Here is a 286,603-nt window from a genome sequence, read left to right on the forward strand (position 1 = left end):
CCCCAAAGCATAAGAATAGTGAAGCTGGCAATACAGATATGCCAAAGAAAAGCCATAAACTGCTTCCTTTAAGTGAAAAGGTATGTATGTATGTATGTATGTATGTATGTATGTATGTATGTATGTATAAGGAAAAAACATAGCATATATAGGATACTGGGGGTCTTGGAATGTCTCCACTGTGGATAAGGGGGAACTACTGTATTTTTTTTTCTAACAGGAAGGGCTTTTGGGAAATTTAGCCAAGTGTGAAATGTGATTTGTCCCAAAGACTTTAATAAATGTATCTGAGTAAATCAAAACAATCTAAGTGTCTTCTGGCCAGTTATACTTGGATGTCTCAAAAGGAACTGAAATTAATCTGAAATTGAGACTGCATTTCCCAAAGTTGGTCTTCTTTTAATACCCCTTATCAGTACAATGTCACCACCATTTATCCGATTTATGTTTCAGCCAGAAATCTGGGGTTATCTTTAATAACTTCTTTGCCTTCACTTCCTGCACATCCAAATAATCACCAAGTTGTATTTATTTTATCTTCTAAAGAGCTCTTGAATTTTTCTGCTTATTTCCAACGCTGTTACCACTTCCTGTGTCCCAGCTATCATCATACTAGACTACTATTTAAACCTACTAATTAATCTTCCTTTGTGTTCTCTTGCTTCCCTCCAATCCATTTCAATCCATTTTCCACTCTGAAGGCCATCTTTTTGTGTGTATAAATGCTTATGTTACTGTTCATGTTTCTGTTACTTCCTCTATTCTTATCCTGCTTAAAAAACACTTCCGCAGTCTGTTGGACATCTCTGATGATTTCTGTCCAGAAAATTTCCACCCTCCTTATGTGAATAACACCCTGAATTTCTTTTAGGAAACCACCTCTCCCCAAAATGGTGTGGGATTACCTCCATCTCCAACTCCAGAGTTATAAGTGTCCTAACTGGCATACTCTCTCCTAGTCACAGAGATTGTTTTAGAGAAGGGCACTTAAACCATACCTAAACTACTTAAAGTATTGCATTCCCCTAGCCAAAGGAATTGGTTCAAGGTGGGCATGCAATTTAAGTAAATCCAGTCAGGGACATTGAGTGATCAAAATGGATGATCAAAATGGGAACCATTGATCAAAATGGGTGATCAAAATGGGAACCAGAATGAAGATTAAGCTAGAACACGGATGAGAGCAGAGGAAAGGATCTCAGAGAGCCAGAGATCCTCCTCCTATGGTTAAAACTGGGCTTAGGTAGGGTCTGAACTCTGAACTTAATTGTTATATAAGCCAATGACTCTCTCTTGTTTTTTGGGGTTTTTTTTGGCGTAAGGTAGGTTAGACTCGGTTTTCCATCACTTGGCAACTCTAAGATTCTTAGCTAATATTCATCCAAAATAATGTACCACTGCACATGGAATAAAGGCAGAAATCCTTAGTACAACTTAAGGCTCATCTGTATTTACTCCTTGGGTTCAAGCCACAGAGGCTGAACTTTAACCTCTGTTCATACCATACCCTCTTCCTGAAATACTCTTGGCCTCCCACATACCCAATATCATGCTTCTTATCCTACTTATTCATTAACTCAGCTCAAGTGCCTCCCATGAGTCCTCAAACGAACCACAATATGGAGTCAAAGCACAATATGGTGTCAATTTTCCTACTTGTAAGTACAGAAATTTACATTTATTTGTGATATTTTCTCATAAAAGTCTGTCTCACTTAACTATAAGCTACATGTGAGAAACTGTCTTTTTTTGCTCTCTAATTACAGTTCCTGGCACATAGTTAGTGCTTTATTTTTGTTATTGTTGATGAATTAAAGAAGTCAAGGAGAGGAAAATACTCTCTTAGCATAATGTTTCCGTTAACATCACACTTTATCAAATAACAACTTGTACTGCACTTGAAAAAAAGCAGAAAGTCACAGTGATACAGTGACTTTTTGAAAATTTATTTTAAAAAAATTTGTGAATTTTAAAATAAATTTGTGAATTTTAAATTTGTGAATTTTAAAAAAATTATTTTAAAGCCATGGTGGGAGGAAGTTTCCTTGTCATATCCAAGTAATTTATAAACATGAGAAATTTTAAAAACATATGAGAAATACATACTATTTTCTCTAGAGAATAAATGAAAAAGGTGAGTTAACATCCTTGGAGGGTAAAAGATTGAAAGATAAATTTGTTTCTAATGTAAGTCAACCAAAGGGGGCAGAATACAAACAATGTATTGACTTAGAAGTAGATGGAATGATCTGAGAAAAAGCAGGATTTCCAGCAGAGTCATTCCCCTAGATTAAAGCTGCAACAAAGAAACTGATAAATGTTTGCAATTCCATTTCAATGTTGGATCAAATCTCAACATACACTTTCTCTTAGCTATTGGAGAAAGAGTTCAGAATGATTTTGTTATACTACAAATTTCACAGTTTTTCATCATGGTCAAAAGACAATTTTAGACGAATTTCAGGTTTAAGAGGTTATATTTATGCATATTTTTTTTCTGGTGTTCCATCCTCACACCAGAGAAACAATAGATGTGTATGGACCATATGTTTGCTCTAATGAGAATTTCATAAATATGACAAAATTTATTATACACTTAGTAGAACAATACTTTCTTGTTGTTTTTAATAATGGTTGAATGACAATACACCATTAGTCAATATGGACTTTGAGTGAGCTATGATTCTATAATTAAGGACATCTAGAAAAGTAAAATCGTAATGCTTAGATTTCTAAATTTATCTTTTCTTCAATCTGAAATGCCTTCACTTCTCATTTCTGTCTAATCCAAATTCCCCTTGGTTTTTAACAACAACTGAACTCACACTTTACAACCTATTATTCTGGCTTGGTTTTGCTGTTATTTGTACTTCTAGACTAGTATGCTTGTGTGGGATCAGTGACTCCCAACTGTCAATCCAAGAACTACATTGTCTGTATCCCAAATCACCTGGAAAACAAAAAATACATCTTCCATACTATTCCCCATTCTTCTCCCACTTCTAAGATTTTGACTCAGTAAATCGGAGAATCTAAAATAGTTGAAAAAAATTTTAAACATTCTCTGTACATTCACGTTCATAGAGGCATTATTCACAATAGCTGAAAGGTGGAAGCAACCAAGTATCCATCGACAATGAATGGATAAACAAAATGTGGTATATACATAAAATGGAATATTTTTCAACCTTAAATAGGAATGAAATTCTAATATATGCTACAACATGGATGAACCTTGAGGACATTATGCTAAGTGAAATAAGCCATTCTCAAAAGGACAAATACTACATGATTCCACTTATATATGGTTATGTAGAGTAGTCAAATCCATAATGACAGGAGGCAGAATGGTGGTTGCCAGGGGCTGAAGGCAGGAAGAATGGGGAGTTATTGTTTAATGGATAAAGAGTTTTATCCATTAAGTGAGAAAAGTTTTGGACATAGATGGTGGTGATGGTTGCACAACAATGTGAATGTACTTAAAACCACTGAACTGTACACTTAAAAATAGTTAAGATGGTAAATTTTATGTTGTGTGTATTTTTATTTGCCACAATTTTTTAAATGTTTAAGATGATAAATTTTATGTTATGTATATTTAACTACAATTTTCGAAAAATTCTTTAGATGTGGGAAATGCTGGCCTCGGTCATTTGTGTTTGTTCTTTATTTTTCTTTATTATAATATTTTATTCATACATTCCTTTATAAGTATTTACTGAGTATCTGCCATGCACCAGCCATCATCCTAGATGCTGGAGACATAACCATAATGCAAGAAGACAAGGTCCCTGCTCTCAGAGAGCCATAATTCTTCTGTCTATGATACCGTATTTGTAAGAACTAGGTGGTGTAGCATGAGATATAAGACCCAATTTCATAGTGGCTTAACACTCAATATTTTATTCTCTCATATAAAATGTCTGTTCAGCAGGAGCCAGGTTCCTTCTAACTTTCTTCTTCATGAACACTAGGGTATGACTATATAGGCATGGTCCAAGGTGGCTGCTGGATAGCTTGTCATTGCATCTGCATTCCTACCAGCAAGAAAGAGAAAATACAATCTAAAGGGCACAACCCTTACTTTAGGGATATTCTCTGGAAGTGATATCTCATTAATAATTACTTCGTCATATGGCCACATCTAGCTGCAAGGGAAAATGGGAAATGCAATCTTTATCCTTGGCAGCCATATGCCTAGCTAAATTTCTAGGGTTCTCTTACCAAAAAAGACAACAACGAATACTGGAGAACTATCAGACTCTGCCACAATTATTTTCCCAGCAGATCTTGAACCCTTTGAAGGCTGAGAGGGCTCTCAAAGTATAGAATTATTAAGAGACCAAGGGGCAAAGTAAAGGAAGCATTTGGGATGATATCCCTTTAAAGGTTTCACCCCCTATTGACAAAGGTTGCCTTATAGCAGGCAGGGGTCAGCAAACTTTTTATGTAATGAGCCAGATAGTAAATATATAGGCTCAGTCAATCAGGTCTGTCAACCACTCAGCTCTGCTGTGATTATATGAAAATAGCTATAGAAAATAAGTAAATGAATGTGTGTCTGTTTCCAATCAAACTTTATTTACAAACACATGGTAGGCTTAGTTTGGCCGTTTGGAAATAGATTGCCTTTTGCTTTATCTTACAATATAAGCCCTTAAAAGGCCTTAGTATATTATTCACATATATTACATTTTGTCACCTTCATGGGTAGTAATCAAAACCAAACATGTGACTCAGGTCACTCAGGGATTTAGGTTTTGTTCATGCCATCAAGTTAGCCACTGAAACAAGTAGAGGTAATAATTAAGCCTTAGGAGAGTTTAGAATGGGTAGTAGAGAAGGTGTTGTGGAGGAGAACAATTGTGGCAAATATTTTCTCCCATTCTTTGAGCTGTCTTTTCACTTTCCTGACAGTGTCCAACAAAACAAACATTTTTAATTTTGATGAAGTGCAATTTTTCTTTTTTTCTTTGGCTACTCATGCTTTTAGTGTCATATGTAAGAAACCATTATCTGAGCCAAGGTCACAAAGGTTTAAACCTATGTTTTCTAAGAGTTTTATAAACTCTTACATTTAGGTCTTTGATCCATTGTGAGTTAATTTTTGTATATGATACGAGGTAGGTGTATAACTTCATTCTTTTGCATGTGGATATCCAATCCTGTTAGCATCAGACTTCTTGAACAGACTCTTCTTACCCCATTAAATTATCTTGGTACCTTTGTTGAAAAATCAATTGCCCATGAATGTATGGGTTTGTCTGTGGACTCTCAGTTCTATATATCTATCCTTATTCTAGTCCATAATTATTTTTATTAACCAGAATGCCTATTTTTCCAGTATGGGGGATAACATATTCTTTTGTTCATGTAATCATTTACCAAATATTTTCTAAGCACCTTCTATATGTCAGGCACTATGAGGATGGTTAGGGGAGGAGGAAAAATACTGTCATTTAGATTAGGTCTAGGCACACATAAGTCTCCTAGGATGTGTTTCCTCAAATGTAGCTTCCCTTGGCAATAGTACCTTTTTCTCTGTAGACCTATGAACTACAGAGACAAAATATCTTTTCGGCACATTCCCAACATACAGTGATGGGACTGGCACAAAATAACTACAATGGACACTGCCATTCAAAAGGGGGGGGGGCAATTGAAGCACACAGGCATCACTGGTCCATAGCAATACTAAAATCCAGCTGGACATGTTTCCAGTTCCTTGATGAGAGGATCAGTCCTCTAATCCTCTGGGAATTATTTGCCATGGCAGTACGCTCTTGACTCTACGCTCTGTATTCTTGACCTCTTCATTTTCCATAGAAAATAGCCCACATTTGCAGCTAAGTAATTTTTCTCAGCCTGCTTCTGCCCATACAAAGTTGGGATCCAAAGATCTCTTTTCATTTTATATAATCTCTATATCTTTTAGTCTAAGTTGATATAATTACTTTAAAACCTTTGTGGGTTTTTTAAATGAATTAATTTATAATCCACTCCATTAAAACAAATCTACACCCATGGTCTTTTTGGGATAATCTTTTCTTACTTTGGTCTTCCTATTAGCTTCCTGAGGGAGTAACACCTTTAAGATTCTTAGAAGTCCTCTTTAAATAGAGATGCTATTAAGATTCTTAGAGGACCTTTCTCTGACTAAACTGCTGTTGAAGAAATCACTTAAGATATTTCTGAGATCGTAACAATGGATCTTGCAGTTCTTCCCTGGATTTGATCTTTTCTGTGAAGCTTTTTCTTAATTGAAATCTTGGAGAGCCTGGAAATGATAGTTTTATTATGCAATTCAGCTCTTTATTTAGCTTGTTTCTGACTTGTCACCTTTTACTATAAGTAAGAAGAAAAAGCCAGGTGGCACCTTCAACATTATTCCAGCTCATCAGGTATATTTTCTACTTTGTACTTTATCACAGGTTACAGTTTTGCTGTGCATTTTGTCATTGCATAACAAGCATCCTCTTTCTTCTATTGCCAATAACATTCCTCTTACTTTCCTTTAAGCCCTCTCGGAGAGCCCTCTTGTGGGCCATCAAATTCTGCCACCAGTCTCTTCAAGGCCCTTTCACCTTCCATCTACTGCCCCAAAGTCCCAAAGCCACTGCCATATTTTTAGTTTTGTTACAGCCACACAATACTCCCAGGTATTAAAACCCATTCCAGATTCTATGGCTGCAACATAAATTACTCCAAACTTGGTGACTGACAGCAACTGTTTATTATGCAGATGGAGTCTGTGGGTCAGGAACTTTGTGGGAGTGGCTTGTCTCTGCTTCATAATATTTGTGAGATGGAAGACTTGAAGTTTGGGGACTGGAATCACCTAAAGTCTTGCCACTCACAAGTCTGGCGGTGGATATAAACCATTCGCTGTGGACCTCAGTCTCTCTCTATGTGGTTTCTCTGAATGGGCTAATTTTGGCTTCCTCATATCATGGTGGCTGGGTTATAAGGGAAAGTACCCTACAAGAGAACTGGATCACAGCTCAATTGCTTTTCATGACCTAAACTGGGAAGCCACACAATGTTACTTCTGCCTTATTGTATTAGTCAAGATGCTCACAAGGTCCTCCCAACTTCAGACTCCACTTCTTCAGGAAGGAATGGCAATTTGAGAAGAAATATAAAGAGTATATGGGACCAAAAATAATGCTGTGGCCATTTTGGAAAACACAGGAGAAACCTAGAAAGGTACTCCTTCAATACGTCTCTTGCATAAGAATTCCATCTCAGGCTTTGCTTCTAGAGAACTCGACTACATTAGTTTCAAGGGCTGCTGTTTCAATGCCCTCCCTTGAACAATCCCAGGGGCGGGGTGGCTTAAACAAGAGAAATTTATTGTTTCACAGATCTGGAGGCTAGAGATCCAAGACTGAGGTGTTGATAGGGTTGCTTCCTTCTAAGGAGAGGCATCGGTTCCATGACTTTCCAGCAGCTTCTGGTGGTTTGCTGGTGATCTGTAGCGTTCCTGGGCTTATAGACACAGCACTTCAACTTCTGCCTTCGTCTTCACATAGCGTTCTCCCTGTGTGCATGTCTGTGTCCAAACTCCTCCATTTTATAAAGACACAGTTATATTGGATTAGGGCCCACTGCAATGATGTCATCTTAACTAATTGCATCTGCAATGACCCTACTTCCAAATAAGGTCACATTCTAAGGTAGGTGGGTTAGGATTTCAACATATAACCTTAGGCAGGGTTGCGGGGGGAGGACACAATCAAACCAATAACACTGACCAAGGACATAAGAGTACCTACTTTACAGTATTTATTGTAAAGAATATCTGAAATAATGCATGGGAAATTTGTGGCACCGATTCAATGAGCAATGTTAGCCAACATCATTACTTATCTTTGGCTCCAGAGACACTAGCACAGTGTAGCACATAGTGAGCAAATAGTGAACATCTTTGAATTTTGTGTGTCTAGCATTTACTCTATCATTTCTGGTAAGAACATCCTGAAACAATTCCCTTGCCAGGCAATCATGCAACATGTCCTCCCTTGAATGGGAGGTAAGTAGATGGATGCCATTCAGACTCTGTCTCCTGATAATTAAACCTACACTGTCTCCTGCCGCACCGTGACTTAGCCATTTGAAGGAGGTATAATGGACATTTGTCTGGAGCCCAGCCCTTTGTGAACGCTCTCCCTTTGGTTAGAGAGTTTCCTTCCTCTCCAAGTTAAAAGTCAGAAGTTGTAGTTCCCTAGCCCTCCTTGTTGTGGGGCACAAGTATGTGACTCAGGCCCCCGCCCCCCTGCCAGGGTTGGGGGTGTGGGAGGGTAGGGGGGTGGGGGGGGTGGGAGTATATATAGAAGCATGGCTTTTCCAATCTTGCCACACTTGTATCTCAAGAAACTGAGTGTATCAGTCATGGTACAGACAAGCAATAGATGGTTCATTCAAACTGGATAATTTGGGGAGACTTGAATAAAGACCATTTTTCAAAGATATGCACAGGGCATGGAGAAGCACAGGGGTTATGCAATGCCATGAGAAGTATAGTAGCAAGAGGAAGGCATGTATTATAGACTGAATGTGTCCCCCCCAAATTCATATGTTGAAATTCCAACCCCCAATATAATGATATTAAGAGGTGGGTCCTTTGGGAGATACTTAGGTCATGAGGGTGGAGCCTCATGAATGGGATTGGTACCTTTATAAAAGAGACTCCAAAGAGCTCTCTAGCCCCTTTTCCATCACATGAGGATACAATGACAAGTCGGCAGTTTGCAACCAGGAAGCAGCGTCTATTCAGACACTGAATCTACCACATGCTAATCTCAGACTTCCAGCCCCCAGAACCGTGAGAAATAAATTTCTGTTGTTTATAAGCCACCCAGTCTATGGCACCTTGTTGTAATAGCTCAAACTGACGAAACACCATTATGCAAACCTGAAGACAGTTATGTAGGGAGGAGGCCTTCCAGAAGCTAGGAAAATCAGTTGAGGTCTGCAGCTAACTCACAGAAACCTCATACTCTGTCCTCCTTTCTATCTCCTGCCCATTTCCTGAACCCACCTGGAAGTCAGAGGACAAGAGCCTGTGTTGTAATCCTTACAGGACAACATGCCAGGGTGGAAAATGATGGAGAACCAATCTGAGGAGCAAATGGGGAGATATCCAGCACAGGAAGTGAAAAAAATCAACAACAACCCCAGTGCAGTCAGAGATCATAAAGAATGTAGGTTGAATCTTGGTGCTTCTGAATTTTTTAATACTCACGGGTTGAGTTTATTCATTCTTTTTAAAGATGGTCAATATAATCTGCACTATGTGATTTGAGGGCATTTTACTCAGTTTAGCAGAGTGTCAGAGAGCATGAGAAGTGGAAGTCACCTTAGAGATCTCTCATTTCATCAGTGAGGAAACTAAGACTTAGTGGAATGAAATAAATTCCTCCGAAGTCACATATCCAAAAAGTTGCAGAACCAGAAGGAACACCCAAGTCTAATGATGCCCAGTATAGGGTTTCTTCCACTATCTGTAGCCAAAATCTGTGCTGGACACAAGTTATGCTCATTACAAAGCGCCAGATTCTGATGTAGCTGCAGTCTCAATCTTGACCATCCTTCTGCCTTGGTTTTATTTTCCTCTTCATTTCAAACATTTACGTGATAAACTGAATTTCAAAGACACTTTTCCTAAAAATAACTAAAACATATACAGGAGGAAATTAGCATAATGTATTTTATCTATAATTTACCGTGTGTGATCTAACAATGTGCAACAAAGTAGTGCAGAGAAAATTCCCCTGGGATATTTGGTTCCATTTAAAAACACCTCAGTATGGGGGGATGTTGGGAGCAGCAGCCTGTGACACACTTCCATCAGGGGAAAATGTTATTCCAGTGATTCACAGCAAGAGCCCTGACAAACACTTTGAGTTGACATAAAGGTTCTTGCCATCAGGATAAAATGAGAATTGCAGTGGGTGGTCCCATTCTAGCCTCCCGTCTCCTTCTACTTCTGTCCTGGCTTAGGTGGTTGCCCTGGCAACAGTGGGGTGGCAAACAAAACCATTTGGAACAACTTTTAGGAAGCCTTATGCATGAAGGCCTAATTTTTATTTGCTGCTGCCTTTTTTCTCTTTCTAAAGGGCAACTTTTCCAAGACTGTCATTCCCTGAGAGGGTGTGCTCTTTGGACTACCTTGAAAGCCGAATCATTCTAAAGTCTTTGGCAAGGTCCAGTTGGAGGGCTGGCCAGAGCTTGGCAGACAGCAGAGGAAAGGGGCTTTATTTCTCATTATTCAGCTTTGGATCCCAACACAGATGGTCCTGATCTCCTCCTCCCCCACTGAAAAATTTTTCTAAAATGACACCCAAGTTTTTCTTGGCAGAAGTTATAATTCCTGGCAAACAGTTCATTGCAGCTCTAATTATGATGACAGCTTTAATGGAGAAGATAATCATATTAAATGGTTCTTATTCAGTTCCATGTGATGAATTAGTGATTACCATGAAATGTGTTAAACAGCCAAAAATAAGGGGTAGGGCCAATGTACTGAGCTACAAGTTGAGATCTGAAGGATTCCAAAACTGGGTGGAAGACAGGACAAATGACCTTTAAAGAGGAGATCTGATTCTAATATCTCTTGTGGCTTATTTATTGATTAAGAAACCCCTTTTGCCTGATGTGTCTGAAAAAATTTTTGTTAAAATGGTAAAGAAGATTTTATTCGAGACTATTGTGATAGGAGCCATCTCTACTGCAAGAGGAGAGAGACAGTGGGCTCAACTCCCAATACAACAGGACAAGTGAAAATTTATAGCCAAGAAGCAGAGTGAGGGGTCAGTGGGTGGAAAATTATTAAGAGGAGACATTAAGAGTAGGAAGATTCTTTTTCAATAGGATTCCTGCTAAAGGCAGGTCAAGGTAGAGAATGAGAGACTTGACCAGATATCACAGGTGATCAGATGTCAATAGTTGAGGCGACTCTCACTAAATTTACTTAGCAGGATTCTTAAAACTGGGTTAGGCATGCCGAAGACAGGACAAGGCCAAGATGGAGGCTTGAGAGTTTGTGAGTTTCTCCTCTTATTCAAGGAAAGAAGACACATTCTTCCTTCCTCTGAACAATGTAAGTCTATTTCTTATTTGGTCTCCTTTTGTTCATTAAGGACTAGATGAACCATCTGTTGGGACTAGAGGATATTTACTGGATTGTTCAAGTCATTGTGTATTTAAGAAGGGGGATTTCTACCATGTTTCCCGAAAAGAACTACCCCGAAAATAAGCCCCAGTTAAGATCATCAGCCAGATGGACGCATATAGTACATTATGACGATGTTCCAGAAGAAGATGACCTGACTGTATTTGAATAAATAGATTGTTGTACATGAAAAAATAAGACATCCCCTGAAAATATGACCTAATGTGTCTTTTGGAGCAAAAATTAATGTAAGACCTGGTCTTATTTTTGGGGAGACATGGTATGAAAAATAAAGAAAACAAAGATTAATGGTTTGAGCAGACTGTAAATCCAGTTCCTGAGTCCAGAGGGCAGAAGATTTCTAGATGTTGGGCTTGAAGCATTTTTAGATAGTAGAGTGAAGATTGTGGTGTTAATCTGACAGATTTCCTGGCGGTTTGAATGTCTTTGGTGATGGCATAAACATCAGTGTCACAGACATAGTTACTTCTCAGAGTAGAGCATAGAAGATGTGAAACTTTCAGTAAACTTCCTGAGTGGCCTACACAGCAGCAGGTCCAGGCATGAAGGTTCTTGTCATCCAGCTTCAGCTTACAAGACAACCTCGAGTCCCAATAAGGATCTGGGCAGTCAGGTTTTAGTTCTTGGTGACAACAAGTTAGGAAAGCGAGAGAACAATTGGAAACATTAATTTGGAGAGTTGCAGACATTCATTGGAGGAAATTAGAAGAAGAATTTGGTAAGCACTGATAAAATGTGTAAGATGTCAGGATCCAGTCCAATTTACAAGAAGATAACAAAACCTCAAAGATAATGAATAAGACTAGAGTCTGATAACCCACAAGGGTAAGCTATAGTTTTACACTGACACATAAAATATTTCTCTACACTCACCCTTTTTTCATCAAAGTTAAACAAAGTAAGATTATTCTTGTTTACGAAATAAGTCTGGTCTCATTAGATCTGGTGTATTATTTACATAGTACAACAACAATAGTAAATGACCCCACAGACCTTTAAAAGTTTGCTTGGGTGGAACTTTTCCTAAGGAATCTCAAATTAGACTTTTAAAAGCTTCTCAAGACTAGGAAGCCATGCCAAGAACTTGCCACCAGATTTGACCTACAGTACCTATAGGTCCAGGTGAATTTCTCTCTTCTCTGGGTCCTCAAAATATCCTAAGCTTCCTGGGCCTGCCAGTAGGTAAAATTCTTTGCTCACCTGTAAGGCTGGGAACCCTATAAGCCAGTCACCAGCCCTTTTTTCCAAAAGGGGTTTGTAAACATTGGTTCTATAAAGTCAACCTTAGTTTCTTAAAATCATCTGATCATATCTGAGTTGATACTGTGTTTCCCCAAAAATAAGACCTAGTTGGACCATCAGCTCTAATGCATCTTTTGGAGCAAAAATTAACATAAGACCCGGTCTTAATTTAATATAATTTTAATATATTTTAATATAAGACCAGGTCTTATAACATAATATAATATAATATAATATAATATAATATAATACTGGGTATAGTATAATATAATGTAATACCAGGTATAATATAATACAATATAATACTGGGTCTTATATTAATTTTTGCTCCAAAAGACACATTAGAGCTGATGGTCTGGCTAGGTCTTATTTTCAGGGAAACACGGCATATATCATTCTCAAATATGAATTCTGTATCATGTAAAAATAAGAAGCCAAAAGTGTATAAACTTAAATTCATGCTTTGTAATTTAAGATTTAGTTGTTTCTCTTAGAACTGATCTATATGTTTAATGAATATCTATTAATTAATTTAGAATACTCTAAGGTTGCAAGTTATCAAAAAGAGTTTGGAAACTTTTTAGGCAATATATTTCAACATTAAATAAAGCTAGCTATCATCTCAACTTGTTTCCCTGTTAACTATTTTTACACCATATGTATGCTAGGCAAGTATCAAAAAGAATTACAAAGCAAAGACCTAAAAAAAAGTTAATTACAAAATTTATGCTGTTATACTTGATATATTATATTATACTCAATGCTGATAATTCAGAAGACGTAGCTCTTTTTTAATAAACTAACATTAAACTCACCTTTTTACCAGATTTTCCCAAATCATATAACTTGAAAAGCATTTGGGTCAGTTTCTATATTTCTGGGAGTTTTAGGAATATTTAATTTATATACGCACTTATTTATCTCTTTTACACAGTATACAGCTCCTTCATGAGATTTATAAATTAATTTGGTAATACCATCTAGAGGTAGAAAAATATCACATATACGTAACATACATATATAAACATACATACATAAATATACAGACAGATGCGAATAGAGACCTTATAGCTTTCATTCTAAAATTTTAATCATGAGTCAGATAAACATAGTAATACAAAACTCACTGGTTTGTATAAAATAGTTGACTCTCATCTTTGTTCCACTTTCTATTTTTACCTAAGTTGTGTTTCTTACAGATGGAACAAGTTTAGGTTACCTGATCAATATGAGCGCTAATATTTTACTAATATTTGCGGCAGAGACTTTTAAGATTTTCTTTTTCCCTGACATGTAGCTTCTTTGGGGGGACCCTGAGTCTCTTGAGAGCCTCCAGTGGGGCACAGGGGTCCTAAAGTTCAAGGAACTATAAGAATAGAGGGGCTGCAGTGAGAAGGGAAAGGTCTTGCAGGGTAAACTAAGAGATGGAGGAGGTAGGGACTTGAAGGTATTGATAGCAGAGGATTCAAGGGGGCTGAAGGGTAGACGAAAGATGGTAGAAGGAAGAAGGAGGAACAGAAGCAATAGTAAGGGAAAGATCTTAGAGGAACCAGTTTAGGGAAGTCATTGAAGTTCCAAATTATCCTTAGTAAAATCATTCCAAAAAGAAAGGAAGTAGACAGAATTAGTGCCTGGTGGTGGAGCATATGGTCACAGGATTGTGAGGTGGGATTTCAGTCTACTGAGAAGCTCCCTGCTTCTTAACTCACAACACCTTATAAACAAAGAAGCCTGGGATTCTAACCCAGCTTCTAGAGTAGGGCCTCCAAAAGAGCTAGGAACTTTCCACTCAGGAGTCAAGGTGTAAATCCCTACTCAAAAAGATCGAAGAAAACTTCCATCCAGGAAGATGCTTGCTCAAACAGGTATCTTTCAACCAAAGAATCCTGGGACTCTGACCCCGCCTTATAGAGTATCTTCAGACTCAAAATCTGTCTTTACCAGGCTTCAACAGACTGACATCAGAGCACTGGCTCAGGAGCTGGACTCACCAATGGATCCCTAATCAGTCAGGAGTGAAACAAAGGCTTGGGATTCCTGGATGAAAGGTCTATGTGTCCAATGGTGAATTTAATCCTGTCGGAGTCACGGCACCATAACTGTTAAAGAAAAAATTATTCAGACACTTATTAAAATGATAAGGAAAACTATTGAAGACTATTACATTGCAGTAGGGGAGAGATTACAACAAAGACAGCTGGGATTCATAGCCAATGAGCAAAGTGAGGCAGTTAATGAATGGAAAATTACTCAGAGGAGACGTTAAGAGTAGGGGGATTCTTACTAAACCAACTCTTTTGAGTTGGCCTCTTTTGGAGGCCTCTTTTGGAGGCCAACCAATCAAAATAGGATTTTTGATGTAGGTGGGCTGAAGTGATCAGATATCAAGAGTGGAAGATGAGGAATTTGATCAGATAGTGAGAGTGATCAGATATCAAGGGTGGCAGGATTCTTGCTAAACTCACTGGCAGGTTTCTTGCTAAAATTGGGCTAGACAAGCCAAAGACAGATGGGGGCCACGGTAGAGACCTATCAGTGGTGGCTCAGAGTAGCTGAGCAAAATTTGGTCAAGGAAAGAGTCTGTCATGTTCATCTTTAGTACTACATACTTTTACCTAGTGACACAGATAGGAAAAGGGGAAAAAAGGAGAGAGGGAGGGAGAGAGGAAGGGAAGGAGGAAGGAAAGAAAGAAGGAAAGATTCTTAAAATTGTCTTCCAAAGTCAGATTATTCTGAGTGCTGCCACAGACTTGTTTTAGGGAAGATAAATTTGATCTTTTGAAACAGCCAAGAGTCATTTGGAGTCAAGTTTTAAAAACAAGGAGAGGATCAAATTGAATAATATGATTATAACTATAAGGCAACGAGCTGATGGTTCTTGTATAGTTTATAAATATGGTGACCAAACTCGACCCATTTTGCCTGGAACTTCCTCAGTTTTAGGACGGAAAATCTCCCTCAGTTCCAGGTAAAGCAGGAAAGTTTACCCAAGGCTGTCTCAGTTTTCATCCTGGGAAACCCTTTAATCCTGGACAAACTGAGACGGTTGGTCTCCCTATTTGTAAAAAGAGCTCTGCGGTACTTCTAAACAAGAAGTTTCAAACATCATTTTGAGTCATGGCACATGACAAACGAGGTATCTGGCTTTCAATTTAAGCGTTGTTGTTTTTTTTTGTTTTTTTAAAGCCACCTCATTCCTTTAGTCACATATTATGTAGGAAAATAAATATTCACCCTGACTCCTATTTAGTTAGAAGTACATTTACTTAAACAATTTAATTCAAATATGAGGCCTCTCCACAAATGTTCAGTTGAAGAAAGCTCATTTACCAAATTAAGATATTTGTGTATAGTTGTACATATTTTCTTTTTATATTAATATGTCTCCTTATGTTTTGCTACAAAATTCTTACTAGAAAACAAAGACATTCAGATTTTCTATTCATCCATCTGTAAGCTACAATAAATGTACTTACTATGTGTAATAACCAAAGTGTATGGGGGGTGTTTGTGTGTGTGGTCTTCCATGGGAAAACAACTTTCTTTAGTTTCATCTTCGCTAAACTCTAATTCATCTGTACTTTCACTCATTTTCCCAAGGGATGTGCTACTCCTTTAGAAGGCTTTTTTTTTTTTCAGGGCTAGAGATAGATGAAGATCATTGGATGGCAAAATCTTGCTCAGAAACCTCTGCTGTTGCTTTGATTAATCAATAGCATGTATGGTGGCATTAGTTTATCCTTTAAAAATCTATTTCACATGTTCTCCCTTTCGAGTGAGGACCTCCCTCTCTAACCAGTGGGGCCCACACAGGGTGGGAGGGGAATGTGGTAGCTGGAAGCCTGGGACATGTCTGAGGTTTATTGGAGCTGAAGAGGTTCAAGAGGAAGCAACTTAGGGAGACGCTGAATTACAAATCACTTAATACTAACATATCCACATATGAGGACAAACAGGGAAAACCACTGAGAAGGTTAGAAACAGAGTATAGAGTAGAAGCTAAAAACATTTAAGGTGGTTCTCTTGATTTTTTTTTTTTTATAGGGTACCAGCAGCCTCAGCCTGATGGTGGTGGATATTTTAACGAGGCCTTGCTCTTCTTCCACTTCACACTCCAGTAGACCAGTAGACTATGTTATCCAGTTTGGGTGGCTAGAAAGCCTTAACATGGTTCTGAGTTCGGGTGGGGGAACATCATGTGTTTGCTTCTCTTAACTGGCATCCTTTCTAATGGACAGATTGCTGGCTGTGGCCCTATTGGGAATCCAGAACTTTTCATAAGATTCTTGGATTCTTCTAACTCGGTTGTCAGCATATATTGATGGAGTTTGGGGTTGAGAGTAGGGTCTCAAATCGCTGGTGGAAACAGACTTCATCTCAACTTTTACTAAGAAAGTAGGAGCAACCAGAAAACAGCTATGACAATTTCCCATCATCACTTTTACTAATTTTTGCCTAACCTTCCTTTATGATCGAAGAACTGTCCTGAAGTGCTAAGTCCTGTTAGACTTCATCACTTAAACCCTGGATCCCCTCTCACCTATTCAAAGGCTTTGTTCTTTCCATCATCCATTCTCTCCAACATTTCCACATTTCCCCTATTATGAACAGTCCCATCAGAGTATAAACATGCTATAATAACTCCCATCTTAAAATAAATCTGTCCTCCATAGAATCTGTGCTCTCCCCCAACTACCCCGTCCTGTTCTCAGGTCCACTTGTATCACTGTTTCTAAAATTAGTTGTCAATACTCAATGTCTATACGTCTCACTTCACAGTCTCTTTTTTAGTCTTCTCCAATCATGTTTTCTTCCCTACAGCTCTACTGAAGCTATTCTGTTCAGGATCACCGATGAGCTCCATCTCTCCAAATCCTCTGAACAATTCCCAATGCTTCTTTCACTTGACCTCTCAGCAGCATTTGACTCAGACAACCACTTGGCTTCCAGTTCAACCTTCTCGGTCTTCCTCCTACATCTGTAACTCGTTTCTTCTTAGTCTGCTGGCTCCTTCCTCTTAGTCCCAGTTTTCAAATTTGTTTAAACCTCTCCTGTTCCTTAAATAACCCACTCACTTTGGAGGAAACCTTATCCAGTCCCATGGCTTTAAATTCTATCTCGCGGTCAGTAACTCCTTAATCTATATATTCTCCAGCCCTGACATTTCTCCTGACCTCCAGACTTAAGAAACATATCCTGCCCACTATGTGACATTTCCATTAGATGTCTAATAAGCATTATTTCAAACTGAACACTTTCAAAATAGAACTTGATCTTATCTCCCAAACCTGTTGCTCCCAGTTTTCTCCACTGCAGCTACTAGCTTTCCCATTCATCCATGCTGTATTCTGAATGTGTACTCCCAAAATTTGTATGTTGAATTCTAACCCCAAAAGATAATGGTATTAGTAGATGGGGCCTTTAGGAGGTACTCGCGTCTTGAGGATGGAGCCCTCATGAATGGAATTATTGCCTTTATAAAAGCAGTCCAGAGAGCTCTCTAACTCCTTTCACTAGGTGAAGGCACAGCGAGAAGGCATCGGCTACAAGCCAGTAAGAGGACCCTCACCAGAAGGTGACCATCTTGGCTCCGTGATCTCAGACTTCTAGCCCCCAGAACTGTGACCAATAACTCCCTATTGTGGATAAGGTATCCCATCTGTGGTACTTTGTTATAGCAGCCTGAATGGACCAAGACCATCCAGTTGCTCAGGATATAGACTTTAATTTCATTCTTAACCACTTTATTTCTCTTACACCTAGATATCATAAAAATCCAATTGTGTGGGCCCCTGGCTGTGCCTGATTATAAATTAATGACGGCTAGGACTGGATGTCCTCAGAATTCCCACCCAGATGAGTTCCAGGATTGGTGCTGTAGTCTTCCCTCGTGGCTCTGTGGCTTCCAGGATTGGGACTGAAATAGTAAATCTAGTGCTTCAAAAAGGTGACCTTGGTACCAACTGGATTTCTACATCTATCTTAGCCACACTAGTTTCTATGACAAGGGATTTATTTTCCCAAAGAGGATGAGCAATTGAATTTTCCAATAGCCAATTTCCCAGAGAAGGAATTCTTCCCTTTTCTTGGATTTGTACTTTTCATGGTTGGCCTGCAGGTGGTGCTGTAGCCTGCAGAGGACTGGACGGACAGGGACTGATGGGATGTTAGGTCCTGATAAAGCATATCAGGATTTTTGTCTGAGTAGATCTTGCCTCCTTGATCCCAGATTTGACTTATTCAGCACAAGAAGATGACTAGGGCACTGCACAGGCAAAATGACACCATAATCTGCCAGACTGCCCCTGTCCCATTGATCTCAAATTTCTTAGACCAGTACCCTGGAGTATGTACAACCTTCTCTATGTCCAAGCAGGTGATAAGAGAAAAACTGTCTTCTAAATAGGTCCCAAATGAACTTCCCACGTGAGGCCGCTAACGCCTTTGCAGAAAGGGGACCTACCTATGAGGTAAGAGGCCAGTTCTGTCATGATGCTGGCTCCTACACTCAATAGAGCAGGTTAGCATCCCGGCCCCACCCCACTACACATTCCACTTCTGCTAACACTTGTGAATAGAAGTGCTGTCCAAAACTGGCTTGGTAGGAAGTCATGCACATCGGCAGTGCGTCACAAATTCATTCACTCTGCACTTAGATGTGCAAAGAAAACGCAGCTTCTTTATTTCTCCATAACTCATCTGCTCATCCATACGGAACTGGGGAAAAGGACCCTCAACTTATTTCATTCCATTAAACTTAGTTCAGTTCGGTAATTCAGACAACCTCTTCATGTGAATTCTCGAGTTTCTTTGAGTAGAAGATTGAGTTTTTCAAACGTTCTCTCCATTTTCTTGTTCTCCTTCAATATAACATCTGCATGTACAGAGGTTTCTAAGAGTTAGATGACCCATGGCAGCAGAGGTGGCATGTTCTGGATCTTCAGTGGGGGAGAGTGGAGTGGCTGGATTTTGAGTTCCCTGGACTGGTGATCACTGAAGTGTAGTTTTTCCGGTGTGGCGTTTTGAAATGAAGTACTGTCTCTGTAGTTTGTGTTTCTAGCCTTCTCAAAATTCCTACTCAGCCACTTCTTTGTTTTGACCAGAGCCCTCTGATGTTTCTCTGTGCTCCCAATACCTTGTGTCATCAGAACACATGGACTTGCTGGGTCACGTATACACCCAGAACATGGAGGCCCAGGAGGGATGGCTCAGGTTCATGTATCAACCTACCTCCCACTACAGCTCCTCACCATCAGTCCTTGCCAAGACTTTGGCCTCTGACCTTGCCTCTTCTTTGTCTTATTCCTTTCATAATCCCTTAGAACTGAAAGAAGGAGTCATTAAGCAATTCACTTGTCCATGTAATATCTCCCTTGTAGGCTACAGCAGTGAGCCTCATGGCCTAGCTTTCATGGGTGAAAAGGCTATCTTCCTACACTTAAGAAAAAATACTGTGATTTGGGTTCTCCCACCCAGTTCTAGATAAGCCTTAAATCTGAATTTAGAAAATCCTTTCTTGACAAAGGCTGACTTGAAGTCTTGACCTAGAATCAATGCAAAATACAATCAAAGCACCAAAGGTCAGAAATCACTTTGTTGTTCTAGAACTACACTGTCCAGTATGGTAGCCAGTAGCCCCATATGGCTATTTAACTTTAAATTTAAAATAGTTAAAATTAATTAGAATTTAGAAATTCAGGTCCTTGGTCACATGTTACTGGCAAAGATACAGAGTTAATATCACTGAAGGAAGTTCCACAGGACAGCTGTGCTAGAGGTACCCTTCTCCCTTTCCTGAAGCACCAAAGTGCTTTATTTAAATGGAAGCTTCACATAAGAATAAGCTTTGCGTAACAGGGCACTACATCTGAAAAAATATTTTTAAACAATTATTCCTAATGTTTGTTGCCCTGGACTCCTAAGACGCTGGGTTAATCAATAAGTCCCACCTATTTCTTCAAGTGTTAGTGATAGTCTCTGTTTCTCCTAAGGAGAGGCTACATAGTTGTGGAGCCTAGTGCAAAATAAAATTTTTGAAATTTTATTCAGAAGTCATTAAAAAAATCTAAGATAGAGACAACAGAGAGTATTAACCCAAGCACTGGCTTTTCTGAGTGTGGGGCGCAAGGGAACTGCATAGGTCTCATACTTATAAAGCCAAGCTGGCTTCGTTCTAAGATAATCGTACCTAAAAGAAATCAACGCAGCTCTCCAGGCTCACTGGGGAATTTACTCACCAGTGGCAATGCCAGGGCCCACAGCTGCGCTAGTGGTGGCCAAGCTCTGATGTTAACTCAGACAGCTGCTCAGGGAATGCCTGTGGTTGAAGGGAGCCACCCAGCCAGAAAGCAGGGACAGGAAATAAGCACCCCAAGATGTACTGGAAAGCCCAGTGCTGGAAGGCCTGGGCAAGTCAGGGGCTTCCAGCTGGGTATGTTTCCATCACAGGCAGGGGCATGTCCAGCCCGGAAGGCTGAGATCTATCAGGGCCATCATTTTAGAAACTGCTGGAGGACGAAGGAAAGGTAGCACATCCAGGAACTTCAGCACAGGGAAGTATGTCATGTTTTCTTGCCTGGACTGTGGGTGTTAACACAGCATGGTGTCCAGGAGCTTGTGCACAGGGCAGGGCTTACCTGCCTCATCTGAGAGACAAGGGCATTTGAGCAAAGGTCAGAACAATAGCCACTCAGAACTTCAAAATGAATCATCACTGCCCAGGAGCAAGACAGAGAAAAAGAATACTCGTAAGTTGACTAACCGGAAACTGAGGAAAACAGACAAAAACAGAAAGATCAGAGAGGAAAGGTGAAACTTGGAACCTGTAAACATTCTGTAAGATAAGTAAATTAATTCTCACAGCTTTCTAGAGTGTAGCAGGTTGGTACCTATCCATGGAAATGCTGGTTAAAATGCAATATAAAATAATTTTAAAATAAACAGCTAAGTTCGAAGGGAAAAAAAGGTTTTAGAATGAAGAGAGAAAACAAAGCCAAAGTGGGTTCAGTCTGAGTTAACCCTCTGATTCATTTGATGGTCTACATAGTTCTTGTTCAGGGTTTTCTTCAGGTGCCCTTGTATCTCATACTGACCCCTGGCCTTGGGCAAACAAGTCCTGGCCCTGTGCCCAGGTCAGGCTCTTGGCCACCTTCTCTGTTCAAGTTCAGAAGCTGCATAAAGGATCTCTCTGAGCTCCCTGGAACGCAGATTCTGGGGACCTAAGACATGTCCTTGGAGAAAGATCTTGAAGAGCGAACCCTGCCATGAAAAGAGAAGTAGCAATGTCCAGCCTCCACAGCTTGGGAAAGTAGTATGAAAGCCTTGGGTTTTAATTTCTCACAGGGGACTTTTTTGTTTTAATCCCAACCCTAGGCAGATAGCAAACATCCAGTAGAGAGGAAAGGGGAGAATAAATTTAAAACTATATCAACCTAATAGAAAGTAGAAAAAAAGAAAAAAGAATCAAAGTTAAAGAACAGTAAAGAGAAAGTACAATGGAAATGGTAGAAATAAGTCCAAATAGATCAATAATCAAAGTACATGTAAATATTAATATATTGGACTTGCCTACTAAAGAAAAGATTCTCAGGAGGATTTTTAAAACTTCAACCATGTACTGCTTATAAAAGACACACCTAAAATATGACGACAGGGAGGTCACTATGTAAACAAAATAGAATTTACTTGAAAAACAGTAATAAAAACTAAACTCATATAATAATATGAATTTCTAAAGTTTTAAGACAGAAAGAGAATCATTACATAAGGACATAAAAATAAACAGATTAATTCACATTGAAGAAATGGTAATTTGGAACTGTGTGTGTGTGTGTGTTTGTGTGTGTGTGTAAATCTATAAATATAGTTGTAGAAGATATAAACAACATAAGTAATCCTATACCCAGATTTCAAGAAATACATTCTTTTTAGCACACTTGAAGCATTTTTAAAAACTGAAAAAGTAAATTAAAAACTCAAAAATTAAATTTCAAAAAAGTACCAATCACTCTCAAATTACATGGAATATGTTCTCTGATAACAATGCAATAAAATTAAAAATCATTAGAATAGTTACACTGCCCTTTTCATTATTTAGAAACTTTTAAATAATAATTAAGAGAGAAAAATTAATGGAAAATACCAAATGTTTAATACTGCTTGGACAATGAAAACCCTGCTACCAAAGGGAGTGGTATACAGTTTAAGCGGTATTTAAAAGGAAATTTAGAGTTTCAAATGCATATAACAGAAGAGAAAGAAACATTTGCCTCAAAGGTAGATCAGAACAGAGAAAGTAGAAGGAAAGAAGTAAAACAAAAGAAGAGATATAGATAAAAGGGAGAAAATCATTAAGGAACCAATAGATCCAAAAAGCTAGTTCTTTCAGAATCGTAGACAAACCTGGCAAAATTGATTGAAGGAAAAATGTGGGGGGGAAAAAGGACATGACTATAAATAAAAGTCAAGATTATTACAAGTATTAGAGAATACAATGAATATTATCACACTAATAAATTTGACAATTTAATGAAATGGACAGTTCTATAGAAATACAGAAATCACTAGAACTGACTTGAACAAAATGGCAATCTATATACTATTTATATCCATTAAATAAATTGAATCTTTAATTTTAAGAAATTGTACCCAAAGAAAAGCACTATGTCACCTAAGTGCTTACCCAAAATCTTCAAAGTTTATTTACTGTATTGGACAAACATTTTCAGTGAAGACAAAAATAGAAAAACTTCTTGCTTCATTTTTATAAGATAAGTATATTTGTGACACTCAAACTGAACAAAAAGACAACATGAGAAAAAAGAAGTTGATTATCCTTACTTTTGAACACATGTGCACACATATTTTAAAATATTAGTTATCTGAATTAACACATCACAATAGACAAGGCACAAAGCAAATATAAAAAAATGTTAATTGCAGAATCTGGGTGGTAGATAAATGGGTATTCACTATACAGACAAACATTACTGTATGTTTAAAATTTTCCACATGAGAACCTTGGGAAAAGTAAGAAATAATAATCTTTGTACATCTGTAATCTCTAAAAACATATCATGACAGAATCCCAAGAATGATTGGACATTAAAAATCTACCAATGCAATTCATCTCAAAACAGATGAGCAATTTGTAAAAGTACAACTTACGAAAAAAAAACCTATTAGAAAACTGAGACTGGACTACAACCTCATTATCTTGATAAAGAGTGCTGTAGGATTGGGGTTGGCTGTGAGTGGCAGAAAACTCCAAAGTACATAGAATTTTATTTTTCTCCCATGTAAAAGGCTAGTTAGGTAGCCCACAGCCAATTTCCTGCTATCATTTTATTATGTTTTGTGTGATCTTTATTCCTAAAATTACTTCAAGTCCCATATAACTGCTCCAGTTCCAGCCATATGCATTTCAACTAGCAGGTAGGAGAAAAGAGGAAAGCGGTTATGTTCCCTCTTTAGGGATACTACTGGAATCTACACATCCGACTTTTACTTACATCCCAATGGCAGCTACTAATTTATATACCCTCACCTAGTTGAAGGTAGTTCCATATGCTGGCATTTTTCTTGACAGCTATGTCTCCAAATAAAATTTAAAGATTCTACTGAGGAAAAAAAATAGGGAGAACCAATTTGGGGGTGGAGGGGGGAAACCAGCAGTATCTTTTATATAAATCTACCAGAAAATATGATACTTAGGTAGTGTTTTTATTCATTTTTATTTTTATTTTTTTACAAATTGTATTGGGGAATATTGGGAACATTGTGTTTCTTCAGTGTCCATCAGCTCCAAGTCGTTGGACTTCAATCTAGTCGTGGAGGGAGCAGCTCAGCTCCAAGTCCAGTCACTGTTTTCAATCTTTAGTTGCAAGCGGCCCAACCCACCATCCAATGTGGGAATTGAACCAGCAACCTTGTTGTTGAGAGCTCATGCTCTAAACAACTGAACCATCCCACTGCCCCTCCAGAAGCTCTGCGGCAGCTCATTATCTTCAATCTAGTTGTGGAGGGAGCAGCTCACTGGCCCATGTGGGAATCGAACTGGCAACTCTGTTGTTCAGAGCTTGCGCTCTAACCAATGGAGCCATCTGGCCACCCCTATAAGTGTGCTTTTAGAGTCAGGAACAAGTCAAGGGTACCTCTTATCACAGCTTCTGATAAACACTGGAAGGAGTCCTAGCCCAGGCAATACTTTTAAAAAGAGTAAGAATTAGAAAGAAAATTTATTTGCAAACTATAAGATTGTTTACATATAATTTGCAAGAGAATTTGTGGGCAAATAATTCAAAACAACAAGAGAATTTAGCATTCTGGATACATGTTCAGGTTGTAAGAGAGAAAACACACACACACACACACACACACACACACGCACACTCGCGCAGTCTGACAATTAAGTTTGTGAACTCATCCTAGAAAAAGTACTACATACCTCATTGCTGAATATCACTATGGTAACCTTCGAAGTACTCCCCTTGGGAAGCTATGCACCGATGCCAGTGCCTACTCTATCCTTCAAAGCAATTTTGGAACTCTTTTTTTGGAATGGCCATCAGAGCTGTTGTCATATTACCCTTGATGTCCTGAATGTCATCAAAATGTCTTCCTTTATCTTCAGATAGGAAAGAAGTCATTGGGGGCCAAATCAGGTGAGTAAGGAGGGTGTTCCAATACAGTTATTTGTTTACTGACTAAAAACTCCCTCACAGACAGTGCTGTTTGAGCTGGTGCATTGTCGTGAGCAAGAGCCATGAATTGTTCACAAAAAGTTCAGGTCGTCTAACTTTTTCACACAGCCTTTTCAGCACTTCCAAATAGTAAACTTGGTTAACTGTTTGTCCAGTTGGTACAAATTCGTAATGAATAATACCTCTGATATCATAAAAGGTTAGCAATATTGTTGCAACAAGTTCTCAAATTTCATTGTCAGACCTTGTGTGTGTGTGTGTGTGTGTAGTGTGTGTATACATATACATATATATATATATATTATCTCATTTACAGTAGATCCTTAGGCAAAAACTAATGAAATACAAGCAAGATCTATTTTGGGAAAATCACAAAAATTACACAAAAGATGCAATGGACAAATGATGAGACACTGAAAGATTGAGAGGTACTGTTAAATCCTGTAGATCTCCCCATAAATTTATAATAAATCTACGAATCTTTGTAATTCTAACCAGAACCCCAACAAGAATTTTCATGGAATTTAACAATACTATCCTAAAGTTCAGGTGGAAGATTAAAGAGACAAAAGCAGCAAAGAAATTTTTGAAAAAGGAACACCAAGGAGTAGAGATTTGCCCTACTGGGTTAATTATAAGGCTATCGCTATTTAAGCAGTGTGGTATTGGGGCAAGGATTAAAAATAGGTCAAAGAAACAGAATGAACGAAGTAAGTCCATACTGACCTATCTACATATATAGAAGCTTGATATGGACAGAGATGGCTTTACATATAAGCAGGGAGTGATGACCATTAGATAAATGGTGTGAAAACAACTGGCTATAACCAGTACATATACAGGGGCAATTTTTTTAGATCTCCACTTCATGCCAAAACAAAATACATCCCACACCAATTAAAAACTTAAATGTATGGGGAAAATCTTTAAAGTTAAAAAGAGAGTATCGAGAATGTCTTCATTACATTTCTTTAGGTTTCTTAAACAAAACATCAAAAGCACAAATGATCACAGTGAGAATTTGAATATATTAAAGTATTAAAATTCCATCAGACAAAAGATACCATAAACAGTAAAAATGCTAGTCACAGACTGGGAGAAGTTAATTATAATACAAATTACTGGGTATTAGTATCTAGAATAAAAAGATCCCTATAAATCAGGAAAAAGAAGTAATACGGTAGAAAAATTGTCAAAGGTTTCAATTGGTAATTATGAGAAGGAATGAAAGAACCCCAAAACATAAGAAAAGATATCTTCAGTAACAAACACAAATTAAAACCATGATGAGGCATTATTTCATTACCTCTCAGGTTGGCAATATTTTAGAAGTCTGAGAAGCCCAAGTCTTGGTAATAATGTGGGGGAAAAAATTATTATTTTTTTTAAAAAAACATGGCTGGTGTGAATGTATATTGTTAAAAACCACAGTGGAAAACAACGTTGCAATATCATATGATGTTGGTGAGCACATACCCTATGCCTTAGCAATTCTACTTCTGGGTATATATATCCTAAGGAGATATGAAAAATTATTTATTGTAGCATTGTTTTTAACAGTAAAAAATTGGAAATAACCTAAACATTCAAAAATAGAATTTTAAATAAAGGGTGCCAAAGTCACCCAATGAAATACTAAATATGTATGTACTAAACATAAAAACCAGGCAGGAAGGATACATGCTAATTTCAGGATAGGGAGTACCTCTGGGGAGAGAACAAGGGACTTAGGCAATGGGGGTTGTAGTTAAAATGTATCTGTAATGTTGAAACAAAATAAACCCTAAGGCCATTATGGCAAGATGTCAACATCTGTTAAATCTGTTAAAAACAAGGAGCCTGACCCACCTGTACATACTGATAAGGAATGATTTCCAGGGTATATTGCTAAGGACAAGAGTAAGCTTGGGGAGAATATAGGAGTTGACTACCACGTGTGCAAAAACTAGAGACAGGATCAGCTTGTGTTGAACATTTCTGAATGATACAAAGTAAATGGACAACAATGATGGCCTCTAAGTAGGAGGAGACTGGGAGCTGGGGTTAGCAGTGGGAAAGAGACCTGTGTTAGGTGCCTTTTTCTACTATCAGGCTACTTGTATCACTTGCATATATTTTCTCAAAAGTAAAAAAATTAAAACAAAAATAATTTAATTAAAATGATTCCTATCCCAACAATGCACTTAGAACAGAAATTACTGTTTTGGGGAATATTTTGTGTAAAGATATAAATGTATCCTTATGTTTGCCATCTTCCCAAATGACTGATTTTTCATTCTTGATAACAGAAGAGTTCTTGATAACAAGCTCCTTATGATTAGTTACAGAGAAATATACACCCTTCCTGCTGCATCTGCTTTAACTGTGCCTCTATTTATATGGGATGACGGATACTTTCCCTAATAAATCTTACCATTTCCCCTGCTAAGGAACTGAGTGCTGACTAAATGGTTGATGACACATGGGAGTTATTCCTACATTTTCCGCACAGTGAGACAAATCCATGCAATACAATGTTCTTCTGTTGTAAACACCAACAGCTTTGGGGCATGTCACAAAAGGGGGGGAGGGGTGTGCAATGATTCTGTACTTTCTAGACTTTCCTGCCAGAGACAGCCAAAGGCAACTTGAGAGCAAAAGCAGGATTTGGAGTTTCTAACCGGAGGCGTTTTATTTCCATTAGCTAATTTACAATCAAGAGAGCCCAAATACTGCCAGATCTAGAACTCAACTACTTCAAACAATGGTCTTTCCTCTTATATTTTACATTGAGTGTTTACAACTTGTTTTTAGGTTGTTTAAAAGCTAATTACTTGAGCAGAGTAGTATTTTCAAATCTTTCAGCTTAGGACCACTTTAGGAAACAAAACAATTCAAAAGAACTGACTCTCACTGCCTTCTGTGACCCCAAGGTGGACAACAGGCCTTATGCCCCAGTTGGTGGAAAGTGCGACGATCTGGTTTTTTCCACTCTGTAGGTACCAAAGAGGCAGGAGAAAGACTCAGAGCAGTGGGGGGAAAGAGGAAAGAGGATCCCAGGCATCTCTTTTTCATGTCTTTCATTTCACAACTTCTTCCTTCCTATGCCTGCTGGTGTGCTCCCTTGCCTTGTTCCGGAGCCAAAAGACAGGTCAACTTCACTGCTTCTTATCCAAGTTGGCAGAGGTGGTGGCAGCAGGGTGGTAACTCTGCCCAATGTTCTCAAGCTGCAGTTGGGACACGTCCAACAGCAAAGTCACTCAGTAAACAGTTCTCTGTTTTCTCTTTTCCTTGAGTTGGCTGGAATATCTCTTGGCCCTAGTACCACCCACTCTTTAATTCAAACCCACAGGCCAGAAACCTCACAGATCACACTATCTTAAAGCAGTCTTTTGCTGGGTACAAAATACTATCTACAAAATCATTGATATGCTACACTATTTCAATTCCAAGCCCTATAGATGTCCTTTTGATGGTTTGGTTATTCTATTTTTAATATTCCTTGTACATCATTCAGTTCAAAATTCAAGAACTTTATTAAATGTCTATTTTGTGCCTAGCTTTGTGCTTGTGGGGTGGAGTGGGGTAGGGAAGATTAACAAACATTGCATGTAACAGTTCCTTATTTTAAGATGTTTACAAACTAATTGGAGAGAGAAAATTCAATATGAAACACAGAATAACTCAAGACAAAATATCTTTAAACACCAAAAGCAAGGAGATACATATCAAAGACCTGGAGAGGTTAGGAAAAGTTTTAAGAAAGATATTAGACTGGAGCTGGGTTTTTAACCGGGTTGGGAAGGGCTTTCTAGGTGTGACAAGTAGGTCAAGAATTCAGAGGCTGGTCTCAGAAGAGGAGATGGTGGGATGTCAGAGACCAGTCTAATAAAGTAACTCTGATACCCAGAAAACAGGTAAATAAACCAACAAAACCACGGGGCAAAAACAGATTAATAAATTAGTTAAGAATTACTTATCTTGCTCATATAGACTCCTAGAGATCAAAGGGACCTCATGAATCACGTCACCCATCTTCTGTCTCCATTTTACAGATGAGAACACGGCGGGGGATTAGAGTCGCAAAGCGATTTCACCATATCAAGTAACAAATTAGTACCAAAGAGGAAATTCAACCCCAGGGCTCCTGACTCCAGTGCACCGCACTCTGCCTCAAACGACCGGATGACTCACGGCCAACTGAGACCACTGACATACCCACAGTAACAAGGTAAGTTCCATAATAGAGGACTGTAGAAGAAATAAGGTTCATTTCACACACAGATACTTGATACTTGGGATATTTCTAAAGTTTTCTTTTCATGAATTGTAGTATTTATTACATCATGTTTTACCTCCTCTGCTTGACATTCAGTATCTTCCATAACATGGCCGAGCCTGGCCTTTTTGACCTTATTTCCCAACACTTCCCACTATAAAGCCTCTGCTCCAGCTTGATATGATGATCCACAGTCCTCAGCTTTTTCCAGGCTCATCCTTACCTCTGGGACATTGATCCTGTCATTTCCCCCTTCTTTAAGGTTTCCCCCCACCCAAATTCAACATTGACATAAAACCCAGGTTCAGTTACCGGTAGGATCTTCAGCTACCTCAAGTCTTCTCAGAAATACCCCTACTTAGTTCAGTGCAACCCAGTTCATTTCAATGACATTTTATGGAGGACTGCTGTGTACCTGGCACTCCTACTAGGCACTCAGGATTCCAAAATAGGTAAAGCATGGGTGTTGCCGCCAAGGGGCTGAGTCTAGAAGGAGAATACAGGCATGAAAGCAAATCACTACCACCCAGAATCACAGACACAGCTACAAAAGACAGAGACAGCACAACCTAGAAGATAGAAAGGGAGACCTCATTGAGAGGGTGATGTCTGAGGTAGCTTAATGGATGAATGGGAGTTTACCAAGGGCCAACTTGGAGGAAAGGGAAGGAAAAAGGCTATTCTAGGCAGTGAAGACTGGATGTAGAAATTCACAGCATTTGGTAACTTTGGCTTTGTTTTGTTTTGTTTACTAAATCAGGTTGGGTTTTGGTACTAGGATTTGGTTTGCCTTCAAAACAGTGTGCAAATGAAAGGGCAAGGGGAGATAAGGCAAGAGAGGTGGTTCAGGCTCCTTATCAAGCTAGAGCCTGGACTGCATCCTATAAATGACGAAGAGCTAGTAAAGACATTTTAAGTGGCAAGTATTTGGGTCGGTGGTTCAGAGGAATGTGGGTCCTGCCTGGCATTCAAGCAATCAAGTAAAGCTAAGAAAAGTTATGGAGACAGATCTTCAAGAATGGATAAAATTTCAACACACTGAAATGGAGAAGTCATTTGATTGTTACCTGATTGTTCCAGGTATGTCAATTTTTTCTCCTGAGACATATTACCTCAATTCTTCAAGGAGAGGGATTATTTTTCAAATTTTCTTTTAATAACTCCAAGTAGCTAATATAGAATACAGCTCTGGATACACAGTAGACGTTTGGTCAATTATCAATGCCCTTTTGGGATGTGGCAAAAAAGGGGAGGGAAGAAAGAGAAAAGAAAACCCCTCATATTTGTTCATGACAGGAGCTTGTTTTGATTCCTAAATCTGTTGCTAAGAATGAAAATTCATAAGGTTTTATAAATTCATATTTGAAATGAAGATGGTGTGTATAATTGGAAGCTTATGGTTGTCTAATAAAGGACAGAAGATTCCAATCAAAGCCAAAATTCCATCTCTAAGCAGACTTTCTCACTGTGTGGGCCTCCCAACTGCTAAGTTTGTTTAATAGATCAAATTAAATGGATGACTGCTTTTGAAGGGCATGTGAGGGACTTGGGACTTAGCTTTGCTTTGGAGCATGTTTCCCTCAGGTCACTGCTGACAAAAGTATTCAGTCTTATCAGAAAGTCAAACCATGATTAGATATTGGGGAGAATGATAATATGATTTAAATGTTTCATATACATATTATTTATTTTTTCTTAAAGAGAAACAAAGGGCACTGGGTTTCACCAATTCTCTTTCCCTGCTCCAAATGTGATCCGGCCTTGTAAAACACCCTGCCAAAAAAAATTTTTAAGTGCAAAACTTTTTTTATTCCATAAAGATAAATGTCCTTTTTATGTGTTCAACAGTGCTCATACTGCAATGCATATGTTATTTTTAACTCCTAAGTGGTGAGAGGCTGTCATGCAGGGATGATATTCAAAATAGTTAACAATGGTACAGCATGTACACTAGACACTCAGAAGGGACCCCTGAGCAATCTGAATGGATGCCAGCTGGTTCATCAGACCTGCACATACAAGCTCCATCTCAGCCCTGGTGTACTGCTACTTTTGCCCATACATTTCCCTTCGGAAACAGCCACACATTTTTCTTTAGAGAACTTCCCTACTCCATTCCAAGTGATCTTGAAAGAAATGGCCATCATAGAACCCCACCTTCCCTTGGCCACAAGGTTGAGACACGGGACCCATATTTAGCCAGTCAAAACAGTCCATTCTTTTACCACAGTAATTGATTGAGAAATGGGAGTATGACCCAATTTAGTCTAAGCATAGTTCTCCCCAAAACTTTTCCTCTGGAGTTAATTGGGAAGATGTCCCCTATGTTGGAGGTTGCCTTCATAAAGGAGAAATCCTACTGAAGGGTGAAAACAGAGAGCTGACAACACTGTTTGAGCCTCTGGAACCACCCATGTTTACAGCCACATGCAATTTCTTGGACTTCCCATTTACTCAAGGAAATATTTTAATGTAGGCTTTCCTTTCTTTCTTTCTTTCTTTCTCCCTCCCTCCTTCCCTCCTTCCCTTATTCCCTCCCTCCCTCCCTCCCTCCCTCTCTCTTTCTTTCTTTCTTTTCCTTTCTTTTTTTGTTTCTTTTTCTTCCTTCATTTCTTCCTTCTCTCCCTTCCTTCTCTCCCTTCCTTCTCTTCCTTCCTTCCTTCCTTCCTTCCTTCCTTCCTTCCTTCCTTCCTTCCTTCCTTCCTTCCTTTCCATTCTTCTTTTTTTACTTAAACTAAATTGAGTTTCTGTCCCTTGCATTCAGATAAGTACTTAATAATTATGCCTACATAATTCTATATAATTTCCATTACATATTGCTGATGAAATCTTGGATTTAATTGAAAACTCTGCTTTTCATTAGATTGTCCTAAGGCTCTAAACCAATACATTATGCAACTAAAAGCCATCATGAGTCCTTAATCAGGAGAATAACAAAATAAAGATGGTGTTTTAGAAAAATTTGCCTGGCAAGAGATGTGTGGAGATAATCAAAACAACATATGCTCATACATGTATTCAAAAATTTATATTTATTCTTAATTTTCAAATATGCCAGATGCCGTTTTTTTTGTTAGCCTAACTGGAAAAAAAAGCTATTATTTCCCATACCTTAAGAATGTTTAGAAATTTTTATACACTCTGCCTTTAATTATTTGGAACCCTGAATCATAGATTTACATCATTCATTTATCCTATAAGCATATATATATTAGGAAGATACTATGTGAAATTAGGAAGATACTATGTGAAATTACTGTTACAGGCTCTAGGGATAAAAGATGAGTTAGATGATTTCTCTGCCCAACAACTCACATTCTGGTGAAAGAAGAAGTAAATAGATCAACAGTGTGAGAACTGTCAGGTCTGGAACCCTTCCTTATGCTGGAGGTCTCCTCCTCTTCCTAGGAGACGTGGCTAGTCGAAAGCAGGGTGCTGTGGAGTATACTAGGTGCACACAGCTCCATAAAAGCAGCTCCTGAGTGTTCCGGGCTAAGCTGCCTAGTGAATCATGTAGTCCTGGACTAAGTTAAGGAAAGTTATAGACAGCTCTTGAAGATTGTTTTGGTCTTTTTTATGTAAAGAACTTTCTTAAGAGAAAAATAAAGAGTTAGGTATCCATGGTTGATGGATGTGATCTTAACTCTGTTTGCAAGACCAGATATGATCTTCAGGAAATTACTTGGTTGATTCATACTTCCACTGGTAAATTAAATTAAATTTTTAAAAAGTTTAATTATTTACAAATTCTTGAGAACAAAGAGAAGGGACCCATTAAATTTACATTTTCAGGCATTATCAAGCCTGTTTATTCAGAACCACTCCTTCCTTCAAGATGTACAGCAGACAAGAAATTTCTCTAAGCTGCCTCATTCTCCTCAATTCCTCCGTTAAAATTTTTCAACAACTTAACCCATAGCTGGAATTCATTTACAAACTCCTAGGAGCTAAAAGCCAAAATGACACTGACAATAATTTCTTTCACCTTTTTTTCTTGTCCTAGTACCTGCATCTTTCTGTGAGTGTCGTTTGGCTTCAGTGAATGATTGGTGTGTTTGAAAAGGAGAAAAGAAAATAAGTCTTCGATTCCTTTTTCCTTTCTATTCTAACTAGCTTTTTAATTTTCCATGTGGACTTACAAATTTAAATATAGTCTAAAATGGCCTATTTTTTTTCTCCCAAAGTAACTCTTAACTCTTAAAAGGGGAAAGTGAAGTATTTACTATGTTAGATTATTTATTATAAAGGATTTAGTGCCTGACTTCTAAATTATATGATTTGGGGAGTAGAATGCTCTTTAGAAATTGCCTGGTCCGAGTTCCTCATTCTACATATAGTCAGACATGTTAAATTACTTGTCCAATTTACAGAGCGAGTAAGGGGAACAGCCAAAACTAGAACCCAGATCTCAGAAAGGTTCTCAGAATTGCTGATAAGTTCCCTCCCCATTTCTCATAACAACTCTTACAAATCTTCACCATTGTTTTCCTAAACCTTATAGTACTACCTCCCCATAATTCTGGCCCCCTACTTCATAGAAAATTAAAAGTCACCAAGCATGATTCCAGTTTCTACTTTCAAACTTCCTCATATCTCATCTTAAAGGAACATTATCATTACTTTTCAAGGGTAAAGTGCCATTTGTTATCTGTATCATACTGACTCCCATCTCCTCTGAGACCTTATTGTGTTAATTATTTCTTCTCACATATATGGGAAGCATTTCTTCATTAACCCTTCTTTTTAGCACATAAACATGCTTAAGGACTTGCATGTATCACGACTTTATACCCCATTCCAGAAACATTCTTTCCTTTTCATCATACTCAAGCTTATTTTAGGAAAGGTGTTGTCTCACTGATACTACATTTTCACCTCCTATTCATTCCTTCAACTTCAAAAATATGACTTTTGATGCTACTATTCAACTGAAAATGTTTGGGCAAAGACCATCAGTGCCTTTTAAGGACTATTTCAATTCCCTCCATTTGAGAACTCTCTTCTCTTTCAGCTTCCGTATTCTCCTCTTAACATTGGTTTTCTAAGTTTTTCTCTTCCCCTTCATTCATTCCTTAATTACTGATGCTTCCCAGGTTCTTTTCTCAACACCTTTTCTCTCTCATTCTGTACTTTCTCTGGACAAGTCCCACTTATATCCATTGCTCAGCTCTCACACACAAATAATGAACACATACCTTATAAAGGAAAATTTTGTCTTAAGTTTTCAAGGCTGATCAAAATTATTTTTATTATAGTATTATTTACTTATTTAAATATAAAACTAAATATAAATTCCTTATGCTTATAGTTCTTACACAAATATACAACCAAAATCCTTATAAAATGAATTCAAATAAAACTAAAAATCTAAAAAACTCATAATATGAAATAAACATTAATTTATGTGGATTATTATGTTGTTTTCTTAAAACTAAACTGCCAATACACAATATGAATATGAGGCTCACTGATAATAAGATAGGTTCTTCTTAATTTAAACAGAAATGTGTACCATGTGATGATTCAGTTCTCCCACCACTTTTCTCTATCCAAACTACTATAAACCCTTCATTCATATGGGTAAGCACATGATGACACCATTTTGTCTTCACTTGACCTGATTGCATCATTTACGTAGTAAGGTTGGCTCTGTGATACTTGGCACCAGCAAGTTTATAAACATAAATACAAATGTAGACACTGAAGTAAGGTGATCATTCAGATGATCCAGATTATTGTTGCAATGAAAGCATGAATATAAGCATGAATATAAAAATCAATAATTCACAAACCCCTGAAAATATACTTGGTGGATCCCAACGATCTAGAAACCCCAACTTTGTGAATCCCAGATCTATTTCAAGAGCCCCAAACCCTCTCCCGAGCCTCTGCCCTGTATTTCCCACTGCCTACTAAACATTTCTCTGCCTATATGACCTATAATCACCTCAGATACAACATGTCCAAACTGAACTTGTTCTCATTCCCCACGCATACACCCACCTTAACCTGTATTCCCAATCTTAATTAATGACATCATCATCTACCCAGTAATCTAAGCCAAAAACTTTAGTCTCATACTAGATTCCTTCCTCTGCCTCACTTCCTACACGCAAGTCTTGTAGATTCTACTTTTTAAACTTCTTTCAGATTGATAGTCATTTTTTTCACCCAGAAATCCTACTCAAAAACTATTCCAAGGAAATAATCTAACTATTAATAAAGCAACAAATAGAGAACAAAGATGTTCATTTTATTAGTATACTTAATAAACTGAAACAACATGACCATTTAACAGTAGGGGAAAGATTAAGCTAAATTCGGTACAGGTTATTCTTATTCAGAAACAATATAAAGTTACAGTTCCTGGCAGACTAGCTATCAAAAAAAAATTTTTAATCCCCATTGCAAAGCACCTTAAAAATGCTCATTAAATTAAAAAAAAATTTTGTAAGAGAGATTCTCAGAGGCCAAAATAAAGAGCAAGAAGGAGGGCTTCGTGAATCCAGAGAGATATGAGAGATCCAAAGCCAGCTCCTGCCTTGGGTATCTGTCAATCTCTGGTGGCCTAGAGCTTTAGTTTTAAAAGCCACCGAGCATGACAGATAAGAGACAATGTAGACCCAAAGAAGGCTGGATTTATATTTATATTTATATTATGTTATATTATATTATGAAGCAAGGAATCCCAAAAAAGCAACATCCTCAGTGAGTTGAAAACAATCCACCCCACAGCGGAAGATGTGAATGAAAATTTTCTGTCTTGGCCATAAAAGGAGGCCAAAAAAAAAAAAACTTATTCTTGATAATTCAAGACTACAAGCCCAACCTCAAGTGGGTTTGGTGACAGAATTTATAGAATCTGAATGGTCCCAAAAATGTAAGTAGAAATTTTCATTCAAATTAGTTCTAGCTTAGTAGTGTTCCAAACATTTAGCAGAAACTAAAACAAATCTCTCCCAAGAAATTCAACTTCAACATAACCTCAAAAAAATTCCACTAAAAAAGTTTCAAGGAACTGAAACCCATAGTACAATATAATGAGACATGAAGAATAAGTTATTGTGAACAATGTCAGCATAAAAATTTCAGGATAAGACTCACAAAAGCTTCAGATATAAAAATTATTGACACAGAATATAAAATAAACATGTTTAATATATTTAAAGAAATAAAAGAAAATATAGCCAAAGAATGAGTCTATAAAAAAATTAGCTGAGTTATAAAAGAACCAATAAGAACTTTTAGAAATACAAAATGTAATTACTGAAATTAAAAACACACACACACACAACCACAGTATGTGGAGTAAATAACAGGTTAGATAGAGCTGAAGAAATAATTAGTAAGTTGAAGATAGTTCCTAAGAAACTATCCAGAATACAAAACAGAAAGCCAGAGATAGAATATATATAATAAAGATGAACACATAGCACTCAGTAAAAACATCTAAAAGTAAATACTTTTAAAAGTAATACTGAAAGATCAATGGAAAAACGAAGGAGATATTATTTCCAAAATGATTAAAGACATGAATTTTTGGAGTCACGAAGCCCAATATATTACAAACACAGGAAAACATAAAACAAAACAAAACAGAAAAAAGAATCTGCTAGACCTAAACCCCCTCTAGAAAACAGCTAACATTGTACTCAATGTTTAAAGACTGAAAGATTTCCCCCTAAGATCAGGAACAAAACAAGGATGCCCAATATCACAACTGCTATTCAACACTGTCCTGGAAGTTCTGGTCAAAACAATTAGGCAAGAAAAAAAAAAAGGCATACGAATTGGAAAGAAGTAAAACTATTCCTATTCACAGATAACATTATGCCCTATATAGAAAATCACCCTCCCCAAAGAAAGTCACAAAAGAACTAATAGAGCTAATAAACTAATTCAGCAGAGTTACAGGGCCTAAGACCAACATTCAAAAATCAGTTATGTTGCTATACACCAGTAGTAAATAATCTGGAAATTAAAGGAAATTAAAGAAAACAATTTCATTTAAAATAACATCTGCCAAACAAAAATAGCCCAGGATAAATTTAACCAAGGAGGTAAGAGACTTGCACAACGATAAGTATAAAAAATTGCTAAAAGAAATTAAAGAGATAAATAGAAAGACATCCTGTGTTCATAGATTGGAAAACAGTATTGTTAGATGGCAATAGTACCCAAAATGATCTACAGTCACTGAAATTTCTATCAAAATTCCAGTGGCCTTCTTTGCAAAATAGAAAAGCAAGTCCTCAAATTCATATTGAACTGCAAGGGTCTCCAAATAGCCAAAACAATCTTGAAAAAAGAAGAACAAATTTGGAGGCCTCACACTTTCTGGTTAGAAACTTACTACAAAACTACAGTAAACAAAACAGGCATGCAAATAGGTCTGAAGACCAAGGCAACAAAATTGAGAGTCCAGAAATAAACTCAGACATCTGTGGCCAATTGATTTTCAACAAGAGTGCCAAGACCATTCAAAGGCAAAAAACAAACTAACAAACAAAAAACAAAAAAGTCTTTTCAATGAATGGTACTGAGACAAATGGATATCCACGGGCAAAAGGAGGAATTTTGACTCCTAATTCACAGCACATAGAAAAACTAACTCAAGATGGATCAAAGACCTAAATGTAAGAACTGAAACTATAAAACCCTTAGAAGAAAACAGGGGTAAATCTTCATGTGCTTGGACAATGGATTCTTAGAGATGCCACTAAAAGCAGGAGCAACAAAAGAAAAAAACAGGTAAATTTGACTTCATCAAAATTAAAAACTTTTGTACCTCAAAAGACATTGTTAAGTTAGTAAAAAGACAACCTCAGAATGGAAAAATATTTATAAAGTATATCTGATAAGATTCTAGTGTCACAAATATATAAGAACTCTTACAACCTGACAACAAAAACACAAAGGACTTGAACAGACATTTCTCTTAAGAAGAATATACAGATGGTAAACAAGCACATGAAAAACTGCTCTACATCATTAGTCACTAGGGAAATGCAAATCAAAACCACAATGAAATACCACTTCACACCCACTGGGATAACTATAATAATAAAACAAAAACAGAAAATAACAAGTGTTACTGAGGATGTGGAGAAATTAGAACTCACATATATTGCTGGTGGGAATGTAAAATGGTGCAACCACTGTGGAAACACTTTGGCAGTTCCTAAAAAGGTTAAACATATAATTACAATAAGACCCAGAAATTGCACTCCTGAGTACATACCTAAAAGAATTCAAAACAAGGACTCAAACAGATACTTGTATGCTGAGGCCAACATTCACTACAGCATTATTCACAACAGCCATTAGAAACAGTTCAAATGTACATCAACAGATGAATGGATAGACAAAATGTGTGTGTGTATGTGTGTGAGAATATTACTCAGCCATGAAAAGGAATGAAGTACTGATACATGCTACAATATGGGTGAACTTCAAAATTATTGTGCTAAGTGGAAGAAACCAGACAATAAAAGCGGACACAAAGACACAATCATATATTGTATGATTCCATTTTTATGAAATATCTATAATAGGTAAATCCACAGAGACAGAAAGCAGATTGGTAGTTCCCTGGGGCTACAGAAAAGGATAAATGAGGATTGACTGCTCAGTGAGCACAGGGTTTTCTTTTGGGGTGACAAAAATGTTTTGGAGCTATTTAAATGTGGTGGTTACACAACATTGTGAATGTACTAAATGCTACTGAATTATACGCTAAAATGGTTACTTTTATGTTATATAAATTTCAATTCAACTTTAAAAAGATATAAATTCATAATACTCATACAGAAATAAAGAAAGCAAACTATGACACAATGTTAACAGTTTGTCAATCTAGGTGAAAGACGTATGGATTGGATATTTATTGAATTATTCTTTCAAGTTTTATGTAGAAGTCTTTTTTGAAATAAAATATTGGGAAATTTTGAATAAATGATAACTTAGTTTCAAAATATAGAGAGTAAAAATTTACATAATCACAAGGACAAATTGACAAATTCACCATCAAAGTAACAGATTTTAATAAACTATTAATAATCGATCAAACAGATAAAAACATCAGTAAAAATAGTTGAATGAGTTTGATTTAATGGACATATACAGAACATTGCACCCAACAACTACAAAAATACTATCTTTGTAATACATATGAAGTATTTGTGAAAATTGACTATATTAGAAGGCAAAGCAAGTCTCAATACATTTTGATGAATCAATATCATAGAGAATACATCTTGACTACAATGCTAGCTATCATAAATAAATAATATATATATATTTTTTAAATCTACATTTGAAAATTTCAAAACACATTTCCGAATTATTCATGGAATAAGAAAAATATGACAGAATTTAGAAGAAAATGGAACTAAATGGTAACAAAAATAGTATACATCAAAAGTTGTAGTACTGGAGAAAATACAAGTATATAGCCATGTCTTATAAAAAAGAAAAGCTGAAAATTAATGACATAAGCCCTACTTAAACCATCATAAAAAGAGCAAAAGAACAAAGATATTAAATTGAGAAAACAATAAACACATAAAGTAATGAAACAGAAAACAAATATACACCAAAGAGCATTAACAAAGAAAAGGGGTGTGTTTGAAAACACTAATAAAATTGGCAAACCTCTGGCAAGATTGATCAAGAAAAGGGGAAAGACAAGTTAAAGTACTGGAACTATTAAAGAGGAAATAACTGTAGATGCAGCATAAACTAAAAAAATAAGAATATTAAGAAAATCTTTAGGCCAATAAATCTGAGCGAAGACGAAAAATTCGTAGAAAACAAACTCAAGGAAAAAAACTGGAAAATAGAAAAACATGAATGGTCTTACAATCAATACAGAAATGGAAAATCTTGAGTACCTTAAATTTTTTTCAAACACATGCACACACGAAACAAACCTGGCCCAAATGATTTTACCTGTGAGTTTTACTAGGAAGAGTTAATTTCAATTTAAACAAACTAGTCCCAAGAATAGAAACCAAGCATTCCCCAACTAAATCATAATGATAACATAATTTGACACCAAATTCAAGCAAGGGTATTGTAAGAAAGAAAATTTCAGATCAATCTCACTCATGAACATAGATGCAACAATCATAATTAAAATATCAGCAACCCAAATGTAGAATTCTTTTTTAAAAACTATTTATCATGAACAAGCCAGCTCTCCAGCTCAAACAGCTTTGGTTTGTAGTTGTTTGCTGATTTCCATGGTCTAAATACTACAAACTGACTAATTTCAAACTACCAGTGTGATTTCGCTGAATACAAATTTGGAGAAAGATACTAATAATCAGCTTTCACAAATCACTATGAGTTGGTTCCTATATACCACTTACATGACAGAAGTACCACTCAATACCAGTGGGTAAAGATAATCAGGCTGTGATAATTGGTTATCTATACATTAAAAATAAAATTGAATGTCTACTTCATACCACACACAAAATTCATTCCAGATGGATTATGGATTTAAACATGAAATGCAAATTTTTAAGAATTTTAGAAAACAATGTAAAAGAACATTTTTCTGAACTTGAGGGAAGAAATTATTTCTAAGACATAAAATCACTGACAATGATAGAAAAGATTGATTCTTTTTTTTTATTGATTCCTTCTTGTCATATTAAAATTACAAAATTTTGCTCATCAAAATACACCATCAAGAGAGTGGGAAAACATCACTGAGAGAAGTGGTGAAAATTCTCACTTGGAGATTTTTTCCTTCTGTTTTTTAGTGTTTATCTGACTAGCCAATCCTCAGAACCATTCAATAATGTTGACCACTCTCTTCTTAAAATCAGTTCCTCCCTTTGCTTCTGCAACAGTACTAATCCCTAATTCTCCCTTTTTCTTCTGAATATTCTATGTAGGTCTTCTACTCGTTTTGCCTCTTCCCACCTCCCAACAAACTTAAGTAGCTTTTAAAAAATATATATAAAAAAGTATATGCTCATTGTTAAAATTCTAGAACATTTAAGAAAATAAAAAGACTAGAATTTAAATTATCAGTAATCTTAACACCCAAAGATAACAATTGCTATTAACATTTTATTTATTATATGCTGCCAGACTTTTTCTAGGAATATATATTTATTTTCATAAAATGCTAACTACCATACATAGTAGACCTTTTCCCACTTACTATAACATCTACATTCTCTCATATCAGTATAGATTAATATTGTTACTCTGCTTATTAATAGTCAACATTCACTGAGCTTTTATTAAAGGTACTATGCTAAAAACTCTTTACCTCTACTTAAAGTTCACAGTACAATCTCATAAGATAGAAACCATGTTATTACCCCTATTTTACAGATGATTAAACTAAGGCTTTGACAATTTGAGTAAACAGTTCATGGTCTAATAGTGAGTAGCCCTAGTAAGAGCAACCCAAGGTTTGAACCCGAACTGTTTAACTCCAGAGTTGGAGCTCTTTTCAATATTCATGATATAAAGCTTTATCAGACAGAGTGAATTCATTTATAAATAACAGGAAACCCAACAAAAAGAAAAGTAAACAATTAAAATGATTTGAATTAGATTGTTTTAAAGCTAGGTATACCACTCAACAATGCAAGGCTTTGGGTTGGCATTTCTGTGACTCTTACAGCTTTCCCTCAGTCATAAGATGGCTACAGAGCTCCAAGTACCACGTTCTTCCATCCTCACACAAATATACAAAGACAAATAGAAATAAGCTGGGTTTTCTCCTCATATATCTATTTTTATCAGGATAGAAAACCTTCCCAAATGCTCCAAGGAGAAATGCCTCCATGTCTCATTGACCAGAAATAGATCGCCTGTTAACCTCTAAACCAAACACAGGTATAGGATTACCATCATCCTCACAATTCACTCCCTGGACTATGCCCACCTTCTCTGATCACATTACCACTCAATACCTGAAAAAATGGCAACTCCCTTAGCAAGGGAGAATAGGAAAATGAGTGTTAGGGTAGCAACCAATATGATGCCAACAACCATTTAAAATTTTATGTATATACCACTATTTAATTAAGAAATCCCATGATGAAAGATATTTAGGTTGTTGCTAATCTTATGTTATGAAAAAAAGCTGTAATGCACATACTTGTAGGGTTTTCATACTTTTACATTTCTCCTTAAGATAAATTCCCAGAAGTAAAATTTTTGTAGCAAAGTAAATTTTTAAGGTTAAAAAATATATTGCCAAATTACCCTCCAAAATGCTTAAGCAAATAATGTACTCTCACCAGGAGAGTATGAGAGTACCCATTTCTTCACACTGTTAAAAAAGTTAATTAGCTTTATCACTGTTTTAAATATTTGAAAATATAATTTTGAATTGTAAAACGTTTTCTTCTAAATCTTAATTTTTAAATGACAGAAGCAAAAGTTGCTTTTTGGCAAAAATTTTACAGTCCAAATATGTAAAAAGTAAACATCCTTCTTACCCCACCCCCAACTGCCAATATCTCATTTCCCAGTTGTAATCACCGTTAACAACTTTTTAACTCCACAGTTTCAGGGACTTTGGCTATCGTGTTCTTTGCTGGATCCTTAGTCAATGGCCTAATAGTTGCCAGTACATAATACATTTAATAAATGTTTATTTGTAAAAATGACATCATACCTGACATTATCTTCTGAAAGTTGACCTTTTCACAACATATTTATTGTAAATATCTTTCTATTCTTGTATAGATATACTTCATTTTTATAAATACATGAATTGTATGGATGTAACATAATTTATCAAACTCCTAGTTACATTATCCCAAGTTTTCACTATTATAAGTACCACTGAAATGAGTATCGTTGGAAGTATATCTTTGTTTTGTAGTGCAAATATTTCTGAGGGATAAGGTCCTATACAGATTCAAGGTCAAAAAAATATCTGCCAAATTGCTTTCCAAAAGATTGCACCTATTTACATTCTCTTCAATATGTGAATGTTTTCCTAGTCTCAAACCAGCATTTGACAGCTTAAGTATTTCACCTTTTGCTACTCTGAGATGCTAAAATTTCATCTCATGGTTTGAATTTTAGGCATAACCACTTAGGCAGAGATTTAACAGTTTCTTACAATCATTGGCCATTTGTATTTCTTGTGTAAATTGCCTCTTTGTATCCTTTACCTATTTTCCTGTTACATTTTGTTGTCATTTTCTTATTTGTCTGATGAATTGATGATATATTATAGATACTTATCTTTCTTCTACTATTTTTAAATATTTTCTACCCAGTTTGTCATTTGTTCTTTAACATTGTTTATAGTATCTTTATCATACATGAATTTCAAATTCAAATCTTTTTTGGTAGAGTACCGTGGTGGCTTAGGTAGCTTCATAACATAACATTTTGCTATCTAATGGCAAGCCCCTCCTCAATACTCTTTTTAAAAATGTCTTCAATTGTTGCATTTCCAATTTAATTCACCAAATTTCCCTTAAAAATGCTCCTATTCTTCTTCAAACTTTTGTGAATGGACTACCATGTCAAATCACCCAAGTTCAAACAACTTTGATTCTTTCCTCTCTTTCCCCAGTAGTCTATATCTTTAAGATTTCTCAAATCTTTCCCCTCTTCGCTGTTCCCACAGTTCTTGCCTTAGTTCAGGCTTCATCACTTGTGAACTGAATTATTGCAATAACCTCACGATCTCACCATCAGCCAATCCATTCTTCCACAGATATACTTTTATTTTTTAAAAAAAATCTGATTATGTGACTACATTTTTGAAATTTTTCAGAGTAGAGTTTGTATCCTTTAATTTATCGTGGAAGTATCTACCTATTACTTTGGTCTCCTTTCTGCCCATTTCTCTATAATTTCTTGCTGATTCTCTTCCAAGTCCCTCATGACTCTTTCCTCTGTCTAGAAACTTTTCCTTTGCTTTTTTATCTAATCATTTCTCACTCACCTAAAATTTCAGCTGAAGCTTCACCTTCCCCAGAAATATCCATTTGTGATGCCACATCATCTAGTGCATATGTCTGTCATAGCACCTATCAAACTATTCTGTATATGAATGTTCATAACAATTTTATTCATAATAACCTAAAACAACCTATGTGTCCATCAGTAATAAATTTGGCAAGTAAGTTATGGTTTATTCATGCACTGCAATGCTTAACATCAATAAATAATAAACAAACTACCGATACATGAAACAACATAGAAAAGTCTTACAGATAAAATCTGGAGTAGAGAAAGACAAACACAAAAGAGTATACAGTATACCGTCCCACTAGCCTTATTAGAAAACCTAATAAATCACAAGGTATTGGGTAGAGTGCACAGAGGGATCATACCTCTGAAGTGGGGAATAATTTGCTATAAAGCACTACTTCAATCTTGCCTAACAAATCTTTAAAAAAAGACTAAATAAGATCAAACTATTTCAGAGTAACTTATTGTGTCCAAGATCAAAACTCAAGAATACTTACAGAAATACAAAATTTCCTAGCATCCAATAAGGAAAAATTCACAATGTCCAGACTTCAATCAACACTTGTCAAAAAAGGATCAGATCTGGTCAAGATGGTGGAATAGGTAAACTCTGTGCTTACCTCCTCCTCTCATGACCATATAAACATTACAACTGAACTATAGAACAACCATCATTGAGAATCACCTGAAGTCTAGCTGAGTCAAAGCCTTATAACTAAGGACATACAGAAGAAGCACCTCAAGACTAGTAGGAGGGGCAGAGATGTGGAACAGGCTGGTCCCACACCGGTGTGGGACCATTAAAAATCAGGAGGGATATCTCAGCTGCAGAGGTCCCCCCTGGAGGAGTGAGGGGTCCTAACCCCACACCAGACTCCCCAGCCCAGGGTTCCAGTGCCAGGGAGAAAAGTCCCCATAACTTCTGGCTGTGAAAACCAATGGAAATTGTGGCTGCGTATGACGAGGGCAGCAGCAGTCATAGGCACTCCTCTTAAAAGACCTGCACATGGACTTACTTGCTGACAAACTCACTTGCTCTGAGCTCAAGTGCTGGGGCAGAAGCTTGAAAGGCAGCAGGGATATATGGGGAGGAACTCAGTTGTCTGACTTCAGGGCGAGGGCTGGAGCAGCAGCTTTCTCCTGGACAAAGGAACTGGTGGAAGCCATTGTTTCTTTGTTGAGCTGTCACCCTTCCCAAAATACAGACACAGGCAGACGCCATATCTGGGTGTCGAGACATCAAAGTGGTTAATGCCTTTCGTTTGCCCTGATTCCCCGAGACCTCACCCCACCCAACTTCCAGGCACACCCAAGCCTCTTCCAGTGGCTTTTCCATATAAATCCTGTCGACTTTGCTAAAATCTCTCAAATCCTAATCTGGTTTCGGCATGTCCTGTATCTCTGGCTGAGCAGCGATAAGCCTGGCACTAGTGATATCTGGTCTTGGTTCACAGTTTAGCCTCTCTAGACACCTCTAAGCCCAGAATGAGCAGCAGCCATATTCAGATTGTTTTGTGGCTCAGGCCAGGTGCTCCAGGGAAGGGCACAGGCTGCAGCTGAACTTGGCCTGGGGTGGGGCCCATCCCCGGAAGCCCTGGGGCTGGCACACCTGGTGGGCAGCTTCTGACCCAACCAGAACGTCACCCAGCTGCCTCCAGGGATGACACACCCAAAGGGCACACTTGGCAGGCACCAGAGCCCTTCTGAAGCAAATCCTCCTCTGTAGGGTCAGCCCCTGTACGATAGTTCCTCCACATATGTCACAGACAGCCCATACAATAAATCAGCCTGAGAATCAATCCTGATCATTGACATACAAACAGCAACCAAGGCTCAACTACAACAGGAGGGCTGACACAACCCACACAAGGGATACATCTGGAGTACACAGCTCAGGTGACCAGGAAGATTGTGCCACTGAGCTCCATCTAGTACATAAGGCCAGTCTACTAAGACCAAGAGACATTACAGCCCTACCTAATACATGGAAACAAACACACAGAGGCAGCCAAAATGGGGAGACAAAGAAACATGTCTCAAAGGAAAGAATAGAACAAAGCTCCAAAAGAAGAACTAAGCAAAATGGAGATAAGCGATCTACCAGTTGTAGAGTTCAAAATACTGGTTATAAGGATGCTCAGTAATCTCAGTGAGAACTTCAACAAGGAGATAGGAAACATAAAATAGAAAATAGAAAAAGGAACCAGGCAAAAATAAAGACTACAATAACTGAAGTGAAAAATACATTAGAGGGAATCAACAGTAGATTAGATGAAGCAGAAGATTGAATCAGCAATTTAGAAGATAAGGTGGCAGTAAACACTAACAGAACAGCAAAAAAAAAAAAAAAGCAAAAAAACAAAATGAGGATAGTTTAAGGGGGTCTCTAGGCCAACATCAAGCATACCAATATTCACATTATAAGGCTACCAGAAGGAAAAGAGAGAGAGCAAGGAACTGAAAACCTATTTGAAGAAATAATGACAGAAAATTTCCCTAACCTGGTGAAGGAAATAGATATACAAGCCAAAAAGCACAGAGACTCCCAAACAAGAGGAACCTAAAGAGACCCATACCAAGACACATCATAATTAAAATCCCAAAGTTTAAAGGCAAAGAAAGAATTTTAAAAGCAGCAACAGAAAAGCAGTTAGTTACCTACAAGGGAGCTCCCATAAGACCATCAGCTGATTTCTTAGTAGAAACTTTGTAGGCCAGAAGGGATTGGCAGGAAATATTCAAAGTGATGAAAAGCAAGGACCTACAGCAAAGATTACTATACCCAGCAAAGCTATCATTTAGAATCAAAGGACAGATAAAGAGCTTCCCAGACAAGAAAAAACTAAAGGAGTTTATCAACACCAAACCAGAATTACAAGAAATGTTAGAGGGACTTCTTTAAGACAGAAAGAAAAAAAATCAAAACTACGAATAATAAAATGGCAATAACCACATATCTATCAACAATTACTTTCAATGTAAATGGATTAAATGCTCCAAGCAAAAACATGGGGTGGGTGAGTGGATAAGAAAACAAGATCCTTACATATGGTGCCTACAAAAGACTTCAGATTGAGAGTCACACACAGATTGAAATAAAGGGATGGAAAAAGTTATTTCCATCCCTTGGAAACAAACAAAGAAAGCTTGGATAGCAACACTTACACCAGACAAAATAGACTTTAAAACAAAGTCCATAAAAGGAGACAAAGAAGGACCCAGTAATCCCACTTCTGGGTATTTCACCTGAAGAAATCCAAAACGCTACTTCAAGGGGACGTGGGCATCCATATGTTCACTGCAGCATTATTTACAATAGCCAAAATGTGGAGGCAGCCTGGGTGTTCATCGATGGATGAATAGATAAAGAGGAGGTGGTACGTATATACAATGAAATATTGCTCGGCAATGAAAGGGAATAGGTTCCTGCCATCTGCAGTGGCATGGATGGACCTGGAGGGTATTGTGCTGAGTGGAGTATGTCAGACAGAGGGAGACAGATGCAATATGATTTTGCTTATATGTAGAATCTAAAGAACAAAATATATAAACAAACAAACAAAAGAAGATCTCAATTAATGATTTCAGTTTCTACCTAAAGAAACTAGAAAAAAATGGGGCAAATTAAACCCAAAGTAAGCAAAAGAAAGTAAATAATAAAGATCAGAGCAGAAATCGAATAAATAAAAGACAGAAAAACCATACACAAAATCAATGAAACTAAAAGCTAGTGCTTTGAGTGTCCGCTGGATGGCTCAGTTGGTTAGAGTAGTAGCTCTGAACAACAGGGTTGCTGGTTCGATTCCCACGTTGGCCAGTGAGCTGCTCCCCCCGCAACTAAGTTGAAGACAAGTTGACGCTGAGCTTCTGGAGGGGTGGCCAGATGTCTCAGTTGGTTAGAGTGCCAGCTCTCAACAACAAGGTTGCCGGTTCAATTCCTGCATGGGATGGTGGGCTATGCTCCCCGCAACTAAAGATTGAAAACGGTAACTGGACTTAGAGCTGAGCTATGCTTTCCACAAGTAGACTGAAGGACAACTTGGAGCTGATGGGCCATGGAGAAACACACTGTTCCCCAATATTCTTCAATAAAATTTATTAAAAAAATAAAAATAAAAGCTGGTGCTTTGAAAGATTAATAAACTGATAAATTTCTAAACTGATCATGAAAAAACCCCACAAATTACCAATAGTGGGCATAAGAAAAGTGACATAAATATAGATTCTGCTGATATTAAAAGGAACAAGGGAATATTATAAATAACTAAGCCAATAAATTTGACAATTTAGATAAAGTAGACAAATCCATGAAAGACACAAATTACAAAAACTCATTGAGGAAGTAGATAATTCTAAACATATGAATATCTGTTCAAAAAATTGAATCTTGGGGTAAATTCTTCCCACAAAAAATACTCCAGACCAGATGGCTTTACTGATGAATTCTACCAAGCACTTAAAGAAGAAATAATTCTAATTCTACACAAATTCTTCCAAAAAAATTGAGGAAGAGGAAAACTTTTCTGCTCATTCTATGAGTCTCATCAGATAAAGACATTATGAAAACCAGAAAATTACAAAGCAATATCCCTCATGACATAGATGAAAAATTCTACACAAATTTAGTAAATCTACTCCCACAATATATAAAAAACAACATCATGATCCAATTGAATTTGTCCCAGAAATGCAAGGTTGTTTTACATTTGAAAATCAATTGATATAATTCACCCTATTAACACAAAATTAAAAATAATTTCATATGATCTTCCAATAGACATAGATAAAGTCTTTGAAAAAAATCCAACATCTATTCCTAATAAAAACTCTCAGCGAACTAGTAATAAAAGGAAACTTCCTGAACTTTATAAAGGGCTCCTACAAAAAAATCTACAGCTAGCATCATACTTAAAGGTGAAAAATGGAATACTTTTCTCTAAGATTGGGAATAAGACAAGGATATCTGCTCTCACCATCTCTATTAATCATTTTACTGAAGGTTTTAGCCAGTGCAATAAGGCAAGAAAAAGACAGTAATAGCATCCAGATTGGAAAGGAAGAATTAAAACTGTCATTATTTTCAGACATGATTGCATACATAGAAAACCCTAAGGAATCTATTTTAAAAATCTAGTAGTGAGTCTAGCAAAGTTACAGGATACAAGATTAATATATAAAAATCAATTGTATTTCTCCGTACATGTAATGATCAATTGGAAATCAAAACTATTTTAAAAACATAATTTACAATAGTACCAAAAATATGAAATAGGGATAAATCTGACAAAAGATATGAGAGACTTGTACACTGAAAACTCCAAAACATTACTGAGACTAATTAAATAAAATTTGATAAATGAATATTTATACTTTGTTCATGCTTCAGAAGGCTCAATATTTTGAAGATGTCAGTTTTCCCCAATTTGAGCTATAGCATCAATGAAATCCCAGTAGGCTTTTTTTTTTTTTTTGGTAAAATTTAAAAGGTTAATTACAAAATTCATATGCAATGTGAAGGACTTATAATAGCCAATATAGTTTTGTAAAGAAGAACACATTTGGAGAGCTAATGGTAACTGATTTCAACACTTATTACAGTAATAAATACTGTGTGGTATTGGTGTAAATATGACAAAGAAATCATTGGAACAGAACAGGGCCCAGAAATAGAACCATACATACATGTATGGACGACTGAGGTGGTGTTTTTTTTTTTTTTTTACAAAGGACAAAGGCAATTCAGTGGAGAAAGGATCCTGTTTTCAACAAGTGGTGCTAGGATGTGGGAGAAAAAAACACATTATCTTAAATAACAGAGAGCCTCTCAGGGCATGTCATATCTCTGGCAGATTGGGCTCCATAAGAATTTAAAACTTGGGTATGGAAAAGATAGATAAGCAAAAGATACAGATGAAAGAAAAACAGATCTTTTGGAGAGAAAATATACTTATAAAATACACCAACAAAGGATTAAATCCCATAATCTATCAAGAGTTCCTGCAAATTAATAAGTAAAAGATAAAGCACAGTCAATTCGTAGGAAAATAAATATGTCATAGATCTTCTTTCCTCTATTTTCTTAAGAAGTTTTATGGTTTGAGGTCTTATATTTAAGGCTTTAATCCATTTCAAGTTAATTTTTGTGAAAGGTATAAGATAGAGGTTCGGTTTCATTCTTTTGCATGTAAATATCCAGTTTTCCCAGCACCGTTTATTGAAGAGACTGTCTTTTCTCCACTGAATATTCTTAGCTCCCTTGTCAAATATTAGGTTTATATCTGGGCTCTTGATTCTCTTCCGTTGATTTATTTGTCTGTTTTTATGTCAGTACCATATTGTTTTGTTTACTATAGCTTTGAAACGTAGTTTGAAATCAAGAAGTGTGATGCCTCCGACTTTGTTCTTCTTTCTCAGAATTGCTTTGGCAATTCCAAGATCTTTTGTAGCTCTATACAAGGTTTTGGAATATTATTCAGCCATAAAAAGAAGGAAATCCTGCCATTTCAACAACATGAATGAATCTTGAGGGCATTACGTTAAGTGAAATAAGTCAGATAGAAAAAGACAATTTCTGTATGATCTTACTTATATGTGGAATCTTAAAAAACCAAACTCACAGAAACAGACAAAAGACTAATGGTTGCCAGATGCTGGGAGTCAAGGTAGTGATGGTTGGGGAAAATGAGTGCAGGTGATCAAAGGGTACAACTTCCAGTTATAAGATGAATAAGTTCTAGGGAGGCAATGTACAGCGTGGTGACTGTAGTTAACAACACTATAGTGTATATTTGAAAGTTGTTAAAAGTAGATTTTCAAAGCTTTCACCACAAAACACGTTGTAACTATGTGAGGTGATGGATGTGTTAACTAACCTTATTGTAGTAATCATTTTTGCAAAATGTACATATATAAAATCACTATATTATACATCTTAAACTTATACAGTGTTACATGTTATATCTGAAGAAAGCTGGAAGTAATAAAATAGATTTTTAAAAAGTTTTTCAATATCATTGGTGATTAAAGAAACACAAATTATTTTCCCATGACATTATTATAGAACCTATAATGGTTGACATTAGTTCCCCAAATCCAAGCCAGTTATCCAGTGTGCTCTTAAAAGTAGGGTTTCCCCTCTCAAGGCACAGAAAAGTAACAAACATGATAAAACTTATTCTGCTTATATCTATCTATATAAGCATACCGTTACTTGTGTGTGTTTTACCATACGTATTTATTAGATGAATAGCTTATTATAAACAAAAACAAGAAAGATTGGCAATACTACGAGTTGGCAAAAAAAAGGGGAAGCAATCTGGTCAGGAGGACAATTTGTCAGTGGTTATTAAAAGAAATGCTATGAAGAATAAGACTAAAATATTCCCCTCTACACCCTTCCACACTACTCCATGCTTTCCTCCACCCCTACCTTGATCCCTTGACTTTTCCTCCAATCCTTTGAATTGAGAGAAAACTACTTAAGAACAGGGACTGTGTTTTATTTGTCTTTGAATTCACAGAAGTAGCACAGTATAATGCTTAATAGATGACTGTTGAAGTGAAATGAATGGTAATTTGGAGAAGGAAGAGAGCATTGCATGCAGAATATTCATTTCAAGAGGTAAAGTTACAGTTTTAATTTATTTTCAGTTGTGATTCCTCCATAAGTAGGGAAATTCTGTACCAAAGACTGAAAAAAGCACATCATAAAACATGGTTCAGTCCATTTGAGTGCTGTTTCACTTTTAGCATAGAATGTGTTGAACTTTAGTGTTCCTGAATCACACATTTCTAATGCAAATACATCAAACTTTCAATTATTCGAGGGTGATTTATCAAATTTGTAGATTAGCAAGTCTTTTTGCTTCTTCTGCTCTCTCTAGCTACATAGACCTTTGAGTGACTTCTCCTTTCCTTGGGCATGAATGGAAGTGGGATTAACTCACTATGAATAAAGGAAACATCTGTGGTGCTTAAATGGTGGTAAGAAACGCATAGAAATCCAATACCACCTGTATGTAGTTCTAATACTGGTCATAAATTGTGTTGAAATAAAATACAGTATTCAAAATTCAAAGGGTATTTCTTGAAGTAGTTCATCAGGGAACAATTTTTCCTCATATCAACCAAAGAACTAACTAAATGAAGCATTTCATTTACAATAATAAAAAATTTTATATTGATTCAAATCACTGGCAGTGTTTATACACACAAAAGAAAGCGGATGTCGACATCACTGAAAGATTTGGTCAGTCAGGCTTATTCCCAGCTTGTCTGTGTCTTTCATTTAGTGACAGGAAATCTACCATCAGTCCCTATCACTTAGTGGTCACTTATTTAATGTTTTACTTCTACTCAAATCCTGTGCTTTGATACAGCTGTCATCATCTCATAAATGTAAGAGAAAGCAACCCTGTTTATAAATTATAAGCATTTTTAATCCTAGTAATGTTATTTATTCTTTACATTCTTACTTATATTTTCTATCACTATTAATATTTCACGTAAGTGTGAAATCAAGCTTCTGTGCACACAAACACACACAACTCCCAGTTTAATGCCAACGCATTTAGAAAGGAAAAGACCTTTACAGGGGAACCAATGTATAAAGCTTTAATGTTTATATGTCATCTAGTGAGTATACATACTTACAAATATATGAAAAAGAAAACAATGAAAGGAGTGAGGGGGCAAAGTTAAAGTGACTGAATGGGGGGGCTTCAAAGCTACCATGTGTAGCTGTATGGATTGTTCACCACAAAACTTCACGAATAGCAGTAATTCTGAGTACAAGGTGGATGGTCCCCACTGAGTTGTACAATATGGCAGTATTGGTGGACTTCCTTTTCTTTGGGACTTAAACATTTTCTTATAGGATTTAAACATCCTATGAAAAGGACTAGACTGTAATAACAGCTCCAAATCACACTTCTTAATTTCCTAGCATGGTTGGAAGTAACCTGTTCCCCCACAAGGGGATAGGGAAAGGAGAAAGAAAAGTAGAAAGGATAAGAGAAAGTATTTATATAGAGGTAATAATGATAAAATAACAACAGCTGTATTTTTAAAAAATATTTACTATGTGCCAGGTATGGCACATAGTATTTGCACATATTAACTCTTTTAATGGTAGGAGTAGGCACTACTATTATTCACATTGAATAGACAAGGAAATTGAGGCCTACCAAAGTTAAATAACTGGCCTAACACAACATAGTTGTAAGAGGGGAAGATGTGAGGTGGGAGAGTGAGCAGTGATTGATTCATATCCTTTGCAAAATTGTGACTATCAGTTGAAGGTCTATTGAAGATTCCTCTCATTTAAATCATTCGCTCTTCCTAAAATAAATATATTTATAGGGAAAGGCAGTCCCTTAAGAAGACCCTTTGTCTTTAATCATAAAATCAGATTAGGAATAAAGAAAAAATTAAGTTCTAAATCTAATTATGATAAAATAATAATTTTCCAAAATTGAAATATAAAATGCCTAGGATAATGTTTCCAATTAACACAAATGCTAAAGAGATTTTTAAAAACAATTATTTTTTGAAAAATTAGTTCATTATATAAGTTTCAGGTGTCCAGCATCATAATTCAACATCTGTATGCACCACAAAGTGATCACCACAAGTTACCATTCTTCACCACAGAGTTGACCCCCTTTGCCCATTTTGCCCACCCCCCAACTCCCTTCCTCTCTGGTAACCACTAATATGTTCTCTGCACCTATGTTTGTTCTTATTTTGTTTGTTCACTAGTTTTGCTTCTTTTAGATTCCACATATGAGTGAAATCACATAGTATTTGTCTTTCTGCATCTGACTTATCTCACTTAGTATAATACTCTCAAGATCCATCCATGTTGTCCCAAATGCAAGATTTCATTCTTTCTTTATGGTTGAGTAGTATTCCATTACATATGTGTGTATATATATGTATATGTGTATATACACACACACATATACTGGGGGTGCCAAAAAAATGTATACACATTTTAAGAAAGGAAGAAACTGTACCATATACATGTGTATATATATATATATGTAGAGAGAGAGAGAGAGAGAGAGAGAGAGAGACAAAAAAAATGTATACAGAAGATCTGAAATATATATATATATATATATATATATATATATATATATATATATATTCAGATCTTCTTTATCCATTCATCCATCAGTGGACACCGGTTGTTTTCATGTGTTAACTATTGTGAATAATGAACATAGGGATGCATATATCTTTCTGAATTAGTGTTTTTTGTATTCTTCAGATAGATATCCCAAAGTGAAATAGTTGGGTCATATGGTAGTTCTAGTCTTAATTTTTGGGGGAATCTCCGTACTGTTTTCCATAGTGGCTTCACCAATTTACAATCCCACCAACAGTGTACCAGAGTTCCCTTTTATCCACATCCTCTCCAACACTTGTTATTTCTCGTCTTTTTTATAATAGCCATTCTAACAGGTGTGAAGTAATATCTCATTGTGGTTTTGATTTGCATTTCCCTAATAATTAAGGATTGTAAACATCTTGTCATGTGCCCGTTGGCCATCTGCACGTCTTCTATTCAGATCCTCTACCATTTTTTAACTGAGTTGTTCGTTTCTTTTGTTATTGAGTTGTATGAGTTCTTTGTATATTTTGGATATTATCCCCTTATCAAATACAAGGTTTGCAAATATCTTCCTCCATTCTGTAAGGTTGCCTTTTTTTGTTGTTTATGGTTTTCTTCACTATGCGTTTTTTTAATTTGATGTAGTCCCATTGATTTATTTTTACTTTTGTTTCCCTTGCCTTTGGAGTCATATCCACAAAGACATCACTAAGACTGAGATCAAGGAGTTTGTTGCCTATGTTTTCTTCTAGGAATTTTTTTGTTTCAGGTCTTACATTTACATCTTCAATCCATTTTGAGTTAATTTTTGTGAATTGTATAAGACAGTGGTCATTTCATTCTTTTGCATGTGGCTGTCCAGTTATCCAAACACCATTTATTTTCCTTTCTCCATTGTATGTTCTTGACTCCTTTGTCATAGATTAATTGTCCATAGCTGTGTGGGTTTATTTCTGGGCTATCAATTCTGTTCCATTGATCTGTGTGTCTGTTTTTGTGCCAATACCAGACTACTGTTTTAATTACTACAGCTTTGTAGTATTGCTTGAAATCAGGGAGCATGATACCTCCAGCTTTGCTCTTCTTTCTCAGGATTGTTTTTGCTATTCAGGATCTGTGGTTCTGTATAAATTCTAGAATTATTTGTTCTAGTTCTATGAAGTATGCCACTCAAATTTTGATAGGGATTGCTCTGAATCTGTACATTGCTTTGGTAGTATGGACATTTTAACAATATTAGTTCTTCCAGTCCATGAGAATGGAATACCTTTCCATTAATTTGTGTCATCTTCAATTTCTTTCATCAGTGTCTTATAATTTTCAGTGCACAGGTCTTTCACTTCCTTGGTTAAATTTATTCCTAGGTATTTTATCATTTTTGATGCAGTTGTAAATGTGATTATTTTCTTAATTTCTCTTTCCAATAGTTCATTATTAGTGTATGGAAACACCACAGATTACTGTATATTAATTTTATATCCTGCAACTTTACTAAATCCTGTTAGTTCTAACAGGATTAGTTAGTTAGAACTAAACTGTTAGTTCTAACAGTTTTTTGGTGCATTCTTTTGGATTTTCTATATATAGTATCATGTCATCTGCAAAAAGAAACAATTTTACTTCTTCACTCCCAGTTTGGATGCCTTTTATTTCTTTCTCTTGCCTGATTGCTTTGGCTAGGACTTCCAGAGCTATGTTGAAGTACAGTACTGAGAGTGGCCATCCTTGTCTTGTTCCTGAAAGAGCAGTTTTTCACCATTGAACATGATGTTAATTGTGGATTTGTCAAATATAGCCTTTATTATGTTGAGGTACATTCCCCCTATACTCACTTTGTTGTGAGTTTTTGTCATGAATAGATGTTGAATTTTTTTAAATGGTTTTTCTGTGTCTATTGAGATGATCCTGTGATTTCTATCCTTCCTTTTGTTGATGTGAATTATCTTGTTGATTGATTTGCAGATGTTGAACCATCCTTGCATGCCTAGATAAATCCCACATGATCTTTGTAAATGATCCCTTTAATGTATTGTTGGATTTGGTTTGCAAATATTTTGTTGAGGATTTTTGCATTTATGTTCATCAAGGATATTGGCCTGTAATTTTCTTTTTTGTGGTGTCATCTGGTTTTGGTATCGTGGGAATGCTGGCCTCATAAAATTTGTTTGGAAGCTTTAACTCCTGTTCAGTTTTTTGGAAGAGTTTGAGAAGGAAAGATATTAAATGTTCTTTGAATGGTTGCTTGAATTTTCCAGTGAAGCAGTCTAGTTCTTGACTTTTATTTGTGGGAGACTAATTTTTAAATTCATTAGCTAGCATTTTGTGGAAAATTCTAGCTTTTAGAATGAATAAATAAAAATTGTCAGAGGATAAGGGGAAATATCACAGAAGCATTGATAGAAAAAAAGGAGCAATAAATAATTATAGGGAGAAGCAATCATAAGAGGCTCTACAACTAAAGGAAATGGGAGTTGGAGGCAGGGCAAGTTACTAATACACTGCACAGGAGACCTAAAATATTTCTAAAGTGAGTTATTAGCCTTTCCATGTCTAATTGATTCCTTGTTTCATAACTTCTGAATATTTGAATTTCTGCACATACTATTTATCATATTGCATCATATTCATGTTAAAATGACTTCATATAAAATTTTAATTTGAAAAACCAACTTAATGAAATTATTACCTTAAGTTTAATAAGAAATTGCAACAATTATCTCTGTATATTTGCTTCTGCTGCCCCATCTCAATGCTGCTGTATTAAAATAAATTTTTGAGCATTTGAAATATTTAGAGCTACAAAGGAAAATTTGAAAGGTAAAGATAAAAATGCCATTCGTAATATGAACACTATTAAAGCTCTGGCCTAAAGACTGCTGGCAAACAGTCTATTCTCCATCTTGTTAAAACAACCCATCTTCTGAGCATGTTCAGGGTTTGCAGAGGTAATTCATTTATATCAGAATGTCAGGAATTGGAGAAACAAAAATATTTTGAAAGTGATGTGTGATGTACATTGTTTTGTCAAATATCTAATCTAATGGGGCAACCTGTCAAAGTCAAGAAATGTTATTTGGCTAAGATGGGTAGGGTGCAGACCTGGCCACCCACCCACCAGCTACACGAAATGAATTTAAATTAAGTTGGTTATTTTTCCCAAGATGAAGAACAACCACTAAATATTTTATCCCAATTTGTCAGCCCTGCTCTATTCCAGTGAATTCCATTAATCCAAGGCCAGTAACACTGTTTATTCTCTCCAGAACAATAAGCTTAACCCAATAGGTTTATTTGTTTAAGTCATTTGGTGAATTCTTTTAAATTATGCCTTGTTTCTAGTACTGCTTGCATTTTGCATTCATGTAAGCGTTTGCTGCAGCTGCTTGAGAATAAAAGAAAAGAAGGCTCTTGTGCAGCAATGAGAAGAAAATACATTTGTAAACTTTCCATTCTCCTAAAATTAGCACCTGGCATATGGAATATTCAGCAGGTGGCTCAGCAGGGACAGGCTTACTGGTTTTCATACCTGCCACTGAGATGTTTGACATTTTGACTTGCTAAGGAGCATGATTTTTGAGGTTATCACTTGTGTGTGTATGTGTGTGTGTGTGTTTGTGTGTGTGTGTGTGTGTGTGTGTGAGAGAGAGAGAGAGAGAGAGAGAGAGAGAGAGAGAGAGAGAGAGAGAGAGGACATATGTACATGCATGTGCTTGTTGGTATGCTAAGGAATATCTCATAGAGGTCTCTTAGAGGAGACAGTGCAAGAGACAAAAGCTACAAAGTTATACAACTAATAAAAAATTAAATAGTATGTGTTTGCCTGTCTTCCATACATACTACTGAAGTTGAATAACTAATTCAAACCCCACTGGTTAGAGAATAGGGAATTACTATGTGACTTAAAGAATTCCAGGGATTACACTTTATAATATAGTAAGAATACTGTTTGAATATTATTTGAACACCCCGATTTAAAGTTCACTAAGATAACTTCCCTCAATTCTATGAAAAGCAGCTATTGAATCAGCATTCCACAAACATTCATAAACAAAGACAATGCATCATACACTATTTTAGGCAATGGAGCTTTTTTCTAAAAATAATGGAGTTTCAAATTTGAATGTAATTTAGGAAGTATCATGAACTAATCTTGAATATGGGAAGTGAGGGAGACAAAAGTCTCAGGTAATCCCTTAGGCTTGATGACTAAATGAATGATAGAATCATTAATGATGTCTGACAAAGACCACTAATTGCTTACCTAATATGCACTGTACTCATTTTTTTATGTAACTGACCTATATAGTATCAAAGATGACAACATGGACAGCTAAAAACAATATTTTCCAATCTCCTTTATATCTAATAAGACATAATGACATAACATATAAGCAGACATCTTTGAGTGGGGCATCCATGAAAGCTCTCTAAAGTACACTGACTTAGCAGGGTGGCAGCACTTTTTTTTTACCTCCCTTCTTTATGCCTGGAATGTGATGGTTGGAGCACCAGCAGCTAGTTTGTGACCATGAAGTAACTTGAAGCTAGGTACTTCATACTAAGGATTGTAGAACAAAAAGATGTATTCCTTGGGAGAAGATATTCACCAATGATATATATGATAAGGGGTTAATATCTAAAATTTATAAAGAACTCATACAACTCAATACCAAAAAAATAAACAGTCCATTTAAAAAATGGGTCAAGGATCTAAATACACATTTCTCCAAAGATGACATACAGATGGCCCATAGACATATGAAAAAATGTTCAACATCACTAATCATCAGAAAAGTAACATTAAGACCACAATGAGATATCACCTCACACCTGTCAGAATGACTATCATCAGTAAGTCAACAAACAAGAGTTGGCAAGGATGTGGAGAAAAAGAAACACTCAGGCATTGTTGGTGGAAATGCAAATTGGTGCAGCCATTATGGAAAATAGTTTGGAAGTTCCTCAAAAAATTAAAAATAGACTACGTACCTTATGACCCAGCAATTCCACTTCTGAGTATTTAACCAGAAAAATCCAAAACACTAATCCAAAAAGATATATGCACACCTATATTCACTGCAACATTATTTACAATAGTCAAGATATGGAAGCAACCTAAGCATCCATTAATAAATGTTTGGATAAGGAAGATGTAGATATACAATGGCAGATTACTCAGCCATAAAAAAGAACGAAATTTTAACATTTGCATAACATGGATGGACCTAGAGAGTATTATGCTGAGTGAAATAAGTCAGACTGAGAAAAACAAATACTATATGATCTCACTTATATGTGGAATCGAAAGAACAAAATGAACAAACAAAACAGAAACAGACTCATAGATACAGAAAACAAACTGATGGTTGCCAGAGAGGAGGGGGTTGAAGGACTGGGTAAAAAAGGTGAAGGGATTAAGAAATACAAATTAGCAGTTACAAAATAATCATGGGGATGTAAAGTACAGCACAGAGAATATAGTCAATAATATTTCAACAACTACATATAGTGCCAGGTGGGTACTAGACTAATCGGAGGGATCACATAAATTATATAAATGTCTAAACACTGTGCTGTATACCTGAAACTAATACAAAATAACATTGAATGTCAACTGTAACTGGAAAAAAATGAATAATTTTTCAGAAAAGAAGATGTATTCCTTAAAATTGGTTAGTTACCATGTTAGCTCTAGGTTGTCTAATTCTAGAGTTTTATTTTGATAGAAACATAAACCTTTATCATATTTAAGCTACTGTTGTTTCAGGTCTCTGTTACTAGCCATTACAAACTAATACTGATTGATATCCCTTTACAGAGAACCAAGTTGTTTGGAACTTTTTGGTATGTTGTGGCATTAGGAGGAATTTTAGCTTTGTATGAGGTTCTGGTGGAACACCCAGAAGTCACTTGGAAACACAAGCTAGAGACATAGATTTGGCATTGATCCAAGTGGGAGATAATCATCTACAGCTTATCATTTCTATTTAGTAGCTCTTAATTTTCTTCAGTTCATGACTATGGCAAGGACTTTCTATTTTTTATTTCTGAGCATTTAACACGCGCTTTACCTTGAATGAAATAAAGGCAATTTTTATTTTGCACAGCAGTGCAGATCCATAAAAATGAGTGTGCAAGCTGAAACTGTGCAGTGATCTTAGTAATCAATGGAAAAATTGTGATTGTTCTGTGACCTTTAAAATTTTTGTCAAAACATTACAACTTTTACTGTCAGTTATACATGTATAGAGAAAAGAAAAATAGTAAAGCTATTATTTAATAGTATATTGGAATTTGAGGCATTAGAAACATTGAGAATTAAAGTTTTATTTCTTTGTTAAAAATGTATCAGGAGTAGTGCTTGCCTTGTCCTTGTATAACTTACGACACAGGGATCGAGGACCTTTCATGTGCCCTAGTGAATTGTTATTCTCCTTCCTAAGTTTGGATCGGCTTCTGACATTTTTTTCCTTGTACCTTCATGTTATAAAATGCCTCCAAAAGTTCCATTAATGTGATGTTTTTTTTGACTGTGTTACTTCTTCTGGGACATCGTCATCTTTTTTGCCACGACCGTTTTCCTTCTTTTTGTTGATAAGTTTGCCTTCACCAAGTTCCTCTGGCTGCATATCTAGAGTCTCTCAAATGGTGGCAGTGTCAACCTTCCCACTGTCAGCTATTATTCTGTAATTCCATTTATGTTCTATTCCAATTTCACTTCCAGCAATGTCACTTTTGGGTTCTTTGCTATACTTTGGTCTCTGTTGGCTAATTTTCTCTTTTGATTATCCATTTTTGGAAAATGTCACATGGATTTATCACTGGGAGACAAGATGGCAACACAACTACACACTTTTGCTATCTCTGTATATAAACGGAAAAACAGATGCTGAGTGACCAATCACTGACAGGCTTTGAAAGAAGTGACGTGATTGGTCACTGATCATGATGTGCATCTGTTATTTACATAGTGATTTGTGGACTGAAGAACTAGTAACAAAGTTTGTACTTTATGCAATTACTGAACTGAACTGAACCATGGTAACTGAAATGTGAACTGTGACGCTGGAGAACTAAGTTATTTAACTAAACCATGGTGACTGGAAATCGTGCATGTCAGAACCATGCAAAGTGAGCCTGTTGGACATGATCCAGTTCAATGCTGTTAAGTAAAATCTAGAAGTGTTTGGGCAACATTCATTTTCTCCCTTATGTACCTCCTCTTTTTACCCACTTTTTAGCCATTTCATTTCTAATAATATTACTTCCAGAGAGTGATAAGGGGAATTTGCTGTGCATCTTAATCAATCAGTTGTGCAACTGATGGTTTTGGTTAAATATATTGGCTAAAATGTGTGTGGGGAGGGGAGGAGTTTTAAAATTATCCTTAATCATATATTTTCTGTCCTCCTGTTCTTGTATCCTATAACCATGGACTGCTGAATCAGCATAGCTTTAACAATGTTTTATCATAAAGGACTTTATAATAAATTCTGTGTTATTCAACATTTTTACTAATCTGAATTATATTTTTATCCATTCACTTAGTAAATATGTGCTAGGCACTGTACCACATGCTTGGAATATTTTGTATCAGCAAATAAAACAGACACTAATCCTTACGTCTGTGGTGCATACATTTTAGTTGGTAGTTGTGAGAGGCTAGAGCATGAGGCAATAATAATGAAGCTTGCTACAGTGCTGCAGTGTTGTCAAGATATGATGAAGTTATAAATGGGAAAAATACAGATATTTAAATGCACATGTGAAAAAAGTATTAATAACCTTAACGAGATGATCAACATTAATATCGCTAATAAAGTGATATAATGGACATCATGTACCTCTAGATTCAGTACCCTAAGAAGAACACAATATCACTACATAATATTCTGTCCAGATATGTATAACTTAAATCTAATTATAAGGAAACATTAGACAAATCCCAAATCATGAACATTCTATACAAAAGGAAGTATTCTCCAAAAATGTCATAATTCTTTTTAATCTGAATTTCAGGATGCTTTATTGCTAAGGATTCTTAGTTTTACCAAAGGATAATTATTCACATTTCTGTATCTGTAGCAAATTTTGACTAAATTTATTTATAAAAATATCTTCTTTAGCACTCATTTTGATACTGTTTTAGGCACTGTCTTAGCTTGGATTATCTAGGAAAAAGACCCTGATCAATTTGAGGACTATACTTCATTGGAAGGTTTGTAATCCGAGAACATTGAAAGTAAAGAAATAAGCAAATGAGGTTTATAGGAGGGGGAATAAATTTAAGGGTGTATTATTGAGCTGGCCACAGCTTCATGAAGAGATAAAGTTAGGATGTCTCTGAGAAAACCATACATAGAAAACAGAGTAAGGGCAAAGCATAATTTTTATGTTTTATTTACTTTACACCATATTTGATCATTCATTGGCCTTACTGAGTACCTGCTTGCTCGGTATCAAAATATTACTGACAGTTTATCCCTAAACTATCTAATTCACATCCATATGGATATCTCTACACCTATGTTCTGTATCTGTACACCTGAGTTTCTCTGCAAAGAAGTCTTTTCGAACTCAAATAATTTTCCACCTTCCTCCTTACTGAGAAAAGCAAAATGAGCAGTTACGGTACCATTTCTATACAGAACAGGCTTAATGGTTCAAAGTAGGTCTCAGAGCTTGTATTCTACATAAGAATGAAAATTAGCTTCTTGACTTCTCCTGAGTTAAGCTTTATGATATTTACTTTGAAAACTGCTACAGACTTATATTCAGATGGAAGCCAAAAAATAAAAATAAAAAAATTCTAAAGCCAAGTAGAAAAATTAAGGGTATTAATATGTTTTGGAGATACCCTGATCCCTTTTCCCTCCACTGGTTAAAAAGTCCAGTTTTAAGCTCAATGGTAACATAATGAAAGAAATCTGTTTTTGCTATTCCTCCACTCTCCCCTTTTTCTATGTTTCTTCCTCTACACCCAACATCCGCAAGTATCCTGAAAACTCATGCTGCGCAGTGCCTGTCTGCGGCATCCCCCAGACCTGGTCTCTTCCACACAGTGCCTTTTACTCTTACTTCCTGTATTCCTTTGAGAGGGCTGCTATCACAAAATACCATAGACTGGGTGGCTTAAACAACAGGAATTTATGTTCTCACAGCTCTGGAGACTGGAAGTCCAAGATCGAGGTGCCAGTAGGGTTTGTCTGGAGAGAGCTCTGCCCTTGGGTTGCAGGGTACTCCTATGGCCTTTCCTCTGTAGTGCCTGAGGTGGAGGTAGGTGGAGAGTGAATTCTCTAGTGTTATTTTTCGTATGGACATAATGCTATTCAGATCAGAGCCGCACCCTTATGACCTCATGTAACCTGAATTACTTCCTTAGAGGCCCCATCTCCATATATAGACACACTGGGAGTGACAGTTTCAACACGTGAATTTGAGGGGGACACAAATATTCTGTCCATAACACCTCCTGTCCTAAGTCTTCCCTCAAACCTTATCTTCCCCTCGCATACATAACCCTTAGAGACTTGTTTTTTGCTAGGTGGCTATTGTGATAAACTAATCTGGGCTAACTGGTTCTGCTCTTAAGGAGTGATTCACACAGAAAAGTATATAGACCCTTATCCTTTGGAGAACATCAGGTTGAAAGAAGCATTTTATTAATTCATCTAACCATCAAGCATTGCTGTCCATGCTCAGCCCTCTGCCCAAGCATTTGCTAAATGTGGCGTCATGGACCAAGGTATTTGGTGCCTGGGCATTCTTTCCCCCATTTCTGGCATAGACTGCTTTGGATTTTTTTTATTAATTGTATGAGTATCAATGATGTTCATAGAAAAAACTTCACATAAGAATGGTAACAAAGACATAGAAGGTATACATTCTACATTTAAAATCAAGTTCCATACATAATTTATGAATAATCCCAGAAATGAAGTTAATATGGTGATTTGTGAAGATAATCATTATTTTGAAAGAAATTGTGGCACTTTTCAATGTATTGCCTCTCAGCTGTAAATTCTCTCTTCAGGACCTGCTCAGCAACATTTCTCCCTTCCAGTGAGCACACTGCTAAACTTTATCAGAAGATGAATGGGAGGCACATTGTAGGAGGACGAGGGTTTTTCTTCCTGGTTACCGATTGCTGCATTTTGCTTTTGCTAGTTCCTGCCTCGCCACCTATTAGCGGTGCACGAGCGTGGGAAGGGGCTTCTGGCTTTCCTCCACTTGTGCACAAAGTCCCTCAGTGACCTTGCAGATCCCAGCCTGGACCCAGTGACCACCTCAGCGTGGTCCTTCCAATGCCGACACCATCACTTTGAGCCTCGTGCTCATAACAGAGCCTCATTCCCCAAGGGCCAGCAGCCTGGGCTTACTAGCACTGGGGAGGGAGACCAGTTAGGTCATTCTGGCAGTAAACTAGGCAAGATATAATAACTTCTTTTAACTAAGACTATTGAAATGGAGATGATGAGAAATGGTTGGTCTAGGTACAATTTGGAGTTAGAGCCAATAAAATTTGCTTAGTGATGAATTGGATGTAGGGTATGAATTAAAATGAGCAGTCAAGATGTTTGTACCAAACAACTGGATAAAGAAGAGAGGTACAATGGAAAAGATTTAGAGAAGTCCATATTGGATATTGGAGAAGACAGACAGAAATCAAGTTTTCTATTTTAACCATGTTTAATTTGAAATACAAGTGGAGATATCAAGTAGTTAGATATAGTAACCTAGAGTTCAGGAGAGAAAGGTTGAATATATATATAAATTAGGGTCATTAGCATGTAAATAGTTTATTAAACCATAGCTCTGGATGAGATTACATAAAATCTAGATAGTGAGTAGAGAGGAGAGGAAGGAAAAAGGAGGGGAGGAAGGGGAAGAGAGAGCATTTTAGGATAAATGCAGAGTAAGGTCAGGAGAGAAAATTAACTTGGCTTCGGTATTAGTTTGTCATTGGTGACCTTGGCAAGAAACTTTTCAAAGGCAGCAGGATAAACAAAAGTTTATCACTAGTACTAGCTCTAACCTCTGAGGGTTACCACTAGTTTAACACTAGTACTAGTTCTAACCTCTGAGGGTTGCTTTTCTCAAATCTTATTGATTAGGCAAATATCTTCTATTCCTTCAAAACAACTATCTCATTGTAAAAATAAACCACTTGGTACTGTGTTTTCCCCTTTTTACTTCTGCTGTTGGTTTGTCAGCAAATTGGAAAGCACAGGTGAAAATTAATGACATCTGGGACATTTTTATTTCCAGGCATTTATCCCATCTATATTACCATTTGGTTTCCAGGTCTTGCCCTGACAAATTCAATTTTGCACTGAACATTGATTAAATGAAAATCAGCCTGGGAACCATGAGGATGCGTAGGGTCAGGCTCCTCATGGCAGTGATGCTCTTAGCCGGAAATAAGCTCTATCCATCATCCTTCGCTCTACCTTGCTTCTCCCAACGCTAAGTACACATTAACTGAGCACTTTTCCGTGTTGTTTTTCTTCATAATATTTATCACCACTACCTGACATTACGTTATATAATTTATTTCCTTTTCTGTTTGTTGTCTATCCTACCCCATGCCTATGTAGAATAAAAGCTCTATGAAGTTACAGACTTTGCCTGCCTTATTCATCCCTGCTGTATATGCTGCCCTTGGACCACTGGCACATACTAGCTTCCCAATTTTGTTGAATGAATAAACTTAGAAATTAGCTTGTTTAAAAATAGGAAAAATCATGTAGTGTAAAAATTACCTCATTTTCTCCTAAAAATTAAGAGGATAATGAAAAAATGATGGTAATAAATATATTTGCGTGTCAGCATTAAGTTCTGACAACGTTTTTAAAAAGGTAGTATGCCCTTCAGGGATTCAATTAACAGGTTACTCAGGCCTTTGCCATTCCTTCTGAAGCTGGACAGTGTGGGAGGGATATGTCTCATCTATTTATATTTACATTCTCAGTATGAGACCAGAAAGAGAACAAACATGGTGTGGGAACATCTGAAGGTCAGCTTTAGGGGTACCAGGTTAGGAACAAGCTTCACAGACATCACAGGTGCAACATATTCTTTCTCTCTCTTTCTCCTCACTCCCGCTCCCCTCAAGTTCTGGCTCCCCCTGGCCAAATAAAACACCCACCCTATCCCAATTTGCCTTCAAAGCAGTATACCTTTCTCACTCCAGAATACAGGCTCTGAACCAATATGCTAATTTTTAAAAAAATCATTTTCATTATCTTATTTATTTTTCAAAGGCCTCAGGTTGCTCTACTTAATAGTTGAAGGGCTTCCAATTTTTATACGTATTCCTTTTCTTTTTTTTTTTTTAACAGGACTTTATTGGGGAACAGTGTGTACTTCTAGGACTTTTTTCCAAGTCAAGTTGTTGTCCTTTCAATCTTAGTTGTGGAGGGTGCCGTTCAGCTTCAAGTTGTTGTCCTTTCAGTCTTAGTTGTGGAGGGCGCAGCTCAGCTCCAGGTCCAGTCGCCGCTGCTAGTTGCAGGAGGCACAGCCCCCCATCCCTTGCAGGACTCGAGGAATTGAACTGGCAACCTTGTGGTTGAGAGCCCGCGCTCCAACCAACTGAGCCATCCGGGAGCTCAGCAGCAGCTCAGCTCAAGGTGCTGTGTTCAATCTTAGTTGCAGGGGGCGGAGCCAACCATCCCTTGCGGGACTTGAGGAATCTAACCGGCAACCTTGTGGTTGAGAGCCCACTGGCCCATGTGGGAATCGAACCGGCAGCCTTCGGAGTCAGGAGCATGGAGCTCTAACCGCCTGAGCCACCGGGCCGGCCCACCAATATGCTAATTTTTAAAGTTTACGAAGCACATCAACCTATTGTCTTTTTCCTGTATTCGATGTGTCTTTTAATTTTGTTTAATTGAGTCCAGTACAGAAATTGGCACTAAATAAATGTTAGTTCCTGTTTCAACTTCCCTGAAGACATACATGGATTAAGCATCTTCTTTAGACCAAGCACAATGCTAAGTAGGTACTAGAGATCAAGAAAACAAAAATAACAAGACACTATCATTCTCTACATGGGCTGATTCTCCTGCTAGGGTGACAAAAGTTCTGGTGCTGATGCAGATGGTGTTACCTTGTTTTATTTTCCTGAACCCTCCTTCCCTGTCTCCTGTTCTCTGGGGAAAGTACAGGCTTGTTCACTTTTATCACTTCTCAAAGATGAACTAGCATGTTTCCTAAATTTTAGTCTTACCTTATTATATAGCTTATTTTAACTACGTATTTTGTGCACAGACATCTTTAAGGGTTGACTATGTAGTAACTTCTTTTTAAAAAGACTCAGAGTCTGGAATCCCATCACAGTAGCCTGCTTTCAGTTTTTATAACATTCCATGCTTTTTCTTCTTCCAAGGATTGTTAATCTTCTTAGTATGAGACTCTGCCTGGAATGTTCTTCTCTGGGCTCTTAAGCAGTCAGCTCCTCCAACATGAGGCCACCATAACCACCCTACATAACAGCCAATGCCACCAGTATCCATTATCTAAGACTCATTGGTTTCCTTTGTGATACTTAATACAATTTGTAGTTACTTCAATTACTTGTTTTCATGTTGATTGTATTCCTCACTAAAATGTGAGTCAAATCTGTGTCTGTCGTGTTCACAACTGTATCCCCAATGCCTAGCAGAATGCCCAACGTATACTAGTTGTTGGGTAAACACTTGTCAGATGACAGGATAAGTACTGAGGATGAGAGCAAAACGGGGAGGAGTGGGGGAAGGGGAAGAGACGTCTCTAACCCTCAATAATCTTGTTCTTCTTCAGAACTTCTAAAGGGTCTAGTAGCCTTCAACTACTTTCCTTGTGTACCTCCTAAAATAATGTATTTAAATGATATATGTCCTCACATATGTTTAAGTTGATATCTAAAATTTTTCATAAGTTTAAACAAATGCAAAGGATACATATCATGTATATTGTAAATATTAGCATTTAAAATAAATCTATTAGACACTGTTCTTTAAAATGTATCCCATGGAACCTAAATACCATTGAGGTTTGAGATCCCACCACTATCCATTTTAAAAAGGCACAAAAGTCCAGTCATACCATTCCCAGACATCAGAGAGAATGTGGTGTAGAGGTCATCCACAAGACATGTATAAGAATATTCATAGCAACTTTATCCACAATAACCAAAAACTGAAGAAAAACCACTTTTTCTTCAGCAATACAATGGCTAAATACATTATGGTACGTACATACATACATACATTGGGATATTATATAGCAATGATTTTCAAACTTTTTGGTCTCAGAACCCCTTTATATTCTGAAAACTTATTGAAAACTTATAGAGCCATTTCTATCAATATTTGTTATATTAAAAATTAAGACTGAGAGATTATTATTTAAAAAATAACAATAACAACATGGATAAATCCTGAAAACATTATACTAAGTGAAACAAACCAGACACAAAAGCAAAAATATTGTATGATTCGACTTATAGGAGGTACCTAAAGTAGTCGAATTTATAGAGACAGAAAACAATGGTGGTTGTCAGGCACTAGGGGAAGAAGCAAATGGAGAGTTATTGTTTAATGCATAAAGAGTTTCAGTTTGGGAAGATGAAAAAGTCTGGAGAAGAATGGTGGTGATCATTGCACAACAATCTGACTATACTTAAAATCATTTAACTATAAACCTAAAACTGCTTAAAACAATAAATTTTATGTTGTGCATATTTTTCCACAATTAAAAAATAACAACAAAAAATCCATTACATGTCAATGTACATATTTTCCTATATGACTAAATTTTCCAAATAAAAATATTAGTAAGAAAAAGTGGCATTATTTTACATATTTGCAAATCTCTTTAAAGTCGGGTTTAATAGAAGACAACTGGATCCAAATATCTGCTTCTGTTTTTAATTTGTCACAAAATGTTGATTTGGTTGAAGTATATGAAGAAAATACAGCCTCACAAAGATACATAGTGAAAAAGAGAAGGATTATTTTAATATCATTTTCAGAAAATTGTAAATGGTCTTCTTTAATACTACATCAAAACTTAAATGGTAGTTTCTTAAAAGATGGGTTCACCAAAATACGCATATCTTCCAAATATTCACACAATTCATCTTGTATCAGAAAAATCACATTTGTTAATGTCAACAGAAAAGTCATGAAGTGTTAGAAAGATGTTAAGCCCAGGATAGTGAATATAAACTTCCCAAAATTCTACATTTTTCTTGAAAGAAAGCGAATTTTATCAATGTCAACAAATATAGTCTGTTATCTGCCTTGAAGTGACAAGTTCACACCATATTTTTTTTTGACAAAACATCTGCCAAATATCTAAGGCTGAGCAATGAGTTTGTCCTTGGTTCCTTCAAGTAAAATGGTATTCTATGAAAAAAACAACCAATTCATTTCATAACTCAATCACAGAAGTGCTTTTTCTTGAGACAATCACCATACTGCTATATACAACAGAAGCACTTCATGTGTATTTCCAGTTTTATCACACAGAATATTAAGAATACATGTACTAATCCCCACAACCTAAGAATGAAAGGGAACATCTTCAACCTAATAAAGGAAACACCTATTTCTAATATAATTAATTATAAAAGATTCAATGTTTTCCCTTCTAAGACTGAAAACAAGGCAAGGATCTCTGCTTTCATTGCTTCTACTCAACCTCGTACTAAGAATCTAGCCAGTGCAATAAGAGAAGAAAAAGAAATGAAAAGCATGTAGATTGGATAGGAAGAAATAAAGCTGTCTTTATTCACACATGATATACTTATATACATAAACATTTCAGAAATAGCTAAAAAAAGCTGCTAAATAAATCAGTTTAGCAAATTCATAAATATATAATGTCAATATATAACAATATATGAAACTAACAACTGGAAATTGAAATGTTAATAAAAATACCATTTTCAAAAAATAAAAAATACTTAGGAATGAATCCAACAAAATTTATGCAAGATTTGTATCCTGAAAATTACAATATATTTATGACATTTAAGAAGATATAAATAGATAAATACCATGTTCATGGATCTAAAGATTTAAAATTGTTAAGGTGTCAATTTTCCCCCAAACAAATCAAAAAGTAGATTCAATGCACTTTCAATCAAAATCCCAGTCTTTTTGTAGAAATTGAGAAGCTAATTTTAAATTTTATATGGAAAAGCCAAGCATCAAGAATAACCAAATGAATTATGAATTATTTTCTTCTTAAGTTTTTTAAAATAAATATGACTCTTTAAAACAAAGGCTTAAAACAAAGAGGCTGTCAACATAGATCCTACAGACATTAGAAGAATAACAAGAGAACACTATGAACATTATGCCGATAAATTCAACAACATAGATGAAAAAGACAAATTAGGGCCCTAATCTAATAAGACCGTTGTTCCTATAAGAAAAGGGAAAGACCTCAGAGGCATGTACTTGCACAGAGAAAAGGCCATAGTGAGAGAGTGGCCATCTGCAAGCCATGCAGAGAGGCCTCAGGACATACCTGCCAACAACTTGATCTTGGATTTCTAGTCCCCAGAACTGTGAGAAAATAAATTTCTGCTATTTAAGCCACCCAGTCTGTAGTATTTTGTTAGGGCAGTTTTAGCAAACCAACACACCAACATAAGTTTAATATCAACACCTGCCAAAGATAGTATAAAAAAAACAAAAAAAACAATTACAGACCAATATCCTTCATGGAGGCAAAATCTTTAGTAAAACACTAGCCAATCAAATTAATAGTAGTACTTAAAAATAGTAACACTACAAAACAATGTAGAATGTATCCCAGGAATGCCAGATGAGTTTAAGATTTAAAAATCAATCAATATACAGTAAGTCCTCACTTAAGATCACTGTCATTGATAGGTTCTTGAAACTGCAACAAAACTACATATAATGAAACCAATTTTACCATAGGCTAATCAATATATACAAGAGTTAAGTTCCTAGTCAGACCATTAACATTATAACAGATAACGTTGCATGAAACAACATTATACTAGGACCTGTTGTAATTCACTATAATAGCAGACTAAGGTAAAACCCATAGGATCATCACAATACATACAGAAAAAGCATTTGACAAAGTACAACATTCATTCCTTATAAAAACTTTCAGCAAACCAGAAACAGTAGGGAATTTCCTCAGATGAATCTACAACATAAAGGCATCTGCAATATAATTAATGGTGAAAAACTGAATTGTTTTCCCCTACACTGGGAACAAGGCAAACATATCATTATGGCTATTCACTACACTAGTATTCAACACATCACTAGCCTATTCAATATTATACTAGAGATCCTAGTCATTTTATGAAGGAAAGAAAAATAAATACATTAAAATCAAAAAGGAAGTAAAATTGTCCCTATTTGCAAATTCTGTGATTATTAATGTAAAAAAAAAATCCCAGGGAATCTAGAAAACAATTACTAGAAGCCATAAGTAGATCTAGCAAGGTCACAGAATACAGGCTTCATACACAAGACTCTGTTTAAAGCAAACATTAAACATATGTCTTTATATACTAACAGCAACCTACTGGAAAATGAAATTTAAATAGCCATCCCATTTACAACAGCACCAAAAATAAAATAATTATAAATAAATTTAACAAAAGATCTTTATATTGGAAACTGCAAAACATAGTTAAAAGAAATTAAAGAGTATCTAGAGAGATATAGCATGTTCATGAGTCAGAGGATTCAGTATTGTTAACATAACAATTCTCCCCAAATTGTGGTATTAGTGAAAGGATAGACATATAGATCAATGAAACTGAATACAAAGTCTAGAAACAAACATATACAAAGTTCGGACAATTAAATTCGCAAACTTAATTGTCCGATCTTCGTGTGTGTACATATACATACATACATACATACAAATATTCAAGTGAGTTTTGACAAAAGTGCCAAGGTAATTCAATAGAGAAAGGGAGAAAGAGTGGTCTTTTCAGTAAGTAGTACTATAACAATTGGATATCTGTATATAAAAAAAAAGGACTATTGATCCTAAAATCACACCATATGCAAAAATTAACTCAAAATGGATCATAACCCTACATGTCCTACATGTAAAACCTAAAACTATAAAATTTACAGAAAAGAATATCAGAGAAAATATTTGTGTCCTTAGATTAGTTAGGCAAAGATATTTCAGAGAAGACACAAAAAGTTATGAACCTAAGAAAAAAATATTCATGCCAAGGTGCCAGCAGTTTTAACCACCATTGCTTTTGCACCATCAATGAAAACATCAATACACTGGAAAAGGCAAATAAATAAAAGCCTAAACTATTATGAGAACAGACCCCCCCCCCCGAAAATTCTCAGAACCTCCCCCAACACACACACACGTCCTCAGGCCACACTTTGAGAACAGCTGTTTTGCAACTATTCAAAAGAATGAACTCCGGTGTATGCAACAAAGGATGCAGCACACAGACATAATGTTAAACAAAAGGAGAAAGAAGCCTGGGACAAAGGATATAATTCTAGTTATGTAATTTCCAAGAACAGGCTAAAGTACTCTAAAACATAAGAAGTCAGAATAAGGATTATCTCTGGGATGGGGGGAAAGAAGATGAACTTGGACAGATCACAGTCAGGAGGGACCCCCCCCACATCTTGATTTAAGGGGTGGTTTGTGCGTGTTACTGTGTGGATGTATACCTCAATAAAAATACGAATATGAAAAGAAGGAATATAAACAAGTTCTTCTTTAATAGTTTTATGTCTTTTTTCCTCCTTGAACTTCTACTTCAATTCCATTTCTTAACAGAATATTTAATGAAATATATTTCTATACCCTAAAGTCTTTTCTTAAACATCCTCTAATACTTCTATGTAACAAAACCATATTCTCAATCAGGTCAATTTCAGGGAAGAATTCCTAAGGAAGTTGAGAATCTGGAAATTCTAGTTTGAAGATGATGGACCCTAACATTCACTTGGCACACCACACCTTAATTGTTAAGTACCTTTTTATCTATGTCTGTCTTATTTCACTGGAAGGTTAGTTCCTTAAAGGCAGGGATCATCTTGGGTCTTCCATAGCACAGGACCTGGCGCGCAGTAATTGTCTCATTGATTCATTTTTGCATTCATTGGTGTAATGAAGATTTCGTTAGCATTTATATGTAAGGTACTTGCTAGGCCCTGGATATATAATGATGGGTAGGTGCAGAGCTGAATAAATTCCTGGTGATAATTGATTGATAATTATCAGCTACATTTCAGAAAGAGCGTAATTCTCTTTCTCTTCTGAACTCCATGTGCAGGTGCACTCCAGGTATTATTAACCCTGTTGTAAAAATGGGGACACCAAGACACAGAGATTAATTAACTGACTTGCTCGGGGTCATGCACTTCATCATGAGTTGAGCGAAGATTAAAACCTTTACAGGTCCTTTCCTGGACCGAGGTGCTAGGGGAATTCATTCAGATTGACTGGAGTTCACATTTCATTTAAATGCTCTCATTTCACTTCTGCTACATTCACTTTCTCGGATTCATATATCAGGACCTGCAGTCTGAACTGGTTTACTTCCACTTCAGACACTGTCAAGATAAATTAGACACTGAGGGTCCATGACACTATCTGAAGCAGAAGTACTATTGGTAGAAAACATATAAGCAGTTTTATACTTCAATATAGTGTAGCACTTTTTTGCAGAACCTAATTTCTACTAAAAATGAAATGGGAATAGTAAACCTGGGTGAATTTTAAAATTTGATTTTACTATACATCCTCAGGCAAGGATAACCAAAGAAAGGTGGGTTACAGTAAATATTTTTTATCTCCTGACAGTATAACTACACACCATTCTGCTGAATAAGGTCTGACAGGTTCCTGACTGTGAGCAGATATATGGTAACAACTCTGATGATACACAAACTTCCATCAGATACAGGCTCATTTTTGCTGTATTCATCCATCCATAGCCTAGCCTGTTTGTTGCTGACAAGTCAGGTTATTAATAAAATGTACTGTACCATGAGTGCATTGCCCTACATGGTGTTTATATTGTTGGAAACAGTAATTGTCGGAAACAGTGGCCTCTGTGAAAAGATGTGATATGTATGAACTGTGTGAAGATCAAAATGATTTAGACTAATAATGGTAGTTGCTTGTGAAGGATTAAAACATGGGTTATGCTGCATGGAACTAACGACCTGGCCTTGGTTTTGAGTTTTATTTCCATCCTGAGACAGTTTCCCCACCAGAATGCAGAGAACTCTGAACTTACTCCCCAATGTCTCCTAATACACAGCGCAATATTTGGAAGAGAGTTAACCTTTAATACGTTCAATGAAAAAAGGAATGAATACAAGTTTAGGAAAGAAATGGACCAAGTTTCAGGTTCAAGCTAAGCCATTACCAAAGTTCCTTCAGGTTGTGATTCAGAAAAATAGAGTGGGACCCAAACTCCAGGAGATCAGTATTGGTGGGCAGAGTGAGGGCAAAATGGAAGCAGTTTGAAGTAAATAGCTGAGGATACCACATGTCACTCCATGCTGAGGCAGACAGAGAAGCCTGGGGTATAGAACCCAGTTAGGAAAGGATAAAACTTGCCTCTGGTCCTCACCTCCCCATTCTTGCCCTAGCCCCACCCAATAGGATCTGGGTAAGTTCTTGCGTCTTTCAATCTGGAGTCCCCTGGGACAACAAAAGGGGCTTCAGATCTCTGATTCTCACAAATGGAGTGCTAGGTAACTGCATGTGGTTTAGGGACCACTGTGAGTGGCTAGGACAAAAGAAACGTCTTAAGTAGGGTAGACAGGGCCAGGTCCTGAAATGAAGCTGGATTACTTCTGCATTGAGGTAGTAAAGAAAGAACATAGAGCAAGACAGAAAAATTTAGAAATGATGAAGAGTAGATACAGTCACATTTTGAAGTAGAGGAAAGGAAAGATAAAGGAACTTTTTGAGGCCTAAATCACAGTCACTTTTCCTGATATTTTTTTCTGGAAAAATTTAATGTTGCTTGGATGATACCCTTCCAATGCATTCATGGGACGTGATTTCTCTCCCCAGCATGAGGGGTAAATTATTTTTGCCATCATTCTTTTTACAAGTAGTTTAGGATGTGAGTGTGACACAATTCTGTCCAATGGGATTCCATTCAGCTAGAGGCCTTTAGAAAGGGTTATCCTTCCTTTTCTGTGAGAGAGACAGAAAGAGTTGGGAGACAACTTCCCTCTCCTTGGCTGGATGCCCCTGACTGCATTTGACGCCAAGAAATGCAGAAGCAATGGTGCAGCCTGGAAGGGAGATGGCAGGAGAGTTACTATCATCTGAGGACGGCAGAGCAGAAAGAAGAAATCCACTTGAGTCCTTGATAGCATCCTTGAGTTACTCAACTAATAAAGGAACCACTTTCCTCCAAACTTTTTACTTTCTGAGATAAATTCCTTATTTTTCAAAAGCCACCTCCAGTCAGGTTTTCCGTTGCTTACACTTTTGTTGGAAGCATGTGTTATGAATGTAAACTGTATGAAAAGTTTGAAATGGATATTTCGGCTTTCACTTATAGCCTCCTTCCATCTTTTTTCCCTTCCTCATCCCTTCCGCACTCCTACTGGACTCAGACAAGGGTAGGGGACACAACAGTGAACGCAAAAGGACCACTCCCTTCTGGATACTTAGTCTTTGTTCCTGGCTCAAGCACACTGTTCGGCTCCTTCTTCATGGAGGACATGTTGTCCCAGGAAGCTTGTCAGTCACTCCAATAAACAGGCTTCTGTTGCCCCATCAGTTCCACAGAGATATGCAAATATGTCTGAACTCAAGCCACAGCTTGGCTCAACTGGGAAGTCCCAACCACAGCACCATTCTGTACCTATATCTAGCAAGGCTCTGTGGTCTTTGAGCAGAGATAGAGAATGAAAATAGCCAAGACTTAGGGATGGGACTGGTACAGGCACGGAGAAGGTCTGCGAACACAGGAGTTAGAGTTGCCTTAGTACATTATAAACCCTATGAAGACCATACAGCACGCAGCACAGAACTCTGCATCTAAGAGTTAGTCTCAACAAAATTCAATTAAATTTAATTGAAATGACCAGATTATAAGCTGAAGGTCAAATGGCTTCCTTTTACAGAATCTTCTGATCAGAGAGTGCTTTTCAATCATCACCACTTTCCCCCCCAAAACAAAACCTTCAGTGTTTTCATCTCAGTTAAGTAACTTTATTTTTATAATATACTTTGAGATAGGGAGTGGTAGGAATAGGTTTTAATTTACCAGGAAGAAGCGAAGACACAAAGAGATGATCTGACTTGGCCACCATCCCAGAGGGCATCTGTGGCAGAACTAGGATGGTCAGAAGTCCCTGAGGGCTCCTGAGCCATTGTTCTGATGGCCCTGTCTGTAATTGTTTTGATAGCAATTTCCCTGCTTCTCTCTCACTAGCCTGCTAATCACACATGTCAATCACATTCAGGATGCCATGGGCCTAAGGGTCAGCACGGTCTCAGGGGGATGCAATTCAAAACAGAAAACAAGGCATAACAGAGTACTTTCTCCTTCAAGCGTGCATGTCAGTTGTAGCCTCATAAGTCTGACAATGTATGCAGGACAAAAGTGTTGCTTTTTTTACCCCCCACCTCCCCCCAGATGGAGAAAGGATGCATCAAGTGCCCTGACCACAGCTGAAAACCCAGTGACAAACCCACCAGTTTAAGATCCTCTTAATAGAGAACACTCAGGGATACTGCAAGGGTTCTCCACCCAATCTCTGAAGAATCAGGAGGGATGTCCTCTTTCTTCCTTCTCAACGAGAGTCTCAGTAGCTTCACTCCGGGCGGTGGAGCAGTAGTGTAAATCTTGACACAGATGCTAATTACCCTTCCCCTCCAGACCACTTGGCCTTCTGTCCTCATTTCACTTTCACTTTAGAGAGCAACGTCAAGGGGCGCAGGAGACCAGGTCCAGACCCGAACCTGGAGAAGGCCCCAAGGAAAAGAGCCAGAGCGGCCCAGAGGGTAGGGTGGGTAGGGGAGAGTGCGCGAGATTGCGGCTGTTCGCGTCAGGCGTGGATCTGGAATGTGCGTGCGCACGACCCCCGAGCACGGCCCGCGCGGCGCCGATCGGACGGGGGCGCGCGGCGGGGGAAGCCCTTGGCTAATCTCCTGCCACTCAGCCGGGCCGACGTCGGCGGCCGCAGCGCTGCGCGCGGAAGGACAAATAGTCCCCGAGGCGGCGCGCGTGCCCCTTCACGGCTCTGCCTGCCCTGCCGGGAGCTGCTCGGGGCCAGCGGTCCGCGCGGTGGCGCAGGCTCGGTTTATGCGGCTCGTCGAGCCCCGCTTCCCCTTCGCAGTCTGACGGGTGGATGGTACCCCCTTGGGAAAAGTAATGGGATCCCGGGCCCCCTGCAGCCGGAATCAGCGGAAATCTGAGGCTGAGCCTGCAGCGTGGGAGGGGCGCCTGGGGAGAAGAGGAGAGGTCGGGGAGCAGCCGCCAGGGACCCTCCCTCAAGGGTCGTGGGCGTGCTTGTTTGTGTACAGGCCGCGGTAGAAAGCTGGGTGGTAAAGGAGGACCAACGGAGATTGCCCCTGGTGCCCTTTTCCGCCTGCCGTCTGATACTTGCCCCCCCCAGGTTGTCATTCTTCTGAAATCCACCTGGTTGCTGATCCCCGGGTAGAGAAATACTTTGGAACCTTTGAGTCTTTCAGCCACTGCCAGTGCCTTTTTCTCTCAGAGCTCTACGTGGAGCTGGGATGGAGAAAGAACACTGTCAAAGCCGGGATTAGAGTTGTCTCTTCTTCATGGGTTAACTCAGGAGAAAATAGCGTTCTTACCAGACTCACCCAAGAAAGGAGCGCAAGGCCTTGCCTTAGCAGTAGCAAACTTACCTTAAATTCCCTTTGCCTTGGGGAGATGGAACAGAAGCGGAAGTCTTAAGCAGAGTTTTTGGCTGGGTTGATAGGAATGTTCTAGGAATTTATGTGGCTAACTCAGCCCTCTTGTGATTTTTTTTTTCATGTCATTTACTACATTTCATTCATTCATCATCAAAAACAAGCTTTTATGGGAGATTTCTGCGTGCCAGGCTGTGTTGTACTCACCATGGATACATCAGTAAACAATACAAGTCCCTGCACTCCTGGAATTTCACTACAGTTCCTCCAGTGGGGAAGACAGACAATACATTTACAAACAGATCTACAATATAATGTCGCGCAGTGATAAGTGCTATGAGGACAAAGCAGAGTAACAGGACAGTCGATGCACGTGGGAGTAGTGTGTCATTTTATACTTTAGGTCAGTTGATCTAGAAAGGCCTCTGATGAAGTTATGTTTGAACAGTGGTCTGAATGAAATGAGGGAGAAAATCAAGGAAATGAATGGGGGAGTAACTTTCCAGGCACATACAAGAGCAAGTGCAAAGGCTCTGTAGCTAGAGAGTGGTGAATTTGAATTCGTAGAAAAGCAAGGAGGCCAATGTGAACGAATGCTGTGCAATGAACAGGAAGAACAGTTGTAGACGGGCTGATATGTCCCAGTGCCGAATAGACCATGGTACGTATGGGCTTAGCATTTGCTTCTAACAGCATTTGAAGTTTTTCTCGAAGCTTTTTATGCACTAAGGAGTCCTGCCTCCCTTTCTGTGTCTCCATGAAGCACTAAGGCCACTGCACTTTGGATGCCAGCTTTCCCTCCTGGTCTGTAGTGTTAAGTATTAGTTTCTGCTTCCTCCTCACCCTCTGGTACTCATCCACAACTGCTGCTTCATGTTTCTTCTGTGCAGATCCTTATCTTTAATGTCACCTTTGTCCCAAGTTGCATACTCACATCTTCAACTACCTAATCAACATTTCTAATTAGAAGTGCTGCCAGCTCCTTGAACAGGTCAAATTTTTGAATTTTAACAGGTCCAAAAACAATCTGTCTTTTTCAAATCATTTCCTTTCCCTCTCACTAATACCACTGCTCTCCCTGCCACCAAAGCTTGACTACTTAGATGTCATTGTTGACTTATTCCTTCTGTTTATTCCTTTTATCCAACCAGTCATTGGGGCTTTTGATTTATCCTTTAAAATGTCTTTTGTCAAACCTCTTCCTTTATCTCTACTTCATGGTCTTTATCTAAGCCCTTGAACGCTGCCAGCCAGGACTAGTTCAACAGTCCCTTTATGGTCTTTCTGACTTCTCTTTCTGCTCCAATCTAACCTGCCAGAATAATCATCCTACATCTTCACTTTTAGCACATCTCTTCTTGCTTTCATAATTTCATGGATTTAAATTTAAATTCTTCTGACTGATGTTCAAGCTCTTGCCCCGATCTAGTTCCCCCTTTCCCTGTGAACCACTCTGCAATCTACCCCTTCAGTTTTAGTTAGGGCTCTCTCGCAAGTATATTCATGTTCACTTATTCCTATGTATATTGATTTATGGATCTACCCTCACACTACTTAGTACTGATTCAGTAAGGCTCCATGGTTGCAAGTGATATAAAATCCAACTCGAATTGGCTTAAACAAAGAAGGGAATTTATTGGCTCATATAACTGAAAAATTCAAGATAGTTTTGTTAGACATGGCTTGGCTGAGGTGTTCAAATTGTGTCATCAAGATTTGGATTCTCCCTGATATGTTAGCTCTTTCCTCTGCTGTTGGCTTCATTCTGAACCTCCACAAATAAGCAACTACTAGCTGTCCTCACTACCAGCAAAGGTGAAGTGCCCGTTCCTAAACCAATCACTGTTTCCAAGAAAATGAAATGCTCTGATTAGCCTGGACTGATTCACAAGCTCATCCTAGATCTTGAGTCTCTCAGTAACACATGAATGGCACATGATGATTCCACTTAGGAAGATAGGAGTATGGTTATCAGAGGAAGAGTAGACATGTCCTGGGTAACGGAAACAGCAGACATACCACACATCCCTGTTCTTCTCTTGACGCCCCTAAACATTTCTTCCTCTATATATGCCTTCAAAAATGTTGATGCCTACTCAATGCATTTTACCACCAATATGTACTCACTTCCTCAGAGAGAGAGATGATCCAAAGTTTCATCTAGTTACTATGGATAGCTCCAAGTCCAGGATAGCAGGGTAATAAGCATGTTTCTCCATCGTGCAGTGATACAGTTCTTCATGGTGTAGTAATTGAAGACTACATAATAAAATTAGCTACAAAATACTTAAAATATGTGACAGAAAAAGAAAAGAACAACTGCAATAAAAACTCATACTTGGAAAAATGACTCATTGCAAACACAGTGGTCTCCAATTCATAGCATATATCATATCTAGCTGTACAGGAATTGCAAGGACTTACTACCATGAGAGAGGAGAAAGTTCTTTGATCAACCCATCTGGCTGCCATATGTTCCATTCTTGGAGAATCTCTCATTCATTTTTCTTCCATGCCATATCTGTAATGCACAATGGGGAGGATAATCCTTCTAGGGACCATACCTCCTCAGCATTCCGATTCCTGATACAGTGGGGATTGTAAAATCATTTGCTATGGCAGGGATAACCAGCTTTCACTACCAAATAGTTGTGAATCTCTTCTGTTATGTAGACTTGTTGCTAGGAAGTAGTTTCATAACCAGCAACTGCATTTCCCAGCTTCCCCATTAATTTTGGAAAAGTCCCATAACTAATTATCTCCATTGGAATCTCAGTGGACATGATGTGAATCACTTCTTGCAAATGTGGTTAAGAACAAGGTTATGACATCTCTGGTCTGTTTTTCCTCATCTAGCTGCACTGAAAGGACCCTATAGCCCTGGAGAATAGTCATAAGAGAACTATGAGATCAAAGGAGTCTGGGTAGCTGAAAGACCTTGTAAAAGACCACCTGCTGATCAGGAATACTGATATGGGACTTTACAAAAATGAAAAACTAAACATCTGTTGTGTTGAGCATTACCTCTTATAGCAGTTAGTGCTAAGGCTAAGTAACCTAGCCTTTTTTCTCCAGACTTAGGGTTTTTCTCACAATATAATTTTCTTTAGTTCTTAGTAAGCTTCCAGTCTATTTACATTTGGCCAATTCCTTGGGGTGGGGGGGAATTCCAAACAGAGGTCATCTGAAACCACTGTCTTTGCATTTAGATTCCAATGTGGGTAATAGGCCTTCGTATTCTCCTAGCTTATGGCCTCCATTTTGGTTTCTGCCTGAAAACAATTTGAAACAATGGGTGTGTTCAATTTTACCCCAAGGGCCAAGCTTATTTATTTCTTGCCTTCATTTCTTGCTTTAACAAGAGTCCCCTGGGGCTTTTCCAACCCCTTAAAGGTTAAAGTTTCTGTCATATTTGATTGCAGCCTATCAGCAAAAATAGTCATTCTTAACAAAGCAGTATTTTTCCTTTTCTGCCTTAGATAAATCAAGCTCAATCCTAAACTTGAATCTTTCTTGTAGGATCTTACTAAATGCCAACATGTAATAATTGATGTACTCTAATATCTGACCTTTTAATAACAGGCTCTTTTACATTTCATACTTGATAAGCACATGTTCTGAATCCTAGTGGGCAACAGGTGCCAATTTAATCTATTATTTCACTACAGAATTTCCAACCTAGTATAGGTGACGCCTCACCTGAATCAACTGATTGAACATTTTAAGATCTTACTCTCACTAATTCCCACTCCTGTTACCAATTTATGAATTTTTAGAGCTATTTTAGTTGCAGGTGGCAAAATAAAAAACACAACTCAAACTGACTTATGTAAAAAGAAAAAGGGAGAGAGACTGCATTGTGTATTGGCTCACATAACTGAAGAACTAATGATATATTTAGCCTAAGGCATAGGTTGATCCAAGGGCTTAAGCAATGTCATTAGAATTCTATTCCACTTCATCTCTTGGCTCTGTCTTCTATGTTGGCCTCATTCTCAGGCTCCATATGGTGGCTCCTGGCAGCTCCAGTTCACATAATCCTTACTGTGAGCAATCTCAGTGGAAGAGTACATGCCTCTTTCCCACAAGTGCCAGCAAAAGTCTCCTTATATTTCATTGGCTCTCATTAGGACATATGGCCAGAGGAATCCAGTAGGTTAGGCCTGATTTATATGATTTACTCCTGTTGTTGAGAGTGGAGTCCGCCCAACCTAAAAGACATTGATGGAGAGTGATGGAAGAGGAAAATGAGGGTATGGTTATCAGAAGAGTGAATGGGTGCTGGGTAGCAGAAACCCAAATGTTTCTCATTAGATAACAATGTATAGTGTTTCCTAAGTGCTTCACGTGTTGGTTTTATCTCCTTCACTGGACTGTAAGTGTCTCAGGAGCAGGAGCAGGTATTATATGTCTTGACAGTGTCAACCCAGCAGGCTGATTGATTGCCTCTTGTAACACTAAAGATGACACACTCCAAGAGGGTAAAAAGAACTTAATAAAGGGACAATTTACAGAGGTGTGGGAAGAGTTAAGGGAACCCACAAGCAGTGGCAAAGCACATAAGGACTGGTAACAATGGGAAGCCTTAAGCTTGAAGGAGCAGGGGAAGGAAACCAATCAGAACTGTAGTTTGGAAGGGGAAGTCTGAAAAAGGCTGTGACTGTAAATAGAGAAATGCTACCACTGCCAAAATGTGGCCTACCAAAGGACTGAGAATAGACCCTTGTCTTTTTTTTCTCCCACTCTCCAAACTTCTGTTGGTGCTTCCCATTGACCAAATCCAACCAGAAGCTAGAGCGCTTGGGTGGTACAGCCTGTAGAGGTCAGCCTTTAGTACAGAGCAAGCACATAGGATAAAAAATGGAGATGGGGGAGCACATGGAAAATAATCCAAACATCCCTGCTTATAGCCCCTAGAGCAACCCTAAATAAAAACAATTCATATTCTGTGCTAACCATATAGCCTGGATTTACCAGGAAAATATAATTTTACCATTTCCAATAAGTTTGACAAGTATATAACTAATGTGGTTTAATTTGTATAGCTTTTTAAGAATTTAAAATTCATGAATTCATAAATCATAAAAGGTCTTTTGTTAGCCTATGTAGTTAAGAAGCTATCATCGTTGTATTGATATGGAACTCCTCAAGAATATTGTACCTGGCAATCCATCAGAAAGCCCTGGCACAGCACTTGTCAAATAGTGACAAATTTGATAAATGTTCTATGATTTGAAGAATGATTAAATGAATAAATTAAAGCATTTTGAGCCAGACTGTAAGTGGGAAACTAGATGGGTTTTCCTTGTTACAGGGTGATAATAACTATACAACATCTACCAATCCTGTCTCTTAAAGTGTGACATTTGGCTTTTCAGATGTTGATCAAAGTATTATCTCATTGAAAATGGAATTGCAATAAATTTTCTTTGTCAATCTTTAGAAGTAAGTAGTTAACTGTCATGCTAATAAACTCACTATAAAGTCCATTTCAATTAAGGGGCTAATACTGTTTTAACCTAAAATGGGGTTTCCTCATAGAATTATCATTCAAATGTAAAATATTGATATCTATATCTATCTTTCTATCTATCTATCTATCTATCTATCTATCTATCTATCTATCTATCTATACTTACTTCAACATATAAACTGGCATTATAAAATGTCAGTCCAAACTGTTTCTGTAACAGACTTTAGTTAAGCCAAAAATCCACACTTTGGCAATCCTGTGTATATAGGGTTTAAACAGTTTACAAAATGCTTTCATATGTATCATCATTCATTTATTCATTCAGCAAATAGTACTGAGTACCTACTATGTACCACACATAATCTTTGCCCTCATGAAATTTACAGTCTAGAGCAGTGTTTCTCAAACTTTAATGAGAATGTAAATCCCTTGGGGATCTTATGAAAATGCAGGTTCTAAGTCTCAGATGTGGCCCAAGACTACATTTCTAGCCAGCTCCCGGGTGATGGCAATGCTGCTGATCTAGGGACCACACTTGGAGTAGCAAGTCTAATGGATTCATTTAATCCTCACAACAACCTTATAAGATATGTATCAGTGTTTTTATTTTATTGTCTTGAGTACTGTCACGCAGGGGACCCTGCTCACTGCGCCATTTGTCGTGCAGGGTCTCAGCTCCCGCTCCCCGCCCAAGAACGCAGGACACGGTAAGGCCAAAAAGGAACACCCACGGAGCCATAGATAGGGGAGTCAAACCAATATATTCTCGCTGGCGGCTGGGCTGGAGACACAGGAAGCAGGATCTACATAATCTGCCTAACAGCAGTCCGCGCTTGCCAGCCACCATCTTCTTGCTAGCCCCCATTCCCCTCTCTGTTAGCGTAGCCACAGCAGTTATATTAGTGGCCAATGGCTTACGGGTTACAGCTGACGGCCAACTAGCCACAGCTGCTGGCATCTGATCACAGTTGATGGCCATTTACTACCCGAGCCAGCACCTTTCTATGTGAGGCCGAGAGCCTGGAAACTGTTTTTTGGGGTTTTGTCCCCACAAGTACCTACTATCCACAAAGCCTTGTGCTATACATTGTAGATAAACAGTTCAATTAGACATAAGCCTTTTGGAAACTCACTGTATAGCAGGAAAAACAAGCATAACAAATAATTATTAATGTATGATTTTATATATCTATATGGTTTTATATATATCTATATGATTTTATATATATCAATATGTATGTATTTCATATGTATATGAAATATCCAGAAAAGGCATATCTGTAGAGACAGAAAGTAGATTTGTGGTTGCCTGGACTCAGGTGGGAATAGGGACTAACTGTGATTTGTCATGAGGATTTTATTGTGGTGATACAAATGTTTTAAAAACTGGATTATGGTAATGGCTGTACAACTTGATAAATTTACAAAAAATCATTGAATTATAACTGAAAATGGGTCAGTTTTATGATATATAAATTATATACCAATAAAGTTAAAAATAATTATGATATCATGTGAACAAATGTAATAGTAAACATGTAGTCTTCACCCACTTTAACAGCCAAAGAAATGAAGCTCACAGAGGCTAATTTGCTCAAAGTCACAAAATTAGTTAACGACAGGGTTAGCATATAAATCTAGTCCTACTAAGCCAAGACTAGTTATTGTCAGAAATCTCATTGCCAGAGGAGGCACAGAGACCAATGCAAGGAAATAGATACCCTTTCACTAAGTAGAGGTTGCATCTCTCAGAATCATCCTCACCCTGTGAGGCAGTGATCATCCTGAGTGGCGACCTATACACATACCGCCAGCTGACAGGCTGTGCAAGCCAGCTAGCTTCTGGCAGACCCTTTGGCTTCCTCAGGGTTCTTGAATTCCAACTGATTTAGTAGCAAAGGAAGTGGGCAACTCACACAATCAATATGAGGGGTGAGAACTAAGCTTAGAGCTGTGCAGCCAAGAACCATGTCCCCAAACAGGCTGCAGAAACTTCCTGGTGAGAAAACTGCTGTTACTGACACTGCTCTGTATGCTGGACTCTGCTCCCTTCCTTCGCTGCCACCACCACTGCCCTGAGAACTTAATTTGGCCACAGCTGCACTGTTGCAAGAGAGAGAACTGCTATCCTTGCTACTTTGTGTTACTAGTTCTCTACTCAAGGCCATACAGGTGCTTCTGGTTGGCTGAGGGCAGGTCATGTGCCTGAATCCAGGTGCAAGGGAGGATCAAGAGAGGATGGTAAGGTATTATATTTTACAACTTCTATCAGTTTCTGCATAGCGAGAATAGGGCTTTGCTTTCTTCCAAGACTCACATATCAGTGAATTCTTCAAGCTCAGAGAGTTCAGATGCTGGGCCACCAAAAAAGCAACAGCAACGAAAACAGAAACAACAGAAAAAGACATTCATTATGGTGGTTCATGGACTAGCAGCATCAACATCAAGCAGAAGCTTGTCAGAAATGCAGACTCTCAAGTTCTATTCCAGATCTGCAAAATCAGGATCTTCTTTCTAACAAGTGGCTGGGGTAACTTGTATGCACATTAAAGTTTTAGAAGTGTTACTCTACATTATACAACATGTAGTTCTTTTTAATTTTCAAATATCAGTCATTATTAGGCTCTATTCATCCATAAGGTTGCCAGATTTAATACAGGATGCCCAATTAAATTTAAATTTTAGATTAAGAGCAAATGTCACGCAGGGGACCCTGCTCGCTGCGCCATTTGTCGTGCAGGGTCTCAGCTCCCACTCCCCGCCCAAGAACGCAGGACACGGTAAGGCCAAACAGGAACACCCATGGAGCCATAAGTAGGGGAATCAAACCAATATATTCTCGCTGTTGGCTGGGCTGGAGACACAAGAAGCAGGATCTACATAATCTGCCTAACAGCAGTCCGCGCTTGCCAGCCACCATCTTCTTGCTAGCCCCCATTCCTTTTCTGCTAGCGTAGCCACAGCAGTTATATTAGTGGCCAATGGCTTACGGGTTACAGCTGACGGCCAACTGGCCACAGCTGCTGGCATCTGATCACAGTTGATGGCCATTTACTACCCGAGCCAGCACCTTTCTATGTGAGGCCGAGAGCCTGGAAACTGTTTTTTTGGGGTTTTGTCCCCACACTCCACCCCTACAGGGTCTCGCCTCACAATCTACGCGACAAGCGTCTTCTGCGAGGGGCCCTGTGCAAGGAGCCTGGAGGTGAATGCACTATCCTGAACACAGCCAGGCTCTCTGGGCACAGGCAGGGTTTCTCAGGGCACCACCAGTACTTCTGGGCACAGCCAGACATCCTGGGCTTCTTAGGGTACCACCTGTCTCCCCGGGCACAGCCAGGTTTTCTCAGGGGACCACCACAGTACTTCTGGTCACAGCCAGACTTCCTGGGCTTCTTAGGGTACCACCTGTCTCCCCGGGCACAGCCAGAGTTTCTCAGGGCACTGCCACTCTCTCTGGGCACAGCCAGACTTCCTGGACACAGCCAGGGCCTCAGGGCACTGCCACTCTCTCTGGGCACAGCCAGACTTCCTGGACACAGCCAGGGCCTCTCAGGGCACTGCCACTCTCTCTGGACACAGCCAGACTTCCTGGACACAGCCAGGGCTCTCAGGGCACTGCCACTCTCTCTGGACACAGCCAGACTTCCTGGACTCAGCCAGGGCTCCCAGGGCACTGCCAATCTCTCTCTGGGCCTCTCGGGGTACTGTGCTGGAACAACAGTGGCTCACATCAAGGTGCTTACATATAATCAATGGCGGCCAGTCAAGACACAAAAGCAAACATTCTCGCCAGTCCCACTACATGGTGGTATGTTCCCAAACAGTCAAGTGTCCATTAAATTAGGGATGGAAGGCAATTCCCCATAGTCCATAGTCATTCGCCAGGGCTGTCCTGGGGGTGAGGGATGACCTTGACCTCACCCTCATCTCCCAAGGAGGACTCAGCAAGCGTTTCCTCCTGGGACTAAAAGTCCTGCATCCGGGCTGCCTCAGCAAGCAGTTCCCAGCCCACAGGGCGGCAACAACCTTCGCTTTCTCCGGCCTCTGCTGGTTGGGGAACCGTCCACATCTTTCCACCCCTCCACGGGGATCGAGCTCTCCGGCAGCTGCTCCTCCTGGTCTTCCTCAGACTGAGCTTTCATACGCACAAACTGCTCCACTGCCCTTCGGAAAGCTTTGGCCAGCACCGTATCCTGCCGACTACGCCAAGTGTCACGCAGGGGACCCTGCTCGCTGCGCCATTTGTCGTGCAGGGTCTCAGCTCCCACTCCCCGCCCAAGAACGCAGGACACGGTAAGGCCAAACAGGAACACCCATGGAGCCATAAGTAGGGGAATCAAACCAATATATTCTCGCTGTTGGCTGGGCTGGAGACACAAGAAGCAGGATCTACATAATCTGCCTAACAGCAGTCCGCGCTTGCCAGCCACCATCTTCTTGCTAGCCCCCATTCCTTTTCTGCTAGCGTAGCCACAGCAGTTATATTAGTGGCCAATGGCTTACGGGTTACAGCTGACGGCCAACTGGCCACAGCTGCTGGCATCTGATCACAGTTGATGGCCATTTACTACCCGAGCCAGCACCTTTCTATGTGAGGCCGAGAGCCTGGAAACTGTTTTTTTGGGGTTTTGTCCCCACAGCAAATCATTTAAAAAATAAATATGTTCCATGAAATTGGGACACACACTAAAAATTATTCCTTGCGTATCTGAAAATCAACTTTAGCTGGGTGCCCAGTATTTTATCTGGCAATCGTACTCCTCCACAAAAGTCTCCCAACAATGAACAGAAATGAAAAAAAAGAAAGGGAAATTAACGTAACTGCCTATAGTAAAGCATTTATACCACTTTTCTATTTTGTCATGGTAAACTATAAATGTGATTAGAACTCTTAACAGTTTCAAGCCCAACCTGAGTTCTGCTTCAGCTTTTAATACTTGAGTCCCCTACAATATGAAGAGTGAATGTTCTGTTAACCCTGAATATTAACTGTTCTGTAGGATAAGAGTTTATTTTTAAATATAACTATGAATTACAACTAACTTCATTCATGAGTTTTGACCTATAACACCTTTATCCCACAGAAACTGACCACATGTATTGAGTACATAAAGGAAATACTGATGACAATCACTGCTGGCTTCCCTCTGGAGACTATTACTTCATTTTCTTCCTAAAGAAAGGGGTTCCTGTCTAAGTCCAAGAGGTTTAGCAAAACAGCTTTCAAACAGTCTGTGGTAAGAGGCAGATTGTATGATTTATCAGTTGTAATTAGAAGCATGACAATCAAAAAGGAAAGAAAACTTTTAGTATTCCAAAATGTATACTGATTGCATTTGCTGGAAGATGGCTTAATTTACTTAACATTTTAGCCGGTCTAAATATTTCCAATCAGCTAAGGGGGGAATTTGGAGTGGTTGGGAGATGGTAACTTTCATTTTATAACCTTTGATAACCTTTTGCACAGTTATCAGTGAGACACCTCCAATACAGTTTATCAACAAAAATCTCCCATTTATCATACTCATACCAAGCCTTATCTTATCTCCTGGCTCATGATGATGAAATGTCTAGGGACTCTGAGAGGGACTGCAGTGCTAAGAAGTAAATATCCTTAGGGGCTGATGAGTGTTGGGACTAAACATACATCGTCTCCCCCAACTAGAATTTTTATATTGTATTTGCTGCCACCTTTTAACTGTTTGCAAGCTCCACCCTAGAGGTAGATGTCTGTAATAGCTGAATCATGTACCCTGGTTTATGGGCCAGGTCATAAATGGGCCAATTGACTAGACTTTCTTTAAATATTAAAAAACAGAAACATTTTATAAGTACACCATTAGTCACTGATTATACATCTTATTTCTACAAAATAGCTAAGTACTTAATTTATAATAGAGAATAGTTGGAAACTACCCGAAGCCTCTTCTCCCCCAATAGTGAACTGGTTAAATAAATAATGATATATGCATAGGGTGCAAGCATTACAAATCATCTTTTCCGGGACTCGTTGGAGAAATGACTGATTCTAAGACTGAAGCAGGATATTACAAGATAATCCTGGAACATCTTGTTATACTAGAAGGTAAGTATCAAAGACTTCTGGATCATGTCAAAAGGGACTCAGGAGCTAACTTGAAGATGCTTCCATTGGTCAAAAAAGAGAAAATTTGAGCATGAATGAGGATAACTGTAATGGAATGAAGCATATTATTTATTATCTGTGTCGCTCGCATTGATGTTCTAAAACAAAAAACTCTATTGGTATCCTTGGAAAATGCAAAGAAACCAACTCATTATTTTGAAAACTGGTAATTAAAAAGAATGAATCAAGCATTTATCTCACTGCTCGTATACAGATTGTACCTCAGGGTAACCTAGTTGATGAGAGGAAGTTTCTCTTTACAGAGTTTTCCAGTTAATAATAGATGTAGAAATGATAGAATATTATCACATTGTAATCCCTCATGAAATAATGCAACTAGGAAATGCTCATCATCCAGGGCTAACTTCACAAAAAGAGAGACAAGCAGATAGTACTTGCCTCCTGTATATAACATCACAGATGAAATATTCTTGCCAAACTAGAATTGGGTCAAGGCTATATATCTAAATAATAATTTACGGAAAATACAGGTGATGAAGGAACATATTAATTGACACCAAGAGAGTTACAATCAGAAAATCCAGACTATGGAAAAATCTTACAGGATAAAGAACACAGTTTTGCTTTAACAAACCAATTGAAAGAGAAAGGAGCAGGAGGAAGGCTTAGATTAACAGGCTTAACACATATCATACAATTCACTGTGTGGATCTTACTTGGATCCCAATTTAAACATATCGACTGTCATAAAAAACATTCATGAGTCAATTGGAGGAAATTTGATTTGAAATCATTATCTCGAAGAGATATATCTGCATTCTCATGTTCGTTGCAACATTATTTATAGTATCTACATTCAGTTACTTTCTGAATATTTGATATTAAAGCATTATATAAACACTGTGGATGTGATAATGATATTGTTATTATATTTTTTAGAAGCATCCTATCTTTTAGATATAAGTGCTGAACTATTTGTGGATGAAATGATTTGATGTTTGCTTCAAATTATCTGGAGGTGGCGATGGTTGAATAATTATTGAAACTGGGTGGTAGGTTTAAGGACATTGGTTATACTATCCTTTCTATTTTTGCATGTGTTTGAACATTTACATAAAATAATTAGGTTTTAAAATTGTGTTTAGAATATGATCTCAATTTTAAGTTTGCAACATGCAGAAAATTAGTTCCTACTTGAGCATATCTCCTTCCCCTACTCTCACTTTTTCACCCATTACCCAATCATTCTTATGTTTCAACTTTTCTTTAAGTTCTCTATGTGTACCTATCTCTAAATTAGTTCAGTTCTTAGATGGAGCAAAAAACAACATGCATTTGGTGTTATTGATGGGCCAGTGGCATTCTTGTGCTCTGTCCTTCTGGGACCAATACTTTCTGAGATGGTCAGGAATGGAAGACTGATCTGTAGTGAAGAGACCCGCTTCTCTGAGAGAAGTTAAGGGATCCTTTGGGGATAGCCCATGATTTTGATCTCATTAGCATTGTGAGCTCCATTCAAGTGTGACTGACAGTCACACAAGTCAATAAAGGAGCACTTTGGGAAAGCCAAGTTAGAGCGTTTTTTTTTTTCTTATAGATTAGTGCTTCTGTTCTTGCAGAGCTCATCAGAAAAACAAATCAGAGCACTTTTGATTCAACAAATGAATATCATGAAGCTGCATTTCTAAGAAAACTGTATTATTGTGCTAAAAGAGAAATACAACACTAAATTGCTTGTTCAAATAAAAATGTTACTGAAGGAAATGGAAATATATTCCAGATAATTATTAATGCTTTCATTTTCACTTTGACTCTAGCTCAAGTCATATCTAAAGACTAGTTGCAACCTCAGAAATTTAGAAAGCAGAGAATATATCTTTTCCAGTTTTAATCCCATCAAGCATATTTTATTAGAGATTGAGTAAAATCAAGATGGAATACCATCATACCATTAGAAATAGAGTGGAAATGGGTACGCAAAGACTGGGAAATAGTGAGCCAAACCCATCTAGTATTTTCCTTTAGGTTTCATTCCCAATTCCAGAGGAAGTAAAAGATGTTTAAAATACTCAATGGCATCCTTTAATAATGCTACTTAATATAGTTTGAAAGCTTAGGTAATTTAATTAAACATTAAAAACAATATTTAAAAATCCTATAGGCTTATAATACAAATGAAACAGGAAAAATTATGCAGCAAGTTATTTTGGACTTAGAGAAGAATGTGCCTATCACCAAAACTTAATGTGTAATTACATAAAAATGTTGGTTCAGGGAAATTAGAAATTCAACAGATTGTCCCAAAATAAAATATTTCTGCAATATATGAGAACAATTGTTTCCTAATTTCTCTCAAATGAAAGTGTGACTAATTAAGTGCAATCTAAATCATCCAATCCATGTCAATCAATTCATTTTATCAAATCACCCAGGGAAATGAACTCAAGACAGGCGACTTCCACTGAAAATACAATTTCTCATTTAATTAATAAACAATTATTGAGGGATTATTGGGGTTAGAGAGAAGATACAGTTATTAATAAGAAAAGGAAAATACGTCTTTTACCCCGAAGAGCTCCTAATTGAGAGAAACTGGGCATATGCACCTAAAAACTTGAGAATATTGACCATGTATTCTCCAGATTTTTTGTAAATGTTAAGATAAACAATAAGTTGATTATAATAGACTGAATTTGCCTAAGATACCAATGACAAAAGGATTTATAAGATTTGACACATGGACAGTTGAACTTGGTGTCACCTAGTATTTTTTCTCTGGACTTTCCACCAGCAATAACTTTTGCTTTTAGTAACTATTAAAAAACAGTTCATTTATAAGCACTGTACTCCTTTCAGCATTGCTCCATCTTGTTAAGTACATTTCTCTAATAGTCATTACCTCTTCAAGGTAAATATACTCTGGCAGCTCACTTCTTGTTCATCTTTATTATCCTGAGGCTTTAAGGACCTCACAGGGCCACCATTCTAAGGCACTGTTTCTCAGACTTTGGTGTGCTTCAGAATCACAGGGAGGACTTGTTAGAAATAGACTGCTAGCCCGACTCTCAGAGTTTCTGAGATGGAGCTCCACTCACAGAGTAGGTCTAGGATGGAGCCAAAAAAAATTGCATTAGTTGACATGTCATACTGATGCCACTGGTCCAGGGACCATATTTTGAGAACCACTGTTCTAAGTGATATCTATCTGCTTATTTTCAGAAGTAAGAGTGGTGAGATCACAAAAGGAGTGGAGGAAGCCAAGAAAGAATTTTCTTCCTCTGGTGAAAATCTCAGACCTGGCTCTGTTCACGTATTTAAGGGCCATCTTTTCCTTTTGGGAGGGTTCCAGTATTGAGTGTCTTTATAACATAGGTAGCTGCTAGCACACATGTGCTCATAATGGTCTGATGAAAGTCAGCTTACATGTTTAGAGACATGTGCAGGCTACACCCATAGATTAAGGATTAATTATTTCCAAAATAGATAAGATAAAAAACAAAGAACAGAGAATCCTGTCCATGTAACAGTAAGGGCCTCCTGACCACAACAAAGTAAAACTTCAACACACTAGAAACCCAAGGATTAGAGAGCTGGGATATGGTCGGAATAGAGAAGGGATGGTTTTAAAATAATTGCTGGAAGTGTTATCAACTGCAGACACCAAGTTGTCTTTCCAGGTGATGAAGAATGAGGTTGTCACTTAGAGTAAAAAGAAGCACATAAAATCTTAACCTCTAAACTTAGAGTGCTCCCGGTTATTCTCATCTTCTTTCATCTCCTACTTTTCTTTCTTGATAATGGAGCACAGGTGAATTGAACAAAAGGATTCAGAGCATTGCATTCGATAAATGATTAGGGACAATTGTATAGGCAACTGGAACGCCTACCTTACTCTCTACACTAAAATAAATTCCAGATAAGTTGAAGATTTAAACATTAAAAAAAAAAATCAAACCACAAAAGTTCCAGAAAAAGTTATTAGTGAATTTTGTTTTTTATAATTTCAAAGGGAGATAGACCTCCCTAAATATGATATACAACTCAGATGCCCATGCAGGATAAATACATTGGACTACATAAAACAGTTTTTTTTTATTTGCATGTAGAAAATAAAAGACAAATTACAAGTATAAATATTTGCAACTAATATCACAGACAGAGGGTTTTATCTGGTATTACATGAAGAGCTCTACAAACCAACAGCCAAATGACAAAATGGCAGCTCTGTTTCCTCGTGTTGCTTACTTCTGAACCAAAGTCTACCAGTGCTTAGGTCACAAGTCTGTATCCTGGCTGCAAGGAGTCTTGGGAACTTTTGGCTTTGACTTGCATGTTAGGGAGGCAGCAGTCATATCATGGCAATGTCCTTTAATACAGAAAGGCTGTTTAAAAGATGGTGGACATTCATGACTATGACAAATGCCCACTTTTGCAGGTTTTATTATAATGGTGATCAGTAGAAAATTATAGATGCAAATTTAAGATTTATTTTTCAACATCTGGCTACTTACTTGGAAATACAGCTGCTATTTTGAAGACTAAAATGCCTTTTGTCAGTCATTTATTCTTTAGGTTTTTCATAAACCTAACAAATATTTATTAAGCACATACTACGTACCCGGCACTGCCTTCTTAAGTATTTAGAATACACTAGTGATTGAACTAGGGAGAAAAAAAAACGTCCCCATGGAGCTTACGTTATACTGGGATGTCTTCAGTCTCTTTGATATTCCACATCAGTTTTAAAACTTTTATTCCAAATAAGGACTGCTTCAGTGGGTGGAGCAAAATAAGTGGCATGGTGTTTGTCAGCTTTTCAAGGGCAGTTCCATTACTTGTTCTAGTTTCTACCATGTTTCCCTGAAAATAAGACCTAATCGGAAAATAAGCCCTAGCATGATTTTTTTCAGGATGACATCCCCTGAACATAAGCCCTAATGAGTCTTTCGGGACACAAATTAATAAAAGAAGACTTGGTCTTATTTTAGGGGAAACATGGTAGGTAACTGCTTCTTCAAATACATGGCAAAGATAGATTCCAAAAAGGTATTTGCTGTTTGGCATGCTTCTCTCATTGTAGTGAATAAATGAGATCTGACAATAAGAAATATGTATATTGAATTTGACCATATTCAAAAGAGAATACAATAATTACATAAAAGGATTCTTTGCTTGCCAAAGTTCAGCAGACACTAATATTTTTAAAATGCTTTAGAGATGTGAGAAAATAGCAAAAACTGTATGTGTATTTGCAGGTAATGCCACTGTGTGCTCTATCTGGGACATAGTTGGGTGTGTCTCTGTATCCCTAACTCACATGGATCCAAACCAGACAAAAGCACTATTTAGTTTAAAAATGATATATAGAGTTATTTTTAAAATACTTCCAAATCATTGTCGTTTATCAAATATTTTTTCTTTGGAATGTTTGAAGGCCTTGCTCCATTGCCCTCTAGTTTCCAGTGTTTTACTGAACCAATGGATGCTATTTTGTTTTTAGTCCTGTATATGTGTCCTGATTTGTGTTCTCTCTGGAAACTTGAAGGTCTTCCCTTTGCTGTGTGCTCAAATTTCCTGGTCACCTGTTTTGGTATAGATCTATTTTTATTCATTGTGGTGGGTACTTGGTGAGCCCATTTAATTTGGTAACTCATGTACTTTAGTTCTGGGAATTTTTCTTACATTATTTCATTGATGACTTTCCTCCTTTTATGCCCTCACCTTTCTTTTTGGAGCCCTTATTATTTGGATTTTTAACCACCTGAACTGGTCTTCTCTTTTTGCTCTACTTTCTAGGAAATTTCCTCAACTTTCTCTACTCTTTTCTCAAGCTCTCCCCCCCTCGCATTTACACTCTTCTGTCTTCAATTTTAAATGCTCTAAATGTCTCACATGATGGTGGCTTCCCTCAAACGTCTGATAATCCTTGGTTGTCTGCTCATACTTAAGAGGGCAACAAAATGTTGATGGAAAACTCTGAGTGAATGAATGGGTGGGGTTTTGTCAGCTGTGAACTTCCGTGTAGCGTGATTTGTTTGGGCTTATAGTTGGGGAACCTCCCATATCAGTATCTTCAGGTCTTTCCTCTGGGGTTGACCAGAGTCCAAATAGAATTATGTTCTAATTTCCTTCTTGGAGGTTGCATGCCTGGCTGCCAAAATCTGGGAGCCAAGTTGGTAAAGGTATCTGGGGGTCTCAGCATCCAATATACAAATAATCATTTCATCCCCATATCCCCCAGAGACTTCCTGTTTCACTACCTGCCTAGAGTAAGTTTGCAGTATTTGACCTAGGTAGGAGGTAGGCATTTGTTTGCCTGACTGCCTGAAGTTGGGAAGCCAATTTGGGGATCTTATTGCTTCTTAAACAGATTTGCAAACAATCTTTACAGTACTTCCCTCTTTCTTCACTTCAAGAGGAACTAGTTATGAGTCTTCTGGTAATACTGCAGTGCATGCGTGTGTATGTGTGTGGTGTGTGTGTGTGTGTGTATGGGTTTGGTGATTGATTTTCCTCATTGCTGCCTTAAAAGTTAGTTTTATTAGTTTACTACGTTCTTTTTTATCACTCTTCTGGCTAAAAGTATTTTTAAATTTTGTTGCTATTGTCCCCTTTGGCTCCCCATGCTTTTAATCCTTAAAAAGTCATTGTATGACATGATGTGACATGACATACTTGATTTACTTTAATGTGGGGGTAGAAAAGGAGGAAAGATAGAAGAAAAGCCCATAATTATTAAGTACATAGAGGTTCTTAATACTGTTTTTAAAATAGGTTTGAAATTTTCTATAATAATAAATAAAAAAAAATCTTGCCACTTGACTTGATTAGCTCTCTCTTTTTCTTCTCTTTCTTTCTCTTAGCTTTAAGGAATACTTGCCTTCTAAACAAGAGATCAAGGTTAAGTCAATCTCCCAAGGAAGCAAAGCCCATTGCTTTGGCTTCTTTTCCTTTTCTTGTAAAGGTTTCTCTGGGCAATTCAGGTGTCCCTGATAAAATTATATGTGTATGTGTTTTCAAGTTTGGGGGTGCTCTTAGAAAGTCAGAATTGAAAATATGCTGATGGAATTCCTGTGTCTGCCTAATAGCAGGCTCAGGTGAATGGACTAAAATCTGTTAGATTAAAACCTTCTTGAGGGCACAGTGGGTTTGGGACTCTGTTCCTCACAGCATTTGGCATCGTGTCTTGCATTAAATATATTTTAATAATGCTTTATTGATATTAACTTACACTATAGAAACAGTACTATTAATTATCACTAAATTTGTATTATTGTTGTTTCTGAGTTTTTCAATAAAGCTCTATGTAGCAAGGTCAGCAAAGGCCCAGAAATAAGTTACAAGTGAACAAAATTCCAGTTATATATATATATATATATCAGGAATATAGGAAATCCATTGGTGGCAATAATATTCCTTTATTAAAAATGATACATGTGCTGAGCTCCTGGATGGCTCAGTTGGTTGGAGCGCGTCCTTTCAACCACAAGGTTGCAGGTTCGACTCCTGCAAGGGATGGTGGGCTGTGCCCTCCTGCAACTAGCAACAGGCAACTGGACCTGGAGTTGAGCTGCGTCCTCCACAACTAAGACTGAAAGGACAACAACTTGACTTGGGTCAAAAAAAAAAAAAAAAAAAAAAAAGTCCTGGAAGTACTCACTGTTCCCAAATAAAGTCCTGTCCCCTTCCTCAATAAAATCTTAAAAAAAAAAAAAAAGATACATGCAAAGTTAACATTACAGCATGAAAATAATCATGTTATAATGTCAAATGACAGATTTAATTCCAGCCTCCCTTTTTTGAGTGTCTATTATGCACTTGGCACCATGTTAGGTGTACGGGACAGACAGATACATGGCAGTCCCAGTGCCCAAGGAATGTACAATCTAATGCGAAAAGTAAAATATAAAATGATATGACCCTTAATAGCTATGAAAAACTTCATTCAGTCTCGCAAAGGAGTGAGGGAGCCCCTATAACTGAGGATTTGGGCAGACAGCTATTTCTTCTTCCGAATTAGTTGTATGAAAATAAACTGGCTTTTCTTTTCTCTTGAAGACAGTATAAATCCTTCAGATGGATTTCCCTTATCCCCAAGATTGTATATGAAGATTTCTCTTCATTATACTACTGAGCCATCAAATCTTACCAGTGGTGGGCCTTAAAAATTTTAGTCAGACTTCCCATCTGGTATCTAGGAATTTGCTATAAAAAATGGCCATTGGACCTATTTCGCTTAGAACACACTAGATTACAAATAGCAGAAAACTTTGATCCTGTTGGTTTAATCAATGAAGGGAAACCTGAGTTCAGAAGCTGTTTGATCAGAGAAGCTCAAAAACATCACCAACAATCACATCTCTTTCTGCCCATGCTTTCTCCGTGTTTGCTTTATTTTAACCTGGCTGGACCTCGTGGTTGGAAGATGGCTGTCCACTCCAAGGGCTCCCGGATTTTTGTTCTCCATACAACATGTTGGTAATATGCCTTTAATTATGGGGATTGTTTTTATGCTCCTTGATATTTTGAGTACATGCAGAAAAGGAGGTTGCCTTTGAAGCTCTCTTGAAATATGAAACAAACAGAAACTTTCCCCCAAGTCCCCAGCAAATCGCTTCTCTCATTGGTCCAAATTGTGTCCTGTCCATTGCCAACCAGGGAATGGGACCACGCTGTTATTTAGGTTGGAATTATGTTAACTTGCTTATATTGGAACCATTTACTCCAATAGGAAGCCAAGGCAGGGCTGTGATCCTAAGAACAGGGGGTGTTTACCTAGGTAAGAGGGAGCAGACACTGAGGAGGATACCACAGGATCTGGCACAAGGTCTGGGGTGTAGTCATTGACGTCATGGAAATCCCTACCCTGAAGCTGCAATTGCCTTCTGCCACTGGACAGCTCCAGCTGTAATAAAGTTAGTAGCTGCATATTTGCAGGGAATCTATCTCCTTGGTTCCATGTAAGTTGGGACTCCAAAGGCTCCTTCTTGCCATGTTGTTACCCTCAAGGCGTTGGTTGCTTCAATTTGTTACTTTGGATGTGTCTCCTTTCTTCACAGTTTTTCTCTTGCCTGGATCTTGACAGCATTCACTGACTCAAAAGAGTGAAAACACTGACTGCCATTAGAGAAAATCGTACTTCCATCTCCGAATGGAAAGGAATTGAGGTTTAGTTATTTTGTCTTCTCTTTACTCTGGGCTTCTTCAGGCCAAGTTCAGAACTTGTGCCAAAATAGTGGCTGTCAACAGAGCCTCCCTGGGCCGTCACTGTCAAATGAAGGGACTGGCTTGATCCATTTCCAAGAACTCGTCCTGCTGTGCAGTTTGGTGGCTCCAAATGGCATTCGGGTGGGAAGAGGTTATTTTAGACGTGGGGGCTTGAGTGAGTGGAGTATTTGGGAACTTGAAGCCCATGCTGCTTTGTGTGATTTGAGCGAGTTTTTGCCCCTTCTGCGTTCCACTCAGTAACAAATTGGACCAACCGCACCTACTCCAAGAGCCGATCGAGGTGGCCCGGTGTCCCTTCCCCACACACGCATCTTCTGAGCCCAGCGCTGCGCAGCTTCCCGGGGCTGGAACCTGCCGTCCCCCCGAGCTCGGGGTCCAGCGTCCAGCACGGCTTGCTCCGAACGGTAGCATTCAGGGCTCTGCGGCCTCGGGCCGGGTAGCTTGGGCAGCGGATCCAGATGGGTCCGCAGAGGCTGCTCCGCCGCTCCACTTCGGGGCCCCAGGCAGGAGCCGGGCGAGCTGAAGGAGGCGCCACGGGGCCCGCCGTCCGGCTCCCGGGGGCCCGGAGGAGGCGTCCTCGGCGGGCGGCCCGGCCCTGCTTCGCCGGGTGCCTGCCTCCCGCCCCTCCCCGCCGGCCCGACTCCGGCCCGCCTCACCCCACCGCGGGCTTTGTCCACCGGCCTCGCGGCGGCCCCTCCCCGTTCCCGCCGGCTCCTCCCCGCCCCCACCCCGCGGGCCCCACTTCCTCGGCGCAGGCGGTGGGAGCGGGACGGGGACGAAGGGGTTAAGCCGGGGCTCTTCCCGGCGCGGAGGGATCCGGAGCCGAGCCGAGCGCGGTGCTGAGGCCGCCTTAGCGAAAAAAATGTCCGCCTGAGGAGACCCACAAGTTCTATTCGGGGGGACCGCCAGCCCGCCCCGGGGAGGAAGGGGCGGCCAGGCCCGAGAGCCGCCTCACCCTCCCGGATCCGAGAGCTCGCGCGGGGCAAAGTGAATCGAGCCGCTGGGCGGTGCAAAGGGAAGCCGGAGCCCGCTCCCCCGGCCAAAGTGAACTTTAATCGGGGTGGTTGGATGCGAAGACGGGGCGGCAGGTAATTGCGGGCAGGCGAGCGGGAGGGGGACGCCGTGGCGGGGCTGGGGGCTCCGGAGCGCCGCCGCGTCCCTGCCGAAGCGGAGGCGCCCCCGGCCCGCGCCCCAACTCTGCGCCCCTTTGTACGGAGCGAACCCGGGGTCCCTCCAACTTGGGGAGCAGAGTGGGGGACGGAGGCGAGTCGCGGGCGGCCAGGCCCGCGGGCGGCGCGCTCGGCCTGCGTGCTCCGTGCGGCGCTCGGCTCGGGCTCCGGGGCGCGCGGGAGAGCGGGCTGCTTCGGTCGCCGACCAGGCTCATTGTTCGGCAGGTCCGGGGCCGGCCGGCCGCGGGCAGGGCAGCAAAAGTGGGAGGAGGCCGAGCCGGGGGAGGAGGACGCCCGGCGAGAGCGAGTCGAGTTGTCGGCGTTTCTGTTTTCTTTTTCAAAACGCCCCTCGGACGCGCGGGGGGTGCTTCCCGAACCCCCGGGCCCGCCGGGGACGTCCGGGCGGCTGCGGCCGCAGATGCGGGCCTGCGAGCGGCGCGTTCCCTGCAACTTGTCAGTTCTATTGTTGCCGAGCGAGTGAGTCACTTCGCATCGCCCCTCGCCGCCGCTCGGCTCGCTGGACGCCCAATCGTCCCTCACCCGCCCCTCGAGACCCCCGCCCCGGCCGGGCCCCGAGCGCCGAGCTCCGGGCGGCGGCGCGGGGTAGGGGGCGCCGGGGAGGGAAGGGGACCGGCTGGAAACTTGCGGGAGTCGCTGCGTCGCTCCGGGCCGCGCCGAGGAACACGCGTGGATTCGCCGACTGGGAGCGGGCTCCCGGCTCTGTCGCCCCCTGCCCGAGCGGCGGGGGTCCCCAGTTGGGTATTGAAAGTCAGCCCCGAGCGCTTGGTCTTCACCTCCGCCCCTCTCCATCCCCTCGAGGTTCCCTCGCTGAGCCTGGTTCTTCCTCTACCTTAGGACCTGTTAGAAGTGGCCGAAGATGAATCCTCAGCAGCAGCGCATGGCCGCTATAGGGACCGACAAGGAGCTGAGCGACCTGCTGGACTTCAGTGCGGTATGCGAGCTTTCCGCGGCATCTTGGGGTTCTGCTGAGGGTTACAAAAAAAGAAAGAAAGGTGGGGGGAAGCGACTTGGAGACTAGGCAGCGTGCACTCCCTCTGCTTTGAGCAGTAGTTCTCAGGGCTGGAGTCCAGCTCCCCCAAGTTGGACACCTGAACTTTGATGTAATGTCTAGACTTGCAGATTTAAAACTTTATTGCCAAAGGGGTCATTTGATTCAACCGGTTAAAAGGAGAACAATGTAATCATGAGCTTTGGTTGAGTCACCCTCTGACCCCCCTGATGATTATTAGGGATTTTGAACTTCATATGAAAAAAGAAAATTATTTTTTCTTTAACATTTCTCACCATTTCTCTCCCCAAGATATGGTATAGTTTATGGTACCTGAAAGATGTCAGTTACAAGAAAGTCAGTCGAGGACTAGAATTTCCAGCCTTTAGAACTGAGTAGTTTTCGGATCCGTATGTACCTACGTGCACACATATATAAAGTACAAATGTGTGTGTGTGTGTGTGTGTGTGTGCATATATAATATTTTTTACATGGGAAATAATTGAGTGACTTAAAAGTATTAGCTGGAACCAAAGAGCCCACCGTCCTCATTTCTAGTAGGTTGCATTCTTTTATTAACTGCTGTTAGGTGGGAGGACCAATACCTACTTTGTAAAAACTGTGTTGTAATGGATTCTTACTGTATGTAGTAGTTTTTCATTGACTGTGATTCTGACTGTATTAAGTTGTAATGTAGATGTTATGAGATTAAATTAGTTACAAAGTGAAGATCATGGACAGACATTTACCATTTAAACTTTATCTTGGAAATATCTCCTGTAAAGACAGAATATAGCCAGTCTTTCCAAATAGTGTTAGGAAATAGTGTCACTCAGTGTATTTGCCTTTCTGGGTCTGAGTGTATATTTCCAATTTCATTTTAACTTCCTTCTGAAATATAGTAACTAACTGATGACTCTTGGTTTGCAAGGAGTCTAGAAGAATTTCAGGACTAACAGATACCTTTGGGGTATTTTGCAGATGTTTTCCCCACCTGTCAATAGTGGGAAAACCAGACCAACGACACTTGCAAGCAGTCAGTTCAGTGGATCAGGTAAGATAATGTCTAAAATGGGAAACTCATATTTTGCTGTTGTGATACAGTTGAGTACAAAAATATAAAGTATTTTAATATCTTTCTTCATGCCAGTCTTCATGTCCAGTTCAAATTATAAATAAAAACAAGCCCCAAATGTGGGCTGTTGCTCTAAGAATCCATTGACATAACTATAAGAATTTCAATGTGGACTTAAAATTATTCTCTTTTCTATGAGCTTTTGAATTGAAAATTGTCTTGTTTGAGTACAAAGGATTATGCCATGTCTTTATATTTAGAAAAGTACCAGACGGAAATACTCTATGGTCCATGTGTGGTTTTTTTTTTATTTTTTAATGTTTATTTAAATATGTATTTAAAAATTTTGCAGAATTTTCAGCCCATTAACATTATTAAATATGGGGTTCTAAAGAATTGGTAAAACAGTATTTAATATATGCACATGAGAAGTGGAATTGAGTCAAGGAATAATTACTAAGATGTTAATTTTAAAAGATGGTCATTCTCTTAAAAGTCTGCAGCAAATTAACACTTGTGGACAGTTATTTAAAAGGTTAATGTAATAAAAGTTAAAAATAAGTGAATAGGAGTTAGATTTATTTTCAAATGATCCCTAGTAGAAGACTGAATTCTCCTATATTCAGTATATAGAATAATGTTTAGAGTAAGTTAAATTAGATTCCTGTTCCTACAGTAGTGCTGTCCTCTTTAAATTTACTTGTATATATATAACTAATCTGCTCTATTAACATGTATTCCATATTTCTTAAGTGTGTATTTTTTTCTTATTTAAACTCATGGTTAAAAAAAAATAAACATTCCAGAAGCAAGGCCTATTCTAGTGTACAAAAGCTGTAACTTTCTGTCTAACTTAATTTTATTCCTAGTGGTCAGAGACAGAGATGAAAAAAAAAAACCCTAAAAAAACGAAAGCCATGATAGTATCATCTTAAGAAAACCAGCTGTCAAATCTCTGGGTTGAAACTTGGTAATTCCTCTTTGAATGGGTACTTTTATTTCCCCTAGTAAATGATAGTTGATTTCTTAAGATATTGTGAGAGCAAAACATCAGAAAAAGGTTAAATTAATAATCAGTTTACCACTTTACATTTAAAAAATATTTATTTAAAAATCATACACTAACTTAATTTACTAAAATTCATTTTTAATGAAGAAATTGTACCTTATGGGAAAATACTACCATGTTGTTTAACATTTCAAATTAAGTAAAATAAAAGTACTTTGGATTGTAAATACCCTAAGGCTAATATCCTTAATCAAAAGAATATCATAAAATGTCAGCCAAACTTCAACTCTTCTCCCACGTCCTTCCTTTTACTGCAATCATTTAAAAACTTGTCACTTTTTGGGAGAGAGGGGAGAACAGTGTTAGGTAATGTAGAAGAAGGACATACTTCCTTTCTTTTCTACTGAGTACATTTCAATTTTAGCAACTAATAATTCATTCTCAGGAACTTTTAAACTTACTTTGTCTAATACATAGTAGATGCTTAGTATATTTCATTAAATGAATAGTGATATATTGCTGTTTCAGGCTATTCCAGCTTGAATTGTGGAAAATATATTTAACTGACATCCTTGCCATGAAGGACATGGACTGCAGAAACTTTCTATTAGAAGGACTTTCTGTTTTTAGAATAAGTGCAATTAATTGTTTTCACTTTTAAAAATTAAGGTATGATTTTTGTAGTTTGTGAAATTAAAGTATGTGTGAACTTGGTGTCTATTACAAGCATGGCATTGGAGCACTCGTGGGCCCTTCTTTCCAGAGCTTGTATTATACAATGGAAAAAAAAATATTTTTTATATTGTAGAAGTGGTGATAGTATTTAATTCTTTGGAGTAGGAAATTTTTAGTTTTAAAACTGTCAGACTTGTTATTTATCTATTGAAAGTTTGAATTTAAACACCTGTATTCAGTGAAGATAGTACTGTTTATCTGTGGTTTGTTTGAAATTCAGAAAAAATAATTTAAAAAAAGCTGTGACCTTAAATAATATAATAATTAGTGAATGGATTTAATTTGAGTGAAGGGAAAATGGCATGTAATTATTTTATATCAGAGTATGAATACTGGAATGATTTTCCTATAGCCATTTCTTATCTTAAAGGAAATAGCTAAAAGAAAGTGTTATAGCAATATTATTTTATTTATGAACTTTATTGATATTTGAATAATCTTCTGTGTTGATATCAAAGGATATGTAATACATCCTAATGCCTGTTTATTTGTAGCATATAAGGATCCCAAGGTCTGACTTGTCTTCTGAAAAGCTGACTTAAAGATTAGAGTTTTCTTGTCTTTGGAATAACATTTGTAAAACCCCAAGCCTTTTGCCTCATGAAAATTATAATTGTACAATATAATTTCTTTCCTTGATTATTTGTCCTTTTTGAGGATATCTTAATTTCACAGTGGTATTTTTTTGAGAAATATAACACTTGTAGAGCTTTTTAAACTGAAAACGTACAGTATATGCTAGAATACATGATGTTATGTTTTTAATCTTATTTCTAAAGCAAAACGAATAACTCGTATGATAGCTGACACTTCATCAAAAGTCCCTATGGAAAAGATGAATGTGTATTTACTATTACTTATTTGTCTTGAAGAGTTTGTTATAATGCCATTTCTTCATCAAGGTGTTAATTTTCTTTGCCTCACAAGATTAAATTTGTCTGCTTGGTATGATAGAGTTTGTTAGGTGTACGTACAGTGACCCTGAGAGAGGTGTTTCTGTAGGAGTTATAGGTGAGGCACTGTGTTAGGGCAGTGTATAAGAGGAAAGCTTATTGAAAGGATTGACAACATGCAAATAGTTTAGGTGTTTAAATACACTGTTCCCTCAAACTTCAGAGTTTGTGTAGAACTACATTGTGATACTTGGTTTAATTTATAGTAGTTTAAATGTTTTTGTGTTATCTGAAAATTTTTCTTTGTTAGTTTTTGAATCCAAGAAATAAGAGATGTTGGGAGGGAGTGGAATATATTTGTGAGCCATCTGTATGTATTGAGTCTGTTTCTGATATTTCTATCTAGAAAGTTACATTAACTAGCAAGTAAAGCTTTACTTTTCCTTATTCAAATCAGACTTTTGTAAAATTAAGAGTTCTTCTTGCACAAGAGTTTTAGAAATAATTTAAAAACTATTTTCTAGCTCTTAAATTTTCATTCTTCAGTAACTGATCAATTTTTTTTTTTGAGGGGGGGAGGAATTTTTCATATGTACATAGAGGCTTTTTGAAAATGTTGCTATCGGGCCAAATAAATAAATTCTCATTAAATTGCTCTTCAGTAATTTTTTTAATTAAATTTTTTGTTTTGAGATACTTGTAGATTCATAAGCATAAGGTAACTACAGAGATGCCCTGTACACTTTTACCAAGTTTCCCACAATGGTAATTATCTAGCAGAACTTAGTACAATGTTACACCTGGGTTGTTGACACTGAAACAGTCAAAGATACATAAACAGTTACATCACCACAGGGATTCCTGGTGTTTCCCTCCTATAACTGCATCTACTACTGAAGTAATTTTTCAAAAGTCTATGGTAAGATTACTAAATACGTACTTATATTAAACATGGAGAAAGCTTTTCATGTTGCTGTACCATTATTTGAAAATACCAAGAAAAAAAAATGGAGAAAGAGAAACCAAGATTTTTAAAACTAAACTGTAGTGTAAGTAGGAATGGTCGTTTAAAATAGGGTGGAAACTAGGTTTGGCCTTTTCACTTAAGGTATTTTAAGGTTAAATACCTTTAAGATTATGAGGAGGGGTGTGGTTCATATTGTTCCTATCAGTGTTGAAATTTATAATAACTATAATGTGTAGTAATACACACTTGTTCAAATTTAGTGCTGTTATTTGGGTAACCGAACCATGTTAGACATTTGCTTCCAGCAAGCTGTAGTGATGAATGAAATAGCTGCAGGGCCAGCAGGCATGTGAAGGAAAATATAATATTTTAGGATAAATGTCTGCTGTTAAGTGACTCATTTCAGGTAAAAGTTTAGTAACAAAGGAGTCTTTTAGAGAAAATCTGTATATGAAAATACAAACTTGGAGAACAGAAAAATTAGCAAAAAGATTATAACCATGAGTATCCTGTGCTTTTCAGAATAGTTCCTGTAATGTTTGTTCAAGTAGTCATTGGCTCATAATAGATTTGAAAAACAATTTGATTGGATCACAATATTTTAGAGCCTTGTTTATTAGATATAGTGTGGCGTACGTATAATTATTTTGATCTGTTTTCATTAACAATTCAAGTATAAGTTTAACTTTCTGTCTTTTAGGTTATCCTTTGGTATATCTTTTTCTTTGAGTTTTTTAATCTCTTGGAGTAGGACGATAAAGATGAAAATAAACCTTAAATATAAACGCAGTTGTTTTCACACTTTAGATTTAATGGGGTCATTTAGAATAATCTCTTATTAAAGCCAGAGAGACTTTTTTGTTCTTAACAATTAGTAATCATGCCTGGACTGTCACGGCCTCCTTAGTGTTGTCAGAGGCTTGGATGGTAACTCTTGCCAGAGGAGAATAAAGTAATACTATTAGAAAGGGTCTCCTGAGGAAAACAAAACCCATTCTGGACAGTGTGTGGGATACCTTTTTTTAAAAAAGTAGTTTAATAGGAGTGCTTTTGGCTATCACTTGAATATAGTTTTTGGATGGGATTGTTGCAATTACAAATCTAATGCTTTAGCATTTAGGGAATAAAATGAGAAGACAAACATATCACTTTAACAGACTAATGAAGGACTTTCTGCTTTGTTAAATAGTTGAGCTATGTTTATCTCAGATTTATCAGCTTAACTGCATGTTTACTTAGCATCAACTTTGTGCAGTCTGCTATTCTAGTAGCTTTTGTGAAGGTGGGAAATGGAGAAGGACATGGACCAAAAAAAGTGGAAGCATTGCGTTATCTATAGATAGGAAGATAACATGTAAAATTATGAGGTAGATAAGCTTTAGTAACATAAAAAAACGTCAACAGTAGCTTAAATTGAGTCCATAAGAATAAGGATGTGCTGAGGATTCAGGGAACTGTCCCACGGAAAACTCAGATGTGGAATTTAGAGCTGACTTTTGAAGGAGATACGAAAAATGAATAAGGGAAGAGAAGAACTGGCCTTCTAGATGAGAAATAACATAAAGAGACCCTGAAATGGGAATTTGACTTGCTTCAACGGCCTATACATTCAGGGAAAAAAAAGCTAGTTTTTATTGATCACCACTTGAGCACTCCTGGAGGAGCTCATATTTATATACTGTTATCTGGAGCCAGATTGCGTGGGTTCAAATCCAATAATTGCTACTTAATAACTGGGTGATCTTGGGTAAATTACTCAACCTCTCTGTGCTTCTCTTTCTTAAGCTGTAAAATAAGACTAATACTAGTAGCTGTCTTCATGGAGTTGTTATGAATGTTGACTGAGTTAATACAGATAAAGCTCCAAGAACAGTGCCTGGCACATAGTGAGCTTTGGTGGAATTGTAAGTGGTGAGGCAATAGAATAAGGAAAGCATTTATTCATTCAGGAGGCCACTGTGCTAATCTAGGTATGAGCTGGTGAAGGTTTGGACTTGGTATTAGTATAGAAAGTAGGAAGGAAACATACCAGAAGAAAAGGACTGACAGAATTTGAAGGATTGGATTTGGTAGGTAAGAGAAATGACTTATGGTTGTAATTTGCTTTTTGTTATAAAAATGTGATAGTGAACACCTTTTTTGTACATATATTTTTGTACATATATGTATATGTATTTATCCACACTTTGGTTTCCTTTGGATAGAAGTTGTAGATTTGGTGTTTTTTTTTTTTTTTGTGCCTACAAGTTATAATTAAAGCTGAGTGAATGAATGCCCTTAGGAAAATGAACTCAGAGGGAGATAAATTATCAGGGTGAGGATTGATGCTAATGGTGGAGTGAGATATATAATATTAGTGACTTTGGTTGATTATTTAATGTAAAAATACAGATTTTTATTAGTATATGAATGGAGTATATGATGGCATGTGGTGCAGATTTGTATATAAATGGGGTGCGGTGACTGGAGGGAATTACTGTCATTCTTTGACCTGTGTTTATGGAAATGGAGTGGAATCTAATTGGAGTCAAACAGTGAGAGAGCCCTTGAATTCTTGACTTTTTACAAGAGAGACAGTGTGGTGTAGTTGGAAGAACTGGGCTCAGGAGCAAGACAACTGGATTGGAATCAGTGCTTTGCGATTTAGTGGCTGGGTGGCTTTAGGCAAGTCGTTTAAATGATCTGAGTATACTTTTTCTCCTTTGTGAAAAGTGGATTCTAATGCCTTCAGAATCCTTGTGAGGATCAAATAAGATCTCTATATCTCTATATATTGCCTGCCACACAGCTGCTTCAAAATGGGTGGCTACATTATTATTGTGGCACCCTCTAAAGTAATACCAATGATAATATCAATTATTATTAATAGTAACAATTATAACCTGTTTTATAGTCAGTGTTTATTGAACTATTATTATATGCTAGACTCTAAGCAATTTACAGGCATTATGTCATTTTACTTTGGCTAAAATGAGACGTTTCCTGGTGGTTGTTGAGTGAGGAAATGCACATATCAAGGCAACATATCAAGGTTTCTTTTTAGTGCCATAAAATTATATACGTATATTGTTAAAAGTCTAAAAAGATATCAGGCAGAAGAGTAGTTTTGAGAGGCCATTAGGTTCCTAAGGACCTTTTATTTTTGTAGTTGATTTCTTCTTAATACTGTTACTTTGTAGACTAAATATTGTGTACTGCAGAAATGTGTACACTTTTTGAAAACCCTCTTCCATGTTCTCTCTCAGCTACTTGAAATTCTTTCTGGAATGAGGCATAGTCTCAATAAATAAGTAAAATAAAAATTGCATGACCTGAGAGGATAGAATAACTGGGAGACAGGTTAGAGAGAATGTTGTCTCTAGGGTAGGGCTTCTCTACTTTTTTTTTAATGGCAGAGGAGAAGGAACATAAACTCTCCTGGTAGCCTGAAGCAACACATTACAGTGAACAGAAGAAATCTTAAAATTCACATGCATTTAACTTTCTACTCCCTAGCACGAACATATTTGTTATAATAGAAATGTTTTACTTAATCATTGAGCAAAACTGAAGTTCTAGTCAGATGCATTATGTTTAGCTTATGGTATCTCCTTGCTCCTATTTCGCTGTGTTTCTTCGGGGTTAGGCGCCAGAGTGGAGTGGGATGTAGGCATGTATTATTCTTTCCTTAGTGAGAAGCCCGCTCTAAAGCATATTCTTTAGCTGTCTTGATCTATTTCTGGATCTTTTCTTGTTCCCACAGAAGTCTATGAAAAGGGATCATTCCATTAGGGGGAAAATGGTTTTGGTAGGGAGGAAACTGTTCATCAAAACCTGAAGGACAGAGAGATTTGTTAGTAACATAACTGCCGCTTGAACCTGTTTTCTGTTTCCAGCCAGACCATCCAGCAATTTCTTGACATACGCATACGCGTGACTTGAGAAGAAAACATATTTTTACAGAGAGAGCTTTTTTTTGTTCTGTGTTTAAAATGTGCTCTCATGTGTTCCAGGTTAAAAATGTGCTCTCATAAAGACCATGGTGAGTCATCCAAGCTACTATAAGCTGATTGGGGACTTAAAAATCACATTTAAAGATCACACTGAAATGAAAACCTATTAGGGGATCGGTTACTAATTTTTATTGCATTAGGTAGTGACTCAGGGGTGAAACCTTCAAAATAAAACAACCACTTGAGGTAAGGTTCAGGACAGAAAAGATATTACTTCTTTTTAAATGACTGCAACCATATCATACAATATGTTTGGTTATTAAAAATGGAGAAAGTTGGCCCAAGATGTCATTTTGTCAGATCTGTTTTAGGTGTTAGGAAAGTACCTGAATTTGAACTGAGGAAGTTCTCTGAATTTGAAAGATTATTCCAGTTACCCAAAGGAAATCTCTCTGGAGGCAGCCTTTCTCAAAAGTTGTTGGTTTATTTTCTTTTGGTGGTTTTGCCAGTGAGCCATTGTGAGGCTTTAAAATGAGTAGGATCAATTCATGATTACTATTCCACCACTTCATTGGTGGTTAATGAACATTGGTAGAGAACACAGGTTGAACTTTAGTAGGGTCCTGCCACTCCAGTTAGTGAGCAGACGTGCTGCTGCTCTCAGCACATTGTGAGTGATGGTGGGGCCTGCAGGGGTCCCTGCTAGCAGGGGATGCCAGTGAGCAAGCTTCTCAGTCCGTGGGGCATTTGTTGTTTCAAGGTTGCCGGGGATAAGGAGGTTTGCAATGCCACTAGAGAGGGAAACATGCTAGGCTTACTTTAAACTTACGGCAGAAGCATGATTCAGCCACAAGTTAGTTTAGAAAATCAGAACTTGTATTGGGACTCAGACCTGGAGTGAAAATCTTTTGAGCTCTCCTGAGTTAGCAGGTCCTCATAGGTTTTGCTATTTGGAAGCCCTACTATGTCCAGCTGTCTTTGTCATCTGTCAGAAGCCCATAACCTATCTGCTCGGCATCGACATGCTAAGGTTTGGAAAATGTTTTTCAGTGTTGATCCCAATTTAGAATAAAGTTAAAGGGGAAAGTTATTTCATATTGAATCTCTTGGTGGGAACTTACAGTTTGCCAACTAGGTGAGTAATTAGAGCCATTTCAAGACTGTACTAAAGAGCTACATGTCTCTTATCGAAGTATAAGTTAGTTTTGTTGTTGTTCTAGGTAATAGCATAGTTTATTTAATATACATCAAGACTACCTTTTACCTGCCAAAGGTCCACAGTCCCTGATCTGCAATTTTGAAATCCAAAAATGTCTGAATCAAAGATTTTCCTTTAAATTCAGCATAAACTATTTTCGTGGCAAAATCTCATCTGGAGGGAGAACATTGACGAACTCTGTTTTACTAGTTACTGTATGGTTACCAGGTGCCAGGGTGATTTTTAACATATGGTATATAGAACTCTATATTTCTTTATAAAATCTGAAAAACTGAATTGTAAAATCCACCTGGCCCCATGGATTTCGGAAAAGGTATTGTAGACCTCTCTCTCTTTGTGTGTGTCTCCCAGGTATTGTTTTCAACTCAAAATAAGTTCTTTTTGGGCTAAAAGTCTGTATTAGAGACTTTATTACTTTAAATACAGAAAAAAAATGTAGTTAATATAAAGAAAATATAAAGAAAATTCTGCTTGGAATATAAGCTTTTCAGGCTGAACTTTATGCTTTGAGTAGTTTGTCCAGTACATTGATTGAGCGAATTGTTTTCTATTTTGAGGAGGGATAAGTGTTTTCATCTTTTGGGCCAAGGAGTGTACTGACATTACCCTGATCATATTGCATGGAAATTTTAGGGTGCTAACAGGAGATTATTTACACACATACATATATAAAATGAAATGAAAATAATTATTTACACACACGTGCACACACACATAAAACTAGTATTATATTATTATCTCCAAAAGGAAACCTCAACCCTGACCATATCCAATTTTAACTGCTGCCTGAGAGCAAACAGAGAAGAGAATCCTAACAAGTTATCTTCATAAAGCAAAGGAGGAACTGAGGTATGGTTTCATAGGGGACAGACAACAAAACCAGTCTTCGGTAGTTTTATTCTGTCCTTTTATATCTGTTAAATTTTCACAGATTAGGAGCATGATGTTTATTCCTGCAATATAATCATTAAAAGGGTCTTCATTAAAAACTAATTGTAATTCTAGCGAGTGTATGAAAATTTCCTTAGGAGCCTATCATTGGCATAGTCCCACTACTGTTTAATATAAATTACGAAAGTAGCAATGAAATGAGTGTGTAATAAACTAATTTGTTGTGTATCTGTTTTGAGAGGCAGGAGAATTGGCCATTCTGACTTCTCTGGTTGCCTTTCAAACTTGTTCCCTCTTCTATTTATTCCTAGTGTTACTGTTTCAAGACCCGTGATACAATGTTGAATAATTAAATTCACTTAAAGTTTGTAGGCGTTTGAGATGCTCTGCTGTAGGAACACAGAATAGGCCATACAGCCAGGGTCTCTGTTGACTTCATAGTTCTGTACCCTCTTTTGTCATGCTTAAAGAGTAGTGAGCGCTGCAAGAAGCAGACTCTGAGTTTGACTCCAGGAGGCTTGCTGAGCTGTTGTATCCAATTGGACTTTGCCCAGTGAATGATTGGGGGAAGGGGAGGAGTCTTATTGTTTAAAAAAATCAATAATGATAAAAGTACTTTACAAATATTTACTCATACATTATTTACTTCATGATTTTTGTAGGAAGTTGGTGACTGTTCATTTTACGGAGGAAATAAAGAAATCAACAGTGATACACATTTCTCTGTGGTTTCTTATTGCCCCTCAGAAGCAGCACACTGATCAGTTGTAGTTGCACCTGCACTGATAACAATCTACACCAGCGCATGGTTTGTGTTGAGGAGCAATTTAATTAATCTCTAGAAATCTTTAAAATTTTGTTGTTGTAACAGGAGGCTTAAATGGTGTAATGTTGATAATCTCCAAAAGAAAGTGCTTCAAGATTTATTTTTATTGAAAACAAAATTGAAAAATCAAAAGCCTCCATAAAATGAAATCTTTTTTTAGTATTGCAAGGTATTAAATATAAGCAACTACAACCTGAAATGTCTTTAGGACAGTGTAATTCTTTTTGTGTGTGGTCTTCCCTTACTGTTCAGCTGTCATCAGATTTTGTGCCTTGGGAAGAAGATGAAATTTGGTAGATGTAAGATATTGGAATATTCACATCTATTGGAATATTCACATCTATTATTTAGTGGAGGCCGTAGAAAAGAATGATTGCTTCATAGTGTGGAAAATTCTTTATTTTCACTTCCCCTTTTCAAAGATTTATTTAGTTATAAAGGCAAGTAAAAGCAGATGGAAAATAGTTATTCCAAAGGTAGTTTAAACATGTTATTAAACATACAGAAGAGATTTTAATGGAAATTGTTAAAATTTAATTTTGGGCACAGAACTTTCAATGCATTAAAACGAAGACTTATGCTAACTTTTGTAATATTGAGAGGGTACTGAGTAGTCCATTTTGTATTTTCATTTACTTAAAAGTAGACTAAGATTTCATTATGTTGAACAGCATCTGTAGCTATTTGAGAGAGCTCCTACTAATAAACTTTTATTTTCTTGGTCTTTGTCGAATGGTTTACTTTAAGGTGGTAGAGAACAGATAGATTACATATTCTGGTATATTGGAAAGAAGAGGGGTTCGGCGTCACAAAGTTTTGGTTCAGAGTTGGCTCTGTCATTTACTAGATTTGTGACCCTAGGGCAGTATGTTAACTTCTCTGAGTCTTGTTCATCTTAAGTCTAAAATAAGGAGAATAAAAATAGTGCCTTAAGGGGTTGTGATAGTGATCAAGTTAAGTAATTTTTAAGGAAATTCTTTCTAAAATGTGGAGGTTTATGATTCTGCCCGAATATTAGTTGTTTTATTATGTTAGGTGCCATAGCAACTCTTGAAGGGATTCCAAGCTCGCAGGCATGTATGAAGAGAGTGACTGTTCATGCAAAACTCATACATTTCAGTTACATACATACAATTAGCTTTTAAAGATTAAATCAGGTGATTGACAGTGATGATAGTCCAAGGAGCTCCTTACAGGAGGTAGTCTTTAAAATCTTAGAATTCTTCAAGTGAGTTTTCTCATCTTTTTGGTTAGGTGGGAGAAGTTAAAGCAATAAAGTAAAAGAAACTCTCACACACATTCTTTGTTAGAACTCTGTTAATTATATCCCAAACTATAGAGCCCCCAAATTAGTACCCTTGAGTTCTTTATTCTTAGCTTTGTTGTTTTAAATGCTTGTTGAGCATCTGTTGTACTGACAAGGTTAACCCCAGGCTTAAGTAGGTACAACAGCTGAGTAGTTCTTAGGAAACGTCTGCTTTTGCTTTGTTTGATGAGCAGTAATCTGAACGAAATTCTAGTGTCAGTAAGAACCAATCTTTTAAAGATTTAAAAGCACAGGATGTGGTGGCCTTGGTGTACTCCTGAGTGAGGATGAGAGGGTGAAAGGATGAGGCTGGGAAATACGAGTAGAGCACCATCTGCTACGTGCCTGTACTTCAAGCAGGGAGGGCTGATTTAGTCTTGTCCATAGAGGACAAGGTATCAGGGCTTGATTCTACTGTGTTCTTTGCGATTGGAGGAGATGAGGGCTCCCGCGTTCCCAGTACTGCCCTTTTCCATTTAGTGTGCTTGTCTGGGTATGTACAACTCCTGGCTCACCTTTTATTGGGAAATATTGGGGTTTTCCCTGACTCTTGGCGTATGTTTATGGGATTGTATTGTTTAGAACTTTCCCCTTTATTTTAAAGAAGGAAATCAGCAAATCCAAATTTCATGGAACTGAGAGCCAGTAAGGCTAGTGGGGTTGCTCTGATGAGGGCCTGGGGACTCGTGGGCTCAATTGGAGCTCTTTGTTGACTGTTTTTCAGGATGAGCCAGTGACTGGGTTTCGTGAGAGGGTTATAGGATAATTTGACAGCCACTTGGCAGGAGTCAAGAAAGTTCTGGGACCGTCAGTCTCTGAGTTTCCCATTGTAATAATTCCTAATGCTTTCTTGAAAGGTTTATATTAAACTGCAGTGATATGAGAGTAGATGGTAAGTGAAATAGCAAAACTCAGAACCTTGGGGATGGATAGCGAGGATTCCTGAATCTAACTCCTAAGAACCCTGGGCCCACGTGAAGTAGCATATTTTTCTTTCATAGGGAATTGACTTCTGCATTCCTGCTGCCATCTCTGTAATCTGTTTCTTCACTGCTGGACATTGTAATAGTCTCCTTAATTGGGCTCCTTGTTGTTGCCAGTTCTGACTTTTCCAGTCTGTCTTTGCCTGCTCAGACTGCCATAAGGAACTGCTGCAGACTGGGTGGCTTCAACAACAGCACTTGATTATTTTCTAACTCTTCTGGAGGCTGAAAGTCCGAGATGAGGGTACCGGTGTGGTTGGGTTCTGATTCTGGTTCTGTCTCTTCCTGGCTTGCAGATGGCAGCTGCCTTCTGGCTGTGTTCTCACACAGCCTTCCCCGGTATGTGAGCTAAAGGAGGTGTGGGGAGAGAGAACGGTGGCATTAATCCCATCACAGGGGCCTCGCTCTGATTACCTCATCTAACCCTAATTATTTGTACCTCCTAAAAGCCCCACCTCTGGATACTGACTGACAATCCTCATATTTTTAAAATATTTTCCTCCTCTGATTTGTCTGAGTCTATATTTGTTCCCTGTTGGTTATCAAAACAATCAAAAGTCTCACGTTGGCATTTAAGTTCTTTAATAATCTGATAGGAATTTCGTTTCTTCCATTCTACCCTCACCGCTTCCCGGTGTGGTTTGTATGATCCAGGCATACTGGTCTCCTTCCCTGCCCCTAGTTATTTTCTCCCAGGCTTGAATACCTTCTTGCCTTTCTTGTGCTGCTCGAACCCCATTTCCTGTAGGAAATCTTTTCTAACCATTTGAATTCATAAATTTGTAAAAATGTGGCTTTCAGATATTTTAAAGACTCTTGGGTAAAGGAAAGTAGGAGGTCTTTTTTTGCCCCTGCAGACGAAGCTAAGGTGAATATACGTGGCCGTGAGAACCAGTAGGTTTTGAGTCCAACAAGTTACTGTAGCTGGACAGCCTCATAAATCTAATCCCATCAATTTAAAAGAAGACTGAAGCCTACTTCTGATGAATATTATTGAACAAAAGATTTCTGTTTATAGCAGTTGTACTCTATGATCTCTGAGTTCTTTTTAAACCTAAAATTCTTTACTTTCACCTTTCAAAAAATTCTATGTAGATTAGCCAGATTATAAACTCCCTGATAGCAAAGATAGTGTTTTACACTTGTTTTTCTGCAAAGTATGCTACTTTGAAGTTAATCAACACCTGGTAATTCACTGTTTTTAGGTTTGGAGATGTGTGATAGATAGGTGGAAAGAAAGATGAAATTCCTTGAATTAAATTTCCTAGGTTAAAGTCATTTTTCTTTGCTATGTTGCATCAGTTGCATGGTGAGGCTTTAAGGAAACTCTGAATTTGTGTGGATTAACTGACTGGAGACCTGAGGTGTTCATTTATTTGAATAAATAAATTCCACCTGTTCTCTTATTTCTTCTGAAAAGATCTCAGGTCATGCAGGATCCCAATTTAAACATCCAGGATGAGCTAGAAGTGGCCAAGTGGTAAAGCCATTGAGGTTGTATGTGAATACAGCTGTTTGTACCAAACCACAGCCAGCCCTAGCTCTGCAAAGTAGAGAGAAGTGATACTTTCATAGAGTCTCCTTTTCACAGGGTGTGTGTCACTTTTCTTCTTTAGTAATGTCAGACTGTGGGGAGAATGGATTGTCTGATTCTGGGATTGATTGGGTAGAGGAGCTCAGTTGTGTAAGGGCCATGGGAACCATTTTACCCCAGTCTGGAAATCACTTGATGGCCAAAACCTTGCAAGTGATACTTTTTCTAAAACAACCCTAGTTTTTGCCAATTGGCTTGGGCCATGGAAGAGAGGTTGTATGATCTCGCATTAAAGTAGAGAAACCTCCACAAGAGCAGAAAAAGATGATCTTATTTAATGGAAATGAGTCCATTCCCCTGCTTACTTTGTGATAGAAAGGTAAACCACCACCGTTTTACTTAATGCCTCTAAACCTTCAGTTTGAGGGTTTGGGCCAAAGCCGCTTTTGTTGACTGCAGAAAATATGTTGGCTTCATATTTTGAAATTAGGCTGCAGATCTAGGCATGTCATCTTTGGCGACTGTGTGGCTTGTTTGTTTGTTTCTGTGTTTATTTAACTAGGAATTTAGTTGATCGCTGATGTAATTTGGAGCTGAAATGTTACCTTCATACATGGGAGTTGGAAAAAGTCTCGTTTTGAGGGAAACGTCGATGGAAGGTTAAGGAGTTTTGTCAGGAGAGATTTAGGACTGTATCAAGAGGGAGATATGATCTGGATGATAAAGATGCTGAAAATTCTCATCTCAGTAATCTACCTCAACACAAATCCTCCACTGTCAGCTTCTTAGTGACTTAAACCACTTCATTTGAGCTTTTGGCTGCTAGACTACTCTTTTATATATCTCAGTTCTCGTGTAGCTTACCTCTGAAATGTGTAGAATATATTTTCTTGTGTAGTCTGATAAAGTGAGTTTTTAAAAATCTCAAGTAGTAACTTTCATTGCTTGTAAAACCTGCAGATTTCTGAGATGCCACCTTTAGAGACTTAAGGTGGATTTTTAGTTCTCTGAAAGTGCCCATTTACTCCCTGTGAAAGGAGCAGGTTTGCATATATTCAGTGAGTCTAAAATGAGATAATTGGCATTTTTATTATTTGAATGGAGGCTTTGTATTTTTGAATTCTGTGAAACAAAGCTGTGTTTGTAAACACATTTCAAAAATATAAATGACACTTTTTTGGTGAAGATGTTAACGGAATAGCAAGAAAGTTCAGAAAAAAGGAGCTTTTGTTAACATTTAAAAATAATCTAACTGTTTCCATTGACTATCCATTGATATTTAAAGACTACCTGGTTTTTAGAACTGTTTGAATTGAAAATAATCTTCGGATTGGATTGTGGTAGGAAAATATTTTCTTGGTAGCCAATATCCTATCCTAGCTTGGGGTTTTCAACTATTGTCTTTTTGGAAGAACGTATCATAAGCAATGTGCTACAATGTAAAAATAGTCTTGGGAAACTCGAGGAAAGCGTTTGTTTAGTGCTCTAATGTAAGATGAACAAGTTGCTGTGGTATTGGACCAATAACATAGAAATGTTTTGGTTTGGCTCAACTGGTTTAGGTGTAAATAAACAGTGCGAAGTGTTCAGGCAAAATCCAAAGTGAGTCTTCAGATTTGTAAAATAAAGTGGTTAATTTTATATTCCTCTCCAATTCCTTCTTGTTTTAAAAACTTTTGTTGGCATTCTAATGAAGTTGTGTGTTCAGGTATGAAAGTATTATTTCCAGAAGAAATGCATTATATCTATTTGTAGTATGGTTCTCACTAACCTCCTAGGTAACACAGGAGGGAAGTGTTAAATTTCAAATTGCTTTAGAAAGCCTATATGTAAGTGACTGAAAATGTTTTTCTTTATTAACTACTTTTGAAAAACTATAAAAATATAAGTGAAAGCCAAAAAAAATTCTAAACAGCATAGAAAGGTATATGGTAGAAAATTAAAGTTCTTCTGGTCATCCTTCCTGTTCCCCATTCTGACTCCCTTGGCAGAGATTTACACTGTTAAGTTTCTTCTCACAGTTCTTCATGCATATATAAACGAATGTATAGCTTTTTGTTTTTACACAGTAGGGAACAATAGTTCTTTAACTTAACCTTTTCACTTAACAAGAGAGGGAGTGTAGGGATCACTACGTAAAGGGCTTTCTTGAGCCCATATTGATTTTAATGGGATATTTGATTTCCTAAAATATGTGTTAAGATTTGACCTGTTATAGAAAGTAACATAATTGTACAATACATATGACTTAAGAAGTATTAACATTTGTTGGTAGTTTTGAGAATCCAGTTTCACCAACTTAATTGTTCTCCCCTTTAAAACTCAGAAATGAGTTTTATTGTAATAAAAACCTTCAAAGTATTAGCATTTGTTGGCAGTCTTGAGATTTCAGTTTCACCAACTTAATCGTTCTCCACTTTAAAACTCAGAAATGAGTTTTATTGTAATAGACAGCATTCAGTAAGATATTAGTTCCTTATGTATAGGCCCTGTGCACAGGGCACACTTTTACATGAATTATTTAACATAATTTTTATGACTCTTTGAGGCAGATTCAGTTTCACTCGCATTTTTACAGATGAGGAAACAGGCTTCACGTGGTTTGAGTAACACAGCCGCTAAATGGCAGAATCAGGTATCCAAGCTGACCCGTACAAATTATGCAGTAGTAGCTAGTTATTCAGATTGTTTTAAAAATATAGTCTCGTGGACAGTTGTTTAATATTCTCTTATTAGATATTACAGTTATTTAATGTCAAAATTTGGTGAAGTAAGTTATTGTTAAAATGTGTTTGATGGAGGGATTGGCTCTGCCCTGGTCCCAAACTCAACAATGCAGCAGCAACATCGGGGAGCTTTTAACAAATACCTATTCCTGGATCCCCCACTCCAAATATTCTGATTACATGGATCTGGGGTAGACCCGAGGAATCTGAATTTTTAACAAGTGGCTACTTAATTCTTAAGCAACCAACCTGGCTCCAGTTAGTTTAGAACCACCAAAGTATGTCTTTGTTTTCAATTTATGAATATGAGGTTTCAGTTCTCCACTTGTTTTCTCTCTGAAGATAATGAACCATTACTTTGTAAAAACAAACATGTGAAACTTGAAAGTTCATTTAGTGATGTGGGTTGAAACAAAGAAAAACTTTACCTTGTTGAGCTGTGTTATATCATGTTATAAGGATTAATTTTCTTCATAGGGCCGCATGGTAACTGAAGATGAGTTAAACTGAAGACTTTATCTTGTCTCTTGCAGAGGCAAACACTTTGGAAACAATTTGTAAATACATATCTAAAATGCATAAATTAGGAAACAAAATTAAGTGATCGAGACTCAAAAGGCTCTAGAAATGGGTTGTCAGTCTCATTTTTAGTTGAGAGCAGGATAATACTTATCCAAAGAAATAATTATGGATTTGGTCTTTTGCTTTGTCATTGCTTTAAATGTTGAGCCTAGATTACATGCTTCTGAGACAAGAGAATTCAAAAATAAATCACTTGGTAGCTTTTAGTTTTTATACATTTTTTCTGCATTTTGGTAAGCCTGGATATAAGAAATAAAAAATTCTCTTGCCTCCTTTAGAAATTCTACTTACTGTGAATCAGAGAAAAACAGGCAGGCTTTCTGGCATTGTTAATTTTTAGTTCATAAAGTATTTTCTTACAATATTGTCTTTTGTGAGCTTTCCTACCACAGGGATAGTGAAGTTAGCAAGTCATATTAAATTCAACAAACACTATTTACTGAGTTACATTAACTGAAAAATAATGTGAGAAATAGAGAGATGACTATGATAAAGTCTGTGTAAAAAGTGGTAAATAAAGTTACTCAGAAGAAGGGGTTAATTCTTCCATTTGATATAGTAAGGGAGACTGGAGGAGATGGAATTTGAGGAAAGGATTATGTTAGGACACAAAAATTTGGGGAAAAGACTTTCTAGAAGGACATAGTATAAGCAATGTCTTAAGTAGAAAATGGGCATCGTGTTCTAAGAATAGTGAATGGTTTAATCTAGTGTAAGTATGTGTGTGTGACTGTTCTAGATTCTTTGCCTTTCCATATAAATTCTAATCAGCTTTTTAAATTCTATAAACAAAGCCTGCTAGGATTTTGTTTGGAATGTAGTTAACTCTATGTACTTCAATTTGGAGAATGTTGACATCTTAATATGAATTTTCTAGTATATGGACATGGTGTAACTCTACTCATTCAGATCCTCTGTAAATCTTACTTGGCAGTATTTTGCAGTTTCAATGTAGAGGTCTTGTGCATATTTATTAGATTTATCCATAAGTGTTTCATGTTATTTAATTTTATTATACACGGTGTTTAAATTTTTCACAATTGTTTGTTGCTGCTATATAGAAATACAGTTGATTTTTATATATTGACGTATCCTGTGAGCTTGCTAAATTAAATTCACTTATTAGCTATAATAAGTTTTTTTTTTTTTAATGGATGCCTTAGGATTTGCTATGTATTCAGTCGGGTTGTCTGCAAATTAAGACAGATGTATATTTTTCCATTCTAATCTCTCTATTTCTTTTTATTGGGGAACAGTGTGTTTCTCCAGGTCCCATCAGTTCTAAGTCGTTGTCCTTCAATCTAGTTGTGGAGGGCGCAGCTCAGCTCCAAGTCCAGTCGCCATTTTCAATCTTAGTTGCAGGGGGCGCAGCCCACCATCCCATGTGGGAATTGAACCTGTAACCTTGTTGTTGAGAGCTTGTGCTCTGACCAACTGAGCCATCTGGCTGCCCCTTTAGCAGCTCAGTGGCAGCTCGTCTTCAATCTAGTTGTGGAGGGCACAGCTCATTGGCCCATGTGGGAATCGAACCGGTAACCCTATTGTTCAGAACTCATGCTCTAACCAACTGAGACATCCAGCCGCCCCTAGTCTGTATATCTTTTATTTATTTTTCTGACTTAGGATACTGGCTACCAAAGTAAATAAATTATGTTAAATAGAATTGTTGAGAGTGGATATCTTTTTCTTGTTCTCAATTTTAGGGGAAAAGCATTCAGTTTTTCATCATTAAGTATAATTTAAAATGTAGGTTTTTCGTAGATGTCCTTTACCAGGTTGCATGAATACCTTTCTGATCCCAGTATACTGAGTGTTTTTTTTATTTTTTTTTTTTTGTTTTTTAATCTTTATCATGAGTGTGTTGAAATTTTGTTTTTTTCTGAATCCATTGAGATCATCAGATGGATTTCTTCCTTTGTTCTGTGAATTACACTGATTGATTTTTCAATGTGAAACCAACTGGAATAAATTCTGGAATAAATTCTACTTGATCATAATGTATTATTTTTATATTACTGAATTTAATTTGTTAGTATTTTGTTAAGGATTTTTAAAGTCTGTATTTATGATAGATATTGATCTACAGTTTTCTTTTTTTTTTTTGGCACTGTCTTTGTCTTGGTTTTGGTATCAGGATCATTATGGCCTCATCAAATGAATTGGGGAGTATTTCTTTGCTCCTCTTTTATTTTCTGAGTGTTTGTGTAGAAGTGATGTTATGTCTTCCTTAGCTATATAACAGAATTCACCAGTGAGACATTCTGGTGGCTTGGTCCTTTCTTTATAAGGTTTTTTTTTTTTTTTTTTTTTTTCTTTTCTTTTTTTTTTTATTTAATTAATTTTATTGGGGTGACAATTGTTAGTAAATTTACATAGATTTCAGGTGTACAATTCTGTATTACATCGTCTATAAATCCCATTGTGTGTTCACCACCCAGAGTCAGTTCTCCTTCCATCACCATATATTTGATCCCCTTTACCCTCATCTTTTTAAGGTTTTAAATTGTGAATTCAATTTCTTTACTTGATTTAAAACTATTTAAACTTTCTATTTCTTCTTGGACCAGTTTTTGTAACTGTGTCTTACAAGGAATTTTCCATTTCATTTGTTACTATGTTTGTTGACCTAAAATTATTCATAATATTCCATTAGCCTTTTATTGTGTATAGGATTTGTAACCATGGTTTATTTTTCCCTCTTGATATTGGTAATTGGGTCTTTTTTTCTTACTCTTAACAGAGTTTACATTTATCCATTTCCATCATTCTTCATTCCTTTGTGTATATTTAAGTTTCTGTCTCATCTCATTTTCCTTTTGCCTGAAGAATTTCCTTCAAATTTCTTATAGTGCAGGATTGTGGACAATGAATTATTTTTATTTTTGCTGGTCTGAAAAGCTTTTATTTTGCCTTTATTTCTAAAAGATATTTTTGCTGGATATGGAATTCTAGATTGACTTTTTCTTTTGACAAGTTAAAGAGCTCTATTGTCTTTTTGCCTTTTATTGTTTCTCACAACTCTTCAGTAATTCTTTGTTCCTTTCTAGGTAATATGTTTTTTTTCTTCTGGCTGCTTTTAAAATTTCCTTTTTTTAAAATAATTTGATTATGAGAATCCTATGTTTGCTATGCATATTTACAGTGTTTTACCAAAGTTGAAAACATTTTGGCCATTTTATTGTCACGTTTTACACATGTTAGCTTTGTTGATATTATTCCACAGGTTATTGAGATTCTATTAGTTTTTTGCAGTCTTCTTTCTCTTTGTAGTTCAGTTTTAATAGTTTCTATTGTGTCTTCAAGCTACTGATCTTTTCTTCTATAGTATCTAATTTGTTGTTAATCCTATACAGGAAATTTTTCATTTTAGATACTGGATTTTATTTCTTTTTTTAGAAAAACATTTTATTTGTATTGATTTTTATTGTAAGTTATTCTAGGGAGACAAACCAAATTTTTTTTTTTTTTTTTTTTTTTTTTTTTTTTTTTTTTTTTTTAAGGAGCTGCATGCAGCTCACAGTGGCCCATGTAGGGATAGAACCAGCAACCTTGGTGTTATTAGCACCATGCTGTAACCAACTGAGCTAACCGACCACCCCTGCATTTTATTTCTAAAAGTCCTTTTTTTTTTTTATCTTGCATCTCTTTACTCTGTTTTTATTTGAATCATTGAGCAATTTGTAAGAGCTGTTTTCAAGTCTTCGCTAACATCACTTTTTTTATTTTGGGCCTATTTCTATTGACAGATTTTTCTTCTGGTAGTGGGTCACATTTTCTGCTTTTGCACATGTCTGATAAATTTTGATTAGATTCTAGACATTGTGTATCTAACATTGAGTGTTTGGATTTTGTTGTCTTTTAAAGAATGTAGGACCTTGTTATGACAGGAAATAGAGATCAACTCAATACCTGCAGTCTTGTTTTCAAGCTTCTTAAGAGTGGGTCTAGATTAACTTTTATGTTAAAAATAGTTTAGCTTGTTACTAACCCTTCTGAGGTCTTTACTGAATGCTTCAAATTTTCAATGTGTACACACTACTCTGACTACTTCCAATTTAAAACATCTCCCAGTCCTGCATGAGCTCCGGGAATGGTTGAATTTACAACTGCTCGTCATTTTTTTGGCTGCTTTTTTGGAGGTTTGCCATATGCTTGAGTAGCACACTCAAGGGGACCCCATGCAGATTTCTGGGATCTTTCTTTGCATGGCTTCCTCCTCTGGATCTCTGCCCCACAAAGTCCAGCTGCCTTTGCCTCTGACAACTCTGATCTCTGTCCCCTCAACTCAGTGGTATTGCTTTGCTCTGCTTGAGAGCCCCTTCCTGCATAATGATCTGCAAATTGCTTCAAGACAGGAAATCAGGATGATGGTTCAGTTCACATAGTTTGTTTCTCCTTTCTCAGGGATCACAGTCTTACAGTGTTTGTTTTCCAATTTTTGAATTGTTTGCAGTGGGAAGTTAAATTCAGTCCCAGTTGCTATATCATAGCTGAAATCAGAAGTGTTGCTTTCTTTAGGAAGTTAAATGTGGCTAATAGAAGGTGTGTAGTAGAAAGAGCGGAGGCAGGGTTCTTGAATAAGGGCAGTATTCATGAAGCCAGGACAACCATGTAAGTCTTATCAGATGTTACACTGCATTGTGAGTGATGGCCCTGGAGGTGTGATACACAGTTTAAATGACAGCTTTGCGTGGATCAGAGCTGGGTGAGGATACAAGTGAGAGCACGCAGATGTGGAATTGATAGAACATCACCTTAATTGAGTTAGTAGTGTGAGGTGGAGTATGCCATCCAAGATGATGTCAAGATTTTTATTTTACTTGATTTATTTATCACTATGGAGGTGAATAAGCCCTATTCACAAGGATTTCATGAGGCCTAAATGAGATCTTGCATGTGAAAGTGATTTCTAAATGACAAAGCAGTATATTATACAATTTGAAGTATTGTTTACTGCTGAAGTCCATCCTCTGGATCTCTACAGAAAAGCCTGAATAGTATTGCCCTGGTGTCATAGTGACCTGAAAAACTTACTGTAGTAACTCCAAAATATCAGAATTCATCTCCAGGGAAAGTTTTCTTCCTCTCTTTGAAGAATTTAGTCAGTATATGAGAGTTTCTTAGCCTCGGGGCAATCTGTGTAAGTTAGGTCTTTAAATAAAATTCGTTGACTCCAGAAGAGACTGTTAAGACAAACTGGAGTAAATACCAGTGGAGCAGTAAATACCAGTAGAGTAGTAAATACCAGTGACATTTTGTGCAAGTTGAGGAAGATAAAAAATTGTTTTCAGTGGTGCAGTCACCTCAGCAAGAAGTTGAGGACTGAAGCTTATGACAGAATCAGCTCAGAGGTCATAGCCAAAAGTATGGAAGTGACAACAATCTTTAAGGCTCTGTACGATATGAACATGTTCCATTATTACAAGCATTACCACGCCACTCACCTTCCTATATATTCCACTTGCACTCATCTTCCTATAGCATTAGAGAGAAGAGAAGGCTTACAGTTTTCTGTGGTAAGGGTACAAAAAATCCAACTCTTTCCCGAGACAAATCATAACCTATAAGAAATGGACAACAAAGCCCCAGTACAGATTACCTTTAAGTGAACTGATTTTCTCTGCTTGATTTCTCTTGATTCCAACCAGATTTTCTTGGTGACTGTGCATGAGAGAAAATGTCCAATTTTATGACTTTCAAAAATGGTCATTTTCCCAGCACACTAAAAAGGCAAAACAGGGGCAGGCCGGTGGCTCAGGCGGTTAAAGCGCCATGCTCCTAACTCCGAAGGCTGCCGGTTTGATTCCCACATGGGCCAGTGGGCTCTTAACCACAAGGTTGCGAGTTCAACTCCTGGAATCCCGCAAGGGATGGTGGGCAGCGCCCCCTGCAACTAAGATTGAACACGGCACCTTGAGCTGAGCTGCTGCTGAGCTCCCGGATGGCTCAGGATGGCTCAGTCGGTTGGAGTGCATCCTCTCAACCACAAGGTTGCCGGTTCGACTCCCGCAAGGGATGGTGGGCTGTGCCCCCTGCAAGTAGCAATGGCAACTGGACCTGGAGCTGAGCTGCGCCCTCCACAACTAAGACTGAAAGGACAACAACTTGACTTGGGGGGGAAAAAAAAAGGCCTGGAAGTACACACTGTTCCCCAATACAGTCCTGTTCCCCTTCCCCAATAAAATCTTTTTAAAAAACAAAAAAAAGAAAAAATAAGAAAAAACTGGATGGAGGCAGTTAATAAAAAAAAAAAAAAGCAAAACAATTGTTACCTTTTAAAAATATCTTTATTCATTCCATTAAATTATTTTCAATGTCTGTTTATGTTTTTATGTGTTTAGTTTTCATCTCTAGAATCTTGATTTGTATCTTTTTATGTCGTCTACATTTCTAAATTTTTTGAACATATAGAACAGTTTATAATAACCTATTTAATATCCTGGTCTTTTTTTATCCTGGTCAGTTCTGGTTGAATTTAATTGATTTTCTTTTTCTTCTGTATGCTTTGTACTCTTCTGCTCCTTTGTATGCCTGGAAATTTTTTATTAGATTCTAGACATTGTGAATTTTACCTTGCTGGGTGCTATTATTTTTATATTACTGAAAATATTCTTGAACTTTGTTCTGGGATGTAGTTAAGTTACTTTGAAACAGCTTGATTTTGTCTGGTCTTGCGTTTTAAGATTTATTAGGAGGATCCACAGCAGTGCAAGGTCTAGGACTGATTATTCCTCACTACTGAGGGAATCTGTTTTGTACTCTACCAGGGCCGCAGGACTCATGCAGTTTTCCTGTCGGCTGCTGGGAACAGACCCTTACTGGCCCTGTGTGGAGTGCCTGGCATTGTTACCTTTTATCTTTTATGTTATTTTTCCTTCGGTTTCAGATACTGTGTTTCCCCAAAAGTAAGACCTAACCGGAAAATAAGCCCTAGCATGATTTTTCAGGAGGACATCCCTGAACATAAGCCCTAATGTGTCTTTTGGAGCAAAAATTAATGTAAGACGCGGTCTTATTTTCGGGGAAACATGGTAGCTTCCGCACCTGTAAGTGCTGAGTTTGCTCTTAGTGCTGCTCTCTGGTTCTCTGTCCTGCTCGCTCTTTGAGACCTGTGTCCACGGTCTCAATTCATTGAGTCCGTCAGTCTTCATCTTTATTTCCCCTCCTGTGTCTCAGCCTGGGAATCTTCTCAAGTCAGTAAGTTTGGCCATGTGTAGGACTCGTGTAATTTGTTTCTTGCCTGTTAGATACCGCTGTCTTTTGTTGACTGTTGTCCATTGTCTTAAAAATTATTATGTCATTTGTTTTCTCCATTTTGTACTTTTTCAGGCAAGAGTGTTTTCTAATCCCTATTACTCCCTATTATTCTCTTTACTGGAAACAGAAGTTCAGCCTATTTAAATTAGTTTTAAAAAAGAAAATTCAGTTCCTCAGTTGCACTAGCCACATTCTAAATGTTTAATAACCACATGTATCTAATGGAGAGTACAAATAGAGAAATTTCCATCATTGTATAGAGTTACACCGTACTGTGCTGCATTAGGCCATGTATTATATAGAGTGTGCTCATATCTATAATACAAACTTACATAGAACTGTAATTAGATTTATGTTTTTAAAACATAAGCATAGTTACTAAGTTTATGTTTAACTTAGGTATATGTATTTCTACTTACACAAGGAAATCTAGCTTTTTAATTTTGAGTTACCAAGTTTATATTACTTATCTGATGAATTGTGAAATTGGGAATGGGTCTCTATGTTGTGCCATCTCCCTGTAGCAGGGTGAGAATCCTCTGGCTTGTTGAGTTATGTCTTATTTTGAATTTTTTGGTTTGTTTCTTCTGGCAGCTGTCATTTTGATTGATAATGTTCCAGTCCTTTACATTCCCAGTTCTAAGACAGTGTCTGGCATGCAGTAGGTACTTAAATGCTTGTTTATTCAAAAAATATTTGAGCAATTACTATGCGCCTGGCATTTTCTTTGGGACATGGGGATGGAAGACTACTTTCTGCTGCAAACTTATGAGTATTCATTGTTTCCATAGAGAGGCTACAACTCTAAAAGTAGAGTGAACCTATATGTTGAAAACTTAAACTGTATTTCCAAGTCACTCTACCAGTTGAGATGTGGAATGGCACAGCCGAGCTGAGCTGCCTTATAATCTTAGTGAAAAATGGTGCTCCCCTTTCCTAGTGACTATCTGAGCTATTTCATGTAGAAAGCAGTCTCTGATGGTTTAATGAGAACTGTTGAAGAGCTGTGAATGTTAGTTGACAACTGGGTTCATAAAAAATGGAAGCAAGAATCGTTGTTATAGAGAAACGCCTTCCACATATAGGAAACCATTATCTTCCAAGAGTCTCTAATTATTGTAAATTGAGAAATTGGGGGCAGTTTAATCAATGTTTAAGTTTGTCTTGAGTTGGCTGTTTAATCTACTTAGTTGTTAAGAAAAAATTTCACATTCAAGTATCAAATGATTACTTTATTAAAATGGTTATTTCCGTTATTTACCATTTAATAAAATCATTTAAAAATAAGGCGTTTTGGTGACGGTGCAAGCAAAGTTTGAATTAGAAGAATAAAATTCACAGGTATCTATTTCAATTGACTTTGGTCTTAAAAAGAAATGGCAAGATGAATGTTCAATTTTTTGACATGACATAAATAATCTGAAAAATAAAATAGCTGCTGTAAAATACAGTATATATTTCTTTTGCAAATGAAATCACTATATGAGTTGTAAAGCTTGAAAATGTAGTCGTCAGATGTGTAATGTATTTGCATTCTGCCTTATCCCCAAAAGAATTTGAGTTGGATATATTCACTTGCTATAGAAAATAAATGATGAAGTTGAAATTTACTAACTAGTACTATATATTCTTTTTAATAGTGATTTTATTAATAATAAATGGCTTATGGAATTTGATTAAAGTGATTTTTGCAGTAGTCTATTTTAAGTAATTTTAAAAGTCTTACAATTGTGTAAGATTTAGGAGCAAGATTTAGGCTTAAATGTTACAATTGTGTAAGATTTAGGAGCAAGATTTAGGCTTTCAGAGGTTTGCTTTGATATTTGAGGTATTTTAATAGCTGGATCCAAAAGTACTTTTGTTAACCCAAAGCTATTTTAGTGCCTTATCCTAATTCTTTGGAATATAAACTAATCTTTGAGATTAGAGAAAACCATTAGTTCAGTAAATAAATGCCTACCGTATGCTGGGCACTGTGCTAAGTGCTTTGAGGATAATGAAGATGTATTGTATATGGTCAGTGTAGTTCCATATATCTAATAGAAGAGCGAATACACACACACACACAATTGTAATACACATGTAAACCTTTTCCAGATTCTTATAGACATGTTAGAAAAAAAGACCTATGAAAAATTTTTAGTGAGTAAATAAGTAGGTTCACAAGTCTGTCTTTTTCTCCTTATATGTGTATCCAACCTTATTGTTAAATAGGTACAAAACTATAGTTATATTTGTATAAGCAATCTTAAAATGTTATAGTACAATTATCTAGCACAGTGTACTCAAACACATAGTGTACTCACATAGTAAGTTAGTAAACATTTGGGGAATGAATGTCTATGAAAATTGTTCTTCTTGAGGCTTTGTATCTTGTAAATAGCTAACTTATACTTTCCATCATTTTTAAATTGCAGGCCATTACTCATCAGTGGGTTGAGAAATCATTTTGGGGATTTCACACAGCATGATAAAGAAACAGGAAAGAACAGAAGCCATGAGAATGTATTATATGCACTTAGAGGATTGTTTCTATAAAATTTTAGTTTGTTATATAAATATACATTTGTCTACACTAGGTGGTGATATAAAAATCTATCTTACAGTGGATTGTGGTAGAAAGAAAAAAACTTCGAAAGACACAGTTTTTGTAGGTAATTTTAGCTGCTTTTAAATGCTAGTCTCTATTATTTTGTAAGGTGTGAAAATGATTTGATTTTCATAGCTGATGTGTGAAGGGTTTGGTCCTTGTTGATGCTGCTTTGTAAAATGCTAGTCACTGTGGTTTAAACTCCACTCCAGAATTTCCTGCATTAGATAAAAGGTCTACTACAACTGTTTTTGTCCTTAGTAGCCTTTAGTCTTTCGAGTCAATGACCTTTAACTCTTGTTAGCTTCCTTTAATTGGTATTGGAAGCAATTGACATTTGTACCCTGTTTAAGGAAAAGATCCCAGAAACATGAAGAGAGATTAGAATGTAATTTTGGGAAAACAAAAACAAAACACACTGTATCAAACAGGAGAAAATTCAATTAATGATGTAAACCACCTAGGCCTGCCTCAGTTTGAAAAGAAGAAGGAGGTTGTTACTTGATCTTTCAGGTTACTGTCTGATAACAAATTCGGAACTCTTGAGACATCTTTACATCTCTTTCAGCTCTGGAATTCTTCTAAATATTTGGAGTGATAATATGAACAGCTTGACTTTCAGGAATTCAGAACCCTTAATGAAGTGGAAATGAACTGTGTTCATTAATTTGTGTACATTTACATGATTTTATAAGAGCCTATATGTACTGTTTAACAAAATTCATGTAGGAAAATTAAATGCTCATAGCCTATGTATCAGAAAAAATGCCTTAGAACTTTCCTTGAAGTTAATGTTTTTTTAAAGCAGATTTAATTTATTATGATGTGTCAAGGCCTGTTTTTTGTAGGATTATTTTCTGAAATTGAAACGATTTTACTTGCAAAAGATAATTCAACATTTAAATACTCTGTAACTTTTATTTTCTAGGAACACATATAATTCTTAAAATGAGGTTATTTTCAGAATCTTAACAGGTCATTGCCCTTCTGCTTTTTTACAGTACTTGATTTATAAATTCTTAAAAATTAAAATTTTTTTCCCGTAGTTTCAGGTTTACAAAGCAACATGATAGACATTTACACCCCTCACAAAGTGATATCCCCCCAAGCTATTACTCCTCGGACAGTTTATATAACTGTTACAATACCATGGAGTAGCTGTCTATCTATCTATACATATATCTATACATATCTATCTATGCATATATATGTATGTGTGTGTTATGTATATAATTTTTTTATAGTTGACATTATACATTATTCTACTTCATCTTCAGTTGTATAGCGCGTTGGTCAGGCATCTACAGTCTGTGAAGTGATCCCCTTGATAAATCCAGTGCCCATCTGGCACCCTACATAATCTTTACAACATTGTTGATTATATTCCCCATTCTGTATTTTCATATCCCCATGTTGATTTTTAAATTTTATTGTCATGTATTTTGCTGTTAACTCGAGGACTACTTGAACATAGAAAACACAGCTTATTCAGTTTAGGAATGTGGGGCTGTATAAGTTGAACAGAGATGAAAAACAATTTCTTTAAGTCAGAAGTATTTTATATCTGGCTGTGGTTTTTCCACATGTGCCATTTATTAGCAAAGATATTCCTCCTGAAATTTTGACAAGAGTGTACTATAGAAATGGTTTCAGAGCTTCTACTCCTTTCTAAGGAGTGCTGTAATTCTAGGCAGAATTTAACTTTGTTGGTTTTTATGAGGTGTTACATCTTCTCAGGATAGGAGACATTCTTAATCAAAGTACCATGACTGTAGTGTTTTTATCTTCACTTTATTTATTTTTAGATTGCCTCATTTATTTTTAATTTTTTTCTTTTAAAAACATTTTTATTAAAACATAGCTAACATACAATATTATATGTTTCAGGTGTACACCACAATAATTCCACATTTATATGCCTAAAGAAATGTTATCTTCTTTGTTCCCATTATCTTCACCGTGTTTTGTTTTTTTTTTCCCCAAGGAAAGTGTTTTGAGATATTTGAAAAGGGAGAAATCTTTCAGTGTTTTATTTCTTGGCTTTCATATGGCCTTCATACTTCAAGACATCTGCTTTCTAATATGAAAGGGGGTTACCACCCACAACCTTCCCTGCCCCTTTCTGGATGCAGCTATTTATTTTGAAGTAACCCTGGTTCTCTATGAACTATAACAGACTGTTGATACCTTGTATTAAAGCAAGTAAAAATTGGTATGGTGTGACAGGATATGCCCTGTGCCTCAAGCAGGAATCAGGCAGAGTTTGAACATTGCTCATGTATGTATCATAGGGTGCTGCTAACTTGGTTTCCAGAGAACATGAGATTGCCATGGCAACGAAAGCTCTTTGAAGGCAGAAATCTTGGCAAAATAGTTGGGTCTTTTGAAGTGATGAGCGTGTTGATAGGAAAGGATCCAGTCAGCAGTTAGCACAGAAATGTAGGCCAGCAGTCAAGGAAAAATAAGCATTTAGTTTTTAGCGTTAGCTTGAGGGCAAATATATTTTGTTTCCCCCCCTCAATGCTAATCTTCCTTCAAAACAAATATTTACATGAGGTTTTCTTTTCACATGTATGCTGTTGCAAGAACGAAAGTTTCCAAACACGTGCTGTGATATTTTGGCAGGCCTAAAATTATTTCAAGTTTTGGTAAAATCAAGGTGGAGAAATGCATTCTAACAGTAATGGTTTCTGATATTAAAATCAGAATAGATAAAATCATTATAAATTACCAGAATAGATAAAAATCATTATAAATTACTCAGTTTGGAATTGGTATTGTTTAAAAACTAGTGAAAAACAAAAATAAATCCTCAAACTTCATGATCTGCCTATTTTTTTCAATATCCTTGTTGGACCTGACCAACATTCCCTCTCTGTCTCCACTGTAATTCTCAGACCTCGTTGTGCTTTTGCTCCTGTGTTTGCTCCTGGGCCATCGCGCAAGTTGTGCCTCTTGCCTTTCATTTTCTGCCTCTGTAAACACTACTTATCTCAGAATTTTTTTAAGTTTCACCTTTGTTATTAAGCTTTTCCTGGCTACTATAACCTCCAGGAATCTTTTCCTTTCCAAACTGTTGGTTAGAATTTGTATATTGAATCATTTAGAGCTTAATATGATTTTACACATTTTTTGTTGTTTATGTGTTTTATGTTATGCATTGGACTTATTTCCTTAATAATAAGCTTTTTGTGGTCAGGTATTGTTCTTATGAGAAAGGACTAGACATATGGTTAATACTTAGTGAAAACTAGTTTATTAATAGTTTTGTTTGAAATATGTTAATGAGCAAAAATTGTATTCAAATAATAGACTATTTAGCTTTTTAATAAATTGTATATGTAGTTACCATGGACAGTGTACTATCTTGAGGATACTGGGTTATTTTTAATGCTTGATCCCAGGGCTGATATAATTTGTATAGATCCTTTTCTAACCACAATTCCTCATCTAAACTGAAGAATTCAGAAAATGATTTGGATTACTGTTTTCTCAATTCTCTCAAGAATGGTACATAACTAATATCGTTCTAGATGCCTAGAAGTTAATTCAGTACATGTAGTGAATGAAGGATACTAGGGTTTAATTCTGTTGTAGAATCACAGATAAGAATGGGACATATATATGAGAATGGGTCATTTCTATATTACAGTTTCCTCATGTGTGAATGACTTGCTTGAATCTTTCTGTACATTAAATTTACTATTCTCTTTTGTTATTTCTTTTTTTAAGAAATAAATGCTGGTAAAACTAAGGAAAGCCATTCCAGGAATTAGGTTGAAGTTTTGCTGTTTCGGTTTATTAGAAGCTATTTGAGATGATAACCTAACTTTAAACAAAACTGCAGATGTAAAATGCAGTTCACACTTTTTAGACTAGTTCAGAGTAAAATAGAGAAATTTTTGGTATTTGAAAAAGTAAAAAGATTTTCTCCCTCTAATCTGTGAATGAAGAGGAAGGTAAAAGCTAGCTGCTGAATCAAATGTTTTAGGATTATTTTATTACATCGTGTCTGAAAATCCACTAGTTATTTGCATGCATTTTATACCGAAAAATGTTAGGCTTCATTCTTTATTTTTAAAAGTTATTATTTGTTGAAGAAATGTCTAAAGTACATAATTAAATTCAAAATTCACATTTAGCTCTTTGTTTTTGTTTACTGAGCAGGTCTAGGGGAAATTAGGATCTTTGGGGTCTGATAAAGTTTTAGGGGTTTTCCCAGTCACTGAATAGTTATTATTCCTTTAATGCAAGTGGAGTAAAAAAGCTCTTGCATGTAACCACTAGAGAAAATGATTTGATGGTTGATGATTTATATATAGTTCTTCACCATTTATAATAGCATAAGTTAGATTTAGGTGACAGTATTTGAAGGGAAAACACTTGGTTTTAGTAACTTTTTCAAATCTTTATAAGTTTTTATTGTTTCTTTAAAGCTTATGAAATATCTAGCTTTATCAGGGTTACAGTCATGAATACTTGTACTTTGCTTTAATACAGCAATAGTGTACTGTATTATAATGAAGGTTGATAAGATTGTTTGATACTATGTAAATCTTTTTCTGGTTACTGTGCGTTTATATAAGTGACATTTTTATTTTATATTTCCTTTTTTACCTATAGTCATTTCTTAGCTTCTCAATTTTTAGTGGGAGTGACCGATTTTTTATTATTATGTTGTATAATCTTTATTCTGTTCTGTAATCTAAACTGCTAAAAACAGACCTCATAGGGTTAGTGAGGTAGGTAAGCCTTGATCAAGTCACAGGCTGTGTTGATAACATGAGAATATAAGGCCTCTCTGGTGGAGAAGAGTACATGGGCTCTGTTTAAGCTCTTTTTCTAGCTTGTTTCTGTTTGCCTCTGGGTGTTGTTGATTGCAGTCACTTGACGTGTGACTATGAGATATACAGACTGTTGTCATTTCTCCTTCAGGTGACTTTGATATTTAAAAATTTTTCAGGTTACTTTTTTTCTCACGTAGTAGGAAGATTTGAGAAAATATCCAAGTAAATGGTTTGTTTATATGTGTTGGAACATAAACTTTAATGTCAACCAATTGTGAATTAAAGGTATATAAATACTTTATTAAATAATAGAAATGTTTTTGGCATAAAATGGCTTAAGTTGATTTGAATTTATAAATAATGATAGTGATTACTACATTAAACTCTAATATGCACTGATAATGAACTTTTTTTAAATTTAACTTTATTGGGGAATATTGGGGGACAGTGTGCTTCTCCAGGGCCCATCAGCTCCAAGTCATTGTCTTCAATCTAGTCTGGATGGCGTAGCTCAGCTCCAAATCCAGTCGCTGTTTTCAATCTTTAGTCACAGGGGCACAGCCCACAATCCCATGAGGGAATTGAACCTGTAACCTTGATGTTGACAGCTGGCACTCTAACCAACTGAGCCATCCAGCCGCCCCTCTAGCAGCTCAGCAACAGCTCACTGTCTTCAATCTAGTTGTGGAGGGCGCAGCTCACTGGCCCATGTGGGAATCTAACCGGCAACCCTGTTGTTCAGAGCTCACGCTCTAACCAGCTGAGGCATCGGGCCACCCAGGAACATTTTTTTGAATACCTTCTCACCTGTCCTGGTGTGAAGAAAGCTTTCTGTAATGTAAAGGGAAACAAGAACATAAAATCTACCCCTTTTGGTTATTTAGAGCAGAGACTGGATTGTTAGGCTTCATTCTTTATTTTTAAAAGTTATTATTTGTTGAAGAAATATCTAAAGTACATAATTAAATTCAAAATTCACATTTAGCTCTTTGTTTTTGTTTACTGAGCAGGTCTAGGGGAAATTAGGATCTTTGGGGTCTGATAAAGTTTTAGGGGTTTTCCCAGTCACTGAATAGTTATTATTCCTTTAATGCAAGTGGAGTAAATGTAAAGGGAAACGAGAACATAAAATCTACCCCTTTTGGTTATTTAGAGCAGAGACTGGACAAGGAGCTGGACATGCTCACGGCCATGGCTCACGGCCATGCTCACGGAGTGTGAGGAAGACAGAGCCGCCTTGTGGCTCACCTCCAGCAGTATAGTTCGCCATCTTCCTGGGGCCAGCACGCAAGATCTACAAGCTGAAGAAGTGAACTACAGAAAGCCAGGGCAGGGAGGGAGGCTCTCTATAATAAACTACAGTGAATCCTAAAAAAACGAAGAAAAGAAAGAATTGACCACTTGATTTAACAATATGGAGGTCATTGGTGACTTTGAAAAGAGCAGGTGTAGTAGAGTTGAGGGGACAAAGTTCTACTGGGGGATTGGGGAGAGTGGAAGTAAAGAAATTAGGGACAGCAAGTATAGCCTCTTCACGCAAGAGTTTGCTCTTGTGGGAAAGGTAGAAAAGGGGCTGTAGCTGTGTGGTAGTGGGGAGAGGTGAGTCAGAAGTAGTTTTTTATGTTTTACCTTTTAAGATTGAGAATTAATAGCGTGTTATAAGATCATTGGAATGAGTCAGTAGAAGAGGAGGCTAGCTGGGAATAAAATGTGATTTCTTCCTGGAAAGGTATAAAAAAGATGTTTTCTCCTTAAACACATGAAAAGATATTCACTCTTACAATAGGAGAAATCCAAGTTAAAACATTGAAATGCCATCCTTCACTTGTGAGATTGGCAGAAATTTAAAACTACAACCAAATACTTTGTTAGCTGTGACTAAAGTGGTATTTTCATACTTTGTTGACAGTAATGCAAACTGGTATTTTGGTGCAAGGGTATCCCAGGTTGGCATAGGACAACGCAAAAAGTGTCTTTCTTCCAGAGCAAGAGGGCAAGGGAGAGAAGAGTTTATCATCTAAGGCACTTTGGGACATACGTCTGACCACTTCATTTGGTCTCTTCTCACAAATCCCTAGGGTCAGAAAGAGGTAGAAACCCCCTTTCCCTTCCTTTCTGGGTCTATCTTACTTAAATCTCCATGGTCTCTCCCACTAAGACTGGCTTTTGAGATGCTAAAGGCAGGCAAGTTAAGGAACACAATCCTTTCCCAAGACAATAATAGTACTATAACATGGGAAATTGTGTTTTTTGATTGCAGGAAACTGAATATTCACTAACTCCATCTTGTTATATTCCTTTGTAGCAAAATCATAGTCTCTCTCAAAGTAAGTGGATTCATCAGGAATGTGAGAGCAAAAGTCAGGTGATGGGAAAGCCAACATTATTTTAATTAAATAAAATTATTCTCATTAACTGGTTTTCATTTTGTATGTATGTATATATATATATATATATATATATATATATATATATATATATACACACACACACACATATATGTATATCTGTATATGAAGAGATTTGGGAAGGCATTTAATCTGTGGGTTATATATGTATAAGTACCTATAAAAAAAGAATTACTTAGAATGAATATATAAACTATCGTGTTATGTAACTACAAAGCTTCCACATTAACTCACAATAGTTATATCCTGCACTCTTATATACATTGCTGAGTAATTTTTAGATCAATGGTACCTATCACAAGGAAAGTTAGCTAATCTAATTCAACAATGGCCTGATTTCACATCTTCATTTTCAGAGTTATCTTGTTTGTGCTAGTTGTTAGAACTGGAATAGGAGGTGACTTAACAACATTAGTCAAGTTGAAAAGTTATCCTGTTGATGGGAATGTAAAACAGTGCAAACTGCTTTGGAAAACAGCGTGGCTGTTCCTCAAAAGGTTAACCATAGAGTTACTGTTCCACTCCTAAGCAGTTCCACTTCTAAGTATATACCCAAGAGAGCTGAAAATATGTCCACTCAAAAACTTGTTCATGAGTGTTTATAGCAACATTATTCATAATAGCTAAAAAATTTTTTTAAAGCCAAATGTCCAACTGATGAATGTATAAAGCGTTGTATATGCGTACATAGAGTATTATTTAATATTCTATACTCTATAAATACTATTAATACTCCATAAAAAGGAACACAGTATTGATACATGTTACAACATGGATGAACCTTGAAAATATGCTGAGTGAAAGAAGTCAGTCACAAAGACCACACAATGTATGATTCCATTTATATGAAATGTCCAGAACAGGAAAATCTATAATGATAGAAAGTAGATTAGTAGTCATGTAGGCCTAAGAGGGGCGGAGAGGTTAATGCATATGGGGTTCTTGGGGATGTTGTATGATGAAAATGTTTTAAAATTAACAGTGGTGATTTGATGGTCACACAACTCTGAATGTACTAAAACAATTGTTACTTTAAATATGTGAATTGTGTGGTATGTGACTTATATCTTAATGAAGTTATTATAAAAGGAGCTATCTATGCTTAGTGATTAATAAGTTTTTTTCTCCAATTACTGAAATGTCTGTGACCCATTCTTGTGTATTGCTGGTGAGATGCAAATTGGTACCACTCTTTTGGAAGGGACCTTGGCAGTATCTAACAAAACTACTTACCATGTTTCCCCCAAAATAACTAGCCGGACAGTCAGGTCTAATGCATCTTTTGGAGCAAAAATTAATATAAGACCCAGTCTTGTTTTACTATAATATAAGACCGGGTATAATATAATATATTAATATAATACCTGGTCTTATGTTAATTTTTGCTCCAAAAGATGCATTAGAGCTGATTGTCCGGCGAGGTCTTATTTTCAGGGAAACAGGGTATGCATGTACTTTTTGACCCAGCAATTCCACTTTTGAAAATTTACCCCCAAAATTTGCCGCCAGCAATACAGGAATATATATAGACAAAATTATTCATTGCAGCATTGTTTGTAATTATAAAATATTGGAAATGACTTAAATGTCAATACAGAGGAGGAGAGTGATTACATAAACTATGGTACATCCCCTCAGAGATAATGTGGATGCCTGATCATGGCATTGTACACCAGAAGCTAAACATTAATGAATGCCAACTATAATTTTATATATATAATGTGATGGCTCGGTGTGAGGTCGGAGGGATAATGGATGGGGGGAGTGGGGTTCACAGTGTGAGGGATATAAATGATATTTTATGGGTAATGGGAGCCAGATTTCTTATTGTTGGAGGAGGGAATTTTAAATATGTAAAGAGAGAAGGCTAGAAAGAAGAAATCCTGTAGTGTTCAGTTGGAATTTGAAGTATCAATATAAATTCATCTTCCTTCCTTCCATATGAATGTTCATCAGTCTGTTCATCTGTAGAAATAATTATAGATGATACAGGGGTGTGTGTGTGTGTGTGTGTGTGTGTGTGTATGTATATGAATATATGTGTATATGTATATATATTAATTTATTTCATACTTTTCTATACCAACCCCTCACATGGATCTGCTTACTAGATGATTTTTAGTCAATAAGTTTATCATTGACTAAACTTGCTAGTAAGATATTACAAAAAAAATTCATTTAGATGCTATCTTTGATTTTGTAGTTTGGCTGTTTACAGAATGTATTTGTTAAATACATTTACTAAAACATTAGACTTCTAGCTATTTGATTGTGAATAGTGGACCTCCCTGAAATGTATTTGATTTAATTTTGTAAATGTCTCCCCAAATTTTCTTCTTAAAAAAGTTTGCAGTGTTGGTAAAATGTTAGTAAAGGACCTCGTATGGCAAAAATTTTTGGCTTATGTGTAAATGGGAAACAACACATCTGTAGCTATCTTTTGTGATTAATAGATTAAATTCATTTTGACATTTGGATTTATGTACCAACCTCTAGCTGATGACCATGATCAAATAATAATCAGGATATGGCAACAGGTCATTTAAAATATTAGTGATCGAGATGCTTTTATCTGTAGTTGACAAAATGTAGTCTAAAGCAAGAATTAAAGTTGTATTGGAGTCATTGAGTTTACTATTAAACCCTACATTTAAAAAATATGTATATATAATTATACTCATATACTTAGTATATAATTATACGCCTATACTTTGAGAAAGAAAATATGTGTGATTATGGATATTTAATGATTGTTAATTATGTAATAATTGAATTTTATTTGGTGATTTCAAGTTATTAGACTCTCATATTAAAAAAATTGAATTAACTAATAAAATCTTTCTAGCTCTATAACCTGTGTGAATATGTTAAAAAGTAAAATACGCTCGTAACCAAAATCTAGTTTTTTGTTTATTACTATATAATATGAGGAAATTTTCGGAGGCACATATTTAATCCACTCAAAATTAAACAGTGGTACTAAAATTAAAAGGAACTTAAGAGACGTATCAAACAGTTGCAATGTCTGGACTTTTTTGGATCCTGATACAAACAAACAGATTATAAAATTAAAAGTTAAGAGATGATTGCACATTTGAACCTTAGGTATTTATATAAAAGAACTTTTGTTAATTCTTTTGCATGTATTATAATTGTGTTTAAAGAAAGAGCCTTTATCTTTTAGAGGTACAGCAATATTTACAGTTGAGATTAAATGATATATTGGAGGTTCTTTAAGATAGTACTTGAATGAGGAAGTGGGTAGGGTTGTAGATCAGGGCCTGCAAGCTATTGCCCATTTAGCTTGTAGCCTCTTTTTGTAAATAAAGTTTTATTGGAACACAGCCACAGCCATTAATTTACATATGGCCTATGGCTGCTTTTGCAGTACAGAGGCAGAATCGAGTAATTGGAGCAGAGACCCATGGGCCTACAAAAAACCTAAATATTTACTATGTGGCATTTTACTCAGAAAGTTTGTTGACCCCTGTAGAGATCTAATAAGGTAGGCCATGACATGAACATAGGTAAACCTGTCTTCTTTTTATATGTTTGAAATTTTCCATAGTATGTTAAACTTGCTGAAAAATAATAGTTGATTGTTTGACTTTAGAGTACAAAAGAGCTAAGCCTAAAAGGAAAAATCAAAGGAAAATATGAAAAGATTTTACTCTATAAAAATTCTATTATCTGTACTATCTTATTTCTTAAAGGTCTGAAATGAATATGATAACATAAATCTGGGCGGTAAATACATGATTATATTATTTTGTATTTATCTGTATGCTAATATATTTTAATTGAAAAAAGCCAAACTCTGTTGTGTTATAAATCCAAGTTAAAATATATAAGGGCAGACTATGCATTTGGGAAAGTATTTGCAATATATAACAATGGATTTGAGAGCCCTAATGCATAAGTAGCCTCTCTCTAAATCATCAAGAAAAAATCCATTTGTGAAAACGTGGATGGACCTAGGGCATATTATGCTAAGTGAAATAAGCCAGACTGAGAAAGACAAATACTATATGATCTCACTTATATGTGGAATTTAAAGAACAAAATAAATGAGCAAACAAAACAGAAAGAGACTCATAGACACAGAGAGCAAACTGATGGTTGCCGGAGCAGAGGGGGTTTGGGGAGTTGGGTGAGAAAGGTGAAGGGATTAAGAAATAGTTACAAAATAGTCATGGGAATGTAAAGCATAGAGAATATAGTCAGTAATGTTGCAACAACTATGCATAGTGCCAGGTGGGTACTAATCGGGAGCATCACTGCATAAATTACCTATGTAAATGTATAACTGCTATGCTGTACACCTGAAACTAATATAAAATAATATTGAATGTCAACTGTAACTGAAAAAAATAATTTAAAAAGTTGTGGGATACACACACATACACACCCACACACTGCAATATTAGCCATGAAAAAAGAGGAAATCCTACTATTTGCAACAACATAGATACACCGTAAAGGCATTTTGCTAAGTAAAATGTCTCAGGGAGAAAGACAAATAGTGTATGGTATCATTTATATGTGGAATCTAAAACAAACAAACAAATGAAAATGCCACCAAACTTATAGGAAAGATCAGACTTATGGTTACCAGAGTTGGAGGGTCGGGGAAGGAGAAATTAGAAGTAGGTGGTCAAAAGGTATATAAACTTCCAGTTTTAAGGTGAATGAGTGTACTAGGGATGTATGTACAACATGATGACTGTAGTTAACTCTGCTGTATGACATATAGGGAAGTTGTTAAGAGATTAGATCCTAAGCATTCTCATCAGAAAGAGAATTTTTTTATTGACTCTATATGAGATGATGGATATTAACTAAACCCATTGTAATAATTTCACAATGTGTGTAAATCAAGCCATCATTTAGTATACTAGTATATCAACATTTCCTAATAACTGAGAAAATATTATTTTTGAGGAAATGAATTATATTATTTGAATATCGTGAAGTCCTTGTGGAAAGTTTTATTAAATACACAACCCATTTCACAATATATGTAAATCAAGCCATCATTCTGTACACCTTGAATTTATACAGTGATGTAGTCAACTATTTCTCAATAAAACAGGAAAAAAGTGTTAAAAAATAAAAGACACATAAAATTTAGAAAAGGACATGTATTTTCCAAAGAAACTACTGAGCAAGGTATATATGGGAAAAATGGTGGAGAGGGAGGGAGGGAGGGAGGGAGGGAGAGAGAGAGAGAGAGAGAGAGAGAGAGAGAGAGAGAGAGAGAGAGAGAGAAAATATAATCAGAAAAAAGTTAATTAAAAAATTAGGATAAAAATTGTATGTATATTTACACATATAGAGCAAACTATATGTATATAGGGAGAGAAAGTTAGGTTTGTAGCTTTGTTTTTTTGTGTATATTTTGGTCTTTTTGTGAATACAATATTTTAGAGTAAGCTGAAGTTTATAAAGTTCAACTGTGGAAAAAGGGTAATCTATTTTTGGTAGTTGAGTTTATTGGTTAACTGTTAGAAATTTCTGTTCGTGCATATGTTTAACATCTTATGTATACTGTCGTTGAGATACTTCTCTAGATGTTCTTAAACTTGAGCACACATCAGAATCACCTAGAGGGCTTGTTAAAACACGGCTGGACCCCATCCCCAGAGTTTTTGATTCAGTGGGTTTGCAATGGGGCAGAGGATTTGCATTTCTAACAAATTCCCCTGTGATCTGATGCTGCTAGTTAGGGACCACATTTTGATAAACCTTTATAACTAAAAAAATGAAAAAAGGAGGAAAAGGTACATGTTTGTATAGCAACTAAGATCTGTCTTTGATGCACAGGGAAGTTTTTCTCATTTTGGTTTATGATCAGTTAAATGAATATTAGAAACATTTATTCGTTTTATAGAGAATAGTTTATAGAGAATAATTAAGTCTTGTATTTGTAAGCTTTGATACATAGGTGATGATTTCGTTGGTTTAGACCTAGCTTTTTTCTGAATAGAACTGAGCTCTTTAAAGTATGAGTTAAGCAGTGTTATTTAGATGGATGAAAATGAACTTCAGAGTAAGTGGAAATAGTGAAAAGAACAGTGGTGTAAAGAAAAAGTGGGATTCTGCTAATATAAAATTAAGCAGGCACAACAAAATAATACATTTTTAGGGAAACATATTTGGTAAAATTATTTTAAAAAGCAAGGGAATGATAAAGCTAAACTTAGCATTGTGGTTACCTCCCAGGTGAGAGTATTGATATTCCATTATTTGTCTGTACCTTACATATGTGATATAAATATATATTTTTTTGTTTTTAGTATTCAGTAAGAATAAATATTAAAGCAAAGTGCTCTATTTCCTTTATAGGAAAAAAATTTTAGCAAGAATATAGCTAGCTTCCTTAGGCTCTGATTAAATCTGCTGAATCCCATAGGCCAGCACTAGATAGAATTTCTGCAGTGATGAAAGTTTTTTTAATCTGTGCTGTTAAGTATGGCGAATAAGCACTTGAAATGTGGCTAGTACAGCTAAGGAACTGAATTTTTGGTTTTACTTATTTCAAATTTATATTTAAATAGGCACATGTGGCTGGTATTACACAGTATATATAAATCTAGTCAGTTTTAGACAGTATGTATAACTCTAGGCAGTTTAGAACACGGGTTATCCCTTGAATTATTAATCTATTAATTCTCCTACAGAATATGGTTTGGCTTGCTGACATTTTACTTAGGTCACTGATTTTTGACTATTATGTGCTTTGACTTCTGCTTCTTGTATTCGGTGGTAGCAGTTTGATTTACAGGCATACCTTGTTTTATTGAGTTCCAGTTTATGGCACTTGATAAATGTTGCATTTTTTACAAATTGAAGGCAAAACCCGCCACCAGCAAAATGATTAAGACTCGCTTTATTGCGATACTCACTTTATTGCTGTGGTCTGCACTGAATTTGATGTATGCCTGTGCTTTCTTGGGCCTTACATTCCTAAAATTGAGTCTTCAGGATCAGAAGCTACTGGACTAAAGTTTTTATTGAAAGCACAGTAATATTTTACTCATAATATTGCTTAAAATTTTCATAGAATCATGTTTTTTGGTATGTTAGAGTTTTATTACTTTGATTTTTTTGTTGACTTTGTTTAAATATCTCTTCCATTGACTTTTCTGAGTCCCCAAAGTTATTTTTATTTAATTTAGTTTATACTTAGTCATTCAGTAGGTATTACTTTCTTGTTGTGAACCATGCATTCCTGAGAAATGGGAAATGATAGAGGAAATAGACTCTATCTTATGATGTAAGCATATTTGGAAATATTTTTAGGAAGCAGAATGTGCCTGACAGTAGCACATTGAATGGATGGATGAATGAGAGTAAGAAAGTATATGACTGCGAAGAGACCAGTTAAAAATGTTTATATGTTTTTACTTTGTTATTTTGTCACTTGATGGTAATGGAGATTGTGCATCAAAGTTCTTTCTTAGCAGTGTACCTGTTGCTATCTAAATATTGTGAATTATTTTAATTTGCAAAATATACAAGTATTAAGCTTTCCAATTTTGAAGAACAGTGTGTTGACATGCTTATTTAGAAAATAATTAGTCTTGCTACAGATCATATTAAATGGTTTAAAACAGCCAGTGAGTAGGACAGCTATTGATTGCAATTCATGATTCCATGATGAGGTACAGAATTCTTGGTCCAGTTTTCAAGATCAAGCTGAGTTTTCTGTGACTTTGATTTCAGCCATCATTCAAGTCAAACACTTTGGAGCTTGTGGAGATCTCAGAAGTAACAGTGTAGAGGGATCAGAGGTGACTAGTTTAGTAAATATAAAAGTTGGTTCTTGCATTTTAAAGTCAGGTATTGCACATTCTCTAGCATCTGAAAGAAATTTGAAGCTTCTGGTTGGTGATTATGAGATGGCAGCTCAAAAAAACAGACCTTACTGCTTCTGATACAGTAATTACACATCAACAATCTGGCTTGTTGGAAAATGAAAAGCTAACTGAATAGACCGAGGTCAGTTTTATTTATCTGAAAGATACTCCTTCTATAGGTAGATCCTGGTGTAAGTTGAGTGGAAATAGACTGGGGGACTCTACTTGTAGCTGTATGTGCAGAACATCATGGTTATTTGATGGTTAAATTACGCAATCCTTCTTTGAAGGTACTTTCCTTTACCCTGGTTTCTTTATCATTAAATAGGCCCTGGTTTCTTTATCATTAAAATTTTTCAAAGGATAACAAAAACAACAAAGACTAAGCAAATCAGACTTAAAGTTCAGCCAGCTATAACCAGGGCTATTGTATAAATAATCACTTGAAATAAACTGCTCAAGAAGTTAAAAGCTTGACTTTTTTTTTTTTTTTTTAAAGAAGAGCTTAGGTTGGAGCAATCAGTAAAATGATGGATTAGAATGAAATTCTCATAATACACATGAAAATTAAAAGTCTAAAATATTATTAGAAAACTTCCATTTTCACAAGATATCTTATTTCTTTAATAACTAGCTTCATGATGGATTTTGTTGATTGTTTTATCCTTTATCCTTTGCATTCTTTTTGAAATTCTGTCTTTTAGTATTTAAAAATTGTTATTAAAAGATAATGAGAATTTTCTTTATTAAAATCTCTTTATAGGCAGTTTATAGGAATATCCTTATTTCTGAAAGCAGAGTATACATGTAATTAATCAAAGCTTTTAAATAAATAAATAAGTTATGTTTTCTTCAAACAGGAAATATCCTTAGTTTTATACTTTTAAAATTTATAGTAGTGTGTATTATTTCACACATATTCTTAATAGGTGTTTACCTCAGACTGTTCCTTTTTTTAAATACTCAAGTGTATTCATGGACTACTACTACCTAGTGTTCTAAACATAATCACCTTTACAATTATACATTTATTCTCTGGTCATAAAAAGAATAGTTCATTTTATTGCTGAAGCTCATCAGTAAAATGAACTAAAAAAAGTGTTTTTCCCCCCACCAGATGCTTTTAAAGTGATCATTTATCAAAATTGCTTAAATACGTTTTAAAATGATTATATTTATTTACTCCTTCAATAAATGTTTTGGAGTGTCTTCTATTTGTGCATTTCTATAGAAAAAGTTAAGAATCTTTTCACATCTTACACTTTTCTTTAGTTTGTCACAGTAGTATGAGAATTATGAAGCATAAAAACATCTAAATTTCAGGGTTGCGTTATTTTATTAGACTGTTAATGTATAAACTCGGGTTCCCTTCTGTGGTTGCTGTAAGTGAGCTGGTTGACCAGTAGAATTCTCTCTGAGGGACAAAATCAAACCTGATGCCAGGTTATGATGGCTGAGTACAGATCAAAAATTCTCAAACAACCTAATTCCTACCTATTTTCTGTTTTTTTTTTTTTATCAAGTATGATTAACTAAGAATGAAAAGCTAAGAATAGCTTTATAATATATAAGCAAGGCTATATAACATCAAATATATTTTAAAGTATTGTATGAGATTGCACAATTAAGTTCGCAAACTTTGTTGTAAAGATGTTGCTAACTATTTCTTATATCAGAGGGATTATTCATTATGAATTTGTACCAACTGGACAAACAATTGACCAAGTTTACTATTTGGCAGTGCTGGAAAGGCTGCGTGAAAATGTTAGATGAAAATGACCTGAACGTTTCACCAACAATTCATGACTCTTGTATCACAACAATGCACTAGCCCCCACGGCACTGTCTGTGAGGGAGTTTTTAGCCAGTAAACAAATAACTGTATTGGAACACCCTTCCTGTTCAACTGATTTGGCCCCCAGTGACTTCTTTCTTTACCCGAAGATAAAGGAAATATTGAAAAGAAGACATTTTGATGACATTCAGGACATCAAGGGTAATTTAACAACAGCTCTGATGGCCATTCCAGAAAAATTTTCAAAATTGCTTTGAAGGGTGGACTACAGGCTGGCATTGGTGCATAGCTTCCCAAGGGGAGTACTTAGAAGGTGACTGTAGTGATTTTCAGCAATGAGATAGGTAGCACTTTTCCTAGGATGAGTTCACAAACTTAATTGTCTGACCTCATGTGCTTTAAAAAGGTAAAAATCCCAATCTCAAAAAATAACTAGGCAATAAATAGCTAATTGAATATCTACTATATTTCTAGATCTGTGTGAGGACCTTCAAAGACTTAAGATATGGTATTTGCCCTTCAGGAAGTTACAGTTCTTATCGAAGAGACAAGATTAATAGCTCTGACAATTTAAATTCAGGAGTTTTAGAGTAACTGATGTGAGGTTCACAAAAATGGTAAAAGTGAAAGGTAAGGGTTTGTAGCTGTTGATCATGTGGTTTTGACTTGAGCTTAAACATCAAAGGACATGATGTAAGATTTGTTCTCTTTACTTTAGATAACAGCAGATTGAGTTACTTTTCTGGGACTACTTTGTAAATCTAATGCTCGTCCTAGAATTTTAGGTTCCTGAGAGAATAGTATTTGGTTAAAATTATTTTGTTAAAGGTTTTTCCTGTAAGAATATTTATAAATAGGGATGTCCGTTTCAAAGTAGTTTAATGTTCATTTTAAAAACTAAGTTTTGTTATCCGACCCGTGTGTGTGTGTGCGCGCGCGCTTCTGTACCTATGCTTATGCTGTGCCCTCTGTTCATAATGCCTTTCTTTGTCACCTTGGGTTTAGCACCCTCTCAGCCCCCATATCCTACTCCACATTCCTATGACAACCAGATCAGTTGTCATCTCATCTGTGAGCATGACCTTCAATTTCAGTCTTCTAAGATTTTGTTCACGCTGCCAGTCGTGTTTGGTTATTTACTTACGTGACTCTCCTCGCTCAACATTTGCGCTTTTCTTGAGGATAGGGATTATTTCTATATGTATTTGGGCTACCTAGCATAATGCTGGGCACATAGTAGATAGTTGTTGGAATAAATTATTGAATTACCAAAATGCTCAATACTCAAAGCTAGAGGCTGGCTTTTGACGTTTGGAGGATTAAGCTATGCAGTGATCATCACTTTCATAGATTTATCTAGGTTTACAGTTGTAAGTCTTTCTGTATGTTTAGTAATAAAGAAATTTATGGCTAATGATGATTCGTGTAACAGCATGAACTTACAAAAATAACTTGATTAAGACACTAAATTCATCAGAGTTTACTGAAATAGTAAGTTTTGAACGGTAGATCTTTTTAACATAAAGTTTACTTTATAGTGTTTACCAATTCTAAATTTAGATATAATTTGTTCATTCTTTTAGCAAATATTTATTGTCTACTAAATAGTTAATGTCTACTAAGCTCCAGGCATTTAGGTAGGCTTTGGAGATAACAGTGGTGAACAAGATACGTGTAAGTTCATGGAGCTTATGAAAAAATAAAAAGAAGGTAAAGTGTGAATATGCTGAATATGAATTTTAAGCCTGTTTCGTTGATATAAATTTAATTTAATTTAGATAATCACATTTTGTATGTCTAATGTACTTAAAATGTTATAAACAAAGTTTAAAAATATATAGTAAATTTGAAATTTCTGTTGATTCTCATGATGATTACTTCAGTAAATATTAATACACATTACCACTTTGAATGGTATATTATTACATTTTTAAAGAAAAAACCCTATATTTACCCCCCTTGATTATGTAGAATATGCTTTAATGTTTTAAGGAAGAAAAATGCACTCTCTGTAGAAAACAGATGAAGTTGAATCTTCTTGACTAGTGATTTAAATTGATTCAAGTCAAACAAATTCTGTATCTGAGGGTTGAACAGTTGCTCATCTAATCTAATATTAGCTGGTAATTGAAAAATCATTTATGTTCTGTCTAATACATTATCTGATTTTCTTACAGTACATATGGATTCTGAATTATATTTGGGGTAAGCATTGAGGCAGGTCATAAATATGTTATAGATGTTAGATAGTCTGTAGATTAAGAACATGTAACAATTCTGCAAATGAGTTGTTATATAAATGATTGTAGAGTGACTATAGAGTATGAAGGCCAAATGGCATATTTGAAAGCAAACTCAAAACATTATTAATGCAAGGTGTTGTTATTAGTAAAATAGTAGCTTGAGAATATGGGACATTCTTAAGATTCAGAGTTCTTGTTTTAAATCTTTTCTGTGAATGTTAATATGTGTTTAGCCCTCTCCTGTTACTTCTGTCTCCTCTTGTCACTCTTTGGCTGCCACTCCTGTCTGTAGTCCAGGTTAAGTCTTTCTTGGCAAGAAGGAGATTAATAAGCATTAGAGAGAGGAGTTAAAGACGTGGACCTTATTGTGGGTCCTTCCCTCCCTCCTTCCCTAATTTATAGAAGATTGCGATTAGTGAAAGCTGTAGTGGGAAAGCAGCCCGTCATATAAACGTTGCTTTTTTTAAATATAAGAGTATTACTCCACAGTTCCTTAGCCTCAAATCTTGAGACTGGATTTGTTTTTGTTTTTTTTTTTTGTTTTTGTTTTGGTTGTTGAGAGCCCACTGGCCCATGCGGGAATCGAACCGGCAGCCTTCGGAGTTAGGAGCATGGAGCTCCAACCGCCTGCGCCACCGGGCCGGCCCGAGACTGGATTTGTTTTAAAATCCAGAATTTCTTGAATTTTAAAAATTGAATTAGCGATATATACTGTATATTATGTAACATTTCCCAGGGGGTCTATAGCAGAGCCCTATAATCAAATATGTCAGTATTTATGAGTTGAAACACATTAACATGCACATTGGGTGGGATAAATGAGAGCTATAATTATCCTCATTTCAGTTCTGGTCAGGTTTTACCACTAAATAGTTATGTTAAACTTAGGTTTTCAGAATTTTTTGGATTTTAGAATTTTTGAATAAGGGACTATGGATCTCTCTCTCTTTGTTTTAATGTTCCCAAGGATCTGTAGGACCTATTCCTATGAAGAAAGGAAGATATACTGTTCTTTTGTTTTCATCTTTATGAACCATATGTGTGCCTGGTTGAGATGATATATATACATATATATATATATATATGCACACATAATACGTATACCTATACACAAATTTAGGGATGTGTGTATGTGTGTGTGTGTGTGTGTGTGTGGATGTGTGTGTGAGGTGTGTGTGTGTGTGGATGTGAATGGGAGGGATGGGGAGTGGTGACAGGGTCCATTTAGCTGTTTCATCTTTGTGCTATCTCCGGTTTGGTTACTAACGTGGTGTGAAATAAACCTTATTAAGCTTATCACTAACAAATTCTCTCGACAGACATAAAACCTAGAAATTCTATGTAAAATTATAATCAGAACATTCTGTGCGCCATACAAAATAACAGTAGAAAAATTTTTAACAGTAACAGCAGAATATGGTTTAAACTACTGTTTTACTAATCCTAAAGGATTGTGAAATGTTTTTGGTGGTATATAAGCACCCAAAGAAGCCATTTCATTTTGCCCGTTTCATAATTAGTGCATGGACTGTGGTTCAAGACAGGAAATGAAAATACCTGAGCCAGTTGGAATAGTAATAGGAATTTAGGTAAGCAGAAACTGATGATCCAAGTTGGAAATAGGCCAGCACATTGGAGATTAACACCCTCCCATCATGAAAAATCCCATGAGATCTGAGATGACCTCAAGAGGCTTGTAATTTTGTTTGTAAGAAATTTTGAAAAACACTCAGGCTTTAATATTCCTTAACTGTGTAAATACCAGCCAGTGTGGTAGAAATTACCGTTCTTTCCACTCAGTTGTAGCAATTAAATGCCAGATCCTGAGTCAACCAGATGAAACGAACTCTTGTGTTAGAATAGTATATTTCCTTTTTAAATATCAAAATCTTCAGTATTTTTTAAGTTAAATATAAGGTCCCAGATCTTTACAAATATAACCATATAAGATACACTTTCATATACTTCAGTGCTTCTGTGATGCTTTTTCTCCAACCTCTGTGTTCTTTGCTGACAACAGCAAATGTGTGTACTTTGTGAGGGCAATAAATGCTGATTCCTGCAAGAAGAAAGCTCTTAGGAAGTGAGCTTAGATGTTATGAAGAGGAAGCACAAAGAATGAGGCAACTGAATGAGGAGTATTGCAAATGATTATTTAAAAGTGTGAGTCAGAAGCCAGATTACTAATACTTCCCTTGGGTCTACCAATTTTCGTGTGTGTGCGCTCGTGTGCGTGTGCGCGTGCGCGTGTGTGTCTTGGTTTGTTTTGCTTTACCTGGTTAGTTTATCCAGATACGTAGATGGTAGCAAATTGGCATTATCAAATTTTCTGTTTTCATACCAAAAAACTAAATAAGTATGCTTGTAACTATAGTTCTTGTCTCCATAAAAATGTACTAATAAACTGGAGCCATGTAATTTAAAGGTCTAAAATAGATGGCATTTAGTGAAGAAAAGCTTGTCCTCATAGTATATCCTTATTTATCCCGTGATTTCTGTTAAAATCTGTGTTTTATTCCTTTTAGGACACCAAGGCTTAAGAATTGTGCTACTATAACCTGTTTAGTTCTCATTATTGTTCTTTTTAAATGAACTCAGTGACTAAAAAGTTATTTCGTGCAGTTTTTCTTAAATAATAGAATTTAGAACTTTAAACGTGATAATACCAACAGGACCAACTATGAAGCTGAGGGAATTTCAGTTACGAGATTTTTAGTTTTCAATAAACGACATTCAATAAATGTTTTGAAGGGTGGGCAAAAAGGGAACAGGAACATTTTGAAATTATCTCAACAGTTTTCAATCTTTTTTCAGCTTTTTGTGATACTATAGATGAGTGCAGTTTGAAACTTGAAATCTGAAGGATTTGTGTATTGGATGATTCACATACTGTTGGGTTTTCCACAGAGTTAAATTCTTTACAGAAACAAGTTTTAAAAACATTTGGCCTGAGAAGAGGATCATACTTTTCCTACGGGACTTGAAAACCAGTGACCTATGTTCTAAAAAGATGAAAGTGTGGTTTTATTCAAAATTATAAATAAATTGCCTTACATTACTGCTTACATTTCAGTTTTTTTGTTGTATTATTAATGTTGACTAAAATTAACTGAATATGTTGACAGAACCAGAGAGTAAAATTGAGCTTGTGTTGCTAAATAAAATTTAAATGCTACGTTTTAAAATAAAACTTTACCCTTATAGACTGTTATGTGTGATTTGTGTTTCCATGAGGAAATGTTGATTAAGTAGTTTCCATTTTGGTATTACAGTATGTCCTGTTGTAAGTTGCTGACTGTGGAAAAATCTTTTAAGTCAAAAAAGCAGCTCAGCTTAAACTCTTAGTATTTATTATGGCAGAAACCAGAAATAGAAATCTACCAGCAATTTTATAATCTATTGAATTCCTGCATATCTTTTGGAGTAAATTAGTTTCAAAAGTTTTTAAAAAGAGGCTGTAGACTGTAGAACTAAGTGAGTTACTTTGTATATCCTTATACACAAAGGGTCTTTTTTACTTGATTTACTAAATACATGTCTGCAGATTTTTTAAAAAAGGAAGCCTTAGCCTTGAGTAAGTGACAAAATTATGTCTGTTTAGTGTATTTGTAAGAGATGTTTCTAATCTATAATACATGCTAATTAAATATAGTTCCGACAAGATTTGTTTGTAATACTTAACAGGATAGACATTTTGAATGAAATAAAAAGTCTTCAAAGTCTGTTTTCTGTTAAATAAGTAGCTCCTTTTGGATTTTTTGAGGATATATGACTGTCCTTGATCACAATCTGGATTTATAATATTAATCTACATAAGTAAGATAAGTTTTTGAGGATAAGGCCAATTCTTGACATATGATATCTACTTGCAAAGTACACTAATTCAACATTAAGTGAAGTCTTTGCCTTTAAATTGTTACTAATAAGGCTGTGGAGTGTGGTTGTGTCCTCAGAATAAATGTTCTAAGTTTCTCTCTCAGTCTTTGCTTCTGGCATCAAGAGAAGAGGGAAAATAGGAAAACTCTTGCAGCTTCTATTTTATACGAATTTAAGACTCTGGTGAGTGTTAAGTAGCTATGGAATCTATTACTCTGCAGTAGTTTTGGTACATGGCATGATAAATAATTTTTACTTTTAAAAAGTATTTTAACATTTTAACGATATTTTAACATTTTAATGATATTAATTTTCTTACCAGTTAACAATGTGCTATAAAGAGAACAGAAATATGAGTGACACTTGGAAAGAAAAGCTGTTGTTGTAGTCTGATATGTGGTATTCTAATTTAAATTTGTGGTTTGGGAGAATTAAATTTGGACTTTAACATCATTCAGAAGTAAAACTTATGTGCATTTTCAAGATAAACCCAGGAAATAAACCATAAAGCAAAGACTGTTTTTTGTTTCAGAACAACAGAAGATGTGACTTTTAAAATACTTTCTAACCATTCAAAGTAAACCTCTCATTTATCAACTTAGAGTTAAATTGGTCGTAATGATATATCATATACCATGTCTATTAGTATGTTGTCTTACGTTTATAAAGTTAATAGTGTACTTCAAAATAACAGCTAAAACTTGTAAGCACTTACTGAACAAGAAAATTAAAATACTATTCATGAAAATAACCACAATTATTTCATTGTACCTTAGTGTTAATAGAATACCTGTTTGATTTTTAAATAGTAACATTTTATTTTATATCAGTACAAATATATTTTTGTTTGAACTGTTTAGTTACTTAGAAATTGTACAGTCCAATATGACTTAAAATGTTAATGCTGTCGTTATAACGTACATGTGAGGTATGCATAGAATATATGTAGGGTTTTAGTCACCTTTTTTTACACGGTTTGAAAGAAAAATTGAAGCTAACATGATGAATATAGTAGAGAACTAATATTTGAATTGAACTTCCAATTGTATTAAGTATCTTGAAGTGTGCCTGTAAATTAATTCCAAAGTAGTGACCTTGAAGTCCAGATAACAACTCTGTCTTCTGATAAACCAGAGGGCTTTCTCTTTCTTATGTGTGGTGAATGATGTAAAAATACCATTTTAATTCGTAACGGTTTGATTTATAGATAATGGTAAATACCAGAATATTACTGAACCTGTGTGTAAGTAACCACATAACTACAATTCAAGTAACAAAAATACCTTTGGTCTATATTTTCTGTAAATTTGCATTGTAAGCTTTCAAAACTATTTCCTGATTATAACAATGATATGCTCACTTAAGAAGATTTGGAAAGTACAGAAAGAAAAAGATGAAAATAACATTTACTAAGATAAGTTAACTATATATATGTTGACATTTTGATGTTGATTTCCTTCCTGCTCTTTTTCATGTGTATACATTATATATTATGCATGTTTACACCAACATTTAAATTGGGATCATACTGTTTCTGTAATGGTATTAGATTTTAACATTAAAAATATTGGTTGTTCTGTATAATCATATTTACACGCTATAAATTTATAGGAGGACAGTTTTTGCTTTAGAGATGTCAGCAAAGTTTTTCTGAAAGGGGCAGATGGTAAAATATTTTAGGCTCTGCGGGCCAAGAAGCAAATATCAAGATATAGTAATATAGGTTCCCATAACGATTTAAACTCTAGCCATTAAAAAATTTAAATACCATTCTTAACTTGCAGGACTTAACAGACAACTGGGTAGATTTGGCCCATCAGCTGTAGTTTGCCAATCTCTGCTTTAAAAGATTATTTTCGTGTATTTTATTTATATTTCACTGTGTGTGTATGTGTGTCTATATCTTGAACAATTCTTGACATTACTGCCTCACAGGCACTGAGCCAGCCTGTGTGTTAAAAACCCAAGGACCCAAATTGTAATTCCAGTCATTGCTGTAGGAAACAGTTTGCTGGCTCTTAAAGGGAGGGCTGACCTTGACTTAGTAAAATAGTTACTTGCTTTCTCCCTGTAACAGAGCTAACTGAGCTTAGAAGTGAACATAAATCAGCCTTTACAAGAAACAGGCAAGTGTTGTACTTGAGTCTGATGCCTAGGAGATGAGGATTCTGTGTAGGAGGTATTAGACCCACCTAAAACTGTTACTTAGCCTTGAAATGTCAAGGCCGCCCTCCTAAATCTAGTTTTCCTTGACCTGGTTACATTCCCTTTTTAGTATACATTTTTTCTAACTTCAGAGGTGGAACTAAACAATAGTTTATTATTATATATGGACGTAGAGGGGTAAAGATAGAAAAGATAGAAAAAATAAAATAGCTAAAAATGTCAAAACCACTTTTTCTTGTCTTGGGATAAAATTTGTATCTTAAAATGTATCCAGTAGGGAAATTGCGGTAGCTTTGGTATTGGCAATGATACTGTTTATTGTTAAGTAAATTTTTGTCCCTGTGTGTGAATATTATAGTTCACATTTTCAGATTATGCGCAGAGCTTTCCAGTTAACTTGTCTGTTTGTTGCTCTTTATGTCTTCAGTGAAAAAAAAATGTGTCTGGAGCAGAACAGATGTAAACTAAGATTTCATGCTGTTATTTGAAGTTGTATCACTAATGATATGATGCAGAAGTGTTCTGCCTCCCTTTTTTAGGACAGATCTACAAATTTACTTATAGTTATTGGGCAATTATACGCTGAAGCTTTATTCAAACAAGGCACCATCTTAAGATGGTTTTCTTTTATGGTGCTTATATTTTGCGGGAACATTTAGAGGGACACTGTACTTGTATTTTTCTTTGCCCTTCTAATCAGCAGTTTAAAAGTATTGGAAACATGCATTTGAGTGGTAAATTCTGAAGTGAAATAGCTTGTGTTGCCTATAATACTGGAAATACTGATTTTAATAAAGAAGTGGTGATGATTAATTTCTAACATGGGCAGATGTGCTGTTATTAACATGGCTCTACATGTCTGTTGGACTGTAGCATACTTACTATAAAATTCGGGGCAGCGGTAGTGTGTGTTTTGGTGGACCAATGTGTTTTTGGAGTATATTTGGGAATACTGATGAACTTTTAAGAACTTTTTAACAAATTTGATCAGCACTCCTAAATTAAAATTTCCATGTCACTCTTCAGATTTGTTAACTAAATTCTCAGGTATTTGCTTTAATTTTCCAGTTCCCTTACATGGGACTAGATCATGGAATGAAAGATGATATTCCTGACCCATTATCTCATTCACTAAGTTGTTTTTCTATTAATGGTAAAGGATTTGCACAGGCTTATTCATCTATTCTTTTCTGATTCCTTTGCCTTTTTTCTCTCCGCTTCCCTCATGAACCCTCCCTTCCATCCAGTGACTAGTGTTCTACATTGGACAAGATAAAATGGTTGACCAGATCTAGGAGCGTAGTAGGAAAAAGCTGAATATCGAACTTGCTTGGAAAAGGATTAAACTTGTGACCTTATGTTATCTTCCATGTAATTCTAATTGCTACATTATAATGTCTTAACTTATTCAATTCAAACTTTTAATTGGTTAACAAAGTGAAGTATGGGTCTATTTAAATGAGTTTGAAGGAAATAAGATCTCATCACTATTCATTATGAAAAATGTCTTTTAGTCTGTGGGTGTAGAAACCTGCCTACTGCTTGAATAATGATGGTCTGAAAATTTAAAAGACATTTAGGGTTAATAATTTTTCATGGCAAAGCATTTTAGTCTTCTTAAAGAAATGAAAATAAGCACTAATTTTTGTTTACTTTAATTCCTTATACGCTCTTGTCAGAACCACAAAATTGACTTATATAAATAAATAATTGTATTATAGTACCCTTTTTTATTTATCATTATTGACTGTTACACTGTACAGCAGTTAACTGTCTTATAACATTCAAAGTATAGAAAAAGTAAGTTGATTAAAACAAGTCGAAGAAGTTTTTAGTTTATTATGGAGACAAACTCCTTCGGTGTGTGATTTCTTAGATTTTCTTAAAAATTGATCTCCTTAAACTTTAAGCCTTCCTCTCAACTCCAAAACCCCCTTAAATTTTGTTGCCATACTCTTTTCTACTTTTGATTTTTATGTTGTTGTTGTTATAAAACTATATTTTAAAACTTTTATTTCTCATTCAGGTGCCAGAGTTTGAGAGTTTAAGAGCCACTCTTTTGAAAGAAAATATGTCCTTAATGATTTTAATTTGAGTCTACTACTGAAAGTCATTTAACATTTTCTTGAATAGTGATTCTTAACTCGTTACCTGTAAATGGATCACGCACATAAAGATGCAGTGATGTGCCCATTATGTCATTGTGATTTCTATAAAGAGTGAGAGAGCAAGTCCTTTTTTTTTTTTAGTTTTAAAAATATATTATTTTGGTCATTTTCCTCCCAAATAGTAAAGGATACAGGAAGACATTTAAGTTGAATGAGCTGCATCACTTAGATATAATTAGGAATATATTTTTATCATTGTAATAATTTTTTAGTTTGACTATTTTTAATAACATTTTAGACATCATAACACTTAAAAATTTTTATTTAAAATTGTTTTCTTTCCGTTTTATTGAGATATAATTGATATACAGCACTGTATAAGTTTTAAGGTGTATGGCATAATGACTTGACTTACACATAGTGTGAAATGATCACCACAATAAGTTAACATCCTTTATCTTATATAGACACAAAAAAACCCACCTTAAAACTAGTTTTTTCCTTGTGATGGGTGGGAACTTTTAGGATTTACTCTCTTAGCAAGTTTCAGATATACCGCACATCGGTGCTGACTAGTCATACGCTGTACATTACTTCCCCAGTACTTACTTATCTTTAACAGGAAGTTTGTATGTTTTGACGTCCTTCATCCTATTCCTCCCCCCCTCCCACCCCATTCCTTTCTCTGGTAACTATAAATTTGACTTGTTTTGCTTTGAGTTTTGTTTTGTTTTTAGATGCCATATAGAAGCGAAGTCAAATAATACTTGTTATTCTCTGACTTACTTCACTTAGCATAAGGCCCATGTTGTCACACATGGCAGGGTTTCCTTTTTTAATGGCTGAATAGTATACTGTTATGTATATACATATGCCAGATTTTCTTTATCCATTTATTTGTTGACGGACACTTGGTTTTTCCCCCATGTGTTGGCTATTGTAAAGAATGCTGCAGTGAACATGGGGTGGGGGTGGGGGTGGATACAGATGTCTCTTCAGCACAGTGATTTTGTTTCCTTTGAATATATATCCAGAAGCTGAATTGTTGTATTCTATGGTAGTTCTGAAAGTTTTAATTTTTTGAGGAATCTCCAGTCTGTTTTCCATAGTGGCTATATGAATTTACAATCCTACCAGCAGTGCATAAGGGTTGCCTTTACTCTACATCCTCACCAGCATTTATCTCTTGTCTTTTTTATGATAACCAATGTAACAGGAGTGAGGTGATTTCATTGTGGTTTTGACTTACATTTTTCTAATGATTAGTGATGCTGAGCACCTCTTCACGAGCCTATTGGCTATTTGAATATCTTCTTTGGAAAAATATTTTATTCAGGTCCTTTACCCAGTTTTCAATTGGATTATTTGCTTTTCTGTTGGTGAGTTGTATGACTTCATATATTTTGTATATTAATCCCTTATCATGTATATGATTTGCAAATATTTTGGACATTTGTGGTTCCATATAAATTTTAGGGTTGTTTTTCCTACTTAAAAAAATGCCTTTGGAATCTTGATAGGGATTTCATTGAATCTGTCGATGGCTAGGCTAGTACAGACATTTAGCAATATTAATTCTTCTAATTCATGAACATGGGATTGCTTTCCATTTATTTGTGTCTTAAGCAGAGTCCTTATTTTTGATAGTGCACTATAAATTTTGAGGAACTTGTAGTAATATTCTGTAATCATAAAAGCTCTCTAAGCCAGAACATGATCAAGTTTTCTTAGTGTTATTGCTGTCTTTCTATAAGTTAGTAACTGTGAAGTAGGGCTTTTTTGGTAATTGGAAGGAGAAGTCATGGTGCTATTCTCTTGGTTTAGATGACCAATATCTTCTGATAAGGATATATGAGGCATCCAAGTGTTAGTGAGAATTGAGTGAGAATAGAATTTAGAGGACAGTTTAATTTTCAATTAGATTAAGCACATTATTTCTTCTACTGAATGCATAAAACCTGGAAAAAGTGGATGGTTCGAACAGCTATTTGAGGACTCTAAAGAATAAATAACAGGTAGATTGAGAAAGAAGACTAGAATACAAAGTACCACCTGACTGGCTGTAAGTTTACCTGTTTTTCCTTCCAGTATCTCTGAGCCTGAACTTCACACAGTCTGTTGGATGGCTACCCGTGGGCCCTTAGGCATAGACAAAGGGAGCTCCAAAAGAAGCCTGCTAGTTCTGGCTCAAGGAGTGGGAAAGATAACTCTTAATGCTCAGCGCAAATGTGGAAATTCTGTCTTTTGTTATTTTCTCTGTTCTCTCATCCCGTGGTCCCAAGCAGTCTTGTGGTCATGGCAGCAGGGACTGTAAAAGTAGCCTGCAGCCCAAATGCTGAGGGATGGAAACCTTACTCTCCAATTGACACACCCCGATTATTTTTCCCCCCTCTGTCCTTTCACTGCATGGCCCCAGAGCAGGTACAGCAGCAGAAGTGTGTGATGAAGTAGATAACCAAAAGCTCAGTATTCTGGTTGAAGAAAGGAAAAGAGATGCCCCAGGAAATTGGAAAGTGCTGAGATCATGTAGAGGGAGAAACTTGGCAAAACATACCATAAAGTTGGTTATGAATTCCTGGACTTGCCCCTGAGCTGTGCATACATGGAAATAACAAACTGCTGCCCAAGTCCTAGATTGATTGCTGGATGATAGATACAAAGTAAGACAGATTCAAATAGAATGGCAAAGGCTTTGAAAATTGAACTGATACTGGAAGCATGCCCACAGAAGCCATGTTAGAACCTGCGGTCTGAACCTAACTATGCTGGTCACCTGTTAAAGCAAAGATATTAACATTATCCACAGGATTTAAACAAGAACCAGAGTTCATGCATAATATTTAAAATGTCCAGATTACAGTCAAAAGTTATCCAGCATATGGAGAACCAGGAAAATCTCAGCTCACATGGAAAGAGACGATCAAACCTCCACCATCATGATAGAGATGTTGGGATGATATTGCAGAGATTTTATAGTAGTTACTATACGTGTGTCCCAGAGAGCAATTGTGAATGCTCTTGAAATAGATGGAAAAGTAGAAAGTCTCAGCAGAGAAAGAGAAGATATTTTTAAAAGATACGGAATTATTAGAACTGAAAAATATAGTAAGTGAAAAAAAGAAAAAAAATCTCACAGGATGATTCAATAGCAAAGAGGAAAGAAATTTAAAAAAATTGTACAGAGCCTCAAGGAACTATGGGAAAATAACAAAACGTTGAACATTTAAAGATAATTTTGTGAAAGAATGTGGTGCTAAAAATATTTGAAGAAATAATGGCCCCAAATATTTAGTGAAAAATGTATACATACAGATTGAGGTGAGAGAACCTGAAACAGGGTAAACTGAAAGAAATCCATACGTAGACATGTCATAATAAATCTGACAACCAAAATCAAGAAAAAAATATTGAGAGCAACCAGAGAAAAATGACATATCACCTATAAGGGAATACTGAATTCAATGGTTGAGGATTTCTCATCAGAAACCATGGAGGAGAGATAAAAGACACAAACCATTCCAACGTGCTGAAAGAAAAGAATTGTATATAACCAGCAAAATATTTTTTAGAGATGAGAGTGACATAGGGACATACTCAGATAAAGGAAAACTAAAAGTATTCGTTGCCCGAAGACCACATTTAAAAATTTGCTTAAGAGTGTTCTTAAGACAGAAAGAAAAATATGAGAAGGAAACTTGGATATCAAGAATGAAAGAAGATCAATAGAAATGGTAAATATTTGTGTAAATATCATAGACTAATGAGTTCTTTAAAATATATTTGACAGTTAAAAGCAAAAATTATAACTATCTGATGTGTTTTTCAATGGGTATAGTATAATATATGATATCTTTGGTTCACTTAAAATGGTAAAATATTGATTCTAAATAGACTCAGAAAAATTAAGTATATATATTGTAATCCCTAGAAGCACTACTTACAAAATAAAGATATGTTAGAATCACAATGGAAAAATTAATGGACTATTAAAAAGTACTCAACCAAAAAGAAGCCTGTAAAGGGAAAACAAAGGGAACAAGTGGAAAACAAAATGATAGATGTAAATTCTTATGCATCAATAATTACATTAAACTTTTAAATCCTGTAAACACATCAATTAAAAGAGATTGTCAGAGTGCATAAAAAATTACCCTATTACATGCTATCTATTAGAAACTTAATTCAAATATAATAATATAGGTAGGTTAAAAGAGAAGGAATGGGAAAAGATATTGTGCAACACTAGTCACAATAAAACTGTAGTGGCTACCGTGTTTCCCTAAAAATAAGACCTAGGCAGACAATCGGCTCTAATGCGTCTTTTGGAGCAAAAAGTAATACAAGACTCAGTCTTATTTTACTATAATGCCAGGTATTATGTAATATCATATATTGTATCGTATCATATCATATCATATACCCAGTCTTATTTTTACTATAAGCCCGGGTATAATATAATATAATTAATATAATATAATTAATATAATATAATATATAATATAATATAATATGGCAACAAAAGGAAATAAAAAGTACACAGATTGAAAAGGAAGAAATAAAATTGTCCCTATTTTCAGACATGATTGTCTATGTAGAAAATCCCAAAGAATCTCCTAAGACCTAGAATACGTGATTTCAGTAAGGTCACAGGCTACAACATACATACAGTTCACTGTGTTTCTATATACTAGCACTGTAGAAGCAGAAAATGAAATAATAAATACTATTTACAATAGTTCCAAAGGAATGAAATACTTTGGCATAAATATAAATGTATACATGATCTGTATGATGAAAAGTACTAAACAATGATGAAAACAAGGAAGACCTAAATAAATGTAGAGGCATACTGTGTTCATGGATTGATAGTAAAAATGTCATTTTTCCCCAATGGTAGAAATGTCATTTCTTCCCAATTAGATTGATAGATTTAACACAATTTGAATCAAAACTCCAGCAGTGTATTTTGTAGATATAGGTAATCTGACTTTAAAATTTATATGGAAATGTAAAGGAACTAGAATAGCTAAAATAATTTTGAAAAAGAATAAATCAGAGGAATTACACTTTTGATTTTGAATTACGATCATTCTACAGTAACTCAGATAGTATTGTTTTGGTGAATATTAGGGATCAATGGAACATAATAGAGTACTGAAGAACAAATAATTTTTAAAAGTCACACTTTTTAAGGCAAAAAACACCGTTACAATAAGTGAATATTAATTCACAAAGAGGGATGCTCATTTTAAATTTACATATCTACGAAAACTTTCTCAAAATCAATCATAGACCTAAATGTAAAATATAAATTATTAAACTTTTTGCAGAAAACCTTCCTGATCTGGGGTTAGGCAGAGAGTTTGAAACATGACATAAAATGTGGGATCCATAAAAAAAGTTGATAAATTGGACTTCATTAAAGTTAAAAAGTTTGCTCTACAAAAGACAATGTTAAGAAATGAAAATATCGGTGGGCCCGGTGGCTCAGGTGGTTGGAATGCCGTGGTTCTATTGCTGAAGGCTGCCGGTTTGATTTCCACATGGGCCAGTGAGCTGCCCCGTCTACAGCTGAGACTGTGAACAACAGCTCTCCCTGGAGCAGGGCTGCCGTGAATAGCTGGCGGTTGGTGTGGGCTGCTGTGTGCTGACGTGTGCTACAGTGAGTGGCTGGTGGCGTGGTGGCCGGCAGCCGGCGTGTGGCTGGCAGTCTGCATGAGTGGCTGGCAGCCAATGAGAGCTGCCGTGAGCCACTGTGAGCGGCCACCAATGACCAGCAACCGACTGCCTCAGCGGGGGGAGCGCAAGGCTCATGATACCAGCATGGGCCAGGGAGCTGCACCCTACAACTAGACTGAGAAACAATGGCTTAAAAATCCCGGGAGCGCGGGCAAAAAAAAAAATGAAAATACATACTAGAGATTAGGTGGTGATAGTTGCAAACAAATATCTCACAAAGGTCTTGTACTCAGAATATATAAAGAACTCTCAGAATTCAACAGTAAGAAAACAACACAATCTAAAACTGGGCATAAGTTTGAGCAGAAGTTTGAGCAGACAATTAACCAAAGAGAATACAAGAATGGCACATACATGTCTGAACAGATGTTCAATGTCAATAGCTGTTAGGGAAATGCAAGTTAAAACCATAATGAAATACTCTTACCATAGCTATTAGAACAGCTAAAATAAAAAAATTCTGACAATACCAAGTACTGTTACAGATGCAGATCAATGGAATTCTCACACATTGTTTGTGGTGATGCAAGATGGTATGACCAGTTTGGAAAACAGTTTGACAGTTTCTTAAAGAGTTAACCATGTGCTTACCTCATGATCCGACAGTCCCACTTCTCGATATTTACCCTAGAGAAACGAAATTTTATGTTTGCACAAAAACCTGTATTCAAATATTTATAGAAGCTATAGTCACAGTTGGAAAAAACTAGAAACAACCCAACTGTCCTTCAACAGTTCAACACAAAATGTTGAACTGTCCTTCAACACAAAATGTCCTTCAACACAAAATGTAGGCCATCCATACAGTGAAATAGTACTCAGCAGTTAAAAGGAAAAACTATACATGCATTAAATTGAATAAATCTCAAATGCATTATACAGAAGGAAGGAAACCTCTTTCAAAGATTCAGTTCTGTGTGCTTCCATTTATACAACATTCTTAAACAGACAAAACTATAGTGATAATGATAAAGTGCCAGGGGTTTGCTTTAGAGGGAGCATGTGTCTATAGAGCCATGAGGGAGTATTTTTGTATAGTGTACCTGTTCTGTATTGTGATTTGGTGCTTGCTCCAATAATCTGTACATGTGTTAGAATTCATAGACCTGAACACAATTGTTAAAAATCAACTTTACTGTACTACTTATACATAGTATTTTGTTTGTTGGTAATGATTGATTCAAATTAATCCTTTATCATGTCACGCCTGGAAAACCAACAGATAACGTTAACTCTGCATTTAAGAGGAGCATCAATTCTAGAGACAGTGAATTGGATTTATGGGTGAGCTTGAGATTCACCATTTAAAAATAGTGTACTTCTTCCAGAGATAACAGCAAACTTAGAAAAATTTCATTCTTACACAAGAGGAACATGATTATTTCCTAAGGGCACTTTATGTAAGAAATTTAACCAATATTTATTCATTTCTGAAAACTTTCCAGTAAATCCCCACTTCCTGTGGGTTGAGGTAACCTGATGGTGGTGTGCAGTATGGTAATGGATAACTACAGTCTATTCTTATTTCAGGTAGTCATGTTCTATAAAGCTACCACAGATACTGAATTAAGGAATACTGAACCATTGCTCCTAATTGAAATAGAGGATTAGGTTCCAGCAAGCTCCTGGTCACAACTTTTTTGTTAATTGATTAATACATAATTTTGTTTTAGTGTGTTTCTGTTTAAAGACTCCTTATTTAGTATAGTTTGTGAAACTCATGGTCAACAACACTGTCATTTGTGCCTGAAACAAAGCATATCTAACACACATGTGCTCTCCATGAATCACAAACAAGAAGGCCTTGTTTGACTTCAGCTAGGAATGCGCATGTCGGGTGTTACCAGTTTTTAGCTGCTCTGCACATGTCCACAAATGACTGGAAAACCCAACCAGCGTGCAAATTATTTTTAGTAAGTATGTAAATTTGCAGATACAGAATCTGAATAATGAGAATCAACTGAATCTAATAGTCCCTGGGTACCTGTGCAGACCGAGGAACAAAGCTAAATAATGTTATATCTTCTGTGCTTTCAGCTTCGTCTTCTCTTTTTCCTTCTTGGTTGATATCACAAGGAAACAGAGAATCAAATGGAAATTTTCCTGAGGTTCCGTTTGGTAAAGGATCATTGACTCAGGCTGCTCATGTGCTAATGCATCTCCCTTCATTTTTAGGGATAGATGGGCTGCTGTTGACCTTTCTTGAAAATAGCTTTTGTTGTCAGTGATGAAATTTCTATCAGGATTGATTCTCACTTCAAGTTATAATAAACAAAAATTCTGACTTTATATGACCAATTAGATAGTTTTCTCCTTCTTTTCAGAATACAGATAATTAAAAATCCAACTAAAACCTAAATATAGGACATAACATTTATTCATTCCCCCCCGTTCATTTATTCATTTTTAACATTTCACATTGTGAGTTTATACTCCGTTTTGTAACTTTTCAGAGAAATTGAGAAATTCATTCTGATTCTTAAGTTATTAGCTATACTATGTGTATTTTAGAGGACTGTTTAAAAATTATTAGAGGATTTTCCTTTAAAAATGAGAAACAATGAGATTATGGCAATTAATAATCTAGAAAAGGCATGTTTGACATACTGTTCATTAGATTTTTTTAGGTAAATCATTTTGGTAATTACTGCATAGTGGTTGGCTCATTATGAGGTTAATGAAGTCTCTAAAAGATTTTAGCTTTTCTTTTGTAGTCTGTACATTGTTTTCTACAAAGCATAGGTGTTTATACCATGTAATTATATAAAATATCACCTCTGAATTCCTTTTTTTTTAAAAAAATTAAGTGTCTCTAGTATGTAACTAAATATCTTTCTGCAAGAAACAGTAAACCATATAGGTCAAAATAAGACTACTTCATGATCTTCTAGCATTAAAATTCATTCAGAAAAGTAAGCATGGGTCAGTATTTCCTGTCTTTCTTCATGATAATTTGTAGGAAGTCCTTCCTAGCAAACCTAATCTGAGTTAGATCAAGAAAAATGTATGCTATGTTCCATTTGACAGGTGCGTTACTGTTTCCATCCCCCCACCCCCATATTCTGCTCTTTTGAAGGAAACAATTAGTAAAAAATGTGAAATGAGGGATTTGTTAATAGAGTTTTCTACAAGTATGTTCCATGTTCTCCACTGTGTAGTTAGGAAAGAATATTGTACTAAGATACCTTGCTTGTCATTAACTGTTAATATTGGACAAGTTTCTTTAAATTTCTGGGCCTAAGTTTCTACCTTTGTAAAATAAGGAGGCAGCATTAGATTATCTCTAATGTCCTTTCCATTTCTAAAATTTTGTCATTTTTATGTGTAATGGTAATTGACTAACAAAAATAAGTCTGACAGATTGAGGTATATCTTCTGAATTATCAGGGAAGATTATATAACTGAAATTACAGTCTTTTAAAATATTCTTTTGAATAATTGTTTTTATTTTTTAAAAACTGTGTTATTTATGGCATATATGGTAATTGGCACATTAACTATTTTCACTGAACAGCTTTTTCTTCAACCAATCTTGATTAATGAAAGTTTATGTTTTAGTTGTCTTAAAAACCCTTTAGGCATTGGTTTTCTTTTTTCACTGTTCAAGGTTTATTTGTGTTTTAGTTGATATGACACTTGGATAGTTGGCCGCATTATTTATATGTAGACTTTTCTTTTTACATTATATGTCAGTGTACACTACTCTGATACATATAGTATGCAAAACAAGATCCTTTAAAACAGTTACGCACAAGACGTGCAGTGTTGGATTTATACATTGGATACCAGGATGTGGTTGATTGGAGAAAAAAAAGTTGGACTAGGCATAGAAGAGTAAAGGAACCAGAAGTTACGTAACAGTAAACTCGTATTTTGTTTCAAGGGCGCCTGTAACGTGTGCACCATTCGCAGTGGTGAAGTCTTGGAGCAGGTGGCACTGTCCCACACTAACTGGTTAGGACTACACAAGAGCAGAACCATCCAGCATCACAATATAGCTGCAGGGTTTTATGACCATTCCTATTTCTAACTTTAGATGTTATTGATGTTATTCCAAGGCTGTCTTAATATTACTGTTTTAGTCACAGATCAGATAAAAAGGACAATATGCATAACCTTCAACTAAAATCCTGTTGCACCCTAGACAGTGAAGTGGCCCAACATTAGAAGACTTTAAAACTGCAGCTCTCTTTGGATCCCCCAAAGTGTATCTGCGCTGTCCTTCAAATGGGCGTCTTCCTTAGGTGTCAGAGTCACGTTCACAACATCTGACATTCCATTCTGTCCCAAGATGTAAGGAACAGCAAGGAAAATGTCATCTTTTATTCCATGGAGACCCTTAATCATGGTGGAAATTGGATGGACCTGCACCTAAGATTCTTCATTATCCTTTCTGCCAAATCTGCCACAGATAGTCAGTGGCCCAGGATGTGTAACCTGTCAGTTTGATCACCTCATAAGTATTGTCAGCCACCTGTTTGTGAACTTCTTTCCACTGTTCCTTATCTGCATCAGTGCCCAAATCCGGGTGCACATTCTTCAGGGAGACACCAGCAACGTTCTCTCCATGTAGGCGCACTACAGTCTGCATGCTCCCCAAGGACCCACCCATAACAGCTTAGTGGGTGAACTCCCAGCCTTTCCCCCACTAGTTAACTGAACTGGGCTGAATCCAGATTGCGACTATTATTACTTCCAATAACATGGTGTTTGGGAAAGCTGCTTATCTTCCAAGCCACATAAGTCAAGATACCCACTAGATTGGAAACAATAAGCAATTTGCAGTTGGGGCTATGTTTTACATTAGGAATGATGAATTTAAAGATGTTCACGTTATGCTGGGCCAAATTGAGTTGGCTTTCTCCCTCTTGTTGTGTGTCCCAACTGTGAAAATAACCCACTTGGAGTTTGCAGTCTCGTTATAGTCTTTGCCAGAGACAATTTTTGATGTTCCAAGGAAAAGGCCGCTGTGTTGGAGATCCATTATCTCTCCCTTCAATTTGTCTTCATGACATTACCAAGAGCAAGTTCATTTGCCAAGTTCTTCATTAAGATACTGGTTGCACAGGCCATGCCAACAGCACCAACCCAGTGACTGTAATATTATTCTGGGGACTTCATTTTTCCTTAAGAAGATTCACAATCAGCTGATCTTTGAGAGTTGCCATACTGGACTTAGGACCAAAAGGAATTGGGAGTGCATGGCTGGTGGGCGGGCGTTGGTGGTACGGCGTTGGACCCAGACTTGGCAGCAGCTGCTCCAGGATTTGGAGCCCAGCATGGGAAGGGCCTTCTCTCAGGCATCAATTTTGTATTGAAGTCCTCATTAGACAAGTATTCATAATCCAAGGTTTCCACAGATAGAGATTGCATAAGGAAGCTAAAGCTTTCATGGCCAAAAGTGTTTACCTACAAAATCATCTCTAATCAAACATACCCCTCAGCTGGACTGTCTAGCCATGTATGTTGGGTTAAAACCTTTATTGGTTGCTCTCTAGTGACAAAGTGCGAACTGAACATAAAAATTGTAGATAATGTAAACGTGTAGTGTTACATGACGACCATGAAAGGCCCATTGGAGAACAGTTCCAGTCATACAGAAAGCCATGTGTAGATGATGTTCGGACAGAAACAGATTAATTAACAATAGTAGAAGAGAAATTTTCCAAGAGAATGACTTCGTAGGTGCTTCAGGAAGAGTAGTTTGGATATCCTCGAATTAAGAGGAGGCTTTGTTGAAAAATTCCATTTGTTTAGATAATGTTCTGAAAGTCTGCTGGGAAGTGAAGGATGTTAGTATATATAGTGTCAGTTAAAATTATAACCTCCCTCTCATGTTTGTTCATTCTCCTCAGAATTAGCAGATGGCTATAAGAATGACCTAAATTTTGTGATATAAAATGAAATAGGCTCTTCTAAAAATAATTTTATTTTGAAATTAAAGTCCCAATCAAACCTTTTTTTCCACTAATATTATGAAAATTTGGTCCTGTTTTCATGGATTCATTAGGTGGATTTTTTAATCCAGTACCATTTATCCGTGGGTGTGGAGAATTCTGTAGACTTATAACCAAAGATGAAAACGATGGGTTTCTTGATACGCAACACCATTTTTGATATCAGTGTTACAAAGCATTTATTGAATATCTTGTTGGATGTTGTTAGTGTATTAAATGTCTTTGCTGAGAGAGAGAACAGAACACTGAAAACAAATTAGGAGTGTAGATATGCAAAATATCAAGCTCATGTGGAACATCTCTAAATTTCTCAACGCAGCTTTATCCTGTGCTACATGAAGTTCAAGTTCCCAAAGGAGATGTCATTTTCATCCCTACTTGGCTCATATACTTAACCCAAGTTGAAATTAAACACTTCCATAGAATTTTCCACATACAGTTTAAAAATAAAATGAACCCAAGTATATCTGTGTGTAAAATCAGTTGTTTTTTTGGATGAAGTGAGCTATTTGCACCTGTATATTTAAGGATAGACATACTTATCCAGTGGAGAAAATTACAGGGACTCTATAAGTAGGGACGTCTGGTTTAGAGGTAATGCTTCCTTTACCCAGTGTGGGTTTGTGTACAGCAGATCCTCGAATAATTTTGTTTTGTTATAACTACAAAATGCTGGAGGAACTTAACTCTTGTTTATATGAATTAGCCATCGGTAAAATTGGTTTTGCTATACATAATTTTGCTGCATTTCCAAGAACCTATCGACAACATTAAGGGAGGACTCACTGTATTTGATGTAGCTGTATTAGCAAGTTCTGACTCTTTCCTTTGTATATCTGATTTTATTTCCTTTTGCGTGTAGTTATTTGTTTTACTTGATTGATACTCCTGCACCCCACCCCTTTATAAAGTCCTTGACAACAAGTGAAGGCCAGGAAAGGTGCAAAGTGTGAAAGTTGGACTCAAGTAGAGAGCATTTGTAACATTCATTTTAATTGCTGGTGGTAAAGCAGAGTAGGGTAGTGGGAGACAGCATAGTTGGTAAACTCTGAAACTTAAAATACAAGACATGTAGCCTACGTCAGTAAAAAAATGAAAATTCTTCCGAAAATTTTTCATAAGAGCAAAATTTTAAAGTAAGTCCACATTAACACTGGCATGACTAAAGAATAGGAGGGAGGGACAGTAGAATCAGTTCACTTGCATTGCAGAAGAGTTTTTAACTCATAGCTGGTCAATACTGATCTCTTTTATACGAGAAGTCTTTTCCCCTCTTTAAAGCAAAAGTAACAAAAATAGTTATTGCCTAATTTGCCAATTATCTAAAAACAGACCTAGGGCAAGTGAGAACCATCTGGGTATGGGGGTGCTTGGATAGGGCTGATGTGGCCAGTCTAGTTCTAAGTGTTTGGAGATCCTTTTCATTTTAGAGATGGTTAACAAGCATTCTTCTGGGTGGAAATTCTCAGATGCTCTTGATGTTTTACTCCTGAAAATAGAATTTCTGGCAGTTTATGTGGTCCCATTTTTATTTAGTCATATTGCTGTGGGTCTGAGAGCTGGGCAGGTAGAGCCAGGAACTGGTGATTTTTAAAGATTTTAGGACGTAGGAAATGCCTAGGACATTTACCTTCTTAAGGTAAAAGGGCTTTCTACTGGACTTAGGTTGGCACCATCAGGATCGACACGGTAGAAAATGCTTAATACAAATTTTGTTCACCATGGTGATCATTTTAACTTTTTAAAATGCTTGAATGTGAAAGAAACCAACTATTTTACCAAAGAATGCTCCTCCTTTCTCCCATCATCCATATTTCCTTATGTTTTGAGTTGGAAAAAATAATTTTTTGTTCAGATGGCTTTTTGCCAATTTTTAAAGAATTTTATTATTTTAAGGACTTCTAAGAGAAGTGATTGCATTTTGCGAACCAACTAGGAAATGGATCTAGGAAGTGTTTTACTACATGTCTCCATGTAATTTATACATGCTCTAACTTTGCTGCTTGGAATAAAGTTTATATGATGTGTAATTAAATCATTTCTAAATTTTTGGATTCTGCTGTTACATTTTAGGAAAGTGTCTTACTCTTAAGCAGGGATTTTTAACAGTCAGAGTATCTTTCTGAATTTTAATTTGTTTAGAAGAAAGAGAATATTTACTTGGGGAAGTTTTATTATTAGAAATTAAAATATGAAAATCACATATAACCTGACGTTGAACACACTAACTTAATATATACAATTATTGTTATTTGGGTTTAAAATGAATGAAGTGTTGTCCCAGCCTGGAAGACAATGCTAATAGGTATACACATTGAGATCTTGAATGTATTTATAACTTGCAGTGTATTGATTTTTTTTTTTAAAGAAAATATTTTGGTTCAGTTATTACTATCAGAGAAATAGTAGTGGCCTTTTTATTTTACAATTTTGTTTCTTCAGCTATAAGAATGTATAAGTGGGAACTATTATAGGTATTTTAATTCCTTTGTGCTCTACAGATATACACGTGTGGCTGTTGGGAATTGTTGCAGATTAGATTCCATAGGAAGCCTGAGATAGAGTTAATCTTACAGGATGTTCGTTGAGTGCCCTTGGGATCACCATCTGTGAAAAGGAGAGGAAGAAAGCAAGATTGGACAGAGGGAAAAATTGAGTTGTGATTCAAACCCAGTGATATTCTTGACTAACCCTACTGTGAATTCTGTAGCTAGAATGTCCCTTCAGAGTTATCCTGAATTGGGTTAAGATTTCCAGGCCTTTTTAGCTGCACATGCATCTGTCATTGGATATGGACTGCCCAGGAAGGGGCATAATCGTGGGCAAAAGCTGCTCGCTTTAGCTCAGGCACTCACTCTCAACAGTTGGGGCATTGAGTCCTTAATAAAGAGGGATTGGGTGGCACATCACAGGAATATTTTTGTAGAATCTGGTGTAGGGTTTTTTTTGCTTATTTTTCTTTATAGTTTCCTTTGTGCCTCTGGGAAAAGTTACATCACTTTTCTTTCTCCTGTAAGCAAGGGTAAGAGGCTTGACTGACTTTAACTGCCTTAAAGAATTATTGAGTCTCTAAAAATAAATGCTTTGAGATCATTACACCTATGTCAGATGCTTAAGATGTGTTTCTTTGCAAAACTGTACATTGTGAGTAAAAAGAAAAATAACATGTTCTTTTGCATTTCCGTATACGTGATCTTTTCCCTGGTTGTCGTGAGGGACTTAATTTCCCTCGGATGGCGTGGGGATGGAGTATGTTAGGAAGACAGACACGATAAAAATAAATAATACTTGGCTTCTGACTTTAGTTTATTTAGTGTATCTATACAAGGTGTGATCAAAAGATGTGGCGAACGTTTATATAAAAAATTTGATTACAGTGAAAGACACACTGCCATTAACCCCCCTCAGAATACTCGCCCTCGCTTCAAACACATTTATCCCAGGGTTCTTGCCACTTTCTGAAGCAGTTTTGGAAGTCCTGTTTCGTGTCTTTACTTCATCCTCCATCATGATAACACTCTGTCGTACATCCCTTCTGGTATACGGCAATTTCTGTCAAATAAAAACATTACGGTGTGTCCTCATCCACCTTATTCACTGTATTTGGCACCGTGCTACTTCTGGTTCTTCCCCAAAGTCAAAATGACTATAAAAGGAAAATGTTTTGAATCGATTCAGGACACCGAGACAGCCACAACAGCACAACTAAAGACACTCATGAAAGAGTACTTCCAGAACTGCTTCAGAAAGTGGCAAGAATGATGGGATAGGTGTGTTTGAAGTGAAGGGGAATGTTTGAGGGGGATTGTAATGCAGAGTCTCTGGTCTCACTCTCGGCAGGTGGACACAGGGTATGGTGAGACCAAAAAGGAACAAAAACGGAGCCATAGACAGGAGAGTCACACCACCACATTCTCGATGGTGGCTGGCTGAGACACGAAAGCAAACATCCACCAGCACCCCAACGATGGCCCCCCCTGCACCCTAGACCGGTGGCAGCCGGGCGAGACACAGGAAGCCCGGATCAACACTATCCACAATCCGCTTGCCAACCGCACTTGCTAGCTGCAATCTGCTTTGTAGCATAATCACAGCAATTATATTAGTGACTAATGGCTAACTGGTTACAGCTGACAGCCAACTAGTTACAGCTGATGGCCATTTACTACCTGAGCCAGCACCTTTCCACGTGAGGTCGAGAGTCTGGAAACTGCTCTCTGGGACTCCTGTATATCTCTACAGGTATCAATGGCAATGTGTCTTTTACTGTAATAAATTTTTAAAAATTTAAACATTCGCCATATTTTGTGATCACACCTCATATAAAGTACCTACTATGTACTGGGCACTATTACAAACTTTGGGAATAATACAATTTTGGAGCAATAAGATGGGCTTAACAACTAGGCATTTTTGGCAAGATGAAGCTTTTCTAAAGTCCCCCTATAGTGGCTCACGTGGGTCAAAGTTGGTGGGGCGCTGTCATGCAGGGAGTCACGCGGGGTCTCTGGTCTAGCTCCCCACATAAGAACACAGGACACGGTGAGGCCAAAAAGGAACAGCCACGGAGCCATAGGTAGGGGAGTCACACCACTGTAGTCTCACTGGAGGCTGGATTCACACGACGTGCGACCTGCTATCTGCTTTTCTGCCAACCGACCGACTCCCCACTTGCTAGCTGCAATCCGCCTCTCTGCAATCCTCAATCCACACTCCGCCGCTTGCTAGCTCAGCCACCATCTTCTTGCTAGCCCCCCATTTTCTGCTAGCGAAGCCATGGCAGTTATATTAGTGGCCAATGGGTCACTGGTTACAGCTGACGGCCAACCAGCCACAGCTGATGGCCATCCAATCGCAGTTGATGATCATTTAGTACCCGAGTGAGCACCTTTCCACGTGAGGGCGAGAGCCTGGAAACTGCGGTCCTGGTTCTGTCCCCACAGGTGTATAATGGTTCTCTGGAATTTTGACTTTAAAAACATGCCTTTGTTTCTCTTGCACTTGACTCTTCCACATGAAGAGACTGGGTCTGAGAAGGACATTAGTAGATAAAAGTTGAATTTATGGTTGCTGGAATGGGACATACTGGTTTTTCTCTGATTCCAAGGGAGGAAATACCTTAGGCCCTGAGAAGTAAGGGGGGTGAAAAGGAGGGTAAGGGCGTGGACACTGGGTGGGGGGTCGGTACTGATGGGACAGTTAGTGATCTTAGTCTTTCAGAACTTCCCCCAGAGTCTTCCTCAATAAGGAGAACTTCCTGGTACAGCGCTCCCAAACTGTTACAAGTGTCTTAAATTTAACTGAGTGCTGGGTCTGCTGTTTACCTCCAGATGGTTCTGACCATGAGTTGATTGTCATTCCTCTTAACCTTACTGAGAAGTGTATTGGAAACAGGAGGGGATGGCCCCAACTCCCATACCTCCCACACTAAACACCTGTCAAAACCTCCAGATGCTTTCCCTGCCCCCATTCCAGTAGCCATTGCTCAATCATTACATGAAGTGGCCGAATGCCACCTGGCTGATGTTTGGACAGACCAGACAGGTTGGACTGACTTTTCTCAGGCAGTCTCCAAAAAATAAGAACTAAATTAAACTAAATGGAGAACCCCAAGGCACACCAGCCTGTTAAAAGGCCACATGTGATGCTTTGTCAGCCTGCCCCTGACCGGTTTAGGTCTGACTTGTGGACCTCCAACAATTGTAAACACTCTTTCCAGGGGCACCATAAGCACTCCCAGCATTGTGCTTTGTATGTGGAAGCCAGTCACTAACTTGCCTTTTTATCAAAAGGAGTGACTTGCACCATAGGGTGTTGTATGACACCTTCAGGTATTTAATGAAACATGTAGTTTTCAAATGATTGTAGAGCTCTCTCCAACATTAGGCTAACCTTGATTACTTGGGGCAACTTCTTGGAGGGATGACTGATTCATTGTTTACACGTACTTTGCAGGTAGTTATGCCAAGGATTGAGTTATCCAGTTACGGTAGGTGTTAAGAAATTGGTCACTGACTTTACCTAAAGTGATCAGTGATCCAACTTCATCGCTAGAAGGTATTCAGGTCAGCCTCAAGTCACTGGCCAGGGTTGATATGGATGATACAAATTGCCTCAGGTTTCCTTGTGGGTCAGGTGGATTACAAGGCAGATTCTGTTTAATGCTAGTACATGTTCCTGGATTGTTTCGGTCTACGTGGAAAAATCAATTCAGACACATAGGGAGAAAACCATTTGGATTTCTATGGTAGACCCTGATGGTTTATGGAATTTGTTCAGCTGATGTGGCCCAGGAGCCTGGAGGGCTTGGTGGAGGTCAGTACTGTAGGCTGGCTTCATCTTACTGTTTGGGGTCCTGTTTAGAGTAGCTTTAGTTAATAGGATGCTTAAGACAAATTAAATAGATTTGGTCCTACCTTTGTTGGTCAGATTAATCAGCTTGGTTGATAGAGTGGGATGGTGTAGAAAAATTTGCCAGGAGCCCAAGATAGTGCAGAAACAAGGGGTACATAGTGTTAGAAGTAATTTTCTGCAGTTGTCATAGTGTCTTGCAAGCAGCGGCACTGACTGCCTTTGTTTTGGATTATCCTTGCCCAAAGGATGCTTGTATAGTAAACAGCCTAGGAAAATAGACATAGCGTCTCTGGAGCAAAAGGGCAGGGATGTTCAGTGTTAACAGAGATACACTGAACATACCTCTCTCTTAAGCAAAGGTAAGCCATACTCACTGCACACTATAAAAGATAGGGCTCCCTAAACTCAACATTCCTCTCCTATAAACCCACTGTGTCTTCCATGTTGCTGCCATGGGATATGACTAATAAAGTAGTTTGTCACTGACTCAGGAGTCTCATGTCCTCTTCTTTCATCATGAAACTGTGACAGTCTACCTTGTTAACTTACGAGTAGGGCAAAATCGCAGACCCTTCACAATTCTTGATACTGGAATTATAGGTGCTCTCTCTGGAGTGTCCATTTAGGGACCCCACATCTCTATTTAAAAAAATGATCTATTTGAGTATCAATAAAAATGTCAAATGCATACGAGGTATGATTAAAAAATATGGTGAATGTTTAAATTTAAAAGTATTACAGTAAAAGACACATTGCCATTAATCCCCCTCAAAATACTCCCCCTCGCTTCCAACACACTTATCCCATTGTTCTTGCCACTTTCTGAAGCAGTTCTGGAAGTCCTCTTCCGTGAGTGTCTTTAGTTGCGCTGTTCTGACTGCCTCCATGTCCTGAATCAATTCAGAATGTTTTCTTTTCATGGTCATTTTGACTTTGGGGAAGAGCTAGAAGTCACTTGGTGCCAGATCCAGCGAATAAGGTGGATGAGGACACACCATAATATTTTTATTTGACAGAAATTGCCATACCAGAAGTGATGTGTGACATGGAGCCTTTCTGTGTGATCACGAAATACGGTGAGTGCTGCTGCCGAGTGCCATCCAATGGAAAGGCAGGACTCTTCAATACAGGAAGTGGCACGTCGAACCTTAGTAACAGTGTGTGACAAGTTTCAACTTGTTTGGTGCCGTCAGTTGGGTGTGAGCTACGGTTCAGAGAAGGTGTGGTTTAAAGTGTGCCGTAAATCATCCTCCCCCTGACAATGCTCCATGTTACACATCGCTTTTCATACGGCAATGTCTGTCAAAAACATTATGGTGTGTCCTCATCCACCTTATTCACTGGATCTGGCACCATGTGACTTCTGGCTCTTCTCCAAAGTCAAAATGATTTGGACATCGAGGCAGCCACCACAGCACAACTAAAGACATTCACGAAAGAGGACTTCCAGAACTGCTTCAGAAAGTGGCAAGAACGATGGGATACGTGTGTTCCAAGCGAGGGAGAGTATTTTGAGGGGGATTAATGGCAATGTGTCTTTTATTGTAATAAAATTTTTTGAATTTTAATATTCGCTGTACTGTTTGATCACACCTTGAATAACTGTCAGTCTGGCAATGCCATTTAAATGTATATTACCTCTAGTTCAGGGTCACAAACTGCTGTCCTAGCCCTTGGGGCTAAATCTGACTCACTGCCATCTTGTAAAATAAAGTTTTATGGTAAAACAGCCACACCCATCTGTATTTGTATTGTTTGTGGCTCCTTTTGTGCTACAGGGCAGAGTTGGGTAGTTTCAAGAGAGACCTTATGGTCCACAAAGTAAAAAATGATTATTTGTTTCTTTAAGAAAAAATTGGTAGAGCCCTGCTGCAGCACTCTAACCCAACATTATTTCCTTTAAATAGGCTTGCAAATGTATGTCAAGATAGATGTACAAAGATGTTCATTGTGGGGTTGTTGATAATAGTGAAACAACAATAATCAACAAAAAACTGGAAACAGCTTCAGGAAATGTGAGAAGGTCTTGATTTATTGTTTGAACATTGACTTGTTCTGCAGATTTTTCCAAATCACTTGTTGGACTGAACTCTTCCCAAGGAGTCTGAGATATTGCGTTACATATTTGGACATAAATACAGAGGGTGCCAAAAAAATGTATACACATTTTAAGAAAGGAAAAATCTATTAAAATTGTAATACTCAATATATACTCAATATATATCGATAACAAAAGATGAATACAAGTCCCGTTTTACTTCTGCAATTACAAGAGGTGCTCAAAGTGGTTACCATCAGCGTAATTTTAATACAGTTTTTTCCTTCCTTACAATGTGTATATATATTTTTTGACACCCTCTATACATGAAATTTCTTCTTCACTCAGAATAATGGGTTGTCAGATAATACAATCTGGGAGAGAAGGCAAGGGAACTTGGCAAGCCTCTGCATACTGCAGGTTCCAGGGAGTGCAAGGATCACCAGGTAAGAAGCGGAGATCCTGCTGTTAAATTTTGCATTTTAGTCTAAAAGTTTTGAAAGCCGGTCAAAAGGTAGCCATTGGGAAAACAAAGTAAAACAAAACAAAAACAAACGAAGACAACGGAGATTGCTATTGTTCAACAGTCAAGGTATAGCTTTTGATGCAGATGAGCCACACTAACTTCTGATTCTTTCCTGTGCTCGTGTGTAAGGACAGAACCCTTCAGTTAGGTGGGAGGCACATGCAGACTGAGGTTAAGGAGGGAGTTTAGTTGATTTTATTTTTGTGAGCCTTTCATAAGGGAATCATGACCAAACTGTTTTGGAGTTTGGTATCGTGGTAAGAAGGGGGAGGAATTGATAGCCTGGTAGGAACTTAAATTTTAGGAATCCATCTAGGGAAAATAAGGCAGAGTTCTAATATTGTGGTGGGCAGCATTGTCCAAAATACACCTTTTTAGGGTGCAATTTTGAAGATGTTTCAGAAGTATTTTGCTCACTGCATCTAGAGGGGTTATATTTTGCTCACTGCTTTTTAGTTGCACTGTTTTGAGCAAGAAATCAGTATTACTTAATACCTTTGGTTAGACGAAGGAATGATTTTTATTCAAGAAGTCTTAAAAATTTATAACATTTAATCATGTTTAATTGTACATTGACATCCTCCTGGGGGGAGGGAAAGGGTATATGAGATAGGGATAGTCCCAGGAAATCTAGGACATTTGTGCCATATTTATGTAGCCCAATGTTAACAGATTTGTGGTAAGAAGATAAGTGGTGAACCTGTTTTTTGGGGGGTAAGAGTAGAAGCAAATGTATTAAGCACATCTGGAGATTTCCTTAATTCAATCTGTTGTATACCTTGTGTTTATGTTTCTTTAAGTGTGGAGCTGGAGAAGTAATATCTTACATGGAACAGTTTGACAAATATTGGTAAAGATGTCTTTTATAAAAGCACTTTTCCCCCCTTTTGGAAAAACGCAGAAGTAGTAAGAATAGGACCTATTATTATTATTGCCTAATTTCCACAGATTCTATTTTGCCTCAGACGTTAAATTTCCAATTTTCAAGTAACCTAAGATAAACAAGCAACGTTAGGGAACCATTATGTCCAACCCAAAGCTAATAAAGCCAGCTAGCAGAATAAGAACACTTGGGAAATGTGCCCAACTAAATAAATAGATTGTTTAAGTGGTTTATTTTTCTATATGGGCAGTTAGTTAGGTAAGCATGTTATTTCAGGTGGCAGAGTTGAAAGAATTTTGAGACTGTGTAGGTGGAACAATGCTAAGCTTTCTTCTAGTAAATCTGGGACGGCTTCATGGAAGAGTCTTGAGTTAGTGTGTGTGAGAACCAGAGGGTGGTACGCTTATCTTTGTGACGAGCTTCAAAATCAAAGAGCAATCTATCGTTTTTGAAATTAAGGATAACAAGCTTTAATTTTTGTATTATATGAGGTGGATGGAGGAGGTAGAACACATATCACCTTGTGTTTTTTAGTCTTGATATATGTTATATACATACATATATAATGTTATGTTTACTTCTTTCACCATGTATTCACTCTCTTTAATTAGACTAAGAGCATTCTGAGGGTAGAAATTATCTTTTCTGCTTCTTTTGTGCCCCACATAGAACAAAATTGTAGACTCATGCTAACAAAAATTTTCAGTTTTTTTCTTTTTAAAAAAGGAAGATTTAAGATTTCAAATATGAAAAGCTTGGGTACTTTGTTAGCTATTGGGCACAATGTGAGTAAAGAAAGGCCTTGAGACCAAGATGTGGGGCAGAACCTTGAAAGCAGTTCTAGTTTGGAGGACCAAGATTAGGTCAGAGTGACGTGCTGAAGTTGGAAGAATGGGGTAAGCTCCTGAGTAGAGCAGTTAGACTAGTAGTGGGACAGGAAACATTAACAGTGGTTTAGTATACAGGTGTGGGTCAGGATTCTCACCAGTCATGAGGAAACAGTTTGGGAATGCTGTTCAAAATAAGATCCATGCCTCAGAACCTGTGATAGGAAAACACGTTAATTTAGGGTAGGATCCAGGGTAAAAGTCTTGTTCTCTGCAAAGTAGTGACTTTGGTCTTAATATGACTTTACTTCAGTGACTGAAGCCTAACAGATATGAGCCTCTTACATTTACTGTACTCTATTTATTTTTCAGGTTTGGCTTATAATTGTAGGAAGCGTGATTCTGAATAGTTTTAAATTTCTTTTTTTCTTTTAATCGTATTTCTTGGATGGATCTCTCTTGTCAGGTCATGGGACTGGTAGAAGGAAATGTGTAATAATATCCTGATTTTGTGGGATTTCTGCACTGAAAGGAGAACAGGTTACTATTTCTGGCTCATGCAGGTGGGAGTGGAATAATCGGCACAGTGCTCTTTTAGGACATTGAGGCTTTTCCTGTCTCTATTGATGTATAGAGGCATTAAATGTCACATTTATACTATTGGGGAATTAAAAAAATTAGCTTTGGTTGCCATACTGAAAGGTCAGCTGGGATTATGAGAAATAATCTCCAACAAAATTCCCAGTTTTTACTTTAAGTAGATATTTGGATAAGGTTGGCTTGTGAAATAGATTCTGTTTAGATATGGGGCTTGGTTCCATTCAGTGCTGGCTTCGTGTATTTATTGAGCACCTGATATATGACAGATACTTCTCTAGGCCTTTCATACCTATTATTTAATCCTCATGGGAACTTTAAAAGAAGGATAGTGGTATCCCCATTTTTAAAGGTGAGGATATTGAAGCTCTTTTTACCAACCAGATTAATCAGTCCTTTTTATTCCCCCTCAAAAATATATACTATATATACTAAGGGCAATGGCTTCACTGGTCACTTATGTCTCCATTGGTCATTTATGTCTAATGAGTTATACTCTAGTATTCTTCCATACTTCTGCTTCAACCATGTATGTAAGTTGTATCTTTACCAAGAGTCAGTTGCCGTTGTTCCCAAACATATTAATAATTATTTATTTATAATTAAACCAATGAAATCTTAAAGAAGGTTGTTTTCTGAAAGCTGACTTGAATGTTTGGAAAGACTCAATGACAAAGAGCTTGAAATAGCTGTTGAATTAGAGGTAAATGAGACAGCATTAATACAAATTGGGTAAAAAACACAAATCTGGAAGATTGTGAATTTATTTTTGTGTGAATGCATTAGTTTTTGCTATACTTGAAAGAAACAGGCTGAACACTGTGGGGAATACATTAGGAATGTGACTGATGGGAGAAGGGTAACATGGAACACTAATCATAGGATCCATATTCAAAAAGAGGGCCCTGATCCTGAGTTTGGAACCAAATGAAAAATAAGACGAGTGTCATAAAGATTAAAATGTCAGCTTTAGTAATGATACAGTGATTAGAGTTCATGGCTTTAAAAGTGCTGCTGCCAAAAGAGCCGGCCAACATTTCAAAGAAAACACCCAGAGTTTTTGCCTTACGCCATTCCAAGACCTGATTGGAAGAATAGTGCCAATCACTAGTGTTGGCAGATTTGTTATTCTTTTAGCTCCACATAGTCAAGAAATGTGCATACTAGTCAGGAAACTCATACTTCCTTGGAATAGGGTAAGTAAGGGAGCAGAGGGATTTCTTCCAGATAGAGGCCTGAGGCTCAGTAAAAGTGATTCCTACATCAAAATATTGGGTTATGTTTTGTGTTTAGAAATCATTTAAAGTAATAGCTTGGCAATTCAGTATATCCTCGCTTTGATCTACTTTTGAAATTATGATCATGTGCTATATTTATATAACTAAAAACGAACAGAGCCCAAGTCAAGCAGAGTCTGATTTATAAGTCTATGTACTTTTCACTACAGCCACTTGCTGAGGTTTCTTCTGGGTACCCTCCTGCTTCCCTTTTCTTATCTCTCTTTATCTATGAACTACTTCCTGCAATTTTCCCCTGGACTTTGCTTACAGAGCCTATTTTGTTCATTCAGAAGAATAATTCTCAAACTGAAAGGCTGGTATCAAACAACATAATAGAATAGAATTGTAACCTATAGTAAGTGAAGAGAAAGAAAATAATCACCTAGGAGCTTTAAATACCTGAAATAACATCTGATCTCCAGATCCAGGCAAATTATGTTGAAAGAATTTGTGAATAACTCTTCATACTCAGAGTGTTACAAAAGTAGTATGTGCACTTTGGTTTTTTAAAAAATTATTACCGTAAAAAATATGTGAGTCAGTGGTGTGATAGAGCATAAAAGAAGTAAATGAAACCTTAAACTGCATAAATAGAAATGTGATGTCAGAATCGTAGATACTAATGGTTCCACTGTTATGTTAGGTGGGGTGATGAATTTATTTTCATACTTGAAGAGGGTCACTTCAACTATGGCGTCTGGAAGGGCATGTTTAGGATTTGAGCTACTGAAAATGGTGACCTAGGAATAATAGTAAGTAGGGTGGAAAGACCAAGAGCAAATGGGCCTAATGCTCGCCATGTTTTTGAATAATGCCATTTAAAAGAGGGTATAGACTTCTGTGGTGTTCCTCTAGAGCGGTGGTAGGAAAACTGTTTTTGTAAAGGCCAGATAAATATTTGGGGTTTTATGTTGCAACCATTTGACTCTGACATTGTTACGTGAAAGCAGCCATACGAGTAGACCGTATGTCGTAAACAAATGGGCATGGCTGTATTCCAACAAAACTTTATGTGTAAAAACAATGGGCTAGATTTCATCCATAGGCAACTCCTGCTCTAGAAGAGCACAGTATTCTTCTCAAGAGAGAATTTTTTTAAGAGATTGTGGGTTTCAGCAGTGGAAAGGACTGTCTCATGAAGTGTGAGCGCCCCTCCACTAATTTATTATAACCATCCACCTAATATGCTGTTGGTAAGACTTTGCACTAACTAGAAGGAAAGACCAGACAACTCCTCTAAAACTTCTGCTGACTTTCCCCACCAATTTTCCATGCTTTTCTAACTGATAAAACTTCTCTGATTTAGTCATTTGAATATTTACAATTTAATGGGAAAAGATTCAGACCAGAAAATAGGTCTGTATTCAACTTTGCTTTGTATGAGTTTATTTAATTTCATTTATTGACTTTAATTCAAAACAGTATTGTATTTTATCTATGTATTTTATTGTATGTGTGCATTTTATTGCATGTAGTAAAATACAAAATGAATTTTATTCTATATATTCAGTTATACACTTTATTGAACTATACATCTAAAGTGTGTAATTCAGTAGTTTTGAGATTTATTTTGACTGATGTATAGAACATGTCCATCATTCCAGAAAGTTGTCTTATACTCCTTTTCTCCTTTTAGGTCAATTTTCCTCAACACCTGTCCCTTGAAACTACTCATCTGCTTTCTATCACTGTAAATCAGTTTTAGTCTGTTCTAGAAATAACTTCATAATAATGGAATCAGACATAATAAACTCTTGCATCTGGCTTCTTTGACTTAAAATAATGTTTTTGAGATTCATCCAGGTTGTTGGCATGCATCAGAAATTAGTTGTATCATTGTAGACTAGCAGAAGCAATGTGTGATTGTTCTAATTACTTAACAGCTTCTGTAACACTTGTCAGTTTTTTTAAGTTTAGCCATGTAAGTGGTAGTATCTCCTTATGGTTTTAGTTTGTGTTTCTCTGATGATGTTGACCATCCTCTCATGTGCTTATTGTCCATTCATGTATCTTCTTTGCCATTTTTAAATTGAATTGTCAGCTTTTCATTGAGTTTAAAAGGCTCCTCATAATTTTGGATATGAGCTATTTAGAATTACGAATATTTTCTCCCAGTCTGTCTTACCTTTTCGTTTTCTTACCAATCTTTTGAAGGCCATTAGGTTTTAATTTTGATTGAATCATTTATTAAATTTCATTTTTGTGATTAACAAAACTTTCCCTGTCCTGTCTAAAAAATTTTTGCCTACTGCAAAATTACAAAGATTTTTTTTCGTGGTATTTCTTCAGAAGTTTTATAGGTATTTTATGTTTAGGTCCCTGAGCCATTTCGAATTTTTGTGTACAGTGTGAGGGCTTGAGGTTCTTTTTCTTCCCGTAAGATACTGATTTATTCTATCTAGTAGTATTTGTTTGAGACTATCCTTTCTTTGTTGCATTTTTGTTTAGTATCTTAGTTGAAAATCATTCGATCACATGTGTTTGGTTCGATTTCTGGACTCTCTTTTCCTCCAATGATCAATATGTCTGTTGTAATTTATCCCTATCTCAAAATGTCTTCATTACTATAGATTTATGGTAAATCTTGAGATCAGATACTGTAAGTCAACCCAACTTTGTTTCTCTTTTTAAAAATTATTTAGCCTATTCTGAGCCTTTGTATTTCTAGGCACATTTATTTCAAATAAGCTTGTTAGAATTTTGATTGCAATTTCGTTTGTTTTGTTTGTTTTTTTGTTACTCTGCAGTCTTTGTTGTTTAAAGGAAAATATATTTTGTAACATTCTATATGAGTTGTTTAAGAGGGAGTTGTTTAAGAGGGTTGTTTTAAAATTTTTATTTTTAAAATAAACATGTAGTTAAACTAACTTCTTTTTTGATCTATAGTTCCATGAATCTTAACATTATCTATCTATATTTTTATATATCTGTATCTATATCTAGATTCATGTAAGTCCTACCACAATCAATATACAAAGTAATTTTATATCTCCCAGAAACTATTTCTTTCCCCTTTCCTCACCTCTTAATCCCTGGCAACCACTAATCTGTTCTCTGTTACTATAGTTTTATCTTTTCAAGAACTTCATAAATGTAATAATACAGTACATAACATTTTGAGAGTGGCTGTATTATACATATGTATGTATGTTATACATATGTTAACATGTTATACTAAGTATAACATAACTAAGTGTAACATTTCGAGAGTGGCTTCTCTTACTAAGTGTAACTTAGTAAGAGTAAGTTACACTTACTAAGTGTAACTTAGTAAGTTACACTTACCTTTGAGCTGTAACTATGTTGTTGAATGTCCCAGTAGTTTGTTCCTTTTTCTTGCTGAGTAGTATCACTTTATCTGGATGTACCAGTTTCTTTATCCATGTTAAAAGACATTTACAGTGGTACCTCGGTTTTCGAATGTAATCCGTCCTGGAAGACCGTTCAAGTTCTGAAACGTTCGAAAACAGCCGACAGCTGGGCCTCAGGATCTTACACTCAGCAGAAGCCGCGTGACATGTTCGACTTCCCAGGCGTGTTCGAAAACTGAAGCATTTACTTCCAGGTTTATAGCATTAGTAAATCGAAATGTTTGTCAACGGAGATGTTCGAAAAGCGAGGTACTAATGTATGTCGTTTATGGTTTTTAGAGAATATGAAATGGCTGTGAACATTTTGTACCAACTTTTGTGTGAACATAAGATTTCATTTGTGTAGGGTAAACACCAAAGAGTGGGACTTCCAGGTCACATGGTAATTGTGTTCAGTTTGCTTTTAAAAAAATAAATGTTTCTTATTTCAGAAGTAGTAACATTCATTAGACTAAATTTAGAAAGGGAAGGAAGAAAAAAATGGGACAAAAATTAAATATTACTCATTGTCTCTCTGCTGAAACCCAAACACTGTAAACACTTCAGTGTGTTTCTGTTATTCTGTTATTCTTCCTCTTTCTCATGCTCTACCTCCGCCCTCCTCCTCCACTTTCTCCTCCTCTTCCTCTTCTTCTTCTGTTTTTACCTAACAGTAATTATATTGAAAATGTAGTTTAATATCCATCTTATTTCTCTTAATGGCATGATTTACATGTAAGACTCACTTGGCAGTAACTTTGTAAGTTGCACATGATGCGTTATCTACCGTGTATATAATCACAATACACATTTGTAGAAGTGAGTAACTGTGGTGGGGTTTGAGGCAGTGCAGCTGGCTAATGTTAGATATTTTGGACTAACTTTTCTTTACTCATCAAATTCTGCCTTTTGGGTGACTATGGATTCCAACCAGTTGCCTAATTTGGTGGGTGCTGTGGTTGATGCCAGCCACTCGCCTTGCCACTCAACTAAATAGAGCCTTAAGGCAGTTGAATATTTGTCATTGTCTGAATATTTGTCAATAAATAGTGATTATTTCAGGGGTAGAGGAGGCTTTTCATCTAAACCTCAACAGAATAATACATTTATTTGTATTCATGAAGCAAAGAATGTGGAAAAGTTTCCATCGAGTCTTAGAAACTAGATACTGCTAGCTCCATAGTTTTCTACTTCTTACCTTTACTTTTAAGTGCTGGGGATACTGCTGTTCTCAGACTATTGGCTCTTGTCAGGTGATTGCTCAGGCCTTGATGTGGTCTTGTGGAACCGATACACACTCCCTTCTTTGCATTTGGCTGAAGTTCTAGTCAGTGATGTTTGCAGCCAAGAGCTTGGTTAAAAGGCTTATTTGGATTGAAGTTTGGGGGATTAAATCAGCCTTCGGAGTCCTGAGCTGGCTTCTCCCCATAGTTGGATACTGTGTTTCCCCGAAAATGAGACCTAGCAGGACAATCAACTCTCATGCGTCTTTTGGAGCAAAAATTAATATAAGATCGGTCTTATTTTATTATAAGACCAGATCATATGTAATATGTAGTATAATATAATATAATATAATATAATATAATATAACATAATATAATACCGGGTGTTATTAATTTTTGCTCCAAAAGACACATTCGAGCTGATTGTCCAGCTAGGTCTTATTTTCAGGGAAACACAGTATTAGAGAATTTCGTTAAGCTAATAGACACTATAACTTAGAATTCAGAAATCAGGAAATGTAGGGTTCTTTTATTTAAAAAGGGGTAGTATCTTCTGGTTCTGGATAATATTGAGTGAACTCACAGCACCCTTTCTTTACAACTGAATGTAATTGTAAAACCACAGAATGCGTGGTAAATAGCAGTAGGCAGATTGGAGAAGAACATCAGATTTTGAAATACCACCATACCTGCAAGATCCCCTGACCTAACTTAAGTGCAGCCAGAAACCTGGAATTGAGCAGCTGTATAGACAGAACAAGATGGTGTAAGGTTCGAGAAAGGGTGAAAAGCTCAGGGAGTTGGGGTCATCCCTGTTTTTTTCTTTCCTTTTTTTTTATTTTCTCACAACCTCGTTGGTAATGACATCAGTTTGCCATGGGTGCCTGTAGGAGCCAAAATTCGGAGGGAGGGAAACCTTACTCTTTGAGGCAGCTGTGATTCCAAGCGGGCAGAGGCAAACCACTGCTTTTTTGAGTCTGTCTCCGCAACATTTGGCCCCCCAGACAGGCATAGTTGTAGAAGTAGATGGTTCCTTGCAGGAGAACAGAAGAGGATATCCTCAGGATATTATAAACTTCTAAAGGAGACAATGAAGAGGAAGTAGCTTTTGGGAAGGAGACCCACGAAGTTGTGTACAAACACCTGGGCTCACTGTCAACCTGTACACTTGGAAGGATGTGATCCTAATTAACATTTCAAAGACTTGGAAAACAGATTTGGGATAAAACTCCACCCAGTTTTCAGGCTGACCACTGGGTGGCGCACCCATGGGAAAAATCCAAACTGCAATGCAAAGGCTGAAAACTGAAGTGACATTGGAACCACAACCTTACAGAAAGCATATTGGAACTTGCAGCTTGAACCTAACCAGGTCAACTGCCTGTGAAAACAAAAATATTAATATACTCCATAAGATTTAAGAAGATCCTGAGTTTCATAGCGTATTATTCAAAATGTCAAGGATATAATCCAAAATTACTTAATATGCAAAGAACCACAAATAACACACATTGGAAAAGGCAATGACAGACACTGTTGACAAGATAATAAAGATGTTGGAATTATTTGACAAAGGCTTTAAACCAATCGTGACACAAATGTGTGAAGAAGACATTGCAAATATCCCTGCAACAAGTATCAGCAAAGAAATAAAAGGTAGAAAGTGGAGTCAAAATTTGAAACTGAAAAATACAATAATGAAAAACTCACTGGATGGATTCAATATCTGAATGGAAATGAAAGAGTGGTCACTGAACTCGATAGGTCAATAGAAATTTTCCAGTCTGAACAATAAAGAGGAAAATGATAGCAAAAAATGGTAAGAGCTTCAGAGAACCGTGGGCCAGTAATATAAGGGCTTAACACTGAAGTCCTAAAAGGGGAGGAGAAAGAGCACAATGCAGAAAAAAATCTTTGAAGAATTATTGGCTGAAAACCGAAATTGTGTTAAAAGTTGTAGAATTGTACACCAAAGGAGGAAGAAAGGTTAGTTTTACTGTATGAGAATTAAAAAAAAATGGAATAAATTTTGAATAGGGAGTAGTATATTGTAGTAATACGGAATTTTTATTTAATGGTGGTAAATCCTGGATTCCTTTGACCTTGAGAATTACTGGTTTCACAGTTGGTGAGAGGGACTGTTTTAGTTTTTCCTTCCTTTCCCACCTTTGTTGTCTGAAGTGAATTTACTGATTTGGTGTGAATAGTGGTGGCAAGATTATTTTTTCTTTTTTTTAGAGCAACTCTTGGTATAAATTATGGTTTGGCTTCTTATATCTTATTTTCTAAACTGTAGAAGTTTTCTGTTTAGAAGGAACTGCAAGGATGTGAACAGCCTTCAGGAAGATAGAAAGTAGTTTCTTCTTTTTCTACTTACAGAATTTTATGGAACATTAGAAAAAATTGGCAGCTCTGCTTATTTAATTCTAAAAATGTGACATTAACTAAATACCCCTAATTACACAGCTCTGTAGACATTTGGCAGGGATTGTACAGGTTTAAAAGGAAAATAAACACCAGAGTATCTATTCAAAGGGAAGATAAATAAAAATGGTTCAGAAATAGATGCCATGAATCGACACATAAGATGTAAATGCTATTTGCTCTCTAAAAGAATATTTAACCAAAGCTATCTATCTGCAGTTATTTAGTGGTATGGTGTTGCTGAAATTAAAGCATAAATTATATACATTTCAATTCAAGTTAGTGAGCTACTTTGCATCGATTGGCTTGTTGGTTTTCGTGATACCTATTTGGATTTGGATACAATTAACAGTTCTTTAAGAAAATGACTGCTCCTTTTTTGGGGGTGCTTGGGTTACCTAAATGATATGTACTGAAATTGATCAAATTTATTTAAGTCTCCAAGGCAATTATTTGCTGTTGATTAGACAATGGATGGGAGAATCTTTAGTGTTCTGCTTTTCTTGTTAGTTGATGGCCGGCTATCAGATGGTTACTGGATTTGAGCTATGAGTATGAGCTACTGAAACTCAAGATGATCACCTTATTGACTGGTTATCCTTATTCATTGCTTTGTTTTTCTTCTTTTGCTATATGTTTTGTCATTGCAGTTGACCATTTCTAGGTAGATAAGAAGAAGTTTTGGAGCTCAGTTCAATAAAATGTTGCCGCTTGTGAAAGAATTATAATGTTAGAGAAGCAGAAGTGAAATTGATAATTAATATTTGGTTTTAAAATCATTTATGGATTTTATATGTTCATCTTTATTCCTTATGAATGTGAATGGGTTCATAAATTATGACAACTAATTTAACATAGAGGACATTTTAAAATAAGGACATATGTATAATCTATACATACATATGTATGGATTTAAAAGGATGTGTAAATAGTTCATAAAGTTTTTTCTCATACATATGTATATTTTCACTTCATATTCACAACAATACAGTGAATTTAGTAGTGCTGTTATCGCTCTTTTACATGTAAGGGACCAAGACTTAGAGAATTTAAATGACTTGCCCAAAACCATGCAGTTAGTACAGTGGAGTTATGACTTCAACACAGAACTAGGTCATTGATTCCCAGGTCAAGGTTATTTCCATTTCACAATATTGCCTTTTAAAAAGCAGTGAGAATCTGTAAATTACTATTTGAAAAGGGGATGTTGTCACTTAAAATTCTGTTTTCTGTGATTTCCACTGTTTTTAGGGGCATACAATACCTCATTGTGTGGGTACCATATGAGCAACAATATTAAAACAAAATATTTTCCTCAACATATTAGTTCCCAGACCTTTGCACATGTGTTAGGAAATAATGATAATAATACTAATCAACATTTACTGAGTGTTTTCTATGTGTACTCAACATAATTTATTTTATTATAACTCTTTCCCACCCCACGAAATAGTTATTATTCTTACCAGATGAAGAAAAAGAGTCTTTGATATCTTAAGTAATTTGTATATATAGGTTATGTGTGTGTGTATATATGTATGTATATATATATATATATACACACACACACAAAGTTATATATATACAATGATGAATTAGGGGATTTGATTTCAAACTGTTAAAATGGTACAGTGTTTCCTGAAAGAGTGGTTTTATTCAAATAGTATCATGGAAAGTGTTTATAGTCAAGTCGTATTACAAGGTGCTTTTGATGGACTCTGAAGGGTGACTTAGCTATCTAAAATTTTTTAAATTTCATTCTTTTTTTTTTTTTAATATTCTGGGGAAAAAAGACACCAAAGATCCTGGCCTGCTAGGATTACAAGACTCCTAATTGAAGTGTTATTAGAAAAGTGTATCAGGATCGGACTGTGAGAAGCCTTGACTGAAAAATTGAGTAATCTGGAGCTTTGAGGGACTCTTGAAAGATTTTGAAGCAATATTGGGAGGATTCCACTAAGTGTGGTATGGAATGAATAGACTACTCGTGATGAGAATGATAAGGACATCTTGATGTAGAGAGATCTGGATTACGGAAATAATAGGAATGGAATAAAAGATGTGGAGAGGAGCTATTTTAAAGGGCAGGTTGACTATTTCCACCCCCCCTTCTGCCTCCCTGCCCCCACTCTGGTTCAAGACGTTGCTCACAGCTCACTGGCCCATGTGAGAATCAAACCAGTGACCTCGGCATTAGGAACACGGTGCTCCAACCACCTGAGCCACCTGGCCGGCCCAACTTTATTTTGTAATTTGACATTTACCTACACCTGGTATACACCTCCAAATAGGATTGGAGAATTGCTGGTCATTCACGTGGTACTTTCATGTTTAATTTTTTGAGGAACTGACAGACTGTTTTCCAAAGTGGCTGTACCATTTTACATTCTCACCAGCAGTGTATGAGGGTTCCGATTTCTCCAAATGACAGTAATTGCTAGTTTTTTATTATAGCCATCCTAATGGGTATAAAGTAGTATCTCATTTTGGTTGTGATTTGCGTTTACCTGATGGCTAATAATGTTGAACACCTTTTCATGTGCTTCTTGGCTATTTGTGTATTTTCTTGGCAGAACTGTCTCTTCAGATCGTTTGACCATTTAAAATTTTTTTTTTATTATTGAGTTGTCATAGTTCTTTATATAGTCTAGATATGTCCCTTATCAGATACATAATTCTGTAGTCTTTTAAATTTCTTTCAATTTTTTTTAAATCCAATTTACCTATGTTTTCTTTTATTGTTTGTGTTCTTGGTGTGTCATATGTCACAGAGACTTGTACATATAGAACAGAGAAAGAAGCAAGCCCTATATAATTTTTTCCTCTGCAGAATTTTTTTGAGGCTTTCCTTATAGTGAGTCATAGGATCTGGGCAGCTGCAAATAACTAGTATGTTGAGATGATGTAGCTGGTTCAAATAAGGAAGGAAGTCAGTTAATTAAAGGGAGAGGTCAATTGTTTTCCCCTGGACAAAGACATAAAAATTTTAAATGTGACCATTTTCTTAAATTGATAGTTATGAGGTGATAAAATCTAAAGTAATAAAACCAGAATAGTTTGGAAAATGACTTCCTCTGCAGATTTTAAAGAATAGTACAAGCTACCTAATATAAGGTGGGATCAGTAGGCAGTAGAAGGGTCAGGGGATCCAGTGTGGCAGTAGGGTAGAGAAGAGAGAGCATGTTGGGTTTTGGTAGCAATTTTGATTACCTTGGAAAATTGTTCCATTTCTTATCCCTACTTTTAATGGGAAAAATAACTGAAAGGTCGAATCCATTTTAGTACTGATTTCCAATCCCCCCATTCTTAGGAATATGTAGCTGATTTAGGATGCGTACACACACGTGAGCACATTCATACACATGTGTTTAGTTATACATGGCAGGAAGTTGGTATTCATTGTTCAGGAAGGACTTTAGTCTCTCGTGTTAAACGTGTGTAATCCTGAACACAGTCATTGTATATCACAGTTAACACTGTAATATGATATAAGCCAAGTTTAAAACAACCTGATGGATTTCTAGGGGAAAGGAGTTTTAATTAAAAAATGAATAATTTTAAAAAATAAACTAATATTTTTATGCATTTGTACAAAAACAACGTTAAGAGAAAAATTCCTTTTTAGTTTTATTGGAAAGAGGGTAATAGCTATTAACTCACATTGTCTGATTAGGGAGCTGGGTTAGGGAAAGCTGTCAGTAATAGAAAAGTGTCTGGGGACTATTTTGTACTTCTTACAGGTTGAGTTTTCACGTCTACTCCTTCAGGTTTCTAGAGGTGAATCATGTGCATGAAAATCTACTCTCATGCCTGCATTCTTGCCAACGCATAGCCTTCCCTTAATTAGGAAAGGACAATTAAAATAATAACATGTATGGAAATAAAAAGGCAAAGAAGCCTTGGAGTTTACAATATTTTTGTTCTTTTAAAGTATTTTTGTTATCTTTAGTAGGAAACTGCTACTTTAGGAACAGTGGGAAGGGAAGATTAGGAAGATCTTTGTTTTTCTTTAGCTAGTCCTTGTTCAAGTGTATTCAAGACGGAGGTAAAAGTTGGAATCGCAGTGGTTCCCTGGGCACATGTAATATGTGCATGTCTTGTGTACTGTGGTTGGCTGAGAGTTAGAACATGGCACAGGTGACTTAACCTTTTGGGCATGTTTCTTCATGTGTGAATAAGGGGAGAGGAAAAGGTACTCCAAATTTTATGATTTCTGTGGTGGAGCTACCTTGCCGAGCTCTTAATTGTCAAGTGACTTCCACCCCTAAACCTTGTTTGCTTCTAAGATACATGTAACCAGTATCAGTGTTTGAGCCAGTCTGCTTGTCATGTTCTTTTATTCATTCTGGACCTTTCATTCACAAAAATTTATCGAAAGTCTTCTAGTACTTTTTAAATTTTTAATTAATATGTCTGACAATACATTATAGACTGTCTTCTGCTCCTAGTATGTTAGGGCTGAGTGGACCCATTCATGTTCCTCTCTGGGTAGTTGATGATTTAATCAGTGATTTACTAATGACTTATATCATGTAAACAGAGCTTAGATTGTTTTTTCTTACGTACTTGCTCATATTGAAACTCATCTGCTACTTTACCCCACGTATGAGGCGCTATGAAATATTCCAGCAGCAGTCTTAGCATTTTGTTAGCCAGAGTTACTTCCTTGACGTTTGCTCACCCAGCCATTTTAATTTGTTTTCCCCGTGCAGGTTATTTATCTTTTCTGATTAGTTGTGGAATCTACTTTTCCATCTATTTCAGTAAATTTTTTCCCCTGTCTTTGGTTTTGTTTGTCTGTTAAACCTGTAACCAGGACAAAAAAAATACCTGTGTTCCATCATAACTTAGGCTCTTATTTTTGTTGCTGCTGCTTTGAATATTATAGCATTTTAAAGTCTTTGAAAAGATGAATAAATTATGCCTAAGCTTTATTTTTGACATATTTACATATTCTAAGAGAGATTAGCCTTAGGTCATTCTCCCTCCCCACTAACCCATCTGCACCCCAACCTCAGTAATCTTTGTTCCCTAGCTCTCTGTGCGTTGTGCTTGCTTACTGAGTCAGTGGACCTTCTTGTTCCAGGCCAGCTTTTCAAGAATCATGAGACCAATTTATCTGTACAGGTGAGGCTTTCTTCTAGACCTCCTTAGGGCAAGTAGAGTTACTAATCTGCCTGCCCTCTGACACAATAGCTACTAATCACTTAGTAGTTACAGTTCTTTGAGCTTGTCAAAAGTCATGGTTGGTTTTCATCCAGACCTAGCAATTTCTTTGTATTATCTCTATTACTCTTTGATCTAATATTTTTTCTCTGCTTCAAAACTTATGTATATCTTTCTTGAACAATGTCTCCAATAAATACTTACGCATGCAATCAATGAGTATCTCTTCTATCTCACTTTATTCCCTGAATAAGAACTTTTATTATTAAAATATTTTTTAAGTTATTGCAAAATGATTCCCAAATTCCTTTTCAGGGTACTTTTTTCTTTTGAGGAGTTATCTTCTCTCCATGAAAATATGATTATATTGATTCTTATTTATTGTCTTTATGTCATAGAATAAATGTTTAATGCAACCCAGTTGGAAAAAAATTCTCAACCATTTAATTTCTTGTTCAGTCTAGATTCCTGTTTTTGTTTATAACACGCACTATATATTTGATTGTAGAGCCTATCTTGACATAACGCATGATGGCTTTTCATATTTTAAATGAATAATATTTAAGTAATTTGATTTTTTCTTTTCTCATTTGTCTTCAACAGTGGATTCAGTATCCAGTGAAAGCTCTTTGGCAAGTGCATAACCTGAATGAAATGTCAGGGAACAGATGGAAAGGAATTCCATAAGAATTGGCTGAATAGTAGGAGTTTAGCTTTCTGTAAAATAGCTTTACTGGCTTTTCTCTTCTACAGAAATGATGTTGAAAAGAGCTCAACCTTTAAATGAAGGAACAGTGTTTTTAGGCTGGTATTCAGTAAGAGATAAAAGTCCTTTCAAATAAGGTCTTAACCCTGTGATTTGTTTATTTTTTGAAAGGCTGTGAGTTCTCAGAATATTGGAATATCTCATGATCAGACTTAAATACAAAAAATACAGTTCAGAGCCAATAAAATCTTTCGAAAAACCCTAACGATACTGCTTTGATTAGGGGGGAAATTGCATTTAGGGTAATTAACTTACTCATAATATGAATATGAAGGTAACTGAGTTTGCTCGTGATTTCATAGATGGGTTTATGAAAGTTATAGTCAAATTCTCTGCTTATGTACATGTACGATATCCATACACATTTTTAAGTTTCACCATAGAGTGCTGAAGATCAAACTCATAATATTGTATAAATCCATTTTGAAGTATTGATCCATTGCATGATCCACTTATGTGAATCTATACTGAAGTTCTCAAGTATTAACTGTAACAAAACAACCTGTTATTTTCACAGTTACATGAAGAATTTGAGGCAGGAGACTACCTGACATCAAGTACTTCTGTATTAGATAAAACTAAAAATACATTGGGAAAAAAGAGAGATAAAGAGAAATATGGGCATTTTGGTTGCCAAGCAGATTTAACTCTGGCTAGGGGTGGGGTGGGGAGCTCATCTCTGATCACTCAGCTTTTAATACATTAAAATTGTATGAATTTGATGTGCTCTTCATGATGAATCTTTTGTATGTACTGTTGAACCAAATAGTTCTTTCTGTTACTTTTTACATCTTCAGGTAGAGAAATTAGGTGCTGTGTCTGAGTGTCTGCCTTTTGGGTCCACATAAGACTAATTTGCAGGTCTTTGCCTCCGTGAGAATTAACTGTGGTAGTGGAACCTAAAATATTGTTTAATGCTAATTTTATAATGTGTACATACTGCAGAAGTTGGACAAAGGAACTAAGTTAAACAAAGATCTAGAGCTACTGCCAAACCTAAAAACAACAATGGCACAAAGAAGAGGACAGAATGCAGGGTCCAAAGCCAACAGCATCCAAATGTAAATTTGCTAGTTGACAGGCATCACATGTAAATGGGATTATTTTGGCAACTGTTGGAGTTAAAGTACAAAAGACATCTTATACAAAAGCAAAAGTAATTGAGTTTTTTTTTTTTTTAAAGAAAATGGTCTTTCGAAATTTATAGTAGCCATTTAGTTTGTATGAAGAATGCTGTCTTTTACTTTTGTTAAAATCCATTTATTGTTTAGTTAATCCCATTACTAGTGTACTGTCTTTCTTCATATTCATGAAAGTTATTTTGGGTGACATAAGAAGAAGACATGACCATTACATCAAAAGTTTACTGAACACATTTTTTTTTTTTTAGGTCTTGGATTGGGGCCCATAGTTAGAATTCTTTCTTGGTATGTTTGAAGCATATTTTATATTGTGAATATAATTGCATTTTCCAGCCCTAAATGCTTTTTACCTTATTTTATGGCAGGGAATACAATAAAATGAATCCCTAGCTAGTTGTGGGTCTGACTGAGTTGTGGCTCATCAGATGGCTAAGGGTGAAGGTAAACAAAAGCAGGAAGCTTTCTTTGAAAATTAAGTTAAGGAATGACAACAGATCATTTTATAGAAATAAAAAGGTGTAGGAAATGGGCACCACTTTTCTGTATGTTCGAAATACAGTGATTTCCCCCACTCGAATGGATGGTATTGTTTACATATGAATATTCTGATTAAGTATTCATTATTTTTTCTTTTAATTGTGGTCAAAAACACATTAACATGAGATGTACCCTCCTAACAAAATCTTAAGTGTATAGTACAGTGTTAACTATATGTACATTGTCCCACAGCAGATCTCTAGAACTTTTTCATCTTGCATGACTAAAACTTTATACCCATTGAACAACTTCCCATTTCCCCCTTCCCCAGTCACTGACAACCACCATTCTGCTTTCTGCTCCTATGAATTTGACTACTTTTGATAGATACTTCATATAAGTGGAATGAGTCATTCAGTAATTGTCCTTCTATGACTGGCTTGTTTCATTTAATATAATGTTCTCAAGGTTCATCTATGTTGTAGCATATGGCAGGGTTTCTTTCTTTTTTAGGGCTGAATAGTATTCCATTATATGAATACATGGCATTTTCTTTATCCTTTTATCCATCAGTAGATATGTAAGTTGTTGTCTTTCTCTCGGTATTGTGAAAAATGCTGCAGTGAACACAGCAGTGAAAATAATCTCTTCAAGATCCTGTCTTCAGTTCTTTTGGATAAATACCCAGAAGTGGGATTGCTAGATCTTATGGTAATTCTATTTTTAATTTGTTGAGGAACCTCTGTACTGCTTTTCATGTGGCTGAAATTTTACATTCCCACCAATAGTGTATATGGTTCCAATTTCTCCACCTACTCTCTGATACTTATTTTCTGTTTTTTGTTTGTTTTCTATTATGGTCATTCTAACAGGTGTGAGGAAATGTCTAATTATAGTTTTGATTTGCATTTCCTTGATGACTTAATGATGTTGAGAATATTTTGATATACCTGTTGGCCATTTGTATGTCCTTTGGAGAAATTAGGTGTTCTTAATTCATTTCAAGCAAAATTTAAGTCAATGAAATGTCAGTGAAATCAAAGATACTGAAATTTTGAAATCTTTGTGATCGCATTTAAATTGTACACAGTAAAAAAAAGTTTAAATGATAATGTATGTTATCATTACTGGACGTAGTTACCATGCACTGGAAGTAGTTCTGTATTTGCCTATTGATTCCTTTTGGCTTAACTTATGATTTTTTAAAAAAACTTGTTTTTAATTATCTCAATTTATGTAAAAATTTTCAAATAATATAAACTCATTTCAGAAAAAATGTAAAAAACAGTAAAAAGGAAGAGAATAATAATCTAACTTTGCACATGAAACTATTAGTACTTTTTGTATTTCCCTACAGGTTTTTACCCCCTCAGGCATTATTTTAAAATAGTTGCCATAGTAAACGTGCAATTGTATTTTGTTTTTTTACTTAAAAGTATCATGGAAAGAAAATTTTTATTAAAACAAGCTTAATAAATAAAAAAATAAGGTAAAGTGATTTTTTTTCATTCAGATTAGACAGTTTATAATTGGAAACAGAAAGAAAAAGCTATTAAATTTAGTGGGAAAAGTAAAAAAGCAGCGATATTAGATGCTACTGCAAATCCTTAAACTATTATAGGAGGAGAAAGTTGGAAATAGTATTGCATTATTGCATTTATATCATCTTAGAAATGTAGACATGAGTCAGAACACATTAAATCTGTATAAAAATACGCCACATAATTCTACTGGGCTTTAAAAATTTACCTGTGGATTTTAAAAATATAGTGCAGTTTTACACTTCTTACATTGTCATTTACGTAATTATTTTTATTTTAACCAATTTTTTTGTTCATTAGAGAAATTCTTCTCTTCCAGAGAAATTCTTCTATTTGTTGAGTGAGTCATGCTCAGAGAGAGTTACAGATTTGTGACTGATTCACCTATAAATTTGTATTCTTTTTACTTTGTTAGAATTAAAGTTTTTCATTCTGACTTCCAGGCACATGTGATTTTTCAGTTAGTTTCTTACAGGACTCGTTTTAGGGCAATATCTGCTCGGAAATAATTCAGTATTTTCAAAAGTCATAGATTTGTCATGTTTTCCTCACAAATATATGCTGTGAAGTCAGTGGGCATAAAATGTAAATGAGTATAGAGGGGAGGAAATTTCATCTGTTTTATTGACTTTAATTTGCTTGGTCATTTATAGTGCTAATGACCTACCACACAGAAGATGTAAAAAGCAAATAAGAGAAACTTGGTGGGGAGTGAATGACTAAGAATGTTTCTTGACTTAGAGATCTTCAGTAAATAATTATTGAATGCATACGGTTAAATTGTGGAAATAGGAATTAGGTAATTGTAGAACACAGTAGCATAATGAAATGATACTGCTTTCTATCATGTGTTACCTTAATCTTTTAAAACAATGCACTGAAACATTGCAGGGAAACAGTTTTGTGAGGGTAGCTAATTGTGAACACTTAGAAACTACTACATGCAAGATGCTTTCCAGGCACTTTATATACTGTTTTCTTTAAGGAGGCAGAGCCAGTGTTGTCTGATTTTCACAAATGAGGAAATTGAAGCAAAGAAAAAGACGTGACATTGAAGTCATACACTTGAATTATTTTTGGCCTACTACCTCAAATCCTTCCCCCCACCCCCACAATATAAAGATTCTATTTCATTTTGATTTTGCAGGTTTTTATTCTCATATTCACAGGAAAAAAAAAACAAAGTTGATCTGTTGTAAACTTAAATGTGTTTGCAGCCTGAGTACCTTTGCGATGGGCTCTGGACGTGTCAGTGTTTTCTGCTCTGGGGTTAGACCTGGAGAGATGATATCAATTACTATAAATAATCCGTCATTCAGTGAGGGGTTTTACACACAGAAGGTAATTGCTGCAGCAGACTATCTGTATTTCAGTCACAGAGGAACTGGTATTTGAAGAGACAGTGCCACAAATGGGAACTCCAACTTAGCTCCCAGTCACTTCATTAAGCAACAGTTAACCCACCACACACAGTTTTCCTCAGTGGCAAGATTCCCAAATGAGTTCTCTAACAATAAGAATGAAACGGTCTTCCCTATAGTTTCAGACAGCTTACATTTATTGAGCATTTACTGTGTGACAGACCCTGTACTATAAGTAAATGCCTTGTAAGTGTCATTTCGTTTAATTTTCATCCTCAGTCTGTGAGTTATTTACTATTATCAACCCTATTTTATAGAGGAAGAAACAGATATACCTAGTAAATGGAAAAGACAGGGATTGTACTTGGGAATAGTACAATTGTAGGAATAGATAATATTTGAAAGGTAAGGGTTGGGTTTTGTACTTTTTTTTAAGTGAAAAAACTCTCATAGATGTTTGCCTTCCATTGCTTCAGCAAAGACTAGGCTACTGTTTTATATCAGATCACCATGTCATTCTTGCCACATGAGTGTGGACTTCTATTTGAACTTCAAATGAATACCTCTAAAAGTCAGCATCTCTTTCTCTTATGGTCTCTAATACTGGTGGCTATAGGTACCCACTAAGTGTTTCTAAAGCTGTAACTTGACAATGGTACTGCTCTTGTTTCTAAAATGTAATCTTCTGTCTCTGTCTTCATTCTAAGTTGTACTATGTTAGTACTTAAATTGGTGTGTGTTTTTCGTCAGTTTGTGTGTGTGTGTGTGTGTCCAAAATGAAGGTATAATATTTTAAAAACACATACAGGTGTTGGGGGGAGGCTTTTAGAGGGTAAAATTTACATCTAGTGAAATAAATGCATGTTAAGTGTATATAATTCACTGAGCTTGACAAATGCCTACACGTCCATATAACCAATACTCTACTCAAGATCTAAAACATTTCTCTCATGCCATGAAGTGGTTACAATGGAGTGCTTCCTGTATTGAACACTTGTACTTCTCAAATTCTTGAAGTATTGGTGGACGACTTTCACCAAAGTCCCTCGTTTAAGAATTGCCCTCCACTGAAGAGAGCCATCTTGACCACAGTCACACTCACTTTCTGGGGCCAACCTATATCCAATGACTGTGTTAATGGTAGGGTAGGGCGAGAGGTATAAAGATTTTGGTTCACTTGCTGCAATTTGGGACAGTCCTAAGGGCCACCCCAGCTGGAAAACTCCCTGTGTGCTGAGTTAAGGCATTTGTTGCTGTATCACAATTCACCTTCTCCCTTTACCCATTTGTGCTTTCTTCAACTCATAGGTATTGAACATGACAGCACTTCCCAGTGGTCTGCTACCAGGGAAATCTAACCTGCAACACCCCGTAAAATTCCCTCTTGCCCCTTCCAATAGCCCCCACTCACCCTTACAACCATCATTTTGATTTCATCAGCTTAGCTTAGTTTTGTCGCTTCTAAAACTTCATATGCCTTCCCCCCTTGTCTGAAGTTTCGCTTTCCACAGTTTCAGCAACCCGTGCTCAACCACAGTCTGAAAATATTAAATGGAAAATTCTAGGAATAAATAATTTGTAAGTTTAAAGTAATGTCATGAAATGTCACAACATCCTGCCCTGGATGTGAATCATCCTCTGTCCCATGTATCCGCATTGTATAAGTTACCTGTCTGTTAGTCATTTGGTAGCCATCTCAATTAATCAGATCTACTGTTGCTGTATTGCAATGCTTGTGTTGAAGTAACCTTGTTTTACTTCATAATGGCCCCAAAGCCATTCACATAACTTTGTTACAGTATAATGTTACAATTGTTCTATGTTATTACTTATTGTTGTTAATTGCTTACTGTGCTTAACTTATAAATTAAACTTCATCATAGGTATATATATATAGGAAAAATTATAATATATTTAGAGTTCAGTACTATACACAGTTTTAGCATACACTTTAGGGGTCTTGGAACTCATCCCCTCGCAGATGGGGGTGCTAACTATACTGTAAATACTGTAAATGGAATCATATAGTATGTCCTCTTTTGTGTCTGGCTTCTTTTGCTCCAAAGATTCATCCGAGTTATTCTGTATAGCAGTTTGTTCTTATTGCTGAATAGTAATATCCATTGTGTGTTATCCATTGTGTGAATAAACCATCATATATTTATCCATTTAGGTGTCTGTAGGCATTAGGGCTGTTTTAAGTTTTGACTTGTGTAATTCTATTTGTGAATATATATATATATATATATATATATATAATGTTTTTATTTCTCTTGGGTATATACAAAGTGGAATTTCTAGGTCATGATGTAGAAATATGTTTAACTTTCTAAAAAAAAAGGCTAAAGTTTTTCAAAATGATTTCACTGTTTTATACACACAGCAACAATGTTATGAGACTTCTAGTTCTAGTTGCTGTACATTCTCTCCGATACTTGGTACTTAGGTGTTATATTTACACATATGTAGTTCCATCATGTGGTTAGTTTCTTTGGTGCCAGTATTTTGTGCTTCAGTTTTCCCTTTCTGACCTCTTTAATTAATCAGCTATTTTTTGTACTCAATTTTAATTTCCCTAATGACTTTTTAGGTGTATCTCTCTTAACTACTTTTAAGAGTTGCTGTAGGGATTACAATATATATATATATACTCTCTTATCAAAGTCTACATGGAGTTTATGTTTTACCATATCAATATGAAATTAAGAATTTTGAAAAGTATTACTCCTTTTCCCTTTCTTATTGTTTCTCATAAAAATGTTACAAAGTTTACAACATTTTTATAGTTTCTGCTTTAAACATTCATGCACTTTAAAGAAAATAGAGGAAAAATAGTTATCTGTCAAAAATAGTCATATTTGCCATTTTTGTTTTCTCTCTCTTTTTTTGGGGGGAAGGGGATCCAAATTTTATCTAGTGTCATTTTTCTTCAGCATGAAAACTTTAGTTAGTATATCTTGTAATTCAGATCTCTAGACAATTATTGTGACACATCTTATTTTTTCTCTTAGAAATTTAAAGATGTCATTCCATTGTCTCTGGACTCCATTGTTTCTTTTGAGAAGTCAGCCTTTATTTATTTATGTAATTTGTCTTTGTGTTTGCATTTCAATATTTTGATGATTGTGTGTATTGGTGAGGTTGTTGAGTTCATTGGATCTGCAAGGCAAGTTGATGTTTTTCATTGATTTGGGGAAAATTTTGCAAATTTTCTACCTCCTTTTCCCTCTTGTCTACTTCTAGAGAATTTTAGACCATTTAATATTGTCTAACACAGGGGTGTCCAAACTTTTTTCAACGTTTTTCACCAAGGGCCATATGCGGTAAAATACACAAACAGCTGGGCCACTCACTCGAGGTGAAGTACGTATTGCCTCACCTGGTTTATTTAAGTAAACTGAATATATTTTTGGAATTTGCTGCGGGCCAATTAACAATGGATCATGGGCCGCAGTTGGCCCGCGGGCCGCAGTTTGGACACCCCTGGTCTAACAGGTAACTATTCAGGCTCTATTCTTTTTTTCCAGTACTTTTTCTGCTCCATGTTGAATAATTTTTTGTTGATCCATGTTCAGTTTCACTTACCACTTTTTCTGACTCTTCATTTTTAAGCCTATTTAGTGATTTTTTTTTTAATTTTAGATATTATAATTTTAAATTGTAGAATTTCCATTTTCAGATACTTTTTTTTCTGTTGAGTCTCCATCTGGTCATTCATTTTGATCATCTTTTTAAAAAGTCTTTGAATATTTATAATAGCTGCTTTAAAACTCCTTTTTTGCTTATTCCAACATCTGTGTCTTCTTGAGGTATGTTTGTATGGAGTGTTTTTCCTAGGCTATGGGTCACAGTTTTATTTCTCTACACATGTATTAATTTTTATCCATATTGGAAAATGTGTAAGATACGTTGTAGAAGTTTCACTTTTTTTCTTTTGTAGTTTTGTTTTTGCTTTGGTAAGTAGCTACATTATTGGTCAATTATCTTGAGGCTTGGTTTTATGCTTTGTTAAGGCAGGTCTGTGGAAAGCTCAAATTATTTACCAAGCCCCTCTAATTAGTTTCATCTGTGGTACCCAGCAGTGAAATCTATGCTCAGTTATTTTAGCCTTCCAGCTGTTGATTTGAGTGGGTTCCTGCTATTCTCCCCCACATTTATGTTGTTTAGAGTTCAGCCAAAGATTTGAAGGGAGTTTAAATGTAAACTTTTGGATCTTCCCCAACTGTGGCATTTTCCTTTTTGTGTTTCCTCTCCTTACTTTGCAGCCGCACTGACATGTGCAAATTATAATTTCTGGTTCTTTAAGCAGAGAAAGCAGTGGCTCTCTGCTTGTTCACCTACCACATGCAGTGCCGACTGGGGAGTGTCCTCATTGGGCAAACCATATATGAGGTATGATAAAAAATACAGTGAATGTATAAATTTAAAAAAAATTATTACAATACTGACACATTGTCATTAATCCCCTTCAAAATACTCTCCTGGCTTCGAACACACTTATCCCATCATTCTTGCCACTTTCTGAAGCAGTTCTGGAAGTCCTCTTCTGTGAGTGTCTTTAGTTGTGCTGTTGTGGCTGTCTCGATGTCCTGAATCGATTCAAAATGTTTTCCTTTCATAGTCATTTTGACTTTGGGGAAGAGCCAGAAGTCACATGGTACCATATCCGGTGAATAAGGTGGATGAGGACACACCATAATGTTTTTATTTGACAGAAATTGCCATATTAGAATTGATATTACACGGAACCGTTCTGTGGTGATCACAAAATACGGTGAGTGCTGCTGCTGAGCGCCATCCAATGGAAAGGCAGCGATCTTCTATATGGGAAGCCGTGTGTCAAACCTTAGTAACAGTGTGTGACAAGTTTCAACTTGTTTGGAGCAGTCAGTCAGGTGTGAGCTACAGTTGAGTGAAGGTGTGTTTTAAAGTGTGCCATATCATCCTCCATCGTGACAACAACACTCCATGTCACACATCGCTTCTGGTATACAGCAATTTCTGTCAAATGAAAACATTATGGTGTGTCCTCATTCACCTTACTCACCAGATCTGGCACCGTGCGACTTCTGACTTCTCCCCAAAGTCAAAATGATCGAGGCAGCACAGCTAAATGCACAACATGACAGCACAACTAAAATCACTTAGGAAAGAGGACTTCCAGAACTGCTTCAGAAAGTGGCAAGAACAATGGGATAAGTGTGTTGGAAGCGAGGGGGAGTATTTTGAGGGGAATTGATGGCAATGTGTCTTTTACTGTAATAATTTTTTAAAATTATTTAAACATTTACTGTATTGTTTGATCACATCTCGTAGATTTGGATCTTAGTCAGTGTGTGTGGTTTTGTTTTTTCACTGATCAGATCCTCTCCAGTTTGGGCCTACTTTTGTTTACTCTTCTTTGCCTTTAAATAGTTGTTTTTAAATCTTTTGTCCACCGTTTATAATTGTTATTGTCAATTGAATAACTCCAGGAAAATGGTCACTGAACATTTGGTTGTATTTTCTTCATCCCCTAATGATTCCCTCCTGCTTCTTCCTGGTCACTCTCTACCCAAGAAACCATCAGTTTATTTTTATCAATATGATTTTTTTTCTGTTTTAGATCAATATATAAATGAAATCGGTGTTTTATCTCTGATTTCTTTCACTAAGCATAATATCTGTGAGCTTTATGCATGTTGTTGCATATACCTTTAGTCCGGTTTTTGTTTTGCTGAGCAGTATTAAATGAGTAAGCCACAGTTTATCCATTTTTTTAATTGATGATCACCTGGATTTTTTTCTAGTTTTAGCTATTATAAATACTGTTCTTAATATTCATGTAATAAACTCTGTGGGTGTATATTTTTATCACTTTATCTTGGGTAAATAGCTAGGATAGTATTGTTGTACCATAGGGTATATGTATTTTTGTCTTTTAAGAAACTGTCAATTTTCCATAATGTACCATTTTACATGTCCATAGGGAATATGTAAGATTGTAGGTGCAGATCTTATTTTTATGTCAAGATTACATTCTGGTATAAGTAGAAGTCATTTTTAATGTACGTTTTTAATTTCTGGTAAATAATTTTGAAAAATAGTCCTCTATTTTTAAGCTAAAAATACCCTGAATTAGAGATTTCAAGAATAATATGCTTTATTCACATAGGCAAAAATCTAACTTTCTCAGCTAGTTTTAACAGCTCTAAAAGTTGGTTGCTAGGGCAGCTTATTGATGTAATCATTCATCTTTATAAGTTGTAGATATTTTTAAATGATTAAAAATTGTTTTTTTTACGATTTAGGCACTAATTATAAAAGTTGAAAAACAAAAAATACGTCCATGGCAGTAGTTTTGCTTTCCTGTTACTGTAATAATTACACATGAGTCTGAACAGGGGAGTGGTAGTTCATTCCAGTCGAGCATTGTGCTGTGTCAGGGCTTTCAGCCCAGTGTCTTCTTGGTGCAGAGCGTTTCATTCTGTGCCTTGGTCATCAGCTGTATCTTTTATGAAGACTTCTTGCAAACTGATGCTGTTCACCAGTGGGACAAGGAGAGTAAGTATAAGCAGATAACTGAAAAGCTACAGCTGCTGCTAGAAAAGCTGTCCTTTCATTAAGTAACAATCTCATTTTGTATATAAAAACTTTCGTTTACCTTCAGCCAGGTATTCAGCACTATAGGTGTTACAGAGTAAGAGCTGGTCTTTGTTCTGAAATTATTTGAGACCACATGTTGGATGATGTTCACTTAAGAATAGTATAACTTCTACGGTGTGTGACATAGATTTATAAATAAGATACAAGTATTAAAGAGAACCTAGTAAAGCTTAGGGAGGTTGGGCAAGTTGTACATCAGAGGTAGAATTTAAAGTAAGCATTAAACCATTAAGACTTAATTAAAGACAAACAAATGAAGAAATAAAAACTCATAGACACTGTCAACAGTTTAGTGGTTACCAGAGGGTAAGAGGGGAGGGGGGTGGTAGATGAGGGTAAAGGGGATCAAATATATGGTGATGGAAAGAAAACTGACTCTGGATGGTGAACATACAATGTGATATATAAAGATGATGTATCACAGAATTGTACACCTGGAACCTATGTAACTTTACTAACAATTGTCACCCCAATAAACTTAAAAAAAAAGAGAATTAACTGTCAAGGAGATGTAAGTGCTAAGAGGGATAATTAGAGCAGTGAAAAGTTTACGAATGGTGCTGTGTGCGATGAGTATGCCTCGTGGTTACAGTTGAGAGTTTGAATGATAAGACACTGAACGACAGCTCCGTGAAAGCCGGTTTATGTCCTCTGCATCTCAGTATTATTGCCAGTGCTGCGAATCCTCCCTACACTGTGACAGTATGTATGCCATAGTAGGAAATTGGTGTTTTTGACTGTTAGGTTTTGAAAAGGAGAGGCAATTATAACTGGGTTTTCAAAGGCTTTAAACATAGGAGGGACAAAACCTAGCATAATTGGCAGTAAACATTCATAGAACAGATGAGTAAATATTCCATTTCAGGTTGAAGAATTTGGGATTTTATTGGTCGTGGGAACTGGACATGTTTGCTTTTTAAATCTATGGGTAATGTATTTTGAAGGATTGTTTTAGGAAGATTATATTGGCAGGATATTTCAAGCAAGTGAAGTATTATGAAATAATGTTTTAAGAAGATTCAGAGAGACTCTAGCAAAAGAATCTTAGTAGGATATCATGAAAGCCCAGAATAAAAAGTTGGCAGTGGGAATGAAAGCTGCCTCAGCATATGTATTCATAAGGAACCCTCAGTATGGGGCTAGTGGAGGAACAAGAGAAGGAATAATCAAAGATGATGCCAGTTTACCAGTCTAGTCAACCTGAACCATTATGTATTATAGTACTTACTACCCTTAGTATTAGAAATAATAGTAAGAGTACAAAGGCATGTGGGGAAGAAATGAAGACTATATGAAGAGTTTGGTTTTAGATATGATAGGTTTTAGGTGATGGCAGAAGCACCAAATGAAAGCTTCCAGGAGAAATTTGTTGAATTAAGACCAAAATACAGAATTCAGCTTAAACCTGGGATGTGCATTTCAAAATTGACAATTCAGAGGTGACAGTCAAAATCATAAAACTGCACAAGCAATCCAAGGGGTAGAGCATAAAATGAGAAGGACACGAGATGAAGAGCAGGTTCTTTTAGTTGTTTTACACAGAAGGGGAAGTGATAATAGAGGCCCAAAGGTTAATGTCAGCAAATCTTAGAGAAGCAAGGTGGTTGGTTAACGGAGTTGAATGCCATAGAGCACCAAGGAGGTGAACAAAATACAGCCTGTGATCTATCAGCTATTTTTGTAAATAAAGTTTTATTAGAACACAGCTACTCTTCATTTGTGCACATATCACCTATGGCTGCCTTTGAGCTACAGTAGTAGAGTTGAATAGTTGGTAAGGAGAGCGTATGGCCCACAAAAGCCTAGAATGTTTACTGTCTGGTCATTTACAGGAGAAGTTTACTGACCTCTGCTATAGAGATCTTAGAAATGAAAACCAAGAGGGAACCTTTCCGTTTTATGATTGGGATAACCGTTGATGACCTGAAAGTTCAGTTTTGTCCTGTAAACGTATGTTTACTGAGAGCCTTTGGTGTGCCCCCATTTGGTGTTTGCTGGTGTGTAGGAAGAGGCTAGGTACGACGTAGCAAGAGATTTATTAATGAGTGAGTGAATAAATTGTAAAGAGTGACGGTGGTCAATTTAAATTTTTGTTTTATAGAGAAATGAGTGATACGTTGAAGAGAGAAGAGATTTTTAAATATAGGGAAAATATGAAGGAAACATTTTTACGGAGCTCCTCTGGGAGAGGGCGTGTGTGTTGCCATTACAGGAATTAATGGTCTAAGACTTGAACGCAGGGAGTACATGGGCCTCATTACAGGAAATGAATAGAATTGTTTGTGGAATTAAGTTAAGAATAGTAATTGCTCACACAGCTGTTTTTAAATAGCAAATTGTGTTAGGTAATCAGCGAAAATCCATTAAAATGTACTTGATAGTTATGCAGACGCTGCTTTATTGGTACTGACTTATGATCCTAATGGGTACTATTAAAACAAACAAACAAACAAAAAACCTTTGTATGCAGTTTTCACAGTGGTGCGGTCCTGTATGTTTTTTGTTTAATGTGCAAGTACAATTGTAATGTTTCCATCTTACTTTTCCCACCACCACACCCAAATATAATTGTCTTGTTCAAGAACAGCATCAGCATGAACTTGATGAGCTCACAGAGCAATGAGGTGTGTTCTCATTGAAAGAAGTGGAATCTATTGTTTCTCTGTCTTCCTTCCTAGACAAAAATGGCATGTTTTATTGTATGTTTGGATTTAGGTCTACTTATTTATTTTCTGTTTTTTTCTATCTGTACTTTGTTCTACTGTACTTCTTTTGGATTTGACTATTTCTTAGGACTCCATTTTAATTTATGAGTTGGCTTTTTAGCAATGCCTCTCTCTAAGGATATTAAATACATAATTAACTTCTCACAGTCTATTTAGAGTTAATATTGTGCCACTTCACATAAAATGCAGAAATCTTGTAACCTTATAGATCCATTTATCCCTCACCCTGCCTTCTTTATGCTGTTACACGTATTACATCTAAATGCCTTATAACTCCTATGAGAGAATGTTATAATTTTTTACATAAATCTCTTGTAAAGAAGTTAAAAGAAAATAACAATCTTTCATATTTACTATTTCTGATGCTCTTCTTTCCTTCCTCAAAATCCAAGAGTTTCTCTCTGATAACATTTTTTCAACTTGAAGAACTTCTTTTAGTATATAGCTGCAGTTCTTTTGGCAACAAATTCTTAATTTTCTTTTACTTGAAAATGTATTTCACCTCCATTCTTAAAGGATAGTTTTATTCTGGTAACCCTCTTGGCCTCCTGCAACCTCCCCACCCTACCCCATATTTTAAAGATATGTTTCCACATCTGCTGACATCCATAGTTCTGAAGACAAATCTGCAATGTTTTGAACTGTTGTTCCTCTGTATGTAATGTTTCTCTTTTTATTTGTTTACTTTCAAGGTTTTCTCTGTATTTTTGGTTGTCAGAAGTTTGACTCTGATGTGCCTCGGTGTGGTTTTCTTTACATTTATCCTGTTTGGGTTCACTGAGTGTTTTTCATTGGTAAATTTATGTGTGTTACCGCTTCTATGAATTTTTTGGCTATTATTTCTTCAAATTTTTTTCTACCCTATTCGCTTTGTACTCTCATTATGCCTGTGTTAGACTTTTTAATATCTATCCTACGTCTCTAGGGTCTTGTTCATTGTCTTTTAATCAAACTGAATTGTTTCTTTGATCTATCATCATATTCACTTACTCTTTCCCTTTGTCATCTCCATTCTTCTCTTAATGCACTCAAGAATTTTTTTAGATTTCAGATACTTTAATTTCTAAAACTTCCATTTCTTATGTTTTTTCCCTCTGTGAGACTTTGAAGTGTTTTCATGCATTATGAGCATATATCCTTTAGTTCATTGAACATAGTTACATATCTGCTTTAATGTCCTTGTCTGAAAACCTCAATATCTGGGTCATCTTGAGGACTCTCCTGATTATCTTTTCTCTTGTGATTTGGTCACATTTCATTATCAAGGAATTTTGGATTGTATCATGGATATTGTGAATGTCGTTTGTATAACTTTTGGTTTCTTTCATGTTTCTCCAAAGAGTTTTGATTTCTTTGTTTCAGTGAGCAATTAATTGGTTTAGATTCAAAGTGAAAACTCTCTTGCCTGGAGTTGGCAGCTGCTCAAATCTCGATTTGATTCTTTTGGCCTCAGTTGCAAATGGCCTTGGGCCTGCCCTGTGAATGTGTGTGCTCCAGGGCTCAGCTGAAGACTTGGGTAGAGATATACCAAAAAGTTGGGAATCCACTTTTCTATGTCTCTCCTTTTTTGGCATTCTGCCCTCACTTTCTACTGACTATGGTTGTCCTGGCTCTGTCCTCTTTTTCTTCAAGTCAGAAAGAAAGTGGGTGTTCTATTGGAATTTTAGTTCCTGCACGCTATGGCTGCTGCTTGCCTGCAAGATAAAGCTTTAAGAATGGGAAACTCACTTGTGCTGATTTCTAAAAGCTATGAAAAAAGAGTAACTCATTTCAGTGTTTTCTTCTAAGTTTATGTTTCCTACCTAAATCAGCCTGGTTTTATTCACTCTCTAGAGCTTTTAGGTAGCTATTTTATATTTATACCCCCCCGCCCCAGAATTTATAGTAGCTGGCAGTAGGATCTTTAGTGCATTATATTGGAAGCTGAGCTCACTAGATCAGTTTTGAGATTTCCTCCAACATATTTGCTGTCTGCTTTGATAAAGAATACTCCCTTTAAAAATAATAATTATTGGATTTCTTCCTTTTTAACCCATCTTAACCCATCTTTAGTTACTAGTCTAGTCATGTGAATACCTTAATTTTATATGACAGAGTGTCATGTGAATACCTTAATTTTATATGTCCTTAACCAGTTAATTAACCTTTTACTGCAGAATACAGTTCTTCTGTTAGGTGCCAGAAGAACATAGAGATGAACAAGACATGTTCCCTATTACAACATTTTATTGCTAGGATATACATGGAAACAGCTATAGTGTTCAAGGTAAAATAAGTGCAAATTAGTTTCTGAAGAAACATGGTTAGAGTTAGTTGGTGGAAAACACTTCTCAGAGGAGAGGGCATTTGATCTTAGGACGATGTGAAATTAGAAATTCAATAGGTAGGGGGAAAGATGAGGATGGATATTCTAGTGCTAGGAAACAATAATAAGAGTAGAATATAAAAATGTGACAAGTCTTGGTATGTTTGGGGACTGATGAATGAATGTCTTGATGAGGGTGGAGCATTGAGTTTTTGGTAAGTACTGCAGCTGAAAAGGTAAATTGAGGCACCTTGTAGAGTAAGTATCATGCACAGGAATGTGAATGTTATTCCTGAAGCAGCAGAGGATCACATTTGAGTAGTGAATGGCTGTGATCCAACTTGTGTTTATGACAAGATGCATGTGTGGGCAATGGTAACTACTAATTGGAACAGGAACATAATAGAAGAATAAGCAATACGCAGGACCTTAATCAGAGCACTGTATATGTGAAGGGAACAAATGGAATAGTTACTCGAAATATTGTCCAGATAGAAAATTAATATGAGTAACTGATTAAGGGAATAGGAGGAAAGAGTGTAACCAAATTCAAGAGAATCATTACATTTCTAACCACATTTGTAAATATCCCAACATCATGCTGAGTATAGGAAACTTGTTGGAACATTTTTGAGTTAAAATTCCTTTTCTAGCAGTGTATTTTACACTGTACTGTAGTGAATACAAAGTGAGTTTTCGTAGGACATGGGATGAGGTAATTTCAGAGTCATGGTATTTAAGGTTTGTGTTGATGATTTAACACAAGCCTAGTGATGATTTAGTTTTCTCTAAAACTTTTAAATAATTTTTGCTCTTTGGAGGTTGTTACTTTTCTAATTCACAGAGTTATTTACAGTCTTACCTGCTTCTCACTGGAGTTTTCAAAATACTATTCAGTTATTTAGAATATTGGTTTTGATTATCGTGTAAAGAGAAATGATAAGATAACAAATAGGGAACCAGTTTCAGCTTCACTTTTGTTAAACTGATTGTATTATTTCCGCTTTTATACATTCATTTCTTCCACAAATATTTGTTGATACTTTCTGTGTGTCTGGCACTGTTTTATGCATCAAACATAACAGTGAACAAAACAGACTGCATTCTTTTTTTTTTTTCATGAAGCTTTCAATGTATTGGGGAAAAATAGACAGCAAACATCCTCCCATAAGATGACATTTGAACAGAGACCTGAAGGAAATTAAGGGAAGAGACCATTCAGATGGGGGCGGGCGAGCATTTTATGAAGAGAAGAAAGTAAGTAGAAAAGCCCTGAAGAGGAGCATACTTGGTGTGTTTGAGCAAAAGCAGGGGGCCATGTTGAGATAGAGTGATCCAAAAGAAAGAATAGTAGGAGATGAAGTGAGAGAGGTGGGAGGCAGAACCTGTAAAACATTGTAGACTAGTGGATTTAATTCTGAATGCAATGGGAAGCCATTGGTAGATTTTGAGGATAAGATTCTCATGATTTGTGTTGTCATTCTAGTTCCTGTGTAGAGAATACAGTCTGTAGGATGACAGTAAAAAGGGAGCCCTTTTAGGAGGCAAGTGCAGTAATACAGGTCAGAGATGATGGTGGCGTGGACTAAAATGATCATGTTAAAAATAGGGAGTCGGGCTGGCCCGGTGGCTCAGGCGGTTGGAGCTCTGTGCTCCTGGCTCCCAGGGCTTCCGGTTCGCTTCCCACATGGGCCAGTGGGCTCTCAACCTCAAGGTGGCGGGTTCAATTCCTCGAGTCCCGCAGGGGATGGTGGGCAGCGCCCCCTGCGGCTAAGATTGAACACGGCACCTTGAGCTGAGCTGCTGCTGAGCTCCCGGATAGCTCAGTTGGTTGGAGTGTGTCCTCTCAACCACAAGGTTGCCGGTTTGACTCCCGCAAGGGATGGTGGGCTGTGCCCCCTGCAACTAGCAAGGGCAACTGGACCTGGGGCACGGCTAGCACTGAAAGGACGACAACTTGAAGCTGAACTGCACCCTCTACGACTGAGAGTGAAGGGACGGCAACTTGACTTGGAAAACAAAAAGTTCTGGAAGTACACACTGTTCCCCAGTAGAGTCCTGTTCCCCTTCCCCCCAATAAAATCTTTTTAAAAAAATAGGGAGTCATAGGTCAGATTTGGGAAATGTTTATAAGGTAAATGTAATTGGATTGTACCACTGAAAGCCTGAGTAGTGACATTTTTTTATTGAGGCTCATCCAGAGTCAGAGAGGTATCAAGCCTTATTGAAAAGAGTTGACTGTCTTTGTGCCTCTATGGAAGAAAACAACCGGTAATAGTTTTGAAGTGCAGGGCTTTGGTATTTAGATTGGAAAGGAATGTTGTAGTTGCTTCTCAGGTGCAGTGGGAAGAATTTCCTTGTTTCCAGAAACTTGACAGCTAGTTTAGAGGTTTGGAGACAGCTCAGGAGCTTTGGCAGGGTTAGAATGTCTCTTCAAACAGTCAACGCAAAACCTCAGTAGACTGAGTCACTAGGCAGTTCCAAGGTGGTACAAAATACCTGCTTGCCCTCTGGGAACTTAGTTTCAATCCATGGCCATCAGCCCGTTTCTTTTTCTTTAAGATGTAAACTTATCATTTCCTTTGGACCGGCTCAGACTTCTTCCATTGAACCACTGGAACATCCTTTTTAATTGTATCTTCACAGGACATTTTTATATAGAGTGATGTGTCTAATAACAATAACATAGTAAAATCACTGTGTTTGAAAGTTATTTTCAAAGTTATTTTCTTGAAATTATCCATGTATTTACTACCTTATTCTACTGTACTTTGGCACTAGAAAGAATATTCCTACTTGTAAATCAGGGATGTCCAAACTGCGGCCCACGGGCCAACTGCGGCCCGCAATCCATTTTTAATTGGCCCAGCAAATATATTTAGTTTACTTAAATAAACCAGGTGAGGCAATACGTACTTTACCTCGAGTGAGTGGCCCGGCTGTTTGTGTATTTTACCACACATGGCCCTTGGTGAAAAACGTTGAAAAAAGTTTGGACACCCCTTTTGTAAATCTTTGTTTGAAACAGTACCAAAGAGACATTGTGACTGAATTTTAAAAGATGACCCAAGAAGGCAAATCCTTCTCATCTTTTTGTTGGTCTTATTTTCTTACATACTTTTTTATAAAAAAAATCAAATTTTTATTTAACATTTCATTGTACAGAATCTCAATTTTTCATGAGTCAATAAAACTCTTATAACCGATGTTATACTTCATATGAGGCAGCATGTCTTAACTTCTTTTAAATTCCATTACAATTTCAGTATTCCCATAGCTTTTTTGTTTTGTTTGTCATTAATGTATAGCAAAGCTACAAAGGATTTGCCATTATATTCTAATTGACCTTATATCACAGTGAATTTTTAGAAAAACACAGTGTATATTTATTTCATGAGTATCTAAAATCTGAAAAACATAATAAAAATGATGTTGGTGGGTTTTTAGGTGTATATTATTTTACAATTGATTGCAGCCTTTGAATCTTCTCTAAAGGAATATCATTACTCCATAAATAAAATTGAGTAAAGAAACTATTGAAGAGACACATTCATAGCTTTGGTTATCTGACATAGCTATGGTATCTCCAATGAGATTTCTTTCATCAAATCATTTATTGAATTACCTTGTAGCAGATGGCTGTTCTGCAAAGTATATTATCTTTCCTTTATTTGTAACAGTGTTAGGATGTGATATTTTTATAGTGCTACCAATGGCAGTGTGTGTGTGTGTGTGTGTGTGTGTGCACGCGCGCGTGCATGCACAAGGGACAGAGAGAGAGCGAGACAGAGAGAGAGAGACAGACAGACAGACAGACAGACAGAGAGAAAGAGCATATTCAAACCCCTGTTCTCTCACTCCCAACTTTATATGTGTCCCTTTTTTATAGAGACAGATTTGGGCATGACGTCAAGCAGAGTGGCTATATTGACTTGTTTTTCTTACCAGCTTTGCTGCCGGAATATCCTAACTGCTCTTCTCCTCTCCATTCTTTGTATTGTCCCCCTTCTTCCTTTCATCGCTTCTCAGCTCACTACTACTTAAAATATTTTCCCAATTCCAGACCTGTTTCTTGCTTTACCCTAGTCTTGGCCTAGGGTGGCAGGGCAGTCTTTGGTGATAGGTCTGGTAGTGGCAAGTGGGAGAAGAAACTGGGCTGCAGCTTTGCTCCTTATTCACCCCTTTTATCTCCAGGCAGGTCTTGTCTGAGCCTCACCAAACCTTGAATAATGCGTTGTGTACACAAACTCTGTGCTGTTGGGGCCCATATGGGGGAAAAAAACAGGTCTTGAGAGTATATAAAACTCACTCCCCCCACCCCCCAAAAAAATCTGTTTCCAGTTTTTGCTAGTGGTTTAAAACCTAGCGAAGTCTATAAGGCTCTGTGCTTGGAGAATGAAAAAAGGAATGGGATAGACACTGTGAGAGAACTTTTTGATTGATTCAAGGAAGAGAATGTTTTTGGTCAAAATCAAAAGATGGTGTTAGTGGAGAGGAAGCAGGTAGACTAATATATGAGTTCTTCATAAAAAAGAGAGTAATGCTAGATGTTGAACTTTGCCAAGAAGTTTACTTGGTCCTCCAAAAGTCTTGCCCTTTGATCCCTCAAAAACTTGGTTTCCACCTTTATTCTTTCTCTAGAAATTAGTCCTTCTCCAGCCTTTTAGAGAACTGCCTATATCTGTAGCAGTAATCAATGATTTGCTTTCAGTTACTTTTCTATTAAAATGTTTTACAAATGAGGTAGCAGATTGTTTCATTGAATTTATAAGCCATTGTTTTCAGATATAAGATCTAATATTTAATGTTTGTTTTTTACTAGAAAATATTAAATAAAAATAGTATATCTTAAAATGGGACATGTAGAATCAAAATATATATTGGACTTTATCTAATTGGTTCTGGTTAGAAAAGCAGGTACTTAAGAGATTGTGTATATAAAAGATTAAAACAGAAAAGATCATTTTAATACATGTATTAGTTAAATTATTCATTAACTTTTAATCTTGTTGAGTAGAAATAGAATAGATTAATTATTGGAAAGTTAAGCAACTCTCAAAGTGTTTCTACCACTTAATTATTAGTAATCTCTCTTTTACATCTACCATTTTTTAATCTGTCAGTTGAGGAACTAGCTTCTCTCAAATTGTTGAACTGGCATGCATAGACTAGAAATGGGAAGGAAATAAAATATATGGCTGTGATGGTTTAGACATATCTTAATAACAATGTTTTTCCCCCAATCACTGTATTGCAACTGTGATGTATTTTCTTATTGATTGTTTTTCAGATTTTGGTTAATTTGTATAATTTCTGTATTAAGTTTATTTTCTATGTGTAATGTCTTTTTTCCTGCTTACCTTAATCTTATGGCTGAAGCTTTGGAAAGTTTATTATTCCTGTCATATTTCTATGTTTGTATAGCCATTGTCTTCAGCAGAAAGGAGTCATTGATGCCTAAAGATGACTGTTGCCTTTGTCAGTGCCAGCCACAACCTTCTATTCAGAGTCTGGATATGTTAACAATAAAACTATAGAGCTCTGAGTTTCAAACCTAGCCAGATCCTTCTTATTTTATAGCGTGCTTTGAGCCCTGTGCCATGTCCAGTATTATTGGTATGTAGTACTCTTTAGCTGGTGGCTTAATCACCAATGTATTTAACAATTTCGCCCTTCCGTCATGCTGTGGAAGTAATTAGTGTCACTTGATGAGAATTGTGTGTGTATTTTCACAGAATTTCATGTCTCTCTTTTAAATTTTGTCTGAGATGTTTTCTGTAGCAGGCACCCATCTTTTCTATACTTTTCTTTTACAAGTGTATTTAAAATAACACATAGATCTCATATTAATTATTTGGTATAAGACTGTTCAGTCCTAAAACAAATAAATTATGGTTTGATTTTTTTTCATTAGGATAGGATCATCAAAATAAATTTCCATTATATGTTACAGATGTTCAATGAAAATATGATTTTCCCCATGCCCCTCAGCCCCACCATTCTACTTTCTGTCTCTATGAATTTGACTCCTCTAGGCACCTCATATAAAGTGGAATCATACAGTATTTGTCCTTTTGTGACAGGTTTGTTTTACTTAACGTAATGTCATCAGTTACATCCATGTTTTTGCATGTGATTAATTTCCTTCCTTTTTAAGGCTGAATAATATTCCACTGTGTGTATATACCACATTTAGTTTATCCATTAATCCTTCGATAGATAACTTGAGTTGCTTTCACCTTTTAGGTATTGTAAATAATGCTGCCACTGTTGCCGGGAAATGGGTTCTTCTTATTGTCACAGGACGGAATTCAAGGGCGCACCAAATAAGCCAAGCAAACAGTGAATTTAGTAAAAGAAATACGATACTACACTCCCAAGATGGTGGGAGTGGGCAGGCCAGGAGAGGATCAACTGCTCTGAAAAACAAAGGGACTTCGGAATTTATTACCCTCAAAATGAGGGCACAAAATTTCAAAATTTAGTGGTGGTGTTGTAGGCATTACCAGGGCAGTCTTCACGACCACTCCTTCCCATGGGGAGGTGGGATTCTCTTGTCCTTATTTGGTTCTAGTTAGAACTGTCACAGTGGCATGGGGTGGAGATTTTCCCTGTCCACAATGCTAATCCTATTTATCATCCAATATAATTAATTAGCTAAAGTTACCTTGAGGGACAAGATGGAGTCCTGGATCTGCTGTTGGCCACCAAAATCTAATTCTGGCTGGTCTACTAGCTGCACCTTTTCTTAAGAATGATCTCATCTTCTTTCCTTTGTATCCCTTTTTTTTCTCCTCCCTTTCCTACCCCCTCTCTTCCAACGGCCCTATTCTTTTTGCCTACAGTAACACTATAAACATGGGTTTACAAATATTTGAGAACCTGCTTTCAGTAGCCAGTTTACAAACACTTTTCATAAAATTATTTGAAGTTTCATAAGTAGTTTTACATTAGTGGATTTTATAGTTTAATAATAGCTTTTGTCTTGGATTGGGTCTCATAAGAATCTTATTTGCCCTTCTGTAGTGTTGATTGTGAAGGAAATGCTAGGAAAATGGCCCACAGGTAACTGGTGATACCGGAGAGATAGTAACAAAGTGTGTTTTTATAGGATACTCCTCAAACTTGTATAATCTTTCTTAAATATAGAAATTTAATAAGAATTTTAATAAGAATGAACAAAACATTTTGTATTTTCACACATAATCTCTGTGTTTTCAAAGCTTTGAGTTCACTTGAGATTGTGCCTGGACTGTGGTCTGTAGTAGGTACCCATTGTTTCTCTACATTGTATTACTCGCTTGATAAAGGAAGTACAGATTCATTAAAAGAACAAATTAGGGTCCTACTAATTGAATTAGTAGTTAGTTGATTTTACTTTGGAAACCAATTTCCCTTCCCATGCTTTTTGTCTCTTATCCCTTCAATTGGTAATTCTGTCTCTGAAAGAGCCTTGGGAATGGTGGCTAGTTCTTGGAAATTTGGGGCATTTAACTTCTACACATCACATTCTCATCTAAATAACAGTAGATTTAAAGGAACTTTTTGAAGAAAAAGTGGTTCTAAACTTACCTAGTAGAATGTTGTATTTGCAACATCTAGAGTTTTCTCATGAAAGAATGAAACAAAAAAGTCAACTATTTGTATTTCATCATAGAAAGAAGCTCAGAAGGGGTTGGGAAAGTGTATTCTGTTAGGAGTCAAGGATGAAAAAGAAAGGTCCTCAAAACAGAAAATGGAGAATTGGATGGATTAAGAGATCTCCAACTCTTTCAGATTTTTCTAGAGAATGATTAGAAGGTGAAAATAATAGAGCCAGAGCTTCAGGAGGTACATTAAGGAGCACAATGAATTGTTTTGTTGTTAATGGTTACTGGTCCTTTCTCACTTTGAGTTTTCCTTTGCAACTTTCATAAGAGTGGGTCTACTTATTTGGATTCAGATTTTAGAGGAGATTTTACTAGGATGAGTTATCCTGTCGTTTGGATTAATTTTGATATTTGATTGGTTTAATTAGTTTGATGTCTTTAGTTAAGAATATCTAATCAGTGCTCTGATAGAAACCAGTTTTATTAACTTGAGCAGTTTGACTTGCTTCATTTTCTGAGGCTTATCCATAAGGGCTGAATTCTTCATATTTTCATGTAGGCAGTACTAAACTTCAGAAAGCTCTAGGCTTCATCTACTTTTAGAAATAGTAATGAATGGGGATAGAGATGGAGACACATAGATTATGCCATATTCTAAAGTCACCAAAGATATGTTTTGTTTCTGAAATTCTGCAATGTATATAGAGCATTCTGTGAAGCAGTGATGACGATATTCTGAAGTAACTTTTCTACAGGTTTCTGAGACAGGGCTTGATAAGCAGCCAGTGCCATGCATATGCATCTGCCACTGGCTGAATTGCACTTTCTGCCAAAGCATAAACAACAAAAAGTCCATCACAGTACCCATTTGAATTTATATCTGTCACTTTCTTCTTTCCATAGGTATTGATGAACGAGGAAGCACAACATCTTGGGGAACAAGTGGTCAGCCAAGCCCCTCTTACGACTCATCTAGAGTAAGTTTTCTCATTAACCATTGATTAAAGCCATAAAGATAATTTGACACATAAGTAAATTCTTTCATATATGAACTCTATTTCTTAAGAGAAATGAAGATTAATGTATGTTCATTGTAATATGGTAGAATACCCAGTACCTTCATAGTAGATTCAGTTATTTCCATTAACTGTCATACATTGAGAGTTTATTTAATCTCCTACAATGAAGGAAAAATTCTTGGTGTTGTTTGTACACCTGGACTACCTACAATATTCTTTACTAAAATTAGAAGAGCTTCACTACATATTTGCTATACATAGCCATTTTTCTTTGTGTATTGTGTATTGGTTTTGAGAGATGGCACTGGCTATCACAGTACCAGCTTCCAGTTTCCCCTCTTCCATTCTTGCTCCAGTAGTCGTCAGCTGTTTATATATCATGGACTCTATAGCCCTGTCACTTGGAAGCGTATCAAGACAGACATAACAGATGATATTTCTTGGTTGGCACTTAAGAGAAGATAGGACCAACCCAACGTACTACACACTGAAAGGTTAAAAAGTTAGAGCCTTTTCCAACAATAAACAAACAAAAAATCCCCAAAACTTAAAAAAATGAGACTTGAGAGATTGCAAATTAGACCAAAGAATTGGCAATAAAATGAAACCCTGTGCTCGCTGATGCCCCAATAAATTGGTGAAGTTAAGAGATACCTTTTCCAAAAGGTCATACTTTGAATGATTAATGAGCTATTTCTCTCAGAAATAACCAAGAGAAGAGAGACAAGCATAAAATTTATTGGTACTTAACCCTAGAAGCGAATTGGCCTAAGTGGAAGGAAAACTCAATATGTGATTGAAGTTCATAGTCTTCATAAGGGTTACACTGTTTTGCATTGAAATGCTGAGTTAAAGTTCTTATTAAAGTGTGTGGTTTTTGCTATTATATTTGGCTGTAGCCTATGTTTAATTTATTTTAAATACTTTGGTAAGAACTAGGGTAGTCATTTGGAATCCAAAAAGATATAGAGAGTGACTGTTAAAGTTTTAGTGTTTCCTTTTCCGGAGTCAGTGCTAAGAAAGCTGAGTTATAGTGTAAAAAACCCTGACTGCCTTGGGTATCACAAGACTTGGATTTATTGTTGACTCTCCTGTGAACTTGCCATTTAATCGTGGATACCTTATTTTATTTTGGGGGTAGTTCAACTGGTTTGTGTCCAAATTTCCTTCCATCCTTAAAAGTTTTTGATTCTTTGAATAATATTATGAATAGGAAAGGTAGGTATCCTGTTTAGATTTTGAAATAGGGATTTTATATATACTGGAGAACACAATACTATTCATTACTACTGGATTATTTTTTTTCAAAGACTTGAATTAGTGTGTGATAATATGTTATTTTTTAAAGTGCATTAAATGGTATCTTTGTACCTTATGTTTACTTCCCTTTCAAGCTTTCAATTTTTTCTTACTTGAGTACTAACTAGAATTTTAGGAGAAGAGAACATAATAATGTATCCAAACATTTACACGTATCATGATCCTGAAATGAAGTTTGCCTCTTAGAGATAGATTCAAAGCAATACTTGATTTTCGTTTTGCTGTTTGGTCTATAGGTCAAATGTGAAATGCCATTTTTCATTCTTTATTTTTTTGAGTGTATATTGTGTGCAGTGAAAAGTTAAATTGACTTTATGGTAAACTAGTTTTCTATTTTAAAAAACAAGATTGATCTTTAGAGATTCCCAGTTTACTGAGAAATCTGATAGACTGGTGATTTAATGCTACCCTTCTTTAATTTTGTTCCCATTGAAATCCTCTCTTCGACTGACTTTCCTCTTCTATCCTAGTCATGATTTTGAATTTAAAATGGTTTAGTGAGCTAGTTAAGAAATTAGGTTTTATTTACAATTTCAAACCATTTATTTCTCCCCTGAACTAATCTTACCAGCATAGACATTTATAGATGTCTTTGAAATCCTCAGCACTTTTTAATGTTATCAACTTTTTGGGTTGTATTACTAAGCTTGACCAAGCTGTATTACCAGCTTGACCATTTTTTTCATAATCTAAGTGTAGATGGATATAATTTTGTTAATATTCTCTGTTGACTGAGTACTTCATTACCCTGAGTATTTTAATACGTTTAATTTTTTTTTAAATTCAGAAATAAATAATGATGTTGGCTAAAAACCAGTTTGGCACATTGTAGTAAAATTATTAATAAGTCAGTTTAAACTTTCATGAAATTGCAGGTACTTTTGTAGAAATTATATGAATGATATTTATTTAGACTTTACCATATTGTATAAATAATACATTTCTATCACAGCAAATTTATCATTTCAAAAAAAATTTGTTTACACATTAATAATAGAAAAATCTTTTGTGAAGTTTGAATACAGTAGGCCACAATAAAAGATATTTGAAAACTGCAAAGTGAGTAGTTTGGTGGAGGTATAAAACATATGCTTTTAATTTACATGGATTCAACTCTCTGAGTTGCTATTCTCCTCCCTCCCTGCCCTCACTCAAAACTGTGTAAGGGAGAAAGAATAATCTTTTGCAGTGTTGTAAAACCATATTTGGCACATGAACTATTAATAGTGTATATTACGATATGTTTTACTGTATAAGATTGGCTACACAAAATCATACAGGTTAAACTTTTTAACAGCTTTTCCAGGAGAATTTTTGCTGTGTATACTTTTTGCCTAATAGCTTCTCACTTTAAATCTAATCCAATGAAAATACCATTTTTCTCTATAAACTTGATGCATAAGGGAGTTTCACCGAAGTTGTGTGGTTAAGAGGTCACAAACTTCTCAGCATTGTATTTAGTCGTATACGTGTTCTCTTAGAAGTAGGACAAGTCACTCCAGCAGAGCTCCTGTCTGGTGTTTCTGCCCTGTTTTTCTCAAATCTGCCGGAAAAGTAGCCTCTGTTGGTTGGATTTCTGGTTATGAGCACATCATTCAGTGCAGAGTTTTTGTTAGGCAGACACAGAAATAAACACTGTACCTAATAGCGGTTATAGAAGAAATGGATAGCAGTGTTAGGAGATGTGGAGATGACACAGAACATGTTTGAGACACTCAGAGGGAAGTAACAGTATTTGTGATGTGTGCCTCAGACTTCTCTACTTTTGTTGGAGTCTTGGTTTCTGTACTGTTGACATACTGCCCACCTGCGCAGGACAGAAACACACACGTGAACAAATAACAACATCATCGTGCTGTGAATATCACTTCCAATTTCAGAAATAAGTGAAAGTGGTGATCAAGTTAAATCACCAGAGTTTGAAAGGAGCGATTAAAATCTCAGATAGTTAGAAATGCGCAGGAGGTATTGTTAATGAGTTTGTCCCGTCCCTCTCTTATTTTTCATTTTTTCTTGCAAGCGAATATTTTCCATATTTGGCATTGCATTAGGCATAAAGGCCAAAGAATATCATAATTTTTCTTATTTATTTCTTATTTATTATAGTGTTAATGACTTATTATTCCAGTTTCAGAGTTATTTTCCTCTTTAGAAGGCAGTGGTTAAGGGCACAGACTCTGGAGCCAGTCTGTCTGGGTGTGAATCCCAGCTTTGCACCTTACTACCTATGTGATTCTGGACAAGTTTCTTAAATTCTCTGTATCTCAGTTTTTTCATGTGTGAAATGGGGATAATATGACTACTTTATAAGGTTGTTGTGAGGATTACTTGAGATAATATACAAGTGTGTAAAGTGCTTAGACCAGTGTCTCGTACATTGTGAGTGCTGTGTAAGTGTTGGCTTTAGTCCTATATATACCAATATTCCTCAATTAAATCTACATGTAACAGACAAACTTAACTGAATGAGTGTATTTGCAAATGTGCTGCATTCTAAGAGTAATTCGTAAGAATTATATGCTGATTCAGTGATGCTTAATATACTTTTACTTCTTTTAGATGTGTAAAGGACATAAAATCTATATCCTTTCCCCTTCAATTGTCTCTTTTTCTTTTTTGGGAAAGCAGAGGTCTTCTGACAAACTTTGATGTAAAAGTTTTAGTCTGTCTAGGACAATGCTTTATACATAATGGATAATCTATATGTGTTTGCTGAATAGAATTAAATCAGGGAAGAATCATGAGATTTACTAGATTGTGTTTGTTGATCAGGGATGAAAGAAATAAAGCTGACTTAAGATGGAGAAGCTTCAAGTAGATGGTGGTGGTATTAATGGCAATAGGCCTTTCTTCTATGCCTCCAAATTATTGTCCTCATTGATGACACTATTAGTGAAGTATTTTAAGATCACAGCCTCTGGACAGTTGTACTCTGTGACATTGGACAAGTTACTTAACAACTTTGTGCCTCATGTTGCTCTTCTCTAAAATTATTATAATTTTACACATACCTTATAGGAGTTTTGTTAAGGTGAAATGTAATAATGAAGTTATGGAGTATTTCATTTATTAATACAATAAAGGAAAGCTGCTATTAATATCACTATTATTAAGACCATTATTATCTCCAAATATCTAATACTTCATTGTGCATTGTAATGGACATATTTCCTTGTGTAAAAATTCTGTTTTTGAAATGTCTGATCGTTTTAGTTCATGGAAATTCCACGGGGCTGTGTCATCTTGGTTTTCCTGCTTCTTAGCTCTGCTATACAAGCTAGGCCAAGCCTCAAGTACTGAAGTACCATTGGGGTTTGCAACCTGGGCTAGGGGTTATGAGGAGACTCACAGGAGAGAGGAGAAGTCTTCTTGTTGACACTCTTCCTAAGAGTTTTTCATTTCTTAATTTAAAAGGTATAAATGAGCTCACCATCAGTGACCAGGAATTGGCATTTTAATCATGAACAGTTTTTAGGTTATATAAAATCTATTTGGTAGTTATTTTTGGAAAAGAAGTAACATTCATTGACTAGAGTTTGCTTATTTTTTTAAATTGCTAATTTCTACCATGGTTTTCCTTTTTCTTTATCATATGGTTGCAGAATGAAACAGTAATGACCATGTTGCTCTTTCTTTCTCCCCACTTTGCAGTATCATAGAATTTTCAAAACTAGAAGATATGTTAGTTATGTACATTAGTCCTTTTATTTCATAGATGACGGAGCTAAGACTTAGAGAGTTTGAAATTTGGCTAAGTTGTGATGTGTGCTTTTTGATACAAAATACACATGAGATTTGGCTGGATAGTTTACCTAGTTAGAAACAAACTCTGACCTAGAACTCAGATATTCGAATTCTCTGCTGGTAATTTTTAGCTCCCTTATGTTAGTATTTCCCAACTCAAAGAACTGTCTTAAATTTTCTGCCATATACTGAAGGAATGGCAAAAGAGAGAGGAGAAAGGTAAAAGAGAAGAGAATCTGCAATTGATATTCCAAAAGAGGACATGGGGCATGATATGATTTTTTTTTTTTAAATTTGCTGAGCAAGTTTAGTGTATTGTGAGGCTGAATAGCATAGAATTTAAGAGCTTGAATATTGAAATCAGGCTATCAGGGTTCTGATTTCTGGCACTCCTCCTCCTTAGCTGTATGACTCTGGGCACATTGCTTCTCTTTGCCTCAAATTTTCTTTCTTTTCCTTTTTTCATAGAATGGGGTTGGATACTAATTATAACTACCTTACTAAAGTCCCAGACTGAGTCCTATTAGGGGAGAAGGGGAAAACCAGTTATGTTGTAATGAGTTGGCTTTAAAATACTTGGTTTAGCTGCTATGTATGGTATGACTCAGCACAAAATAATTTTAAGGACTTTTTATTAAGGGGTAGATAGTAGGTACGTTTTGAGGTTTTTTGTTTTAGTATACTATGACTTCTACCTGTCCCAATGAAGGTTATGTAAGGGTTCGGTTTATTTAAAAGACTCCAGCAGTGGTCATTTTTTAGACCAGTTGTCAGGAATCCACATGGATAGCAGCCTGATAAACCAGGTAGGTAGAAAATGAAAATATGAGAGTACAAGGATTCAGGAGTTGCTCTAGCCTTCTAAGAGTCATAGTCAAAGCCACACATCAGGTACTTGGATTAAGGGAAATAAAAATAAAATAAAAATTCAACTAGAGTAAACATGTAGTTTTCAGTTTCTATGGAAACTACAAAGAGTCCGAAAGGTTATCTGGATGAGTTTAATGTTATTTCTATAGGAACTCTGGACCATTTCTGCCAGATGTGGCTAAAGGGATCTTTAATTTTGCTCAGTGCTCTCTCCATCCTTATCAGGTATTCAGTATCTTTCCATTCACGTGGACGAGCTTGGCTAAAAGCCACTCTATAGTATGATGGATAGTGAGACCGTGTAATGGAGCCCTAGCTATTTATAAAAACACACAGAGGTCATTCTGACCCCGAGCAGGGTTATACTGCATGGAGTTTTGGGAGAACCTGTTGTGTAGTTCATTTACATTTTACAGTAGAAGCCTTAGGGATATCTAGGGGTAAAGAGAATCTGTGGTTTTCTTCTCTCAGCGGAGCACAATGACATGAGAGCCAAGCCACCATTGTAAATAAGGATGGTAACGCTGTCTGCCTGCTTTTAAATAGTTTGTGGCTTACTGTGGTCCCCAAGTTTCAAGATGATGAGGTTTGTAAATGTAGTCAGTTTCTGAAATGTAAAACATGATTAAGTGTATATCTTAGAGTTCAGGAAATATGGTTAGAAATACAAGTCATATTTACCTAAAGAGTTATGTAAATTTTAAAACTTCAGCTCTTTTAAGGCAGCAAATAATTGCTGAATTAGTTTCATTGATAACCATGGGATTACAGGAGTTGAAGAGATAATTTGGGGTGGTTAGGAAAAAATTAGTAGAAGTGTTTGAGTAGAATATTATATACAGCACAGACAGAATTTGTATGACTACGGTTCAAAGGAAGACTACTTTCTGGAAATGTGGGTGATGGGACCACAGGTACAGAGGCCTCCAAATCACAAAACTCAGTAAATAGTAAATCAATTTGCTTTGTTGCTGAGTAGTGTGATAAGGCAGTGACCTTTCTGAAGAAGAAATATAGTCTATCCTTTGGGAAGCAGATATTCAATTAAAATAGACTTTCACACAGGGAATGATGCAAAGGGTTTTATAAAGATCAATATATTGTGGTACAAAGGATGGAACCAAAGTAAAAGAGTGACAAGAAATAGGATGATCTGGTAGGATGTTGCTACACAGGCCCACTTGTAATGAAATAAGACTTAGATTAAAATGGTAGGATCACAATCACAAAAATAATGGAAAGAGAGAGATATCACAAAGGAAAACAAAACTGGCACACATGGTGACTGAGGAACATATAAAATCATATAGACTTACTCCCCACACAGAATGATGACTCCTGAATTAAACTCCATGTGTTTTATTTAGGCCTTGACAAGTTAGGCTTTGACCAGATTGTCTGATTTTGATAAATACTTTTGCTGATTATAAATGGGGAAATCTAGTTATGTGAATAAAAATTAAATAAAATAGTTTTTATTTTATTGTCCTCCATTTGTCAGCATTGATGGGTAATAAAGTTTAGTGTTACTTTCCTTTAGCGTAGATATTTCCTTTCTCTAGATTGTTCGTTGTTTGCTGTTGTTTTTATTTTTGCAGGGGAAAATGGTGTAGGTTTTATAGCTGCTAGGAGTTCAAATGAAATAATTAGAAAGGACACACAAATTTTGAAATAGTATTTTATGCCTCTTGATCTCAGGTACAAAACAGGAGATGAAGCAGTTAAATAGCAAAGCAAGACAGGAGGGACAGAATTAAAGTAAGTGTTTTCTGTATGTTGCATCTGTGTTCCCATTAATCTCTGTTTTGTTATGTAACTGCTCCTTCTGAATGTTTTGAATGTGAAGAAAACTATGGGTAAGAGAAGGGTGTACTCTAAAGTTAGGTTTAAATAAACCCCTGAGGGAAATGTTTGTTACTCTTGGTTGTATTCAGAACAGCACCTGCCTATCAATTGTAATCTTCATGTTCTTGGATAAGAAAGTAATTGGGTTAAGATGATATAAACTACTTTAAATCTCTTGCCAACAGATATTTAAAATGAGAGAAATCATATACCTATCAGATTGCCCGTTGCCGTTTTGAGCCAGTCAAAATGGACTTTTTTAAGTCTAGCCATTCTCCCAGGGACAGTGCCTGTTGAGATTCTCTAACAGATCTTCTGGAAAGAGCCTTTATGTCAGTTTCTCACCTCTCGGTGAGTTTCACTTAACTTTGTATGCCTGTGAAATAGCAGCTTTATCAGAATTGATCTTTACAGTTCTTTTTTAAATCTTCTCATTGTGTAGTCTTTAAAGTTAACCAGTGGAAGTCAAAATATAATAATCTATGAATCTCTCTTATGTTCCTTTTTGTACTTGTTGAGGTCTTACTTTCTGATAGCTTTTTACTTATTTCCTATACATTTAGATATTTATTATTCATGTTAATATATTGGAGGATAGATTCTGGCTGAATACATTTTTAGACCTGCGTAGCTTTTTTTTTATTGGTAACAGTACTTGTAATTAGCATTTGTCACAATATATTTTAAAACCTTTCACACATTGCCTATTCTAAGTGTCACACCAGCTCACCAAGAAGTCATTTTTAAAGTTATGTCCATTTCAGAGGTTGAGGAAATTGAGGCTCAGAGGATGTAGAAAACTAACCAGATATTAAACACCTAAGACTAGTAACTGCAGGTATGACTCTAAATTGCTGTCCCTTTCTACCATATCACACTTGCCAACGTATAAAAGAGACCTCAATACAGTTTGTTATTACTACTTGTCCAGGACTGTAAAGACAGACACTCTAGAGTTGTAAGATAACGGGACTATCATTATTTCTTATATTATTGACACTTTATATGTAAAAAAACATGAGCCATTGAGTGAATTAGATATGTTTGCTTCCTGATTTCACCACTATATTTGACCTTGGAAAAGATAAAATACATAGTTTCTGAGCCTCAGATTTCTCATCTGCAAAGAAGAGATTTATCTCATAAGAAATTTGTAAGAATTAAATAGAAGTAGTTTTATGAAGTTTTTATTAACACAGTATCTGGAATTTATTAACTAGCCTATAAGTATTCCTGTTTTTACACACAGTCTCATGAAAAGTATCTAAATCCATTCTGATACAAAATCATGTTGGGGATTTTATAGGTCTTAGATGCTTTTTAGGGAAGAAACTGTTTTGGATTCCTGGGATATGTCCTGAACAAGATGAGAGACCTGTTACAGTTTCTAAATATTCATCAATAGGTTCTATAAGTCAGAAAAACTAAATTATGTTTACAAAATTAAAAGTATTGGAAAACTTCATTGCATTACAGGTCTTGGGATGGCTATTATTGGGGGAAATGGGTAACCCAGATTCTTATGACTGTAGATTCTAAAAGAAGAGGCGTGAGTTCCTTAAATCTGTTTTAAAGGATATCTACATCACAAGGTAGTTATGAGACCTAAAAGAGATCATGTATGTCGAAGACAGCATGATCAATTAATTTTAGTTTCTTTGGTGATTTACTTTTGTTGTCATATAGTCTAATACTTTTAGTCTGAGAATAACAGTTTGGTAGGTTTTCTTTAAATATATTGAACTGACTCTTAATTCTTTATGCTGTTAAATGAAATAATTATTTGAACGTGGTTTTATATTATAATCAACTTTTTGCATTGATGACTTTTCCTCTGTTATCTTTCTTACCAATCTGGAATATTAGTCTTCTCTTGGACTTTTCTACTCTTGTTTGGGCTCTGTTCACATTTTTTCGTCCTCGTCTGTCATTCATGAAGCATTTATTGAGATTACACTATTTTCTAGTCACTGGAATTAGTTGGGCAAACAAAAATGAGAAGTCCACATACCCTGGGCAAAAGTAGTGCTCATTCTCATGGGAAAAAGGGATTATTATACTATAGAATGATAAAAGCTCTGATAGTGATGTCCCAGGACAACGGAAGCACAGAAATAGAAGCAATACTTGGTGGGAAATCTTGAGGGCATATCAAGTGAAAATGATTATCTGTTTTGTAATACAAAAAATGGAGGACTTAAGCCTGGAGACCTCTTCCATTAGATAAATGAGCTTGGTTAATGACTTACTTATTCTGGACATTAGTTCCTAACATGTATAAAACAAAAATTTTGAACAAAACTATAGTGGATATTATGCAATCGGAATTAAAAGTGATCTAAAAGAGTAAAGTAGGGTTAGTGAGAAGTCAAGAATAATTTTTATAGAGCACAAACTCAGAAAATTATGAACTCAGTAAGATGTAATAGATCACAAATGCAGAGAAGATAGTTCAGGACAGGGGATACTACTTCATCACTAAGTGATTTCCAATACTAAACATCAAGAATACGGTCTGCTCCATGCAAACTTAATAGGATATTAATAAACAATGTGTAAATACAGAGCTGGTCCACTATTTATGAGTTACTGAATTAAAATTAAACAGACTTCTTTGTTGATGGTAGATTTCTGTTTTTAATGATATTGTAAATTATAAATCTTTAAGAAAGGAATAGAATATACTTTCATATTTTTCAAGAATATGGAATCCTGTATTTCTTATGAATTAAATTTGACTGCTAGTAACAGTCTCAAGAAATAGTAAGTTAGCTATCTTATACATTTAACTATTAATTTAGAGCTGTGATTCATTGCAAAATCATTTTTGATTAAGGTGTGAAATAAGGGTCCAGTTTTATTGGCACCATTATTAAAGAGATCTTTTTTCCGTTGAATTCCCTTGTTAGCTCTGTTGAAAATGAATTGAACATGTACGTCAGGGTTACTTTCTGAATTGTATTCTGTTCCATTGATTTGTTTAATCATTGCACTAATACCATACTGTCTTGATTTCTGTACCTTTAAAATAAATCTTGATAATCAGGTAGTGTAAAATTTCCAACCTTGTTACTTGGTTTCAAAATTGTTTTGCTTATTCTAGGTACTTTGCAGATAAATTTAAAAATTTAAAACTAGCGTATTGGTTTCTACACAGTCTTCTGGGATTTTGGTTGGGGTTGCAGTCAATCTACAGATCAGTTTAAGGGGAATTGATACTTTAACAGTGTGGAGCTTTCTGATCCAGGAATATGGTATATCTCTAAGTCGTCTTTAATTTCTCTATGTAGTGTTGTATAGTTTTCACCGAACACATCTTGCACAACTTGCATTCAGTTTATCACTAAATTTTTGATGTTGTTATAACTATTTTAAATTTCAATTTCTAGTTGTTCATGTCTTGCATAAAACTACAGTAGATTTTTGTATATTGACGTTATATTCTTGGTAAACTCACTAGCTATAGAAGCTTTTTTTGTACATGCTGGAGGATTTTCTGTTTGGATAGTATGTCATTCATGAATAATGACAGTTTAACTTTTTCCTTTCCAATCCGGGTGTTTCCCCTTATTGCATTGGTTATGACTTCTTGTACAATCTTGAACGAAGTGGTAAAAGTGAATAGGTTTGCCTTGTTTTTGATTTGGGAAAAAACTATGTCTTTCACCATTTAGTATGATGCAGATTGGGACGTTCCCTTTTATTCCTACTTTGTTTAGAATATTTATCAAAACTGGTTGTTGGTTTTTATAAAATATTTTTTCTGTGTGTATGGATATGGTCTTATGGTTTTCTTTTTTAGTGTGTTTACTTTGGGAATTATACTGATTACTATTTTAAATTTTAAACCAAACTTTCATTCCTGAGATATATAGCACTGGGTTATTACGTATTGTTGAATTTGATTTGCTAAAATGCCAAGAATTTTTATATTTGAGTAATATTGATCTGTAGGAATTTTTTTTCTTGCACCGTCTTTATCAGAATTTGGTATCATAGTAATACTGACCTCAAAGAATGAGTTGAGACATATTACTTCCTCTTTAATTTTTTTGAAGGAATTTGTGTAGAATTGGTATTGTTTCCTCCTTAAATGTTTAGTAGAATTTACCAGTGAAGATACGTGGCCTGAGGATTGGGGAGTGGGGGTGATGATGATTTTTAATTACAATTTTAACTTTATTATGAAGGACTATTCAAGTTATTTATTTTTTCTTGAGTGAGCTTTGTTAGTTTTTGTATTTTAGGAACTTTGTCCATTTCATCTATGTTGAATTTATTGGCATAAAGTTATAATATTTCTTTATCTTTTAAATATTTCTATTAGTTGTTTCCTGCAACATTAACAAATTATCATAAACTTAGTGGCTTAAAATAACACACATTTATTGTCTCACAGTTTCTGTGGGTGAGGAATTTGGCATACTTGAGCTTTGTCCTGTGCTTTAGGGTCTGTTGCAAAGCTGTACACAAGGTATTGGCCAGAATTGGGGTCCCATTTGAAGGACTGATTTGGGAAGCATCTGCTCCCAAGCTCATGTGTTTTTTTGGCAGGATTCAGTTCCTCTTGGTTTGTTGAGCTGAGGGCCACAGTTCACTGTTGGCTGTTGGTTGGAAAATGCCCTCAGTATCTTGCCAACTGGGTCTTTTCATCACAGCACTTAACGTCATCAAAGCCAGCAAGGGAGAGGGTCTGCTAGCAAGATAGAAGACACAGTATTATGGAGCCTAATCATAGACAGGACATCCCATCACTTTTGCCATATTCTATTGTTTAGAAGCAAGTCATTAGACCAGCTCGCACTTAAGAAGGATTGTTTATATAGGAGTGTGAATGCCAGAAGACAGAGATTGAGGGCCATTTTAGAATTTACCTGGCACAATATTTGTAGGAATTATAGTGATAATACCTACTTCATTCCTGATACTGGTGAATCGTTGCCTCTTTTTTTCCTGCTCAGTATGGCTAAAGGCTTATCTATTTTACTGAAATTCTCAAAGAACTCATTTTTGGTTTCATTGTTCGTTTCTTTTTTTCTATTGTTTTTCTGTTTTGAATATGTTTGACTTCTACTCTTACCTTTACTTTGAGTTTAATTTGCTCTTTATTTTCTAAATTTGTTAAGGTGGAAGCTGAGGTCATTTTGAGATCTTTCAGGTGTTCTAATAAGCATTTTATACTATAAATTTTCCTTTGAACATGTTACCTGCATCCTATAGTTTTTGTTGTGTTTTTATTTCATTCAGTTCAAAATACTTTATTGTTTTCCTGCCGATTTCTTCCTTGGCTTGTGAATCATTTACAAATGCATTGTTTAATTTTGAAATATTTGGAAATTCTATAGGTATATTTGTGATAGTGATATTTAATAAGATTTCGTGATCAGAGAACATTTAGTTCCCTGTGTATATCTATATTTCTTTCTAGTATTCTTTTCCTTTTGACTGAAGTACTTTTTTTAAACATTCTTCATTGTATAGGTGTGGTGCTGGTGAAGTGTTTCATCTTCTATGTGTCTGGAATATTCTTTATAAGTTTTTTAGTAGGCATGGAGTTCTAGTTTGTGGTATGACCCTCTCTCTCCCCTGCCCCTTTCAGCAATCATAGGACTGATTCACTTTATTACCCCTCCCCTGCACTGCCCATATCCAATGTCTCAAAACTTGTTTAATGTATTTTGTTTAGTTTTTTTTATTATTATTGTTTCAAGTGTGAGGGTTAATCTGAATTCTGTTAATTCATTCTGCATGGAAGTGGAAGTGGAAATGAAGTTCTTGGCTAGGCTCATCTGATAGAGACCATGGATTTTTTTCATCAGTGGAAGTCCTAGGAGCAGCACATTATGAGTGAATGAAGAAATTAAGTCTGCAGTATTAGTTTTACCTGCACAACACCAAAAGTACTGGCTTATTCAAGAGATCTTTGGAATTTTGATACCCTGTTTGCTGTTGTGCAATTGCTTTTCTTATTACCAACTAACTATCCCCAAATATTTGTCTACTGGTATTTTATAGTTAGAAGCCAAAAATGTGCTCTTTAATATAGTAAGGTTAGATGTCTGCCATTGACTAAGCTATGTGATCTCAGGGATGCCCCTTGACGTCCTGGAATCTTTTTTCCTCATCTCTGAAATGAGGCCTCTGTCTTAAATAAATCGTTTTCAACTAGAGTTTACAGGTTCTGACAAGGTAGTGGTAATGAGGATTTAAGATTTATTTCAAAATATAGTAAATACAGTTGACCTTTGAACAATACAGATTTTAACTGCACAGGTCCACTTATATATGGATTTTTTTTTCAATAAATACACGGTCAGCCCTCCATATGCCAGGATTTTGGATCCGCAGATTCAGCCAACAGTGGTTTAAGCGAATGGCGTATCAAAAGCCGTTGGGAATCTGAGGAAGGACAGTGCTACACATTGTTTTACACCATTTCACATAAGGGACTTGAGCATCCCTGGATTTTGGTATCCCTAGGAGTCCTGGATCCAGTCCTCCGTGGATCCGATGACTGTAGTTAAGTTTTGGGGGAATCAGAAGTTATACACAGATTTTTGACTGCATGAGGGTTTGGCATCCCTAATTGCCCTCTTTGCCCCCACCTACAGGGATCAACTGTCCTCTGATCCAGCAGTTACCTAGTGTGTTCCAGGGACCGTAGGGTCCCTGAGACCCTCTTAGAGTGTTTGAAAGGTTAGAACTATCTTCACGATACTAAGATTTCATTTACCATTTCAGTCGTCCTCTTTCCTGAGTGTACTGTGGATTTCCAAATCCTACATGATATGTGACGATGCCTCTGCTCCGACGGGTTCTTATGTTTTTAAAATTCCTCAGGTTTAATTTCTAGTATGGTAAATATCAGTGGGTGTATCCAGCATAAACAAAAGCTCTTTGAGTTCTCAATATTTACTAAGACAAAAATATTTTTTTATATAAGAGCTTCTACGACCAGAGGGGTTCTGAGACCCTGAAAATGACTGAACTAATGGAAATTATTCTCTATTTAAGTGTGTGCACTATTGCCAGATTTCTTGGTGCTGGAGATCAAAAAATTAGTGGCTAACATTAAGTCATCTGCTGACATAGTTCCAAGTTTAAATCAGTTCTCTACCATTCTGATTTAGGAAAAGTTATTTAAATTCTCTAAGACAAAATTATGTCAACTATGAGTTGGGGGAAATACAATGGATATAGCTTAAATGAACTGATACAATACATGAAAGCCCTTAATACAGTGCTGGCATATACTGTGTCAGTTAATTTATTTAGTAGGTACTCAATAGAAGTTAGCTGTGACGGTTATGATGCCACAGGGGTGTGCTCGTTGACACTCTTGTTTTCTAGTTATCAGCATGTTTCATTCTGCTTTAGGGCATTCTTGGCAAATCTTGATGCTGTTTCTCTGCCTATCTGGCAATGCTCATTCTGCTTTGATGTTCCCATTTGAAGCTGTGCTTTTGTATTGCCATCTTCTATACTGTTCATACCCTATCCAGGAGTTTAACTTTGAAGTTGGCAGATTGGCTTAAGCTTTATTTAAAATTTCACTGGTCATGCCATCTTGCCCCTTAGACTAATAGGGGGTCTAATATAATAACATAGAATAATGGTGCAGAACAGTGAGAAGCTTCTTGCTGGCAGTCGGTAATTCAGAGTTTGAGTCTGTTTTATAATCTTGTTTACACTGAGCTTTAATTTTTTAATATGCAAAATGAGACCAGTCTTTGCTACACTTGCGTCATAGTGTAAGTTTTAGAATCCTCTGTGAATTGATACAAGGTATATGGCATTTTTATTAATTCCCGCTCTGCCAATCCCTTACTTCCACATCTTAGCAAGACACTCAACTAGTGTCTCTTCATCTGTATGGTAGGTAAAATGAGTGGGAACTATATGGTGTCTTAGGGTTCTAAAATCCTATTCTGTGTAACACCTAGACTCAGGAATATATTTTTTGCTTTTCCTGTTTTAATAAATATACTTTTTCCTGCGATGCCTAGAGTTTTGATTTTCCCATGTAAAGAATGAACTTTAAATAAGTAAAACACAGAAAGCTTTCCACTTGTGAACTTTCAAACTCAACAAAAGCTACAGGCTGGAGCTAGAGAACATCAACTCTGCTTGCTTCTCACAGATGGCATTAGCAGTTACTTGGATATATTTGTGAACAGGGATTGGGCTCAACTTAGAACTGAACCTGTGTGAATTTTTTTAAGTGATCCTCTGGGATCTCATGTTCAAAAGTATTTCATGCCCTCGTGCTAAGCAGTATTTCATTTACCCACCATATTTTCTGAGGATCCTTTCCCCCCCTCTAAAAGATTTTGATTATCTCTCTCCACCCACCCATAACAATTCTAGTTTTGTTCTTCAGTCTGGGATTATAGTAATTCTGTGAAACTGCTTCTTAGTATTCATAAATAAAAAGTTATTTGGAGAAGTTATTCATCCTCTCAAGAAAAATTTCAGCATTTAATTACATGCAAAAGTTCTGTGCTGGTCTCTTTGGGGATCATAAAGAGGAATGAAATGTCCTTGCCCTGTGGGAATTTATGGATTTGGATGACAGAAGCCATTTCTCTGTCAAGAAAATTCATTGTATGTTTGCATCTGACCTCTTAAAGGATAACAGAACCATAATGTACCGAATATTAGGTAGCTTTTCAGATGTAGACCCGATTCTTTAACAATGAACATTGTTCATTTTTTATTCATTCATTAAATTAACATTTTATTAGTCTTATAGGGTGTGCTTTTTAATGTTCTTGTCACTAGTAATAAAGTAATCAATTATATAGACATAGCTTCTGGTGTCAGGTCAAGTCAACCCACTTGTCTTTTTCGTGGGTGTCTTTTTCACAGGGGTATTTAACTGAGACAATCACATTCAAGGATTTGTTTAAATAAGTGTAACCTTATTTATTTAAACATTTATTTTGGTAAGTCATCATAGGAGTAAATAAAAAATGCAATAAGGGCTTTTTTTCCTCTTTTAAACTTCATTTCTTATTTCTACTTAGCTTTATTTCCATTTTACCTCTCTTTGAGATGTGACCACTCATTTATATCCAGGCCTCGTCCAGAGCTTTCTGGTAGCTTGTGGCTTTTATCTGCTTCTACTGGCTTTGACCACTTAGAAGTTATAGGATTTCAATAGTTAATGTGAAATCTTGTGACTCTTTGAATACCAAAAGGCTGTGGTTACTTGTTCAATCTACTTAGATAAGCCAGTGTCTTATCAGCCTTCTTTCCGTTAGTTATTGGGTATTCTTTGGAAAAACTGAACCTTTATAACATCTAAAGACCTATAACATTTTAAAGGTGTAGCAGCTAAAACCTCCCATCTGTCATTTATTGAGCACCTGCTATGTTTGTGTTCTGTTCAGCCACTGTTCTGAAGCTGTAATTGTGAAAAAACACAGCCCTTGCTTTCTCAGAATTTGTAAGGTATAACAATCTCTAACTGAGATGATGGTAATAATGACTAGCATTTATTGCGTGCTTACTATGTGCCAGGCACTTTTCCAATTGCTACATATATTAACACATTTAATGCTTTACAGCATCCTGTGAGATGAAGATAGTCTTTATTATTATCCCTACTTTACCGGTAAGGAAACAAGGCAAGAAATATTATATTTCTCCAAGTCACATAGCTAGTGTGTGGTAAAGATGGAATTCAGATCTGCTAGTCTGGCTACAAGAATTCCACATTTATCCACTACTCTATACTGTGCCATTATAACAGATAATTATGGTATAATTTAAATGGATAATTAAATAGGTAATTTCAATAAGTGTGAGCAGTGATAAGATGGAAATGCTTTCTGCTGTGGGAGCTCAGATTGATTTCACTCAATTTGCTAGAGGTAGGGAAAGCTTTTCTGGGAAAGTAAATCTTTACTAAATGAGCTCCCTCCCCCCCTTAACTGTTGAAAAGAATTGGAAAGAATATTTTAAAATAGGAATAAACAGCAGCTTTCATACAAAGAAATAGCAACAAAGGTTAGAAAAACCATGAGTCTGTTCTCAACTTGGGAAGATTCTCTGGTGATTGCACCTTATTTATTGGTTGGGTGAAATAAATTGTTAAAATTATCTATTTAAAAAATGAGCCACAGGAAAAATTTTTTGTATTTTTGAGGAGACAAACCAGAGGAGAATACTGTTATGTAAATAATACTAGGCATTTTTGTTTTTTTGATAGAAAGATTTGATTGATTATGTGCAGTTTACATTAGTTTTAAATGGTAGCAGCTTTGATTGATTAATTCAAGTCTGTTGTCATATTGTAGTAGGAATTAACGTTTCTAAATTCTGTACCATCAAATGAGCATAGAGAAATGTACGAAATGTGTTATATAGAACATATTTCGTAATAGCAAAATTTTTATGAGGTATGTATTCATAAATGGGACTATTTAAATTATGCAAATTAAGTTGTAATTTAGACACATTTTAAGTATAGAATTGAATAGTTTTTGTGATCTCCGTATCAAGTGATTTTATCAGTTATTAAACTTTTGAGAGCTTTCAACATCACCTGTATGGAAATGCAGAATTTCAGGCCCTACTCAAAAAATACTGGCCCTACTGCATTTTTTTAATCTGTATTTTAACAAGATCTCTAGTCAACTGATAGGAACACTGAAATTTGCAAAGTAATGTTCTGGGTATCATCAGCTAGTTGACACATTAACATGCTGACTGATAGACATCTGTGCACTTTTCTAGAACTGATCTTGAACATGTGGCCTGTAGTGATCTTATTTAAATGTTTGTAAATTATTTTGTAACTATCCATCTTGGTTCACCAAAAGTTATATCCTGAGTGGATATCAGTGCTACTGTGTGGAAGAAATGACAAAATTAATCTCAGGCAGTAGCCAGGCTCAGTCTTTTAAGCGAGGATTTGGTATATACAGTATTAGATCTAAAACTATGACAAATATTTGTAAGTTCGATTTCTTTGTTGCTTCTTCCAGCATCAGTTTGCATCTGTGGATGAAGAACTATCTCTTTTTTGCTTCTTGGGCTGTGGCTTTTCAAGAAAATTATGTGCACTAAGATGAACCTTTGAGGTGTAGAAAAAATATTCAAATTTCTATTTAACTTTTATCTTAAATGGGCAAAATCATACCTTTCTGAAATTTGATATTTTGCTTAATAATAAATGTATACAGTTTATGAACAAATAGATATTGCGAATCCATATTCAAATCTTGCTTGTACATGATGAAAAAATTTTATAGATTCCTTCTCTGTGGTGCAATATGACAATCCATAAAATCATGTAAGAAATTTTATGAATGGACTGAGACATAATCTTGTAGTAAATTCAGCCCTGCAGTATGTGGGTGTACGTGGATAAGGGCCAATACTTATTATTTTTGTATGTTTGATATTAAAGTAATTGTTGTGTTCTCTAAGCATATACGTATTAATGGGGCTTAGAGATAGATATTCTTTATGCTACTACATGTTATCTGTGAAGTTAATGTATTATTTGTGTACAATCATTTGATGATACCCTAAAACTTAGATTTATTTGTGTATTTGTGCTTTAGGAAATAGTTAAAAAAAAACTTCAATGATTTTATTTTTATAATCATAAAGGAAAAAAGTTATTTTTATTGTACTTAAAAAAGAAGAGGACTGAGAGCCTATAAAGAACATACAAAATTAATCTGTTATTATTCCTTTAGAATTCAGGTGAAGTGTGAACAGTGTGGCCGACCTACCAGTGCATTTCTATTTCGTATCTTTCTAGAGTAATAGCATTGTTAAATGATGATAAACAATATTTCAGTGAGTGTTTTGTAGTTTTCAGTGCATTGTTTTGACTATATGCATAAGAATGGCAGTGAGAGGGAGTGGCAGAGAGAAGCACCCAGATGTATGTGATGCAGTGTAGTATGTCACTTAGCACTTCGAGGTGTTAAGTTTTAAGCAACAAAAGTAAACTCCAAGGAGTGACCTTAGCTAGGAGACTTTCGGTTTTGCCTAAGAGCTTCTGCTGCATGTGGCTGTGACAGACGGGACTATGGCTTTGGTTACCAGAGGGACATCCCGTGGTCATAACCAAGTTGTAAATGTCACTGAGATTCTTCGTGAATGCCTCTCATACGTATCAGTGATTCCAAAGCAGATAAAAATGAAACAAAGATTCATTTGGGAGTTAGCACTCCCAGAAGATTAGTTTTTAAAACAGAACAGCAGAAGGAGTTGTGACATGCATCCATAAGCAGTTGTAATGGTTTGACAGTTATTTAGCCCTCAGTTCCTAGCCTTTTGGTTGAACTGACAGCGTGCCTGCAAAGATAGTGAGGCCTGTTTCAGCCCCATTAATGTCTTCTTGAATGTTCCCCTGCAGTCTGGGTAGTGATAAATGTTCAGTGATTGATGATTTTATAGTACCAGGGGATTCTGGGTTGTTTCTGGTTTCTGTGAGCCAGAGCAGTTTTCTTTCTTGTTTGGGCCTCTTGTTAGTTTTTCTGATCTTTACTAAAATTATTTTAAGTTGGCAGAAAGGTAGGTATCACCTGCGGTTTTAATTAAGTAGGGTTCAAAGTCTTAGAAACAATATGATTTTAGAGGTGATGATATACTATATTTAGTATGTGTAAGAGTCTGAGAACTGGAACAGTTTTTAATCCACAAAGCTTTCATAACACTTTATTTGTAATTTTGGTATCTTTCTTTCCTCCTTTGCTTAAAAAATAAAAAACGTGTTATTATATAAGGAGAAATTTAATAACAGTTATTGTGAAATAATAACATTAGCTTTATTTTCCTGGTGTTTGCAGTTTCATTTTTCAGACTCTTAAGAATTTAAATCAGCTATTTTTAATAAGTGTTCTCCTTTTTTAACATGACTCTTTCTGTAAGAGTATATCTTGTTATACTAGTATTAAAATGAATATAAACATCTTTTTGGCTAAATATTTATTTGCCATTAGGGAAGGATTCATTTCTAATATATTGATTATGGATTATTTTTAGTATTTTAAGTAAAACTCATAATTGCCTAACCCTTTATTGGTAGGGTACAGAGGCAGAGAAAGGAAGATAGAGATAAATATTTTCGTAATTCATTATAACTCAGAAATATATTTTTGTAGTTCATCCTTTTATTTATCTTTTAGTGTATCCTTCAAAGAAAGACGTATAGAACTTTCCTCTTGGGTGTAAAGATATCACTGGGCTAATTTTCTTTAAGATAACTACAGAAACTTTTTTTTACTTTAAAAAGTAATAAAGGAATCACCTTTGTTTAGTTTCCAAGTAATGAACAAGAAACTTCATTAGGAATGACCATTTGTAAGTCTGTATATTAATTAGATGAGTGTTATTATGCTCAATTAGCAGGACTGCCAAATAATCTCTTTAATACTCCGGTCTTTTCTTTCCCCTAGGGTTTTACAGACAGCCCTCATTACAGTGATCACTTGAATGACAGTCGATTAGGGGCCCATGAAGGCTTGTCCCCAACACCTTTCATGAACTCAAATCTGATGGGTAAGTTGGTAATTTTCTGCAAGCAGTCTTCACAAAGCCTCTTTGGTTAGAGACGTATTTTATCCCCTGGTCCAGGAAAGACACATAAGTATCTGGAAGAAAGTTCCTGAGTTTCTAGGGGCATTTGGGCTTTCCTGGTCAGCTCAATTTGAGCAGTAAGCATTCAGAAATGTGAGTCCTTTACTCGTAATACATTATTGGCATTGGTATTAAAAAGAAAGCATCAATGTTTAACTATCAGTTTCAGCAGTGTATTTGTGACATTAAGCATTAAATATTTTCTGCTTTCTGGGCAGAGAAGCATTTCCAAGACATTTGTAATTTACTATTTATCTTAACAGCTGTATGTATGTGGTAATTAAAAATACGACAAAACAGTGATTTTTAGGCAGATTTTACTCATGTTTGGACCTTATTTTCTTTTGGCGCTATTTGATTAAAACTTAATAGTACGCTTAGATGTTGCAGTATTTGTCTTAAGCACTTGGGTTCATATTGGAGATTTTAAAAGTTTTGTTCTGCATTAGTAAAGTTGTACTTTGAAGGATATTATCTACCACCTAAACCTGATTATTATATTTTGGTAAAATCTTTAAGGTTAACCATTCTCTATATCTCCCCTTTACTTCCTGTAAAACACCCTTCTCTCCCCTGCTCCCTCACCTTTATCTTTCTCATATGCAGGTTTATAGCTGTTCAATGTGAAACGATAAGCTCAAGTTTTTTTTTTTTTTAATCAGTTTAGATGGCACTCTTTTTCTTTTAATGATAATTTTATCTTTTTGCAGAACCTGAGTCAAAAGAATCTCTATGTTATGACATTTTTCCTTCTTGCTTATGCTGGGGCTGAGCACATTATAGAAGCTTTATTTAATCTGTCTTACTGGTTGTCGGTGGCTTCATGTAAATATGGAAGGTTTGTGTAATTGACATTGATTTCATTACTTATTCTATTCTTAAGGATGTGACCTATATTGTGATCTTGGAATTGTTCTTTTAAGACACAGCCATGCTAATCTAAGTGGATTACCCAAATCCAAAATCCTGGTGGTCTGCAGTTTCTTTATAAATAGTTTTGCTTTACACAATCTTTGTTTATTTCCCTTATCCTGTGTAGTGTTGAGGAGACAGTCGTATTTTAGTGTGGATTTTGCCTAAGGCAGTTAGTTACCAGTCTAAAGCTACAATCATTGTTACAAAAGAGTAAAATATCTAATCAGCAATAAAACTTGTGTTTAAAACGACAGTTTGTTTCAGTGTAACTGCAAATGAAAATCTGTGGTATTAAATACATTATGGTTCCAGGGTAAAATCAGATTTATTTTAATAAATTAAGAACAAAATAATTATCCTTGCATTTGGCCAGGAAAAACTTTGTAATTCTTTTTTTATAATTTTCTATTGAGCTTCCCACCAAAATAAAATAGAGGTGGCACTCCAAATAATTTCTTTTTGTCTCATAGCTTTTCTCCAGGTAGCATTTATTCTATAGTAAATGTGGCAGAGCAAGCTATATTCAGTATTTTTGTAACTTCAGTTTGAACTAAGCTTTCTTACTTGAGACTGTAAGTCTGAATTGTGAAAAATCAGAAATTGTCTTTTTATATTTATGTTCTTACCTTTATTCTTAGCTCACAGAGATGACTCTTAAGCCCAGTAAAATGGTATCATTAACACAGCTTTGAGTCAAGGTTACTGTTAAAGCTGTGGGGGTAAGTGTGGAAATTGAATGAATCTAAGAAGTGCATTGTTGGTCACTTGCTCTGAGCAGCTGTTGACTAAAAAGATTTCTGTGAGGTATTCACTGAGTTAACATTTTCTTAGTTGGAGCAGTTATGAGCCTGTGCTTGGTTTCTTGAGTTTACAGATAATTATTAGAATACTTTTGATAGTCATTCATATCCTGTGTGTAAAAATGAGTCTTGAAATTAAAAAAAACTTGGATTCTTAAACAGATTGATGCCTTCACGGTACAAATGGAAAAAAATCTGCATTCATCTGAATTACATTATACAGTCAGTTAGGTACAACTATACATTTTCATTGTAACTTTTAAACCAAGTCTTAAAAATGTTAATTTACCTGTAAGAAAGGAGAAAATAATCCTGAAAAGATTAGGCAGATATGTTCAAAAGCATTTCACTGGTCATTGACAATATCTGATTTTCTACACTTCCTTCCCTTTATTTTCAGTAAAAATGATCAAGTGAGGTATCTAATAATTTAGTTTAAGCAATCTGCACAACAGTAGCCTGCTTTTGGAAATAAATATCTCTTAAATTGTAGAGCAGTTCCAAACAGCCACAGGCCATTCCCACTTGGAGTGAGCTGAAGTAATTCAACTTTTAGAGATACTTAAAATTTGGGTTTACAGCACTCGGTAGAGTTATAGGGGATGGATTCACTTTTCCAGCCATTGGCAATTTAAGGGAGTTTCAGGCTAAAAACTGTTGTTAAAGCACGACTGAGATATGCATGGTGGTTTTAGAAGCATTTGGAACTGTTGGTACCTGATACCTAATCATAACAGGTAACACTTCAGAGGGGCGCTGTGGTGATGAGTGTTCAGAAACAGTTAAAGCTAATAGGAAAGCAGTAACATATTTCATCTTTGCTGCAACATATAAAAACACCATTAAAGGGGGGGATTGTATGTCTAGGCAATGTTGTTATTTTTTGTATTATGTTCAGCCATAAGCACATTTGCCTGAAGAAATAGTGGATTATAAAGTGCCACTATCTTTCATGATGGAGCTCTCAAACATTTTAATGATTTTGCACATTGTAAAAATGAGAAATTTTGTCTAACAAGGGTTGATAATGATTCAGTAATGAACAATTTGTCACAGGAACATGCATTTCTATATCCATTTAGATATTTTGAACTGTCTTATACAGGAAGTAAAGCTATTATGTTGGATCAGTTAGTGTTCCTTTTTAATGAATTCCAAAATTATCCAGTTGATTTGTCAATATGGAAAAAAGGGGCTTTTCTTATGTTTCAAGTTAAAATAAGTACATCCTTTTGGCACATCACTAAGTAATTAGCAGGAAACAGTTCTGTACTCTATTATAGTAAAACCGCAAAGCTTTGACAACAGCAGAGAATTACAGTAGTATCACCAAATAGTCTTATCTCTTTCTAGCTTCTTCCAGCTTGGTTCCATTTCTCTACCTTTAGTCCCCTCGTTAATTTCAGTAATATTTGCTTTCCATTACCTGTTGTTGATTAGATGTATTTTTGGTGATGCTGGGACCAATTTATTAGTTGGGTGTAGAAGTGAATTATTTCATAGAATTACCTACTTCAATTCCCAAGTGATTGTGGAATGAATTATTCTTATCTTTCTACCCATCCACATTTATCATAACGTTACTTATTTTAGATTGTATGTGCATGTGCATGTATTTTAGATTGTATGTGCATGGGAAACTTAAGATGAGCTATTACCTTCAATTTTCCTCTTTTCTAAGACACATTCAGATGTGTTCCTTTCTGAGACCCATTTTGTTTTGTTACTATTTTATCTTTTGAAGAATGAAAGCAACATGTGGTATTATAAGAGAAATGCAGGGCTGAGAGTTAGGTGATCTGGATTTTAATCCAGATCCTGAAAATAACCTTTGCTTTTCGGATAGGGTATGCCGGGTAGTCTTAAAGAACTTCTGCAGCTCTAGTATTTTATGATGCTATCATCTAATGTATGTAATGTCTTCAACCCTGAAATAGGCTGCGACTAGAATTATAATTGCTATTTTGCAAGTGATAAAACTAAGGCCAGGAAAATTAAGTGTTTTTTTTCCTGAGGTTACAAAGCCAATAATTGTCAAAACTGAATGTCAATCCCACGTCTCCTGACGTCCAGTCCAATGTTCTTTCCGTTAGGCACATCAGGGGTGTAAGGCACTCGTTCTTTCTGTATCATGCTCCCGAGGTTTTACTAGCTCAGTATTTTCCTAAACTATAATTATGGAGACACTGCCCTTGAGAAATGACCATGAGAAAAAGGCTCCATAGTGACATAACTTTGGAAAACATTGTATATTGTGTGCTCCCTCTTAAGAGATTCAGATTGTACTTTAGGATATTAAAGACTTTGGAAAAAAAGAAGAAGAAAGCTTATTGAACTTTGTTCAACCCATCACATCCCAGATTCAGATAATGCACAAAAGCCTTTTTATGAAAAGCATCATTAGTCTCTGGAGAACCAGTTTTCCACGGAGTACACATTGGGAAATGTTTGTAGGTTTTATTAAGGGAAAAATAAAAGATAATACATGAAATTTCTCTGAAGTATAAAGTAACACAATGTTAATAATATTTCTGTATATATATTTTTTATAACTCATTTTAGACAACTTAGCTAATGTAACAGGTTGGGTCCACTTGTTCAAGTATATTATGTAAAACCTCTGTTTACAAATATTTGACTTATAAACAAACCCTCTGTCCTTCCATTGCTGTTGGAATCTGTGTGCTCAGCCGTACCCTTCTTTCTACCTCAGAGTTTAAAGGGCACCTCTGATACCAGCTACTACATTTTATTTTTATTTCATTGTGGGTTAAATAGGTTCCTGTGGGCTTATCTGGGTATTTAAACCCAAGTGCGGTTTTTCTCTATAATCCTGTATTTCTAACAATCAAGTTTCAAAGAAAACTCTTTTGTGTATTCTATTCTGCCTGCTCTATAACTTATGACTAATCCAGAAGTCTAGAGTTACAAAAATATAGAATCACCATTTTCAGGATACCAAAGCACAATAGAACTCTGCCCTCAAAAGATCTCTAACTTTGATGTACATGAAATTTTTTCACTAGATAATGAAAATGGTTATAATTGTGCTTAGGGAAAACAATATGGCTTAGTATTTGACAGTATTTCATAAGGATGAAGCCTTCATACTTTCACCAACATTTTATTAACTTCAAGTCTCAAGAAAGGGATATGAGTTAAATTTATTCATTGATCGGTATCCTCTTTGGTTGCTTACAAACACAGAATGTTGGCACTGGAAGAAACTTGAGTGAAGGAGACCTAGTTACCATTATAGAAACCAACGCCGAGAAAAATGAAACGAGTAGTCAATTAGGAAAAATGGACCCAGCCCTCTTGATTATCATTTAAATCACACCCCCTTTCTACTACTCTGCTTTTTTTCTCTTTTTTACCTCTCACATTCAACGATTTGTTTATTTGCTCCTTTTTCTACATTATAGCTCTTATGTTTTTCGCTTCCTCTTCCTGCTTCTTAGAGAGTCTGAATTGTTGAATACCTTCCTTCTTCTCCTTCATGTACTCATTCATCCCTTTATTCTGCTCTTAACTGCGTGAAATACTGTACGGCAGGATATAAAAGTGAATAAGATTTCATCTATGTTTACAGACTTGACTATTTTAGTGTGGTAGGGGAAGTATCTTCAATAATTAGTACACATGGTAGAGTGTGAGTGATACCAAAAAACTTTTTACAGAAATTTAGAAGAGATTGTGGTGAGGTATAGCCAGAAGTGATCAGGAAAAATTTTGCTGTGGAGTAGCGTTGAAGCCAGTGTGTTTGTGAGTACTCTTTCTCTAACAAATGACAGAAATTAAACTATGTTCAACAAAAAGTGATATTTATGACTCTTATCCCGGACAGCTAGAGTAGGTTGATTTTAGGCATAGTGGATCCAGGGGTTCAAACCATGTCATTGGATCTCCTTCTTCCCCCTTAAAAGTGTTTATTGAGAGAATTATATAAAACTAGAGTGGCAAATTGGGCTGAGAGATTCGAGAAGTGGGAAAGGGTAGGGATGCAGTGTCTTGTCTCTTCCTGTCTACTTCTAGACCCTTCAGTGTTTCCAAATTGTTCTAAACTGTGCTTTCTGGCTACCATATTACAGGATACCTTATTCCTTAGTGGTTTGAAATATTTTCTTTCAGTGCAAATATGCATTTTATTTATAATACTCTGTTCCTGGCAACACCATCCCTTTCCATACCCCTTCTCTGCCTCCACAGCCTGATAAACAACCTCTTTCCACAGTGAAAATGGCTTTGAGAGTCATTCTTTTTAAGCCATTCCTATGAGCCAGAAATAAGCTAATGGCTTATTTCCTACCCAGTCTGGGAGAGACCCAACTGGTACTAATACCCCACTTTGAAAGAGATTCCAGAGTTTCAAGGGTACTCCTGTGTAGACTTAGGTCCCTTTTATCTAAGAGTAATTAGTCCTGGAGTGAATTACTTAAAAGGGATGCTGAGATTTCAGAAAATAGAAGGGGAAAAATTGTTTGGGGCTTTATTTTGAAAATTAAAGTAACTAAAATTAGAAAGTGTTACCAAAGCAAACAATAATTACTATTACCCACGAGGTCTTAAGTGAACAGAGAATGAGCTAATTGTTGAGATTTGGGGCATATTTTTTCTTCAGAAAATTGTATAGTAATGGGGAAATCTCTTTTACTTCACATTTGAATCTTGTTGATTTTCTTTTTTGTTATTAACTGTCCCTAGCACAATTAGGTCCTAATCTGTTGATGGCTTTTGTGTTTGATTAAATGGTTCTTTTAACATCACTTTCAAGGACTTCATGAAATTTTCAGTCCCTTGTATGATATTCAACTTTCACTGGATTTCTTTTGTATTTACTTTGTATTATGGGATATTTATCAAAAGATTGCTCAATAATGCCATTGATGGTGGCCTGAAATAGCCACACTGAGATATGGGTTTGTTTGTGTTTTTTTTTAAGTTACCTGGTCATTTGTGAATATTTTCACAAGGTCACAACATTGGCTTGACTCTGTAGCCTTGAGAACTGGTAACTCTAGGGACTCATGTAAGGAGGACCACCTATATTTTTGTTTACCCATCCCATTTGTTTATTATCACTTGTGTGTGTGTGTACTATATAATCAATAGTAATCTTTCCTGATCTTCATGGTTGTATAGTGGGTCACTGGCATAGATCTGATAGATGGTTCTTCCTGAATCTTCCCACTGTGTCTAACTCTGGGCAAGTTAATGTGAACTCTGAAGATATTCTTAGTTTTTCCTGAAAGGGTTGGATGACACGGGATGTCTCTGCTTGGTTTCTAGAGATCAAAAGGATGATTTTTTTGTTTAAAGGAACTTTTATAAACTTTACGATTTTCCTAGATGTGTGTCATGTCAGAAGCACACCATGGCACACAGTTGAGAATTTGGGGCACTATTTTAATTAGGAATAGTCCTAGAGAAGCAGTATCAGATCACGCCTTCTATGTGGTAACATTTCAGATTCACTGCTTATGGTTAAAATGATACCTTCATTGTTTACTATAGGTTTTCTGAATGTTTTGTTAAATATAAATGCTGAAATACTAAAATTCTCATAGACTGTGCTGGAATGGCTTTTAGAGGTTATCTGGCTCAATGGTTCTCAGTTTGGCAGTGTTGAGAAATATATACAAGGTCTCACAATTAAGTTCACAAACTCATCCAAGAAAAAGTGCTACATACCTCAGTGCTGAATATCACTATGGTCAGATTTGAAGTACTCCCTTTGGGGAGCTATGCACCGATGCCAGCGCCTATTCCACGTTTCAGAGCAATTTTTGAACTCTTTTCCTGGAATGGCCATCAGAGCTGTCGTCGTATTACGCTTGTTGTCCTGAATGTTATCAAAATGTCGTCCTTTCAATATTTTTTCCATTTTCAGGTAAAGAAAGAAGTCCTTGGGGGCCAGATTAGGTGAGTAGGGAGGGTGTTCCTATACAGTTATTTGTTTACTGGCTAAAAACTCCCTCACAGACAGTGCCTTGTGAGCTGGTGGATTGTTGTGATGCAAGAACCATGAATTGTCGGAGAAAAGTTCAACTCGTCTAACTTTTTCACGTAGCTCTTTCAGCACTTCCAAATAGTAAACTTGGTTAACTATTTGTCCAGTTGGTACAAATTCATAATGAATAAATCCTCCAATACCAAGAAAGTTAGGAACATAGTCGCAACAAGTTGTGAACTTAATTGTCAGACCTGGCATATGGCTGTCATAAAGACTGGCGTAGGGGAAGGTGCAGTTGATACTCCGCACACCCTGGGAACTCTGGGTCCCCTTACAAAGTGAAGAATTAGTACCAGCCTAGTTAGTGGTCACAATGTTTATGCAAATTTTAATTAGGCACCAAATAAAAGTGAAATTTAAAAAATTTGGAAAGCATATCCTGAATTGCTTAGGTTTAAATTTGTGGAAATGTTACTGTTTGAAGATATTCATGGCATTTATCCTTCAGTTGTATAGGTTTTGTAGTATGTTGCTGTTATTTAATAAGCCACAAGTTTTAAGTGAAGCAACCTCAAAAAACCTTGCTTATTTTGAGTCTCAATCCAACATTTTTATAATCACCTTCACATCTCAGCTTTTTATTTCTAAAATATTTCGCCTTTGCTTTTCATATCTCATGTTTTTTTGGTTTTTTGGGTGTGTGTGTGTGTGTGTGTGTGTGTGTGTGTGTGTGTGTGTGTGACTTCCAGGTTGGGTTTTTTTGTTGTTGCTGTTTGGAATTTTAGGTTTTTACAAACACTAGAACTTGCCATTCTACCTGTATTTTAGGGCTTTCAGATGTAGATATATATGACTGAGATTTTACAAAATTCTTTCCTCTTGAAAAAAACATTGTGTGTGTGTGTTTTTTTTTTAGCTGTTGCCATATGTGTGGTGTGGTAGAAAGTATGTAACAGTCATTCTTGCATTACATACTTGTTTTTCAGTTCAAGAATACCTCTGGAGGATTGTTAAGAATCCTCAGATTGTATGACATTTCTAGGCGTCACAATTAAATGGGAGTAGAGTATAACAACACTTCACAGCAAATTAAATAAATCAGTTTATTTATATAGTTGCACATTTTATTAATTTCTATTACATGCTTTTCTACACTGGTCTCTGAGATCAGGGCTCAGAAAACTTTTCTACAGAAAGCCAGATAGTAAAGAGTTTAGGGGCCGGCCCGGTGGCTCAGGTGGTTAGAGCTCCATGCTCCTCACTCCAAAGGCTGCCGGTTCGATTCCCACATGGGCCAGTGGGCTCTCAACCACAAGGTTGCTGGTTTGACTCCCGCAAGGGATGGTGGGCTGCGCCCCCTGCAACTAAGATTGAACAACAACAACTGGACCTGGAGCTGAGCTGCACCCTCCACAACTAAGACTGAAAGGACAACAACTTGAAGCTGATCGGCACCCTCCACAACTAAGACTGAAAAGGCAACAACTTGACTTGGAAAAAAAAAGGAAAAGTCCTGGAAGTACACACTGTTCCCCAATAAAGTCCTGTTCCCCTTCCCCAATAAAATCTTTAAAAAAAAAAAAAACAAAACAAAAATAAAAAAATAAAAGAGGTTAGGGTTTGCAGCTCAGGAGGCAAAAATCATTGGCATTATATAGATACTTAAATAATCATTTAAAAATGTAAAAAACTGTTCTTAGTTCATGGGCTATAAAAATAACAGTTTGTAGCTGAATTTACTCTACAGGCTGTAGTTTGCCAAACTTGTTCTAGATGATTTAACAAAAATACTTCAAATGGTAGCAATGCTATCAATCTGTTGAAGAGTTAATAAATCATATATGTGAAAGTCTGTGGAACGTACCAGGGTTGTTTTGTGGTGGTAATTATTTCTAAAATTTCCAGGGCTTCATTGCCTCCATACAGAATGGTAAGTTTCTTATAAGGCGAGTTGTTTTCCTGTTTTTGTTGTCAAATACGATATTGATAGTTGGCTTCTTCGGCACATATCAGATTTCCTTCACTTGAATCCTGTATTTCCTTAGCTTTCTATAATTTAAAATTAAAGAAAAACTATTTCTCAAAATAACAATATAAAGTTTTAGCTGTAATAAATTGAACTACGACATTAGGAAAGGAAAAGGTGAAAATTCAGCACCTTGGTAAGAGATATGGCAGTAGGGCAGCTCTTTAGAGAGATATCTTCAGAGAAGAGCTGTGAAGAGTATAGAGAGAGAGTCTGTGCAGAGAGGATAGTGTGAGAATGGCACAATCATCAGGAAAGGATACTGTTGTTTAGTGAGAGTCTGGACTCTCAGCTTAGGAATCACCCCCTTCCGGGTGTGCAATAAAAATACTACAACATTTTCTAGGCTTGTATCTGAACCATTTTTGTCAGTTAAATGTACGTTATGGATTCTGTTACAGCTCATGGAATATATACTTTAAAATTTTCATGTACAGTGCTCAATGGTTTGTGTTTGAGAAATTTTCTGATTTGATATGCTATTCATCTTTAAGGCTCTCTCCTATCTGAAAGATTTAAGAGGAAATACAGTGCTCTGTTTGTTGTATGAGAATGATAATTTTATAATTGTTTTCTCAGGTTTACATGAAGTGAAATATGCTCTCACCAAAGAATTCTCAATCGCTTTTAATTTTTCTTTCATACAGGCTAATGGCTTTCAAGAAAATTAAATTGTACAGAGCGTTTTTTACTCTGGGTGTGTATGCGTGCGTGTGCGTGTGTGTACACCTGTATGTTTAGACAGGATAGGAGCACAGTAAGTATAGGCTTTTGTTTTATTTCATTTTGCAGTAAGATTTCAATCAGATACCGTTAAAAAAATTATAAATAATATCTTTAGGTGTTTGTAACAAACTTACTAGAAAACATATTTTCAGGTACTGGCATAGTAGAGCAGGTGTCTGCTTGTAGTTTACTATTTCCCTAGAGATTTGTAGGGAGATATATATTTACATACATAAATTATATGTTGTTATGTGTCTCCTCTTGTTGTGTATATTTTTCTTTTAATCTGTCCCTGATTCCTTTGATCAACTTGTTGCACTGACAGTTTTATTTTAGGACATTGCAGTTCATCTGAACTTCCCGACAGTTTCCTTTATACAATTTGCTTTTAACTTTCCGATTTACCATGATACACTTGGAAGGAAAAGAGTGCCCCAAACACACTTATGAATATGAGTTTATAGATATACCCATTTAAAAATATATATACATTGTATGTCTACTTAACTCGACCACTAAGGAATTGAACCCAGGAAATAATTGAAATTTTACATTGTGGATGTAAAATGTATCTCCACTCTAGAAAACATTTTGGCACTTCCATTGTAAAACTAAATATGCAATTACCATAAAACTCAGCAATTGTACTCTTGAACACTTATCCCAGAGAGATGAAAACTTCTGTTCCCACAAAAACTTGAATATGATTATTCATAGCACCTTAATTCATGATAGCCCCAAACTGGAAACAGTCCAAATGCCCTTCACTGGGTAAATGGTTAAAGAGACTGGTGCACTCAAACCATGGAATACTATTCACCAATAAAAGGCAATGAACTGTTTATCAGTGCAACAATTTAGATTGATCTTGAACGAATGAAGCTGAGTGGAAAAAAATGTCACTCTCAAAAAATTTCATACTGCATGATTCCATCTATATATTGCTCTTGAAATGGCAAAATTATAGAATCATAAACAAATTGTTGGTTACCAGGGGTTACGGAGACAGGTGGATGTGGTTATAAAAGGGCAGGGTAAGGGATGCTTGTGCGATGGAACTATTCTCTGTTATAATTATGGTGGTGGATACGTGAACCTACATAAATGAGAAAAAACAACAACGAGTGAATCTGAGTAAAATGAGTGGATTGTATCAATGTCAATATCTTGATTGTGATATTGCAAATTGGGGGAAATTTTGTAAAGGGTACACAGGATCTTCCCATTATTTCTTACAACCGCATATAAATCTACAGTTATCGCAAAAGAAAAGTTTAATTAAAAGTATGTATACAAATAGATGACTGAGTATGTAAATACATTAATTGAAGGAAATAAAAGTTGTCGGACAATAGGTTAAGTAATATAAGAGGGAAGAGTCGGGTCAGAGATGTACAGAGATGATGTTTTTTCTCGAAACATTTCTAATGAAAATCTAGATAAAAATAGGCACCCTTTTGGCCTTTTAAATCCCTGAAGATTCATGTATTTTTAAGGCAAGAATGTGTCTTGAACTTTAATTTTTAGGAAACTGTACAAGTCTAATAGATGGTATTAGCAAGTGAGAAGAATCGTTTTAGTCAACACCTGTCCTTTGCTTTGTGTACACTGCACTGTTGTACCTTTGGGCAGTTGGGGCTGGGCAACAACAAAGGCCAAAAGCCTTATGTGTGTTCTGGACAACAACTTGAGAACATCTGGAAAGGAAGATAATCTGTATTTCAGAATTGAGTATTTCATGGAAAAATATTAGCCAGAGGGCAGCATATAAACTCTTGGTACCTGGGGTGAGGGCAAGAGAGTAAAGTAAGCATGTCAGAGAAAAATATTGGAGGGTCCCAAAGTTAATTCTTTAGTGATAAACTCCTAGGGCTGATCCTTGTCACCTTTCTTCCCCCCAGAGGCCACTAGAAAGATGCAGCAACAAATGTTGTCTGATCCTGTCCTCATTTTCACTTGAGTGAGTAATCACGTATGAGGAATAGGTTGACTACAATCTATAATGTCAACTAGATGTGAAAAACTCCCTCCTCTCCTCAAAATTGCTCTTCCTACTTAGGAAACTCTTCAGTCATCTTCAGTTTTTCACCAGTAAGCTGGCTCCACAGGAAGTGTTTGAGAATCTAGGTGAGGCTGTTTTGGGGTCCCAGGGGCTAGGTATTTTAGGCAAACAAGTCTTTAGAGGGAGCCCTGGCTTGGAGTCTCTTGAGGTGATTGTGGGGGAGAACTGGGTAAGGTTCTTGGCAATGGAATTGAGAAAAACATCAAGCTAGTTCATAACTTCCCCTTGGATTTTTAAAGATTCTACCTAAATGGCCAAATTTTTCCTAAGCTTTTAAAAAAGTTTTGCTTTTAAATATGTGTACAGAGAGCCAATAATAAATAAAAATAGACTTGCCTCTGTGCCGTCAAAATTTTTTTGTCATTCGTGAAAGGCAAAGGCTATAATTGTGGATCTTTTAAAATCATAATAAACTAAGTATGGTACATTATAAAGTTTTCAGAAAGTTTTTAAATGATCAGTATAGAAACATGGATGAGTCTTTGGGGACCGATTGTTTGTATATGTGAAAGCTGAAGTAAAAAGAAACCACCCCTTACTTTAAAATAAAGTGGCTAAATCTCAAATATCACTTTTTGCTTCAATGTGTCCGTTAATCTGGCTGTAGGGTATATTTATCTACTGCACGCCCACTGATGCGTGCAAAGCTGAGCAGAGTATAGTTTTCCCCAGTGGGTCTTCTTTCTCTGGGCATATGTAGCTGTGCTTCAGTGTGGGGTCAGCTAGGGAAACCTAGCCAGGGCTAAAATGTCAGCAATTTTAAAGATACTAAGATCCTGTCTTAGGTAAGGGAATGGGACATCTGATCTTTTTAGAAAATGTATTTCTTATTTCCTGTGAGGCGTATTTGGAAGCATGTGCAGTAATGATAATTACTAATATTGTAAATAGGACAATCTGTTAAGTTATATGGAATTTAAAGAATAATTCTGTAATTCTTTGTAGTTAGCTTATACTTTCTTTTCTATAAGAGTATTAGAAGTTCTGTTTCTCTTGTCTTAACATCAAATATTTTAACTTATATTTAGTTAACTAGAACCTATGACCTAGGTTAATTGTTAACTAATTAAGACTTCAGAGTATTTATCTTAACCTATTATCATATATAATATTTTAGGTTTTTTGAGATGAATACTGAGTACTATTGTATATAACACAAATGAATAGAAATTATCAAAGGCAACTTAATTTGGTTTTCAACTTTCATAAAAAATGTTAGTTTAAAGTTATGAGATTTATTTAATGTCATTAAATATTCATATTTAAATCATTTATATTCACATTATCATAAATCGTAATTGTATTTAAATCAACCATAAGGAATTCCTACTCAGTGCAAATGCACATGTAAGGTATCTAGAAAACATTAATTTTTGAAGGAGCAAAATTAGAGGTTAGAATGTCCATCAAGCTGTATATAATGGATGAAATAATATTTTAATTTAAGATCCAAATGGTCCTGATATTTCTAAAGATAAAATATGTAGATCATTTAGTGTTGTAGGAAACCAGACTTTGGAAATTTGGAAAAAGTGAAAAACGACTCCTAAATTATCTAGCAAGTTGTAAAGATACAGCTTTCTCAGCATGCATACCCATGCTAACATAACAATGATAATATATCTGATTAGTGTCATAATGGATTGCCTTGAAAGATAATGGTTCTAAGGGTCAATAAAGCACACAGTAGGAAAGATTTAATTAACATGATCAATGTGGGTTCAAAAAAAAATGAGGCTTTCTGTTCATCTGATTATTGAGATTTTATTTTAAAGAATTCTGTTCTAACGCATTTTAAGTGTACCATAGTCAGGGAAAAGGACCATGCTTTTGCTTTTGAAAGCACTGGCAGAATAGAAGTGTCACAAAAAATGTGAAGCTGTAAGACTGAATCTTCTTGGCTTGTGTTAATAGTCTCTGATCTAATGTGCATGACATTTTCGTTTTTAATACAGAATCTAAACAAATGTTTAGAGAAACCGGAGTCATCTTTCCATAGTGCCTATTACTATTTTCTCTATGACTAGGCTCTTAGGAATTTGGTTGAAAGTTTGTTTTTAATTGGGGAAAGTGAGGCGTGTGTGTACAGGAAAGAAAAGAATGCAGCAGGAGTAATGTAGGTGCTGCCTTCTGTTCAGTTCCTCAAAACCCTTTAATTTAAGAGGCTCAGTCTGTCTATAGGTTGTTTGGGATGGGCCTAGATAGACTGGATGCATTGGCTGTTGAAAGCTAGAAATGGACTCGGTTCATCTTGTACAGATGAGGAAACTGAGATGTCAAAATTTAGGTACTTGAAAGCCTCATCTTCAGAATATTCCCAACTCAGAATATTATTGAGTTGTTGTTGGGAGGTAGGTAGGAAAAAAAGGAAGATGTGGTAATAGGAGATTCAAATTATAGTTTGTAGGCTAAAATTATGAACAGAAATGTAGAGTTTCAGTGAGTGAAGAAATCCATTTATATCTTGTTCCAGATGCAGTGTGCCTGATGTTAATCCCACCGATGGGGTCTTGAGATGAAGACATGTTTGAATGTCCTCCCTTTTCTGGCTTGCTCTGATGCCATTCTAGGGTTTTTTTTTGGTTTTGTTTTTTGTGGGGGAGGGTTGTTTGTTTCCTTTTGTTTTAAGATGGAGCTCACCTGGGGCAAAACCAGCTATGGCTGAATTGACTGACTTCTGGTTGTTTTCTTGGTGGATGTCTTGTTATTTCACCCGGGACATAGGCATAGAACAGCTGAATCCCAGTGAATTTCAGGCCAAACTTGATGAAAACACCTTGCCTACAGCTTTTCTTAGGAATTTGTTGTAGACATAAAAAGGGAAAATTTAGATTCACTGGAGGTACCCTGTTCCCCTGAAAATAAGACCTAGCCAGACAATCAACTCTAATGCATCTTTTGGAGCAAAAAATTAATATAAGACCCGGTCTTATATTACATAAGACCGGGTCTTATAGTAAAATATTTTACTATAAATATATTTTTCTATTTTATTAATATTTTTACTAGTAATATATTTTAGTAGTAAAATATGTTAATTTTTGCTCCAAAAGTCACCTTAGAGCTGATTGTCTCGTTAAGTCTTATTTTCGGGGAAACATGATAGTCACAATTGCTTATCCTTTCTGAGGCCCTTGGTGTATGTTTATTGAGAGACAATGACACAGAAAGAACTGATTGGCATACCCTGGTAAGATTTCATGCTTTACCTCTGTGGCATAGAGGAATTGGTAGGTTTGGTTTATGTGTCTTGAAAAGAATAAACACATTGTGAGTAGGGAGAGGGCCAAAAAAGAAGTTAGCCAAAAGGGGCATATGAACAAGGGGCCAACTCCTCTCTCCTCTACTTGTAGATGCCATAAAAACCTAAAACCTTCAGGATGATCACAGGAGTATCACTGGAGTGTATAGTTTATATTTTCTATAATGTGATTTAGAGAATTCTACCGCCACACCGCTGGGGGAGCACTATAATAATGTGATTTAGAAGGAAGGGAAATCTTCTGCACCTCCTCGTATCTTGTGAAGGTGGAAATGAGGACTTGTACTAGAAAATTTTCAGTCCAGAAACATGAGCCTTCTGACAGTTTGAGAACTATCTCCCTAGACTTGTGTAGGAAGCCCTGGAGTGGAAATGTCCTCCATGCCAGACTAGCCCTGTTACCTTACCTCACTTGAATTTTCAGGTAGTCAGACTTTCCAGTTATCTGACACCGTAGTGCAAAGGAGCCTAGCCTCAGGTCGCTTTGCAGGGATGGGCCCAGGGTTAAATCTGTCCCTGAAGGTGGGTGACTACTTTGGCAGATGACTTGGAGGAAGGGACACTACCACTTCACTTGGAACGCCCTCAGCCGTCTGCTAACTGTCAGTGATTGTGCTTGGCCACGCTGCAACTTGATCTTAACAATTGTTCAGTGCAGCACAGCTGTAGAAGAGCGGCTTAGACTGCTCTGTTCTAGGAGTGTAGCACTTGAGGTACGCACCATCCTGTCAGCAAGTCCTGGCTGGCCTTGATTGCCTGTAGAATTCATTTTTACGAAATTGATTTGATATACTAGCACAAATTCTAATAGGTGTTCCGATAAGAGTTTTAATATACCACCTATCTCCATATTTTGAGTGTCTTTTATGTGTTAAACACCGTGATGAGTTTTAGGAAATACCAAGATGAAAAAGACAATATTTTCTTCAAAAGAACTATGAAGGTCTCAGACTTTGTACTTAATAAGTTTATAATGTATATAAATTAGAATATTGTGTAGAAATTACGATCCAGATTAAGCTGTGGGAACACAGTGCATTTAAGTGGAAAAGAAAAATAAAATTTAAACTCACTTGATGTAAACATTATTTTTCAGTTTGAATACTTTGTTTTTCAGTTAATGAATTTTGCTTTTTTACGGCAAGAAGTTATCACAGATCTCTCCACATCATTTTCCTTGTGCCCTAAAGTCTCGGTTACAAGGGTAAAGCCTAGGTTCCTTAGCATGGCGCCTAAGGACCTTCATTTTCTGGATCAAGCTTCATTTTTTTCATCCTCATCTCTATCAAAGGACAGCCATATCCCAGCAACTCTTTATTTCTAGAACTATCATTCAATTTTACAGTTTTTTGCCTTTGCTTAATGACATTGACTTTCTTCTTATCCATCAACGATCAGCTTACATTTGACATTTGTGACCTCAGATAGAGGCAATCACTGCCTTCTTTGCATTTACTTAATGTTTTATGTGACTTGCATAGCTTTTTATCATGTTTTGTCATCCAGAGTTGTATACACCTCTGTCTTTTTCTGTGGAACTATAAATTCCTCGAGCACAGGTCTCTATTATTATTTACCTCTGTATCCATATCTGAAATATAGTGGGTGGTGCTCAGTAAATAATTAAGGTGACACTTCTTTTGTTGTTGTTGTTGTTGTTTTTAATAAATTTTATTGGGGAACAGTGTATTTCTCCAGAGCCCATCAGCTCCAAGTTGTTATCCTTCAGTCTAGTTGTGGAGGGCGCAGCTCAGCTCCAAGTCCAGTTGCCGTTTTCAGTCTTAGTTGCAGGGGGCACAGCCCACCATCCCATGTGGCATCCTTGCTGCTGAGAGCTCACGCTCTAACCACCTGAGCCATCCGACCGCCCCTCTGGAAGCTCAGCGGCAGCTCATTGTCTTCTGTCTAGTTGTGGAGGGTGCAGCTCACTGGCCCATGTGCGAATCGAACCGGCAACCCTGTTGTTCAGAGCTCGCGCTCCAACCAACTGAGCCATCTGGCTGCCCCAAAGTGACACTTCTTGAGTTGCTCTCCCTTACCTTTCAAGAAAGGAATACTGTAATTGAGGTGTGGTCTGCTAGAAGATACAGAACAACTTTTGAAAACTAAATTTAGAGGTGAAACTAGACCATGGTCCTAACTTTGAGGTAGAGTCTTGGGCTTTGGTAACAATTTTTTCAATATGGATACAGGACTTCAGGGAGTGGCTTAAATTTTGAGAACCATATTTAAGTCTAAGAACTAAATTTATTCTTGTTAATCCCTTTTTGAAAGCATATTTATCTCAGTAACATAGTATTGCTTTTTGCTCTTTGACATATGAACATATTACATAATGTTTTATTTATTACTCCATCAGGAGCTTGGTACTAGGGGGAGTGGTTATGGTTGGCAGTTATCCCAACGTGCTTTTCAGCCAGTGAAAAAATTATGGGCTGTTTAACCTACTGTAATGTTTACATAAACAGTTATGATTTTTAGTGGAGGTGGTGGCGGGTTGGATGATTTGGAGTTAGTTTTGTAAGCAAATTTACATAAAGAAATTTACATGGAAATTTATCTCAAAATTGGTTGTAGTTTGACCAAATCTCAATGTTAATCTTTCTAACTCTTCTTTCCAAATAGACAGTGTTCTTTTTTTTTTTTTTTTTACGATTTTATTAGGGAAGGGTAACAGGACTTTATTGGGGAACAAACAGTGTGTACTTCCAGGCCTTTTTTCCAAGTCAAGTTGTTGTCCTTTCAATCTTAGTTGTGGAGGGTGCTGTTCAGCTTCAAGTTGTTGTCCTTTCAGTCTTAGTTGTGGAGGGCGCAGCTCAGCTCCAGGTCCAGTTGCCGTTGCTAGTTGCAGGGGGCACAGCCCACCATCCCTTGGGGGAGTCGAACCGGCAACCTTGTGGTTGAGAGGACGTGCTCCAACCAACTGAGCCATCCGGGAGCTCAGCTCACGGTGCTGTGTGCTGTGTTCAATCTTAGTTGCAGGGGGCAGAGCCCACCATCCCTTGCAGGACTCGAGGAATTGAACTGGCAACCTTGTGGTGGAGAGCCTACTGACCCATGTGGGAATCAAACCGGCAGCCTTCGGGATTAGGAACATGGAGCTCTAACCTCCTGAGCCACCAAATAGACAGTTTTCTTGGTTTCTTAATAGAATTGCCTGACTTTTAAGTTGTTTTATATCTTTTGGCACTTTTATGCTTTTGCACTAATGTGTATATATTGAATAAATGAATAAAAGCTGTTTCTTTTTAAACAGAACTAAAATGACAAGTTTTTTAATACAAAGAGGAAAGTACATTCTGAATTAACATGAAGCATTTTCATTTTGCTCTTTTTATATTTATGTTACATGACAATAAAAATAAAACAATTCCAAAACAGAATTAAATGTCTAATTGAGCTTTGGTTTAAGCTGAGAATACTTTGAGCGCTCGGATTTGTTCTATTTCTATGGTTTAGAAAATAAAGACTTTGGGGGGAACCATTTACTTCACAAGGTGTATATAATGATTTTCCACTCTTTCTTTAATTGGAAAAATTAAAGAAGGTCAGAGGTTCAAAGTTTTATTAAAAATTGCAGTTTGGTCCCTATTGATACTCATCAACTTTAACGCATTTTCTTCAGGTATTTATGGAATGAGCTACTTAAATAAAAGAAACACAAGTGTATTTTACTCTAAATGTTAACACTGGATTAAGATAAATTACAAATTCTACTATTTCTAAGGTTTCAGCATCAATATACATGGTTTTATAGTTGCTGTGAAATTGGCTTATAAGCAACTGTCTGTCCTTACCTGCGCACTGCCATGGAATCTGTTTTGGAAATACTTAGAACCTGGTGGTGATACAGATTATATTGGTGGTAGCTCTGACTAGTTAGAAATGACTTAAAGAAGCAGGTCTGTAGGCCAATTCTTAGGAAAGGCCAGTATTTTTTTGCCTGAATTTTAATTTTGTTTCAGTGACTTATATTCTGCCAGTGATTGGTTTAGATTGATAACGATACTCTGTTAGAATGTTAATGTATTATTAAAACTTAGTCAAGTTAGATTGCTTTAGCAGAGAAGTCTTACTGAGGGAGAAGAGACTCTGGTCATTTTGGAGTGTGATGAACAATGGGTGACAAATCACTGCCAGGATTCACAGTGAAGAGTGGGGCACCCTGGGTACCAGGTGAGCAGGGATGCTAGGCAGTAGGAGAGGATTGTACAGGGAGAGGTAGGAAAGGAAGACACACTCCTCTCTCCTGTAGTCAAAAAGAAGGAAGAAAATGCCATTTTCCTTCTTTCTGTGTCCAGCTCCCAGACTGCCATTTGCATAGGACCTTACTGTGTTAGATTCTGTTCTAATTATTTCTATGACATTGTCTCATTTAATCCTCAGGGAAAAAAATGTGATAGGTATTGTTATAGTACTTGTTTTCCAGATGAGGAAACAGAGGCATGGCGAGGTTAAGTATTTTCTTAATTCTGCAGGTAGGGACAAGGAAATCTGGTCTCCTTGACTCCAACACTTATGCTTTTTAGCTACCCCCACTATCCTAACCCTGGGTTCCACATATGACGTTTTCTCTTGTACAAATAGATTTTAGGTTCCTAATAGAGCTTACTTACAACTAAAATCATGGGACGTGGTGGTTTGTGAGTTACGTTTTATTTTTTACCCTGGTACATACTGTTACACAATATTTTCTAAGCATGGATTTTCTTTCAATAACTTTTTAGTTAGATGATGTGAGAGCTATAAGATCTTGCCCTCTGAGAGGTTACGGTTTAGTGTAGCACATATAAAAATTGCCATTCTCATTTCATTGAGACTGCTGCATTGTTTTATTTTTCCCTGCATAATTTAATAGCTGGGAAACAGGTATTTTGTTCAGTTGTAATAGAGTAATTGAAAAGAAGCCTGGGGACAGAATGATGAAGTGATTTATTAACAACTTTTATTGACTCACTTTCCAGGGTGTGAGTTGATTTGAGTACAATACTAAGTTTCCAAATTTCATCATCCTTTGGCATCAAACTGCTAACCATGTAAGTTTATTCTTTCAATGACAGTTTTATTTATGAGGAAAAATAGAACTAGAGTAGAAAATATGTTGAAATTTATGCTTTATGTTGAAATTCAACTGCCAACATCTTTAAAACCCAATGAAATGAAAGAGATAGAAGAAAAGCATATCTATAATTAGATATTATTAACTTTGATAGAAGACGACCTCTCACATTACTATAATTTTAAGATCTGCCTTGAATGAGCAAAACTTCTTCATTACTGTGGGTAAGAGTTACTTTCCTACAGCATGAGTGATGTCAGCCTACCTGGGTTCAAATTCTCGCTCTGGTTTCTTCCGTTTCTTTATATATGATTGAGGATAGTAATTATACTTAAGTTATAGGATTGGTTTGAGAATTATAGGACATACTTAATGTAAAGAGTTTAACATAGTACCAGGCACATTGATAGTATTCAATAAACATTCTCTGTTATTGATAAATTAAAATTTGTAATATTTCCCTCAATTTGGAATGAAGGTCATTTTATTTCAATTAGAATCTTGCTACTCCTCAGTATGAGAACAATTGTTAAAATAGTTGTATAATTTCAGAAGTGATGTTATGGATCACAAAAGGAATAGGAAAGCTTGCAGATATTTAAAAAATTGTTTTTATTTTGTGAAGAGATCATATTCAACTAAATAATATGTCCACTGAAAAACTAACAGGGAGGCATATTAAATAAAGTTTTGTTGTTGCTCATTCTGAGTCATTTTTGTCTGTTGTCTATGTTCTATCAATTCCTGCCATGCAAAAGGCTTATCTTGTATTCCGTACAATGATCAGTTTAATTGGCTCTGCAGTACTTAGGATGAGTCTGCTAGGCCAGGATGTATTTGGCAGTGTGAGGAAGGCAAGCGGCAACGTTGATTATAACTGCCTCATCGCCATTGTGTTCTTTTCTAAGTACAGACACAGCTTGGTCCCCTGGCAGTGACATACAGCAAACGTCAATAACAACCTTTGTAAATGTTAAATAAAAGCAAATTGAAGGGCACTGATTCATTAGGAAAGAAATTGGAGCAAATTAACTCTTATTTCTGTTAACCCATGTTAAAGAATCACTGACTGTCTCTTGAGTCTTTGGATGCGATTGACCCAGACACTACACAGACGAGGGCCTCTCTCTTTCATGGGTGCTTTGGATCTGGGATATGTGCTGTTCGTGTGCAATATCTTTCTCTCTTTTTTTCTTTTCAAATTATACTTTGACATATGGCCAATTTGATCAGCATCAGACAGTGATGTTAACCTTAATTTGTAGAGCAGTTGTCAAAAACTTTCTAAGCTATATTTGTGGAGAAATTTTTCATTACAAATTTTCAGTTAGTTGGATTGTGCATGTGTGTGTGTTACTTCCTCAGACCCACCTGTCTGTATCAAATCACTAGTCATTCTATCTCAAAAGACTTGCCTGGCAGACAGCCAAGCAACCAGTGTATTTTCAGATTTTTTTTGTTTGTCTAATGTGTTTTCCATTTCCCTTCCAGTTTTTCTTCTCTTGTTTAACTAGAGCAAAAGCAGCCTATGTGTCTTTAAAGTTAGCTTTCTAAAAATTCATTTTAAATCCTTCTTCAGCCAAAATTTGAATTTACATTTCTGTGTATGTACCTAATACTTACTTGATAATATTTTGTCCTTTCCTTAAGGTACACGTAAAAAGAAATTCTTTAGATTTTCAAAGCTAAGAATTTTTGCCTTTTGTGGATGATATGACCATATCACCTACCTTCCGCTTTCTCGGAATAACTTGTTTCTTCTGACCTTTACTGTGATAGATTAATCATGAATTTGCAGTTAATGAGGGGCTAGTTATTTATACAAACCTTCACAGATTTTTTTTAAGTAACCTCTACATACTAGACACTGTTACTATATGTTATTTTTGAGACTTTGTAGTCAAATAATTGTAAACCAGCTAACAATTTAAGTTCCTTATTTGTATTATTTGGACACAAAATCAAGAAATAGATTATCTTTTCTTCCTCCTAGTTTATCTAATAGTCCTTACTACGTGTGGAAACTTTGTACTTTGGATTTTGGAGTATTGTAATTCATAAAGGAATGGGCAGTAAGATCACAATGTCATTGCTTTAGCAGACATTTAGTATAAATAGTTACCATGTGCTCCCTTGGCAGTCCTAAATAGGAATTCATTATTTCCTCTTCTTTCACATAGTACTTTGTATCTCTTGAAAAATAAAGTCAATCAATTGTTTATATTATTACTACATTAAATATTTTTTGACCACCAATCTTGTTTCTGTTTCACAATCTCATTCAAATCTAGGGCATTAAAATATCTCATCCTTATTTCCCACCATTTCTTGCGTTGAGGGTTAGGTCTTAATATTATTTACTTGCTTATAGTTACCCACTTAGTTCAAACTATTTCATGTTTTTTATGCTTTTTCTCACACTGTTTCCTCTAAATGAAATGCTCTTCATATCTCTATTTAACTGATTAAATAGAGATTTCACCACTTCATTTCAAAACTCATTGCATTTCTACCGTTGCTCGGTACTATGTTAGCTACTTGGATGTACATGAGTAAAGAAATCAGTTATGACACTGACCTCTTGGAATTTTCAATTCACACCTTAGCTTTTCCAGGAAGCCTTGCCTAAACTCCCATCTTGGACTCAAGGCTCCTTCACTCTGTGTCCACGGCATCCTGTGCATGTTATAATGAAGTTTGCTACTTGTGAGCACTTGCTTTAGACTGGAAGTTTCTTGAGGATAGGACGTCTGGTTCATTTTCCCCCCCTGAGCGGTTAAATAACCTGATATAAAGCAGATGATCAATAATTGTTGAATTATTTTTAAACTGTAGAAAATTATATGATCCTTGCCATTGATGAATTCTCCTGACTTGTAGCTCTCTGTATGTTTCAGCTTATGTTATGACTATTGCATGCATATCTGTCTCTCCCACTAAATTGCCCACTTCTTGAAGAATACAGTTCTGTCCCTTTCGTACTGGTGTGTCCCACCATACCTGCTGCCTACATAGGAGCTGTGACAATGACTCTTAAGAATGTCTTTGCTAAATGCTGACTCTGTGAGAGCCACCTGAGTGAGCAGTCAGATAGTGTCTGGGGATATCAGATAACTTTTCTTTAAAGAGAGAATGGAAGATCTTGGTTGTTGAGAGGGCTCTGAAAATGCCTGTTGTCTCTGCTCTGCAAAGGAGCTAATACTGAAAGGATATCTGGACTAGGAGTTCTATGGATGTCAATTTTTGAAATTGGAAGGAGTGGCAATCTTTAAGGCGTGATCTGGAGTGACGAGCGTTCCAGAGGCTGTACACCTGATGACATCACCAGTGAGGTTACACGACTGACAGACTGAAGTCCCTCTGCTGCTCTGGGATAGAGATGAAGTGTGGCTTCACTGATCGGTGGAGCCAGACTTTCTACTACTAACAGAATGCATTTCTGGTAACTGGAAAGAAATAGAATTTACTTCATTCTGAAATTTGAGCAATTCCATGCACTTACCAAATTCATTTGAACAATAGTGTTCTTCTTTGAAAAGGGTAATGTTCATGGATACCAGGTCCATTGTGCCTGCAATGATTTGGGAGGGATTCTTTATAGTTTTGTGGAGTTGATTAATATATAACTAATTTGATTATCATCAGTATATTTTCATTATGATGGATGAACACAGTATGTCCATGGGTGAGACAGAATAAAAATAGAGATTTTTATTCATACATTGTGTATTTAGCCAACATTTACTAATTGTCTACTATATGCTATTAAATCTAAAATGTTCTCACTTTTCCTGCTTCTCATTTCCCTGTCTCCTTCTGCATAAAAACCTACCAGTGCTTCATAGTCCTGCTCAAATGTCACTTCCTTTAAAAACCTTGCTTGATTTTTCCCCTTGATTTTTATCTTTCCCATGGCACTTTTAAGGAAATATGAAATTTGCCTTGTATTATAACTTCAAGTCCCCTTTATCAGACCATAAGCAATCTGAGGAGAGGGACACATTTGGTTTCCTGAAGCACTGTCACATATCTTGGATTATATTTGTATCAAAACCAAAAACCAAGAAAAAAGAAAAAGAATGAACTTCTCATAATAATGAATATATAACAAAAACTACAATTTGTTCAGCAAATACCTCCAGGCCAGACATTGTGGAAGTGTTTATGTTAATCATTTCTTATAACAGTATTTTTTATGAATAAAGGAACAAATTTGAGAAACCAAATAGCAAACTTGCTTCGACAGCTATTAAGTTATAAATTGGGAAGTAGAACTCAGCTCTCTGATTCCAATCTTAAAACACAACACTATACTTGTACTGCTGTTCTAGTTTCACAGCTTCAATAAGACCACCTAAAGAACCAGTTCACCATATCATTTTCTTTCCTGTTTTCGTTTTCGTTAGGACCTTTATAATATGTCATTTAAAGAAAATTAAATTTGAAGTGCAGATTTCAGTAAAAGATACAGTCAGTAAGTGCCTTATAACTGGACATAAACTCAGCCTTGTGAAAGTGAGGCTTATAAATTTGAGGATGTGTTCATTGGCTGTAGAAAAAAACGAGAGCATTTAAAGATATTTTTTGTACATAAAATGGTTATTTGGAAGAACTTCCTGGTGATGAACAGCAATAGTTTTGTTATGTAAAATAAGCTGGACAGACTGACTAAAAATAGCTGTTTTAAATTAAATTGTTGTAGAGGTAAGGTTGAGTGGATGGAAAAGCACTTAAACTAAATACTAAAATAATGACTGGACATTAAAGCAAAAAAAGAAACAAAATTGTCATTCACAGCTATGAAAGATAAAATCACTAAAACCTGCCTTTATGTCCATTTATTTCTTGTTAAACTTTAGATCTTTACTATGTTATAAAATTTTTGGTTTACATGGCTTTGGCAATATAAATAAAGTGAATGAATGTGAATGAGAGACTTTTTAAATGAATGAAAGTTCGTGGCTTTTGCTATAAAGTACACAATTAGCATAATTTTTAATCACGAGCTTTATTGTATAGTGGTAAAGACTACTAAAAAGGTTGTTTTTTAATTTTTTGAAATTATTTATTTGAGATCCTGTTACAGAGCTAAATAACTTTGAACTCCGTGGTGAGATTCCTTGAGATTCCTTTTCAACGCTTTTTCAGTCTTTTTCATTTCTTCTGATTAGGTAGACAGTCTCCATTTGCTGTTCGCGTTATCTCTGTGTGTTTTTTTGTGTGTGTTTTTTTTTAAAAGATTTTATTGGGGAAGGGGAACAGGACTTTATTGGGGAACAGTGTGTACTTCCAGGACTTTTTTCCAAGTCAAGGTGTTGTCCTTTCAGTCTTAGTTGTGGAGGGCGCAGCTCAGCTCCAGGTCCAGTTGCCATTACTAGTTGCAGGGGACAGCCCACCATCCCCTGCGGGAGTCTAACTGGCAACCTTGTGGTTGAGAGGACACACTCCAACCAACTGAGCCATCCAGGAGGCAGCTCAGCTCAAGGTGCTGTGTTCAATCTTAGTTGCAGGGGGCGGAGCCCACCATCCCTTGCGGGACTCGAGGAATTGACCTGGCAACCTTGTGGTTGAGAGTCCACTGGCCCATGTGGGAATCGAACCGGCAGCCTTCGGAGTTAGGAGCATGGAGCTCTAACCACGTGAGCCACCAGGCTGGCCCGCGTATCTCTGTTTTAAAGGAAGAAAAGTAGGCCTCATGCTGGAAGTCTAAGGCAGGAAAGGTTTCTGTTTATGGCGAGTGCTGCTGATCTTCCATTAGAGCTTCTCACACACTTCCGTTTCCATATTTCTACTTCGTGCCACGGACATTTATCATTTTCTTTTCAATGACTCGATTTAAGCAAAAAAAAATAGATGTGAAGAAATGATTAATTAGTGTAGCTATGTCAATTAATGCTGAAGGTGGTCTGGGAGTGGCTGGGGAGGGGGGGACCCAGTGTGCTTGGGTGTGTTTGGTCGTACTGTCCTTCTTAGGATTCGAGACAGCCTGTTGGACTTTCCCTTGGCCAGCGTGATTGGTGCCCTCTTCACGTAGCAGGTTGGACTGATTCTGTGGGTGCTCCCAGACTTCCCAGGTGTTGCAGGGAACAGCTGAATTTCCTCCACAAAAATTAAGAAAACAGAGGTGGCCATGTCTCAAGAAGTCCCTATGCTAGCCTCCTCATACCATGTCAGTGAGCTGAGATTTTTACCACGTTCTTGGGTCTCAGGCTATTCATTTTTTATTACATTGGTCACATTATCTTGGTTGTATTTCTTTCTCTTTTTTCTTATGACTAAGCATTGCCTCAGCCGGAAGAAATTACTAACTGGATGGGGTAAGGATACAGATCCCACTGGGAACAGATAACTGAGCTTGCATGCCCAGATTCAGCTCCCTCACCAGGATCGGGCTGTACTGCTTGGTCAGGAAAATTATTTGGGGCCTTTGTGTGCATAGAAACCTGAGAGAACTAAGTGTCGTCTGAAGCCTGAAGTGTAGGTGGTCCTGCTCTTTTCTGATGGAAGAGCCTAAAAGAAACAAGCTAATGATTTTTATAATATTCTTTAAATTTTATTGTAGCGGATGCACCTGATAAGCCTGAATAAAATCATATAACTACTACTATAATTGGTAATAAGATGCACCTAGTATTTTAAGACAAGCTATAAATGACAGGATTACTATGTTACTGTTACCCTGGGCAGACCTATAGGTAGAATGAGCAGTGGTGCTCATGAAATAAATAAATAGAAAACTATTACACATTAGCCTTTAAACTTCAAAATGCTAGACTAACAGTGAATTTCTGATCAGCTGTAGTTCCACAACCAGTTAAATAAAACTAGTTAAGTTTTACTTTATTACTTTCAAACGTAGCTAATTTCTACAAGAAGTTCTCACTTTGCATTTAATGTTGTGATGTTTGTGTTAGGTGTGGGATGTACTATACTTAAAAATTCTTTACTGTTCATTGTTTATATAGTTTTAAATTATTTTATAACCTTTTAAGTAAAAGGTATATGTTTTTGTAGCATGGCTATAAATAGAAGCTATTCTTAGCTTGTTTTCTTCACATACAGAAAACTAGAATTGAAGAAAAGATATAAAAGCTATAATAATTCTATATAATACAATGTTGTATAACTTTTAGATTTACCCCACTTATATTTTGTGTATAAAGACTCTGATTTTTTAAATTGAGACATTGATGATCTGTTGTAATTTGTCTTTAGTGAAATGCCTTTTTTCAAAGATGTCTCTTTGTGGTATCATCTTTATAATTTTATGAGCAAAACTTTGGTTGAGCTTTTTATTCTGTTTATTTGTAAAAAGCAAAAAGGTGTACTGAAATATTTTTTTAAATTTCACAATCTCTACTCCCCTTCCCCTTCAATAGAATATGTTCTATCTCATTCCCATTTGAGAATCATTGTTCATGCATATTTCTGTAAGAAAGTAAAATCCAAACTGCTCCCTCCCCCCTTAATCTACATATTGGAGAAACCACAATTGCTTGAAGTTAAATATATTTTTCTGATAATGTTGGTTCTTGGCTGCTTGGTCAGATCCCATCTTTCTTCTTCATTACTGTGCCGTAAACGAAACTGCATCTACCAATTTTGCTTTGTTATCTGATCGTCCAGGTCCCCAAGTGGGTCCAGAAATGGTCACAGTAGGGATCTCTATGCTACATATTTATTAATGTTTCAGGGAAATTACCTGTGATAAGGCAGCACAGGATAACTGTGGATTATTAATATTCTTTGTAATTGACTCAATTCTATCAGTCCAATGTGGCATTTTATATTGTATGGGTTCTTTTTTGGGGGGGAAAGGAGGTGTAAGGTTCTTTACCATGAAAACAAATCAAAACAATAAATTCATTGTTATTCTTCTCTTTTTTCATTTATGCATTCTGTAAACATTCATAAAACACCTATAATATGCAAGAAATTCTACCAAACTTGGAGGAAACAAAGATGGTTAAGGAACATTTTCAGTGTTAATAGTTTTTAGACATCCACAGATCACATAAGTAAAAGAAGGCTGTAATGGAGAGAGTTGCACTTACGTAAATGCCATCACTATTTGTATAGAGAATTTTTGGTTCCCTTAGGTTTCAGGCTTTTGAAGGGTATCTTCCCAGTGCTTCTTCGCACACTGATTTAAACAAGGTGAGAACTCTTATTGAGTTTGAGAAGTATTTGTGAAATGCTGAATGAATGAATGTGAGAATATAGTATTCAGTAGTAAAATTATTTGCCAAATAATTCATTGGTCACCCCCAGTGAAGGCGTAAGAATATAGAGAACTCTTCCTAGAGTTACCCATGGGGATAGGTCTCCCTATCTATTCTTCACTATCACCTGCAGTAATAAATTAATTGGCATATAAGGACCTGCCTTTTGTATTGTTTGATCAGTGTTAGCAGTTCTCAGGAGAGCCATCTGATAGCACGGGACACAAATTTTTTGCTTGTTTGTTTTGAGATTTAAAAAATACTTTCCTCAACATCAGAATAACTAATTCTGAAAGTAGAATACTTTAAATTAGAGCTTAACCAGATTCATTTGAACAATAATGTTTTTTTTTAAAAAAAAGAAGTGATATTCATGGCTACAGTTCCATTGTTTCTGAGAGGACTACTGACAGATTTGGAAGGGATTCTTTGGAATTGTATATAATTAATTTGCCTGTCTCCAGTATATTTTCATTATATTTAGGTCAGCTTCAGATGTTGTCTGGTTAATAAGTCCATTTTCTTTCGTAGATGTGTACTAGTTTTCCTAACTTTACTGTATATCTGTAAACATGTAGTTGTGGCCCTTCATTGCTAATCAGATGACAAGAATTGGGTAGCTTTATTAAGCTCTCAGATAAGAATCAATATCATTTTTAACTTCTATTGTTTCTGCAGTTGACAAAGGGAAAAGGAGGCCACATTTCATTAAGAACTTTCAGGGTGTCCCAAGCACCATGCAGAGTGCTTTGGCTTAGTTCATTTAATATTCATAATCCTATGGGAATGGTTTTGTTTTTTATCTTTGAAACTTAGTGTTTTTAAAATAACAGCTTTGTTGTCATATAATTCACATGTCATAAAACTCATCCCTTTAAAGTATACAATTCCGTGGTTTTTAGTATCTTCCCTGAGTTGTACTATCACCACTATCAAATTTTAGAAGATTTTCATTAATATATGAAGAAACCATGTACCTTTTAGAGTACCACTCTAGCAGCCACTAATCCATTGTCTGCCATTATCGATTTGCCTGTTCTAGATATTGCATATAAATAGAATCATACACTATGTGGTCTTTTGAGATTGGCTTTTTTCACTTAGCATATTTTCAAGGGTTACCCACATTGTAGCATGTATCAGTACTTCATTTCTTTTTATGCTAAATAATATAGGAGTATGAGTATAGTACATTTTATTTATCCATTCATCAATTAATTGATATTTGGGGTATTTCTACTTTTTGGCTATTATGAATAATGTTGCTATGAATATTGGTGTACGTGTTTTTATATGGACACGTTTTCAATTCTCGTAAGTATATAACTAGGAGTGGAATTGCTGAGTAATATAACTCTGTGTTTAACCATTTAAGGGACTACCAGACTGTTTTCTCAAGTGGCTGTGCATCATTTTCAAATCCAACCAGCAATTTATGAGGGTTGGAGTTTCTTCACATCCTTGTCCTCATTTGTCTGTCTTATTTTAGCGTCCTAGTCGATGTGCAGCTCTCACTGAGGTTTTGATTTTCATTTTCCTAATGACTAATGATAATGAGTATTATTTTATGTGCTCTTTGACTACTTGTACATATCCTTTGGAGAAATGTCTGTTCAAGACTACTCTAAGCACCAGAATATACATTCTTTTCAAGTGCACATAGGACATTTTCCAAGATAGACCAGATGTTAGGCCACAAAACAAGTCACGATAAATTTAAGGAGATTGAAATCATGTCAGGGGTCTTCTCTGAGCACAATGGTATGAAACTAGAAATCAATTACAAGAAAAAAATCTGAAAAACACACAAACACATGAACACTAAATAACATGCTACTAAATAATGAATGGGTCAATAGTGATATCAAGGAAGAAATCAAAAGATACCTTGAGAAAAATGAAAATGAAAACACAACAACTCAAAATCTGTGGGACACAGTGAAAGTAATCCTAAGAGTGGAATTCATAGCAATGCAGGTCTACCTAAATAAGCAAGAAAAATCTCAAATCAATAGGTTATCTTTACACCTAAGGGAACTGAAAAAATAACAGCAAACAAAGCCCAAAGTGAGTATAAGGAAGGAAATAATAAAGATCAGAGTGGAAATAAAACAAATAGAGACTAAAAAAACCATACAAAAGAGCAATGAAACCAAGAGCTGATTTTTTTTTTGAAAAGATGAATAAAATTGACAAACCTTTAACTAGACTCAAAAGAGGAAGAGAGAGGAACCAAATAAATAAAATCATAAATGAAAGAAAAGTGACAACTGACACCATAGAAATACATAAAATTTTAAGAAAACATTACAGGCAACTGTATGCCAACAAATTGGACAATGTGGAAGAAATGGATACATTCCTAGAAGCATGCAATTTTCCAAGGCTGGATCAAAAAGAAACAGAAAATATGAATAAACCAATCAATTATTACCAATAATTGACCAATTACATTACCAATGACAGACCTGTTACCTACCAATAACAGACCAATGAAATTGAATCAGTAATCAACAAGCTCCCAAAAAACAAAAGGCCTGGCCCAGATGGCTTCACAGGTGAATTTTACCAACCATACAAAAGAGAACATATATTCTCCTTAAACTATTACAAAAACACCAAAAGGAGGGATGGCTCCCAAGCTCATTGTTTGAGGCCACCATTACCCTGATTCCAAAACCAGAAAAAGACAGTACAAAAACAGAAAACTATACTCCAATATCCCTGATCAACATAGATGCAAAAATCATCAACAAAATATTTGCAAACCAATTTCAGCAATACATTAAAAAGATCATTCACCACAATCAAATGGGATTCAAATCTGATATGCAAGGTTGGTTCAATATCTGCAAATCAATTAACATGATACAATTAACATGATACATAAACAAAATGAAAAAAATTAAAATGGTCATATCAATAGATTCAGAAAAAGCATTTGACAAAATGTAGCTTTCATTTATGATAAAAACTCTCAGCAATAGAAGGAACATGTCTCAACATAATAAGGGCCATATATGACAAACCCACAGCTAGTATCTTACTCAATGAGGCAAAGCTAAAAGCATTCCCATTAAGATCAGGAACAAGACAAGGATACCCACTTTCACCGCTTTTATTCAGCATAGTACTGGAAATTCTAACCACAGTAATCAGGCAAGAAAAGGAAATAAAAGGCATCCAACTGGGAAAGAAAGAAGTAAAATTGTCATTATTTGCAGATGACATGATGATATATAGAGAGAACCCCAAAGATTCCACCAAAAAACTATTAGAACCCGATAACTGAATTTAGTGAAATAGCAGGATGCAAAATTAATATTCAGAAATTGGTTGCATTTTTATACACCAATAACGAACTGTCAGAAAGAGAAATTAAACCATCACATTTACAGTTACATCAAAAAAGTAAAATACTTTTATTTTATTTTGGAATAAATTAACCAAGGAAGTAAAAGAACTGTACTTTTAAGAACTGTACAAAAAATTACAAGACATTGAAAAAATAAAGAAGATACCAAAAAATATATATAGAAACATACATCATGCTCATGGATAGAAAGAATTTCTATAGTTAGAATGCCTATATTATCCAAAGCAATGTATAGATTCAATGCAATCCTTATCAAAATACCAATGGCATTTTTCACAGAACTAGAACAAATAATCCTAAAATATATATGGAACCATAAAAGACCCTGAATAACCACGGCAATCCTGAGAAAGAACAAAGCTGGAGGTATAATGCCACCTGATATCAAATTATACTTCAAGGCTATAGTAATCAAAACAGCATAGTATTGGCATAAAAACAGACACATAGATCAATGGAACAGGATAGAGAGCCCAGAAATAAATCCATGCCTATGTGGTCATTTAATCTATGACAAAGGAAGCAAGAATTTGCATTGGAGTAAAAACAGTCTATTTAATAAATGGTGCTGGGAAAACTGGCAACAAATGACACTGGACCATTTTCTTATGCCATATACAAGAATAAATTCAAAGTGGATTAAAGACTTAAATGTAAGACCCAAAACCATAAAACTCCTGGAAGAGAATATAGGAAGTAAATTCTCAGGCATTACCGTTAGTAATATTTTCACTGATATATCTTCTCAGGTAAGGGAAACAAAAGAAAATAGGACTACATTATTTAAATAGGACTACATTAAACTAAAAAGTTTTTTTACTGCACCGTTAGTAATATTTTCACTGATAATCTTCTCAGGTGAGGGAAACAAAAGAAAATAGGACTACATTAAACTAAAAAGTTTTTTTACTGCACAGGAAACAAACAAAACAGACATCCTACTGAATGAGAGAAGATACTTGCCAATGATACATCTGATATCCAAAAATTATATATATATAATTATATATATAATTATATATATATATAATTTATATATATATAAAACTCATACAACTCAACGCCTAAAAAACAAACAGCCCCATTTGAAAATGGGCAGAGAACCTGAAGAGACATTTCTCCAAAGAGGACATACACGTGGCCAATAGACATATGGAAAGATGCTCGACATCACTAATCATCAGAGAAATGCAAATAAAAACCACAGTGAGCTATCACCTCACACCTGTCAGAAGAGCTATCATCAATAAATCAACAAATAACAAGTGTTGACAAGGATGTGGAGAAAAGGGAACCCTCACATACTGTTTGTGGGATGGGAAATTGGTGCAGCTACTATAGAAAATAATATGGAGGTTCCTCAAAAAATTAAAACTAGAGCTACCTTAGGACCCAGCAGTGCCACTCCTGGGTATTTATCTAAAGAAATCCAAAACACTGTTCGAAATAAAATACACTCTTATGCACCCCTATGTTTACTGTTATTCACAATAGCCAAGATATGGAAACAACTGAAATACCCATGAATAGAAGATTGTATAAAGATATTATGGTATATTTATACAGTAGAGTATTAATCTGCCGTAGAAAAGAACTAAATCTTACCATTTGCAAGAGCATAGATGGACCTAGAAGATATTATGCTAAGTGAAACAAGTCAGACTGAGAAAGACAAACACCATATGATCTCACTTATAGTGGAATCTAAAGAACAGAATAAACGAGCAAACAAAACAGAAATAGACTCATAGATACAGAGAACTGATGGTTGCTAAATGGGAAAGGGGTTGGGGATTGGGTGAGAAGCGTGAGGGGATTAGGAAGTACAAATTGGTAGTCACAAAATAGTCACAGGGATGTGAAATACAGTATAGGGATTATAATCAATAATGTTGTAAAGACTGTGTAGGGTGTCATATGGGTACTGAACTTATCGGAGGGATCACTTCCTAGATTATATAAATGCCTAACCACTGCACTGTACACCTGAAAGTAATATAAAATAACACTGAATGTCAACTGTTATTAAATATATATACAGAAGGTGCCAAAAAAGGTATACACATTTTAAGGAAGGAAAAAAACTGTATTAAAATTTTAATAATATATACCGATATCAAAAGATGCATACATGTCATGTGTATATATATTTTTGGCACCTTGGTATATAGTCACAGGGTTCAAGTGCAGCATAGCGAATGTAGTCAATGGTATTTTAATAGCTACTATGTACGGTGTCAGAGGGGTAGTAGCCTTGGGATTATCAGTTTGTGAGGGATGTAAATTTCTAATCGTGTTGTTTTGTATACATGAAACTAATGAAAAAAAGACTAATCTCTAAAATGGATAAAGTAATTCTGGTCTTGGTATTCTTCAGGATGATGTAATGAAAAGGTGTATTCTGATGCCCAGCACAGGGCCTAACACTTAAAAGACGTTTATTAAATGTTCATTTCTTCTCTTCCATTTCATCTGATTTCACAGATGAAGAAACTGAGGCTGGGGGTGTGGGGGGCTCAGGGTTCACCAGAATTAATTTGGCATTTGGTTGGTGAATGCCAGATTCAAATCCAGATCTTTCTACTTCCTATTTGATTCAACACTGTGCTCCTCCTGACAGTTCTTCCTCTTGGCATCTGCTGAGCACCCTCTGCTACTGTGAATGGTTACTATGACGAGATAAACTTAGTTCCATGGTTACAGGTAACATTTTATTGACCATTTTGATTTTTTGTGGCTACTAGTGAAGCAACATCTGTCAATTGGGTTCAAATTAACCAACTTTCCCCCCTAACTTTGCACTACTACTAACTCTAGAGAAAGAAAAGGGAGAAGTCTTTCTAGACAAAAGGACAGAATTCTACCCTTTTGGTAGGTTTTCCTAATTTGGTTTCTGTGGGCTGTGTCATCAGGGGGCCAGTGGAGGAGTCCATTGACCAACACCTGCTATTAATTGTTGGTTACCAGAAGGGAGCTGTCAGTTTTCTGGGGAAGTATTTTTTTAAACAACACAGTTGAGATCAGTACTGTTTATGAACTGAGACTACAGCATTAAAGAGGTTAATTTTCTCCTGATTTTTGATACTTTCAAATTAGTGTTTTTATTTTTAATATTAAATAACAGAAATTGCTTGCTTGCTTTATGTTAGACATGTTGCTAAGCACTACGTGCATTAGTTCATTTATTCGTACATCAGCCCCTGAGGTATAGGTATTGCCTATATTATTATTCATCTTTTTTCAAAATCAAGAAATTGAGGTTTAGAGAATTTAGTAACTGCTAGTCCAAAAGTTGCGAAATTAGTAAATCATGGAACTGTCATTTAAACCAAATACTGTGAATCCAGAGCTGTTCTCTTAATCTTTCTCTGTATTACTTTTAAATACCATTTTGTATTCACGGTGGTTAAAAAGTGAAAGTACTGTTTTCTACTTTGCTTTTCAAAGCATTATTGTCAGGTATGTTTTTAATAATATATTTTCTGTGTGTTGGGGGAAACAGCTCTTCAAACATAAGTGCTTTCACTAAGGATTGAATTTGGAATCGAGAAAGAGAAAACGTGTTTTGGTGGTCACCCGAGATATGCCTGGTGGTAACATGCTGTGCAGTCCTGTCTGCTGATTTGCTCAGGCCGGTCACCGTCCCTTTTCTCCAGGCTTTTCCGTTAAATGGATTTAATTCACATCATGTTTAGCTTCAACAGAGCTATTACAAGGATAGCTCAGCTTCCATGTGAGGTGCTTCAGGAAACTTGAGTTCAAAGATCGTTTGGGAATGTTTTATTCTCCTTTTCAGCTGTGTTGTTCTAGGAAGGGGGTGGTAATATGATACAATTTTGGTATTATTCTGTTTGGGGAACAAGCAAACTTCAACTCAAATGTTTATTGTTTTATTTCTATTAAAGCAAAGGAACGATTGTCTGTTGTATTTTCATAAGAGTGACTGCACATCATCCATTTAAAATGATTGCTTGTCCTTTATGACAATAAGTACATTTTAGTATGCTTCCCTGCTAATCTTTTGGAACTGGCACACCTGATCTCTCTATTCATTCTTACGTGGTACTCTGAAAAACTACTAGATAGAGCCTTTAAAGATTTCAGGCCAGAAAGGGAGTCATAAATTAGGAAAAACTTCAAGGTCCTCTCTAATCCAGTCACTCTACAAATTAATAAACTGAAGTCATCAGCATTATCTGATCTGCTGAAGGCTACATAACTAATTAGTGAGTACCTGAAGTGCAGCACACTAGTGTTATGCCTCGAATCTGTGTCCTCTTCTAGTCTAAGACATTCCATTTGGAAAGAAGTTAGGCATGCATTTTAAAGTAAATGCTATGTAATAAACTACCAATGAGATTATCTTGCCAGTTATTTTTTTGTGGAATAATAATAATATCTTCCTTTTACTAATCACATTTCTTTCCCAAAGGGACCTCTGTTATAGTAGGTATATTTTTATAGAATTATACATTCTTTCTTTTAGACTGTAGAAGATATAATTACTATTAGCCTCATAGGGGCAAAGCATGATATTCATTAGATTTTTCTATATATTGTTTTAATGAGAGACAAAATGGTAAGAATATTAGCATCAAAAATTAATCATCCAAACCCAGCTTTTATTGTCTGTCAAAGGGTGAGTTTAGACTCTGCTACATATCTTGCACTGGTTTCCACGTGAACTTTGGCTCTGGTGATTCCTGTTCCTAGTAGGATCTAAGGATCTGTAAGGTCCCAAACTGCCCTCTGAATTCTCAACAAAATCTGCTCTTTAAGAACAGATGTATGCCTGGCCTTGTTCTATCAAGGTTTTGAGTTGAGTAGTTGGCTTTTTTAGGATGAAGCATATTTTTCCTGGTTTTCCTTTTCAAATTAGGTCATCTCTGTACGGTGTGTGGTGAATCAGTTATCCAACATACTCAGTTATCCAGGATATACCCCTGTCAAAACCTCTGAAAGGAGGTAACAGGAGCTCTGTGAATGCTACGTCAGAGAATGGAGCTCTGCCTTGGTGGAATTATAGCAACGTTTGCTGGAAATTGTTATATTTATCTTCTGTAATTATACACTGTACAGTCACCCCTCAAACACTGGAAAACTGTGAGCAAAGCAGATCCAGTGAGTATACATATAAGTTTTATTCATGGTCACCTAATATTTGTTTGCTGTTCAGTTTTACTTATTTTAGAAAGAGGTGTGGAGCCTTTTTATCCTTCATACACAATTACCAACTTCCCTTTTTATTTTCATCCTCCTTTGTTTTCTATCCCTTCAAGCATACTATTGTTTAACAGTTGGCTTGTGTAAGATACGATCCTTGCATGCCATCTTTGATGTGGCAGAATGAATCATGTTGCCACTGATCTCAGCCTGAACAGAACAGCCATCTTCAAATAGGAAGAAGTTTCTAGCTTCCGGTTGTTTCAGCCCTGCGTGCCTTGCCTGGCCTGCCGTGTAAAGTCAGTGCTTCACTCCAAACAGCACTGTATTAATATGCACAACATGACCATTTTCAGTAGAAGGTTATTAGAATGCTAGTTTGTATCCTCTAGTGAATGAAATGATGTGTGATTATGAAGTCATCAGGCATGGACCAGTAAGACTCCAGAGAGCCTGCTCCCTCTGAGGTCCTCAGGGTGCCATTGATTGGTGGCCATGTGTTTGTGCCCGATAGACTGTGAAATGGTGTGTTGCTACACGGCTGTGTTGCACCTGCGCCCCACGGAGGTGATTGATTGGTTTGGTCATGTGGAATGTTCCCATCTGGTCTGCAGTAATGTGTTTTTTTTGTGTGTTTTTTTTCATCTGTGAATAGCAAGTGCTGGCTGGATAGTAACAGCAAACAGTTGCAGAGGCTAAATACTCCTTTTCCTCTAAGAATAAATTGGGATTTGAAGGAGTTTGTTTTTGGTCTCCTTTTTTTTATGAAGGTGGTCGTTCTCCATCAGGTTTCTACCTACCCCTTCTCTCTAGGATGTTAATGCTCCTTTATCTTTTGACCTGTTTCCACCACCTCCTTCTCATACTGCATTAAAATGTACGTTATATATTTCTAATTTGTACAAGTCTAAAGGAAAATCTGTTCTTTTTGCTGTTTGTTGTTCTGACGTGTCACTTGAGGTAGTTTGCAATTTTTAAAAAGATGGTTTCTATGATCATAATTGGATTATCAAAATACTGATATATTTTTAAGCCTTCATTTAACCTCACAAAAGTAGTGGTTTATTTATTGAAAACTACTGATGTTGCAGTTTAAATGTCAAGAAATTATTTATTAGGTTCTTTTTTAAAAAAGATTCTATAGTTATATTGGGCGGTCTTGTTTGATATTTCTTAATCTTAGTCCTTTTTCATAATTGATCTATTCATTCCACCTAATGACTAATTACATATCAGAGCACATCATCAAGCACATTCATCATAGTAGAATGTAATAATCAATGACATTTCAACAAAGGAAAAAATAAATATGCAAATAAGGCCTCATTAACATTTGCATGAGTTGTTTGAATAATCACGTTGCTGACAAGGCTGTAATTAACAGAAATTGATGCTGAGTTCAGTATTTGATAGTGTGTTTTCTCAGCGTTTTATTGTTGTCACTGCGGGGGCTGAAATGAAGTTCTGCTCTACTTGTACCTTGACTAGAGTTTGATGTGCTGGGCTGTGCCAGGTACCAAAGGCTTCTGGGAGTCCTTGATTCATCTGTGACCTACACTTAATGCATATAAAGACACTTTAGTTAAATTACCTTATTTTTTAAAGAAGCACTGTTAGATTTTAGCAATTATGAGATAACTTTAAGACAGAAAACAAACATGAAAATTTAAATCATTTATTATTTTGCCTGGACTGCTTTATATAAATCAGATACTATAAGACTTTACATTTAGGTTTCTGCATACCGTGGAAAATTGATGTCATTAAATTTTGTTTTTTCTTAAGCATGGCCCAGTGGATCACTGTCAAGAGGTTGTAGCTTACTGTAATTGAAAATCACTTGCTTAGGAAAAAAAATCTAATTATAAAATGTACAGTTTTTTTTTAATAACTCTGCTCCCCCACATTCCTCCTCCTTTTCCTGTACTGTTTCCTGTTTTTGTCATGGATATTAACTGAAATGCACTAAACACAATAAAGCTGTTTATGTCAGTTTTTTGGATGACTGCAAGTGCTGATTATAACAAGTTTAAGGAATTTCCTTTGTTGAATGTGTACCCGTGCCATATGGCTCAACATGGAACATTAACTTGACAGGGATAATGGATTGTGGTATATGGAGACAATTTTGCCTGCAGCTTTACTATAACTCATTCTGGTTGGGGATCACAGGTTTATAGTATGGGATGCAGCAAACATCCAGATGGATTTACTTTACATAAAAGAGTTGCATTTCTTTTTATTTCCTTCTTGTAATTGGAAAAAGAACATTTTTTAAAAGAAGCAAAATATAAAGAAGTAAACAAAGAAGGAAAGATTGCTCAAAAAAGAAAAATGGATTCTGTGCAGTCTTTTGTAAAATGCTATGAAAGAGACTATTTCTATATATACAGAGAGAGCACATTGCTTTAAAATCATTGTTTATGTAGGCTTATATTGTTTATTCTTTCTAGAGCAATGTCAAAAATGAATTTTCCTTTCTTAAGAATAGAGAGCTGCCTATATCAGCTTTTTTATATCCTAGTGTTTCAGGTTTGTATACCTGAAGGAGCAAGCAGTGTCATTTCTGAAATTATTTTAGTAATGCTTAAATAGCAACCCTTCCTGAGATGAATTGGATTTGTATGGTTTAAGATAGAACAACCTATTAAAAAAATGTATTCGGTTTTTTAACTGAAATATATTACATGTAGTAATAGATGATAAGGTTTGTTGTTCTGTTAGACAGTAATAAAACAAAATTGCTAACTTTAGGCTTCTTCATTTTATATGTACCCCTGTGATACTCTAATTTATCTGGTGAGAATAGGAAAACTAAAAGCCACTTTGGTAAAACGATCGGTGTACCAAAGGTTGGTTACCTATTGCATATGTGTTATTACTAAGAACTGACATGTATTTTAGCTCAGAGGGGGGAATAAATGTAGAACCTTTTTTTATGAATTAGTCTTGTGCTAAGAAACTGGATTACTTTATTATTTTCAGTTTATTTTGAAATCATTTAGTTTTTTAAAAATTTTCTATTGTGTTTAGGTGAAATGTAGATCTGATGTCATCAATTAAATTATGTGTAGCTTTACGTTTTTCTGTGTAAATAAAATAATTGATTAATAATTTTGAGCTCGAATGTCTTGGCTGCATTAGGTAATGTGTCCTCGCGGAGCACAGGCAATAAAGAAAAGTGTTTCTTATACCTTCTAAACTTTAGCTCTCAAATTACTGACACCTTTGAAAGTTTACATTGAGTATCTGAGACATACACAGAAGTTAAAGGCTGAACTTTTAACCATCTTTAGCATATGTTTACAAATAAAACACATTTTTTTAATATTTAAAAAATGTAATTTACATAAACTGTGTGAATGAATAATGAAACAATGTTCTTTTTTCCACTTTGGTAAAAGTTTGACACTTAGGTGTGAAGGGCTTTTATTATACTATTTTGAAAAATAATCTATGATAGTCAAAGAAAAGATTTTTTTTTTAAATTTTTTATTTATTTTAAGTGTGTTTTCCTAGAGCCCATCAGCTCCAAGTCAAGTAGTTGTTTCAGTCTAGTTGTGGAGGGCGCAGCTCACAGTGGCCCAGGTGGGGATCGAACCGGCAACCCTGGTGTTGGCGAGCATCGCGCTGTGACCCACTGAGCTAACCGGCTGCCCGAAAAGATTTTTTAAAGTTGAAGATCTAAATTGTGTATCTAAAATGCTATTTCTAAAAATATTTTTGGTTAATTGGGAACATTGGAACAGTTGTAGAATTTATGCATTCTTACCTTTGGTATTCAGTGGGATGGCTTTGCTTCTATAATACAGTGGCACTGTAACTACTACCTAGATTTGTTTAAATTGTAGAGTGCAATCATCTTACAAAAGTTTTTTGTTTTGTTTTTATATTGGCAGACGTTACAGATCTGAGGTACTGGGCTTGTCTCAGTAAAGTGTTCATCATGAAGATTTAAAAAGTAGTACCAGCAATTCCTTTTCCTCTCTGTTCAGCAGCCTACACTTAAGCCAGTTTTCTCCTTGATAGCTCTCCATCAGAGAGAACAGAGAGGGAGAAAGGAAAAGGAGTTCCAATTTTTCTATTTTCTTTTTACTTGTTAGCATCACTGGATGGCTGAATTTTTCATACGATTGAACTTCAATCTCATGTCTAAAATAACATTTTAGCACTATCTGAGGATTTCTGTTTTTCATGCTTTTTCCTTTAACACTGTTTGTCTGCAGTTGGAACTGGTTCTCAGTGCTTAAATCAGATTTTGAAGTTTGTCCCTAAGCTTGGAAAGAGCCTCAACTTAAGGCCTCTTTCTCTTCACTGTGTTTGTTAACCATTACTGGCTTACAGAAATCTTTGGGAAGTCTTAGGGATTGCTTGGGGAGTCTGCTGCCTCCAGTGGAAGTTCAGACAAGTGCAGCTGCTACCCCAGACAACAAGTGCAGTCCAAATACTCAGTATCTAAACCATACCAAATGGTAAAGCTTTGTGGGGGTTATTCATGCGTGCCACCTTATAAGCCATTCTGGCAGTTCTAAAGAAAAAGGCAGCTGTTTATTTTAGAAATGACTTGTTATGAAAGGAATTCATTAGGATTGGAATAGGAGAATAGGCAAAAAGATATGGGATTAGAAGAGGCTTAACCATATTTATTGGGATTAAAAGATAAAAAGCAAGTGACCAAGAATTTTATGTGTAAACAAGTTGTAAGCCATTAAAACAGTCTCTTTTTCAGGTGTGTGCTACCAGTTGATGCATTAGATTATGAAGACTTCTGCTATTACTAAATGATCAGAATTTTAGATGTAGAATATTATAACTAATATTTGTGATATTGTGAAGTTAAGTATGTAAGTGAATATGATTGATGATATTAACCAGTAGCTGAGGTTATTTACCCAATTTCAGGTGAGAATTTGAGTTCAAATTTAAACTTTATACAGAATTCAAATTTCCGAAGGGACCTTGAGAGGGTCCTCTAGGTAATATTATATTTGGACTGTCCCAAACACATGAAGATTAGTCTCCTTATGGCCATCTCAATCTGTTTTTCTATTTTTCCCCTCCTTTCCCCCCTCTCTTGATCTACCTCTCCCCTCCAATATCCTTTTCTCTAGTTTAGTATTCTCTTCCCTTTGATATTTACTTTCCTCTGCTCTCAGTTTTTTTAATTCATATGTACCACAAAGAATGATGATCTTTGATAACTTATTTTGTGGCTATTAACTGCATACACTAAATTTCAAAAGCAAATGCCTAATGTACTATCATGAATATTTTTGGAAATCTTAATAAATATAACTAGATTTCAGCTGCCTATCGTTATCTGCCCCCATATAGTTTAAGGGTAATAGCAGTGATTCTGATAATTGAGAGCAGAAGATAGATTCTCTGGATTAGGCATACTTTAGTGAATCTTTGAACTTTTCCCTGGAAAAATTAGTAGCATCACTCATCATGCAGGGCTTTGCTCTTGTGTTATAGATAAACCATTAGAGAACTCTTCATATACCTAGCCATCATCTTTATTTGCAATCACTAAAAAATCTCTTATGTTTATGTCTTTAAATTAAAATCCCCAAAATATTAGTGTATTATATCTTTGGACTATACTCATATAAGAAGGTGTACTTGCTGTCCTAGTTCATTTGAGCTGCTATAATAAGATACCATTGACTGAATTGCTTATAAACAACAAACATTTCTCACAGTTCTGGAGGCTAGAGGATCAGGCAGGGTACCAGCTTGGTCCAGAGAGGGGTCTCTTCTAGTTTTAGACTTCTCATTATATCTTCACATGATGGAAGGAGACTAAGGTGTTATATTGGACCTCTTTATAAGGACATTAATCCCATTCATGAGGGTTCTTTTCCCATGCCCTTGTCACATCCCAAAGGCCCCCAACTCCTAGTACCATTACTTTAGGGGTTTAGTTTCAACATACCAATTTTGGGAAGACAAACATTCAGATCATAGCATTTGCCCAAATATCTAGGGGCCGGGAAATTTCAAGCCTTTGTTCTGATACACTCACAAGAAAAAGTAGTAACAACAAAAAAATCATTATATATGTTTTCATTGTTTACCATAACCTCACTATAGAAAATTTGGAAATTACAGTAAACCAGAAGGAAGACAGTAAACATCATTTACTCATAATCTCATCATCCAATCAGTGTTAACATTTGGAGTATAGTAGAAGTTCTCTTTCCCACAGGCATATGACAGGTAGTCATTTAATTAAAAACAGTTTATTACTCAAAAACTTAAAAACAAAATTACCATATGATTCAGCAATTCCACTTCTGGGTACATACCCCCACAAAATTAAAAGCAGAGTCTCCAGATTTTGTACACCCCATGTTTATAGCAGTATTATTCACAGTAGTCAAAAGGTGGCAACAGTCCACATATCCATTAGTGGAAAATAGATAAACAAAATGTTTGGATAATTATACAATGGAATATTATTAAGCCTTAAAAAGAAAGGAAATTCTGACACATGCTACAACATAGATGAACCTTGAGGACATTATGCTAAGTTAAATAAGACAGTCACAAAAAGACAAATACTATATAATTCCACTTACATCAAGTACCTTGAGTAGTAAAATTCACCGAGACAGAAAATAGAATGGTGGTTTCTAGGGCTGGGGAGGAAGGGGAGAATGGGGAATTATTTAATGGTTTAGAATTTTAGCTTTGCAAGATGAAAAGAGTTCTGAAGATTGGTTGTACAACAATGTAAATATACTTAACACTACTGAATTGTACACTTAAGATCAGTAAAATAATAAATATTATGTGGTGTTTATTTTACCACAGTTCAAAACACACAAACACTTCACTGAATCAAGCATAAAACATAATAATGTTCATTCAGTCACCAGTCTTTTGAAGTAGAGACAGGCCTGCCTTTAGTGGGTGGCACAATTTGATTGGGTTTTAGATTATCTTTCTGGCTCAAATCACACCTATAGTTCACCATCTGAAAACCACAGATGGTGAATTACAAATGTAGTTTAAGTAAGAAAAAGAATGTATAAAGGTATAATATTAAGTAAAACTTAAATATTTTTGGAGCAATTGTATGCATTACTTAGATTTTTATGACCCTCCACCATCTTTTGCAGTTGTCTAGCTACCATATAATTAGACAACGATTTTTCCTTTGCACATTTTTTCGTAGATGAGAACATACTTAATTCAATCTTGTGTTTGGCTTTTTTATGTACTATTATATAATAAGCACTTACCGTAAATATGATTTTGAAGGTCTCTAGGGTAATCTATCATGTAGTATATCACATGCTATAATTTTCTCCACTCACCTGTTACTGGCAATTTAAATTATTTATAAACAGTTCTATATTGAGCTTCTTTTATGTGTCAAGTTTTGTCTGTCCTAACTTGATTATTTCCTTAGAATAAATTTCTAATAATTAAGCAGTTACTTGGTCAAAAGTTACGAGTTTTTTGGATGGTTCTCTGATACACATTTTGTTGTTGATATATCTGATACACATAAAAATTGTTCATATTTTCTCTCCAAACTCCAGTATTGGGTAGAACCTAGTGTCTGATATATGCATTGAGTGCTAAGTAGATATGTACTGAATGTATATTCAACTATTTTCCACTGGATCCTCTACTCTGTTTTCCATAGGCAAACCCACTCCGTACTCTGCTCATTTCCTCTTTTTTAATTGCTTTGGGTGGTCTCTTATTCATGCAATGTGTTAACATTCTCATCTACCTAGCTCTCTCTTTTCCAACTCCTTTTTTAAAATAAGTCAGTCAACAGTGCTAGAGGCTGAGAAAAATAGCAATAAGCAAAACCCTCTGATCCCACCTTCATGGAGCTTAAACTCTAGGGTTAATGTATTATGCCATGTGTTTGTCTTGTTTCATCAGCGAGGTTTTAGGTAAATGTGTTTACCCATAAAGGTATCCATCAAATTGTTCAATTGATTGTTCTAAATGGATGGGAGAGAAGATTGCCAAGAATTATGGATATTAACATAGACATTCTTTCACTAATACTACATGGCTGGGTCATAGATTATCAGCATTGGAAAGGATTTTACAAGTTCATAATCCAACAACCCATTAGTATTTTAATTTTCTTTTATTTAACAGGTATTTACAGATCATGTGCGAAACACCAGGCATTGTGCTAAGGACTAGGGAAACAAAGGGAACAAGATTGATAAAATCCCTAAATTCATAGAATTAATACCTAATAATAATACCTTCCATATCTTAGAGTTTGTTGATGGTACTGTGTAATTATAATAGAAAACATTTAGTAAGGATTTGTGACAGACACTAATCCTTTTGTGTATATTAATGCATTAAGTTCACACAACAATTCTATGTGGTAGACACAATTGTATTCATTTTACATACGAGGAAACTGAGGTAATTAACATGCACAGGATTGACAGTTTACATTGCAAACCCAGGTCCTTGTGATTCCACAACCTGTGCTTTTAACCAGTACGTATGTCCATGACTTCTGACTCCAAGTCCAGTGCTCTCTTTTTTACTCTTGCCTACCTTTACATCTCCGTCACGGTATTGTCCAAGGTATTCTTTGAATA

General features: G+C 36.2%; 1 protein-coding gene and 1 pseudogene across 2 annotated transcripts; one reads left to right on the forward strand and one right to left on the reverse strand.

The window, feature by feature from the left end:
- Positions 1 to 29,929: 29,929 nt before the first annotated feature.
- LOC308497882 (transcription factor 12-like) lies at positions 29,930 to 242,015 on the forward strand (the record flags this gene model as incomplete). Its single annotated transcript, XM_081048968.1, has 6 exons — positions 29,930 to 30,475; positions 101,203 to 101,299; positions 102,338 to 102,410; positions 218,946 to 219,019; positions 240,262 to 240,364; positions 241,996 to 242,015. The coding sequence occupies exons 2-6, from the start codon at positions 101,225 to 101,227 to the stop codon at positions 242,013 to 242,015; spliced, it is 345 nt and encodes a 114-aa protein (XP_080905094.1). The 5' UTR covers positions 29,930 to 30,475; positions 101,203 to 101,224.
- Positions 167,036 to 168,048, reverse strand: LOC308498046 (L-lactate dehydrogenase A chain-like; annotated as a pseudogene). Its single transcript has one exon. The product of its transcript is annotated as an L-lactate dehydrogenase A chain-like (transcript).
- Positions 242,016 to 286,603: the final 44,588 nt, after the last annotated feature.

The sequence above is a fragment of the Rhinolophus hipposideros genome, assembly GCF_964194185.1.
Source record: "Rhinolophus hipposideros genome assembly, chromosome: 5".
In the NCBI taxonomy this organism is placed as follows: domain Eukaryota; kingdom Metazoa; phylum Chordata; class Mammalia; order Chiroptera; family Rhinolophidae; genus Rhinolophus; species Rhinolophus hipposideros.